The sequence below is a fragment of the Canis lupus genome, chromosome 11 (assembly GCF_048164855.1).
Source record: "Canis lupus baileyi chromosome 11, mCanLup2.hap1, whole genome shotgun sequence".
Classification (NCBI taxonomy): Eukaryota; Metazoa; Chordata; class Mammalia; order Carnivora; family Canidae; genus Canis; species Canis lupus.
In genome coordinates this window covers 53,148,936-53,413,013 of record NC_132848.1, presented here as the reverse complement: position 1 = coordinate 53,413,013, position 264,078 = coordinate 53,148,936, and the positions used below count along the sequence as shown (strand labels likewise).

At 40.8% G+C, this 264,078-nt stretch overlaps 3 protein-coding genes and 1 pseudogene across 9 annotated transcripts; 2 read left to right on the top strand and 2 right to left on the bottom strand.

The window, feature by feature from the left end:
- The first annotated feature begins 90,573 nt into the window (after positions 1-90,573).
- LHCGR (luteinizing hormone/choriogonadotropin receptor) lies at positions 90,574-147,651 on the top strand. Of its 4 annotated transcripts, XM_072768292.1 has the most exons (12): positions 90,575-90,994; positions 94,562-94,687; positions 109,990-110,061; positions 112,430-112,504; positions 115,469-115,543; positions 117,571-117,645; positions 117,734-117,811; positions 127,619-127,687; positions 132,644-132,718; positions 136,887-137,072; positions 140,329-140,409; positions 144,944-147,651. In XM_072768292.1, exons 2-12 carry the CDS (start codon positions 94,635-94,637, stop codon positions 146,094-146,096), a joined length of 1,992 nt encoding a protein of 663 aa, XP_072624393.1. In that variant the 5' UTR covers positions 90,575-90,994; positions 94,562-94,634; the 3' UTR covers positions 146,097-147,651. The 4 variants fall into 4 exon arrangements, with proteins under 4 accessions (XP_072624394.1, XP_072624393.1, XP_072624392.1 ...); XM_072768291.1 differs by having other exon boundaries at positions 90,575-94,687; XM_072768293.1 differs by lacking the exon at positions 112,430-112,504 and having other exon boundaries at positions 90,574-94,687.
- Positions 147,652-154,529: 6,878 nt separating this feature from the next.
- GTF2A1L (general transcription factor IIA subunit 1 like) lies at positions 154,530-196,488 on the bottom strand. 2 transcript variants are annotated; one of them, XM_072768296.1, is made up of 9 exons: positions 196,356-196,488; positions 194,044-194,145; positions 193,624-193,747; positions 185,606-185,661; positions 183,280-183,364; positions 181,431-182,017; positions 163,455-163,712; positions 162,464-162,553; positions 154,530-154,815 (listed from the first exon to the last, which is right to left on the bottom strand). In XM_072768296.1, the coding sequence occupies exons 1-9, from the start codon at positions 196,374-196,376 to the stop codon at positions 154,708-154,710; spliced, it is 1,431 nt and encodes a 476-aa protein (XP_072624397.1). In that variant the 5' UTR covers positions 196,377-196,488; the 3' UTR covers positions 154,530-154,707. The 2 variants fall into 2 exon arrangements, with proteins under 2 accessions (XP_072624397.1, XP_072624396.1); XM_072768295.1 differs by lacking the exon at positions 196,356-196,488 and adding an exon at positions 195,592-195,789.
- A 5,745-nt stretch (positions 196,489-202,233) lies between these two features.
- LOC140642298 (STAM-binding protein pseudogene) lies at positions 202,234-203,749 on the top strand (annotated as a pseudogene).
- Positions 203,750-214,993: 11,244 nt separating this feature from the next.
- STON1 (stonin 1) lies at positions 214,994-263,805 on the bottom strand. 3 transcript variants are annotated; one of them, XM_072768288.1, is made up of 5 exons: positions 263,735-263,802; positions 236,380-236,507; positions 228,311-230,287; positions 220,296-220,498; positions 214,994-218,057 (listed from the first exon to the last, which is right to left on the bottom strand). In XM_072768288.1, the coding sequence occupies exons 3-5, from the start codon at positions 230,238-230,240 to the stop codon at positions 217,983-217,985; spliced, it is 2,208 nt and encodes a 735-aa protein (XP_072624389.1). In that variant the 5' UTR covers positions 230,241-230,287; positions 236,380-236,507; positions 263,735-263,802; the 3' UTR covers positions 214,994-217,982. The 3 variants fall into 3 exon arrangements, with proteins under 3 accessions (XP_072624389.1, XP_072624390.1, XP_072624388.1); XM_072768289.1 differs by lacking the exon at positions 236,380-236,507 and adding an exon at positions 253,229-253,310 and having other exon boundaries at positions 263,735-263,782; XM_072768287.1 differs by lacking the exon at positions 236,380-236,507 and having other exon boundaries at positions 263,735-263,805.
- Between the last annotated feature and the right edge of the window lie 273 nt (positions 263,806-264,078).

Here is a 264,078-nt window from a genome sequence, read left to right as displayed (position 1 = left end):
AATATCTGTATGCTCACACATGTAAATGCATTGAAATATACCTACACACTCCTGATTGGAGAGATGTATGCATGGAGCTGGTCTCTGTTCTAGTAATATTTCATATCAGTTTTAGTTCCTGCTTGAATTCAGTCTTAACACATAACCCACTACAACAACATCTTCTTGGTCAAGCACATGAGGCACAGAAGACTTTTCCAAGAATTTAAAACTTTAAAAACTAATGAGTTCATGCACAAAATGTGTGCTGCTTATGAGATGCATGTCATATCTCAAAAAACAACTTTAAAAAAAAGAAAAAAAGAATGAACTCGGGGCACCTGGGTGGCTTAGTCAGTTAAGCAACTGACTCCAGGTTTCAGCTCAGGTCGCCATCTCCGGGTCATGAGACTGAGCCCTGCATTGGGCTCCATACTTAGCAGAGAGTAGGCTTGGGACACTCTCTCTCTCTCTGCCCCTCCCCTCCACTCGCTCTCACTCTCTAAAACAAATAAATAAATCTTTATATTTTTTTAAGATTTTATTTATTTATTAATGAGAGACACAGAGAGAGAGAGAGAGGCAGAAACATAGGCAGAGGGAGAAGCAGGCTCCTCGCAGGGAGTCTGATGTGGGTCTCAATCCCCAGATCCTGGGATCACGCCCTGAGCCAAAGGCAGATGCTCAAACACTAAGCCACCCAGGCATCCCAATAAATAAATCTTAAAAAAAAAAAATGAGGGATCCCTGGGTGGCGCAGTGGTTTGGCGCCTGCCTTTGGCCCAGGGCGCGATCCTGGAGACCCGGGATCGAATCCCACATCGGGCTCCCGGTGCATGGAGTCTGCTTCTCCCTCTGCCTGTGTCTCTGCCTCTCTCTCTCTCTGTGACTATCATAAATAAATAAATAAATAAAAAAAAAAATGAATGAACTCAAATATGCCTATAACTCTTAGAAATATCAAAATAATACCTTATATTTACCTCAAATTTTAACTTTCTTAGGCCGTTTCATATTCAGTATGCTAACAGTTCTTGAGATTGCTTGTTACCAATGTAAGTGAGCCTTGTTTTTAGAACAGAAAAATAAGACAACTCTCTTGCTATGCTGGTGGCAAATTCTGCATTAGAACCTTTGTTTCCATCAATCCTAATCTAGCAGCATTTTAGTTATTCTGCTGTAGATGGTCCTAACATTAACACAATTCAAAAATGCAGAGAGCAGCAAATAAATTAAATCACCTATTCTTGAGACAGGCATTTCCCAGTGTTGGGACAGATGTCCTGACATCCAGGTCACTGATTTATGTTTAGTATATGCTGAATTGCTCACTTTCTTAGCTGTCCAGGGGGTGTGTGCAGAATCTCCTGTCACCTAGCTGATTCATAGCTTTATGGTTTCTCCCATAAATATCCCCCAGTACTGGACACCTCAGATGACCAATGACAACTTTGGCAGCTCCACAGCAAGTCCCTAAATTCTGCTGTCACCATTGGAACCACCGTTCTCACAAGAGTTGTGATTCTGTAATGTGCTTTAGATACGATTATCAGCAGTATATATAAAGGGGTCATGCATACATTGAGTTCCTCAGATGAAAGATCCTGGTCATCACATAATTTTGAAAAATTAGAAATAAATCATTGTCAAGAAAAACAGAGGAGATTCCAAATTTATTTTTAAAACTTTATAAAAAATAGTATTGATTTTTAACTTAGTTTCTGGAAGCTGGGCATCAATATAAAGAATGTGATACATTTTTCAACCATAGCTTTAAATTAAAAGCCAGACCTAAAATAATAGTATTTGGATCAAGTGTATATTTCCCACAGAAGTCCCCTGCCTGGTTTGATCTGACCTTCTCAAAGGCTTTCAAGGTAAGGTAAGTTCACAGATGAGAAAATCAAGGACTGAGAGATTCAGTGTCTCATCCAGGGTCCCTCAGCTGGCTAGTGACAGACAGGAATGAGATCCCAGATATCAGGACCCATTGAATAAATATGTGGCGTTGGCCTTCTCCAATCACGTAACAGATTCTCCCTAAACCTAATGACAGAGAGATCCTGAAAACAATAATCCTGAATTAAAGCCTGAGGCTAACCTAGGATCAGCACGACCAGCCAGCAGCACCACCATCTCCGGCTGCCACAGCAACAGACCCTTCTAGCAGAACAGCCCAGACCTTCTAGAACCATCCTCAGCAAGTGTCAGCAAGGAGGGCAACCAGATGCTGCCTACCACATACTTGGGAGAGAGCCAGCTGAGCCTCCTTTAAACTTTTCTTCTGCTCCACACACAGAAAAGAAATGGTTAAACTTTGAGGCCCTGTAGAGACATTATCTCAATACCTTGGAAACATTTGCTACTCACATCCTCATTAGGTAAAAGCATCATATCACAAAGGTTTTTAGGGTTGGGGGACAGGGAACATCACATTGCAGGATAGTCCTGTCACAAAGGAACAGTAGCCTTTCCAGTTGTCCACAAGTCAGAGCAGCTGCAGCCACTACCACGTGACAGGACTGGGTTTTCGTTCCTGAATGGCCGGCCTGCTCCTTAGAATGAAGATACACGAACTCTGTGCTGTGTAGCGCAGCACAGATAAGCACAGAGCTGTGAACTATACACCTACATGTATGCATCTGGTGAATTAAAATTACCATTTAACAACAGTTTTGTCTCCTGGCTAATGCCCATGATTTAGTCAGAAAGACAACAAATTCAACCTTAGGACTTTCTTCAGAAGAGATTGCTTTAATACCATTCCAGATAAAGGTAAATAGTACCCAGTTCTGGATTTTATGTAGTAATCAAAGGTGATACTTGTCAAGTAGGGTCCATAGACCCCTGTTTCAGAATTAGCCAAGGTGCCTGTTCAAATTGCAGATAATTGGGTCCCAGCCCAGACCTACTGAATCAGAATTACTGGGGTTGAGTCCAAGAAAACTGAAAATTTAATAGGCACTCAGGGGGTTCTTATGGGTCTAAGGAAGAGCTGGGAAAACACATAAAAGGTCAGGGTCAAGATTCAAGGTCAGCCCTGCCAAGGCCTGTGACCCTGAGAGCCAGACTTGCTGATCCACAGAGAAGCCCTGTCCCCATCAACAAGTAGGGCCCAGGCCCAGTCTGAGTCCTCTGCCCTGGGCCTCTAACGTGGGGATGTCAATTTTTAGCCCCTACATATCTCCATGAGCATCAGGCTGCAAACATTCCATTGGGATGAGAGCCACCAGTCCAGGTTCTCCTTCAACTCAACCTTCCCTTAGTAAGCTGATGGGAGATCATGGAAGAGACATCAGTTGCTGTCGGCACCATGACCATGATCTGGCCAGATCTTACAAAGAAAGACCCTTCCCTATGGGAGAGGAGTGGGAACTCACCCTTATAGGCGAAGTCACTCCTGGCTTTAATTAGTTGAGGACATGATGAACTGGCTCTTAAACTGGAAAACCTGAACCCTCAGGAAAAGAGCAAAGTGGTAAGGTGGCTGTGACCGATCTTAAAGGAAGATATGGGTTGTCATCTCCAAGTGAAGAGAAACAAAGATCTGGGCATGAAGAGCTCACCCCTGAAAGGTTATGCCACATACTCCTCAAGCATACGTTAAGATTATCAGGAAGGATCATTGCAAGACAGGCCCAAAAGCCTTGAGTACAAACTACTTAGGGCAGGATCATAAATCTGAAGTACGTAAACCATTCCTACTTGCTGTCCCCAAATATTTAGTAGTGCTTAAAAATGCCAACTGCTTTGCTGTACTAAGAAAATCGAGAGACAGGATTTTTATTCTCTTGGGAAAGATGCCTTCCTGTAGAATGTCCTCTTAGGTCATGTATAAGTCAAACTTCAAAGTTGAATTATGAGTATATCCATTCCTGAGATAGGTAATTTAAAGGCAGAGGATGGAGGAGAGGAAGATATAGTCCTGAGGCTAGCAGGGTGGTGCCAGCAATCACTGAATTATAAGAACCCAAAAGGAAAGGTGAAACACAACAGGCAGGATTCAAGTTTCCCAAGAAATTTTTTTTCTGCTTTAACAAAGAGAACAAGGAATGAGGCAGCAGGTTGGGGGAGATGTGTATGCCAGGCTAAGTCCACTGGTTTTGTTAAGAGGCGAAACCCCTTATACTCTGATTTAAAAAACAGAGCCAGAAGTACATTGAGAGCTAATAAGGTGTCAGGTATTTTTCTAAACCTTTTCATATATCATCTCTTGTAATATACACAAAAAACTCCGGGAAGTAGGTGTTATTATATTGATTCACAGATAAGAATATTGAGTCTCACAGAGATTTAAGCAAAATAAGCCTAACATCAAACATGTAGTAAATGGCAAAATCAAAATTCAATCCCAGGCCGGTCTGATTCTCAAATGTGCTCACCTTCAACTGTGTTATACGGCTTCTACCAGACACATACTTAACCCAGAAAATGAACCAGTATCACTGCTTCCAGTGGTACTGATGCCACCCCAGGGCCTGTAAATCAGACTGTTTGGACACTGACAGTGGCTGGGCTGCTTAGGCGATGGTCTGAATGCCTTGGACCTCCTGGCCTACAGGGCTGACTTTTGCTGCCTTGGTCAGTTTTCCTGGTTCCACCCTGTGTTTGTTGGCACTTGATACCAATCCACCCACCACCTCCACAGAACATCCCATCATGCTAAGAAGCCAGGAATGGGCAGTTTCTGACACATACGATGGTTCTGCCCATAATAAAGCCTGAAGTTCTTCCATAAATTCAAACCTACATGTATGACCACATTCTCCAACTTTTCTAAAATCAGGACTGACAGGAAATTTGCTATTACAAAGTTTGAACGCTGGGCTGGTAGATTTTGTTTTTAAAAAGGGAACCAAAAAAATAAAAAGGGAACCAATGGTGTGTGGCTGGGTTGTCTCTGGCAGTATGTTTTTCTAGAGAGTCAGGCAAGACCATGTGGAAGCAAAGAAGCAAAGATGTGTTCGACCTATCTGAACTCCTAACAGCATGTTCAAAGTGAAGCACTACTCTACCAGAGGATCTACAATACAATTTACCTTTCCTCCCTTCAAAACTAGTCATTTTGTGCTTTGGCTGGAAAAGGTGCGTTTGACTCTACCACTTTGCCACACATTTGCAGGAACCACCTGGATAGCTGCTAATCCATATGCTAAGCAATCAATGCACTCACTATGTAGGAGACAAGAGATGCATGTCTACACTGAGGCCACAATGTACACTCTCCCCATGTTGAGATCCTTTGTCTTCAGCAAGCCACCAAGATTCTGTGGACTTGATCACAAGGCTCCATAACAACAGAGACCCTCCACATGCTATTTAACACAACTTGTGTTATTTCCCATGTGCCTGTGAGAGTAATTTGCAGTTACAAGCTTGATAGTTAGCCCACATTAGGTGTAGTATCTTTGGAATAGAATAGAGAGGAAAACAAAGGTGTATATATGGTGCTCAAGAGGCGAGCTGTCCTGGATACATCACCTATGAGACCACCTCTCCTAGCTTCCCCTCCAGCTAAAGCTGCCTGACCCCAGCCTCTGCTCTAGAGAGGTGGTGCTGAGGCTGACTTTGCACAAAAGCGACCACCGATTGAATTGGAGACCAAAGAGCAGCACATTCACATTCTTTGTAGTGGCCGTTAGCACAGGCTGACACAAGACTCTGCCCAACCAGGGAGAGCAGTTATTAGCTGATTCACATAGATGAAACATCTGAATTTGACTTGGAAATATATAGAAAACTGGCCATTGTAGTAGCACAGACATATGCTCCAGCAGGTATGTGGGTCCCATTTATAAGCTGACACCAGAATCCATGAATTCTGGATGTGAGCAACTTAGAGCCTCACTGGAACCTTCCGGTTCTTGAACACATCTCAGTCTCCATAAGGCCCAGCAAGGTAACTGCCCTAATTATTAGATTCATATTTTCCTTATTCTCCTCCTATGTATCCCTATATTAAACACCCCTATTCCTAGAGGTAATTAGGACAGGCTCTTTGGAAGAAGCTGTACGCTATGTCTTCCTATTGAGAGATTCACAAAGCTCAATAGTATATTAAAGGCTCTGACAAATTCTTCAAAAAACAAATCAAGACATTTTTACCCTTTACTAACATTTACAAAAAATATTGTTCATAAAAAAAAGAAAAAAAATATTGTTCATAACCCACGCCCCTTCCTTTCTCAAAATAACTATCAGTATCTTGGGAAACTGATAGCAAGTCTTCCTAAAATAATTGGCACTGCTCCAGGTAATGCCAGCCTGTCAGTTGAAGGGAGAGACCTCAGTTCTAAAGAAAGCTTCTAGGGAAAGGTGAGAATGAAAAGGACTCTTCAGACCAGACAGCTCTGAGGGAGCCAAGCACGGCAGAAAAAAGGGAAGCACGTGAGCAGAGGCACAAACGGAGAGATGAGTACCACCGATGGACAGAAGCAGGGAAAGAGAGAGGGTCAACCTCTGGGACAGGTGGAGTGAAAGAGAGTGTAGACAGACCAGCCTTGCCATTGGTGCTACCATTATGTCCCTAATTCATCAAACAACAGTCTTCTAATACATCTATGACAGCCCTTAATTTGTTTGAGTCTGTATTCCCATCCCTGTTATTGTTTTAAATTTGCTGGGGATATTTTTAAACTAATCTTCTAATCTTTTTCCAAGAGCCCTCATCAATAACAACTGAAAGGATGATGAAAATAACTCTCTGTGTAGAACAAACTGAGTCAAAATTACTGTGGGAAGTAAATTACTCTAAGAGAGATAGAATGTCAATGCCATCATTTATCAAAGATCTGGTGCCAAATGCTATCTCAATTCAAAAGTCTGCTGGGGTTGTCGCTTGGTCTTTTGCCAGAGTATCTGGAGAGGGGGGGAAAATATATATATATATATGTGTCAGGCCTGGATTTTGGTCTCCAGTGGCCCACCTGCATTGTAGGAAAGGCATGAAGGAACAAAGAAAGTGAGGTCCTGAGGTCCGGCACAGGCAAGGGAAGTCCCAGCCACTTTGGAGACAGTTTAGCCATTGGAGAAGGCCCAATACTGAGAGATAAGAATCGCAATGCAAATACAGATTCCTCGGCCTCCATCAGAGGATGGAGATTGTACTCAGGCTGAGAATGGCTTCCCTCCAGGACGCTGCAGGTGTTTTTCCCACCACAGCCTCCTGGGCCCCAGATGCAGCAGCTGGTGGGTAGCAGCCAGCAAGACAACATCTGCCTGAGAGGTATAGCAGCAAAACAGCGAAGAGAAAAATACCAGGAGAGACCTTAGAAATCATGTATTTCAGGGATCCCTGGGTGGCGCAGTGGTTTAGCGCCTGCCTTTGGCCCAAGGGCGCGATCCTGGAGACCCAGGATCGAATCCAACGTCGGGCTCCCGGTGCATGGAGCCTGCTTCTCCCTCTGCCTATGTCTCTGCCTCCTCTCTCTCTCTCTCTCTCTCTCTCTCTGTGTGTGTGTGACTATCATAAATAAATAAATAGAAATCATGTATTTCATTCCTCCAAATTTGCAGATAGGAAACTGAGGCCCAAAGAGTATCAGATATTTATTTGCCCAAGGTCACACAAGCTACTTAAGGCCAGGGACAGAGTTTTGCCTAGAGCCAAGATTTCCCACCCATCTTGCTCAAAATCCCAGCTTGATGGCCAGGCTTGCTTCCACTTCCGATTTTGGTCCCAAATTGTCATTTTAAATGAAAGCACTCTCCCTGCCCTAGCAAAGGTCCACTGGACGGTCAGTTTAACATCTCTCAGTGAGACTGAGGATGTCGACCTGGCAGGGCTTGACAGGCTGGTCACAGGGAGCCACCGTGGCAGCAGTGACAGAGGCTGTTAGGGGAGCAGACAGGAACAGGTAACAAGGAATTACAACAGAGGAAGTTCCTGCAGGGGGCAGGGGGCTGAGCTCCTGCTGAGGATCTATATGCTTGTGGTGAAGAGCCCCATACTACAGGGCGGTGATTCTCAGAAGCCCAGTCCTCTGAAAGCCCCCAGCAAAGGAGGGCCAGGCATGCATTCATTCATTCATTCATTCATTCATTCATTCTCTCATTCGCTATTGAGCAGCAGAGACTGTGTTGGGGGCTGATGAATCCAAGGAGGAAGCTGGATAGGGCAGCAGAGGGTAGGGAGGGCGGTGGGGAGATGGAGATGTCATTCCACATACAAAACCAAAAACCAGGGCAGCCCGGGTGGCTCAGCGGTTTAGTGCCACCTTCAGCCCAGGACCTGATCCTGGAGACGTGGGATAGAGTCCCATGTCAGGCTCCATGCAGGGAGCTTCTCCCTCTGCCTGTGTCTCTGCCTCTCTCTGTCTCACATGAATAAATAAAAAAATAAAAAATAAAAAGTTCAAATCAAGATGTAACCTAGAGGTGGGAGTACCAATACCGAGACCACCAGCTCAGCCAGCCTCTATACTTGGAAAACTTTACCAAGCCGGGGAGGATCACGGGGCAACTAATGATCAGCAGATCACAAAAGAGCTTTCTCCTCCCCATCCTTCCCGACTAGCTTTGCACATCCCAGAGCCCCAAGGAGAGCTTGATGGGTTACAGGCAAGACCCAGCAAAGGCATGGGATGTTCCCTTAGTACTCGCCGAGCATCCGGCCTTGGCTAGAGTCAACAGGTCCCTAAAACAAGACTTACTTCCTCCTGGGAAGAAGACAGAAAAGAAACTTGAAGTGCAAACAGATATCTCAGGGCTCAAATCAGGGGAAATGTGATTTAATAATATACGGTGGTCACTGCCCTCTAGGAGAGTAAAGTCCATTGGGCAGGTGGATGTGGCACTTAAAGCCAGCAAGGAAGTAGCCGGCACTGGCCAGCCAGGAAGTAGTGCAGCCAGGGGCCTAAAGGAATTTGGGAAGGAGAGCTCTTGATGCTGCATCAGTTCCTGGCCATCTCAACCCTTCCTAGAGCACTTTCCCATCTCTGTGCACAACTTACATGCACCACTATTCACATTTCTATGATACTTTACAGTTTACCACGTTCTGTATAAGCAACATCTCATCACACCCTCACGGATGCCCTGTACATTGCCTAGGGAGCTCACTCTAATCCATTTTACTGCAAGAAATGGAGGCACAGGAAGGCAAAGGATACGATATGCCTGTGGCTAGTGAGCTACCATTCAAAAGAAGGTTTGCCCTGAATTCTCTTCCTCCTCCTCCCCTGACAGTATTTCCCCAAACAGTCCACAGAGCATTGTCACTCAGAATTATTGGCCCCAACCCCTTGACACATTCTCAGGCAACAAAAATAAGGCTTTAAGATTTCTGATAATTAAGATTTTTAAGATTGCTTAGCATATATTGAGTTCCTACTATATGCCAGGTATTATGCTAGCTATATTTGTCTGCAATTCTGTGAGACCAGGTTTTGCCGTTGTTCTTTGTTTTTAAATCACTGATGTACATGTAAGACAGCTGAGGCTCAGACAACGAAAAGTGGGTTTATGGTCGTGTAGTTCTATCAGAGCAAGAAATTCTAACCCATGTGTACCAATCTTCAACTCTCTGTTTCCTAAAAAATACTATTAGCCAGATGTCCATTTATGGAATATTTCAGTGAACCAAGTTGTTCATGATACTACGATGGGATGCATGGGTTCTGGGGGGCTGCCCCATTTCTGCCCCATGACTACTCATTATCTGAAGCACCACCACCACCCTCACCATTCCCCTTCACAATGGACTCAGTTCATACACAGGAGTATGTGCATATGAGCATGCACACACACACACACACACAGGCATGTGAGGAGGGAATATTTCTCAAATCAAAACCTTCCTGAGTCCTTTAGGGACTCCCCACTACATCAGAATGGAGGAGGGAGTCTCACATGTTTTTCAGGGCTTCATTTTCAAGCATTTAGTGTGTATGTGCCATATGATCGAAGGGAAGGCCTTTGATCAAATCCCAGCTGAAAAGAAAATGGTGGCTTATTTTAAATGAAGTTGAATTATTTTAAAATGATAAGCCTGTCACAGGAGAATCTTGAATATATAATTTTTTTTTTCTGGCCTTCCGATTTACCAAAAAAAATTTTTAACTTTTTTTTTAAAAAAAGGAAATTATAAACTCTGAGACACCTAACTTGCCTACAAAAATGAATTAACTCTAAAGGAATTTTAGAGATCAGGGGAGGAAATATATAGCCATGGGGTCAGAAAGATATGGGTTCTAATCCCACTTCTGCTATTAACCAGGAATGTGACCTTGTGGATGTTGACCTCTGAGCCTATTTCCTTATCTTCACTGTGGGAATGGCAATGCAATGAGATTGTGAAGGGGATTAAAGGACAAAGGATGTAAAATGTAAAATATGTTACACTTTGCAGGTATTTAATGTTGATCTCTCCCCATTGCTGAGCCCTTAAATGCCTATACCTAAGACCTTCTCTCTCAAACTTAGAAAGACGTTGTATATCCCAACCAGTGGTTCTTCATTCTGGTTGGAATCATTGATTTCAATTGGAGTCATTTGGGAAGCCCTGAAAAAGCCAGTTCCCCAGACTGGATTCCCTACTCCAAATGAATTAAACCAGATCTTTAGAGGCAAGCCCAGGCATAAGCATTTTTTTTATAACTCCCAAGATGATTCCAATGAGCAGCTAAGATTAATAATCACAGCCTAGATTCTTATTCCTGCACAGTAAAGACTTTGCCAGAAAGCTACATTATTATCCTAAGTGAGCCTAAAGTTAGCTTTCCTCAAAGATTTTACTTCTAGAGAAGCTCCCCATCACCTATATGATTCCCCATCCCTCTAAGCCCCTAGTACTTAACCCTCTCCCCAAGGCACCCATCATAGTCCCTACCCCACCCCCATCTCAGGAAAAGCCAGGTTGTAGGTCATTCGCATAATAGTGGAAATTAGCAGCTGGGTTATTTCTGCAACCATTGGTCATTTTAGGCCTGAAATCTCACAATGCAATTTATAAAAGGGTTTTTAAAATATCAAGATTAATGAGGCCATCATATCTGGAGGGCTTCCTATTTTGCCTCAGAAATCACACCTAGGAAGTAACCACCTAGAATCCAACCCATTCTCTGTTTCTGGAAGTTTCTATCCTGGGTAGATGAGACAAGGGCTTTGAACTGCCAGTTTCACCCTACAGTAGGGGTTCCCAGGATGGGAAAGCCTGCAACCTTTTTAGCTTAAAGCAGAATGCTAAGGCAGCTAAAACAATGGCTTGATCTTACAGAAATTAATTGCTCATGGCAAAGAGCAACACCTCTGACCACATTCACACACTCCAATAATATGTATCAGTGAATATTCATGTCAAGCATACATTACAGATAAAGAAATGAATACCTGGAGAGATCATTTAAATTATCCAAATGCAAGTAAAGCATAGGTACAAATAAAACTTGAACCAAGGTCAGAGTGATACCAACATCCAATCCTTAATTGAACACTGCCCCACAGTGCCAGCCACTGGCTGACCCAATTAGCCTTCATGCTGACTGATAGGCGGGGTGGGTCCCCATAGAATCCAAGTTGGATAAAGTGACCAGATCACTATAACCATTCCTACTATTAGGAAAACAACTCCCAAAATAATCTTGCTTCTGTTAATAGTCAAGGTCCTAGGAGAAAACAATTCTACCCAGATGTTTAAAATGAAGAGAATTTAATGAAAGGTCTGCCCTCAGATGAATGCGATGGGTGAGAGTACCACTGGGATGTCAGGCTTCCAGGAACAAATAAAAGGAGGAAGCCATTTCTACCCTGAGGCCTGAAGGGGAAAATAGAGTGGTATAATTGTAGCCTGGTGAAGCATAGCCACCAGAGGGGCTGTGGTCACCAGGGACACAACCATGCCCAGGCCTTTGGTACCTAGCACAGTGGGGAGCTGGTAAGAAAGCCCAACTTCTCCCTCTCCCACACTCCCAGCTAGTGCCTCCCTCTGGTCAGACCCAAACCAAGCCAAACAGGAAAAGGGGCTGGATCAATGCAGCCCATAAAGATCAGCCTCCTGGGGTATAGAATACAGCAGAGAAGGAACTGAATGGTCTGGGTGGGGGTGTGGAGAAGTGGAAAACAATCCACATGAAAAGAAAAATGTAGTTTTACTAGGATGATTATGCACACGGTAAAGGAATTCTTCACTTTTCAAAAAGGATTTCTTTAAACATCTTTCCTAATAACAATAACTGTGGCTTAAGGTGTTCACTGCTAGGTGCTTTATAGAGGTGTGGTATGAATCTCAGTTCAGGCTCAAGGGTGCAGGAAATATTATGGTTTTTTATTTTCTAATTAGAAACTAATTTAATTTATTAAATTTTATTTTGAGCTATTATCCCATCAGGATAGCAGGAAACTTCACTCCGTCTTCTTTTGGGTTTTGCCAACCCAGGAAGCCATGGTGGTAGGTGCGAAGGTACTAGGGCCCTCTGGCCTGGGTCACCTGTACACACGGGATCCCTCAAGAACGTCCACTGTTCCAGTTGATGTAGCGTTAGAGAATCATCAGTGGCTCACTCCATCTTCAGAGGCACACTGGGTAGGCCTAGGCCCTCTGCCAAAATGAGGACCCCAACTAGAGCCTTACCCACCTAAAGCCATTATTCTTGAGAGCCTTGCCAGGAAGTGGAACCTGGGTCTCTCCTGCCCAGAGACATACAGAACCTCTCAAGAAATTTGGAAAATCTCCTTTTAGTCAGAGGAAAGCCTCCCTCCCTCTTGCTTTTTTTTTTTTAACCATTTTGTTTCTTCCACAATTCCTCCTCTCTCTTCTACCTTCTCTGGAACATCTGTATTCTCTGATGGGCTTGTTTCAAAACCTGGAGAGTCCTTCCTACTCCTTCCCTTCCCAGCACCCAGCTCCTCTTAGACATTGTACTTTGCTTCAATTAGTTAGTGGTAAGAAGGTAGAGGGAGAGATCTAGGTAGGAAAAGAGCTCAAAATATGATCCAGCTACACATATGTGTTTCCAAACCATAAGACAACATATGCCCGCTTTTTACTAATGAGGCTCAGAGCAATTATTTGCCCAAGGATACACAGCAGGCAAGGATGCTATAAATCCTCATTCACCTACCTCCAAAACCTATCTCTTAACTAGTCCAGAGATGACAAACAGATTTTACTGCAGGGCCCACTCTTCTTGGCTGGTAAGGCAACCTAGAAGCTATGGGATTGGGATGCTATAACTAGTTCATTGGAAAAAGTGCCATTATTGTTTGCCAATGGCCTCTATGAGTACAGAAGTTTGTGTATTTTGTATCCATTTACTAGAAATTAAGCCATTTCTTATACATAAGAAAACAAAATGAAAAAAAAATTGGTCCAATTTGTAAAAATTCACTCTTACAAAAGTAAAGGAGCACATCTATCTAGTATAGTATATCATGGCCCAGGGCCATGAAGAGAGCCCATCAGGAGGACCTCTCAAGAATGAAGAGTCAATATTTCTTCTAATATTTAATTTTATGCTTCTTGTATTCAAATGGTGGAAGAAGGGGATGCCTGGGTGGCTCACTGGTTGGGCGTCTGCCTTCGGCTCAGGGCGTGATCCTGGAGTCCTAAGATCAAGTCCTGCATCGGGCTCCCTGCATGGAGCCTCCTTCTCCCTCTGCCTGTGTCTCTGCCTCTCTCTGTGTGTGTCTCTCATGAATAAATAAAATATATTTTAAAAAAAGGTAGAAGGATAGCCATTATGCCTGCATGATGTAACTTCCACTAGGGACAACCCTAGAAATTAACTTGTAGAACCTGTTCTATTTCTCCCTCCTTGCTTCCCCTCCCTATCTCCAACCAATCAACTACCCCAAAGGAAAGCAAGTCAGCCAAGCATGGATTATTTCATTACGTTTTTTTTTTCCCCCTTTCATTCTCCTTTCCACAATGTCCTTCCTTTGAGTACTGTGGGTTTGTTGTTTTTCCCTGATTTATGTGGAACTGGGGATATTTGTCAGTTTAATTAAGAAAAAATTACACTGCTGTAATGCTTGTCAACTTAATTTTCAAGATTTGTCTTGTTTTACGTTGTAAACTTTGGGGACGATTTGTTCTATCTTTAATCAACACTTCAAAGTTTTGTTTTCTTTCTTTCTCTTTTTGAAAAATTTCTTGTTCATTTGCTTTCAAGCCCAATGTGGCAAAAATTGCTTCACATTTTCCCTTGTTTCAAAACCTGTACCACTGTGTTTATATTCACTTTGCTTTGAAGAAAAAGAAAAATCGTTTGTGTGTTTATTAGAGGAAACAGATTGAGCATAATATCATCAGATTCAAGGAGTACTAAACAAAGAGTCAAATGATCTGGTTCCAGGGCAGTCTCCCCCAGTTTTCTGAACTGTCTTAGATACTCACATGTTTTCTCTTTTTCATAAAGTGAGTGTAACTTCACAGGATAAGTGTGAAGCCCATGATCACTTTGGAATTTATGGATCCTGTGTTAATGTTCTTTGGTTGCAAGCAAAATTACTTGGCTAATGTGAATAAAAAATTGAAAGGAGCCTGGGATCATTTACAAAATTGCAGAAAGAAGTGAACTAGGAAAGACAAACCAAAGAAGTGCTGGAAATCCCAACCACAGAATTTTCAGACCTTCACTCAAGGCATTACCATGCATGAAGTGATTCACTCTGACAGCCTTCCATCCTCCTGTACTTTGGCTCAAACTGAGAAGTTCTAGGAGACAAAATTCAATTGGCCTAATTTATTCCTGGAGCCAGGGTATGAGACACCATTTAAGGCCCAGCCTGGAACAGAGTCAAGGATACAGCAACTGTCACCATAAGAAGGGATAACAAGGAGGTCAAGAAAGCATAATATGCAGCTAAAAACAAACTGCTACCTTGGTCCACTGCTTGGTAGCTGCCCAGGACACAAATAGACACACATGCACACATAGGTCCAGGACTCTAGGATATTCCATCATGACCATATCTCTGTTGTCCATCCTTATATATTAAGTGACAGACAATCCCAAATAACCTAAGAGGAAGAGAGAAAATAAAAGAAAGCTTGTTAATAGATTAAACAGTAGGCAAGAAGATGCAAAGAGACATCTCCCCAACTGGCCTTAAAACTACAGCTGGTGTTTATGGCTCACCATCGCCTCCCCTATCTGCTTCCTGTTCCTCTATCCTTTGACCAGAACCTCTGACAATACCAGCTGAGGTTCCGTTATGGCAAAAGGAATAGATCTTCTAAGGGATCTGAGCCTTCAGTGGTCTTTCCTACAGCAATCACACATTAACCTTGACCACTTAAAATGGCACAATAAGGCTTCCTTACATTAGACCTATTTTATGCAGTAGCCATCTGACTTCTCCTTGATAATCAAAGTGAATCACTCTAGCCAACCCTATCACTCCCTTTTCCTGTTTCCAAATGGTGTGAGGGGCCTAACATGGTCTGGTGGCAGTCTCAACTCCCAATTCAGTGGACCCATTCCTGTCCCCTGATGAAAGAAACTTACATTTAGTTACCAAGACCTGTAAACGGCAGATGCCAGATTCTCAGAAATGGAGACCAAAACTCAAAAGCAAGTTACTAAATAAAATCGTGAGATTTTCCTCGCTCACTGGGTGAACAATAATGAAGGATGAAAATTAGGCAGATAAGAGTAACAAAACCTCAAATATCAATGGCTTAAGCAAGACAGGAGCATATTGTTCTCATGTAATGACCCAGCTAGGTGGCCCACGGTTAGTAGGGCATTCCATAGCTGCTATGATGGATATTGCCATGCTCTTCTATGTCTAATAGGCTCCTGATCATCCAAAAGATTTAGATAATTGCAGGCCTCCTGAAATGGATGCAAAACACTGTGCATATGTTAGTTATATATTTTCCTTAAGAGAAAGCCTATACTTTTTATTTTCAGGGGACCCCATAAACCACCACCCCTCTATGCCACCAAAGATAGTTAAGAATAACTTCCCTAGATATTAAAATTGCCCTTAGTGTTTGTCACATGTGGAATCATACATTCTAGTGTCTTACTCTCAGTCCATAGCCTCCCATCTTTCCATCTGCTTTCCTTAGCTACTTCTCTGATGGCGGAGTCTATCACCTCTTTAAAAATTTGACTTTAATCCTCTTCAAACTTAAATTTCATCATCCATTCCTACAAGAACTCTTCATTGTCAATTCTTCATGTCAATTCTTTCAATCAATGTTTCTTGAGCAACTACTATTTGTTGGGCACACAGAGGCAAACAAGACATATTGTTCCTGCCCTAATACAGAATACATTGTAATGAGAGAAGGAAAAAGAAAAGCAGCAAAAAAATAAATAAATTCAAATTTGTGATTAGTGGCATGAAAGCAAACAAGAGCTAAGCAAGAGAAAATCAGGAGCACCTACTTTAAATAGTGTGGTAGGCAGAATTACGGTTCTGCCAAAATGTCTATGTCTTAATTTCTGGAACCTATGAGCATGTTAAGTTATAGGTCTAAAAGGAATTAAGATTACAGATGGAACTAATATTGCTAATCGTTTGACCTTAAAATGTGGAGATTATCCTACCATAAGTACAACAGTTTTTAAAGGAAGAAGGGGAAATTAGGATAACCAAAGAATGTCAGTGTGAGAAGGACCTGATCCACAATCCACCATTTCTAGTTTTAAAAATGGAAGAAGAGGTTATGAACCAAGGAAATTCAGGTGGCCTATAGAAGTCAGAGAAGGAAAATAAATGCATTCTCCAGAAGAAACTCAGCCCGCCCAAACCCTTGATTTTAGACTTCTGATTTGAGAACTGTAATATAATAAACCTGCATTATTTAAACCTCTAATTTGTGGTGATTGGTTATGGCAACAACAGAAAATTAATATAGATATAACAGATAGAAACAGCCTTTCTAAGGAAATGGCATTTAAAATAGACCCCCAAAGTGAGTAAAGGCCATGAGTTGGAGAAAGGTGTGCCAGACAGAGGGAAGGGCATGTGCAAAAGCCTTGAGGTTGGAGAGAGCTTGGTACATTTGCCAAACCAAAAGTAGAACTATGTAGCTAAAGTTCAGAGACTGAGGGGGAATGTCCATACACTAAGTCTTAGAAAGTCAGGGTAAGATCCTATAGCTGGATCACAAAGCGTAGAGTGATTTTTCTAAAACACAAATCAGATCATGTCACTCCTATGTTTAAAAAAAAAACAAACAAACAAACAAACTTCCAAGAGTTCCCAGAGTCCTTCAGGTTGATCCAAATTTCTCAACACATTTACTACCATCTGGTTTCTATGCCATCATATTTCTTGTGTTCCAGTCATTTTTTCAGTTTTCAATGTTTTCTCTGCTCCCCCCCCCCCCAGCTTGATCACTGTTCTATCTACCTGAAATACTACTTCTCCATCTCATAGTCTTTTTTCTCCCTTAGGTTCCACTTCTGGTGTCATTTCCAGCAGGTCTGAGTCTGCTGGCCCTCCCATGGACCTCCTTAGCACCCAGGCTTTGTTTCCATCCAAGAGCATATCATGGTGCTCGGAACCATTCATGTCACCTTGAATAAGCACCAACCTGATGAATGAATCATCTTTATTCTTTGTTTCCCACTGTTCCTGAGAAGTTTATCATAGGAAGTTTTGCCCCTTCCACAATAAAAACTCCAATGGGATCTCTGATTTTTTTCATTACTCTCAGAAAATAAGATGTAATTTGGTCATTTTAAGTGATAAAATACAACTCCAGTTGATAAAGTGGAATTTATACTCCAACATATTAATCCATGTCTATCTTCATTCATAGTTAAGACTCCTTCCAATTTCTTCACCTGCTAAAAACCTAATCTAAGGCTCCTGCCTTAGTGAAAGGGCATATGGTTGGCTTCATCTCCCTTTCCCTCTCTGTGGTAGGAACATCAAAGAGAGAGAATGGGAATGGATTTGGAATATTCTTATTTGACTACTACAGTCTTTTTTTTTTTTTAAGATTTTATTTATTCATTCATGAGAGACACAGAGAGAGAGAGAGAGAGGCAGAGACATAGGCAGAGGGAGAAGCAGGGAGCCCGATGTGGGACTTGATCACAGGTCTCCAGGATCACACCCTGGGCTGAAGGCAGTGCTAAACCGCTGAGCCACCCGGGCTTCCCAACTACTACAGTCTTATTGATGTTTTGCTTTTACTGAACTAATGTTTAAATTTGATTCTATATGAGTGATTTCAGGGTTCTTTGGAGGTTGCCCAGCTGGGATCCTCTAACTCGTAACACCAATGATAGGGACAGTGTCGTCAGTTCTCCTGCTGCTTCTTCTCCCTCTATCTCAGGCTTTTTGGTTGTCCCCACCACCCAGACATTCTCTCCATCATTGATGTATGTAGTGTACTTCAACCAGTTGAAATAACTCCAGGCAGTTTTTCTCTACTGTATGACCAACATTTGGTCCACATTCCTTTTACTGTGACAAATTTTGGGAGGCAGATCAATCTCAACCCATCCATCCTTGTTCTGCTGCCAGAAAGTCTTGTCCTCTAGATTTCTAGGACAAGAATCAAACCCATGTCCATGGTATCCATGAATTACAGGGAGCATATATGAAGCTCTTCAAGTAGTCTTACTGAAGTCCCTCTCTCTAGACTTAAGGTGACAAGATATGATTAGTTAAGACAATATTAGCTACCTTAACAAATAAATCCCTAAATCTCAGTGGCTTACCACAATACATGTATAACCAGAGTGGGAGGAATAGCTGCTCCATGAAGTCATCAAAGGTCCCAAGATAATGGAGACTCTGCCATCTTCAACACATTGCTTTCAAAGTTGCTCTGGGTATCAAAAAGTTGTTAGCACATAAGGGAAGAAGTTGAGGCTTGTGTAGGGAGGATTTGAAAGAGCCAGCCCTGAAAGTAAGCATACATAATTCTACCCACACTCCCCTGGCCAGAACTCAGTCCATGGTCACACCTAACTGCAAGAGAAACTGGGAAACATAGCCTAGCTTAAGCAAAAGGAAAGGAGGCCAGTTTCTGTCACAAGGGAAAAGTACACCTTGGCTTTTATCTGGAGAAAGGAGTGGTGATTTGGAAGACCCATGGACTCAGAGTCGGGACACCCTACTTTAGTCCCGCTACTGACTACTCCTTAGGACTTTAGGACTTGTCCTCCTTAGGACAAGTCAGTTCACCTCTCCCTGAGCCTTGGTTTTCTCATTTGTAAACTGAGGGGTTGGGATAGAGGATCCCTAGGCCCCATTTCTCTTGTTCTATAGGCCTATGACCCTGCATATGACAGCTACAAATGGAGCAGAGCCATATTTCAAAAGGTACTGTGTCATGGCCAAGGTGAGGAAAGATATTCTGATCACACACTGAGAGCTACTTCCTTTAGTAACATCTTTTTTCAAAACTGAAGGACAGGGATCATCTAGGAAGGAACACATATGGAGACTGAGGTCAGAAAGTCTAAAATATATCTAGAATCCCCACCCTTTCTCACTACCTTCCTCCCTACCACCTTATCCTCTCCTCCCTCACCCGGATTATTGCACCAGCTTCCTATCTGGCCTTCCTATCTGGCCTCTTCAAACATTTCAAGCTGTTGGATTGCTATTGCATTACTCCAAATGATGTTTATTTCAATTCAATTCAAAAAGTAATTAAAGAACACACCATTCTTATTTCTCCCACCATTCAAACTTGGAGTACTCACCTACCCTCCTCATCTCCATCTCTGCAAATCCCACTCTTTTGACTCAGCCGAAACCTTTCCACTCACTCCATGAAATCCTTCCTGGCACATATTATCTTCCCCTACTCTCAATCCTACCCTTATTATTTGTCATCCTCTTATGTGCTCCTATATTAGAGGCTAGTTATTTATGTACATCTTATCTTCTCCACTAAATTGTAAGTTCCCTGAGGGAAGAGATCATAGATTATACTATTTGCATTTGCACCATGCTAGGTGCTTAATTATTTATTGAATGAATGAATGACTAATGACTGTGGAGAATTGTTAAAAATCATTAAAAGGCAGGAGTGAGGCAGCCCAGTTGGAAACAGCAGTGAGCCTGGCATCAGCTTAGCAAGTGTATTGTTTTCTGATTGTTTTTCTCAGAGTCTACTGTGGTTGCACTGAACAATCTATAGGAAGAACTGTAGGTGTGAATCTTCAGCCAAGATAATGATTGCGCCAGGGTCTCATTCAATTCAGTCTTGCTCAGGGGCAATATTAGGAAGTAAGTTAAATGAGAGATCACATTCTGTCAAATCTTGAGAAAATGGCTGGGCGCCTGCCAAATGAGAAATTGCAGCTGGACAGTATTTTTTTTTTTCTTTTCTCTCTTTTAAATGTGAAGCTGTGTGCTCTGAACAAAACAGAGTGGAGAGATGAGAAGTTATTTGAGGAATTCAATCAACGTGGACAATTGTTCTGCTAAAATCAGACAAAATAAGCCTTTTCCTCCTCAGTAGCAGAAAATTATGAGCTAGTTATATGAATCCATGTTCGAGCTTCCATTTCCTTTTGGCCTGTCTGAATCAATGGCCTTAAGCCAGGCTGCAGTCAGTTAGCTTAGCTGGACAGAGCCTAGATTATATATCGTGTTGGCCATGAGCCTGGTGATCCTGGGGGCCCATTAGCCGTACTTCCTTCTTGTGTCCAGATCATGACCCCAACCACAGATGGATAGCATGCCATGGGCAGGAACTGATCCAGGAAAGGTAAAGGATTAACAAAAATCCATCCTCCCTACTAAAGAAGCAGCTCAGATTCAAATGGCACATCCTCCCAGCATCGGCAGTGCTGCCTTAACAGCATTAGGCACAAGGGCTGTCATAAGTATCCATCTGATCACGTGTCCACCATGATCACTCTCATAAAATAACAGCTGTCAGTTATTGAGCTTCCCCTCTGGACCATTCACAGTGCTACGCATTTCATATACCTTGTTTTTCCAGTCTACACATCAATCCTGGGAAGTAAAAAATCAACCCATTTTTCTATTGGGAAAACTGATGCTCTAAGTGGTCTAGCAACTGGTCCAAGATTACATGGCCAGTATGTGGTGGAGCCAAGATTCCAACTGATATCCAACTGCAGACCCATGCATCCTTCTACTTGAGCATGCTGCCCACTCCCTTTGCAACTCCATCCATCCCATTCTTGGGTCAATGGCAATAATGGACACTCTGCAGACTGCAATGCTCTTTCATACACATTATCTCATTTATTCCTCATAGGAGCCTGATGAGGTAAATAAAGCCCATTTCTCTTCACTTTCTTTAGATCCTGAGCCTTATCCTTGTTAGATGACATGGGAACTGAGGCATTAGAGTGAAAATTATTTTCATTTTCACAACACATGTCCCATGTCCCTCTTTGAAAATCTGCTGTGGCTTTCCATGATTGTCAAAGTAAATCAAACCACATTATTGCATTACATAAGGCCTTTCCAGGCTGGTATTCCCTGCCTCACCAGTCTCCTCGCAGCTCCCTCCTGCCTGTCTACTCTTGCACTGCCATCTCCAGCCAAAGCAAATTGTTCTCCTTTCCCTGAAGATGTCACAATGTCGCACATTCTCGTCATTGCCCCTGCTACTCCCTCTGCATGGAAAACCCCTCAAACTTGCAGACTCAGCTCTTCCCCAATGCCCTCAGGCGAGTTGGCTGTTTCCAGTCAGCCTTGCCATCACCTCCAAATGAGACGGTCTACATGTAGTGCACTGAGTGAGTGTCCACCTCTATTCATGAAACTTCCCCACTAGTAGCTGACAGGCAGTGACAGCCAAAGCCCTCACAAAGGACCACACAGTGCTTCATACCTCTGGATATGTGTTACAGCACTGAGCTTAGAATCAGCTAAGGGCCTCTGCGCTCTTCCCCTTTCAATTCCCTCCCTGCCCTTCTTGCTTCTCTCCAACATTCCAGACAGGCTCTTACCTCAGAGCCTTTGTTCTTGCTCTGTCCTTTGTCTAAGAGTATCTCCCTCCCAAGCAATTCACAGGGTTGACTCACTGGTGAGTGAGGCCTTCTCTGAACTCCCTATTAAATTGTAACCCCTACTCTTACCCTAATACCCTTTATTCTTCTTTTCTTTAAAGTGCTTCTGATAGCCCATATATTTCATATATTTTTAAATTTTCTTTCTCATGAATGAATGAGTGACTCTTTATAGCCCTAGCTCTCCCACCTACAACCCAGTCCTCTGCACGGTGTGCCAGGCCATGAAGTTATCTGGTGTTTTCCACTGCCTAGAAAATCCTGAAAGGTTAGCCAAGCCCATTTCATTTCTATGAGCCAAGACAAAGCCAGAAAACCAAAGGCACATCACAATCCAGGGAAAGCTGTGGGTCAGGGCAGGCTAATTATGTCTAGGCAGTCTCTCAAAGCAAGTAGGTCCTGGAACAATCACTATCAGGAACAAAGGTACAGGCCCAAGGGAGCAGAGAGCCAGGAAAAAATGAAAGAAAGCCAGGACAACAAGTCAAAACAGGCCAGAGAGAGGGCAGTGTGAGAAAATTACAGAAATGGTAGGCTTTGATGTGTGCTTGGTGATGAATTGTATGGGCAGAACAGAGTAAGAAAGCCAATGTTTGCTGAATAAATGAATAATCAATGGGAAAGCTAGGGGACAGTCCTAAGCACCTGGTGGTTGGCGCCTTTCTGGATCTTCCACTGGACAACCTTCCTGTGTAGGAGCTGCAACTCCCATCCCAAGAGATACAGGTGCCATGCCAGCGCCAACTTCTGATTACCATGAGCCAAGATAGATTGCTGTAAAGGCTCAAAGCAAACGATTCATCTTTTTTCCTGGGAAATAAGGCCAACATCCCCAGCAGATTCCTTTGACAGAACCATTGCATTTGATAAACAGAGTACGGGCTTTGAGTTAATGGTCTGCTGTTCTGTCCCCAGCATGAGGCCAGGTCCCTTTTGTGGTTCCTCTAAGTAAGTACAAAGCAGAGCCTAAGAAAAACTGCTATTCCACCCGGAGAGAGCAAGCAAGCACACTGGGCAGCGCTAAGAACGTCAGCCAAGCAGGGAAAACTAGACACTGGAAAAAACATTTCAAATTGGCATCATCTACTTTAGAGTTATAATCTCAAGCGTATTTTCACCCTAGAAGTCAGAAAATCGTTCAATGAACACATATAAGTGCAGCAAAATGCAATTTGCCTCCACATGTTCTATTGGAAAGATAGGCAAAGAGGAAAGGGAACCAGGACCAAGAAGTGGCCATTTGTTTCTTTCATTCAAGTGTCATTCCTTTCATTCTACCATGAGTGATTATTTTCTTAGAGTGGAACCAAGAGCGGGCTAGAATCTCAAGGCCTTAAAAATGGTTTATTAAAAAAAAAAAAAAAGATAATTTGTATTAGATGAGTACTATATGAACTCAAAGATTGAAACAATACAAACACTGATATCATATCAACATAGACATCAGTAAGCATAGACATAGACAGATACAGTTATAAATACAGATATAGATACATAGTGTGAAATGAAACATTGTCCCTTATCTACTTCCCTACTTCCAAACACATTCTTCTTTCCACAGGTAAAGAGAGATGACAAGGATTTCTTTCAAGTTATTTATCTGCACATTTACAATCATATGTAAACATATGCACATTTGTTTTTTGCACTGGTGGGATCATTACACATATTTTTCATGCGTTTTGCAACTTAACAAAATGCCTCAGTGATCTGCCCATTTGGATATCTTATCCTTGGAGATATTTTTAAATTTTAATTTTTAATTGCCACACGGTATCCCATAGTGTGGATGCACCATGTTTCATTTAATCTCGATCTTCAGGTAATGTCAATTTTACAGTACTATAAAATAATATGACTCTAAACACCCTGGTATCTACATCTTTGTAGTCATGAATAAGAATTTCTTTAGAACTTCTAGAATTAAAAGTCTGTGTCAACCATGAACACAATTTAAATTGTGAATGATATTGGGGATCCCTGGGTGGCTCAGCGGTTTAGCCGCCTGCCTTTGGCCCAGGGCACAATCCTGGAGTCCCGGCATCAAGTCCCGCATCGGGCTCCCGGCACGGAGCCTGCTTCTCCCTCCTCCTGTGTCTCTGCCTCTCTCTCTCTCTCTATGTCTATCATAAATAAATAAATAAATAAATAAATAAATAAATCTTTTAAAAAATAATAAATTGTGAATGATATTAAGAAATCAACTCCCTCAAAAGTCTTTACCATGGCCTATTCCAACCCAAATTACAAGACTTATTTTCCTCCATCATTGCCCACAATGAATAACACAATCGTTTAAATATTTATCAATTTGATAAATGGACATGATGGTTTGTTTTATTTTTATTCCCATGATTACTAGTGGGGCTGAATATCTTTTCATATGTTTATTGTCCATTTGGCTCTCTTATTTTGTGACTTGTCTGCTTCTATTCTTTGTCCCCTTTTTGGTTAGATTGTCTTTTTTTGAGCAATTTGAAAGAGCAGACATGCTCTCTTTCTTTAATGCTACCTTCTTCCCTATATACGTTAGAACTTTGTTTTCACAGTGACCTTTTTCTTCTTGATTAGGCCTGTTTCATTCATCTGCCCAATATAACTATAAGCTTCTCATGAGTAGATATATATATATATTTTTAAAGATTTTGTTTATTTATCCATGAGAGACACAGAGAGAGGCAGAGGCATAGGCAGAGGGAGAAACAGGCTCCCTGTGGGGAGCCTGATGCAGGACTCGATCCCGGGATCCTGGGATCACAACCTGAGCCGAAGACAGACGCTCAACCACTGAACCACCCAGGTGCCCCTCATGAGTAGATATAATATTGCTGCTATATTATTTCTATTTTTATCATTGCTAATATTGTTTACTGTCCACCTACTATGCATATGTCATATATGGGCCCGTGTCCCCTGGCACAGATTCACACAGAGCTGGCTGAAAGAACAGAGCCCTGAACTCTCAGACAGGAAAGCCTAAACTCAAGTCTCATTTCTGCCCAACAAGCTGGGGATTTGGTCAAATCTCAAAGTCTCTCTAATGTCAGTGTCTTCACGTAATCCTCTCAATCAATTCCTGGAGTTGCATTTGGAGGTATCTCTACAAACACAGGTTTCTATAACCACAGGTCCAGTTGCCTAAAAGAGCAGCCAGCACAAATTTGCCTCCTATTAGTGTCAATCTCAACTGTCTTGAGCCTCAAATTCCACCTTTTGTCACCACAGCTAAATTCAACATAATAACTTGCAGACCATTCTTACAACCCCTAATAAATTTGACAGAAACCTGAGAGCAGTAACTATGTCATATACCTTCATAAAAGGGATTTCTTTTCAAGCTTTTGGTTCAGTGGAGATGAACCCACTTCAACTATTGTTTCATATACGATATATACTATCATTTATAAATCTATAAAATAACACTCCTTTAAATATTAAGGAATTAATAGTCCTCCAAATTTACAAATTGGTTACACAAATAATAAATAAATGCCCGGGGGATCCCTGGGTGGCGCAGCGGTTTGGCGCCTGCCTTTGGCCCAGGGCGCGATCCTGGAGACCCGGGATCGGATCCCACGTCGGGCTCCCGGTGCATGGAGCCTGCTTCTCCCTCTGCCTGTGTCTCTGCCTCTCTCTCTCTCACTGTGTGCCTATCATGAATAAAAAAAAAAAAAAAAAAAAAAAAATTAAAAAAATAAATAAATGCCCGGGGTGCCTAGGTGGCTCTGTCGGCAGAGCATCCAACTCTTGATCTCAGGTCTTGATCTCAGGGTTGTGAATTCAAGCCCCGTGTTGGGTGTGGAGCCTACATACGTACATACATAGTACATAAATGCCTATAATTTAACAAATTAGATTTTCCTAAGCATTCAAACATTGAATATACATTTTTTTGCTCAAACTCTCCTAAACATTGAATTACAATCACAAATCTAAAATGTCATATTCTCATAAATGTTTTAAACATATGAGAAATAGGCAAAACCCTGACAAAATAGCACAGGTGTTATAGAACTTGTTATTAAATTTAAACTACTTTTAGTGCTAATACATTAAATTCTATATCTTCCTAGCCTTGCAGTGAGTAAATGATACAAAATTCACTCTCCTTCCCTCTCAAAAAAAAAAAAAAAAAACCTCATACTAGTCAGCTGAGTTTGCAAGTTCTGCATAATTGGTCTTTTGGGTTTTTTTTTGTGTTGGGGAGAGTTGTGTTTTGTTGTGTTCTCTGTTTCCTGTCTGACATGGAATCTGGTTAAGCTATTTTAGGAATTCGACTTCCTTTTTACTGTCACTAAGACTCTAAGATCACTTTTCAGACAGGTTTTAGTATCTCCCCTTGAAATAATGTATTGTGCTCTTTGAATTTCACTTGGTCAGCATGAACCTTTGTCCTATCATTACACTATGGAGACCTGGCTAGTTAGCATTATTAGAAAAGCTTATATTCCTAATTACTATATTATTATGATTAGTAAGGCCATCCAAGGGTTCTGTTTCCTAGGAGATGACAGATTGAGTCTATGCAATTACCTCTCCTCCTTAGGACATCAGGACAATTGAAAATCTTGCCCCCATACTGTTAACCTCTCTCTCAATTTAGTTACTGTAGGTTCTCATTGTGCCAATTAAATCTTGGACTCTCTTTCTATGTTATTTACATGTGAGAGAGCGGATACTGACCAATTATTCCTGTTTTTTGTAGTTTCTACTGTATTTCCCTGGACTGTTTGAGAATGCATTTTTAAAAACATTTCTAAGATGCTGTAAGAATATATATACCCTTAATAGAAGAAACAAACACACACATTAAGGTCCCCCTGATTTCCTGATGTTCAAATTGTTACAATGTGATTCTATAACCTGGTTCCTTTGTCATTTCAGTGCCATCTGACATATCCGAAAGCATTTTTTTCCAGCAACCATAGAATATTCTCAAGTTTTCCTATATAGAGAAATGTAATCACTTTCCCTCCAGGAAGCTTTGGCTCCTGCTAGGGGCCAATACTTGGGAAGCCAGGAGTGTATATGAGAATCAGTAGTGGCCAAAAGAGCTGCTCCTGCTGCTGGGCCACTTTTGGACATGACAGAGCTAGAAAAGATATTTCTTTGTGAGGTCATAAGTTCAAAATGGTATTTGTAACTTAACACATAATCTTGATATATCCTACTTTTCTTAAAGATGACTTTCTCCCACCTTGATAATCAATGCCTCTCTAAGGCATAGTAAAACATTTATTACACAAATGTTTTGAAACCATATTAAATTGAAAGATACTCTGCATATACATGTGACTTCCCATCACCCCATTATTTCTGATGCAATGCTGATGGCTAGCTTGATCTTCCTCCATTACATGCCTCCCCATCCCTACCTTCATACTAACTATTCCTCACAGTTCACAAACAGAAGAGGATCATCCCACCAAATAACTGATAACTCTGCTGGGATGTAGTAAAAGCATCAGAAGAAGTTCTGATCTTTGAGTGAGGCAAATAAGCTTGAAAGCAGACCAAGCCAGAGGCATGAGAGTCATGGGCAGGAATGGATCCCAGATAATAAGGCAAGAAATTACTGTGTGGACAAGTGGTGAGAACACTCTTCTCTGTGAAGGAAATATTACTCCATACTTACTTTTTTTAATTAGCTAATTTACTGATACTCTAACTCATCCTTACTAAGAGTTTGAAATACCTTACAAAATATAATTTGGTAAAGAAAGAAAGTAGATATAAAGTTCAGAACAAAGAAGAAAACAAGGGTAGAATAGTACTTGAAACTATAAGCAAATTAAATATACCCAAAAAGGAGATGTCACAATGTCATATACAAAGGTTAAATATCCCAAGTTCACTTCTAAGTGTCATAATAGCCAAATCCAAAAGGAGGTCATTATTGATTACAAAAATCACACCAAACAAAAAATTCTTCAAATTCAATTTGTTTAAAAGAAAGGTGGGTTTACCTAGTATTTAGATTTGAAAAAAATTCTCCTCTGGGTCCTCAATAAGGGGCATGATATAATATAGTTGACCACGGCTTCACCAATGCTCCTTCAAGAAGGACAACAGCCAGCTTTCATACAGCTTCTTCTTATACCATCATTGACTCACCCCAAAGTCCGGTTCAGTGAAAGCAATTTACAAGAGATCCAAAAAAATGTTGTCCAAGTACACGGTTCTTTGATGGTCTGGCTTGATTTGGGGATAAATTTTGGCCTGCTAGAGGAATTGCTAATAATTCTCTAAGACTTTTATTTCTTGCAATTGAGCTTTCAATAAGAACTGAATAACAGAGTTCAAGCTATTGTCTCTGGCAGGAACCTGGAACTATAGCTTATGCTATATCCTCTATATCCTCTAACAATCTACCATGGGGAGCATTCTCTTCCTATGTCTTTTTCATTCTCTTATTAAAACTAAAGAGCCTTAGAAGGACTGTATCTGAAAAGAGGGTGCTTCTTCCTTGCTTCTCCCCTGCCAAGGAAGCACCAGCTGGGTAGAAACAAGGTCCTTTCTCAGCATATGCAGAAAGCCCTATTGCACAAAATAAAAGGCTGATAAGACCTCAGTTTTCAGATGGGCCATGTTTCATTGTAGTCAAGAATTCTAGTAATGTTTCAGTCAGGGTGGATACTTGGTTTTGTGCCCTTTGGGCCCTAAACAAGGAGGAACAGCAAGGAAGACAGACTGAGGCTAATGGAAACAGGAAGAGTCTGTCTAGGAAGTAAACAGGTCAATTTAATATTGAAAAGATGATTGAAAGGGGGGAAAGGAATTATTTATTTGTCACTGAACACTGTAGAACAGAAAACCCTAACATAATTCAGCCCAGAATCACATCGACTGTGTTCCCCCTTATCTCTGTAGACTATACACACATTCTGACCTTCTCTAAGAGGAAGCTTAAGCACAGCAGGTGCTGCCCATTGTTAGCAGGGACCTAAAGCCAGGCTGGGACCAGAAATGAAGCTCTGGAAGGCCTACTGGCCACTAGTCTAAGCTGTATACCTTCAACGAGTTTTTATCAATAAAGCTGGCATGTGAACTTCATCTATGACCTCTCAGAACTGGGTGAGAATAGAAGAGTATTATCTCATGTAGGATGAGGATAAGAAAGGTGAAGAATGAACTGCCAGACTGCAAGTTCATTCCTAGCAGGCTCTGACAGACAACAGAAAATGGTTACAGTGGCTGAAGCCCTAGACCAGGAAGAGAGTGGCTTAAATTAGCTAATGAGCTGCTGGCCACCCTGGCACACATTAGGAAGGAGGGACATATGTATATGGCATTTCCTGTCCTTATTACAATCTTGGTAATGAGGGCAAGGTGTCTGGTGTCTTCATTCCCCATTCTTCAAACTGCAATTCAAGGTGAGTGAGCTATAAGCTCTGTAACTGTTAGCAATGTTTTTACTCACCAGAATCTTCTCTGCCTGCTTTTAGCTTCTATTCTCAACTTTGGACAGGAAACTTGAGAGCTCCTCAGAAAACTCCATGCACTGATGGATAGGGTCAAAGAAAGCAAAGTATAAAACTTCCTGGCATTTCCAACTATAAATAGGTCCAAGAGGCCTCATTAGGAGCCTTGCGGCTGGCTTACTTCTGAAGCACAGGCCACATCTCAGTCTCCACTTGACTCTCAAGGAAAATAACCTGATTACATTATCACATTTACCAGTTTGCTGAAAAATAGTCTAAGCCCCTCACCAGCACCAGGAATCTACACCCAACCCCCTGCCCAAGACTTCAATGGAATTGACCTTCCCTAAGAAAAATATTCTTGTATCTTTCCCTTTACTTATAGTGATCAGTGATCAGACACATCAACAAGCAGTTAAGGACTTGAATCCTGCAAAGTTCTCGTCAGAAGGAGCTTGGAGAACTAGATTGGTTTCTGGTTTCAAGCTACTGACATGGATCTGGTATAACTTAAGTAAAAAGAGAATATTCTGGAAGGCTATAGTGCTGCTTACAAGATTGAAGGGAAGACAAGAGAATAAAGCTTAGAACAGACAGGTTTAAGGAGGCTCCAGAAGGTTTTGCTGCCAGTTGAGTGCTGGTCCCACAGCTAGAATGATGAAGTTCAATGGTTCTTCTGCCTGAGGTTCACTCTATTCAGGACTCAAAGTCCTAGAAGATAGAGAAACCAGTAGATCAACCTTAAGTCCTATCCTGACTCTTGCAGTACCTAGACTATTAGAGGAACATCAGAGAACTGAGCCTGGAGTGTCTCCATTGGCTGTCATAACAGGACAGAAAGTCTTAAGTCATACCTACCTATCACAACTGCATACAAAGAAGGGACGAAAATTCTCCAGGGGGAAATCAAACTGCTGTTGGGAAGGGGCAATGCATGCTGGGCAGAAAAACATTAAAAATGTCCATCTCAAAAATGTTAAAGCCAATTCTCTTCTTTTACAGTTAAGGAAGCTACGATCTAGGAGGTTAAATAACTTTTAAAGGTTAAATAATTTCTAAAGAGGAACTTTGAGGAAGAGATAGAACTGAAATTAAGACAAATTCTACCCAAAGTGTGGGTTATGAACCCACAGCACCTCATCACTTGGGAAATGCAGGTTCTCAGGCACCATCCTAGACCTACTGAATCAGAATTTATAACAAGTTTTCAGGGTGACTCACATGCACATTAAAGTTTGAGAAGCATTGCTCTCTTTATAGGTCTTGACCGTATTGTCGGAAGTTAAATCCAGATATTCCTCATCTGACCTTGATTTATGATGGCCTTTCCTCAGTTCACTGAAAAAAAACTGACATATGTGTCTCTTCAACATTTTCTAGCCTCTGGGGCCTATTCCCATGTTCCCATGTGCTATTTAGCATACCCAAGCAGAGGTCAGTTTACATGATCACCAGACGCTTAACAATAGGGTGTGCATCTAAGCCAGATTCCAATGCAATGTTGGAAGGAATTCTTAAACTCAAGACTTCATAAAGGCATTGTGGAGAATGACTAGTCCCAACTGTGAAGTAAGAAACAAAATCCTACAACGATATGAATTGCTCTGTGGCAAATTCGGTACAAGAAACATTACTTTTTAATGGTCCTATATCAAATTAAATCTTGTTCAGCCTCCTGCTGAGTAGAAAATCTAACTGCGGTTCTCTAGAAGATCCTCTGCCCCCTTCTTTCTTTTATTGAATCAGAACCAAGAGGCTTACAGAGTTTTACAAAACTCAAGAAAGGGCTAACTCAATTGGTCATGGCTGCTGCTGACTTTATCATCAGGCTTTCTACTCAGGGTCACCACTCTGGGAGGGTTGCAGGCATGCATGCAATCTGAAGACATTCTCTCTGTGTGTCAGCAAGACAGAGAAATCCTCTTCCCTCTCCTCCCCACTGAGGTCTGTGCTTCATTTTGTATTGGTAGAAGGGCTCTTTTGATAGTAAGATTTTATTGCATACATATAATATAGGCATGGTTTCTGCCAGCAACATGCTCCTGGTTTGCTTGCTGGGGTGAAATATATCAACACTTTATAGTGCTCCATAAAGAGGATGATGTAAGTAAAGAGCACCAGTTTGTCCAGGGGCTCTGTCACCTAGACTAGTTTGAGGGGGCACTGCTCTTCACTGCCTGTAATAAATATATAGTCTCTGCTGCTATTGGGCTTTGTAACTCAAACACTCTTACAGCTGTTAGTCCTATACCAACTCTTAATCTTGAACCTATAGTATGTTGCTCATCCAACATCTTGTCACCTCTGCCCGGCCATTCCATATTACTTCTCTACTGCAGAACTTAATAAGAGTGTTGGTAAAGCCCTTGTGACTCAGATTATTTGGGGAGCTTGGAAAACAAAGGTTTTCTCAATTAATGATTAGTGCTACTAAGACTGTATATATCTATTAAACAGAAGCCAGTTCCAGCCATGCATGCATGTGTGTCTGTGTGTGTGTGTGTGTGTGTGTGTGTGTATTAGGGGGTTGAAAAAGAGGGTATAGATGTTCAATTACAAAGTGTTACTTCAGGTTTAAGCCACTGTCCCCCTAAATTCCTTTCATATTATCTGATGCGTGGACTATCTTTACTAAAAAACTAAGTTTTTCATGCTATAATTAGAAATAAGATTTTAAATAATCCTGGAATAAAGAGACTGCCATTCAGACTAAGATCTAAATAATTCACAGTAAAGTTTCCTGAGTACAGATTCAGATTAGGAGAGGGATATCTGAGGTACATAATGTCAAGGAAGAAGGAGCCTGGAAAGTAGACCAGAGCACACCCAGATGCACTCATCATCTTTACAATTTGTCAAGATCTTGTACTAATCCATCCCAGAATGAGCTTAAAATGAAACATGGCCACTTCTCTTCATTTCTTCTAGATCAGCAATTTCAGAGGCAGGGGCCATTCTGGTAACTACTCAGAAACTTACTACAGATCAAGAGGCCATCCAGAGTCATCGGATTCTAACTGATCCACTGGACCTCAGAAGTTTCTCCAGAACATGTTCCATAGCAACCAGAGTGGAAGAAAAAACTGCCTGTTTGACTCCTGTATGTAACTGAATGTATTCTTTGACCAATCAAAGCAACATATACTGAATTAAGTACAATTCTGAGAAGTATGTGGCAGGACCTTACCTTCAAGGAGTTTTAGTTTATGTGGGTAATTAGAGCATGTGCATAGAAAGAAAACAAACAATATACAATGGTCTTTAGTAAGTACCAAATCAATGGAAGAGACACCAATTTCAATGCCATTCAGGTGAGAAAAGAAGGGATAGAGGGAATCTCATCATTACCCAGAGTGGTTAGTAAGGCCTTATAGAGAATTGGGAATTTCAACTTGACCTTAAGCAATGATTCTTAATCTAAGATTAATGTTCTCTTAAGTAGTATATGAATGGAGCTTCAGGGGCCAATGAACTCTTTGGCTATACACTTTCTAGGATGAAGGATGGCCTTCATCAGATTCTCAAAGAGACTGAAAAAGTTACAAACCATTACCTTGTAAGAAATTGTTTATGTAGGGATCCCTGGGTGGCTCAGCGGTTTAGCGCCTGCCTTTGGCCCAGGTCGTGATTCTGGAGTCCCAGGATCAAGTCCCACATCGGGTTCCCTGCATGGAGCCTGCTTCTTCCTCTGTTTCTCTCTCTCTGTCTCTCTGTGTCTCTCATTGATAAATAAAATCTTTAAAAAAAAAAAAAAAGAAAGAAAGAAAGAAATTGTTTATGTAGTGAAGAAGAAAAGCATCATCCTATATAGGGGAACAGGTAAACAAAGGCATCGTGAGGGAACAACCAAGCCATATTCAAGTAGAATATGAGGAAGGCCAGTCAAGTGGTAGTACTGGTCCCATATCCATCCAAGGCAATGTCAAGAGGTGGAGCTGGGAAAGCAGGTTAGAACAGGGGGTAAAGGGGATCCCTGGGTGGCTCAGCAGTTTAGCGCCTGTCTTCAGCCCAGGCATGGTCCTGGAGTCCCAGGATCAAGTCCCACATCGGGCTCCCTGCATGGAGCCTGCTTATCCCTCTGCCTGTGTCTCTTCCTCTTTCTCCTCTGTGTCTCTCATGAATAAATAAATAAAATCTTAAAAAAAAAAAAAAGAACTGGGGATAAAGGGCCTTGACTATCAGGATTATGCTATGGGTAGTGCTCAGGTGAATGACACAGTGACACTGGGTTTAGGATGATTAATTGACCACCTGGGGCAGGATGAGGTGGAAGTTGGTGAGGCTCAAGCCAGAGGGATGAGAGATGAAGATCAAGAAAATGAGTTGAACTGGTGACTATAGCCATGGAACGGATGAGAAGGATTCTGGAGGCACTGAGAGAAGAACTGATAAACTTTAGTAATTTTGGGATATGAGAGGAGAGAGGAAAGAACCAAGGATGACTCAAAGCCCCAAGCCTGGATACCTGGAAGAATAAAGACTCATTCATTGAAATAAGGAACTGTGGTTAAAAAAAAAAAGAAAGAAAAAAAAAGCTGATTTCCAAGAGAATGTTAAAGACTTTGATTTCCAACAGGTGGAGTTTGAGGTGTTCCCAGTAACAGCAGAGACCCTTTATCAATGGCACCACATATTTACATACCCAAAAGGAAGATTGGAAGTGTCTTCCAGCCCAGTGCCCTCTAACCTAGACAACTGATTTGGTCTGACTTCTTGGGGGGACTCTGCACATTGTTAACCTGAGGCTGTATCATTTCTGTTTTTTATTTGCAATCTTTCCTAAAGCATTTTCTCCAGATGACGTTACTACTGTGTGATTAGGAGACAGGCAAGGACATAAACATTCCAAAAAAGATAAAAGCAGCCCTGCTTTCCCAGTACTCTCACAGCACTCCAACTTCATTAGGCTCATGTTGTTTCATTAGACTCAATGCCATTTAAATTTTTATGTTCATTTCAAGGCTATTTGTTTTGACAAAGGATTTTAAGAAAACGCAGTAGGAACTTTCTAGGTTTTATTTAACTTTATAACCATCTAATTTACTCCCCAATAAAGGGATAACTAAGCATTCCTGTTATGCTGCTAAAAACCTCTTTGCATAATTTTGAAATACAATGCAAGACTCTGCAAGGAGGAAATTCACACCAAGGAAATGCTGACACAAGCTATCCAATGTTTGGTGCAGGGATTTAAGGACTCGAAACATCCTCTCTTCATTAGTACACACACACACACACTCTATAGGACCCAAAGACACTTCCTCTATTTATATATTATTACTTTTCTAAACAAGTGTGTCTCTGACCCTGCCACATACAGGATAGATGAAGCCCAGTAAAAAGTTTCCCACAGCCCAGGGGCAACCACAGACAGGAGATAATAATGACTAATAAGGGGCAGGGTGATTTATAGGGAGAAAAGAAGAATGTATGGATCTTATAGAATCATTCCTCATCTCTCCTCAAGATGACACTCTTTCACTAATTCAGGTAGATCTCACTTGTCCCCTTATAAATCAAGCCACTGCTCACCTCTTCATTTTGTACAGTGTCCCCCCTTGGTAGGCACGACGTCCCTCTTATCTATCTAAATGCATTTAGGCATGTGACTATTTGGAGACGTATCATCAAATTTGGCTACTTATCATATCCTGCCTCCTCCCTGAAACTTTTATTTCAGACCTCTGGAACATTGTCTTCACTCAATTAGTCAACCAACAAACACTTCTGAGCTAATAGCAGGCATGGGTGTCCATTGTACTTATTCCTTGTTTTCCCTCTGATTGTTGAAGTATATCCATTTCATCACTCTAAAACAGATGATTGTTTCACTTCTTTACTATTTCTCACAGCATAAAACCAATTTCTGGCACAGCATCAATTAGTGCCCATATGTTAAAATATGCTTCGTGTGTTCCAAAAAAATAAGACACGAAACCACTTAGAAAAATCCAGAACAAGCTATTGTTTCAACCCAGTTAAAAAACTTAGAACAATGATAATATATTTTTTTAAGATTTCTTTATCTATTTGAGAACAAGAGAGGGTGCAGGAGGGGCAGAGGGAGAGGGAGAGAATCTCAAGCAGACTCTAAGCTGAGTGCTGAGATCATGACCTGAGCTGAAACCAGGAGTCAGACACTTAACCAGCTGTGCCACACAGGCACTTTGAAAATACTTTTTTTAGAGAAAGAGAGAAAAGAAGAAAGGGAGGGAGGGAGGGAGGGAGGGAGGGAGGGAGGGAGGGAGGGAGGAAGGAAGGAAGGAAGGAAGGAAGGAAGGAAGGAAGGAAGGAAGGAAAGAAGGGTGCAAGAGGGACAGAGGGAGGAGAGAGAGAAGGGGAAAAAAATGAGCCCAAAGAGAAAATGAGCCATTGGAAAGTGTTTGTAATATGCTAAAGTGAGGAATGCATCAGATGGCTTTGTAAAGTATGAGAAGGGAGCAAAACTAATTTCCACTTGGACGTCACAAAGAGTTACTAGTCCTGAGGCAGCTGCATGGCTCAGGCTGAGCTTGGATATGGGCAACAACTTGTTCACCTCATCTATGATAACAGCCAATATGTGCTTCCACAAATGGGCTTGGAATTCACATACTCCAAAGTTCATGTCCAGTAAACATCCCTTGAGGTCACCCTCTAAACACAAAGTTTGAACTCCTGGGAAAAAAAGGATAGCATCATAAGCAAGAGAAAAAAGTCATTATCCTTAGAATAAAAAGATATTTTGAAACAAGAGAGCTGCAGGTTGGTGTACCCTCACATTTAGTTTTTTCCCTAATTATGAAGTCAGTGCCACTATGCTCTTTCCCCAGTACAGACAAGGGTCTCTTTCTTTTACTTCATGGCTCCCCAGCAGCTCATATTACCCTATAGGAAGCAATAAATACTTACCCACCTGAACTGCTAGCTTCTCAAACAAACATCTGGCAAGTTTTGTGAGCCTCTTAACTATTGAATTTCCATATCAAGCACATTTTCTATTTAAATCTTTTATTTATAATACTTTTGTGTAAATCCAAACCAACAGAATACACTCTGAGGCAGAGATTTTAGCAAATAATAAAATTTTTAACATTTAGAACTTTCATAGCATGGCTTTTATAACTCAGGGGAGAAAGCAGAGCAATTAAAAATATTGTCTATGGACTCAGAAGCAAGGGGGGAAAAAGCTTTTATTAAAGTAACCACTGAAAAAACATGTCCTCAAACACGTAATTTATCCTTCTCCCGAAACAGGAAGAAAAAGACATGAGCATGCTTTATAAATTAGAGGAATCTCTGTGAAGTGCTTGCAGAGAAGCTTATCTTTGGTTTCAGCCCTAAAAAGCTACAAAAATTTTAATGATTAGTTGCAGACACTGAGAAAAAGGTTAACAACATATACTCATGTGGACTCTAAAATTGTACAGTCCTGGGGTCGAATATCAACTTTGTCAGGTGCTGAAGGAAATAGCTCCACCTAATCATAGCTGAATGATCTGTGTGACAACAGGAAAGTTTCATTGCTTCTCTGAGCTTTATCTGGACAATGAAGATAAAAATACCAACCTTATGGGCACCCTTTGGCCCAGGGTGTGATCCTGGAGACCCGGGGATCGAGTCCCATGTCAGGCTCCCTGCATGGAGCCTGCTTCTCCCTCTGCCTGTGTCTCTGCCCCTCTCTCTCTCTCTCTCTCTCTGTGTGTGTGTCTCTCATGAATAAATAAAATCTTTAAAAAGGGGGGGGGATTATGTAAAACAATTCTGTTAAAAAAAAAAAAGCCAACCTTATAATACTGGCTAGAGGATCAGACAATATCATATATAATCCCTAGAACAGTCTCTGGCTTTCTGGCCAGAAAGGAGAAGCTCAATTAATGTTGGGTGTTCTTCCTTATATCTTCATACCCACCCCTCCTTCCATCTAATAAAGCCCAAACTGCTCAGAAATTAGGGACTTCATTCATACCCATCCCAAAATATCACTTATTAAAAGGCATCCTTGAATGTAGCCCTTCAGATTATAGTTTCTCCACCTATAAAGTGGAAATATTAACTACCCTACCTACCTAGTAAGAGTGCTGTGACATCTTGGAAAAACACACAGGACTGAAAAGAATGTCAGTGAGAAAGGAGAAACCTTTGCGCTGACCTTCAGAAGACTGAATATTGAGCTATGTGACCTTGGATCAAGCCTCTTAGCATCACAGTTCTCATTTTCCTGTGCTTAACATACAGATAGTGATACCTGCATTATTTATGTCAGAAGGTTGTAGTAAACCCTTTTTCTCCACTACCCATCTTGATCCTTACACCTGTGAAGCCAAAAAATGTTTGGCTCATGCTAAGCCAGCTATTATTTAAACCAAGATTCTACACTATCCCAGGAGTCAAAGTCTTGCCTTCCCTGATGCCAGGATTTTGACATTGAAAAGTAGCGTTATTTTAAAGGGTAAGTTCTTTGAAAGCAGACTATGCCTTTTTTCTTAAGAGCTATACTCCTGCCTCAGCAAGGATCTATGCAATCAAATGCCATAGTGCTTTTCAAATTAATTTTAGGTTTGTTTTTTTTTTTTTTTTAAGAGAGAGAGAGTGCACGTACATGTATGAGTGGGGGGAGGAACAGAGGGAGAAAATCTTCAAGCAGACTCCCCCCTAAGCCCATAGCCTGGACACTGGGCTTGATCATACCACCCATGAGATCATGACCTGAGCCAAAACCAAGAGCTGGACACTTAACTGACTGAGCCACTCCAACACCCCTCAAATTAATTTTGAAGCATCCTCATTGTATACAAAACTTTCATTCAGAATTAAGAATGAATATTCATGCAATCAAATACACCGAGGCAGTGTAGTGTATTGGTTAAAGCATGACTTTCAAACCAAGCACCTAAATTCAAGCCATGGTTCTTCTTGCTATCTGTTAAACTTGGAGAAAGAGACTACATCTCTCAAAGTATTAGTTTCTTCATCTATCACATAGGAAAAACCAGACCTACCTTCTAAAGTGGTCTAGAAATTAAATGAGATACCAGATGCATGTAAAGAAGAAGACATTTTATATCTTTATATAAAGATATTTTATATCTTTAGATTCTGTGCAAGGAGGGAGCAGAAGCAGAGAGCGCCACATGGGAGGTAAAAACAAAGTAGAAATTTGGGCAACCAGAGAGCTCTAAGGAAGTCCAAAGTAATTGAGTGAATTTCACATTTGGCCTGTGTTCAACCCTGTTCTCAGAGTTTCTGGTTTAAAGGGTGATCTGAAGGGCCCTGTTAAGAATAGGAAGGAAATATTCCATTGAGGTAGAATATTACTCCAAAACTTGTAGGTCTGCCTCTTTCCTGCTCTTCTCCCCATCTTCCTACTTTCTCACACTCACCACTCCAGGCCCATTTAGCTCCTTATCTAACATACTTATTCTCATTTTAACCAACACACAAACACACACACACACACACACAATCTCACACATAGCCTTGCACGTACGCAAACAGACATAAACAGGCACACATACATAGATACCCTTTATTCCTGACCCTTAGCCCCCAAACAATTCAAGGGTCCCACATCTGAGTTATAAAAATTGATATTAATGCTGGTAAAGTACAACTGATAGGGCTTCTGGTTAAACATGACAGATTATACATGTGCATTTTTCTTCATTTTTCAATCCCATTTAGATTATGGCAATACCTAAATCTGGATGCTGGAGAGGAGAGGCAGTGGTAAGTGATTTAGCAGACCAGAAAAGGTGAAACCTAAACTAAAAGGCAAGTTGGTTGGTACTGCAGACCCCAGAAAAACAGCTGGAGTAACCAGGGACCCCTGAAAACTCTTCCAAGGCAGAAGAGAGGCTTGCACAGCAGAGGATGTGACTGCACTAAATGCAAGAGGCTATGTCCACTACACCTCAGTAAATCTGTTAAATGAAAAAAAACAAAAAAAAAAAAACCCTATCCACAAAAGGGGGATTAAGTGGAAATTGGCATCCTAAATGGTTAAGACACCACACTACCCCCAGTTCCTAGAACTCTGACAGCCAAGTATATACCTCCAGCCAGAAAACATAGAGGATTACTTTGCAGAAACTGACCTGCCCGAGAACAAAGAACTACAGATGGCAACACTTGGGGTTCCTCCGGTGAAATAGCTAAGTTCCCAGGTGCTTACCCATCACTTGGTACAACTCTCCTTTCCTCATACACACCTTCCAATTATCTCTTCTGCACTTTTCTCTTAAATAAAATGGGAAGCCATTGTAGAGAAACCTCCAACATAAAAGTGAGATCAAAACAAACAAAAGAAAAGGAACTTAAAGAAAAGAAACAATGCAGGGAGCAGAAGAAAATTTCAAACATTCAAAAACACTATCTCTAAAACACTGATACAAGTGTTCTTATAGTGCCCAGAAAAAAAACAAGAACAACTGCGGAAAGGTGGAATCAAAGGTAGAGATATTTATATTTATCTTTCATTTCCTCCACATTTGTATGGATGTGTGTTAAGATTATGTGTAATATATTGTTTTTATATAGGATTATTCTTTACCTTGTACTTAAGTGATCATCAGCTTAATAAAAAAATTAAAGCTAAAAAAAATCCAAATAAGGTATCCATGAATAAAGAATGAAATGCCATGGAAAGTAAAGACACAATTTTAAAAATTCAATAGAGTAGAAGACAAAGTTGAGGAAATATTTGTTATTAGAACAAAATGACAAAGAGATGGAAAATAGGAGAGAAAAGAGAAAAGAGTGAACCAATCCAGAAGATCCAACATCAGATATATGTAAATTCCAGAAATCAACCACAGGAAGTTCAGAAGAAAAAAATAATAATCAAAGAAAGACATAATACCTGAGTCTCCAAATTGAAAGAATCTAGTAAATATCCCAACTAATAAACAAAAAAGAGAAATATAAACCATCCTCATGAAATTTCAGAACACCGGGGATTAAGGATGATTCTAAAAGCTTCCAAATAGGAAAACAAAAACCAAACAAATAGGTAAGAAGAATTGTATCTGATTCCTCAAAAGGAGCAGAAGCTAGAAGACAATAAAGCAATGTCTTTATAATTCTGAGGGAAAATAATCTATAGCCAAGAACTCTATACCAGCCAAACTATGAATCAAGTGGGGAGGTCAAATAAAGACATTTCCAGACATGTAGTTTTTTTTAAAATGTGTTCTTTCTTAGAAAAATTCAGGAAGATGCATTGCTGCCAAACAACTGAGAAAACCAGGAAATAAAGAGACATGGGATCTAGGAGCCAGGGCCAAAAGAACCCCAGGATAGTCTATGAGATTGCAAGCTGGCCAGCAAAGAGAGACAGCAACCAGTCCAGATGGGGTGGTTAGATGGAAGGCTCCAGGGGAAATGGCTCCCAGAAGAAAAAGGAATATCTAGTGACTTTGTGTGTTTAAATGGAAAAAAAAAGAGTTTTACAGCTCTAGTGAAATATATGGAAATGAGTTATTGATAGATACATAGGAAATGAAGCAAATGAAAAAGCAAGTCAATTAACTATGCCAAGAAAAATGTTGCAAACAGAGGAAATGAAATTTTAGAACACTACATGACTCAGCTGTGAGTGATACTGACAAAGTCATGATGAGCAAAACTAGTGGGATTAGCTATATTGAGAAACAGAAGATGAGACAGTAGAGAGGTAGGTAAAAAGAGTGATTTAGGAAAGCAAAATCCTCATTTTTTTAATGTTAGATATTTAATTCAATGGCAGAGGAAAAGAATCACAAGTTCAAAGTGGTTTTCTTTAAGAGGCAGAATAAAGGTGAGCAGGCATGAGACATGGGTCTACTGCTTTAGTTTAAGCTAAGTTAATAAAGACACTAAAACTGAACTAAACAGTGGCTTATCACAAAAGGACATTTGTGGTTTACCTAAAAGTAATGTGCACAAATAGGTGGTCCCCGGATTGATTTGGAAGCTCAGGGATATCACCGAGTGCTCATTTCTTTCCAACCTCTACCTCCACCTTCCTCAGTGTGTCATTTATCTTTGTTCACTCGGGGTCACAAGATGACTGCTACAGCTCCAAACATCTAGTTTTCACAGACAAGACATAGAGAACAGAATAGCCAATGACTGAGAGACTTGTCCTTCTTGTAACTCTCTTCTCTCATTACTGTATCCGTTAGGATTAACTTGGTAATGAGAAACAGAGACTCAAAAAAAGAGGGGCTAGACAAAGGCAGAACATTGTTTCATGTAAGAGTCTGGAGGTGGATGGTCCAGGGCTGCTTTGGAGTTTCTGCTCATTATCCCCTTAGAGAACAAGCTCCTTCTCTCTTTTGCTCTACTAGACATAGCCTCCATTTCCAATGTCACCTTATGGTTCCAGATATTACTCCAGTTCCAGTCATCATATCAACATATCATATCAACTTACAGCCAGCAAGAAGGAAATATGAATACAAGGTCATCACAGAAGACTTCTCTTTTAGGGAAATTTCTTGAAAGCTGCCTTTCAAGAGCACTTCTGCTTTAGCCTGTTGGTCAAAATTTAGTCACAAAGCCACAAGTAGCTACAAGAGAGGCTGAAGAATATAATATTTATTCCTGACAGCCACATGCATGGCAAAAAAAAAAAAATTTGGAAGTTCTAAAAAGGGAAGAACAAAATGATGAACACCTGGTTATCTCCACTACAATTAGAAAGGGAAAATCTTTCCCAAAAGATCTGCAGCAAAGTCCTCCTTACATGTCATTGGCTAGAACTGGGTCACATGGCCCCTGCAGATGAGAGAGACCTAGTAAAGGCAAGGTATGGATTTTTATTCTCAGAGGTGGGAAGTGAACAAAGGAGAAAGTTGTTGAGAAAGGCTGTGACTAGTCAATCAACAGAGTCTGCCTTATAAATCTTGTAGTACAATTTGACCTTAAAACATACATATATATCCAATTTTTTAATGTATATAAATAATAAATTTACATTTCTGTGAGAAAATGAATGATAGGAAAATTTGTCAATAACAGCTGCCATAACTCCCTCCATCTTTGTGGTGAAGAAATACAAAGAAAGAAAAAGTTATAAGGTCAAAATACATACACATAAGTAATAGCAAAGCCTACTCAAATGGTCTCATGCTTTGCCAGATTGACTTTGTCATTCATTCAACAAACATTTGATGAACACCTGCTATGTACAAAGGACCATGGACATGATTGAGTCTCAGTCCATGCCTTCAAAAGGTCACAGTTTAGAAAGAGAGAGGGATGGAAACCATTTTTTTTACTATACAACATAATAAACACTATAATGTGAGAATGCACTAGGGAATCCCTCAGCAACCCAAAGCAGGGCTGTTTCTGTCAGCTGGCAGACAAGGGAAGGCTTCCCTAAGGAGGTGGTTTTTGAGATGTAGTTTGAAAGACAGGCAGAAATTTATTTGCCAGGTTATAAAAGAGGCATGGAAAATAATCTAGGCCACAGAAGAGTGAGTACAAAGGCATGGATCATATTACAACTTGGAAAAATAAGCCACATTGTTACCTTGTCTATCACAGATCTAAAAGGCTGGGGACAAGGTTGGCACTCAATAAATATTTGGTGAATTGAATCATGATAAGTAAAAACTCTCTTAATCTACGTGAATATAGCAGTATTCTAGATCGGGGGTTGGCAAACAACCACCCTCAGGCTAAATCCCACCCACTGCCTGTTTTTGTAAATAAAGTTTTATTGAAACATTACCACACCTATCCATTTACACATTGTCTATGGCTGCTTTTGTGCTACAATGGCAGAGTTGAGTTGTTGGCGAAAGAAACTAAATGGTCTGCAAAGCCGAAAACATTTACTCTGTGGCCCTCTACAGACCAAGAATGCTAACCCCTGTTCTAGATTAACTGACATCCTCTATTCTCTAAAACATACAGCACTCTGAGCTCAAATCTAATAAGCAATAAGTAATACCCTCTTTTCCTCCCACCAATTGAGTTCTATATTTTCCAAGAGTAAATTGTCTGTTCCCAAAAGTGGTTTGCCATTTATTGTGTTAATGTATTTAACATGTAACATTAAATGTAATTTATATATTAACATAAATATCTAATTCAACAAAATATTGTATATGCTGATAAAATATGAGTGTGAAAAGGAAGAGCAGTTTCTATAAAAAAAATAAAATGGAATGCTTTGAAAAATCTCAGTCATAGCATGCTAATAAAAACTTACTGAGTTAGATGTGAGACAATTACAAAAGACTAGAGAGAAAATGTGAAATTTTAAGATTCTACTTTGCAAGTGAATACAACTTTCACTCCACTTCTTAAAAAATACTAAAATTAGATATTAGAGATGATGCATTGCAGGGAATGGTTTGTATAAGAAAGACAACACAGAATTTTGATCAGCAATATTCTCAAAGAGGAGTCTTGGCCCTATACCAACAGACTGGTGTTTACCTGAAAGTTCGGGTTAAAATAAAGATAATTACCCTAAGTAAATGAGTAAGTAAGTAAGTGGTAGATAAATAGATGTTAATGTATATTTGCATTTTATTTTTTATAATTCCCTAATTTAATCAGCTTTTTACTGTCAGAGGAGGAAAGAACAAAGTAACTTCAAGGTTTGTTTGGGCAAAGACACAAGATCACAACTTCTAAATTTAATGAGGCCAACCAGGCTCTGCTAAACTCACCATCACCCAACCACTGCTTTCCTGAGCCAGCCTGTGGGCATCTATTTTAAAGCCCAGTACCAGACCCTAGGAAGGTTAGACAGTCAGGACTCAAACCTCATACTCCTGGCTCTGGATCAAGAAGGAAGGATGAGCCCACACTGGCCCTGGTAAGAGCCAAGACTACTTTAAAAGTTAGCCTGAAAATGTCAACTCATTAAATCCCCAAATTGTGACTTGTAAGCTCTGACAAGCCATTCCTGGGAATAAAATGAATGAAATTAGTATCCCTTCCCTTACAAATTACACAAATTCAGAGTTCAGAAAACTTTTACTTATCACTTCACAGAACCCTGGATCTATCTTCATTCTAGAGCTTCAAACAAATCTCTGCTTCATTAGAATTCAAGGAATGATTGTGTTCCTTGTGGTGCATTAACTCTTTATAACAGATAAACAATTACATTTAATTAGTTCCAAACAGCTGGTTAGTTATTTTCTGAAATCCTTGATTAAACATCTTTTTTTTTTTTTTTTAGGGGAACCTATTTGGTTTTATCCTAGCCAATTAGCCCTTTACCCCCAAAGACTATCCCTTTCAGGAAAAAAAAGGGGGGGGCTTCCTTGTTCAGAATGGGTATTTCCAGGCATCCCAGGTCCCATAGGAAGCTCCCTGAAGGAGGGCTGTGCTCTCCACCCATGACAGAGCTAGGCAGGCAGGAGACACCCCCAAAGAGACGCATTGAAGATGAGGAGCAAGACAATGACAGAAAAAGCCCACCTATACCCGCACAGTTTCAGAAGCAGCTCAGTTTTCTCCTCTTCTTCAATATCTTCCCAACACTAAGTTAAGCACATTAACATTTTGCCTTGTCCCACCCTATGTCTACCAACAGTATTGGGTATAAAGAAAATGTGTTGTCAACATTGTCTTAAATGCAATCTGTTTTGTTTTGGTTTGTTTTTTAAGATTCTTATTTATTTATTTATTCATGAGAGAGAGAGAGAGAAAGAGAGAGAGACAAAGCAGAGGGAGAAGCAGGCTCCCTGCAGGGAGCCCAATGTGGGACTCGACCCCAGGACCCTGGGATTACACCCTGGGCCGAAGGAAGATGCTCACCCACTGAACCACCGAGGCATCCTTTGCAGTCTGTTTTCTGTTCTGTCTCCTAGTGCTGCTCCAACTTAATCATGTCATACCCATGCCTTATTCTTCCTCTATCTCTTCCACAGTGTTCAGCAAAACACATTTTCTTTTCCTTTTCACCTACCTAGTGTTTTCATGGTCCCTCAGATGGTACCCAGGGACCAGCAAGCTGAAGCCCAATTTAGGATAATTCCTTAAACTTAGGAGCCATATGAATACAAAGCTTCTCGAATATTTTGCACTAAAGGACCATGAATGAACAATCTCAGAACTGCACCTTTGTGCCATAGCATAATTATATTTGGTTAAGTGTAGACAGAATAAAATTGCAGTCTCAAAATAAGGTGTGGTAGACAGCCTCAAAAATCGCTCCCAGTGATCCCACTTCGTATCCATGTCTCTGCATAATTCCTTCCCCTTGTGTAGGAATTCACCTCTAATTAACAGAACTTAACAAAGCCATGGAATATCACTTCTGAAATTAGATTGAGAGAAGACTATTTCTCTCTGAGGCTTACTTTCTTTCTCTCCCCCCAACTTGTCTTACCTTTTATTTTTCCTTCTTTCTCTCTCTCACTTACTCATTTTCTTTCTTTCCCTTTGCTCTGACGCAATCAGTTGTCACATTAGGAGTAGCAGCCCTCTGGAAGGCTCCACAGGAAAGGAAATGACATCTCCAGCCAAAATCCAGAGAAGACCCGAGGCCTGCTGACAGCCATGTGAATGCACTTACAAGTAGACCCTGTCCCTGTCAAGCCCTGAGATAACTCTAACCCCAGCTGACACCTTGACTGAAGCCTTGAGAAAGACTCTGAGCCAGAAGCACCCAGCCAAGCATCGGGTTTGTTGTTCTAAGATGCTAAAGCTTCGAGTAATTTGTTACACAGCAATAGATACCTAATATACCAATTTTTCAACAAATATCAGAATTTTTCTCTATAAAAGACATTAAATCTAATATAGACCTCCTCCTTCCCCTGCCAGATGATCAGGAAATTATCTTTTTCAGTCCTATAACTCTATACCCACTTCTACTCCTCAAGGTTTTGGCAAAAGCACAGGGTATGCAGGACAGAATATTTGGGGAAGGGCCTCTTGTTCATGGCATGTAGTGGTCACCGCCAATGAGCTCATTGCTCAACTGTCCATGGCCCTTAGAGTTAGAGGGTAAGGAAGCTCTTTTCTGCTTTTCTGCTAAGCCTCGGCTTGGCCACTGGGATATCTGCTGAGGCTGGAGCCAGTACCCAGCACCTAACACCCCAGTTGCACTTCTGCAGTCCTATCAGCTCCCAACCAGACCTCCATCCCTTTCCAGGCTTCTGAAAATCTCCCATCTCTTACCATTTCCACTCTCTTCTCCATAGCCCTCCATCCCCACGTATACACACATATACTGTTAGCATAATTCCAGAGGTTAGGGGGTTTCTTAAAACCTTAGAAAATAAATTATCTTCAAGCTGCTACTGTAACACGGGAATAATACAATGTCCTTCTGCAAATTCAGAAAAATATACAGATAGTTCTCATTCCTTCTGATGTTTCAACTGCCTCAAAAACAAAATATGAATTAATGTTTCAATAAGTAATTCCACTACAATTATTTTCCCCCAAATATTCAAGAACAAATTTATGCCCCAGAAGAACTGTCATGCTTACCCTAGGGCTCTGAATATCTCCTGGCGAACCACAGCACACTCACCACCTACTGTTCCCCCTGTCACAAACTATAAGAAGCTCAATAATGGGGGAACATGAGGCTTCAAAGTAGGAACCTTCTTCTTCTAACTCTCCTCTCACTCTGTTACAGAACAGCCCAAGCAACCAGCCATGAGACAGGCATCAGGAAGGCATAACTGAAATAAGCTGCTACTTCTGTATGTGATTAAAGTAGAACAAGGAGGTCTTTCTTGACCCAAAATATCTTCTCAGTGCTCTGCAACAATGACAGAAGTCCACCTTTAGAGCTTGGCTCATTTGAGTTGAAAGCACTGTTACTCCAAAGTTGAATTACCCATTGAGCTGTTTTCAGCCAGGAGCACCTTCTGACAATTTAGCTTATCAGTTCTTTTATAATAGGCAGCTTATTGAAAAAAGTGTTTGGGTTCACATCTGAGTGGAGAAGAGGAAGAAAGAGATTTTTAACAGCAGCAGTGCAGGCATCTTGAATGTAAAACTCAAGGCAGCCAAGGGAGAAAGATGAATAGAAAAAAGCTTCCTTTTACTGTTAATGTGATATGACTACTGGGGTTATAATAATATGTTCTCTTATGGTTATTCTATAAAGAGCAGCAAGGATGAAGGCCACCCCTGGAACTTCATGGTCTCATGAAGGGTCATTAATGGTGTCCAGTACTAGGGGTACAGGCTAGTCCTCAAAAAAGAAAAAAAAAAGCTGAAAGGGTTAGACATAAGGTCTGGATGCCTGGAAGGGCATCACTGGGTAGTGTGTATAAAGATGGTTTCCTCCCTATCAAGGGACACCAGGGTGCTCGCTTCAGCAGCACATATACTAAAAGGGACACCAGGAGCTGAGAATGAAAGATGCTGGACTGGATCTTTTCTCAAGGGTCCCTCAACATGGAGGAATGAGATAGGAACAGCCTCAGTTCCAAGAGATGTATTACCTAGTTTCACACGACTCTCACTATGGTAGTTACTGACCCTCAGTGTATGGTAGAGATCAAGTCAGTTGGGCCATTGCCTGGAGTGCCCCTCTAGAAGGAGCTAAAACACCACTGGAAATGCAGCAAAGAGGAGATTGTATTTTCTGAAGTTCCTTTCAAGGATAGAGAATGATTGATAAATGGCTTGGGCTAGAAGGATGGGGAGAGATCGTTGAGGGTCAGATCTTCCAAGGATGGTGAAACCAATTAATTATCAAACTTTTGATCCTTTGAATCATTGAAAAACCTGAGTTAGTGGCTAAATTCCTCAGGGATCAAAGAAAGGCTACACTCTACTATCACAAGTCTTTCTCCTTCCCAAACACAACACTTGAAAAAGATATCAGATTAAAGAAGTACTGTGTTACTATTGTGCACACAGAGTTAGCTGTACTCCAGTTCTGCTCATGATAAGATCTGCCTGAATATGTTGTCTTGTCTTGGCTCCACTACTGAGAAGCCAGGGAAGGGACACTTGTAATTTGTTTGAGTCAGAGTGCTGAGAGGAAGCAGCACCCTTGAGGCCAGCCATGTTGGTCTTGTTCAAGAAATCTCTAAAGGAAGATGAATCTAAGAACAGGCCAACCCTCCTGGCTCCTTCCTTTCTCCCTCCCTTAGTAGATTTTCTTCCACCTGAGGCCAACTTCAAAAGATCTGGAGTTTGTGTGCTTGCTATTAATTGGAAGGTGTTATTTGCTTCCAGGGGAGCACTCACCATTCATGAGAGAAGTCACAAGAGGAGAAAAGAGAACTTTGAAGATAGATAAAGATCATTTTGTTCATAGATTTTTAGAGTACCCACCTGGACATGGACTTACTGGCTAGAAAGTGCTGTTATAATAAGCACTCTTAAAAATAATAAAGGAATAATGTCCCATTCTTCTCACCTCACTCATAACAGGTGAAGTCATCTGTGTAGCAACAACAGAATGAGGAGGAAAAATGAGGACTGGCTCAGGGTGGTTTTTTTTTTCCCCTCACCAATTGCTTGCACTCTCATTTTCTGCTTCTTCCATGGCCCTCATCATCAAAAGGCATCATATCTGATATTCCTGGATAGCTCCTTTCCTTTTATCCCCAAATTATCTGCAAATAAAATGCCCAGGACACAATAGCATATTTGGGCTTCCAAAGTATCTTGAGCCCATGTAAACTTTTCATTCTTTGGTGGCCATCACCTGGGTTCACTGACATAAATATCTTTGTTTTCTATTCTTCTTCCTGTTACCCTTTTATTTTATTTTCTGTTTCTTGATAGACTACTATAATGAGTGAAACAAACCACACAGTCTGAGGATATAGTCCTCACAAGACTGTCCTCACTTCAGACTCCAGGCACCAGTTTGGAGGTCCCCAAGGCCACCTTCGCTTCACACCAGTTGACTACAAATTCAAGGGATTGCCACAACCACTCTCAGGTTTGATAATTTGCTAGAATGACTCACAGAACTCATAAAAATGCTGTACATATTATGGTTGCAGTTTTATTACAGCAGAAGAATATAAGTTAGAACCCACTAAAGGAAGAAAAGCAGAGAATGAGATCTGGGAGGAAGTCTGTCATCCTCAGGGCTGGTACTAATGTGTGGCAATTCACATAGAGTATTCCCAACTAGGGAAGTTCACTGAAGCTTCAGTGTCCAGAGTTTTTTATTGAGGTTTCATTATATAGGCATGATTGATTAGATCATTATCCTCTTGGTTGAACTCATTTCTAGCTCCACTCTCCTCCCTGGAGGTCAAACTGAAGTTACCTGCCTCAAATCCCAAACCTTAATACCATGTTTGCTCTTTCTGGTGTAGCCAAAGGTCTCTTCCCTGAATCATCTTGTCAGCAGGAATTATTAGGGGCCCAACATGAATAGCAGACTCTCCTATCATTCTGGAAATTCCAAGGATTTAGAGGTCATCTCCCAGGAGCAGGAACAAAGATCAGATCTCTCTTTGGGTAAATTTAATTCTTTGCTATGTAATAATGCCCCCTGAAAACAGGTCTGGAATGTGTTAAAAAGGTACAAGTCACTGATAGCAGATGGAAAGCTCAATTGCATAACACAGTTTAGGATTCTGATAAATGTCCAACAACCATTGAAAAGGTAGATGGCTCTATTGCCTATGTAGAGTTCTGGGAAGGGAAAATGACCTGCATTGACTGACTGCATATTGGGCTTTTTAAAAAGAAAGTCAAGCCTAATTCTTCAGCACTAACCTCTCAGATTAGCTACGAAGGATGAGGGCAGTGAAAAAAACATGCGTTGTTGCCTTGAAACCAAATGGATGGTCTTAACTAAAACTGATAAATGTCTCCTAAAATATTCAAGGATTTTCTCTTTTTTTCTGGCAAAAAAAAAAGTGAAATATGAAAAATCAAATTATGTGCTCCTTGTGCTGAAGATCAGGAGAGATTCCAAATGTGCACAGCCTGGTCTTGGAAACTGCAGGTGTCTAGTTTTGCCCTGTGCCTGGACCACCCATCACAGCCTCTCCTCCCCAGTCCTTTCCCTGTCTGATCATCCTACAGAAGGATGTGAAAATTTTTGTCATGACAAAATTAGACTATTAAAAATTAGACTATTAAAAGTAGACTATTAAAAACAATGGAGCAGCAGCACCGAGGAGTACCACTTCAGTGATTTCAAGAGCATTTTCTTTCTTATTTGTTGTTAAAGAAAAGTAGTGATCCCCTAGCCCTGCTTTCCTAGGCACATTTTCCTTTGAGTGCTCCAAAATCTCAATTTAAAAAAATTTATATGATGCTCCTAGCACTCTGAAAAGAATAGTTGGGAATCACCTAGGAAAGAAGACCTGGTCTCTGCCCTCAGGGAGTTTCTAATTCAGCTCAACAAATAATACCAACATATATAAATCCCATATCAAAAAGAATAGATAACATAATGAGTAGTACCTTAGGTATTCAAGGTGCAGAAAAATTGATGTTCAACTGTTTCTTGAGAAAGACTTCTCAAAGGATGTGAAATTTAAATTAAGCTTTGAGAGGGATGCCTGGGTGGCTCAGCAGTTGAGCGTCTGCCTTCCACTCAGGACATGGTCCCGGAGTTCCAGGATCAAGTCCTGCATCAGGTTACTGCATGGAGGCTGCTTCTCCTCCCCCTGCCTATGTCTCTGTCTCTCTCTCTGTGTCTCTCATGAATAAATAAGTAAAATCTTAAAAAACAAATTAAGCTTTGAGAAATGATAGGACTCTTAGTACATGGGGTGTGGGGGAGGGGTAGGTATTCTAGAAAGATGAGCTAGTACAAGGGGAGTGTAGACACAGGAAAGAGAAAATCTGGTTATCTGGGAAGGTTTTTGGAGTTATAGGCTGATAGAAAAGTATAAAGGATTGTCCCTGTCTCCAAGGACATTGAAATCCATAGATTTTTTTAATATTCAGATTAGAGATAGAGAAAAAGGATTTTTAACTAGTTGTCTTATTACTAAAACGCACCTGCAAATGTTTATGTGGTAGAAAAACAATGAGCAAATATTTGAATAGGTATTTGAATAGGACTATATCTTGACAGTCTATTATAGAGGAAAATTATTTCTTAGAGAAATTATATTCCTTAATTACGTGTTAGCTCAGAATATACTTCTCTGCCGCAAGTTCCTGCTGTGAAATACAAGTCTGGGTGAAATTCAAACACAAAACCAGGTATTCACAAGGCAAATTGAATTACAGGAAAAACAACTTACAAGGAGAATTTTAATGCAACAAATGTCCTTCAAAGCTGCTGTCACATTGAGTACAGGTCAACAACTCAAACTAACATTATTTTGATGTCACAAGTCAGGGATGGCCAGAGAATACATGGGGTGGCAGAACTGGAATTCAAAGTAAAATAGGGATCCCTGGGTGGCGCAGTGGTTTAGCGCCTGCCTTTGGCCCAGGGCGCGATCCTGGAGACCCGGGATCGAATCCCACGTCAGGCTCCCGGTGCATGGAGCCTGCTTCTCCCTCTGCCTGTGTCTCTGCCTTTCTCTCTCTCTCTCTGTGACTATCATAAATAAATAAAAATTAAAAAAAAAAAAAAAAAAAAAAAAACAAAGTAAAATATAAGATTGTATGATATGATCATAAGATTGCACCACAGCCCCAACATAACCATATACATTTCAACAGAAATAAACCCAACTTTCAAGTGTAAGATGTAGAGGATATGGCTTGATAAATAACAGTAGAAATTAGGAGTCACAAATGTAATGTGGCTACCCCCAAACCCAAAGAAAGCAAAAGCAAACTTAGGCTGTGGTAATAGCCAGTCAGGGTGTACAGCAGGTAGGGGATTGTCTGATCCATTTCACACAGGTAGCATTACCTAGTGTCACCACACACTTTAAATGGGGGTACAGAAATCCAGAAGTGAGTACAAGAACCATCTGTGAGAGCCAACCTGAAAGATATCAGCCTAGGGAAAAGTGAGACATAATTGTTGACTTCAAGTAACTGAAGGGCTGCATCAAATCGAGGCATTAGACTGGTTTCATACTGTGCAGTTCCTAAACTTTCTAAACCAAAAATAAGAACACATTACACGATGAAGAGTCTTTGTGCCACTTCCAAGTGTGAGAGGCATTCTAGAGCATGTGGTTTGAATACTGGAAGTTGAAAATTTCTGAGACCTTATGATGTTGTATAAAGGCAGTACATATTTGAAATTGGAAATTATAATCTAGAAAACCCCCGGCTTATAGCTGCAGAATATAATTACAATTAATGAGTATAAATTCTAGGATGGTCAATTTCAGCTCAGTATGAAGGGAAAAAAATTATTTATTTATTTGCCTTTTGGCGGGGGCGGGGGGGCAGAGGGAGATGGAAAGAGAGAATCTTAAGCAGCCTTCAAGCCCAGTATGGAGCTTGATATGGATCTCAGTCTCACAACCCTGAGATCACAACCTGAGCTGGAATCAAGAGTCAGATGCTTAACCAACTGAGGCACCCATGCACCCCCAAAGGAAAAATTTTTGACAGACTTATCAAAAAATAAAATATTCTACCACAGGAGAGTATTGCAGAGATTTTCGCAATACATTTATGGTGAACCTGTTATGTAATAACCATTGTCCTGCCTTTATATAATTCAAGGTCTAGAGTGGAAGCCAAGCAAGGAAATAGGCAACTATAATATTCAGGGTGAAAAATTTGTATAATAGAGATAAGAAAAATGTAGAGAAGAAGCCTGGGGAATGAAAGGTAGCAGGAGCAACACCTGAGTTTAATCTCAAGGGTTGGCTCCAGAATGGAAAATCAATTAGAATGTGTTCACCCAAAATCAGAACTACAGGTAGAGAGGGCAATGCAGGAAAGATATGGCAATGATCAGAGATAGGGAAGAAGTCATAGGGATAAAAAACAGTGAGTAGATTTAAGAGTCATTAAGGAAGTAGAATAAATAGGACTTTGATTGCTAGATAATGAAGAAGAGTGTCACAGACAGCTGGTTTCCTTGGGAGTTGGTAATACCTTTCCCCAAGACAGAAAACAGACAACAAGCAGTTTTACTGAAAATGAAGTCAGTCCTGAACTGGTTGAATTTGAGAGTAGATATAAAACACAACCACATGCAGATGTCAAGAGGTAGCCGAACATGTGGTCTACACTTCAAATCAAGAAAGGAGCTAGAATACTGCACATTCCTCTCTCTTAGCTAAAAGAGTGACAGATTTATTATCTCTCCAATCAGTCATCCCTATAAATGCAATTTATTGAGATACTCTATCATACAATTTCCATCACTTCCTGATACCATCCATCTGGAAGGAAGTGGAGCAAACTCCACTTCCTTCGACCATCCCTCAAATCACCCAGCTTAAGTTCATATCCTATAATATATTCTTTCTAATGCTCTCTTACAAGGCCATCCAGTGGTTTCCCCAAGGTATGTGTTCACCTTTACTGCAACTTATTCAAGGTGTGCTCCTGCTGTGCTCCTAGTGATCTAGGCTAGACTGTATTGACATTTCCAAAAAGGGACATAAATTATATAGCCTTTCAACAAAACCCTTGTGCCTCTGAGTAAATCTGAGGTCTGGAAATGTACACTGTGTTTCCTCTATTAAATTTTTTCCTTTTATCTCAAAAAAGTGGGAAAATATTATCATTTATAATGGTTAAATTATGTCATAATGCAAAACATGTCAAGTGACTGGCAAAACGAATTTGTGAAATGAATCTTCTTTGCTGGTGACTCATATTGGAGGATTATATCCATTTATCTGACTGATAAATCTCCTTTCTGAATGAAAATTTTAAGTAACACTGTTCGTCTATTATATGCTTAGAAAATGACTTATGATTATTCTGAGAATCTTCATAAGGTGCATGACATTGATAAATAAAGTTAGTGAACAGCAAAAAAAGAAGAAGAAGAAGAAGAAGAAGAAGAAGAAGAAGAAGAAGAAGAAGAAAAGAAAGGAGCTAAAAAGGAAAGTTAAGAATATCTTGTCCTAGTCTGTTTGGGCTACTATCATAAACTGTGTGATTTAAACAATAAATACTTATTTCTCACAGTTCTGGATTTCTAAGATCAAGGTGCCAGCAGATTCTGTGTCTGATGAAAGCCTGCTTATTGGTTTACAGACAGACATATTCTAATTATGTCCTCACATGGCCTTTCCTTGGTATGCATATGTGGACAGAGAGAGTTCTCATCTATCTTCCTCTTTTTATGGGGGCATTAATTCCATCGTGAGGGCCTGCTCCCTGACCTAATCTTTTTTTTTTTTTTCCCTGACCTAATCTAACCCAAATTACCTCCCAAAGATACCCCCTTCCAAATTCCATCACTTTGGGTATTAGGATTTCAACCTATGATTTGGGAAAGATATGAACATTCAGTCCATAGCGTATTTCATAAAACACAAATGAAAAAGACAAATCAATGAAAACTAAGAGATCTAAGAAGTCTAACATCCCAAACTAGGAATTGTGAAGAGTAACAGAGAAAATACTGGGGGAGGGGGGAAATTTTCAAAAAATATAATACAAGAATATATAATATGCATTATAGAAAAAAATTAGTTTCCACATTAAAAGGTGCAAAGGTCCAATATATTGAAGAAAAGGATTCACATCAAGGACATAATTGTGAAACTTTAGAATCCAGGTGATAAAGAAAAGATCCCAGGAAGAAGAGCAAACAACATATGAAGAACTGAGAATAAGAGTGGCATCAGATTTCTCAAGAGCAATCTGTAAGCTAGTTTGAAAACATAACTCAAAATACTCGAAGAAAATCATGCCCAATTTCTAATTCTATACCCAACCAAACTATGAATCAAGAGTAAAGATAGGGGATCCCTGGGTGGCGCAGTGGTTTGGCGCCTGCCTTTGGCCCAGGGCACGATCCTGGAGACCCGGGATCGAATCCCACGTCGGGCTCCCGGTGCATGGAGCCTGCTTCTCCCTCTGCCTGTGTCTCTGCCTCTCTCTGTGTGTGTGACATAAATAAATAAATAAAAAGAAGCTGCTTCAAAAAAAAAAAAAAAGAGTAAAGATAGAGATGTTTCTTTATATTCAAGGGCTTGAAAAATATACCTCTTATGCACTTCTCAAAAAACTTCTAGAGGATAAGTTCCAGAAAAATAGAAAAGTTACTATAAAACAAGAAAGAAGATATGGAGCCAAAGAACTGGGGACCCAGGGCAAGAGAAGTAAATAGAAGCCCTACTATGACAAGAGGGTAAGTCCCATGACAAGAGCTGGGCGGCCATTTTAAAGGGCAACAAATCCAGATTAAAGCAGAGGCATAAAAGGCTCTGAGAGGGAGGTTTCCAGAAAAAAATAAAACTTCTAGATCTTCTGACAGTTTTATGGTGTGGAAAATTGGATTAAGAGTCACTTTTACAGAGCTATTGGAGGATATAAGAAGACTTAGCAAAGGATGGAAGAAAGCTAAGTAAAAATTTTTTTAAAAGATAAAAAGAACTACAGGAAAACCAAAAGTTGAACAAGAAAGGAACAACATTCATAACATAGTTCTTGGCTCAAAAACTGAACAATGTTAACATAGTTATCAAATATGAAAATAATGAATATGGATGGTATCAAATTATGGTAAAATTATATTGGAAACATACAGAGAGATGAAATATGTATGAGTCATGGATGATTATATCAGATATCTACCCCTGTGCAGTAAGCCACCCCAACACTTAGCAAGTAAAAACAACTGCAATTTTATTTGCTTATGAGTCTGTAGATTAACAATTTGGACCTGGCTCAAATGAGCAGTTCTTCACTCATTTAACTGCTGTTATCTGTGGACTCAACTAGCAAAGAATATCCAGGATAGCCTCACACTCACACTTGGGACTGGGTGCTGGCTATCTGCTGCTGATGGGCCTAGGGACCTCAGCTGGGACACCTCCTCTGTGTTTCATGTGATCTGTCACACTCCAGTAGGTTAGATCAGGTTTATTTGCTAAGAACCCCAGGGCAGTGCTCTGAAAGGCTGAAAGCAAAGGCACAAGGCATCTCGAGGTCTAGGTCTAGGTCTATAAATACCGTAACATCACTGCCAACATGACTGTTGGTCAAATAAGTCATATGGCCAGCCCAGATTCAAAGGGTGGGCAAAGAGATTTTACCTCTTAATAGAAGGAGATACAAAGTACAATGCTAAGGGGGTGCGTAGAGAAGGACAAGAGAATTTGTTGTGCACACATTCTTCTACAATGGTATGTAAGAATTAAGTCTTTATCTTCTATAGTGGAAAATCAATATAATGTCTAATGTGGAAAAATCAGCCAATCGGTGTATAATTTAGAACAAATGGCTGATGAGTTTAAAGTGGTTTTCTTCAGAGGAAGAAAGGCAGAACAGGCAACTGCTGTTCTTGTTATAAGTTATATAATACTGTTTGACTTTGAAAACTGTGTCTATGTGATTACTTTAAAAAAGCAAAACAAAAGTAAAAAGTTTGGCGATACCAGCAATTCCACTTTTAGATATACACAAGAAGAATCAAGAGCAGGAATGCAAACAGATACACCAACGGTCACAGCAGCATTATTCATAATAGCCAAAGGTGGAAACAACTCAACTGTCCACCAGCAGATGAATGGATAAATAAAAAATATGAAATATACATACAATGGAATATTATTCAGCCTTTAAAAAGAATGAAATTCTGACATATGCTATAACACATGGATGAAACTTGAAGACATTATGCTAAATGAAATAGCCAGATATAAAAGGACAAATAGTATATGACTCTGCTTATGAGGTACCTAAAAGTAGAATGGTGGTTACCAGGAGGTGGGGTAGGGGTGAAGACAGAGAGTTACTGTTTAATGAGTGTAGAGTTTCCATTTGGGAAGATGAAAAAGTTCCAGAGACAGAGGGTGGTAATTGTTTCACGACCATGGAAGTATATTGAATGCCACTAACAACATGCTTGAAAATGGCTAAAATGGTAAACTTTATGTTATGCATATTTCACCACAATAAATAAATAAATACCATTGAAAAAAAGATTGGCCAGGAAGGGAAAGAAAGAGGGAATGATAGATTAAAGGTAGACATGATGCTTGATTGCTTTCTTTCTTTCTTTTTTCCTGTCCTTTTTTAAAAAAATAGAAAAGAATGAAAAAATGAGATAAATGAAAACAGTGTAGATTTGGGGTTTGATAAAGCTGAAGGAAGGACAACTGGTAGAGAGGTGTGTCCGCTAAAGAAGGAGATATATGAGCTGGGCAATCGATGCTTGCCTGCAGTGATTGTATCAAAGACAGTTTGGGTAAGTTCTTGCTGATGTCACAAACTGGAATGGAGGACTCCCTTCCATCCCCGAGGGCCTTACAAAATCATACATGCCTCAAAAATTCCTACTGAATAAAATGTGTCAACTGACCAGAGCATTCACCAATTGCCTACCATATATGCATTTACCAATCAGTCTGTTTAGTGAACAAGTTAGAGGAAAGAGTATTTTCATATAGACTTTATGGTCACAATATTGGGATATATTTTCACTGCAAATGTGGCTGCATTTTTTTGTTGTTGTTTTTCTAAAGGGTGGAACATAAATACTTCCCTCATCATCTAGGAATGGTTGGAAGAGCAAACTCTCTTGCCATCAGGAACAAAAGACAAGTTTTGAAGGATTTGGGCTCTGGGCTTCCGGGGTCTATTGTGAATGAACAGCAGAATAACTGGTTTGGGGGTCAAGGAGTTAGAGTAAGAAAAGGAGGGAGGATTATCTCTGAGAAAAATTAAAAGAGAAATGATTTTCCCCAAGCTACATAAAGGCCAGTGAATTTTGCTCCCTCCTCATCTAATCAGCCCACTACCTCTGACCCCATCCACAGTGGTACATAACCTCCAAGACAGTGTGACCCTCAACATAGTATGGTGCAATGGAGAGAAAGCCCCCATCCGCATATTCAAGAGAGGAAAACTGAGCTTTCTGGAAATGTGGTCTAGGACAGAGGTGAGGCCTCTGTGATCTAGGTTGAAATACTAGGCCCAAATAAAATAATATCAATAAATGTTGATGTACTTTGTAAAATGTGATGCTGTCGATTTGGGAAAACAAAGGCAACTTAGGCATTACAAAACTTTTTTATTCTACAAAAATAGCAACTCTTTGTGCCAGGTTTGATATGAGATAGTTGGCAAAAAAATTTCTTCAAACTGTGACCCTTCCTCAGAGACATGAACCCATACCATTTCGTAAATAAAGAATAGTTAAGAAAACAGTAGAAAAATACTGCAATTATTCTTATTTTTCAACCTCTCACATTCAGAGCCGCACTCATCGATATTACTAACAGCAAATGTAATTGTGGATAGTATGAAACTGTGTAGCGTGAAGTAACTATTTAGATGCCATTTTTTCTAGCCTTTCTTATGGACACTGACCTACACCTCAAATGACCTTTTATCTCCTGGCCTCCCCTTCCCCAGAAATCTCAGGGGCAGCAGTGGCTCTGACCCAAGTGGGGTCTGACCCCGGATCACTCTGGCAGGACTTGGAAATCCGAGTTTCCATGGCAACCAGCCACCCTAATAGAGCCTGCCTCTTTGGAAAGCATTTTACAGCTCCCTTCTGGAGGAAAAGAAGAGAGAGAGTGGAGAGGAAGGGAGAAGGAGAAGCAGGAGGAGAGAATGAGGGAAAAGAGAGGAGGGATATGGCACCGGGGAGGTCATGAAAACCCATCAAATAGGAACTGACACAACGAACAGCCTAAGAACTATACAAACATCTTTCACAATCAGAAAGACTTCAGGGGACCTTTCTGTTGTGATTATTTTCTTTTTCTTTCTCTATTTCTCTCTCTTTTTCACCCGGAATTTCCCAGCACCCTGGCTTTTCTCAATATGTTTTGTCTCCACGGAAGTTCCTCTTGGAATTTCAATCAACCAGCACTCTCAAGTTTTCGCCCTTTCCTTTTTAACATTTAATATATAAAAATGAGCAGGGGGTCAACCACAACTGGATGAAATCACTAATCATTACAGTGCTCAAATTGCAGCCCCCTGGTGTATGGAAAATTGCTTTTTTACTGTGGCTGAATGTGTGAAGGGTGCATCCAGAGCCTTACTCTGAAAAGGGAGTAGATATTCATCATACCACAATCTCGCCAGCAATTTTAGAAAATTCATGAGACTGGAATGGATCTTCAAAATCCTACAGAAACCATACACATGTACACACACATGCCACACACTACACACTACACACACACACACACACATTTTGTCCTCTAAGCAGTTTCCCCTGTCACTTAACAACGCCCACTCTCCTTCCTTTTTGATTTATTGAAAGTGACGCAGCATTGCTCCAAAGTTCTTCAGTTTTTCATTTCCACTTACAAGTAATTATTTCAAAAACTATAAAAATTGCAATAAAATATTGCTCAATTCTTGAGAATCTGTTACATCCCTTCTGAGGGAAGGTCAGAGAATAGGAGAATGGAAAACCATACTGGCACTCTCTTTAGAAAAATCTATGCTAAACAGCATGAGGCGAGAAACAGGCACCTCACAAGTTGTAACAGTTACTATTCTTTTCACTTGTATCCCTTTAAATTTCCAAAGAAACAATAAGATATTTCTCAGCCTACTTATGTTTGGTTTTAATATAGAAGTCCAAGGACATCTGATTTAATGATAAAAAGCAAACAATTTAGGACCAAAATAACTGGTCATGTTATCCTCTACCCCTCCGCTCCTGTCAAACAAAAGTGCTGAAGGAAATGTTAAAAAAAAAAAAAAAAAAAAGAAAAGAAAAGACAATCCTGTATGCATGGGCCTCTACCCCTAATCTGCACACAGCCGGGGGGAAATCAGTAAATCCCACAGGAAACAGGGTGGTGGGAGACAAAGGAGGAAGGCAAGTCCTTGCAGAGTCTGAGCAGAGCGGAAAACACGAAGGGAAGGAGAGGAGGTTGCATAGGGCTGGTAAAGGCAGAGGTGGGTGGAGAAAGAAAGAGATCAGGGTTTTGTAAAGGGAAGGAAAGGGGAAAGCAAAGAGGAGAAAGAGAAGGAACAAAGGGTGGAAGAGCAAGGAAGCAAATAATAGTACATGGAAACAGAAAGAAATAATCAGAGAAGAAACGATGAATAAAAGAGGGCAGATGCCACCAAATCTCTGACACAACCACACATGCCAGCAAGCCCCTGCTCTCATGGGAAAGGGTGGGCACCGGAGCCTTCCTTTTCTTGGTCCCTTTGACTACTCGAGCCAGGGCCCCTGAGGATGACCTGATGAATGAGTTGTGGCAGGACCTCATTGCATCATGATGATTTAGGATTTTCCTTTCACTTCCTGCCTGTGGTTATGGATCTTTTATCTGCTCTATCTGTGGAGCCTAATGAATTCCTGCTAAGTCTTTATAGCAGTTGTCCCTTCCACTTAAATCTTCCCCCGATCCTATTTACCGGAGTTTACAGTTCAGAGTGTCGTGTGCTAAATTGTTTGTGTTTTTTACAACCATCACTAAATGCTGACTCTGGAAAGTGGTTAAGTTGCTAGAAGGAGGATCGTCCGGTAAGGAGTAAATGGAGACTGATGGATAGGCAGTGCTTCCTCTCTTCTTCCACCTGCACCGTCTGCTGACCTGGATGTGGAGGTTCAGCATGCACTGAGGGGCTTCCCAAGACCTCCATTTCCCTAAGTTTCGAAGGATAGGGAGGTCAGGAAATGGATTGGCAGTCTGGAAGCCTCAATTTGTCCCAGCCTTGCCATGACTAAGCAGGTGAGCTTGAACAAGTCACTCGAGCTTCCTGAGCTGCGGTTTTCTCATCTATAAATTGGGATTAGTCTATCTCCCTCTTCTACACCAGAGGTGGGAAGAAAACCTAGTCTAATTGGGGAATGATTAAAAAGGGTGGGGTGATTGCTGTTGAAGCTGATATTAGATATTGAAGATAAAGAGGAACAGGTAAGCTGGAGCCACATAAGAAAGGCCTTGAGGGCAGCCCGGGTGGCTCAGCTGTTTAGCGTCACCTTCAGCCCAGGGTGTGATCCTGGAGACCTGGGATCGAGTCCCACGTCCGGCTCCCTGCATGGAGCCTGCTTCTCCCTCAGCCTGTGTCTCTGTCTCTGTCTCTCTCTGTCTCTCTCTCTCTCTCCCCCTGTCTCTCATGAATAAATAAATAAAATCTTTTAAAAAAAAAGGCCTTGAATCTGTGCTTCTCACTTTCTCATCTGTAAAGTGGGTAGAACTTATGCCAATTCTTCTCTTCATAAGCAAGTGAGAGGCTCTTTAGCTCTTTGGGTTAAAAAATGCTAAGAAATCCAGGATTATGTCCCTGCAGCAATCATCCATACCCTTCCTGCAAACTCAGCCTTCAAAATGTTATCTCCTGAATTCTCCTAGTTCTGCATATGGTCCTATCTCTGTTATGGCTAAGCTGCCCCAAGGAAATCTGTGACCCCTCCAAGTGCTTCTCATCAGAAGATATTCTGAATCATTTATCATGAAGTTCAGGATCCTTAGAGAATGATGCCAAACGCACTTCTATCAGATAGGTTTGCGACAAAAACATAGGCCTATTAAGACAAAACAGCAATATTGGGGAAGCCTTCAATGTTTGGTGTGCTGTCTTTCCTGAGTCTGTTTCTTTCTGTCCTTGCCTTCAGAGATAATAAATTTCTCAATTCTGGTGACCATTTTTAAGCATTCCACCAATACTGAAATTTTTAGACAGGGAAGAGACCCTGCTAATACTACTAGGATAATTCAAGTATCTTACCAGCTCTGTGTGTTCAGGTTCAAACCCACTAAGTAAAATTGCAGGAACATTGGACACCTAATATTTTGTTGCTTAATTTTTAACGGCTAAAGTTAACACAGTTTCTGGAATACAGGGGCCCATAAAATATATTCATTGATATGGAATGAAAATATGATCGATTGAGCTAATTACCTAGAATAAAATGCAAATACCACAAAGAATAATAACTCCTTAAACATTCTTGTTAAGTCTTTAATGCCTTATTGTGAAAGCAAAATTTTAAAGAGGAAAAAATGGGAAGAAAATAAACAACAATTATGGAGTGTGTACTGTATGTTTAGTGCTATGCTAGGCTTGTTACACATATATTTATGTAGGATTAATATGTTTAATCCTCACAATTACCCAGAAGATCATTGATATAATACCTATTTTACATTTGGAATGAGACAGAGAGTTTACATGATTTGTCTACAAAGTTAGTAGAAAAGCTGAATAAAGAGTCACAAGGAAACACTGAAAAGGATGATGGGCTGGGGCCTTATCTTGTACCACTCACAAAAATAACTCCAAGTAAATTAAAGAGTTAAATATACAACCCGAAACCAAAAAAATAAGAAAAAGCTCCTCGATATGGTTCTCAGCAATGATTTTTTCAGATATGACCCCAAAAGCACAAGCAACAAAAGCAAAAAATAATAAGTGGGGTTACATACACTGAAAGCTTCTGTACAGCAAAAGAAACAAGCAACAAAGTGAAAAGACAAACTACCGAATGGGAGAAAACAATTGTAAATCATATATCTGAGAAGGGGTCAATATTCATAATATATAAGGAATTCCTATGACTCATAGCAAATGATAATAATCTGACTTGAAGATGGACAAGGAACTGAATAGACATTTTTCCAAAAACAATCAAATGGCCAGCGGGTACATGACAAGATGCTCAACATCATTAATCATTAGGAAATGCAAATTTAAATTACAATGAGTTACCACATCACACCTGTTAAAATGGCTATTTTTAAAGATAAGAGAAACAAAAACACTAAGTCAAAAAGATACCTACACTCCCATGTTCATAACAGCATTATTTATAATAACCAAGACATGGAAACAACCTAAGTGTCCATCAATGAACAAAAGGATAAAAAAATTGTGATTTATATATATGCAATGGAATATTAGCGATAAAAAATGAGGAAATCCTACCATTTGCAACAGCATGGATGGACCTTGAAAGCATTATGCTAAGTGAGGTTAAGTCATATGGAGAAGACAAATACTGCATGATCTCACTTAAATATGGAATCTAAGAAAAACTGAATTCATAAAAACAGATTAGATTGGTCGTGGCCAGGGGCCAAGGAAGGGATCCTGGAGTCACCTGAGTACCTTCCAAAGCAAAAAAAAAAAAAAAAAAAAGGCAGCAGAGGGGGAACAATTGAAGGTACGAGAAAGAGAGGGCACTTGGTAGCTCTTTCCAAAAGATCTGCCAGATAATTTAAGGGGAAAGCTACCTTACATCGCTTAAAATAGAATTTAACTTGCAAATATTTCATTTTCTCTAAAACATATATTTCTGGTAAACCAAGGTATATGAGCACTAAACAGTTTGGTATCTTAGCTGATGACAGAAGGGCAGCATGGCCCAAAATTAGGCAATCTTCTTCTGTCAAAAGCCTTACTGTTCTGCTGGGATCCACTATCACTATCTTCTTGCTAATGTGTAAGTTAGTACTGAATGTTTTAGCTCATGTAAAAGTGCAGGCCAATAAATAATGACTGATGGTGAACCTATTCAAATGAGTCTTCACTGAGGCATTTCTATCAAGACTTGTCAGAATTTTTTAAAGCCATGTGACTATCAGAGAAGGAACAAAAGTTGAACGAAACAACAAATACCTAAGCAAGAAAAATGAAAAGTTTTTATTAAAGCCTCAGACTAGAAATTTTCACTCCCTGTTCTTATTTAGAGAAACAAAGACAAAATATACACATGTTCCTGTTCAAATATGGCCAATAATTTAATCGCTTTGATCTTATTGTGGAACCACAGATTACCATCTTAAATATTTGGGGCTCCAACTTTCATTAATTTAAACCCAGTGTTTTCATTTGGACATTTACTTTTAATCAGTCTCTACAAGTGAGGCTGATTACCTTGAGTATTAATAATAAGAATCAACTCGCTAATGACTTCTTTTCCTTCTTAAATTGCAGGATTAAGCACAGCCATTTAATCATATTCATTAGCATTTTTTTTTCCGCTGGAGAAACTAAATCAAATGCAAATGCAAGAGCTCATTTTTCCATGCACGTCCACACAAACTTCCCAATAAATTTTTCTATTCTTTTCTTGGTCTTCCAATTTTATCTCCAGGGTCAAAAGCCACGTACCATGCTCTCCAAAATGCACTGGATGCTACGTCAGACAATCATCAGGGAGAGTAAAGGGCTGGAGCATTTGCACCATCATAATCATCATTAATTATAGCAACAGCTACTGTTGAACACTTGTGAGCTGGCACTGTTTACAAACTCCATGTACATCTCAGATAAAATCTAAGAAGTAGGTACTCAAAATCTTTCCATTTGGCAGATAAGGAAATTGAGACTTAGAGAGGTTAAGTAAGTAGCAAATGGCAAAGCTCTTGTCTCTCTGACAGCAAAGATGATGCTCTTAATCACTGGACTGCCCCCACTCACTCCTAAAACACTCACATATCTGTAAGCCCTTCAGAAAGAAAATGTCCCAGGCTAAGAGGTACCTTAGACTAAATTAAGTCAAGAAAGTGAATGCCATCCTAAATCCATCCATAGTCAGTTGGGCACCAAGTGGGAAGGACCAGCTTCTGGAACCCACAGGGCTCTGACCATCAACAATCTGAGCCTTAGAAGAGGTAGCCTCCACCCACCCAGTTCTTCACCACTGCCACAAACCAACCCAGTCCCAAAAGATAGCATCAGGGAATATTCATGAGTTGAAAAGCCCTAGTGGCTAAGAACAGGGTATTGAGAGAAGTTCAGTATCTCTCTGGATGAGAGATTGCAATCACAATATGTTGAAAGCCTAGCCAGGGTGATCAGTCCAAGATAAATGGTATATAAGCTCTAAAAAGCATTGTTTCTACCTATCCTTACCTCGTCAAATACTCGCCACTTCAGCCTGCCTCTTCTCCTTCTTTCACTCTGGCTCCTACCCAAGACACAGCTCTGTCTGCCCGCCTATGAACCCCACTCATGAGCATCAGGCCATTTATGATTTCCCAGTCCTAATACCTTTGACTGTACCTGATCTAGCCCCACCAGCTCCACTCCTGATCCCCTGGACAAGACAATCATCCATCTTATTGTCCCCTGTATTAGTCACTTTGTACTACTCTCACAAAAATACCATAGACTGGGTGGCTTACACAACAAAGCTTTATTTCTCATAGTTCTAGAAGCTGGGAATTTTAAGATCAAGGCACTGCAGATTCAGTTTCAGGTGAGGTTCATAGATGGTCATCTTCTCCTTGTGTTCACACATGATAAAAAATGGTGAGAGAGGTCTCTGGGGTCTCTTTTATAAGGGCACTAACTCCTTATTCATTCATGAGGGCTCCACCTTCATGATCTAGTCACCTCCCAGAGGCCTTACTTCCTAATACTATTGCATTGGGGGCTAGGATTTCAACATGAATGGGAAGAGGGGATACAAATATTCAGTTCATAACACCTTCAAAGGATACATGGCTGTCAGATCCCAGTTTATCCTGGAAGTGAATCCCATGGCTAAGCTTCACAAAATATTTAAATACAGTCACCTTTAGGCTGATCCTAATTCAAAAGCAAAACTTTAAAAAGCAACAGAAAACAGCAGCCAGGCTTTTCCAAAATTTTCATGGTCTTAGTTAAAAACAAAAGGGATTTACAAAGTTAGTTTAACATCCATATTAATAGAATAAAGTATAAAAGCTACATGATCATCTCAATAGATTAGAAGAAGTATTTGATAAAATCCTTTACGTTTTTCATGATAAAACTTATTACAAAGTAATCAAGATAGTGGTGCTGGCAGAGGTGTAGATGTGCAGACAATGGAATAGAAGTGAGAATCTAGAAATAAACTAACACCTTTATGGTCAAGTGATTTTTTTTTTTTAAGATTTTATTTTGAAGTAATCTCTATACCTAATATGGGACTTGAACTCACAACCCCAAGATCAAGAATCACATGCTCTACCAAGCTAGCCAGCCAGGCACTCCTGGTCAGATGATTTCAGATAAGCATGTCAAGACAATTCATTGAAGAAAGCAGTTTTACAAGAAATAGTGCGAAGATAACTGGATATCCAAGTTGGGCCACTACTTCACACTACCCACAAAAATTAACTCAAAATGGATCACAAACCTAAATGTGAGAGTTAAAATTTCAAAACTCCCAGGACAGAATATAGGAATCAATCATAACCTTAAGTTATGTGACTTCTTAGACATCACATCAAAAATACAAGTAACAGAAGAAAATATAGGTAGATTGGACTTCATCAAAATTAAAAACTGTGTTCATCAAATCATCTGATACCACCAAGAAAGTGAAAAGACAACCCAGAGAATGAGAGATAATATTTGCAAGAAATATATCTGACCAGATACTTGTATCTAGAAGCCTTACAACTCATCAGTAAAAAGACAACTCAATTTTAATATGAGCAAAGAATTTGAATAGATACTTCTCCAAAGAAGACAAATAGTCAATAAGCATATAAAAAGACATTTAACATCTCAATCATTAATGAAGTGCAAATCAAAACCACAATGAGATGACACCTCACAAATATTAGGATGGCTATAATCAAAAAGAGGGGAAAATAACAAGTGGTAGTGAAGATGTGGAGAAATCAAAACTCATATACTATTGGTGGGACTATGAAATAATACACTCATGCTGGAAAATAGTTTGGGAATTCCTCAAAAGGTCAAGCATAGAATTACCACATAACCTAGCAAGTCCACTCCTAGGTATATATCCAAAAGAAATAAAAACTAATGTCCACACAAAAACATATACACAGGGATCCCTGGGTGGCGCAGCGGTTTGGCGCCTGCCTTTGGCCCAGGGCGCGATCCTGGAGACCCGGGATCGAATCCCACGTCGGGCTCCTGGTGCATGGAGCCTCTGCCTGTGTCTCTGCCTCTCTCTCTCTCTCACTGTGTGCTTATCATAAATAAAATAAAATAAAATAAAATAAAAAATAAAATAAAATAAAAAGAAAGAGAATCATTTAAAAAAAAACATATACACAATTGTTCATAATTTATACTAGTTATTCATAATAGTCAAAAAAATGGAAACAACCCAAATGCCCATCAAATGATAAACAAAATGTGGCATATCCATATAACGTAATATGATTTAGCAATAGAAAAAGAACAAAGGGGGGACACCCAAGTGGCATAATCAGGTAAGCATTCAACTCTTGGTTTTGGCTCATCGTGATCTCAGAATCATGAGAAGGAGCCCTGCCCTGGGCTCCACACTCAGCACAGAATCTGCTTAGGAGTCCCTCTCCCTCTGCCCCTCCCACACATGCTCTCTCTCTCTCTCTCTAAAATAAAATAATAATAATAATAACAAATCTTTTTTAAAAAAGAATAAAGTGCTGAGACATGCTATGACACAGAGAAACCTTGAAAACATTATACTAAATGAGAGAATCCAAACACAATAAAACCACATATTGTATGATTCCATTCACATGCGATGTCCAGATACACAAATCCACAGAAACAGAAGGTAAATTAGTGGCTGGATACAGGTTAGGACAGTGGTGGAAGGAAGCAAGAATAAAGAGTGACTGTCAGGGATCCCTGGGTGGCTCAGGGGTTTAGCGCGCCTGCCTTTAGCCCAGGGTGTGGTCCTGGAGTCCCGGGATCGAGTCCCATCAGGCTCCTGTGTGGAGCCTGCTTCTCTCTGCCTATGTCTCTGCCTCTCTGTCTCTGTGTCTTTCATGAATAAATAAATAAAATCTTTAAAAAAATAAAAAAGAGTGACTGTCGACATGTATGGAGTTTCTTCTGATGGTTGTTGATAATGCTTTAAAATTAGATTGTGATGATGGTTGTTTAAAAGTTTTTGATTAAAAAAAAATGCAAAGGTGAGGATGGACACCTAAGAAAAATGATTAATGACATGCTAAAGTTTAGGTTTCTCTACCAGATTGGAGACTAGGATCTAGGTAGAATATGCGAAAAGAATTCCACTAGTTTACATTTAAGCCCTATATAAATTTATATGATCTACACTACATAATCATATGCTTTCCACAATTGGCAGGATAACAAACCAACTTGGGTCCATGAGGAATCTAGGATCTAATCTCATCTCTATCAGTAGTTTGCTGTGGAATTTGTTCACATCAAAACCTATGTGTATCACTTCTTCATTAATAACTAATCTCAGTCCTGTGTGCCTACACAAGTGTTAAATAAATGGATATGGGGAAAAAAGTGGAAATGTTTCATGTGTTCTGAATACTCTAGGATAAACCCATCTAAATGGGACTGCAGAGTTGGTGAAAGAGCCACCAGGATGTACTTGCCCTAAAGACCCAAGTGCGATGGTGTGCCGGAGCAGGCTCATTCCACCCCTCAAGAGCCGTTTTTATTCCTAACCTTCCCCGCTCTACGTTCAATGACATCACATATATCATTGTTTGTTTGAAATCAGTTGTAGTAGAGGTTTTAGAATATCCATCTTCTTAACTTAGTCCAATGCCTCTTGGTTTGTGCCATTTCCTCTCTGAAGACCGTACAGTTAGAGATCTTGTGAACTAATGTATTTTAGGAGTAAGTTGGGTAGACCAGTGATTAAAAGCACCTGTTTTGGAGTCAGAAGGCAGAGACTCTAGTCCTGGCTCTGCCATTTGCTACTTAATCTCTTTTCTGGAGAGCTGATTTACCAACACAGTATTGGCAGCTTCCAGAGAAGCCTCTTATTTTAATGGTATCAAAGCTCGCAACCTGATTTAAAGATCATGGATCAGAGCCTAAGGGAGGGGTCATTTTGAAGACAGTGTCTATCATTCAAACTGTCCCTCGGCAGAGATTAAGTCCTGGAGAAAGAGGTTAATGATAAAAGCAGGTGAAACCTGAAAGAGACACTTCCTAAAGCTCCCTGAGACACATGGAGCAAGAGCCCAGGTATTCCTGGGGTTCCTTCACTGGCATGCAGCTAGCAGGAGTTGGGGGGACTCGTGGAGCACTCAGCACGAGTGGGCCCCATCCAAGCTGCATTTGTACCAGCCCACATTTGTAATAAATAGAAAGAAAAAGACGATCATTTGCAGACTTGTGAAGTGGTTTGAACATAAACATTATTTACTAACATGAACAACTTGTTTTAAGGATCTATTGGCCATTCTTATTCTCTGGAACCCCTGCAACCTCTTCTCCAAAGCCCAAGAGACTCTTAAGCCCTTATGCAAGGTGGTGGACTCTTTTATTTTGTAATGACAGCTTTATTAGGACAGGATTCACATACCATACAATTTGCCCTTTTAAAGTATATAATTTGATGGGGTTTCGTATATTCATGGAGTTATATTACCATCACCACAATCTAATTTTAGAATGTTTTCATCACTCCCTGCAAAAAAAAAAAAAAAAAAAAAAACAACCCTATATGCATTTAGCAATCACTCCCCATTCCTCATCCCTCAGCCCCTAGCAATTACTAACCTACTTTGTGTCCTTATGATTTGCCTACTCTAACCACTTCATATAAATAGAATAATTCAACATAGGGCCTTCTGTGCCTGATTTCTCTCACTTTGCATAGTATTTCTGAGGCTCATCTGTGCCTCAGCATGGTTTGATGCTTTGTTACTTTATATTGCTACATGATATTCCATTATATGGATATACCACATTCTGCATATCCATTCAACAGTTCATAGAAATTTGAGTTATTTCCACTTTTCAGCTAGTATGAATAATGCTGCTATGAACATTCATGTACCAGTTGGTACCCAACTCTTTGGGCATTTGAATCTATCTCCTGGCTATGCTCCTGGCCAGCTGAATAGAGCTATAACAGGTCTCAGGGTCCCCTAGCACTGTCTTCTTCACTCTGTACTTTTTCAAAGAGACAAGTTCACCCTCCTTGCTGGGTCTCTCTGGCCCCAAGCTCTTTCCAACTCTATCTAGGTCTCCACGTATTTTGATATCAAGTTTCACTTTTCTTGGCATTGATCTTCATGGTATTGATTCCATGCTTTTTTAACATTTTTTTAAAGATTTTATTTATTTATTCATGATAGACAGAGAGAGAGAGAGAGAGAGAGAGAGGCAGAGACAGGCAGAGGGAGAAGCAGGCTCCATGCCGGGATCCCAACAAGGGTCCCAATCCCGGGACTCCAGGATCACGCCCCGGACCAAAGGCAGGTGCCAAACTGCTGAGCCACTCAGGGATCCCCGATTCTATGCTTAAAAGCCGTGGCTATGGCCTTGCCACTGAAGGTATGGCATCCTCACCCTGCCCCACCAGCTTCACTCCCTTCTATACTTTGTTTCAGCATCTGCACCAGGATCCCCTGCCTCTTTGCACCACTTACTCCTACCTTCATCCGTTCTCTGCCCATCAGGAGTCTCCTAGCACATCTCTCTGCCATCTTACGTCCAGCTCTTCATTCCTCCAGCAAACATTACTGAATTTCTATTAAGTGACTAGACACAATGCTAGGCATTGGAGACATCAGGAGTTGAACTATAAAAGATACCCGGCCTTGTGGAGTCCCTCTGCAGATTTGAGTCAAGTGGGAAAGAAGGTGGTTGGTTGGAGAGGGTGAATAGACATGTGAATACACAATAAAGAAGCAATGTAGCTAAGCAGAAATGGCCTATTTGTCCAGTTCTCCCAGTGATATATCCAGCCTTTACAGAGTTGTTGTTGTTGTTGTTTTTCCCTCACTCCAGATGAGGTATTTGATTTTTTTTTTCTTTTTTGGTCCAAGGTTTTTATAACTAAAATTTTGAGAACTGTTTTTTTGCACAAAGACGGCAGAGAAAGGGTTAGTAAGCCACATTTGCCCCAAGCAGTGTCTGAGGCTGAAGAGTGGCAGGCACTCTCGGATTGCCCTGGACAGCCACATCTGCACCCTGTCAGGATTATCAAAATTGCCATGACAATGACCCAAGGGTTCTTCCTTGGATAAACCCTGGATAAACATTCAGCTGATTTCAGCCAGACCCAACCACATGCCCTTGAGGTTTACATGTTGTAAAGACATGAAGGCAGGGGGACCTAAAGCAAGGGAGAAACAGCCAGCCGAGGCTACTCAACCTTGGAATAATATTTAGCATTTAAAAATGTTGAGGTAGAACTGCAGGAAGTTCCAGGGTAAACTTCAAGTGTCTCAAGGTCTCAGAATTTTTCCTCACATTTGACCAGGGAAGGTATCCCTGTGAAGAACAAATGAATGCACAGACTTTCACTCCCTAAGCATTCTTACTTAGACAGCCTGGTCTTTGCTAGATTGTGATGTCATTCCATTTAGTCTTTTGAGAATCCTGGCCTCTACTTTCTCAACCCTTCCCTTCCTACCCTGGTCTCTGATTCAAATTGAGGGTCAACTTATCTTATCATCCAGATGGACCCACAAAGGCCCAGGAAATAAGGAGACTAAATATTAATCAGTGAAATATCTTTGTCAGAAGAAGGTTGTACTAGATGACCTCTAAGTCTGTCCCAACACAAAGGCTCTACAATTCTAAGACTCCTCTCAAAGGAACCCAGCTATTTGTAGGCAAAGCGTGGACCAGAATCCAGACCTATTCCCAGAACCCACTGGAGGAGGAACCCCAGTTCATTTGGATTTTTCACCTCAAGATTTCCCTTAAAGACATTTTGCAAATCAAGTTCCACTTTTTTAATGAAAAGCAAATGCCCTGTAAATGGATTCTACTATAAATTCTTAAAAAGGGGACAATGTGGGCAGCCCGGGTAGCTCAGTGGTTTCGCGCCACCTTCAGCCCAGGGCGTGATCCTGGAAACCCGGGATTGAGTCCCAAGTCGGCTCCCTGCATGGAGCCTACTTCTCCCTCTGCTTGTGTCTGTCTGTCTGTCTCTCTCTCTTTCTCTGTGTCTCTCATGAATAAATGAATAAAATCTATTTAAAAAAGGGGACAATGTTTGTTATAAATTGAATAACTGACTGCTCCTTAATATGTTAATGTAGGATATTTTGATTGGTTTTTTTGTTTGTTTGTTTGGTTTTGATTCAAGTTCTATCTATATATCCTTGTGGTCATTTTACAGACAGTAAAGCCAAACTCCAAAATGGAGGAGTTACTCCGAGAATATCCTGGAAGAAACTCTGCACTAACATGACTCTCAAATCCCTTTGTCATCCACCCAACCCCGCAGCCTGGCTCTCTAAGGAACTTCATCTGATCTCTTCACCTTGTCTACATCAGAGCCCAGAGCTCCAAGTTGGCCATAACTTGAGATTTTTTTTTAAGCAAGGCTTTCCAACAACCTTGTGCTATATACTAGCATGTAAGAATAGGCCCACGTCCCTGACACACAAAGCCACTCTGAGTTCCCCTAATCCCCAAGCAATCCCCTGCCTGCTGGGTCTCATTGCTTAAAAGGAACATAAGCTCCTCTGACACTGCCCTGGACAAGTGCTGTATATTTGAGAAGACAGGGGAAAAGGACAAGCAGAAAACATCTTTAAGCGCATTATCAGCCTGCTTGATTTCTACAAACTGCTCCAGTCGGCCTGACCCCCTTCTCTGGAAGGGAGACCTGTGAGACCACAGGCTGGCAAAGCATGGCCTCCCTCCCTGGGAAGTCTTGAGATGCAGCAACAAACTATTCCTTTTCTCAGAACAGGCAACCCTGCAAACTCACCCTTACTGGAACAAAAAGCATTTAATTATTTTTTTTCTCCCACTTTCCTTTAATGTTATAGCCACGGAATTCATACTGCTTATTGACCAGACCACTCATTTGCCAATTAAGCACAATGTAGCAGCTCTTAAAATGTTGTCAGATGCTGAAGATTATCTCTCTTAAGGGTATCTGACTTTCTCCAAGATATTTGAGTCTTCTCTTTCTCATTAGGCTGTATGTTGTTGGAAGACTCAGCCAGAGTTTTTTTTCTCCCCCCACAGGCAGGTGAAACAATTTTATTTCACAGTTGTCTTTAAAACCACAAAGACACTATGTTCTTCATATAAAAACATTAGTACAGATAACGATACTTTCTAGAAAATAATTATACAGACCCTCTCAAAGAAAAATGCACACCATTATATGGTTCAGACAAGTTACTTGGGAAAAACACATCTGGACCGATTCCTAAAACATACCAGAAGACCACGCTGCATCTTTTGGTTCAAAGTATAGATTAGTGTCATCAGTAAGGGCTCCTGCATTCTTACATATTTGATAATACACATATAGACTGGTTTGTGACTTAATGCTCCATTGGTTCATCAGCCTTTTCTGCAGGTTCATCAGCAGGTTGAGCAGGCTGTGCCTTTCTCTGTGGTCTTTCTTCAACACCTTCCAGGAACGGAGATACATCATCATCATAAATCGTAAACTCCAAGTCTTTACCAACAATTCCAATGGAAACATTCTTTGTAGTTAGGTCCTGTTCTGCAGGAAGTGTCTCTCGTAAGGCACGTAGACCAGGTTTAACCAGTTCGTTCAAATTGCACTCCATAAACCCAGACATATGTCTCTCCAGGTAAGTACGAGCTGATTGAGAACGGGCTCCAATGGACATGGCTCTACAGTCAAAATAGTTGGCAGATGGACAGGTTTGGAAAATGTGAGGGCCCATATCATCATAACCAGCAATAAGCAGTCCAACACCATATGGTCTCCGGCTATACCGTTGTGTTGGTATCTGGGTCTTGCTTCCAATTAGAGATACAAGACGAGACACAGGAAGAGGTCTGTCAAATACAAATCTGGAATCCAAACACTCCTGGTGCATAATTACATAACAGTCTAGCATCAGCAGTAAGTCCCGCAATTGAGATACCAATATGGTTATCAACCTGAAGAATTTTCTTCTGATGAGCTGCAAGCTCTGACTGTGCTCTCTTCAATGCAACCAACACTGCATGGGTTTTTTATTTCAGACCAACTGTGGCTGAACCTTGTTTGACAGCTTCCATTGCATATTCAATTTGATGAGTCCTGACCTGAGGGCTCCAAACAGTGATGTCATTGTCTTACTGGATGCGAAACACGGTTCGGGCGCAGGTCCCGCTGCGGCCTCCAGCAGAGGTGGCGGCTTCAGGAGCGTGGCTGACTCAGCCAGAGTCTGCATTACCCACAGTCTTGCTAATGTTTGGGATAGAATTTGCACTCAATACACTCATTCATCTATGGATGAAGGAATTTTTTAAGGGCTTACAGCCATGATGAATCTCAAGTCTACGAACTAAGACATACCAAAAAATCTACATCTCTATTTTTATTAAATCAATTTCCATTTTGACATCTCATCCTCTTAGAATCCCAATTCCTTGCAAGAACTTCAATCTCAGGCATTACTGGGATCTCCTTCTTCCTCAGGGTCTTTCCAGAATCCAGCAGACTTCCATGAGGCTCAGAAAAACAGAGTGAGGGTCTCCACCCTCCTGTCCATCGTGGTCACTGCTGATATCGTCATAGTCCCAACCCACAGTGAACCTGTGAAGTCTGGTGTGTCTCTGCTTCCATGACCAGCATACAGAAAAGGAATTTTTGCCATTGATAGAATGGGGGCCTAAGGTCAGGCTCCCTAGATTCATCATTCGCCCTCCCCTGAAATCTTGCCGCTGCTTTAGGCAAGGAGCTCTCACATTACTGAGCCTAAGTCCTCACTGGGCTTTCTCCCTGCCTCCCTTCAGTTCTGGTGTCTTATTGGAATCCCAGGGAAATCACTCTCCACCTCCCCCTCCCCTTGTTGCTCTTCCAGGCATTCCTCAGGCTCTTCCACGGCCACCAAGGCCAATCAGGGCAGTCTCCTACTCATTCCACAGTTAGGAAGCTAATCTGCTTGCTAAAAGGAAGAAGCACTTGGGGCACCTGGGTAGCTCAGTGCTTAAGTGTCTGCCTTCAGCTCAGGGTGTGATCCCGGAGTCCTGGGATCGAGTCCAAGTCCAGGACTCAGTTCCCCGCAGGGAGCCTGCTTCTCCCTCTGCCTCTGTCTCTGACTCTCTTTGTGTCTCTCATGAATAAATAAATAAAATCTTTAAAAAAAATAAAAGGAGGAAGCACTCCATTCTACTTTGGGTCAATGGAGCATAGAACAGAAAAGACCATATATGGAAAGAAAAGCAAAGAGAGACTTTGTATACCATTGGGTTCTTTGGTTGTAAGCATTAAAACTGACTAAAAAAATATATATAGACAAAATAATAATAATTTGTTGGGACAACAAAACATTGGGTAACGTCCTAGAACTGAAGAAAGATCTGAACGCGCAGTCCTCAAGAAGGACAAGAAAAGAAGAGTTCCAAGAATTTCAGTCAGTATCTCTCAGATGAAAGAAAATGGCTCAGCTCCAGCCGCCACTGGAGATGAAACCCCCAGGCGAGACTCTGATGGGCCCAACCCTAGTCATGGGCTTGCCACCTCTTGGATAAGACACTTGAAGGTCAAGGAGCACTCAGATCAATAGGTTAAAGAGGGGACAGAGAGTTCCCCTAAAAGGAAAGCAGAGTGCTGCTACCAAATGAAGGGAATACTAAATTGACAAGATGAACAGTGACCATCATAGACAGAAGAGAGCCTTTCCAGGTAACAAGGCACCAGGGGCAGGGCATATGTGTATGTGGAGAGAAAAACATCCTCACCCTAGTAATGACATCTGATACTTAAAATGAACTTGGGACAATTGCAGATGCAAAAACCAAGAGCAGGCTGGAGAAAAATAGTACAAATATTAATATAAGAAAATAATCACCCCAGAGCAGACTAGGTGGTAAGAGAAAATATTATCGGCCACACCCTATTGAATCCGGCTATTTGGAAACAGCTGGAAAAGAAAACTATAGACCAGACTAAAAAGAGCACTATTTTCTTAAGAATAAATATTTTATCAGTTATCTTGAAAGGAGTAACTTAAGAGTTATTCAAGAATACCACTCCAAAAACATACGTCATCGCTGTGTAATAATGTCTATATAGGAAAAGGCTGCCTATATAGGAAAAGACATATAATTCTCAATTACATGTGAGTTCAACTATTGTCAACTAATTCTTTATGGTCTTCACAAAATCCCTAGTTAAAGAATCCATCCTGTTATTACTAAACATTGATACCATGACTGGATATCATTCCAGGGAAGATTCTGAACACCAAAGTGGACAAAACCAGGTAAGTATTGGCACTTAGAAATGATGTCTCAAGATTTATTTCTCTGTATATGCACTGTGCGTGCATAAAAACTGAAATGTAGAATTTTGAAAACAAAAATGCTATGTCAGGGCAGTATTTCTCAGGCTAATATCTGACACATCAGCTCTCTCAGATGTTCCTGAGAGAAAGGAAAGAATGAGATTTTAATTAAAAAAACAGAGACTAGAAACTAGAAGTCTCCTATTAGGAGACCACTAAGGTAGCTCATTGACCAGGTACTGAGGACCATGATAAGAAGTGACCATGAAAGCAAAACAGAAACAAAAGCTATAGAAAAGCTGAGTGAGGGGATCCCTGGGTGGCGCAGCGGTTTGGCGCCTGCCTTTGGCCCAGGGCGCGATCCTGGAGACCCGGGATCGAATCCCACATCAGGCTCCCGGTGCATGGAGCCTGCTTCTCCCTCTGCCTATGTCTCTGTGCCCCTCTCTCTCTTTCTCTGTGACTATCATAAATAAATAAAAATTAAAAAAAAAAAAAAAAAGAAAAGAAAAGCTGAGTGAGGTATCCTATCTGGGAAGTAAATCATCAAGTAGTGGCCCAGGACCTAGAGGTCGTATCTCTTTATTCTCAACCATAAACTTTTTTTCCTTTTCAAGAATAAGTCCTTCATGGGATGCCTGGGTGGCTCAGTGGTTTAGTGCCTGCCTTCTGCCCAGGGCATGATCCTGGAGTCCTGGGATCAAGTCCTACATCAGGCTCCCTGCATGGAGCTTGCTTCTCCCTCTGCCTGTGTCTCTGCCTCTGTGTGTGTGTCTCTCTCGTGAATAAATAAATAAATTATTTAACAACAACAACAAAAAGAATAAATCATTCACAATTATCATATGGTTTCACTGATACGTGGAATATAAGAAACAGTGCAGAGGATCAGAGGGGAAAAGAAAGAAAACTGAATGGGAAGTCATCAGAGAGGGAGACAAACCATGAGAGACTCTTAACTCTAGGAAACAAACTGACAGTTGCTGGAGGGGAGGGAGGTGGGGGGATATGTAATTGGGTGGTAGGCATTAAGGAGGGCACATGATGTGATGAGCACTGGGTGTTATACACAACTGATAAATTACTGGACACTATATCTGAAACTAATGATGTACTAATGTTGGCTAATTGAATTTAAATTAAAAAAAAAAGAATAAGTCATTCAGCAATGACATGGATAAATCTCAGAATAATTATGCTGAGTGAAAGAAGCCAGCCAAAAAAAAAAAAAGAGTATATGCCATATGATTGATTCCATTTATATAAAATTCTAGAATATGAAAACCAATCTATAGTGATAGAAAGCAAATTAGTGATTGGCTGGGGATGAGAGGGTGGGATGGATGGGAAAGCAGAGGTCTAAATTACAAAACAATGGGGGAAACTTTTGGTGGTAATGGATATGTTCATTCTCTTGATCGTAGTGATAGTTTCACATGTGGTGATGTCAAACACATCAAATTATTTATATATCAATTAGACCGTGCTAAGCCTCTTTAAAAAAAAAAAAAAGAATATGTGAGCTTTAATCTATAACAAAATTTCTCAACCTCTGCACTACTGACATTTTGGGCCAGGTAATTCTTGGTTAGGGGACTGTCATACATCGCCTGCTGTTTGGCAGCGTCCCTGGCTTCTACCTACTACTATGATAACCAGAAATGACTCCAGACATTGCCAAATGTCCTCTGCTGGGAAGGGAGGAAAAGGGAGAAACACCCCCAGTTGAGAACACATGTCTCCAAGAATTCAGCAAGTTGCAAAGGAGGTAAGGAAAGAGACCATCCCCAGGGAATCCTTTCGGACTGAGCCATCAGTACGGTGAACTGCACAGAGCTGCAAGCTAGCAGGCAGGAGCAGGTGCAGCTGGAGCCTGTGAGGCTCCTGCTGGGAATGCCATGAAATGCCCGAGTCAGTGCTGGACGACAGAGAAGGCTCCGACAATAGCAAAGACTCAAGGGAAAAGTGAGAAGGATGTAAATATTAAACTCGAGCTTGTTTATATTTCCCTGAGTACTTTTATGCATATTATCTCATGGGTCATTACAAGGTGTGTGCAAGGAGGAGGGAGGTGAATATTGCTCTCCTCACATTCTAGACCTAGAAAGACTGTCCAGCAGCCTCTGAGCTCCTAGGTCACTGAGCATAGTGTCAGTACAGGACAATTAGGTAACTAACCCCTCACCTAGTTAGAGCTGCCAGATAAAAATTCTGAAGGACTATGATTAAGGATTCTCAATCTCTAATGGCAATCCAACAAGTAACAGGCTGTAAAATGCAGGTGAGAGGGCAGCCCGGGTAGCTCAGCGGTTTAGCACCACCTTCAGCCCAAGGTGTGATCTTGGAGACCTGGGATCGAGTCCCACGTCAGGCTTCCTGCATGGAGCCTGCTTTTCCCTCTGCCTCTCTCTCTCTCTCTCTCTCTCTCTCTCTGTGTGTGTGTGTGTGTGTGTGTGTGTGTGTGTCTCATGAATAAATAAATAAAATCTTTAAAAAAATGCAGGTGAGGGAGGTAGTTTAGAAAGTTTAGCTTAGGGAAGCATTTCTGGGGTGAGTCTTATCAGACAAAGAATGTATGACTGAAGGATGTTGAAGAACATCCTCTTCTGCTGCTTAAAAATAGGAGGAACTAGCTTCACTGGGATGACTTGAAGCTCCTGACAGAGGCAGGAGGATAAATCAGAGGGCGGTGCCCAGCCCCTCCAGCCCTGTGAATCTTTGCACAATAAGACGAGAGGAGATAATTCAGGAGTGAGGGACCGAAGGCCATTTGATGTGAGATTTTGGATTCATGCCTAATAGCACATTCAGGAAGGGGCTAGATGTCCCTGTGTCCTCCCCCACTTCTTTCCCTTCACAGATATTAAAACCTTTCCTTTGGAAAAACACCATCATTCACACGCAGTGTGAAGGTCACAGTGCCTCTCCTTGAACGGAAGAAAGCATTGCTCCGCCCGAAGAACTGCAGACCTGTGCAGGAGGTAGAGAGAGATTTGGGGAAGAGGCATTCATGAACCACAGAGATGATGCCACATATTCCACCCCTCGAGCAGCCTCCCAAAATCTAGGTTAGTCCTCAGTGCTGGCTGACCACAGCAAGCAGATTCACGGAGACTTCATCACACCAACATTCCAACTGGAACCTCGTTATCAGAATTTAATGACCATCCTTGTGTGTGTTTACGATGTGATCATATTTTGATGATCATGCCTTCGTTTTTGGAGTGCCTTTCTTGTAGAGCTGCTCAAGGAATGTTCTAAATGGGCTTTTTAATTTTTAAATTATATATCAATGTCTTTATGGTGAAATATAAGAAGAATCATCAAGAAAGGAAAACCCCAGCCCTTTTCACCATAAACCTAAACTAGTGTCAAGATACAATGGTCTCTCCTTGCTTTAATATTGTAAGATACAACTTTTCAGAACTGCATTGAATGTACTCATTTTAAGGTTTTATTTTAGTTAACACTACAGAATCTAGGTTTTGGTTTTGGTTTTGGTTTTGGTTGCATTCCCACCTCATTTACATATTTTTAAAAAGCCACATGATATTCAGTTTAACATACCAGATTATTTAAACAAAGTACCACGGTTTGGTCATTCACATTGTTTCTCATTGAGAGAGAAAAGTCCTAATGAGAATATCATAGTTACCTCCCAATATTTTGCCCATTCATTCATTCATGCATGCATGCATGCATTCATTCATTCATAGAGCAAGATGGAAAGATCTTGAGTCCTTGGCAGTGTCTTATTGCCGTCATGCTGGTTCTGGGCTACCTATCACCTAAACTCCTACTTATTTAAGCCACAGTAGTGAAGTTTCTGCTTCTTGCAGCTAAAAGCAATCCTAACTGATGGACCACTGAAACCTCTCTTTATGTACGCACCTCCCTCCTTCCATTGCTCATATCTCTGAGAGAGAGGTATCCCTCTTGCTATTGGAACTAGCCCTCCATGTGCATTCTTGATCCCATCCCCTACACTGCCTCTTCGTAGACCATGGTCATAATGTCCTTTCTTATTTGCGTCCTCTGTCTCTCCTTCCATTCTAGCTCTTTTTTATGTTTACTAAGAACCTGTTAAGGTTTCCCTTCCCTTTACCCAGCTCACCCCTAGAGTAATGCTCTCTTCCTCTTCTTCTTTTTGCCACCTGACTTCTTGACAGACTTGTCTTCACCTACTTGTCTTCAGTCTCTTCCATGCTGGCTGTCACCCCCAAAACTGTGGAATCAACAATAAATTCACTGACTCCCTAGTTAGCAAGTCCCACAGCTTTTTCAAACTCTATCATCTTCCGGCTTTCTGCATATAGCCCTTCAGATCACCTTTTTCGTCTTCTTTAAACTTTCCTTAAAAGTATAAACACATTTTGTAAGTTGTGGAGAGAATCATCTTAAATGATTGAAAAAAATGAACACAGAACTACATCCATCTATTTCCTTTCCTTCCCTAGATGCCACTAAAATAAAGGAAGGATTTTTTTTTTTAAATACACTCTCCACCCTGCCCCCTAAAAAAGGAATCATCCAAAAGATAAAGGGAATGAGAGAAGAAATTGTTTGCAGCAGCCATGAGACTGCTCAGACCTCCATCTATAGGAGTGTAATTGACCAAGGGCCGGGCTACTGGGCTCTGACACCCACCTAAAATCCACAGCAGTAGCTGATGCAAGCAGTGTGACCCAAAAGCCAAGCAGAAAGGAATGCTGATAAGCATTAAGCCAATTCCACTAGCAGATCTAGGAAATCTCAGCACTTGGAGACGCAACTTACTGCAGATGTTGAGGGGTGGAGGTGGGAGGTACCCTGTGGAGCTAAAAACAGCTTTATTCATGGGAAGTCTATATCCAGAGAGATCAGGCCACCAGATCCTCCCCCTGACCTTGTCCACCCTCCACCAGCTAAGCTATACCCAAACTCCTGACCCACAGAAACTGTGCAATAACAAATATGTGCTGCTTTAGGCTGCTTGGTTTGTGGTTTAATTTATTATACAGCAATAGAGAATTAAAAGAGATTGCTATAGAAGTATATTATTTAGAAATGAAGCAAATGCCAGAATTTTAGATGAGGGAGGAATATGAAAAGTATTGTATTTTTCAATATTAGATACAGCTTTACATTTGGATAGTTTTAGCAGTTTCTGATGCAAAAAAAAGACATTTTATGACTGTTGAAGTAGATGTTACTACCTGAGATTGTCTGAAACTGGGAAAGCCAGTCACAGCAGAGTCTGAGGAGAAGGTGAAAGCCAGGAGTGAGACAGACCAGAGGCTGATATTAGATGCAGAGGGTCACAGGTGGCATCCAAAGCTCCATAAAGAGGCAAGGGTTGGAAGATCTGGAAACCAAACCAGCGAGGAGGGGTTTAGGGGGTTTACAGAGCTACCTGGGCCACCTGAGAACCATATCACTGCTCAGAACACCAACTGGTATCCGAGGCTTGCTTTAGATACCACCGGGCACATGGAGCACGACGCTCATTTAGAGACGTGAGACTGGGACAGAAAATGAGTCCGTTTTTCTCTCCTCACAGGAGTATGTTTATGTTATTGGGCTTACAATGTAAATATTATTTTATATTCTCACTTTTTTATTTGACCTATCTAACTTTACTATGTCTCTAAATTAGTCAAATTGTTAAAAATTACAGCGGATTCCATTGATTATGTGAATCAGAATTTCTTTATGTCACTGTAATTTCACTGAACGTTCAGGCTGTCTCATAGAAATACTCCTTCATTCTCACAGCATTTTTATCCCGTTCAATTACCTTTGGAAAATCCTGAGTTCTAGAATCACTGGATTGAGGGGTATGTATGCACATATGCCCGGATCTAGATGGGAAAAACTGTATTGCTTCCCAAAAGGCTTAAATCACTTTAAATGCGTGAGCATATTTGTTTTACAATTATTTCTCTACCATTTGGTGTTTCCTTTAAGTGACTTTTCTCTTGGCTCATTTAGTAGAAGTCAAGTCCTATGTAGGATTTTAACTTTCATATCTTTAACTTCAAGGAAAAATAAACTTTTCCTTTGTGTTGGCCTATCATTCGTCTTGTTGCTGGCATGGATTGTCTATTCCTTCCATTTTGCCTTCTGCCTGGTGTCCTAGAACCTATCTGATGGCTCCTCTGATCCCACCTCCTCCTCCCTGTGGTAGATATGCCAAGTTGTCCTACTTCTCTTCCAACATTCTCTCCCTGGATTTCATCTGGAGCAGTGTTTCTCAGAAGGTAGATTGGGGTCTTTTCTCAAAAAAATAAAAAATCATTTGAGGCACTTTGAAAATTTCCTATGGTGACACCAAATATACAAGAGCAGAATCTCCCAGTGTACCTCCAAAATCAGCTTCTTAAGCAAATTCTCAAAAGTCAATCTAAGAGTTTGACAACCCCTGGAGCACCTGGATGGCACAGTCAGCTAAGTGTCCAAATGTTGGCTTCTGCTCAGGTTGTGATCTCAGAGTTCTGAGTTCAAGTCCCACATCAGGCTCTGAGCTCAGCGTGGAGTCTGCTTAAGAGTCTCTCTCCCTCTCCCCCTGAAATAAAGAAAGAATGAGAGGGATCCCTGGGTGGCTCAGCTGTTGAGTGCCTGCCTTTGGCTTGGGCGTGATCCTGGGGTCCCGGGATCCAGTCCCGCATTGGGCTCCCTGCATGGAGCCTGCTTCTCCCTCTGCCTGTGTCTCTACCTCTCTCTCTCTGTGTCTGTCATGAATAAATGAATAAAATCTAAAAAAAAAAAAAAAGAAAGAAAGAAAGAAAGAAAGAAAGAAAGAAAGAAAGAAAGAAAGAAAGAAAGAATGAGAAAGTTTACAACTACTGATGTAGACATTTTCACCATCACCGTTTCCCTTGCTCAGCACCAGGGCAGTTAAGCTGTCTCCTGGATCCCTCCAGCCAGATGTCCCTCAAACTCCACATGTCGTCTTCCAGAGCTCCCTGCCTTTCGCGGGCACTCCTCGTGCCTGCTGATCCCCTTTTGCTGAAATCCATTCGTCCAGGCTGTCAGCCCCACATGCATGATTCAGTACTGAGAACTACTTCCAAACTAGTCTTTGAAGGAGATTCCCTTTTTGGAAACAGGCCTTGCAGGCCCTAGGGTAATGACTGACCTCTCTGTTTGTCTGCATGCCACTTGATGGCCAGAAAGCCTAATTCAACGTGACAGATATTATCAGCCAGATATTAGCAGCTGCAGGCTGGCAGCCGTGCATCTCTAATGGAGCCCTACCAAGTCTCAGCAAACCCAAGAGCCCGACGCCAGCCCCCTGGGGCAGGATGTATGCAGGAAGGAACGAGAAGAGGGCTGACACCTCCACTCAAAGAAGCCAGGAGGTTTTCTTCACACGCCAGGCCCCAATCTCTGTGTTCTGCATGCATCTGGGGGCAAAGCCTAGGGACTGATCCTGGAATAGCTCTGATGGGAAGAAGCTTCCTGCGGAAACTCCCTCCCCATCAGCCAGAGCATCTACCTCCCAAACTCTACACATTCTGGGTCTTCACACCACCGTGGGCCTTCAGAAATTACTCTGAAAGTGAATAATTCTGATGAAGTTACCGTCAAATCAATGTGCTCCCTCCCTGTGCTGTATTTTCATTTTTTAAATGGAGAGAGCAGGGGCGGCCTGGGTGACTCAGCAGTTGAGCATCTGCCTTCCACTCAAGTCATGATCCCAGGGTCCAGGGATTGAGTCCCACATCAGGCTCCCCACAGGGAGCCTGCTTCTCCCTCTGCCTGTGTCTCTGCCTCGATCTCTCTGTGTCTCTCATGAATAAATAAATAAAATCTTTAAAATAAAATAAAATAAAATAAAATAAAGCAATATGCAACCTACAGAAGTATATTAATAACTTTGGGATTTACAGACCTTGAGCACCGCATGAAAGAATGGAGGGAAAAGACGGTCGGGTGCCTCTCCTCTCACCACCTAATCCGCACATTATATCCATGCAAAGGTTAGCTCTGGCTTCCAGTTCAGTGAAGAGTTCTTTGCCATAAAAGTCAGACACCTGAAAATTTGTGAATAAATCCGCTTTCTCAAGGTGTATTCCCAAATCAGTATTCTCAGAGTATGTCCTGAAGAAACATCTGTCCTCCACATATACTCTGTAGCCCTCTTAAAGATTCAGAATACATGTTAAAAGTCCCAAGAAACTGTCTGGTACAAAACTGTGCTTAATTTTTTAACCCGATTTTTCCCAAATTTCTTCAGCTTTGACACCTTTTCCCTAAATGCTGCCAATTAGCATGGCAGGCAACCAGTATCCTGTGGTATACACTTCAATAAATTCTACATCCATTTTTTTTAAATCAAATCCTGTTTCTTTGTTGATTTATTTCATCATTTCAGAGGGTTTTCTCTCTTCCCTCCTGTTGGCTCTACCTAATATTTTAGCTTGAAATTTGATTTCTACACCAAGGTCACAAGTTTACTAGGAGGCCTTCTCTAAAATGGAAAGAAAATGCTTGGTGAATTATTTAGCAAAGTGCAGCTTCTCTAAAAAGAAGAATAATGTGGCTCTATGCCACTACCTCTTTGTTCACTCATTCGTCATTCATTCATTTGCTCATTCACCCCTCCACCAGTTTATTCCTAGAAGCACAATGATAAATACTCTCGATGCAAAGGAGAAAAACTCACTGTGTTTGTGATGATGGAGGTAAGAATAGAAAAGCCCTATATCTTTCTTATCCGAGAGTAGGTGGAAAAAGTAGAAGGTAAAAGAAAGATCACAGACAGTAGAGATAGTAGAGATCAGAAATTTTGGTGTCAAGTGAGAGAGATTCAACTCCAATGACCTTAATTAAGCAAAAGAGGCAACGTATTGGCTCATCACTGGGGAAGTCCAAGGGAGGTGCTGGCCTGTTTGCCCCCCATCCGTCTCTCAGTTCTGTTTTTCTCTTTGTAGCTTTAGTCACTATCAGGGCAGACAGGCTTTTTTCATGAGATAAGGACAACAACCCCCAATGCATTCACATCCTTCAGCAACATAATGACCAGAAAGGCCAAGCCCCTTCTCTAGCTCTCTCTGTGTGTCAGCCTTAGAGAAAGTCTCTCAGGTCTCAGAAAGTTCTCACTCTCCACTCCCAGACCTACCCTGGGGCCAGGGCCCAGGCACTCATCAGCGCGCAGTTTCTCGTTGGTTCCTCCTAAGGCCACAGAAGCCCCAGAGCAGCACTGGAGGTGGACACAGCTGATCATATCTCTGATCTCACACCATCTACACAGTGAAATGGAGGATAAAATTTCCAAGCAAGCTACTAGAGGGGATGCACAAAACTTCTCACTGTAACTTTTAGGGATAACCTTTTTTGTTTTGTTTTTGTTTTGTTCCAGGTGGCAAGGTGAGAAGCTCATAGGTGTAACTGTATTTTTCTTTTCTTACACATTTTTTTTCCTCTGCCCTACATTCACCTTTTCTTCTGAAGGAAAGGTAAAACTATTGCTTTTAAGGGGAACAAATATCTGTTATGGTACTAACAAGACATATGTTCAAGAATCAGAAAGTTTTGCCTATTCTACTTGAGGTTTTTTTTATTATTTTGCTAATTTCATCCAACTCTAAGGTCTTAGCATGACATCAAAGGCTATGGAGTTCTGATCTAGTCAGGCATAAAGAAAAATAAGATTCCCTTCTAAAAAAAAAGAAAGAAAGAAAGAAAAGAAAAGAAAAATAGGATACATGATCATGTGAAATTGTTCACTCCCCCTCCCAACAAATTAAATTTAAAAATTAAAATAAACTGCTACTTTTTAAAAAATGCCTCAAGATTACAATCAATTGTGCAATTTTACACATATACACACTACTATTTGTATGCATGTGCTTACATATGCCAGGTTTCTTTAACAATGCATCAAAATTCTTAGGCTTTATTCAGAGTCCTTAATACGGATTCTCAAGCTTTGTCTTCCCAAGGCATATTGAATTCTAAAATTTCCCATTTAGTGTTTCACCAGTTATGCTCTGGGTAACCCATGAATCAGAACTACATGGGAGCTTATTAAAATACAGACTCCTAGGGGCACCTGAATGGCTCAGTTGGTTAAGAGTCTGACTCTTGACTTCAGCTCCAGTCATGATCTCATGGGTCATGGGATCAAGTCCATCATCCAGCTCACCACTCAGCAGGGAGTCTATGCAGAGTCTGCTTCTCTCTTTCCCTCTGCCGCCCCTCCACCACTGCAAACCCCCCCCACACACACACACACTCTCTCTCTCTCAAATAAATAAATAAATCTTTAAAAAATAAAATAAAATGCAGACTGCCAGGGGTGCCTGTGTGGCTCAGTCAGTTAAACGACCAACTCTGGATTTCAGCTCAGGTCATGATCTCAGGGTTGTGAGATTGAGCCCCACACTGGGCTCCACGATGCGTGTTGGAGGCTGCTTCAGGTTCTATCTCCCTCTCCCTCTGTCCCTCCCCCCTCTTAAAAAACTCAGACTCCTGGGCCCCACTCCATACGAACTGAATCAGAATCTTTCTGGGGAGGGTGTCTTTGAGGAGTCTTTGTCTTTAAAATTTCCCAAATTATACTTTGCATCCTAAAATACAAGAAGCCCTGCTCTAGAATTTTGGAGAGTTTTATTAGGATTTCTGAGTTGTGGTGTCAGATATTTCTATATCTCTAATGCAGGATAAACTTCTTGTGAATTCCATGAACTTTAGTTTGTCAGTAAAATATAATAGCAATCCCCATGGGTCATGCTCTTTTGAAGTTCTGTAACAAAAGTAACTATAAGCATAGTTATAGTACACAGAATTCTTTCAGATTTAAAAATATCTCCTCTAAATAGGTCACATATTAATGAGTAGGATAGGTAACTTCCATTGTAACAAATGTTTGTGGTTATAACAAACAATTCAATGTAATTTTGTTAAAATAGGTACATTGCAAGAACTGACATGATAATTAAAATCCAACTGAAATTAATCACAGAAAAATGTTATGAAAACTCATTACAAAAAAAAAAAAAAGAAAACTCATTACAGTTTTGAGTTTTCTTCAAAATGAACTCACTCTCTTCATAAACAGGATTTTATTTTTAATCCAAGACAAGCAGTAAGAAGTCAATGTCCACAATCTGACTCCTTCCACCACTAATATAGTAAGAGTCGTCAACAAAGTCTTAGGGATTGTGAACACCAACCCTCCTCTTAGATGAAGAAACCAAAGACCAAGTCACACTGTTGACAGAACAGAAAAAAAAAAAAAAAAATCCAGATGCCCAGGTGGCCTAGTCCTTTTCCTACTGAAGCATAAGCAACCCCCAAGGATACCCAAGCAGGGAATCAAATGGTTCTTCAGGTGCAGGTAGAAGCAACCATTCTTTTTCCATAACAAATATGCTATGAAGTAAAACGAAAAGGCCACATGAAATTTAAGATTTGAAATAAATACCACTCAGCCATCTTGAGTTATTCATTCCTTCTCTCCTACAACTCAAGCAACATGGTGAAAAGATGTGAAAACCCCAGTGCTACTCCAACTTCTCTACCAAAATCTGCCATTTTAAAATAGGAGAGACTATCTGACCCCAAAGTAGTCATGAGTAATTAATTACCTGATACCTGTCCAGATTGATCCACTGTGGTTGAGAATAAATCAAGCAAAGCTATTAAGCTCTTCTCAGATGATTTGCTAAACATATGCTATAGGTCTGCACTTGGGTTTCACTTATTCATTCTGTTATTCAATAGATATAGACTGAGCACCTATGAGGAGCTAGAAGCTGTGACATGTTCAAGCAATATTAAGATCAATAAGCAGGAGAAGGAAAACTAAAGCCAAAATTACAATGTGTTACATTACAGACTATAGAATCAGGTGTCATGGGCACAGACGCAGCTAGGTTGTGTCAGAGAAGGTGTTACAGTGAAAATGACATTGAGCTGAGTCTTCAAGGACAACCAGGAGTTTAACTAATGGGATATGGGAAAGGAAGAGAAGATCGTTCCAGGTAAATGAATAGCATATGCAGCGGTATGAAAGGGTAAGAAAATCTAGTAAGCTTTGTTTTTCATGCCAGCTAGCACAATGAGGGGAAAGCCCATTTTTTAAAAAAATAATAATAATTTTTAAACATCTCCTTGGCCAAAAAACTCACAATGGACTACATACTTGTGACTGAGCCAGTCTGACTCTGAGAGTTGGTTTCAAATAAGAAAGAAATCTGTTCCTTCACTTCTTGTCTGTAGAGTCTTAGACACCTTCCAGACTCTCAAAGTCCACCTCTTCCTGCAAGATTCCAGGATTTCCAGAGTCCAAACAGAGTCATTGTAAGAGGAGGAAGGAAAAATGTTTTGATGATGAAACTGAATAGGGGAAATTATGCATTCCCATAGGTAACCATAAAATTGTCTCCTTCTACATCCTGCGTATGCAGATCATATAGAATTTTTTTTTACATGGGTAAGATAAAGTGGGTGATAGAAGTGAGCTCAGGGATCCCTGGGTGGTGCAGCGGTTTGGCGCCTGCTTTTGGCCCAGGGCGCGATCCTGGAGACCCGGGATCGAATCCCACGTTGGGCTCCCGGTGCATGGAGCCTGCTTCTCCCTCTGCCTGTGTCTCTGCCTCTCTCTCTCTCTCTCACTGCGTGCCTATCATTAAAAAAAAAAAAAAAAAAGTGAGCTCAAATAGGTTTCCACTTCTTAAGAACTATGTGACTTTGGGGAAGTCACAAAACCTCTCTGGACATCATTTTTCTAGTTGCAAACATCCGGCCAGTTTGTTGTGAAGCTTAGACATAACCGGAGGGAGGGCACCTGTCACAGGGCCTAGCCTGTAAGGGGCCTCTCCCTGGGGCAGTTGCTGTAGGTTATCATAGCACTTTCATTCACTCAACAAATCTTTACTAGAGACTCAACATGGAGAAGCCAGGAATAGAAAAATATATCTGAACTGGATTTTGTTCTCCAGGATGGTCACAGTCTATGGTGGAGATATAGAACAGATTCAAATAGCTATACTATAAGGAAAAAAGTGGTGATGAGCAAGAAAAACACAGAGAGGGGTATGCCTGGTTAAAAGAAAAAAAAGGTTTTTTTAATTTATTCATGAGAGACACAGAAAGAGAAAGAGAGGCAGAGACACAGGCAGAGGGAGAAGCAGGCTCCATACAGGGAGCCCAACGTGGGACTCGATCTCGGGTCTCCAGGATCACACCTTGGGCCAAAGGCAGGTGACAAACCGCTGAGCCACCCGGGCTGCCCTAAATAAATAAAATATTTAAAAAAGAACAGAGAGAGAGAGAGAGAGAGAGAGAGAGAGAGAAACTGCTTGGGAAGTTGCGAGGACAGAGATTACTTGTGCAGAGGGAGTTGGTGGGGGAGAAGGAGAAAGGGTTTGGGGCTGGGAACCCGGGAGAGGAAGCGCATCTGGGCGGGACAGAGGATCCCTGGAGGTGACACATCTCCCTCCGCTTCACGCTCGGTGACAGCAGAGCCTGGTGAGAGGTCAGAGCCCCCTGCCCGCGTCCGAGGCGCTCTCAGTGCCCACGTTCTCCTGACCTTGTGCCGAGGGCAGGCCGGCCAGGGGGAGGCCAGAGGGGGGTGACGAAGGGGTCGCCGCCGCCAGGGCGGGGTGGGGGGGACCAAGGGGCGGGGAGCGGGCGCGCGGGGCCGGCCGGGGCCCCCGCGCAGCCGCCAGAGCCCGCGCTCAGCTCGCCAGCCATGGGGCCGCGGGGGCCGGCGCTGCTGCCGGTGCTGCTGCCGGTGCTGCTGCCGGTGCTGCTGCTGCTGCTGCTGCCGCCGCGGGCGCGCCCAGGGCCGCCCTGCCCGGAGCCCTGCCGCTGCCCGCCCGCCGGCGCCCTGCGCTGCCCCGGGCCGCGGGCCGGCCTCGCCCGACTGTGAGTACGCGGCGCCCCGCCCGGACCCGCCCGACCTCCTGCCCGCGCCGTCGGCTCCCGCTCCTCGGCCCCCTTGGCCGGGAAGCTTGCAGAGAAAGGCTGCGCCCGAGCAAACTCCGCCACCTCTTAAAGTGCCGAGAAGGCGAGGCTTGCGGAGGTCTCTGCCTCACCTGCTGGCCTGGCCTCGGGGCCTCCCCTGCTGGCGCACCCTGCAGCCCCCGGCCGCCCCAGGCCCGCGATTTCGCCCTCCCAGCCCACCCCCGGCTGGGGCTCCCGCAAGAAGCCACAGGGGAGGCCTGCTCCCTGCCGCTCTGGAAGGGGCCCCAGGGCCCGGTGTGATGCCTCCCAATCAGCAGCCGTCCCCGCTAGACCAGCCCGAAGCCGTCTTTGGCCCTGGCGCCGGCCAGGCTGGTGCAGGTTACTGTGTCCTCTGGCCCCCTGCGCTCCTCCGGGCGTGGGGTGGCGGGCCCTGTGGTAAGAAGGGGGTGACCTAGTCATCAGCCGGGATTGCTGCCCGGCAGCCTCGCCCAACGCGTGCATTCGCGCCGCTGCTCTCTCTACCCCTTCCCGGATGCACTCGCATTTCAATCTGGTTGTCTGATCAAGGTGTGCCTTGTGTCACGCCTCCCACACACCACCCAGGCCTCCCGTTTACAAAAGTGATTAGAAGAATTGCATACATCAGCAAGCAGGTGGAAGAAGCTGTTTACTGAAGTGATGGGGTAAAGAGAAGAAGAGGGGCCTGTAGTGCTAGCAGATCAGAGTGTCACCTGGTGTCCTTTCTTCGATTTAGAAAAAGGTACCACACGATGGGGGCCCTGGGTGGCTCAGTCGAGCATCTGCCAGGTCATGATCTCAGGGTCCTGGGATGGAGCCCCCATCCTGCTCCCCTGTTGGGGCGGTGTTGTTTCTCCCTCTCGCTCTGCCCTTACCTTCTGCTTGTTTCGGATCTCTTTCTCTCTCTCCCTCAAGTGAATAAATAAAATCTTTAACAAAAGAAAAGAAAAGAAAAAAAGAAAAAGGTACCACACGTTATATGATTCTATTTTTATGTCCAGATTGAAAGGAGATTAGTAGCTGCCAGGTAGGGGTAAAGGCCCAGGGACTGTTATGGCTGTGGCTTCTAGGGGTAACAAAAATTACTTAAAATTAGATTGTGGTGATGACTGCACAACTCCATAGACATACTAGAAACCATTGCACTGTACACTTTTTAAAAAAGATTTTATTTACTCACGAGAGACACACAGAGAGAGAGAAAGGGAGGCAGAGACACAGAGGGAGAAGTAGGCTCCATGTAGGGAGCCTGACGTGGGACTTGATCCCGGGGCCCCAAGATCACGCCCTGGGCTGAAGGCAGTGCTAAACTGCTGAGCCACCCGGGCTGCCCACACTGTACACTTTAAATGGGTGAATATGGTATATGAATTATAGCTCAATAAAGTTATTAAAAGAAAAAAGGAAAGAAGAGTGCTATAAAAATATCCAAAAGGCACTAGCCTGGTGGAACTCTGGGTTATATTCTAACCATTGGCAGCAATAGAATTCCATTCTTGGGGAGGAAAGAGGCAACTCCCCACCATTTCCTTGGGTCCCAGGAGCCTGCCAGGAGCCCACTTCCTAGAGGGAACTCCTCCTCCCTCCTGAGGGGCTAAGCCTCTCCTCTGAAAAAGTTAGTAGCCTTCATTGGGCACCTGAGTGGCTCAGTGGGTTAAGCATCTCACTCTTGATTTCCACCCAAGTCATGATTCAGGGTCAGGAGATCCAGCCCAGCACTAGGCTCTAGGACTGGGTGTATTGCCTGCTAAAGAGTCTCTCTCTCCCTCTCTCTCTGCCCCTATCCCCTCTCCTGTCAGAGTGCTCTCATAAATAAATAAATAAACCAAAAATAAATAAAGTTACTGGCCTTCAGGGAGTGTTTGCAGTTGAGAGATACAGTTTAAAGGTTGAGGGGTTTATATTAATTAGTTTCCATTAATTATCTTGTCAGCTCAATTCCCTGAAGCTGAGGACCATGCTGATGGAATTGGTTTCAATCAATCAACAAATTCATGGAACTTGCCTTTCGAGTCCTAGCCCTTGTCCTTCTGTGACAAACCTCCTATTCTTGCTCTTAGGAATGATTGTGCCACTAACAGCCTTTCTCACACCCAGCACTTTTATACAGGCTTCCGGAAACTGAGACCCAAAGAGATGGAATAACTTGACCAAGGTCTCCTTTTGTTATTGAGTAGCAAAGACCATTAAATGTGTTTTTATATTTGCTTATCTTTGTGAGAAAATTACCCTTTCCTAAATACACACACACATTCCCGGCTCCTTTCAGTTTCAGCTTTTCACCTAGCTCTCTCAACAATTCCTATTGCCACACCACACCATGTTGGCCTCAGAAGAGTACCTCTTCCCTGGAGAAAGCTGAAGTGAAAAGATCAAAACAAAACAGTTCTCCCACTGCCCCATAACACAGTTTAGAGGAGCCTAGAACCCCTCAAAAAAGATTGTACAGGCTGACTAGGTTTGTGGGTAGAGGCGAGAGGCAAGCACAGTATGAGCACCACTAGTATGCTGAAGCTGGCTCATCCCACTCCCAAAGAGGAGCAAGCTGTCCAGGCTCACCCTTTGTCGTCCCTGTCAGTTTCTGGAGAATCCTCAACTTCCTCCCTTCACATACACTATCTTGGTATCCACACTAAGCACATCTTCTAGACATTCAGACACCCTAGGTTAGCAAGCATGCTACCCCACACAAGGCCAGGCTTTCTGGGGATCAGATAATTGAGATGTGACCTCCTCCTTTAGGTGGGAACCCTATGGGCACGATAAGGTGACCTCAACATCCATCCATATGCCAAGGGAAATATATAAGAAGGGATAGGAGGGTAGTTACTTTAAGGAAATTTACTCAGTGTGGTTCTAGACCAGCAGCATTAGCATCACCTGGGAAAAGTTAGCAATGCACACTCGAGCCCCACCCCCAATCTACTGAATCAGAAACTCTGAGGATGCGGTGCAAAGCTGGTGTTTTAACAAGCTCCCCAAGTGGTTCTAATGCATGCTAAAGTTTGAGAACCAAGATCTTATACTTTCCATAAAGAATACAGTCTTGTGGAAAGTAAGAGTATGTTTTCAACTTCCTATGCCATATACTTTTCTTCCTCGTGCACCCCTCCACACACACACATATACAAAATACCTATTTATTGCAAAAGGCAGCTGTGATCAAAATAAAGGCCCAAACTCTGATGCATATTGAAAATATATAGGATTGAGAAAAGGTTTTGTTCGGTTTTGCCTTCAAAGAGGAACAAGATGGGAGGGGCGGGGGGGTGCCTGGATGGCGCAGTGGGTTAAGTGTCTACCTTTGGCTCAGGTCATGATCCTGGGGTCCTGGGATGAGTCCCGCATCACATCCCACTCCCTGCTCAGCAGTGAGTCTGCTTCTCCCTCTCCCTCTGCCCCTCCCCACCCTGCTCATGCTCTCACTCATTCTCTCAAATAAATAAATAAAACCTTAAAAAAAAAAAAAAAAAAAGAGGAATAAGGGAAGGAATCCCTGGAGGACAGCCTGAAGATAGGAGGGATGGCGGAGAAGATATTTGATGGAGAAAGATCTCTGTGCTGATGGGAGAAAAGTGGCAGTCTCAGATCATAGGGGGAGAGTTAGGCTTAGAAAGAGAGGTACTTCTGAGTCCTGGGGGATGGATAAAGGTATAACTTCACATTGAGATGAAATACAGGAAAAGTGAACAGCTTCCTACTGAAATCCTCTTTTCTTGACGATGAATGAATGAAATGGTAAACAGTAATTACAAGATAGGGAAAAAATGTTATGAATAACAAATTATCAGGAGTTTGTAAAAAAGAAAGCTGAAATTAGGAAATAAGGCAGTCCAGAAGAAGAGAGATGTGGTCTTAAACATCATGCACAGGATCTGACTCTGCAGAAAGAGGTGGAGCACTCTCATTTTTGGGGGGTCAGAGGAGGCAAGTATTGCACAACATTTGAGAATTCACCATCAGCCTCTCAGTAGATGCTAGTTTGTATTTTAATCTTCCAGGCCTTGGAAGTCTGTCCTGTAAGACTTCCATCTCAAGTCCACTATTTGATTTAAAAAGGGGGAAAAAAGGAACATGGATTATAATTGTTTGTTATTGACAAGCCCACTGTTTGCAATTTTTGAAAATGGCACTATTCAATCATTCATATCTTTCTACCTCTTCCATGTTTTATTAAAAACTTAGGTATTTAAAATCTAAAATGTGATATAAAAAGTAGCCTCCTGCATGTTCATTCATTTTCATTGGGGAAGGGGGAAGTAAAAGAAGAAAACTGATTTAAAACATTTCCTTCTCCTTTTCTTATTAGTTCCAGACAACTGGAAGAAGAGAGAAAAAAATATTCTCACCTTGCCCATGGATATATAAAGATCTTTGTCTCTATGACAACAGAAAGGTTGATCTTCTTGATATGGAAACAGCTTCTGAAAAATCTGTTAGTAAGAAAATGCTAATAATAATAATGGCAATTTATTTTTTGCATGTCGTGCCTACTGAACAGTTTAAACTTTAAACTTTATTATAAGACACAATCCAGAGACTTTGGAAGGATAAAACGTGCTGTATCTATCAATCCAATGTTACAGGAAGATGTTATTCTCCTGACATCTTTCCTGACTGTCTTTCTTCTTTTCATTGTACCTTCAGTGGAAATCATAGTCCAGAACGGTGTTCAATGCTATAGAGGGATGTACGGGTGGAGGGCATGGTCCCAGTCCTTAGGGGGCCCACAGTCTAGATAGAAACACATGCAAGAGACCACTGTGGGCAGGGAGAGAGGCAACAAGGGTCTAGGAATTCAGAGAACAGAGCAAGTACTATGGACTGGAAACTCCAAGGGAAGGCTTCACAGGTGAAGGGGTATAAGGCTGAACCTTGAAGGACAGAAAGGAAGAAGAGTCCTGGTGGGAGAACCACAGGTTCAAGTAGATTTAGATTCTTTGCTGGGAAGCAGAGAATAAAGTTGGATAGGTTTGAACTTTTTAGGCCTCTCCTAGGCTCTTTGGGGAATTTTTTAAAGGAAAATATAAAATCATTAGAAATATCTGCTTACATTACCCAGAGGATTTGTGCACAAAGAAAAAAAAATCCCAATACATAGTGCTTTACTAATAAATTCTCAGAGTCCTTCTTGGACAACTGATTACAAAAGCATTAAGTAAAAATCATGATTTGGAGTCACTTCCCCATGAAGCTTTCCCCAGTGCCTCCTCCCTCCCAGACATGCATCCTTTGATACCCTGTACTTACCTGTATTTTTGCACATACCCTGCCATAATGTAACCATTTATTCAAAATAAGCCTCTTCTGCTAGAACAGGGTTTCCCAACCTCCGTGCAATCGACATTTGAGGCCAAATGATCATCTGTCATAGAGGGCTATTTTGTACACTACAGGATATTTAGCAGCATCTCCAGCCTCCACCCACTAGATGCCAGTAGCACTCCCTTCCCAAATTATGACAACCAAATATGTCTCTAGACATTTGCCAAATGCTCCATGGGGGGCAAAATCCACACCCACCTTTGGTTTTGAATCATTGTGCTAAAGTAAGAACCACAACCACTTGAAGAGAGATCCTATTCAACGTAGGAATCCCAGAATTTCATGAGTATTGTGATTAAAGGATTTATTGAATTACTATGATTATCAAATGGAATAGATAGCTGAATAGGAACAATGAACTAACGCCAAAAAAAAAAAATGTGTATTAGTTAACATGTACTGCATCTAAATGCCATTTTAAAAATCTCTGTCCTGGGGATCCCTGGGTGGCTCAGCGGTTTAGCACCTGCCTTTGGCCCAGGGCGTGATCCTGGAGTTCCAGGATCGAGTCCTGGGATCAAGTCCTGCATCAGGCTACCTGCATGGAGCCTGCTTCTCCCTCTGCCTGTGTCTCTGCCTCTCTCTCTCTCTCTCTCTCTGTGTGTCTCTCTCTGTCTCTCATTGATGAATAAATAAAAATCTTTTTTAAAAAATCGGATGAGCACTGGGTGTTATGCTATATGTTGGCAAATTGAACTCCAATAAAAAAAAATAAAGAAATAAAAAAATAAAACTCTGTCCTACAGGATGGGGAAGCCAGGAGCTATGGGTAGTGGAGAGAGTTCTTTGTTATGTCAGATCTTGCAGACACCCAGTCTGTCTTTGAACGGGTATAGTATCAGCTTCAAAGAAGCAAGACTGGAAGCTTACCTATAGTATATCCCATCCAAATTGATTTATTTTTTGTTATTTATTTTAATTCACTTATTAGAGAAAAACCAATCCTCAGCCCAGGATCCATTAAAACAAACCAAAACAACCACTGAGGAGCCTGGATTGAGACCAGCGGGTTCCCAGTTATGTTATGTAACTGTTATAGGATATGGAGAAACCTACCAAGTTCTTGCAAGTACAACAGGTTGGCCCTGCCCTCAGCTTTCCTACAGATGGGACTGACAAAACAAAAAACAAAAACCCAGAATTCATAAAGCTCATTTCCTACCTCCCAGCACCACTGCCCCCACACACCCAACAAAAGCAAAGGCCGAAGGTAGAGGTTGATCTTGAACCTCAATTCTGACTCAAGTCTCTCAGCGGCACCTTAAAGGCAATTCTTTTTTTTTTTTTTTAAAGATTTTATTTATTTATTCATGAAAGACTGAGAGATAGAGAGAGCCAGAAACAAAGGCAGAGGGAGAAGCAGGCTCCATGCACCGGGAGCCCGATGTGGGACTCGATCCCGGGTCTCCAGGATCGCGCCCTGGGCCAAAGGCAGGCGCCAAACCGCTGCGCCACCCAGGGATCCCCTTAAAGGCAATTCTTAACCTGGCTGTACCTATAAACAGACTCCGGGGGGAAGCTTTGCAAGGACCAGATTTTATTAATTTAAAGATCATCCTTTTGGGGGCAGTGAATGATGGCCCCTAGCAGGACTCTTAAGCAAGCAACAGAGTTCCCAAAATCTCAGTGGAAGTGTAGAACCAAAAAGGTTCACACACCAATTCCTTTGGCATTGGACCCAGCTCCCCCCACCTCACAGAGCAACAATTCCTTGGGTTTGTTTTCCTGCCTTATTCTTTTTTATTTCCAAAGCAGTAAGTCAGATTAATTCAGGGCTCCAGTTCTGCTCCTTCGCCCCCTCTATCTTCCTCCCAAGCCTCTCAGTTTGGCTTCTCTTCATGTCTTGAAATGAGACGCAAAAGCTTTTCTTCCAAAATGTAATCTGTCAGAGTGGCTGCACCAGACGGTGTCTTGGCTGCGTGTAACTATAATCTTACACATGGAATTTTAAAGTCAGGTGAGTCATGGTGGTGGAGGGAGACCCTGCTGCTCACTTCCAGGCCCAAGGGGGCTGGCTCCATAGAAACATATGAATTCTGTTCTGGCACCATTCCTTGGCATGCAAAAAATCATATTTAATGCAGATTTTAGCAAATTTCTCACCAGCTATTTTTTTAAGAGGAAAATTAAAATAATCCCACCCACCCAGCAGGTGGGCTCCCTGACTTGGTGGGCAGCTTCTAGCAGCTTCTCTTCATGGTCCTCATTTCCTCCTAGCTTCTGCCTCACAGGGAGATGACACCCTCCCCCCCCCACCCCACAACCAGCAAACCATTCACAGCTGCCCTCTGTGTGGTCCTGAACCACAGCTCTTTAATGCCACCTGAGCCAAATTCAGAAAAGTCCAATTTCTAAGCAAAATAACTTTCAGAATGAAGGGGTTTCGGATTTTTTTTCCCCTGCAGCTGTGACATTTGTCCTTGACTCTGACGAAATGAGGTGACTCCTGGGTTCCTAATTCTACCTCAGGAGCAGCAGCAGCAGCATTTCTGAGCCTGCAGGGGTAGGGCTGCTCGGGTATGACAAGGTAGTGTCCAACACAGCCCTCCAATTATCTGAATTGATCAACAGGACAAAAACAGGGCAGACCTGAGTTCTAGCACAAGGTCTCCTTGCCCTAATTTGCACTGTGGGTTCGGGCTAGTGAGAAAACCTCTGTGCTGTCTGTAAAAGGGGCGTGATGGTTCCTGCCCCTGAGCGGGGCTGACTGTGGTGAAGATAAACGAGCCAGCAGAGCCAAAAGTACTGGGAAATAAAGGCTCCACGTAACTACAAAGCATGATGGTAACAATCTGATGATACAGAGAAGAGTACAAACCCACAGCTGGTGTATGTGGTTGAGCAGAAAATACCTATCATCCCAGGGGCAAGCCTGATGGAATAGTTTTGTTCCTGTGAGGTGTTAATTAGAGAAAATGACCCACTAGGTCTTCTCAAACCTGGAAGGTGAATAAGTTAGAATCCCAAAATAGCAGCACTCATTATTGCCCGGAGTCTGATATGCTAGTCTTTTCAGCCCAGGCTGAGCTGCCTTTCAAACATGCCACCTAACACCTGATTCTGGACTGCCTACTGTTGTTCCACTGGATTAGTCCCTGTATCCAGCTAGAGCATCAGAGCCTCTTCTGGGTCCTTTCAATCCTCCATTCCCCATCCCAAACCTCAGGCTGACACATAGAAGACCTTCAGGGCAGTCCTGTTGACCATTTGGGAACTACATACTGAAACGTACAGGACAATGTACAGAACCCGTAGCCACTCCCCCTGTGCTCCAAGAGCGTCTAGTCTTCAGCTATAGGACAGAAAGGTCTAGTTCTCAGATGACTGGAGAGAAATGTAGAAGGTGATAAAAGTCAGCGGAAGGTTATAAACCAAGGCTCTTAGGAGTTCAGGAAAAGGGGCCATCCCTTCTGGTCTGAATAATGAAGAAACCTCAGTGGAGGCGTCACGTGAGCTGTAGTTCTTTGAGCCTCCGTCTCTCTGGGGCAGCCAGTGTGGTTATCCCAAAAGTTCAGTCCTGCTCTGACACCAGCTTAGAAAGGCCACTGGGGAATTACTACTGAGAGCCTTCTGCTCTCTCACTGACCACCAGCAAATACCTTGTATTATGGATCCTCCGTGGAGCAAAGGATTACTTCCCCCAGGAAAGACCAGGGGGGCTCTGATTAAGGCTTTTCTTATTTGTGGGCACCAGAAATCAACTCGGGCAAATTTAATCATAAGAGGTTAACTTGATAGAAGAATAAGGAGGTAGGTAGATGGATGTGGGCAAGATCCAGAGAGAATTTGGCATTTTAGCAGCAAGAGGTCACTCACCATTTCTCTAGATTCCTCCCTTGCAATGAGTCAGCTCCATAGATCCTGTCTATTAGAAGTTGGAAATTCCTCCAAGAGAGAATCTGACTGCCTCAGCCCGCACCCCCTAGGCAAGAGCAGAGGAGCACAGTCAACGAGATACTTCACCCAGACACAACCAGCAATGAGATGCTTCTGAAGAAGCATACAGCCACACAAATTGGTGTCCACCAGAGCCAGGGAGTTAGTGAAAAGTGAAGGCACACATGCTAGTAATTTTAGGCACTTCATCCAGCCTCGGATTAATTAAAAGTACGTGGTATATCAGTTGCAACCAGCTTTTACAGACTTACTTAAGAAAAAAAAAAAAGTTTTTAAGTGCCTGGAACAGGAGCTTGTAATGAAAGAGTTTCCTGAAGCATATCTGCAGTGTCACTGTCCTGACAACATAATATTCTCTGCTTCTAAAAAACACTTTTGAAAAATGATTACAGATGATACAGACATTCCCTGGGGAGAATTCAACATGTAGTTTTATTTACCAGAGTTATTCTTGTCATGTTATATTATTGCTATTCAGTTTAGGGGGTAAAGATTGGGTTCTTTTGCTTTGTGTCTTTAGAAAACTTTAAATGGGTTTTGAGTAAGGGCTTAAATGTGTTTACCATTTTCCTCTGAGGCTTTATATTTTTTAATTTAGTTGTTGCACAAATGACTTGGAAAATCCATTATCCAGGGAATCTTCTTGAAAATTTTGGTTCACAGTTTAATTCATAAGCTCCTCACAGCTTCTTAGGTGCTCTATAGAGTTTGTCTTGGAGGAGAATCACCCAAATAGCGCTTCCCAATGGGAGGGCTCCAACTGACTGAACTTTTTAAAACCAGTGAGTAAATGAGAGCTCTGAAGAGTGGCTCTCTAGGGTTGCAACATTTAATGGAAGGTTGTTCTTTATCATTTTTTAAAAAGGGCTATCAGGTGACACCTGTAAGAGGTAACTGAGCCCAAAAGAAAGGTACCTACCGAGTAGGAGTATTTACCCTCCCCCTCAGTTGTCGCATAATCAGCAGAGAGTTGAGTCAGGAACAAGTCACAGATATTTTATAGATTAAAGCATGACCCACGACAAACAGAAAAGTCCATTCCAAGGTACTGAACTCACCAGCCCCCCACCCCCCATTAATCCCCTACCCTTGACAAGGAAGTTAAAGTTGTCTCTTGAAGTAGCTGGGGTATCTGTGAATCCTCCACAGTAAACAGCTATGAATTATGAGTATTTACTGTGCTCTTATCTTGTGTTAGATGCTGTATTAGTATTATATAAACCTTTCCTATTTAATCTCAGAAATCTCTGTGGTAGTTCATATAATCATTATTTTATTAATGTGCAGTGAAGCTGGGATTTGAACACAGGCATTCTGACTCTCCACTGCCCCATGATGCTGCTTCCAGAGCGAAAGCATGTGCAGTTGGTGATGAAGGCATAGTCTTGAGAGTACATAACACCTAAGAGAGACCTCTAACCAAGAGTAGAAGCTAACCAGCAGAGAAGGGTGAATGTGCCAGCTAGTGGAGACAGTGGGAATGAAGGCAGAAAAGGGTGAAGTGAGTTCAGGAAATACAATAGCCTGATTTGTCCAGGGTGGCACAGTCCAGCAAAAATGTAGTATCAGTCACGTGTGTAATCTTCACTTTCTAATAGCCATATTTAAAAAGCTTTTAAAAAGTGAAACCAAAAAAAAAACCAAAATAAAACAAAAAAAAGAGAAATCAATTTCAGTGAAATATTTCATTTAATCCAAGTGTACAAAATATTATCATTTCAACATGTAACCAGTATAAAACTTTTTCACAAGATACTTTATATTCCTTTTTCGTGCTGAGTCTCGACATCCGGTGTGTTTGATACACTTTACAGTGGATCTTGATTCAGACTGGCGTGTCTCAAGTGCTCAGTGGCCATGTGTGGCTGGCGGCTGCCTGATTGGACAGCACAAATGTAGTGTATGGGTTATATAAGAGGAATAGTGGGTGACAGGACCAGCAAATAAAGTTTGAGCTTTTATTTGGAGGGCCTGAATGCGGGGCTGAGACATGTGTCAGTAGTAGGCAGGCTAAGGGGAGGCACAGAAGATAATTGAGCATAATAGTAACAAGGTGGAAGTTATCTGGAAGATTAATCTAGATCTGTTAGGGGAAACCCAGGGTGGGATGAGGGGAAACCAATTCAAAGACCAGTCAAGGGTGGAGAAAAGAACGCCCAAAAAATTTGGCAGTGGGAAAATAATAAAAGGGGTGGAAGCAAGAGACCATTGTGAAGGTCGAGTCACCAGGGAATGGGTGTTCAATGGTGGAACAGAGGAAACATTCATACAGGGTACCTGGTAAATTCTCAAATAATAGTACAGGGGGAAAAAATGAGTAGTTATTCTTGCTGAGGAGGATAGGGGAAAGAAAGACAACCCACTCTGGTAGGCTTATGGAGGAAGAGGAATTTGAGCAGCATCTTTGAAGTTTAAGACTGAGCACAAGCCCTCCTGAAGCTGTCAGAGCCTAGGTTTTCACCAGAGAACCAGAGGACTGTGTAGCAGAGTGTATCAACAAAACCCCCAAAGGAACAGCACTGATGTGCTTTGATTAGTGAAGGACACAGCACTGGACCAGGAACGAAGTGAACTGTGTTCTAGTCTAGATCTGCCCCTGAATTGCCACATGGTTTCGGGGAAATCATTTCACTTTCCTAGCTGAAGATTCCTTGTCTATAAAGTAAGGGGTTGGACCAAATCACTTGCAAGTAGCCCTTTTCTCTGATCCCTTGAGTCAAATACAGTAAGTATTTAAAAGAGTATCAATTAAAAAAAAAAAGAGTAGTCAATCAAAACAATCTGGATGTATTTTTAAGGAGGTTTCCAAGTTTTCTTTTTTTTTTAAAAAAAAAAAAAAGATGTTATTTATTTATTCATGAGAGACAGAGAGGAAGAGACATAGGTAGTGGGAGAAGCAGGCTCCTCTCAGGGAGCCTGATGCGGGAATCTATCCCCAGACCCAAGATCATGCCCTGAGCCAAAGGCAGACATTCAACTGCTGAGCCACCCAGGCATCCTGCATTCCAAATTTTCTGATGTAAAACTTAACAAATTGCATGTCCATATACATTGACTTCATATTTCAGGTAACATTGACATCTCAGCTCCCTGTAGGTAAATGCTACAAAGACAAGAGGCCAATAAATGAAGACATACCCAGTAATGAAGTTACTAAGTAGACCAACACATTTGAAAACACACTGATTTAAAACCATCTGGAAAGGGGGAAGCCATTTTTATTTCATTCCAAGATGAAAGCAAGTTTATTATAATTACTGAGCAGCTTTGAAAAGAACACAGAAATTCTTCAGTCTCTGTTGAATTTAGATCAAGGTCTTATGCAATAAATACAAAAATATTAACGTTCTTTTAAATAAAGTAATGCTTCCCCCTCCCATTTCAATGAGGTCATTAGGCAAAAAGGCTTTGAGTCTCTCTGATTTCTGTCTTTTTTCCTCCCTCTGATTTTGTAGCATTTTAAAATTCAGAGCGTATAGGTCTAGCAATAAACTAATTGTCTGTGAAAGATGGATGGATGTTTGCAGCTTTCTTAAATCGATAATATAGATGGCTTTTCTAAATAATTAGAGGGAAGTGAATAAAAATATTTCATTTCTGCTGTGCTGGGCAGAAGGACAGGTAAAGGCTCGACAAGATACCTAGGATTTCACCCAGTCTTTGGGGACTCTAGATTGGTACAAAACTTTTTACCTGGCTCTCATCTTCCTCTGGCCCTGCTCAGCCCATGTGCTTCAGAAAGTGGTCCTGCCCTGGAAACCCTTATGCAATCCAAGCTCTTAAAGACCAAGGAGAGGTGGGGAACCTACAGTTGTAACTGACTTCATGCAATACCTGTCTTTAAAAGAAGACAGCGTGTCAAGTGGAACTGTATTTTCCATTCACCTAGGGAGTTTGCTATTTAAAGGAACCTTCCTAAAAAATAAATAAAAATTAAAAAAAAATAAATAAAGGAAACTTCCATGGTATCCTTTTGTAGAACAAAGAACCTTTGATAATGCAAATGTATCTCAATTGTTAGGTTTTTATAAGCAGGGATTTCTAAATCCTGGATTTCACAGGGGGGATACAGCCCTCTTGACTCTGAAATTCTCCAGCTAACATTATTTGAAGGTTCATTAACAAGTGAGCTGGAGAAACTGACCCCTTCTAAAGTCATCTGTATTATTAAACTCTGAAAAAAAAATATGAGGGGTTCAAGCCCACTCGAGTATTCAGGAGACAGTAGGAACAATTATGGAGGACCCGATAATATGGCATCATCCTCTTTAAGGTGATTGAGTGTATGTAAATGCTATTTGCTTATCTGCAAATTATCTCCTGGTAATGAGTTCTAACACACAGTGCACTGGTGTCTTGGCAGTTGGAGTTGGCTGGGAAGGGGAGTAAATCTGGGGTCCAGATGAAAGAGTGGATGGGAAGGAGCTCTAAAGGTGGGATAGCCCTTCTTACTAGTCCCACCTTGAGGCAAAGGGGCCAGGCCTTCACCCTGTCATTGGATGCATGCTGCCCAGGACAGAAGATGTGATCTTGGGTAAGGTGACAATCTTAGGCTGAGGGTAATTCCAGGAGAACAACTATTTAGGAGCTTCAGCAGACCTGTCTCCTGGCCTTTGGAGGAACGAGTGCCTCAGTCCTGAAGGGTGAGCTTGGTAGCCCATCACAGCATCCTCTATGGGAACTAACCCAGTTGTACTGGGTAGCTCCAGCGAAGAGTCTCCATCTGTGCCACTGGCCCAGTTTGAAAGCCAGAACCCACCAGTGAGAGATACTAGGTTGAACCTAACCAGAGAGCAAGTAGGCACTATTTCAGATCAGTTGTGTTTTTTAAGAAGCAGAGACACAGGAATCAGGATCTAGTGACTGAGAAGCCAGTAAAAAAGTCAGTTACAGCTATAGGTTCCCCACCTCTCCTTGGTCTTTAAGAGCTTGGATTGCATAAGGGTTTCCAGGGCAGGACCGCTTTCTGAAGCACATGGGCTGAGCAGGGCCAGAGGGAGATGGGAGCCAGGGAAAAAGCTCCACTCCTAGATGGACTCTGAGGAGACCAGGCAGGCTACAGGATAAGGAATCAAGGCAGAAACAACCACCAACATGGCGTCGGGGGAAGCAAGTATAATTCAAGACACTGCAGGTGTACTTCTGCCTTCCAAATATTGTTAGGTTTAATGTAGACAATGCAGAAAGACACAGGACTCCACCAGAGTCATGACCAATCACAGGATCCCAGAACTAGAGTGAGTGCTTAGTTCCAATCCTAAAGGGGCAAAGGATGGTGCTACATCAACTTTAACACCTACCTAGAAAGGCTGGGGACTTGGGGACGGGATTCACAAATAAATGGAGTTTTCATACTTGATGAAACTAAGGCAGACTGTCATTCTGTCTAAGTATTTGTTTCAATATCTGTGACACAGACACTTGAGCACAATGAGATTTGGCCATAATCCAGGTGTCACCTGTGTTGTACCATGCATTCATTTAAAAACCAAAGTGTCAAATGGTAAAGAAAGAGTGGGAAGGGAAGGGAAGGGGAGGGGAGGGGAGGAGAGGGGAGGGGAGGGGAGGGGAGGGAAGGGAAGGGAAGGGAAGGGAAGGGAAGGGAAGGGAAGGGAAGGGAAGGGAAGGGAAGGGAAGGGAAGGGAAGGGAAGGGAAAGAGCTATGAAACATAATAAAAATAAGTAGCTGAAGTGTCCCCTACCATGGACTTCCTTACTCATCTCACTATTTAGGAGGCAGAGAGAACTCTCCACGCTGCGAGTTCAACCTCAAGTTTGCCCAGTAGCCTGGCTCTTTATCACTCTCTGAGCTGCATAGTTTGGGTCTGTCATGCTTTTTGTCTGAGACAAAATAGGCTCTGCCCCTCTTTTATTGGTCTTTGCTTTATGCATAGCTTTCATTTCCTCTTTTGACCCTGGACAGCGGAGTCGCTGAACCGTCCTTGCCCTTGGTCTTCTGTCCTCAGCTCTCTTTGGCTGCTGCTCTATAGCAAATGATATTGCCTAGGCTTTTCCACAAGTTTCTGAAGTTCACAAAATTCTTGGAATACACAGAGGCCTAACTTCAAGAGAAGAAGAAAAGAAGGAAGGGAAAAGGAAAGCAGGGGAGCACTCTATACATCAAAACAAAACTTTTATTCTTTTTCATCTCTCAGATATAGAGGGCTAAGTTGATCACATTTCTTCATCCAAGCAACATCATCGCTGGTCCATTCAAAGTCACTCTGCTTTTAGTTATTTATTTTATCCCCTTCTCTCACTTCTTTTCAATTTGCCATAGGCAACCATCCTAATAGGTGCTCAGGTGTTTTCTTTTAAAATATCTAATGTTTTGGGACACCTGGGTGGCTCAGTGGTTGGGTGCCTGCCTTCGGCTCAGGTCATGATCCCAGAATCTGGGATGGAGTCCCGCATCGGGCTCCCTGCGAGGAGCCTGCTTCTCCCTCTGCCTGTGTCTCTGACACTCTCTCTCTGTGTCTCTAATGAATAAATAAATCTTTTTTAAAAATCTAATGTTTTGTGCACATGTAATTTTAATTCTGCAAGTAGAATTTTATATTATTAATTTCTTACTTGTTGCTCTGAGCACCATGATTCTAAGATCCACATAGGCTGCTCTGTGTGCCTTTAGACTCTTGCTTCTAGCTGCTTACCTATTAGTTAGATATATACTGTCCACACTATGATTCTCTCACTCAGTAATGGACACTTGGTTTGTATCCAACCCCCTGATGCCACAATGCTGTGAAGAAAATCCTTATAAAGGTTCCCTTAGGTATCAATGTCAGAATTTCTCTGGGATGTACACAGGAGTAGAATTACAGGGTTATTATGGAGACAGTCGTTCATGTTGCTACAAGTTTTGGCCTCATACAAGCACCCATCAGCAGGTCACCCAGGTCACTCAGTTAAGCATCTGCCTTTGGCTCAGGTCATGATCCCAGGGTCCTCGGATAGAGCCCTGCATTGGACTCCCTACTCGTTGGGGAGTCTGCGTCTCCCTTTCTCACTGCCTGCTGCTCCCCCTGCTTGGGGTCTCTCTCTCTTTGCCAAATAAATAAATAAAACCTCAAAAAAAAAAAAAAGCATACACCAGAGCAGGGAGCACCTTCAAAGCTTCAAAGGGAGTATATTCTAATGGTTATTGGCAAATCATGGGCTAAATGAACAATTGTTTAAATACAGGAGACAGACACATGAATGCTTAGAAACTGCTGCCCATTAAAGATGAATCAGGAATGAAGACATGACATCTCTAAAATAAAAAAGTAAGTCAGCGGGTAAAGTAGGTTTGGATTCAGAAAACTACATTCTGCACCCACTTCATGAGAATACATCTAGTGTCAAAAACTCGGTACCCCTGCCTCACCCACCTGTCTCCCCATTCTCCAGCTCACAGGCTCTTCTTGCCCCAGCCACATCCACAAAGCTACCTGCTGTTTGCTAAGTTCCTTTATGGTAGGAACTTTATTTTTATTCTCATTACTGCTGCCTTTTCTGATCTGCAGCATCAACATCAACTGCAAAATTTCATCTTGCACTAGGGCTGTTCTGTAGTCATTGGGGACAGCCAGTGCATGATCTACAGCCTCTCTCACTTCTGTCCAACCTTTGCTCCTCATCCCTCATCCCTACATCAATCAAAAAGCTCAGGCAACCTCCCTGGTCCAACCTGAACCAAACTGCTCTCCTGGGAGCAACACTATGCTCCCTTTTGGAGGAGGAGGCTGCTTGCTGAGAGGCTCCAGCTTCTGGGGTCCATTTGCATGAATAAACAGCTCTGAAGAGTTCATTTTAAGCTTTTATGTAAACACTCTCCAAAATATGTTCTGCACTGCATTATCCCCAGCAATAAAGATTCTGGAATCAGAATTTGGCTGTCAGTTTTATTGATGTTGCATGGGGTACAGTAGAATACAGCTTTCTCTTCTGGAAATTTATTGACTTGGCAGTGCAGAGAGCAATAAAACTGTGTTTTTAATCAGTAAGCCAAGCGGACATGATTCCAGAAGAAATATAGGAAGCAAACATGCCACCGTAAGAATATTTCTCCCCCCACTGTCCCTGTTCTTCTTGGATGCCCTGTTAAATAAGTTCAGGTATTGAACAATGTGCTTGGTGGGACTATCTGCAGAAATAAGATCAGAGGACCAAGTTTGGATAACTTCCCCTAGGTTGTACCATCTCTAAGAGACTGTTGAGTAAAAGCATTTTCCTGAAATGAAATTTCTTTGCATTAGCCCCTAGAGAGGAACGGTTGGTAAGCTGCTTTGCAGGAGAAATTGCCAGAGTATAGCATTTCTCCTTTCAAGAGAAACAAGGTTACAAAGCCTCTGCCTCCACCTTGCTCACTGAGAAAGACTAGGTTACCTGGAGATAGATGGATAGATAGATAGATAGATAGATAGATAGATAGATAGATAGATAGATAGATAATAGATAGATAGAAAAACAGACCTGAAGGAAATGAAATCACTCTAAGAGATATCTGCATCTCCTGTTCATTCTAGTAGCATTCATAACGGCCAAAATATAGAAACAACTAAAGGGTCCTTCAACTGATTAATGGATTTTTAAAATGTAGTAAATACACCCACATACACATGCATGCACATACACGCAGACGAATATTTTTCAGCCATAAAAAAGAAGGAAATCCTGCCATCTGTGACAGCATAGATGAACCTGGAGGGCATCATGCCAAGTGAAATGAGCCAGACAGAGAAAGACAAATACTGTATAGTATCAGTTATATGTGGAATCTAAAATCTAAATAAATAAATAAATAAATGAAACACACCCAATTTCCTAGAAACAGAGGAGAGAATCATGGTTGCCAGGGGCTGAGGGGAGGAGAAAATGAGGAACTATAGATCAAAGGGCACAAATTTTGAGTTATAAGACTATGTTCTTATGATCTAATGAAAGCAGATTTTAAATGTACTCACACACACCCCCGGCCCAAAAAAAGCAATTAACTAGGGAGATGACAGATGTGTTAATTTTCTTAATCTTGGTAATGATGCCATAATGTGTGTGTATATCAAATCCCCACACTGTACACTTTAAATACATACAATTATAATTGTTAGTTATTCCTCAATAAAATCTGGGGTGGGGGAGAAAGAGACTAGGTTAGGAATCAAATACTTTGGTCCAATATAGAACAGTAAAAAGAGTATTTGGGCTCAGTGTGCTTGGTCATGTTGCTTTGTTTAGGCTACGTACGGAATCTCTCTGTGATCTAGTTCTTCTGCTATCAAAGGGAAACACCCACCTCACACCATTGTTGAGTGGATAAAATAAGGTTGTGTGCTCAATTCACATAGCACCTTACACCAGTAGCAAGTCCCTTCCGAGACCATAAGACATCTCTCTGATTCAAATAGACCCCGATGCAGAAGGTGTGCTTTCCAGGCAATTAAGACAGTCTGCTTATAGACACACGAAAAGCAAGGCAGCATCTTCCACCTCTACTTTCATATTCCTGATACTCACTTTCTTCCTGAAGTGTCCTTGTCCATGCTCCTCCTCTCTGCCAGTGCTTGGTCCAAAACCCTGCACCATTGTAGATGCTTCATAAATGTTGGTTGAACATTCATCCCTGCTTTGCAGATGCTTTCTTCTGAGTTAACTTAACCCCAGTTTCCTTTAGCACGTGTACATCATCCCGTTCTGCTTTTGCTATTGCTGAGTAACTGCTCTTTTCTCAAATTTTACATAATGCCTAACTTTTATCTCAATTCAAGAACATTTAGATTGTTCCTCTAAATATAGGTGAGTGCCTGAAGGAAATGTTCTGTAGATGTTCCCCCAAAATGGCATGAGATGCCCATGTGATTGAGCCATAGCAGCCACGTGATCTGGTTGGGCTCATACTGAAATTGGCTGTCTGGGGAAGATGGTATAGATCAAAATAAGAACATGTTCTTAGTGAATCTTCCCTTCTCCCACCAGCCTGGTTTCCAACTGTATTTTCACCAATCACTTCTCCACTTTACCCAAGACAGTTTCTTTTCCATCTTCCCAACCAGGCCTATGGGGCCACCTAGAACTATTTATCAACTATTTACTTGGTACCAAGCTCTGTTCTTTACATTACTTACCCTGATTAGCTAGCATAACAACCTGTAAAGCAGAAATTATTATTCCAATTTTACAGATCTGGAAACAGAAATAGAGGGCTTAAATAACATCCTCAGGATCACCTGGCCAGTGAGAGAGTGGGGATTTGGACCTAGGTGTATCTGATCCCAAAGTTCGGGATCTTACTTACAAAATAACATACTCTTTGACATAGACCAAGAGTGAGTCATGGCACATCACTTTATTGATATAACTTAGAATTCTCCATCTGAATCCAATCGTTGGAACTCTGTAGTCACACATGCATGCGCGCGCACACACACACACATGCACACACATTCACACACACACACACACATTTTATTCATGAACTTAAAAGATGCCCAGTCTTAAATATTAAACTCGTGGCTTTCCTTTCTTCTTTTCTAGATCACTCACCTATCTCCCTATCAAACTAGTCCCATCTCAAGCTTTCAGAGGACTTAATGAGGTCGTAAAAATGTAAGTAAGATACTGCATATCAAAAGACATTCATAATTGGAATAATAAAATTTTTGCAAGAGAAAACATAATTGAAAAGGGATAATTTTTCTAGGAGAGAAAGTTTGTTAAAGAAACCTCAGTATTTTTATCTTCATAATACAAATAATATCTAGAGACTTTTGAAGAAAAGTATGATTTTCAAGAGTCATTAAATTCCAGATAATTAACCTTGCTTCAATGAACTGAATGCATTTTGATAAGTGACAATAAACTTCTCAAGTAGAAAAGAAAATAGATTCCAATCATAAAACTTCTGCTTCTGCTAGAGCACTATTCCCTTGTGTCACATTTTTAGATAACACCTACATAAAAGAAAATGTGTTGGAGGTTTATTGTGTATCAGAAGATAATCTTTATATCTAAAATATAATAAGTGTATGACAAAAACAGAGTTTTTATAGTTGTATTGGTTAAAGGCCTTTATCAAAAGTGTAAAGCAACCTGATAATACAGGGTGATTTCACATTTGTGTCAGATGTAACTTTAATCCATTCTCCCTGGGTCTCAGCCTCTAGGGCATAAGACACCAGACATGAAAGAACTTTCTCAGGAGTCCAGTATTCTAGCATCCTTCTTAAGGTTAGTCCACATGAAAGGACCTCAAAGGTCATTTAGTTCCTAGAGAGCGTCTCTGATCTTAACAATCCACTGGGCTTTCCAAGCCAATTTCCATCTCTAAAGATGCTGCATCATCAATCCTAGCTCCTTGGGGAATCTCTGACTGCTAGATAGGGTATCAGCAAGCAATGAGGATATTAAAAATAATTCCCCAAGAATTACAGAAATGTCAGTTTCTTGAACCTAACCCTATTCTTCTGCTTTCAAATTTAAATGTTGAGTTTTGATAACTTTTAATGCATTAGACCTCCTCATGAGAAAAACAGCCACAGCTAAAGAAACAAACAATTAGATACAAATAAAATGAATCAGTTCAGGAATAATCCATTACTGTATTGTTCATAAAAGACATTACCTGCCTTAGGCTCAGTCTTTCTATGGGCTAAAGCTCTCAAGTCTGAAAGCTTCAGTAAATGTTAACCTTAGAAACATTCAAATGTACAATTTGTGAATATGAGACTTTTTTCTTAGCTGGCAGCAAGTGTTAGCTTATGTTGGGATTTTAGGGTAACATTGACATTATTTGCATGCCTGGGATGATATATGGCAAAGCTGGTTCCTTTACGTTTGTGTCTTAAAAAAAAAAAAATCCATGCAGGGGTGGCCTCGGTGACTCAGTTGGTTGGGCATCAGCTCTTGGTTTCAGCCAAGGTTGGGATCTCAGGGGCATGAGATGGAGCCCCATGTCAGGCTCTTTGCTCAGCGTAGTCTGCTTGGGATTCTCTGCCTCTCCCTCTGCACCTCTCCCTGTTCACTCTCTTTCTTTCTATAAAATAAATAAACATGTAAAATCTTTTTTAAAAACTCCATTCATTCATTCATACTCTATGTACCAGGCAATATGAAGTCACCAAAGATTCAGAAGTGAACAGGACATACTGCTTGCCCTCAATTTGCTAAAAGAGAAAAATAGTTAAAGATATAGACAATTAGGGGCAGCCCAGGTGGCTCAGTGATTTAGTACCACCGCCTTCAGCCCAGGGCGTGATCCTGGAGACCTGGGATGGAGTCCCATGTCAGGCTCCCTGCATGGAGCCTGCTTCTCCCTCTGCCTGTGTCTCTGCCTCTCTCTCCTTGTGTCTCTCATGGATAAATAAATAAAATCTTTATTAAAAAAAAAAGAAAAGAAAAGAAATCAACAGTTATAACCCAGAAAGGGCACTAGGTGCAGAAGTTGACCATCTTGCAATTGCCTCAGAGCCGGATTTTGGGAAAAGGAAAGAGTTATGAAACGACAAATGCAACCCAATTTAAAACCTCACTGGAATGATGGAGTTGAGAATTCAGACATCTGGATCCTGGTCGTGAACCTTCCCATAAACACTTTTGCCTCTCTTCTGAAGAATCTCAATTTCCAAAGCTGCAATACAAGAGAATCTGACTAGATTTTCTCAAAAGACCTGTCCACTTGTAACAATCTGTGACTCCAAGTCATAGATAAACAAGAAAAAAACCTGTCACACAAAGAGGGGTTACTGAAACCTGCATTTCAACTTCACCTGGGTTATAGATGCCCATCAATGCTCCTAAAGGGAGATGGTAGCACTTTATGATGTGAGGACAACATAAGGCATCCCTGTTCTTTTTTAAAAAGACACCCTAGAGCCTCCAGTTGTTGAGTCACACACACAGCTGATTGTGATGCATGCATGGTCATTTCTTTCACGTTTCTTTTTTTTTTCTCTCTCTCTCTCTCTCTCTCCCCTAGTGAAATCTCTCAGAGTGATTCACTGGAAAAGATAGAAGCTAATGCCTTTGACAACCTCCTCAATTTGTCTGAAATGTAAGCATCAGCTAACAGATAGTTTATTGCTGTACACTATTACCCTCGCTGGCTGGAGCCCACTCAGTATTTGTATTCAAGCATCCACTGCTAGGAATCCAAGAGGAAAAGACTATAGCAATTACTAGGTCTGGGCAGGCACTAATTTCTCTCACTGCAGTGCCCTGAAGGTTGCCATGGTGACAACTGCTTCTCCCTGGGAGCTGTATAAACTCTGAAACATCACAACACAAAGTTGGAAATTAAAATTGACATTGTGGAGTCCTGCCAAGTAGCTCTTACCTTATGGAAGGGAGGGTATGAGGTATCTGGGATAGTGAGAAAATTTGAAAAAGAGCTTAAAGATCATGAATTAGTTTATTGGGGACTGTTTGGGCATCTTCATTTATTTAGTAAATGATTCTTGGAAGCCTACCATGTAAAGCCCTGTGTTGGACATGTGTATGCTGTTTGTTATTGTTATTGTGATGTTTTAGAATTGATTCTTAAAAACAGTTTTTCCCAAATTATCATTTTCCTCAAATTTACAAAAAAAAAAAGATGGGTGAACACTGGCTCAATTCAGTTTTCAGATGATGAACCCATGACCCAAAGAGGTTAACTGACTTGTCTGATGTCACACAGCAAGTCAGTGCTGGAATTGGGGCTAGAAACTGAGTCATGTGACTCTCAAACCAGGCTTCTTACTGCTGCCTCATTTGGCTCAACCCTGAGCTTCTAAAAATTTCACCTTTTGAAAGTTAAGGGAAGGGGAAGGAAGTTAGCAACAAACATTTTCCATGCACTAGTGCTTGGCATTCCCCCCACTCCCACTCCAGGTTGTGTTTATCCTCACAGCTTCCCTGAAAAGTGTGTTAATTACTCCTTTTGTTCTGGGGAAGGAATGGAGGCTTAGAAAAGTCAGTAACTTGACCTGTGTGGCACTGTAGAGAATGGCAGGGCTGTGATTCCACCCTGGCCTGTCTTTCTTCAACGCTTGGGCATTCCCCACCACACCACAAGGCCTCCGTATGAATGGTCCAATTAGCAATTATCTAAAGAGAATAACTGATTGATAAGTATGTGAGAGGTACCTGCCACATGTCCAACCAAGGGTCCAGTGCTGCTAGAATACAGAGGAGATAAAATATAAATCCTCCCCAGGAGATGACAGTATAGTCAGGAAGATAAGACTACTTCACCAGCTGATTATGGGAAAATCCAAAATAATGGGTATTCAAATGCAGATTTATAGTCTGGACTTGGCTGTGAAGTAGAATTTTGGGGGTGGGAGGGTGGGAAGGAAAGTGGAAGGGAGAGGAGTAGGGAGAGGAGGTCATCACTATTACAGATGACAGTGCTGTCCCAGACCTAGAAATCTGCCCAAGTGATAATGAAACACAGCTTATACTGGGAACCACCAGAACAGCTTAAGATAAATAAATTGCTCATGGTGCAACAGAAAGAAAAACAAAATGCTCTAAGGGAAAGTTTATGGACTTTTCCAAAGGAAGGCCCTGAGACTAGGATGTTAGCCCCATGAGGCTTTCTTTGTTAATAGCTGTATCCCCAATACTTACAAGTGTAGGTGCTTACTACATGTTTGCTGAGTGAGGGAATGTATGGATGAGTAGTTTCAGGTGAGACCCCAAAAGCTCTTTAAGAGATAAAATTTCCTTCCATCCTACCTATATAATGCCTTATATGGTCCATGATTGCTTCACTAAGTTGTTATAAAAATAATTACAACAAATCACTCACCTCTAAAGAATCAAAAGGACATAAAAGATGGAAATAGGCACAAACATTAGGTAACCATAGTAAGGGGGAAGGAACACCAGACTCAGGGTCAGAAAAATGGAGTTTACTTCCAAGTTGTGCTACTTCTCAACTGTGTGACTAGAGATAAATCATTCAACATCCTGATTTCATCAACTATTATAATTGTTAACTTTGGTTTAAGCTTTACTGTGAACCAGAAACACAGATTGACTTCTCAAAAACTACCCTATGAGGAAACTGAGCTTTAAGTGATGTATCCAAGGTCACACAATTAGTAAAACCAGGATGTAAAACCAAACTGACTCCAGAGCCCCTCTAACTAGCCAATACACTATATTTTCTCTGTAGAACAAGAGTAATTATCATTTCTTCAGGTGGTTGTGGCAGGGGGTAAGAAAGTCAAAGGCATTTACTGGCCTTTTATTGAATCCAAAGTAGACACACAACTGTGGCCATTTCTCAAAGTGTCAGAGTCACTGGAAAAATAAGGATAAGGCCAATCACACCACTGTAAAGTTAGTTATAGCTGTACTTTAATACTTTACAAAGCCCTGCCTCTGACATTATCTCTACCTATTCTATTACTCACTACATACCAACCTATGAGGTAGGAAGAGTGCATATTATTACTATAATTTTATAGAAGGGCACACTAGCCCATGGAAGTTAGGAGGCTGGGCATCATCACATAACGAATTACCTATACAATGGGCATAAATCTCCCCCAAATCCAAGCCCCTGTACTAATCCAAAGAATGAGTGCCCATATGGATAATTGATCAGTGGGCTGCCAGCCCAGTATGAAGAAGACCAGTTTGCCTATAAAGGAGAGTAGCCAATTTGCTCATCTGACTTGAGACTGGAATCTCCCATCACCCCCAGTGTGTAGGCTCCATGGTGGGGCAGGATCTTCTTGGCCAGGAATTCTGGAAGTTGGTGCTACCTCACTAAGTTGGGGTGGAACAGACTCCCAGCTATGTTTACACCTGCCTCAACAAGAGGTTGAGAACAGAGCTTCCTGGCAAGAGCCAGCTGGCTCTCACCTTGCAGTTTTCATCTCCAGGCTCTCAGGAGATCCTCTCAAGCACATCAAAGTCACTTGATTTTTGTTGATGCCATTTTCAGCCAGCATCCTCTGGTGACCATGGTCTGGTGCATTCCAAACAATATACATTTCTTAAACTGCTCCTTCTCTCTTTACAGACTCATCCAGAACACCAAAAACCTGGTGTACATCGAGCCTGGAGCATTTAGAAATCTCCCCCGGTTAAAATACCTGTAAGGATTTCTCCTTTTTGAGTAACTGAGGAGGGACATTGGGTATCTGATGAAAATCAAAATAATTAAAAGATTGGGAAGAATTTTTTAACTATATACTTAGCATTATTTGCACGTCTGTCTTCAGCCTTCTGATTAAAATTTAATCAGCATTTCTTGTCAGCCACCAGGCTGGGTGCTTTCAGAATCCATGTAAGTGGCTCCCAACATTTTCACTCTCCAAAAAACACAAGAGAAGAGTATTATCTCCTTTGCAATGATTTTCAAAACTGATCGTGGGAATGGGGAGGAGAGGCCATGACACTTTAAAAAGGGTAAATCGGAATCTCTTCGGTAAGGTGGTGATGCAGACAGACCACAAATGAAAGGAGGACAGGCAATTCTGATTTGACGTCCATCTCTGGTTAAGAATTACTGATTCCTTCATCTCATTTGTTCATTTCTGAAGTGAGAACTTTTAAGTACTGCCTTGAGGTAGGCACTGTTATAAACTAAATCATTATTTTCTATTTCCCATTAAATCTTATTAAGTCTAGTTAGAATTATACATTGAGTACCACTCTAACCCAGCAGATTCATTGCCTTGCCAGCAAAACCAAAATTCCTGAAACCTGATACAGCCTCTAAACTGATCACTATGGATCTTCTCACATGTCAAGCAGTCACATATTCACACAGAAAAATTTAAATCCTTCTAACACAGATGTCCTCTCTTCTTCCTGACAAGTTAAATTTCATAAAATCTCCAAGGGGTGGAAACCCACAGCCTCTACCTACCACCTAAAAAAAAAAAAAAAAAATTGGAAAAGAGGGGAGGACATCTCTCTGGGTCTGGACATCTCTCTTGTCACCTGTATAGCTTTGCCCTGGGGCCTCCTAGAGGAGCTGCTGCTGGCACAAGCGTAATTCTTTTGCCAGCTCTAAAACTGGACGGTTCCCAGACCAGGTGTTCCACTTTTCCAGGCCTCTGAGGTTGTGCAGGACACATAGGCATCTGCAAAATCAATCACTTTAGAAAAACAGAAGGAAAAAAAAAAGAAAAATACAAGAAAATCCCAGAACCAAATTTGACCTCTATATTCCTTGTTATCTAAGAATCATGGTCTTTATTAAAAAGCATTTTCACCCCCCAAAAAAGTGATATTCCTCCAACTCCAGTACACATTGCTAAGTTACAATGCCATCATCAGTCACAGAGAGGGCAAGGATTCAGTGTGGTTACAGGAAAGAAGGAGCATCAGAAAGAGCCAAAGGAGAACCTGGCTTCCTTCCATTGTCACCAGAGTGCAAGGAAGTTCATATCAGTTTCTGCAGTCCCTCATAGGTGAATTTAAAACTTGGTTAGGGAAAATCCAGATGCCTGGACTCCTCTAAAGGAGTCCCATTCTTGTGTAATAAGATATCCTTCAATTTAACCTATCACTGCTTCTCTCTTCTTTGAAGTTTAAATAAAAGGTGAGAGGAAGAAGAGCCTTGACTAGCTCCAATGACCAAAAGAATGTTCAGTGATTTCAGTAAGTTATAAAGAAGAACTTCCTGAACCACAAGGTAGCGAAAGAGAGAACTATTTTTTTTTAATAAGGGATATGGATTTCTCATAAGAGATTAATATTCCTAAAGTGTTTGAGTTAGAGACTATTTCAAAGTAGAGGGATGTTTTCTAGAACTATCAAGAGCAAATTGCCATAAAAGAATAAGATAGAATACAACAGAAAAAATGCAATTGATGCAATAGGAAAAAGACAGGCTGGAAACATAAATATAAATGAAAAAGACCTGAAAGTTCAGTCCCGGCTCCCAGATCTTTAAACGGGAGTCTTTAGAGCAACTTTTTCCATTGTGTTAGGGGCTTTAAAATTCTGACAATCTTCAACAGTCAAAAGTACTACCAAGAAAGCCAAACTCAATATTTTTAATGTGAAAATAGTCTTTGCAAAGTGCCTTTCTGCTGCTTTTATCTTTATGCCTTAATAACAATCATTTTTACTCACTCTCTGCCCACATCCCCACCCTGCCCCAAATCACAGGAGCATCTGTAACACAGGCATCCGAAAGCTTCCAGATGTTACGAAGATCTTCTCCTCTGAATTTAATTTCATTCTGTAAGTACCAGGCTGATTGCTATGCGTAACAGTTTCCTATTTGCAGCTAAAATTTGGAAAGTAAATATTTCCCATTTTATTCCTCCAGGGAAATTTGTGATAACTTACACATAACCACCATACCAGGAAATGCTTTTCAAGGGATGAATAATGAATCCATAACACTGTGAGTAAACTCCCAGATTCACATACAGGCTCCTGCTATTCTCGCTTCTAGCTTGAGGTGAGCTCTTTCTCATCTTTGGCCACGTTCCTCATTCACCAGTAACGTTCTTTATGACCTAAAATGCTAAGGATGAGAGCAGTTGTGTGGATTGCAGCTGGGCCATGTGTTCACACAACCAACCAAACCACTCAGTTTAAAATTAATCAGACAGGCCCTGAGGATTGACAGTGACCAAATTTCCAACTGATGAAATTGTTCACTGCATCAATGGAATGCTTTGAAGCTGGGAAGACAGAGCCTGGAGGGAAAGAGCACAGAAATTTCAAGTTTTAAATGAGAAGTTTGGAAAAATATTCTCCAAGTAGGTAGGATAGTTGATCGATAGACCCTGCATTTACTAGTTTACTCTCTCTCTCTCTCTCTCTCTCTGATTTTTTACTTTGCTTTCATTCCTTCTATCACTTAAAACTTGAAAATAGTGTCTTTTTATTTGACAATCACTCATCAGGTTATGAGGCTCATAGCTCCTACCCCTTTTATGTTCTTTCCTAAGGTGTGCTATTCAAAGTATGGTCCATGGACCAGCATCTACTGCATCTTCTAAGAGCTGGTTAGACATGCAGACTCTTGTGACTCAGAACTACTGACTTGGAATCTGCAAGTACCGAGTGATTCACATGCACATAAAGTTCGCAGATAACCCAACCTATTCTCTTCACTGTTCATCTGCCTGACTTCTTTCTCTTTGGGGTCCCAGCCATCTGCACATGGGGTACCTGCCTTTGCCCCACCATTCAGACAGAGCATTCTGGGCACCATGTCTCACTTGTATCCAAAGTCCAGTACCCATACTCAATTCTTTTCCCCACATCCATATCCCTCTTTGTCTTTCTGCTTTGGTTACAGCCCTTGACAGGGTTGTAATGAGTCAATAAATGAGCTTGCCCTTAAAGAGAGAGCATGCACTGGATGACCCCAAAATGAGGAGGTTGTTGTGAAGCAAGAGAAGAGACCATCTCAGAGGATTCACTTTTATATTATGGATTCTAAATATTGGTATCAATATAAATTGCAATTGTATAGTACTTTTTACTTTGTGTAGGTGTAACTCCACAATATAATTACATGTTACAAGAGTATTGCAATCAAAAGAATATAGAGCAGCAACCAAAAAAAACCAAAAAACAAAATTTATTTCAAGATAAATTTTTTACCTGCAGCTCTTTTTTTTTTTTTTTAAGATTTTACTTATTTATTCATGAGAGACACAGAAAGAGAGGCAGAGACATGGGCAGAGGGAGAAGCAGGCTCCCTGTGGGGAGACCGTTGCAGGACTCAATCCTAGGACCCAGGATCGCAACCTGAGCCAAAGGCAGCCGCTCAACCACTGAGTCGCCCAGGTGCCCCTACTTGCAGCTCTTAAATACCAGGAAGGAGACAGGATAGCCTAGAAAATCTTCTCTACAGTCTTTCTGCTCTTCTACTTCCCTCACACACTATAGCCCTTCCAGCTCTTTATAAAGTATTCCTAACTCACTGCTGCATGTATCCAGAACTACTCATTTATCACATCTCCTGTCAGAACAAAGATTGCATGGGGTGTGACTGCATACCTTGGGATGGAGGGGGGGGGGTCTTCCTATGTCTCTACTGAGAACACAAAAGACATACAATCCATGTCCCCGAGGAACTCAGAATCTCACTTACAGGGAAAATGGAGAAATTACGGGGCCAAACATGAAATAATGAAAGGATAATACAAACCAGTAGATATTCGCTGTGAGAGTTTGTTATGCAGAAATTAGAAGTCTCGAAGAAGTCCTCTTGGGCTTGAGAAGTCAGAAGAGGCTGCACAGTGGAGCTGAGACTTCAGTTAGACCTTGTAGTATCAGCAACATTTGTATGGATAAATGTGATAATAGCAGCTAATATTTATACAGCACTTAAGTAAACGCTGCACTGTTTTTAAGTACTTTTTTAAAAATTCATTTACATCTCACAGCAACCCTATGAGGTAGGAACTAACAGCCTCATTTTTAAATGAGGAAACCAAGGCACTACAAGGCTAATTTTCCCAGGGTCATGATTTAGAACCCATGTGGCTCCAGAATCAGTCTTAACCATTATGTGGTACCACATACCAAAAAAGGGCGAGCGAATAGTCTAAGCGAAGGAACATCGTGAGCAAAGGCATGGCTATGAGAACAAGGACAAGAGGATATGTCTTACTTATTGGGTAGTACATACCCAGCTTAAGAAACAGGAAATAGGTTTAGATAAATGGCAGGGGTGGAAGGGAAACTGGATTGCTGAGTCTTGAATGCTAGGATAAAGAATTAAAACCTTAGAAGTAACTCTGACAAAAGTAATAAGAAGAAACCACCCAATAGAGTAGCCTTTATTGAAAGATCACAAATATCCTAGACTTCCTTTGATTTTGACCTAAATCTAAAAATAACCAGGACCCAAATGGTACTCCTCCCAGGTAACTGTACAGCCATAGAAATGAAGTGGAAATGGAATGAAGGAAAGGACAGAAGATGCCGAGAACAATCACAAGAATACAAATGTTGGGATGATCCACAGGGTTCTGTGAGATCCAAAGACTGGACCACCCCATCGAACTCAAGGAACTCCAAAGGTTCCTTTCACATGTTACATTTCAGCATGGGCACATGAGAGCTGCACAGTATTTTTATTGTGGAGTCATTAACTTATATTAGTTATGATTTTAAAAAGAACAGTGCCTACCAACAGGGCAAAATTGCCCCACCTCTGAAGTTAATGAGGATTGCAGATCTATCTCTCCTAGCAGGCCCAGGGGGCATTGTGCTTCCATCCCCCCTTCTCACTCTCAGCCCTTCATCTGGAAGCAGAGTGATTAGTCATTTGCTTGGCACTTGTTCTCAACTGAATGGGCCCTTCTGTCAGTGAAGGATCCTGTGGAGCACCCTGCTGGAAAAAGGGTATTACACTTAAAGAGGAAAGCCCTATTTTCTCGGCTATAAAGTTCAACTCCCTAATTAGAAAATAATGAAAGTAGGCCTTCTCTCTTCATTATTAGTATTTGAGATTTTGCTTTTTGTGGAAACTTTCCTGCCCTCCCCCCCCCCCCAATTTTTACCAACTGTGAGCTCATTTAATGAAAACAAAACACTTCACTTGATGCTGGAGAAGCTCAGTGGGGCTAATGCTAAAACTATGCATTATACTCTTATGTCCCTTTATAGCCACTTTGGCTTTTCATTAAATCTCCTCAAGAGGCCACCTTGAAATGTACCCCCTGAGCGAGCAGGATTTGGCTGCACCACCTTTAAAATATTCTAGATGACTGGTCATACAAGTCTCAAAAAAGAGGCAACTTTGATTCATGCCTGAACTCTACAAAGAGAAGGAAAGGTCATGGCAACTAATTCTCAAAGAAAGAATGCCTGGCAAAAAGGATGGCAGGATTCCAGGCTGCACCTCTGATAAGCCACACTAAAGAGATTGCTGAAGGTTGAAACAGAAAGCCTGGGTTCTAGTCCTGGCTCTGTGTTTAATGAATCTTAGTCAAGTTACACCACCCAGGCATGGCCTTGTCTCTGTGTATCCAAAGGGATTATTAATACCTCCTCATGCAAATTCAATTACATCGTGTCAACTACATAACACCGCCATAATTAAAAGCTAATAATATTCAGAAAGCCAGATGTTTTAGACAATCCTGAAAACATCATGTCTCATTGTCTCTTTTTAAATATTTTTTATTTTAAAATTTTCAGTGGACAAGTGGAGTCAATTTCCATTTGTCTTTCCAACATCACCCCTATACATCTTACCTAGATTTATCAACTATTAGGAGCCTGCTACACCCACTCCATCTCTATGTATGTAATTACATACAGTGCATTTCCTTTGGACCAAACCATCCAAAAGAAGTTTATAGATATTATGACAATTCATACCTTAAATACTTCAGCATGTATCTCCCCTAAACAGGGATATTCTACGTAACTACACCATTACACCTGAACAAACAATAAACAAACAAAACCATGAATTTAATGACATTGTCCAACCTACAGTCCACATTCCAATGAAAATGTCTTTTATAGATTTTTTTAAAACTCAGAATCCAATCAAAATTTTATAGATTGCATTTTCACTATTATGTCCCTTGGTCCTCTCAACCTCACCTCCTATCCACCCACTAAGATGTGCTCCCTCACTTTCCTTTGTTCTGAATGACACGAATTCCTTGAAGGAGCCCAGGCCAGTTGTCTGGATTCATCTGACTGTATTGTCAGGATTAGATTCAGGTCAACATTTCTCCAAAAACATTGCAAAAGACATGCTGTATCTCTCCCAGTGCATCAAACCAGAAGGTACATCATCCCACATTCCTTGGCCATTTGGTTAAATGTGACTGCCAGACATCTTCATTGTAAGGGCACATTTTTCCCTTTGTCATTAATAATAAACCATAGTGGGAACTTTGAGTGGGTGCAAATAGCCCATTGGCCAACATTGCTTCATCTAATGGTTTCAGCATCAAGTGATTATTCGGTTATTATGCAGTGAGTTACAAAATGGAAATTTTAAATTTGATCATTCTTCTACATTTGTTATCAGTACACTTCTGTAAAAAAAGAAGAAGAATCCTCTCCTCTCAATCTCTTTTTAAAATATCACTGTGGAAGTAGATTTTTCAAAAATTTTATTCAATATATTATAATCCATTGCTGTCATCATTCTTTTGGATGCTTGTTATCTTTTTGTTATTACATATGTTAAAGTCCTATAAGATGCTATGAACCTGGTTGAGGGAAATGAAGGGAAACAAAACAACTCAGCGCTGCTGAAAGGCAGGAGGTATGCCCACATCAGAGAGAGGGTTCCCTTGCCATTGAGACTGTGAGCCCCACAGAAATGGGGGTATTCTGATGATCATTCAGAACTAGGGTCATGGCAGTGTACAGCGATCGGCTTGGTGACAGTGACTGGTGACAAGTTATCCATACAACCACTGCCAGGGTATCCACTAAAGAAGCGTCTTCATACACTCTACACAGAGGAATTATTCAGGTATAAAAGAAGTCCAGCAAAACACCACAGGGAGGAGAAAGTGATGAATTTAGGATCCTTGTTCTTTAGTAGGTATCTATATAGTCATTTGATAAAAATTTGCTTATAGATATATCACCATGGGCATATTTTCTAAAATAGAAACCCTGAGGCCACTTTTTGAGACCCTGCAGATCTGCAAACACAAATTAAGCTTTCTGCTTTAAAATCATCCAAAAGCTAGGTGGTCACATGATCCAAAAGCAAACTACAGTAGACCATCTAATACTGTTAATATAACCCCAGAAATGCTTTTAGAGCCCCAGGAATATTTGGAGTTTGTTTCAGGGCAGCATTCAGAATTAGAGTATCATCTGTGATTAAGTTCTAAAGCCTGAACCCTATTTTGAATAAAAAGGTGACATTCTCTCTTTTTGAATCACAATTGCTGACATTTGAATAGAGAACATAGACAATGCTTTAAAGTAAGGTGCAGCTATTGTAATACAGGAGGGGGGGGGAAATCACTTCTGTGCTTGTGACAGCATCCTCAAGGCAAAGGGAGCCATTCTCATTTAATTCTGACACCATGATGTTTGGGGAAAAAAGTTATCTGAAGTGACTCTCCAGATGTTTTAAGGGGCATTTTAAAGCATTCTGCAGGCCTGACAGCAGGAGGCCTCCCACTCATATTTATAACTTCTCCAAAGTAAGGAAGCCACTGTTGTAATCAAAACAAAGCAACACCTTCTCTTGTGCACAACTGGTAAGAACAAAGCAGAGGAGCAGCAGCTGAAAAGGAAATAGCCTCATTCTTTGGAAAGTCGGGACAATAAGGACCCAGGCTATTAAAAAACAAAAAACAAAAACACGACATGAAAAATTTCCTAATACAAAAATGTCAATGATACCAACATAGACCAAAGATGTTTGAGGGCCTCTGGAGAGTGAGTCCCTGTGAGGCAGTCTGGGCCACTAAACTGACCTGCTCCATGGAGAAAAGGAAGGCCCCTGCCCCACTGGATGACAGTTCAATTAGACCAACTACTGCATTTCATGGCAGTCCTCTCCAGAGCATGGCAAGGAAGACCCTTACCCTCTATTTTGGTCAGAGAGATGGAACAACCACAATATAATGATAATAATAATAACAACAACAACAATAACACATTAAGCCTTTACTGTGTTCCAGGACTTATTTCTAAGTGCTTAACACATGTTTAGCCTTTTAATCCACCCAACAGCCTTTTGAAGTCAATACTGTGATTATCATCCCTATTTTCAGATTAGGAAATTAAGACACAAAGAGGTTAAATAACGGCTTAAAGGAACTCAGCTAATGAGTAGTCAGCTGGGGTTCAAGCCCAGGCAGTTGAGTTGAAGATTTACAAATTTAACCAGAAAGCTGCACTTAGAGCAATGTCATTGTAAACCCCATGAAAAAAGTAATTACAAAATCCTAATATGTATCAAAACTAGGATCAGGACAGCACATAACAATATGGGGAAGGGGCATCCAGACAACTGCTGGCAGCTTTGCTTTGCTCAAAATAAAGTAGGAGCTACTTTTTCTTAATTCACTCTACATGTAGCTCCATCACTTAGAAGGTAGAGAGAGCAATAAGGGGACCAGACTCTGGACTCAGTTCTCTAGCATATGAAAATGCTGAGAGTTTTATCATCATCCTATGCTGTACCCCAGAGCAAGGAGCCCCAAAGTGACATGCTCAAGGCTCACTGGGAGAACTTGTTATAAAAGTACATATTCCTGAATATCATTACAAGATTTTGATTCCAGATCTCTGCAGTGCACCTGGTCAATAGGTCTGAGTCTGCATTTTTGGCAAGCAGCTCCAGTTGATTCTGAGTCAGTAGATGAATGGGAATGTTTTGACAAACACTGGCAGAGATGCTAAGAAATTCTATTTCAAAGAAGTTCAGAGAAAAGTCTAACATGATTCCTTCATCTGCAAGAAGTTGCTATAAAGGAATTCAAACCCCCAAATGATAAGGGACTGCCAAAGAATAACATTCTGAGTATAAATTTTTAAAAAGAATTCTTTTTTTTGAGCTGCTAAGGAGGCAAGGTTGTATGTAATTACACAAAACAATGGAGATAAACCAAGTACCTATCCCCTCAAATTCTAGAAAACAACTGAAAAATGGCACCAATAATCCATTACAGAACACAGTTAAGAGCTCATAAATGAGGTTGTAAATTCAAAATTCCAGAAGAAAGCACAGAAGAGCAAGAAAAGAAGCCAGAGAAGACTGTTCCTCAGGTGGAAGGGCAAAGCTACTGCCCCACGCAGCCTGTTGACTGAGCTCCTGCTATGTAGCAAGCATGACAAGAGACTCGGGGGTTTTACAAAATGAGTTTGCTCTGAACTCAAATTAATAAGGAGGCTTTATGAATTATTTTGTAATCTCTGTATTTTCTGAATTCCAGTGCAAATGTCATGCTTCAAGAGTCCTACTTAGATTTATTTATATGCTGGTTTATCTCAGGTCTACTATGTATTAGTAGAAAGAGACCCTCCCCACACACATACACACTACACACATCCATATACACCACAAGATGAAATTCCATACTTGTTTTATTTAACAAAGGCCAGAGAAACCTTGCAAACAACAGCCACGTGGAACACAGACAGCTGGGGACTGTGTCTAAACTGTTTCTTTTTTTTTTTAAAGATTTTATTTATTTATTCATGAGAGACACAGAAAAAGATACAGAGACATAGGCAGAGGGAGAAGCAGTCCCCTCGCAGGGAGCCTGATGTGGGATCCGATCCCAGGACCCGGGGATCACTACCTAAGCCAAAAGCAGACACTCAACCGCTGAGTCACCCAGGCATCCCCAAACTGTTTCTTAAGTCAAACCCACTAGGCCATCCCTGACATGACCATGCAACTACCAGCAACCCTAGAAGGGAAGCTAGGGTCTTGCCAGATACTGGAGCTTAATTTTATGCTATTCCACAGCATAGCCCTCTCTCACTGGAGCATTACATCATTGTTCATGAAGAACTCGCACAAATATTTCTAAGAATGTGACTTTCAAACTTACTTGGTTGGCTATGATTTACAGTAAGAAATTCATCTTGCATATACCCATCTGTTCATCCAATGCATTTAACATATATTTATTGTAATTGTCCCAAGTACCCGGCACTATTTTAGATGCAGGAGATCCTGCAAGAAACAGAACAGTGTGAAATCCTTGCTCTCATGAAGCTTACATTCTGCTGGGGAAGATAGATGATAAAGAGTATGGTATAATCACAAGTCAGATGCTGATAAAGTCACAGAGGAAAAGCAAATCCATGAGGGGGTGGGGGGATAGGAATGTGGGAATGCAGGGGGAAGGGAGGGTGTAGTTTAAGTGGGCAGCCAGAGAAGGCCACAAAAAGAACATGACAGGGACGCCTGGGTGGCTCAGTGCTTGGGCATCTGCCTTCGGCTTAGGTTATGATTCCAGGATCTGGGATTGAGTCCCGCATTGGGCTCCCTGTGAGGGGCCTGCTTCACCCTCTGCCTGTGTGTCTGCCTCTCTCTCTCAGCCTGTGTCTTTCATGAATAAATAAATAAATCTTAAAAAAAAAAACAAAAACAAAAACATGACATCAAGCACAGCCCTGCAGGAGGAGGAAGAGGGGTCAAGTGGGTATCTCAAGAATAAAAGTGAAAACACCCAATGAAACTGATAGGCTGGAAGTTAGCTAGCCCCAGACAAAGTGCATTCCAGTCCCATTTCTGCCTGTGGTGGGCTTTAGACAAGTCACTTTCCTTTCTGAGCCTCCTCCGTTCTTTGCAAATGAAGGTGTACCCACTTGATCCTCTCTAAGCTTGTTCCTGGATCCAACATTACCCAACATCTGTCTTGAGAAACCTCTTTCATCTTATTCTAGGCAGACATGTACAGATCTATATACATGTATGTATATTTATATATATATATAACATAGAAAAATGGTGGAACAAAATTCCAAAAATAGTACTACCCTAATTACATGCAACACACTCCAATATTTTCCATTTTGTCCTATTCTGTTCTATTTCATTTTGCTAAATGCTGACTGCACCCAACTAAATTGATTTCACTATCCACAACTGGTTAAAGAACCTTTAACAGGAATTGAAATCTTCTTGGTTATGGAGCCAAATATGACATCAGCAAAAACACATACCCATGCAAGAAAAAGAAAAGCTAACTCAGTACTGGAGTCTCCCTCTGCTCCCTGCATTCAGTCGGCTGGAAAGCCCACACACCCGCACAGGCCTGTAGAAACAGAGGCAAGACTTGAATGCTAGGCAGATAGCTCTGGCCACTAATTCTACTTCTACCCCTACTTTCTTTAACTTTGAGCCAACTACACAACAACATTGAAACTTAGATTTCTCATTGGTATCATGGAAATGACAGTGAGGATTAAGTCATAAAATGTATGTAGAATGACTGATCAAGTATCTGGCACCTAATAATACTTAATAAACAAACAAATTGGTGATGCTGCTGCTGATGGAGGTTAAGCCAAACTAGAGCAGGAAGAAAAAAAATTAAAAACAAAACAAAACAAAACAAAAAAACCCACCAGTTACATCTCACCAGCTCCTTAGAATCCAAAATGTTGGAGAAACAGAGCTAGATATTGTGAATGCCGGTAATTATCTTAGTAATGAGTGTCACAGAAGGAAGAGTGTGTGGTTTCAAAATGTGCTTCTTTCACTGCTAAATTCTCTCTCCTCTCACTTCAGCAAACTATATAGAAATGGGTTTGAAGAAATACAAAGTCATGCCTTCAACGGGACGACGCTGATTTCCCTGTAAGTATGTGCTTATTTCCCCAGCTCATGAATAAAAATGAAATATTACTCCAAGCTACCAGATCACATTCAATCTTCAGCAACTAACTCAGGACAAAAATAAACTTTCAAGTGGCTAGTCCTCAGTGTTTCACTCATGTTACTAGGCAACTGGCTGGCTAGAAACCCCAGAGCACCCTGATTTCAAAGATAGATGCAGCCTGGAGACATTAAAGTTGACAGTTTGCTAAAATATTCAACACCCTACTTTAGTCTCATCTCTCAGCCTCCCTCTCCAGCCCCCTCACTCAGGTTGATGGTGCCTTAGAAGCAGCCTGATTTCAGGGAAGAAATTCTTCCCCCAGCCTCACTTACAGAGAAATCAGGTGACCCTCGTTACCAGGCTAATCAGCCACAACAGGCCCACTTGCAGCCCCATGCCCCTACTGCAGGGGGGTGGTGGAGCACATTTTTCACAGGGTGAGGGGGCCTTGTACTTTCATCATATCCCACCCTAGGCCCCAGCATTAACAGCCTTTAACTCAAGGAGTACATCCCTATCAACTGCTTCCTTCATTGTTCCACACCTCTGTTTCCTTCTGTGGCTCCTTTTCAAAAAGAGTGGCTCATTCACAAAACCTGCTGGGCTGGGGCCATTTGAACCATAACAAGAGTGAGGTGACATTCACCCAGCAGTCAGGTATAATAAAAACTAAGAGCATGTGAAAAGTTCAACTGAAGCCAAAATTAAGGGGAAAAAATGAAAAGGCTTTTATAATAGGTTGTATAAACCACAGTCTATACCAGTGCTTCTCAGACTTTAACACACATGGAATGATGTGGAGACTGTTAAAACACAGATTCCCAGGCCCCACCCCCAGAGACTTTGCTTCAGTGGGTCTAGGGTAGGGCTTGAGAATTTGTAATTATGACAAGCTCCCAGGAGATGCTGATGATGCCAATCTCAAGCTGAGTAGCATAAGTCTATACGATATAATATTTATTTTAATTATACATATTAACCAAAGACTCTATTATATTGATGCCATGCTACAGAGCTTAGAGCTTGGTGGCTAAGAACAGATCTGAGTCACTGACTGGGCTTCAAATTCCAATGCCAACATTCATCATCTTGACCTTAAGCAAGTTACTTAATCTATCCCAGACACAGAGTTCTCATACGTAAAATAGAGCCACTAATAGGCTTGTTTTGAGGATACCCCACCAAAATGAAAGGTCTGTTTTCTATCCTCAGTACTTAACACAGTGCCTAGCACAGAATATGTGCTCATTTATTATTTATTACTTTGCACAGTTAATGAACTACAAATGAACAAATGAATGATAAATAAGATTGTATTTTTGTGATCTTAGCCTGAGTCTGACACATACCAAGTGCTCGAGAAATGGTAGCTTCCTATCATGGAGTAAATTTTCCTTCATTTTCTTGCTGACTTGAATTCAACGAAGAGTTCGCTGTAGCCAATTGAATCTGTTTGTGCCAAATTTAAATCCTATCCTCTCCTGGCACAGTACTTTCAGATGCCTCATTCACTCAACAAGTGTTTGCCAAGCATCAGCTGTGTTTGAAGGAAAATGCTATATTTGGGGTAGAAATGAAGATGAATAAGCCCTGGCATTTGCCCCACAAGAGCTTACGGCCGAGGAAGAAGCATTGCCAAATAGTATATAAACCATACACTAAGTAGTAACTAAAACAGAAGGCAAAATATGCTGCTTCCCCTGAGAGAAGTAAAGTCCTCCAAGATTCAAAGGCAGAAAAGAAGAAAATTCCAGAAAGCCTCACGAGAGATGTAGACTTTGAGCTGGACAGGCAAAGAGAGAAGGAAAATGCATTCCAAGCAGAAGACAACAAAGAGAATGGCCCAGAGGAGGAAGCATGTGACAACAGAACAGCAAACAATACCTTTTAGAAAGTTCTAGGGACAAAGCAGGAAGGGCTTCAGATGCCACAGTAAAGAATTTGGACTCTCTTCTGTAGAAAATGAGAAGCTGTTGAAAGTTCTGGGACGTGAAGTGAGAGGGGTAATGAAGGTTCATCTGTTAGCAGGGAGGACAGGGGTTGGGGTGTGAGGTGCAGGACCAGGGAGGGACAGACAACAGCTATCGGAATAGAGGGGACAACTGAAGACCTTTTGTCTCAGGTCACCTGGATGATAAAGGAAATAAGAAAACTGAATATAAAATGGGGGGACAACAAGAAAGGAGGAAGAAAAGCCAGAGCAAAAGCAAATGGAGAGGGAGGGACACCAGCAGGGTGCATCTTTGGGAGGTCAGGGACAACAGGACTTCAGGAGGGAGAGCCTTGGTCAGCAGTGTTCCAGTTGCCTTGGTGATGCCAAAATGGGTATGAACTTCCTAAAGTCCAACTAGTCAAGATTCTGTGTCTTCCACATCTCACTGTTGCAAGAAAGAGGAAACCAAGAACACAAATCAGTTTGCCAAGAACACAAATCAATTTCATTCACTTATTCATTCAGTAGACATTTATTAAGTATCACCAGTATATTAGGCACCATGTTAGGACCTGGGTCTGCAATAGCAGAGTGGAAAGAATCCTTGCCCTCATGAAGCTTCTGTTCTAACAGAAGACACAGACAAAAGGACAAAGAAGTGAAGTTATTGCAGATAGAGATATACACTGTGAAGGAAATAACCCATTGCTGAGATTTGCAACAGTACAAGGGATTAGGTTAGGGGCCCAGGGATAGCCTCCCATATGGACATGAAATTTAGGCTGAGCCTAGAAGATGACAAAGAGCCCACTGTGGCAGTAAGGAGGGGAAGTACATCACAGAAAGAGGAAGCAAGACAGGCAAAGGTCCTGAAGTGGCAAAGAAAAGAAGTTGTAAGCTCTTGGAACTGAGAGGAGGCCAGTGTGGCTGGAGAGTCAACAAGGGGAAATAAGTATGAGACAAACCTGGAGATGGAGCAGAACAAATCATGCAGAACTCAGAGGCAAAATGGAAAAGAGTCTTTCTAAGAACAAGGAGGCCCACTGCAAGACTGAAGGCAGAGAAGTGGAAGTAGGTTTCAAAACCATCAAGCAAAATTTTCAAACTATCCATTCAACCCATTTCTGGCACCTTCCTCATAAATGGGCCTGTCCAAAGTTGTTCAGAATGATGACACCAAAGCCCTAGAAAGTTCTCAAACTTCCTATTTACCAAGGCAAGATAGGATGGAGAGAAGCAGAACAGAAGGTTGTTGCCTTCAGACACCTCCAGGGTTCTGAGGGGCAATCCCTACCATTCCCAGAGCACCCCACTTAAAAATTTTTGGGTGGAGTTTGAGGGATCTCCTACTGTGCTTCAAGAGGTTATCCTGCCTGTGCTTCTCATACCTGGATGGCTGTGTCACTTGGGAACATGAGAAGGACCCCAGAAAAATGTGGTAGACAAATTTATTTTTAACTGAGTTACATAATGCAGAGTTATCAGTACACAGAAAGATCAGAGTTTTAATAAAACACGTGAAATGCTGTCATGAAATTTGAACAATTAATTTGACCTGGCTGACATGAGGATTATTTGCTCACAGAGCCCCATTTCAATGATTTATGACCATAGCAGGACATAATTAAAACAAACCAAATCAGGAAGAAGAGCCATGGAGGTTTGGAAAGGAAATTTTCTTTTGATTTAGATTTTAAACAGCAATTGACTCTGACAACCTCATCTCTTTGAAAGTGGAAATACACCCAGGGCATGGAAATGTGTGAGACTGACGGGTGCATTCTGATGGAAGGGCTGAGGATTTCCAAGGAAAACATTTAGTAGAAGCTTGTGGAAAACAGCCACCCAGGGAGCAAGATCCAGGGGCTTTTGCAGTTTTTAAATGGCAGGCGTGACGTGGAGACATGCAGAAAGACAATGAAAAGGATGTACAGCTATCAAACGAGCTAAGATGCCTAAGGATCCTGCAGGGGAGGGGAGGGGAGTGGGTATTGGTCTATTTGTTTTGCCGTGTAACACTGTAACAGTGATGCAGAAGAATCATGCTCCCGTGCTTGAAATCATCACACCAACAATGGATGCATGTTCCAGAATGTTCTTTGAGTCACCGTTCTTCTCTTGTAGAAAGTACTTAAAAGAAGAAAGTACTTAAAAGCTGAGCCTAGGGACCTACCTCACTCTCAGCTCCCTCATCCACCCAGAGAGGGAGACACCAGCCTCAGGGCCCAGACAGGAGTAGAGCCAGGCTGAGCTATTCCGGAACAGTTCACTCTGTTTGGAACTCAAGGGAACAGAAGGCCCAGGTAGCTACTGTGTAGCAGTATTTGGTTGTGCCATAGCCTTAACAGCAGTGGCCCTCAACCCTTTTGTTTCCACAACACACATACCTGGCACCAATCATACACTCAGCACAGAACCCCGTGTGGGGCCTGCAGGATGTGTGGCAATTTTCTACATTGGCTGTTCTTCCTCCCCTTTCCTACCCACTGAGAATGCACACCTGAAAGAAAAGAGTACAATTAACATAATGAAAGGGATAACTTTGAACAGACTCTACTTTTTCAAGTAAGGTCTTTGCAAACTTCAGTATATTAGCCAACTCAGACCTCCAAGGTCAAAGCAGCTGAGTGCCAGATACAGAGGAGGCTGCACCTCCACCCTTCAGCCTTGAACACTGGAACAGCATTTTCATCCTTGCCCAGATGTGTGGCGGCAAGTTTTCTTCACTCCAGGACAGGACGGGGTGAGCACTTTAAGCTGTTGGACAAAGCATCCTACCAAGTGAGGGGGGACCTTGTGGGGGGCGGGGTGCCAAACACACACTCCAGCAGTTGTACCATTTGCCCAGCACTGGCATGCCCTTCTCTGCTTTCGCTCTAGTTCCCTTTCCCTCTAACGCTGAGCACCAAGCAGGCAGGCTGCTCCACACATGTGTATGTGCAGCGGTGACTGGCAGTACATAAAGGGCAAACTCCACTAAGAACCCTGTCCTTCCCCACAGGGAGCTCAAGGAAAATGCACACCTAGAGAAGATGCACAATGGAGCCTTCTGGGGGGCCACAGGACCCAGCATCTTGTGAGTACAGAGGTGCTACCTTCCTTTCCCACCCAGGCCTTCTTAGGGTGTCCAGCCACACTGTCCGCAGGCTTGTCCATGGAGAATCATGTGAAAGGACTGTGAAAGGACTGCCATTAACCAATAGCACAAACTTGGAGAGCTTACATGACGGAAAATGTTTCCATTCTAGGAGGGCTGTGAAGACGGGATCTGTTCCAGGCCTCTCTCCTTGCTACTGCTTGTGCCTTCTGGTTGTGAGAGGATAACTCTAGCCTTTACATGGCAATCTCTGTGTGTAACTGCCTATCTCTGAATTTCCCTCTTTTTTTTTTTTTAAAGATTTTATTTCTTTATTTGACAGAGAGAAAGCACACTCGCACAATAAGCAGGGGGAAGGGCAGAGGGAGAGGAGAAGCAGACTCCCCACTAAGCAGGGAGCCCGACATGGGGCTCAATCCCAAAACCCTGGGATCAAGACCTGAGCTGAAGGCAGATGCTTAACCAACTGAGCCACCCAGGTGCCACTCGCTCTTTTTATAAAAACCCCAATCATACTGGATCAGGGTCCATCCAAGTGACCTCATTTTAACATGATTGCCTCTGTGAAGACCTTGTGTCCAAATAAGGTCACATTCTGAGGTACTAGGGGGTTAGGACTTCCACATATGAATTTGGAGGAGCACAATTCAGTCTATAATACCAAGGATGGAGGGCCATGTCACATGCTGGCAGAGGAGGGGTGGTTGCCCACCTGGCATCCACTCACAGACATCCGAAGGCCAGAGATCTGACTTGCCCCTGGCCCTTGTCTGGACAGAGCTGAGCTTCTATGTCAGGCTCCCTGAGGGTACAACTAGCAGAACTGAGGTTTCTCAGCTATTGGGAGTTTAGTGTGGGGACATGGGGGAAATTATAAAGGAACAGGAAATTGAATCACTAGTCTCCTGACAAGGCCTTAGAAAGCCTGAATATCGCACAGGAAACAACTGCAGTTGTAGTCAACTTTGAGGAGAAATGCAACAGAGCTCCAGACACTCTGCAGCTCTAATATGGGGTGACCTCTTTCCTCCACAGAGATGCCAAGTCCATTACTCCCTACTCTAGTATTCTGTTACTCATTGATTCAACAAGCCGTGATTGAACATGTCCCATTTATCAGGCAGCATGCTGGAGAGACTGGTGAGCCAAACAGCTCTGGTTCCTGCCTCTAAAGAGATTATAGTCACCTAGGGGAGACAGCAATAAATAGGCAAAGCAGACAAGCATTTGATTTTCAAGTAAGGAAAGCGCTAAAAGGATAGTGAGCAGTGTAATCTAACTCATTTGTTTGTTTATTCATTCATCCATTTGTTTATCCAGTACCTATTTTATAAGTCCATACTGTATGGAGGCACTAGATTAGGCATCAGAGAAACCGTAGAGAATAAGATAAATATTTCTTATTCCCTCCCTTCATACAATGGGGAAAGACAGACAAGGATCAAATAAGGAAATAAAATATATAGTATGCAGATGGTGTTGGTTGTGAGGCAGAAAAATTCAGTTGGGAGGGCGGTGAGAAGGAATTCTAGGGAGAGGAAGTTACTTTTAAAGAGGATGGTCAAGGGAGATGATCCTGAGAAGTGTCATTTAAGCAAACATCTGAAATAAGTGAGGGAGCAAGTGATGTGGATATCAGCAGGAGGGGCATTCTAGTAGAGGGAAGGGCAGAGCAAAGGCCGAGAGGCAGGAACTTGCCTTGTGTATTAGAAGAACAGAAAAGGGGCCAGTGTAGCAGAGTGAGCAAAGAGGAGAGTTCTAGAACACAAGGACAGAGAAGTGGCAGACAGCTAGGTCAGAGGACCTTGTGGCCATTATAAGGATTTTACCCGTGAGATGAGATGAGATGAGATGAGATGAGATGAGATGAGATGAGATGAGATGAGATGAGATGAGATGAGATGAGATGAGATGAGATGAGGGTTCAGGGTTTGGGTCAGGGGAAGGAATGAACCAATCCAGTAATTCTTTACATTCCAGCTCCTACCAGTATCAGCTCATAATTCTGTCTACTTTCTATCTCCCACCATTATAAATCCCAACTCAACATCTTAGTTCTTGCCAATATCGACTCCTGACTATCTATTTCTTGACTCCATCTGCTGTCAACTCTACTCCACTGCCAGCCCTGCCACTGTCAACTTCTGACTGTATCTAGTTCCCAGCCCCTACTTCTATCAACCCCCACTGTGTCCAGTTCGTAGCCCCTATTACTGTCAACCCCCACTGTGTCCAGTTCGTAGCCCCCATTACTGTCAACCCCTAGTATGTCCATTTCCTAGCCCCCACACTGTCAACTTCTGACTTCTACTCCCCAGCTCCTGCCAGTATCTATTCTGACTCCACTTCTTAATTCCTGCAATCATCAACCCTTGACTCTGTTTACTTCCTAATTCCTACCACTACAACTCCTAATCTTCTCAACTTCTTAACTTCTGTCCCTCTCAGTTCTGACTCTCTCTCTACTCTCCACTCAACCTCATGACCTTTGCTCCCACTACCTCATGACTCAGGCCCATTGCTTTCTCTGCTGTGTCTCAGCTTCTGCCCCCCTATCCCATAGGTCCTTGTCTATATGTCTCATATTCAAAGTACAGCAGACTCACAATCATGCAGGTTGGTTGCAACTCTGCAGTCTAGCACACCCTGTAGGCAGAGCTCTTACAGCAAGCTGGCTAACGACCCAGCCACTGGACAGCCAAAGAGAGTTGCCTCTGGATCAAAGTATATGATGAAGTTAATGTGGTCACAAGACATCCTGCCTGAAGAGCTGCTTGGTCCACTTACTTAGAATAGAGACACTTACACTGTGTTGTCCAGAACAATCGGAGCAGACCTAGTCTAATTTCACAAGCAGCTGTTCTCATTATACCCTTAGGGTGTATGTGGTGGCTAGAGGCATTCCTTCCACCCACAACCCAAAAATATTTTCTCCACTCATGGTCTTCCATGAGACTGAAAATATATTATCAGAGATTTACTCCTTTATAATGAGACCTTGCCTTTTCTAGGATCCTAATTTAAAATATATCCCCTGAGCAACACACACACACATACACACACACACAAAACACCTGCCTGCAAAGAGCTATGTGCTCTATCCCTAACATATCCAAGATAACACTATAAAGCAGGATAAGAACACTGGTTTCCTCAGTCAACAGGGACACAAAAGCAGCAGAAGTCTGAAGTCCCTGAGATAAATTCTCCTGTCTTGACTATTCACCAGTGACCTATACTAGCCCTCACTCCATGTTGTCAAGTCTATCAGTCACCTACTGATCCCTTTCCATGTGCTGGCCACTAAGCATTGGGACAACTTGCTGAAGGTGACTGTGCTTCTGGAAAAGTTTCATGGGACATTAGCAGTGACCACTGAGGAGGTGGGCAGGATTTTAAAATTTCCACTAACTTATCTTCCTCCTCACATTTAACCTGTTTAGACTTTTCTTGGACATTGTCTAGAAAAACCAACGAGTTTGGGACCTTGTTTACAAAACCTATGCTGTCCACACAGTTCTGTTTGCATGGCCAAGTACTTGCTTGCTTTCGACTGATGAATCCAGCTTGCCTTTTAGAGAATGTAAAGTCTGCTTCCCAGGTAGATGACAGCTAAGGCCATATAGCAGCTCTTAATAGTATAACTGGCCTGTGCTTAGTGAAAACCTACCCTGCAGGGCTTGATCAGTCAAAGATGGAGGCATCTGAAGCCCTGAATATCTCCCCCTGGGAGACAGCACAAAAGCTGATGTCACTGCATGTGCCTGCTGTCTCATAAAGCAAAAGTTATTTCATGTCTGCTAAGTGGAAAGAGGGAGAGGGAGGGAAGGAGGGGAAAAAAGAATGGGGGGAAGGGGAGAGAAATGTTAATAAATATATGGCAGATATAAGGAGTTACAATAAAAAAAAGGAGTTACACTCAACCTTGAAAGGAATAATGGGGTGCATATGAGGGAAAAAAGCACAGCATAATTTTTTTTGAATTTAGATCTTAATGAGAGTAACTGAATGGAGAACCTTAGGGGAAAGGCAAGATAGAGAAAAGATTCCTCAGAACCTAGAACAATGCTATTATTGAGAGGAGGTTTCATTCTGTGAATCAAATGTATAAAATAAGCAAAAAGGCTTGCTCCCTTCTATTTTTCAGGGATATTTCTTCCACCAAATTGCAAACCCTGCCTAGCTATGGATTGGGGTCCATTCAGACACTCATTGCCACATCATCCTACGCTCTAAAAAAACTGCCATCGAGGGAAAAATTTACCAGCCTCCTGGATGCCACACTGACTTACCCCAGCCACTGCTGTGCTTTTAGAAACTTGCCAAAAAGAGAGTAAGTAAAAAACAAAAGGTAGAGCCTACCAAGCTGTGGTAAAAACAGATTTCAAAACAGTCAACTTTGGGCAGCTTCCTGCCCCTTCACTCCCTGCTCTAGATCAGCTCCATAGCCATGAGGTTACTCTCAGAGAGACCAGAAGAAAATGAGCCATCCTGTTTCCTTCTGAAAACTGATTCTGAACAGTTGATTCACCCTACAGCCGCAAGACCTTTGTAGCCTATTCTGGGCTAACTGAATTATAACCTTAAATCAGGCCATAATTGCTATTGCAAAATGGAGTACAGAACTGGCCTTTTAAAGATTAGCTCTAATCTTTATCAGAGAGAATCATTTTTAAAGAAGGAGGGAAATAGGCGCAAGAGAGTAAATTTTACCTAATCTTAGTAAAATCTGAATCTTTAGTAAAAAAAAAAAAAAAATGGACACAAAACTCTTCTCACAAAAGAAGCCTTTTTCTTTTTTTAAGCTATTTCTCTCCCAGCAAGAAGGCCATCTTTCATTTTAGAACAGAATCCTAGCTCCCTAAGGATTAGCTTAGTGTCAGAACAAAAAGGGCATGAGCTCCTGGCTGATTTGTGTCCAGTGGGGACATCTTACTGATTTCACTGATACTCTACAATCCAGAACGGCATGACAGAGTGTGCAGGATTTCATTCTTTCCTTAAAGATTGTTTTCTAGACTTTTTTTTCGACTGAGATACATACTAATACCTTTTTTTACATCACAAGCCAGTATACATGTCACATAGGTTAAAAAAAAAACACACACACAGTACTTTTTTACGTGTGTGATAAACACGTATTTTTCTTGTCTATTTTACTCTATTTTATTTCATGTGTTTGTGTTTTTAATACTAGTCCCAATGCACTCTATCGTTTCCACGACCCACTAATGGGTTACAATTCATAGTTGGGAAAACATTTGCCCTACAGGGCTATTATTCAGGCTAAGAAGATATTCTCAATTAATTAGATGACGTGCTAGAAGAGTGACACTAAGATGCTGCTGTCTTTGTTTGGAATCAATCTATTTATAATAAATCAACCAACATGTATTATTGTGCATCTACTTTGTGCCTTGCAGAGGTGCATGAAGCCCTATCTGAAGTTTTGAGGTAACCAAGAAGACAAAGCACTCGGAGAGCCATGCACCATTAACTGAGCTTCAAAGAATACTAATTGAGCACTTAGTTCCAAACTGTGCAAAAATCTGAAGATACAAAGATAACTAAGAGCTCATCCCACCCTCCCAGAGTCACAAACAGCTGTGTGGGGGCAACACACAAGAAACCAATGTTTAAGTACAATTCAGCAGATGTAATAGTAGTGCTAAGAACAGAACAGAATACTCTGGGAGCATAGAGGAAGAGTTTCTAAACAGCAACAGGACTTCTGGAAGGCTTCCTGCAGAAGTGACTTCTGCTGAGCTTTGGAGAAAGGAGTAGGAGTTGGCTAGGCAGGTGTGGGTAAAGCCATGCCAAGAAGACAAAGTAGTTCATGTGAAGGCACAAAGGCAAGAGACCGAGGATGGAAGTCCTTTGGAAAAACTGGAGCAAGGTGACTTATGGGTACACAGAGAAAACAGAGAGAAAAGGGCTGTGATGGGCTCTGAGTGCCTGGGCCAGGTTGTTCAGAGGATGGGAACCACTGAAGAACTCAAAGCGAAACTGCCCAGATTTGCTTTTGTAAAATAACACTCCAGCAGCTCTGAAGGATGGCTTGGAGGTAGCAAAGCTGGTGAGAGACCAATTTGAAGAACAATACAGACACTGGTTTATGGTAAAGCTGATTCTGGACACCTGAACTTTTGTGGCAAAGAGGTCACATCCCTTCTGAAATTACTGGCATGTGAAAACATTAGTTCAGGGGATATTTATTCCAATAGATGAAAGAGACTACCTCTGGGTAAAAAAAGGGGAGGACAGGAGTATGCAATTGTAGGCCAGTATCAAAGTGAGATGGGAATATAGTCACATAGAAGTTGTCTTGATTGGGATTACAAGCTTTAATGGACTCCCTCTGTATCCTTAAAGCTTGAAACTTTGGATGCTAGTGAGGCCAGAGAGCCTGAAGCTGAGCCAGTGGAATGTTTATGCAAACTCTGAGCCACCCTCTGCCCTGCAGCTGCTGGGCCTGGATAACACACACAGCTGCCTAGGCAGATGGCCCCAAAGACCTCCCTGGTATCTATGATTAAAATTTCAAAAAAGAGTAGATGGAACCCAGTGCTATCAACTGAAGGCTAAGAACAACCACATTTCCTGTTAACTATAGATTGGTTCACACATAAGATTGGTTCACTTTAAGTGTCAGATACAGAGCCAGCATCACACACACACACACACACACACACACACACGCATACTTTGATCCAAATTTGAGGATTTATAAGCCTGACCCAAAATAACAAGCTGATTAATTTTTGAAAGCAGGTCCAGTAGGTCAAATAGTTCTGCTGTATTATCCACTTTCCTGCCTTGTATACAAAGTTATCTGTACAAGGAATTGTCTGGTTAATATTGGAGAAGAATAATATATAGAAATCTCTAGTTTCAATTGCCTCATTTCTGTTTCCTCCTGGAGAAAGGTTGAGCTTCTCATCACTTTCTCTCTTTCCCTCTGTATCTTCATCCAGTTTTCCTTGGAACCTCCTTTTGGTTTCATCTTAGGAATAGAAGTACAGGTCTCTTTTAATATCTTGATACTCCCCCCCCCCCTTTCCATTAGGTTAAACTTCTTGGGACGATGGAGGAGTAGGGAGCACCCACGTAGATTTCTGAAAAAAAGGCAGAAAATTCACACCATAATATCAAGTATAGTATCTTCAAATCCTTATAAAACAGATTTCCCAGTTACGATTCAAAGCCATGAATTCTGAATGGTTATTTCTTCATCAAGAGCAATGTGGTAAAGAGAATGGTAAGGAGCAAACCCTGATATACCATAAAAGTAGTTTTTAATAAGCATTGAAAAACCCATGATTCAACATGACCGATTTAGGTTTATTCATCTCTTGAGCCCACACAAAACATTTAGCATTCCGGAGCATTTTATCTAAGCTGGAAGCACTCTAATAACAGTTCTGAAGCCTTTACTCTCTCCCCAGGAAATGTTTCAGGTAGGACAATAGTACAGAACATCACTGGTATAATAGGTAAAGAATTTGGATGAACAAAGCATAAATAGACATGATCATGTTTAAAGACCAAAAGCTCAACTGTTTTTTTTTTAAAAACCTTTTTTCTTTCAGGCAGAATTTTTCATTTTCCATTTTTGAAAACTTTTCCAAACAATGTGAAAGCACAGCAAGGAGACCAGATAATGAAATGCTGTAAGTATTTGCATGCAAAGAAACTCAGGAAGCCATGTCTCGTTCTCTGTGCACCTTATTATCAGTGCCAATGATTTTCTTCTGATAAAAGTCTTCATTGGAGGGATGTTTGCAAAGCACTTTTTAATAGATTAAAAATGGGATTTTTTTCTTTGTAAGCGGCATCCAGTTGATCAGACATCTCTTTTAACTGTTAAAAAAAAAACTCTTCTAAAAATGTATCTTCATGTTCATTCTACAATTAAATTCTTCTCAGAAATTAAAATTTTATTTGTAGGTATTCTGAGGTCATTAAAGGCTTGCTTAAATGATAGTTTAATTTGTAGAAATTTTCACTAGTCAGTGGTCAGCATTCCATAAAGTAACTGATTGCAAACATAGCTTCTAGAAGTAGCCACTTGCCTTAAAAAGACTCAGGCCACCTTGACCACTATGCTCTGGAGCTTAAAATTATTCAACCTCAATGCTATCGCTAACATACACTGGATGGGAGCTCTGTTTCTATTCTACTGACTGATTTTTTTTTAACATTTTTCCTGGCTGCCTTGGCATTTCACATATCTTCAAATGTAAAAGAGTATGCTTCAAAAGATAATCCCAGTGTCCCTGTGCCACATTTACTATGATTTATAAGTTTTATTATTCCCCCCATGTGTCTTTCAGGCTACAAAACCAGATGCCCTTCTAAGACACCTTGTCATTCTCCATTCTCTCTTCATCTTCTTTTCTTTTCTCTTGCTTTTTCCCCCATCAATCTGCAAGTTATATAGAGGTAGCAGGGTGGTATGATGGAAAGACCCTCGGCTTTGGATATGAATTCTTGGCAGTGATGTTCCTGTAACACTGGGAATCCCTGGGCAATACTTACCTTTTTTTGGAGACATTTTTCCTCATCTTTGAGGGGCAGCAGGAATATCATTTGGCTTTCAGACCATGAGAATGAAGGGAGTCTTTAAAGAATGTGACAGCATCTGGGGTACGTTAGAAATAGCATACTCTGTAATCCTTCTTTTCTCTTTCATTTAGGTCCGACACCAAGTATATTCCAGTGTTCCTTTTCCTTATCATTTCTGTTCTTGTCTTGATATTTTGTCTGTCACTCATATTCCTTGTAACTCTTTTGTAACCTATGGCTTTTTTCCTCATCAATAGGAAACACTCCTGGACAGGAGACTTTAGCCCACTCTCAATAATCCTTGTCAGTCCCACCCCAAGCCTTCCCAAATAAGGCTACAATCTTGAGTTTGCTACACTAACACTGCTTTAAAACAAATCCCCCAAGCTCCAGCATCCCCAAAACTATGAGAAATTAGTAATAATCTAGGTAGAAAGAATATACTCCCCCACCCTCCTTCCCATTACCTAGCTATTCCTAAGTCCCTGGAGTTCAGAAATTCTAGAGCCAGGCACTAAGTTTTACCTACTCTCCCCAGGATCTCAGTGTCCTTGCTGTTAGGGCTGGCCCCATTGTTCTCCTACAGTCTCCATCTTTCCTCCTGTCTTTGTTCACTGTGATGGGAGTGGCCTCTCCTTCCTCTGACTCAGTGTTGTAGGCCTATGGGGTCCATTCATACCATTCTGTACTAAAGACTGCTCCCTGCTGGGTTTTGTCAATAAGCATGCTGCTGCCCTTAGGAGCTGTCCCAGGACACAAAGGTAAGTGGCAGGAGGTAGGTATTTGGTCTGAAGACAAATCACCAAGGAGAAAAACTCCTAGACACATGCTCAGTAGGGCAGAGAAAGAAAGAGCAAAGGACCAGAGGAACGAGAGAGGGAACATGTTTGACCTCCTATTGATATAAATGTCTTCAGAAATCATGGCAGAATTTTTAGAAGCTTTGAATTAGTGCTTCTGATGCAATTTAATTAATAGCTGCTACAGTCGTTTTGATAAGGGGAAAGGAGCAAGGGAAATTAAGGTAGCAATAGTTGGAAAGGTTTCACCTGGTTTAGTAAAGGCTATTATTTGTAGGAATCATCCAGGGAACTTGCTTAAAAAACAGATTCCTGGGCTCTGTCCCTAGAGAATTTGACTCTGGGTTTGAGGTAAAGCCAGGAATCTGCATTTTAACAAACACTCTGGTGATTCTGATGGAAATAGTGCAAGGACCACACTGAAAAGCACTGACTGAGAGACAGTGATGTAGAGGAAAGGCCCTTACTCTATGGATATGAACACCTACCTACCGCTGCTGCTACTACACCTTAGGGATCTTAGGCTAATCACTCACCTCCTTTAACCTTGGATTCCTCACCAATAAAATGCGAGGTTCAGTGAGATGGTCTTTAGATGGTCTTTAGGAACCTTTCTAATGCAAATAAATAACCTATTTTCTTTCATCATTCTTTATAACCACCACATCCCTTTAAAGATTAAAAAAAAATAGGTAATTCTCTTAAAAGGCATGAGATGAGGACAAATACACCTATATTTAGTAATAAAGCAGGTGAGGTTCCTGTGCAATATCCTATGCATAGCAGCAATCCTTGACTAGTTCCAAAATGGTTTCTAAGAATTTCTAGCACCATTTTGGAGTTGCAGATCATAGATTTTTTAATTCTTTTTTAAATCTGTGTTATTTCCCTTCAGTAATTGTATTGCTCGAATATTTCATCCACTCCCTGAATTAGGTTCACACTTCCTTGTTCAGAACATGAGAAGCTAAATTTTTAGAGTAGAGAAAAATACTCTTTTTAATGTGTGAAAAACCCTAAGGTAAAATACATATTTGTAATAGCCCTGACAGAAAAATTATGCCCATTTCTCTAGCTCCCAAGATTATATTAGCAGACTATGAGCAAAGAGAAAATTTGTTGAGACTACATGCATCATACTGTACACATTCGTTGTCCCTGTATCCTTTCAATTCCTCTCAGAGCCAGGATCACCCTGGTTTACTCATTCCACAAGCATTTATTGAATGGATAGTCTGTGCCAAAACTGTGTGAGGCACTGGGAGTTCAGAAATAAATAAGACCTAGTCCCCTGCCTTCAAAGCTATTAAAGAATAGCTTCACAGACTATTAAAGAAGACACACATCATCACACAATGGCAGTATAGTTTGATAATTACAACAGTCCTTAAATGCAGCCATGGCAGAGAGATGAGGTGATAAACTCCTTGGAGGTGTAGAATCAAGAAAGGCTTCATAAAGAAGCTTACCTTTAAGGATGAGGAATTTGCCAGAGATGAGGAAAAAGGAAGGGAAGAAGAAACAGCACATACAAAGAGGGATGAAAGAGTAGATTCTGAGAGCCACAAGTCATTTCATCTAACTGAAGGGAAGGCTGCTTGAGGTATCTGCAAAAGATAATTATAAGAATTCCTAACATTCAGTGAGCACTTAATATGTGTCATGCATGATTCTAAACATTCTATAGGTGTTAATGCAGTTAATCCTTAGCACAACCCTAATGTGGGAAGTATGACTTGTATACCTATTTGGCAAATGAAGAGCTTGAGGCAGAGACGGTAACTCTCCCACCCAGGTTTACATAGCCTGTAAAGACCGGGACCCAGTCAGTCTTGCTCCAGAGCCCATGTTCTGAATTGTGCAGCACTACTGCTTCCTGGAAGTGAGACTGGAGGGGGAGGCAGAACCCGGATCATTTAGGACTTGGAGGTCATCACAAGGAGTCTGGATTTTATCCCATAGTCAGTGAGAACCTAGTAAAAATTTGAACACATTTGTACTTAAGAAAGACTATTCCAGGAGGAAGGTACAAGTGGACTAGGACAGGGCTAAAATTGGGGATGGATGCTGGGGGGGTGGGGTGGAACTAATGTAACTATCCTGTAAGAAAGGATGAAAACCTGAACTCCGTTAGTTGCAGTAGGCATGGGAGGAAGCGGGTGGAGAGGTGGGGCTGTTCCATCAGTAGAGATGGAGTCCCTCTCCAATTCACTCTCTGAATTTGATTCATACCCCTTAAAGAGTATCTATTGTCCCTATTTCTCCAAGGGGAACATTTCTCCCTATTGTTCATGTCTATCATCTCCTGCTAGGTTTCTAGTAGTCCATCCTTGCTTTCCACTTCTCACCTGCACTATTTGATTAGCCAGGGACCAATGTGCAAGCCAGTCTACCCGTAGCTAACACCCCTCAGCAGTGTGAGCCTTCCCTACCCATTTGTGTTCTGCTACAGACACGCAGCTTGAGAGCAGTTTGGCGGGCAACTAAATGAGATAAATACCTAAGAAAATGCCAAGAAAGGATTCTTTTAGACATAGCAAGCACATACTGTGTCTCTAAATTTTTTTTTCAAAGGAAAATCATCCCCTGTAAACAGCTTCATTAAGTCTTTGCATCAATATGAGATAAATATAAATTGCTCTTCATTCCCCTAAGGAATTCCTTATCAATTCAGAGTTCTCAGATAATGTAACAAATAAACCTAAGACTAAGGCTGTTGTAGCTTTGTTTCCTGGGATTTAAAAAGAAAAAATACTAAGGATGACTCTTCAATTTTTTGATACATAGAATCATAGAAAATCCCTTGAGTTTACATTGAGACAAAACATTCTTCTTACAGTTATTCTGCCGTCTTTGCTGAGAGTGAACTGAGTGACTGGGATTATGACTATGGTTTCTGCTCACCCAAGATACTCCGATGTGCTCCTGAACCAGATGCTTTTAATCCCTGTGAAGATATTATGGGCTATAACTTCCTTAGGGTACTGATTTGGCTGATTAATATCCTAGCCATCGTGGGAAATGTGACTGTTCTCTTTGTTCTCCTGACTAGTCGTTATAAACTGACAGTGCCCCGTTTTCTCATGTGCAATCTCTCTTTTGCAGACTTTTGCATGGGGCTCTATCTGCTGCTCATTGCCTCAGTTGATTCCCAAACCAAAGGCCAGTATTATAACCATGCCATAGACTGGCAGACAGGGAGTGGGTGTAGTGCAGCTGGCTTTTTCACTGTATTTTCAAGTGAGCTTTCTGTCTACACCCTCACAGTCATCACACTAGAAAGATGGCACACCATCACCTATGCTCTTCAGCTGGACCAAAAGCTGCGTTTAAGACATGCCATTCCAATTATGCTTGGGGGATGGCTCTTTTCCACTCTTATCGCCATGTTGCCCCTTGTGGGTGTCAGCAATTACATGAAAGTCAGCATTTGCCTCCCCATGGATGTAGAAACCACTCTCTCACAAGTATACATATTAACCATCCTGATACTCAATGTGGTGGCCTTCATCATCATTTGTGCTTGCTACATTAAAATTTATTTTGCAGTTCAAAATCCAGAGCTGATGGCTACCAACAAAGATACAAAGATTGCTAAGAAAATGGCGGTCCTTATCTTCACTGATTTCACCTGCATGGCACCAATCTCTTTTTTTGCCATCTCAGCTGCCTTCAAAATGCCCCTCATCACAGTAACCAACTCTAAAGTTTTACTGGTTCTTTTTTATCCTGTCAATTCTTGTGCCAATCCATTTCTGTATGCAATTTTCACAAAGGCATTCCAAAGGGATTTCTTTCTGTTGCTGAGCAAATTTGGCTGCTGTAAACGTCGGGCTGAACTTTATAGAAGGAAGGATTTTGTGGCGTATACCTCCAACTGCAAAAATGGCTTCACTGGATCAAATAAGCCTTCTCAGTCCGCCCTGAAGTTGTCTCCATTGCAGTGTCAATATACGACTGTCCCAGACAAGACTTGCTGTACAGAGTGTTAACTATTTTATCAGTAACCACATTACTGAATTGTGCTTAAAAATGTAAAAAAATGATCTGTACTAGTAATTTTAACATAAGGAGTTGGTTTTAGGAAATTATTTATTCTTAGGCACACACTAGGCAAAAAAGAGCCATCTACCTAACTTAAAGTGTCATCCATGACCATTGCCAGTCTAAAAATTGCCATTGGTACAGGATGACATAAAACACAGAAGCTGAGAGTGTTAAAAACATTTCTAATGGGGAGTCCAGGTGGCTCAGCGGTTTGGCACTGCCTTAAGCCCAGGGCCTAATCCTGGAGACCCAGGATCGAGTCCCATGTCAGGCTCCCTGCATGGAGCCTGCTTCTCCTTCTGCCTATGTCTCTGCCTCTCTCTCTGTGTCTCTCATGAAGAAATAAATAATCTTAAAAAAAAAAATTTCTAGCAATTTTGACAGTAATTTATGTTGAATCTAAAAATTTTTAAATGAGATGGTATTTTACCTATCTTTGGGTTTGCTTTTTTTTTTCACATTTCATCTTTGTAGTGTTTTTATATTGCATTTTATTAAAATATTAGTATATAACAGATTTTAAATTTAAAATAACTTGTCCTTTTCCTCAGATAGTTTGGAAAAACACTCTCCAGGGATGCACTATACACTGTGGTAGCCACTAGCCATAGGCAGCTAAATTAAAATTAAAATTAAAATGTAGTTTCTCTCATAAAACTACAAGAAGAAAATATAGGCTGTAATTTGACATCAGCCTTAGCAACATTTTCCTAGATAGTCTCCTCAGGCAAAGAATGCAAAAGCAAAAATAAATATTGGGACTATATCAAAATAAAAAGCTTTTGCACAGCTAAGGAAACTATCAACAAAACAAAAATGCAACCAACCTGGTGAATAGGAGTATATGCAAATGACATATCTGATAAGGTGTTAATATCCAAATATAAAGAACTCATATAACTCAACACCAAAAAAAAAATCAAATAATCTGATTTTAAAATGGGGAGAAGACCTGAATAGACATTTTTTCAAAGACGACCTACAGAACCAACAGACACATGAAAAGATGTTCAACATTACTAATCATCAGAAAAATGCTAATGAAAACCACAATGGGATACCACTTTACACCTGTGAAAATGGCTAGACTCAAAAAGACAAGAAATAACAAGTGGTGGTGGTAAGGATGTGGAGAAAAGGGAACACTTATGCACAGTTGGTGACAATGTAAATTAGTGCAGCCACTGGGGAAAACAGTATGGAGGTTCCTCAAAAAAAAATCAAAATAGAAATATACAACCCAGTAATTCCACTTCTGGGCATTTATCAAAAACAAAAGAAATACTAATTTGAAAAGATATATGAACCCTATGTTTATTGCAGCATTATTTAACAAGAACCAAGATATGGAAGCATCCCAAGGGTTCACAGACAGATTAAAATGAAGGAGGTTTGGAAAATATAGACATACATACACAGATACACATACACACACAATGCAATACTACTCAGCCATAAAAAAAAAAAAAAAAAAAAGAGTGGTATCTTGCCACTCATGAATGGATGGACCTAGAGGGTGTTAGTGAAATAACTTAAAAAAGAAATGTCTTCATAAGTACAAAGAACAAATTGGTTGTTGACAGAGGGGAGAAAGGTGGGAAGATAGGCAATATAGGTAAAGAGGATTAAAAGGTATAAATTTCCAGTTATAAAATAAATACGTCACAGGGATGAAAAGTGTAGCATAGAGAATATAGTCAATAACATTGTAATAATAACTCTGTATGGTGACAGATGGTAACTACATTCATTGTGGTAAGCATTTTGCAATATATATAACTGTCAAATCACTGTTTTACACTTGAAACTAATATAATGTTATAGGGTCAACTATACTTCAATTAAAAATTTTTAAAAATTTAAAAATAATCTATGTGATACTATAATGGTAGATACAGGCCATTATATATTTATCCTATCCATAGAATATACACAAAGAGCTCTTACATAAACTATGGATTTTGATGAGTCAATATAGGTTCATCCATCATAGCGTATGTGCCACCCTCGTACGGGATATTGATAATGAGGAAGGCTGTGTGTTGTGTGGTGGGGGAGTGGGTATATGGGAAATCTCTCTACATTCCACTCAATCTTACTGTAAAATACTCTGTCAAAGTCTGTTAAAATTAAAAATTTGAAAGCAAAAAATTAGAAATAAAAAAATAAGGCAAGTTGCAGACATCAGTATTCATCAGCCCTAGACACTTCAGTGTGCTTATCACTAACCAAGGCTCAGTATTTTACGTTTTAGGCATTTTATGGTAAAATGGAAAAATGCTAAGCATACCATTTAATGAGGTTTGAGAAATGCCTAAGTCCCTATAACCCCAAACCTCTGTGAAAACAGAACACTAGCACCCTCAGGAAGTTCCCTCATCATCCTTCCTAGTTAATCCCTCACTCCCATTCCACAAAGGTAACAATGGTTCTGATTTTTTCCCCATAGATTAGTTTTGCCTATTCTAGAACTTCGTATAAATGGAATCATACAGTATACACTGTTCTGTAAGCCTGCTGTGATTCAACTCAATGTTTTTGCTATACATCCAAGCTGTCACTTGAATTAGTAGTTCATTCCATTTCATTGCTGAGTTTTAAGACTCTAACATTGTTTCCCATTCTACTGATGATGGATATCTGGGCTATTTCCAGTTTTTAAGCTCTCCTTTCACATTTTATTAAATAAATGTATAGTCATAACTAGACTATGTATTTCATCTGCGTTCAACCTTTATGCCACTATGTAAAGTGATTCAAAATAGCCTATAGAAGATCATAAGCTTTACAAAGTGTCTCTTCTATGTTTTTCATATTTTTTTTAAGATTTCATTTATTTATTTCATGAGAGACAGAGAGAGGCAGAAACATAGGCAGAGGGAGAAGCAAAACAACTAAGTAAGCAAAAAAGCAGAAAGTCAAATAAATATAAAATAAAATACATCCTTGTGGAGAAACTGTTTAAATTATGTCTTCTTAAATATTGTTTGAGCCTAAGTACTTGTATATATCCTCTGAAAATAACTTTTGTTGCCTTTTCCACAAATACTGATTTTTATTCTCTATATGATAATTTAAGTTTCAACATAGAGTTAGTTTACTCTCTCCCTCATGCTCATATCCTATCATTCACTAAGACCTACCAGTTGTTGAATGTCATTGAATATCTTCTACATCAAGTCTGTATTTTGCATTCTTGCTGCCCCACAAGTAAATGGGCCATTCCCATTTACCTCAGAAGTGCTATCGTATCTTCCTCATTTTTATCATATCCAATCTTTGCCATGTCCACATTCTCATACCCACCTCTGATTAATCTTCCTAAAATCCTATTTCGTTCTATTACATATTTGCCAAAATCCTGAGTAGCTCATCAGTACCTATAAAGTTTTAGCTCCTAGACTAATATTCAAAGACTAATATTCCATTCTCAAATTTGTTCACTTGGTCTCCTGCTGTTCTTCTGCATGAAATAAACTGTTCCACTTGCTTTTCCCTAGCATGTCCCACAATATGTCCATCATTGTTACCATCAGAATACATTCTTCTTACCTATCCTCCTTCTGCACCCCCCCTTATGACCCCAGCCACAGGTTTATCTTTGTTACCAAGCTCTCCTAATCCACCTCCTCCCTAATCCAATTTAAGATACTTCCTTTACCTGAAATAAAGTAAGGCATAAATAATAAATATGTGACTACAACAATTTCTCTTTGGATTTCTTTTGGACCTGTCATCCCTATCATTCATCTTTTATTCTACATGCTGAGTGTTATTATCCTTACCCATATACCTCTTATTTCATCTATTTTATAAATTTTTTAGTGATAAACTCATCTCTTTTGCTTGTTCCTCCTACTCTATCTATCCTAGAGTCTTATATATGGTAGATGATTAATAATTTTTTCAGTTGATTCACTTTTATATCTAAAATATAAGACAAATCCTTATGAAGAAGTTATTTCCCCTTGTGAGATGGTCTCATGTGTATTCTTAATCTGTGTAATCCTTTATACATAAATGATAAAAACATCAAATGCTCAGGATATTTTAATTCTACCTTGTGGGTTTGTGTAAGTTTTTTATGGGTTTTTATCATGTTTGGTATTATCACTGGCAGTTTGCAAAATGACAAAGAAGGGTTAATTAGTCCAGAATAACTCCTCTAAACATACAAAATATTTTTAAAAGTTACTTTGTCCTCCATTCCTAACATGTGCTATAAAGGGCCTGGTTTTAATTTCCTCAAAAATGTATTAAGTCCACATGTAAATTAAGAATCTTTATGTCACAAAGATTTCAATAAATGTGTTCCTAATTAGAAATAATCTCTTCTTTGAAATGTGCAATATTCTTTATTAATATTGAATTTCTTCCTAAGAGTTATTACCATAGCCTTCCTATTTATAATTTAGCTTTCTAGTTATAAATCACCAAGTTCCCACATGGCATATTAGAGTATATTTACATGAAAACAACATAATATTAACCTAATAACAGGAGTCAAAAGAAAATCCCCACTAAATTCCCTTGCTTACCACCCCTATTAACTGTTGCTATTCATTCTAAAAATATTCATTTTCCTACACAACTAAAATTACTGAAACTGAGTGCCTCAACCAGAATTGGAACCTCATTGCCCTGTGGAGTCTGAGCTGTACAGATGATTATTTACACATATTATAGCACATGAAATAAAATAAGTAAAGAAGGTATTTCAGGCAAGTTCAGTCAGTTCCTAAGAGACTAAATGTACAAATTCTGCAAGATCATCTTAGACTGTAGAGAGAGGTGGAAAGTATATAAGAAAGCACTGTAGGATGCCAGTGTGAAAAAAAAAATTTGAAATAGGAATTAGGATACATGATACTTTCACAAATTTCATTTAGCACAGCAAATTGTAACCTTTATAATACAGATACTTTCTCTACCTACAAAAGGGTGCAAGATGACATTTGCCAAGGTACCATATTTACAAGAACTCAACCTACCTATGGAATTTTGTTCTAATATACAAGAAATTCTCAGCTTGGACATGATGAAGGGTTTCTGAAAGTAAAAGTAATACTATATCAAAGCCAAGTCTCAAACACCATGTTATAGGGATTACAATTTTTTTCTTTTAAAATGCACTAAGATTTGTCTTGCTTTCTTTAGCATGAATTTAAAATACTTTACCGGGGATCCCTGGGTGGCGTAGCGGTTTGGCGCCTGCCTTTGGCCCAGGGCGTGATCCTGGAGACCCGGGATCGAATCCCACGTCGGGCTCCCGGTGCATGGAGCCTGCTTCTCCCTCTGCCTGTGTCTCTGCCTCTCTCTCTCTCTCTCTCTCTCTCTCTGTGACTATCGTAAATAAATAAATAAAATTTTTTTAAAATAAATAAATAAATAAATAAATAAATAAATAAATAAATAAATAAATAAAAAAAATACTTTACCGAGTCATGACCCATCAGTAGGTAGTGATATCAATTTAGTGGGTCAAGACCATCAATTTTAAGGCAACCGAATAGAATCAAATAGAAAATATAGGAGGCCATCATGTGCTAAATGTAAGCATGATTTTCTGAATCTTCTATTTAACTTGCATTATGTGTGTGTACATGCAAACATATACCAGTTGTTAATTTCTTAGTGTAGATCGTAGCCAAAAACTTTTGAAAAGCACTATTTTTTTCAAAATTTTTAAAAATATTTATTTATTAGAGAGAGAGAGAGTATGAGCAGGGGGTAGGGGCAGAGGGAGAGGCAGACTCTTCGCTGAGCAGGAAGCCTGATGCAATGTGAGGGATGTGGGGGAATGTGGGGTACAATTCTAGTGGAATCATGACCGAAGGCAGATGCTTAACCGACTGAGCCACCCAGGCACCCAAAAACCACTGGTTTTGACAACTTTTCATGAAATAGGTTTTTTTTTCTAGCATTATTCTAATAGTAAAAGAGCACCCAGTCCAAAATAATTTGGAGAATTTCTTAATTCTCTCTGCAGCCACCACCAATACTATCATTTATATTAGCATGCCAAGATTATTGTTGGCTTTGTTTTATATTGAGGTAAGTTTAGTTTAAAATTGCAAAAAAATCAATTTAAAAGGATCAGTCATGAGGCTATGCAGAGAAACAAATGGGACAAGTGTGACTTTTTCCTCTAATGATAAAAAACAAAGAGAACCAACATAATAGTATTTGTGATATGCCATTTAAAAAAAATCACTGAAGCAAAAAATAAAAATAAAAATAAAAAATAAATCATTGAAGCAAAGTGAGATTTTAAAATCCACAGTGGAAAAGAGGAAAGGAATTTTAGAAACAACTGTTATTGTCTCTCTCAAACACTTGAATCAATACATTAAACCCCAATTCCCAAGTGAATGCACCTTGCCAATAAATTCAGCACTTAATTTGCAATAAGATTTGCTTGGGATAAATACAGAATGATTGGACGACGCTGGGAGGAAGAAAGCAAGAATAACACTAGAAAGTATACTCTTTAGTCCTTGATGGGATACATTTCAGGAATAAACACAAGTAAGTGCCCTCTTTTTGCCTTCCATATAGGAAAGATGGACATTTCGTGAAGGACAACATTCATGAAGAGAACCCATAGCTCGCAGAAGTTCTCAAAAACCAGACAAGGATCTGGGACAGCAGTGGTCATAGAGAAAAAATAATTACTCTGAGGATGAAGAGGGAATAGCTGGAGAATCTGGTTAGGAGAATAGCACATTCACTAGTACTAACTGTATCCTCTTGCAACTGACAACTTTAGGCCAAAGACCGTATCCCAGAAATGCTGTTCAATGCCCAGAAGACATTAATCCAGATTTTGAAAAGATCTACCAGGTGCTGAGTCTCTTGGGTAGGACAGGACAGTAATGGAAAAAAATAAATTCCCCAAATGGGGTTGCCTCTGAAAAAGAAGTAATTCAGGGCACCTGGCTAGATGAGTCAGTAGAGCATGTGACTCCTGATCTCAGGATCATCAGTTCAAGCCCCACATCAGGCATGGAACCTACTTTAACAAAACAAAAACAAAAACAAAAACAAAACAAAAAAAAAAACAACAACAAAAAACAAAAAAAAAACAACAAAAAAAAAACAAACAAAAAAACTCTATTAAATAAAAAAGAAAAGAAAAGAAATGAGGAATTCACCCTGTGACCAGCCAAACTGAGGTATCCAATCTTTAGGGAGCTTTCAGAGACCATAATCCACTCATCTCAGCACTGGTTTTTGTATGAGAGTTACCATCCCAGAAAACACCATTCAGGGCTGAAAGTAGGATCTTAAAGACCATGTACACTCTACCTGTTAAGAGAAGCAGACTGATGGGGAAAATGTTCCCTTGATGAATTTGAATCTACTAAGGAAAAGAATAATACAGAACAGCCTTCTGCGGTATTAATTTGCTTTGTTTTTATTGCTGCAGGAAAATGAGGGCTATTTGTATTTTGTACTTTGTTTTTTCTCCCTGTTTTAAGACAGTTATCTAGGTCTTCCTGTGTCAAAATGAGATTGCCTGGCTAAAACAGAAGGTTCCTGAAAAGAACATCTCTTCTTGACCTTTGCTTTAGAAAACCTAAACTTAATGAGGGAATTCTCTGTGAGGGGAAGGAAAGAAAGAGATGGTGTCTTTCAGGGAGGAGTCTGCAAAGGGATCTTCCACTGTTAAGAAAAACAGAAAAAAAAAAAACACAGATAAAGGAAAAACCCACCATGACTAAGAAGACAGAAGGCTGAAGTTTCAAGAAATAGAATGGGAACCTAAACACTTCCTCACAATTCTCAGGGAGAACGTAGAATATGAAGAAGAATGGCCCAGCCACATAAGAGGCCTAGAGAGGGTCATCCTTAGCTCCAGGGATCCTGGGTTCAACACAGATTTCCATGTTCAAGTATAGTATAGTTTCAACAGAAACATCTGCTTCCAACAGACCACTTAGGCCTCCACAATCAGCATACCACTAGTGATGAGTATAGGCTGAAGACTAGAGAAGTCTTCTTGAATAACCTTCTAATTATAAAACTCACTAGGATCTGTTAGTAACATGGTTTGAGGAGAGATGGGGAGGACACCAGCCCCAACCTAATAACTTATACCTACTTTACCATGAAGGGGAATTCGAGTCTGATTTAAATTTTACTTCAAGATTAAAGAAATGTGACATTTTTTCATGCTCCATCACATCTGATTCATTTATGCTCCATAATGGTATACACAATGAGGGCTTTAAAAAAAAGAAACCCCAGGGGATGGAGTAACCGGGTGACAGGGATTATTAGGGAGAGCACATGATGTGATGAACACTGGGTATTATATGTTGGCAAATTGAATTTAAATTAAATTAATAAATAAATAACCCCATTAAAACAACAAATGAAAGAAATATAAAATTGTATATTTGTATCTGCATCAGAATTATAATTTTATTAAATTCCATACAATGAACTAAAAATTTGAGGAGCTCTATATTGGACTATATTTAAAATAAAAATAAATTTCACAGTATGTAATATAGTCCCATTGATGTTTATGGTGTATTGAGCTCTTAAGTTTTACCACTCTGCATCACCAATGGCTTTTGCAAATACATAGTCTCTCCCTCCAAAACACATAACACCGTCTTTCAAATAGAATTTCCATTTGTTCTTGCTTCGATGAATCTGGAGGGAGAAAAATAGTCTAAATTAATTAATTCTGTAAGTTAAAGGATCAGTTACAATTCTTTGCACATCACATGGGATTTTTCTGATCCTAAATGGGAGTTCTTTAAAAATAAGATCTCATCCACCCAACAAATATTCGAGTTCCTGTGTGTGTCAGGTATTGTTTTAGGCACTGTAGATATATCAGTTTAATATATATATAATTTTTATATATTACTTTTAAAAACTGGAAAAATTTTTATATATTATATATTTTATATATTACTTTTTATTTATTTTATTTATTACTTTTATATAAAATATATTTTATATATCACTTTTTAAAAACTGGAAAAATTCCTGACCTTGAATAGTTTACATTTTACATTTTAATAAGTACAAGGGAACAGAAATCTAATAAATACCTAAATTATGAAGAGTATTAAAAGGTGCTAAGTGCTATGAAAACTAGAGCAGGAAAAAGAAAATCACAAATACATAAGTGGGTTATAATTTTAAGTAAGAAAGTCGGGGTGGGCCTGACTTAGCGTTTGAGCAAAGACTTAAAGAAGGTAAAGGATAAAGCCAGGAAGATATTAACCAGATAGAGCATCCCAGACAAAGGGAACAAAAGTACAAAGGCCCCAAAGGAGGGGGATATCTGGATTGTTCAAGAACAGCAAAGAGTTCAGAACGTCTATAAAGGAATAAAGAGAGAGGATGTAGTCAATACTATCCTCAATGAAAAAAAGTGGAATTTCATTTTGAAGGAGAAAGTTACAGTAAAGCACTGAGCAAGGTCAGAAGATACAGGTTATGCTCTATTAGATTCTACTGGCAGGTCTTTCACTTTAATAAATCAGTCTAAATACAGACAATATAAAAACCAGAAAATCCTACTACTTCAAGAGGTAAGAAATCATAAAATCATCATTACCTCTGGGTAAACCACAAATGACTATTTAAAAACCTTCGTAGGGCAGCCCCGGTGGCTCAGCGGTTTAGCGCCGCCTTCAGCCCAGGGTGTGATCCTGAAGTCCCGGGATCGAGTCCCGCATTGGACTCCCTGCGTGGAGCCTGCTTCTCCCTCTGCCTGTGTCTCTGCCTCTCTCTGTGTGTCTCTAATGAATAAATAAACAAATCTTTTAAAAATAAATAAATAAATAAATAAATAAATAAATAAAAAACCTTCGTAATGTATGAACTGAAATCAAGTATAAAAATTAAGCCCAAATATTTATTGTCAATAGTCAAATCAAAGAAGAAAAGCCTGGGACCAATATTCAGATGCATGGTATGAAGCATAAGAAAATACAAATGAAAAGCCCCTATTTGTTTGGGGGGAAAGATGTCCTAAAAATGCAAAATTTCTTCTCTGAGTTTGACTCCCAAATTTATACTTGGACATATCTTAAAAAGTTCCTGAGAACACAACAGTGACACAGAATCCTGAACTCAGCACAGGTGATAAAATCTAACCAGAACTAGGCAGAGAACAACAGTAGCAGCAGCAACTCAATCTAGTAACTTAATTCTAGAAATAGTGCATAAACAGTACTTTTATTCTAGAAATGCAACAATGGTTCAATATTAGGAACTTATTAATATAAAAAACTGTATCACTAGACCTATGGAGATAAATCATATAATAATCTCTAGTGATGTCACCAAAGCATTAAATAAATTAATGAATTTTAGATTTTTTTAACTCAATGAGAATCAAAAATCGCATCACACACACAAGCCCTACCTCAGCCTAAAAACTATCTTAGTGGTTAGTGGAGAACCCTAAAAGTATTCCCACTAAAATCAAGACATAGTCAAGGATTATCCAAGTTTTTATTCTAGAGATCCTAGCCAATACAATTAAGTAAGAGGAAAGTACAATCAGCTCTAGCCAATGCAAGTAAACAAGAAGAAAGTAGTAGAGGTTTAAAGGAAAGGATAAAAAAAGATGTGCAGATGCAATGATTGCATGTCTGAAAACTCTAAGATAATCAATTTTAAAATTACTAAATAATGGGGGGTGCCTGAGTGGTTCAGTCAGTTGAACATCCAACTGGTTTGGGCTCAGGTTGTGATATCATGGGTTGTGGGATCCAACCCCACCTCGGGCTCCAAGCTCAGCATGGAGTCTGCTTGAGATTCCCTCTGCCCCTTCCCACACTCACTCTTGCATGCTCTCTAATAAATCTTTTTAAAAAATTACTAAGTAAGAATTCAGTATTGATACCAAATTAATATGCACAAATTCATACCCTTCAGGTATATAAGCTCTGGTTAGAAGATACAGTGAAAGAGCCCTTTTACTATAGCATTGAAAGAGATAAAATAGCTAGCAATAAATTTTTAAAATACTCCATCTACTGGCACCCTTCAACACTCTCTCCCTTTTGAAATATTTTCCTCACTTGGCCTCATGAAAAAGTACTAACTCTACCAGATATTAAAAACCTTAATAATTAAATCAATGTAGCATAGGCCATTGGACAAACCAATGGGACAAATGAGAAAGTCAAGAAGTAGACCCAAGTATAGAGGGAAATTTAATGAGTGATAAAGGAATCATTCTTGTATCAGTGTGGATAAAATAGACTTTTCAATAAGTGATGTTGGGAAAATTGGATAGCCACCTGGAAAAAAAAAAATGAAAGAAACCAAAGAAATACTAGAAGAAAATATGAGTGAATCCCTTCAAAATCTGAGGTAAGAAAGAGCTTTCTATTCAAGACTCAAAATTAGAAGCCAAAAAAATTAAGGTAGACAAATACAACATCTGCATGAAAGAAAGAAAAAGCACTGAAGGCAAATAACTAAGGAAAAGTATTTCTGCGTATAAGGGCTAATCTCCCCCCAAACAATATAGAGCTATGTGAAATCAGTAACTACACCAGTAACCCAATCTTTTTAAAAAAATAGACAAGTGTTATGAACAAGCAGTTCATGCAAAAATAGAAATAGTCCTTAAACACATGAAAAGTTAAAAATTTCACCAAGACAAATTTTCTACTTTTTATAATGGCAAACATCCAAATATTTTATTATACTCCATTGGCAAGGCTGTAAGAAAAGCAGCACTCTTAAATATTGTAATGGGAGTATATCCTAAAATAGAGTTTAGGAGAGCAATGTAGCAATATCTGACCAAATACATTTGCCCTTTGGCCCAGAAATCTCATTTCTAGGGATTTTTTTTTTTTTTTTAAGATTTTGAGTAATCTCTACATCCAATGTGAAGCTTGAATTTACAATACCCTGAGATCAAGAGTTGGATGCTTCAATGACTGAGCCAGCCAGAAGTCCTGCTGGGGGTTTTTTAAATCGATATAACTACACATGTATGAAACGTCATAGATGTGGTCATTCAATAGCAAATGACTGAAAACTCAAATATTTCTCAGTTGGGGATCAAATATTCATCAGTTGGGGATCAGTGAAATAAACTTTAATAATTCTACAATGGAAAATCATACAACTATAAAAATATTAGGACAAAGATCTCTAAGATATATTGTTAATGTCTTAAAAGATAAGGTGCAGGATACAGTATTGTCTATGCTATCTTTTAGGCTTCTACTTGAATAAAAAGACCCTGTAACTATATTAAGAAATTAATATACTTGGCTACATTTTTTACACTTAAGGAAGAAACAGGAAGCTACTGGAAGGTAACACAAAATGTGAAGGAGTAAGAATCAGACTTTCCTTGCTATGCTTTTATAGTGTTTGATTTTTTGCCAGGCATGTATGCATTGTCTATTTAGAAAGCAAAGCATATATATATAAAGAGAAAGATACTGTTACACACTTAGCAATTACCGTACCAGGATCTAACAGAGCCAGCTATAAATAAGCTAAGGTTCGCTAAACTGTTACATGAAGATGCAACATTTACATTCCACCATAGTGTCCAATTATGGCATAGAACACTCCCACTTATAGAAAAAAGGTTGCATTTCATCATTAATCTTCCCTATAATATCATTATTACTCTAACCTTTACATTAATCTTAGACATTCTCTAAGCCTCTGAAATAACATGATTATATCCTTTAATTCTCACTCTGAATGGTGACCAATGACCTTCATTTAACTCTTTTTCATGGCACATCTTAATATTTTCAAGGTTTTCCCCAACTGTTAACTTACAAATTTTAAAGGTAAATTCCACATGGTCATCAAAGCCAGATAAAATATACATTAAAAAAAACACCAAAAAACAAAAACAGTACTTCTCAAAGTTTAATAAGCAGGCAAATCATTCCACGGTCTTATTAAAATGTCCATTCTAATCCCATACTCTGGGGTAAGACTCAAAGGTCTGTATTTATAACATACTCCCAGGCAAACTAATGCTACTGGCCTTCAAAATGTACTAATAAAGCTCTTAAAAGACCTAAAAGACTTCAGAAAAGGCTGAAAACTCTTTCAATTTACTTGAGTTTGGTTATATTAAGTACTACTTGAAATAAGCCAACCAATGCCCAGATCAAAGTTATTCTTTCATAAAAATCCACTGTTAGCAGTAGTCCCTTTCATTCCACTTTGACCTTATAGATACATTTTCTTTGCCAGCTATATTCTAACTTCATTAACTCCTTTTAACAATGATTCAATGACTCCCCAATGTCTTGGTTTAAAATGCTTAGGACTGGGCAGCCCTGGAGACTCAGCGGTTTAGCACTGCCTTCAGCCCAGGGTGTGATCCTGGGGACCCGGGATCCAGTCCCACATCAGGCTCCCTGCATGGAGCTTGCTTCTCCCTCTGCCTGTGTCTCTGCCTCTCTCTCTCTGTGTCCCTCATGAATAAATAAATAAAATATTTAAAAATATATAAATAAAATAAAAATAAAATAAAATAAAATGCTTAGGACTATTTTTAAAATATCCATCAATTAGAGAGGACTCTCAGACAACTAGATTTGTTAACCCTATACATCCAATATCATTTCTTCTACCTGTCCTGTAAGAAGCAAAGACAATGCATGAGAAAATACTTTGAAAAATACAAAGTAGGGATCCCTGGGTGGCGCAGCGGTTTAGCGCCTGCCTTTGGCCCAGGGCGCGATCCTGGAGTCCCGGGATCGAGTCCCACGTCAGGCTCCCCGTGCATGGAGCCTGTTTCTCCCTCCTCCTGTGCCTCTGCCTCTTTCTCTCTCTCTCTCTATGTCTATCATAAATAAATAAATAAATCTTTAAAAAAAAAAAAAAAAAGAAAAATACAAAGTACTATGTAATTAATGACAAGCTATTTCTCACAATGCAGTACAAAATGTATACTATACCCGTAATGGTCTAGAAAATTCTCTGTGACTCTATTGAATGCACACATAACTTAGTGCCTTAGATTGTTTTCTTCATAGAAGGCAATACACTGTTTATAAGAAACTAAAATAAGTTTCAAACTAAGAATGGTCTCTTTTCTATTACCTATTCCTTCTTATGCTTATGTTTACCAGCATCTAAATTGCCATTTTCTATCTATATAAAATGTTATAGAAGAGAAAACGATCTTATTTTTAGAGAAAAGGATTTATATTTATAGCAATTCAAAACACCATCCTCTGTTTCTCCTGAATATATTGGAATTGTTACTGAAAAAAAGGCAAAGATGTAAATATGCATTAGTCATTGGGGAAATGCAAATCAAAATCACAGTGGGATACCACTTCATACCAAGTAGGATGGCTAGAATCAACAAATCAGATAACAAATGTTAGGGAGAATATGGAGCAATATAAACCCTCATACATTGCTGGTAGGAATGGAAAAGGATAGATCCACTTTGGTAAACAGTCTGGTAGTTCTTCAAACTATTACCATATAACCCAGGAATTATTTTCCCTGGCATATACCAAGAGAAATGAAAATATATGTTCACACAGAAACTTGTACATGAATGTTTAAAGCAGCATTCTTTGTAATACCTAAAAAATGGAAACAACCCAAAAGTCCACCAACAGTTGAATGGACAAACAAATGTGGTATATCTATTCAATGGACTAGTATTCAGCAATAAAAAAGAATGAATAACTATTCGTGCTATGACATGGATGGATCTTAAAACACTGTGTGAAGTTAAAATAGCCAGTCACAAAAAAAAAAAAAAAAAAAAAAACACATATTATATAATTCTTTTCATTTGAAACTCCAGAAAAGGAAAATCTAAAGAAACAGAAAGTAGTTGATGATTTCTTAGGTCTGGGGTAGGGATGGGAGGAAACAGAGATATAGGAGTGAGAACTAAAGAGAATTGAGTTTCTTTTTGAGGTGACTAAATTCTCTAAAACAGGGTATGTTAATAGGCTGCACATATCTATGAATATACAAAACCACTGAATTCTATGCTTTAAACATGAGTTTTATAGTATGTGAATTCTATCTCAAGGCTGCTAAAAACAAAGATGTAAATATGCATGAATTAAAGACAAAAGCTGACCATTCTACTACATAATCACAGATACAGTATTTAAAAAAGAAAAGAAAGCAGTATTCTATTTTAGTTGCTAAAGTTAAATTGCTTCTAACTTAATTTCTAGGTTTAAAAAAGGATGCACTTTTGACAGTGTTTGTTCCTCTGTTTAAATGGGCTCCATGCTACATATGCAGCCGAATGCAAAGCTTGAACTCATGACCCCTGAGATCAAGACCTTAACTGAGATCAAGAGTTGGATGCTTAACCGACTGAGTCACCCAGGTGCCCCTTAACTCTCTTTGTTGATCATTCTCTAATGTCCAACTAATCACTACATCTCGTTGATTCTTCCACCATCATCTCTGACTCTTTCATGTTCCACATTGCCATCCTTATTCTGGGTTCTGGTTACTTCATGTCTGCACTATTCCTGTTCTTACCATTTGCCTCTGCCTAATTAGCAAATACAGCCAATTTAAAATACAGTTTTAAACCCAATTATGATGTTATCAATAATATTCTCAGAATGCTAACATCCATCAAATCATGTTTGAATTTCTCCTACCAGGATTCTGAATTTTCCAATCTGCTGCCAATCTGTCCCCAACCCTGCCTCATTTCCTAATAAATCCAAAAGAAGAACATTTTATTTAAGACAGGGCTGTCTCTTCACTTACCCTTGTACATTCTATATGCATTCATTTCCTGCCTTTTATTAAGCTGTTCTACTAAGAACGTCTACTCTCCACACTTATCTATAGCTTTACAAATCATTTAAGACCTATTTCAAAGTTCCACATCACCCATGAAGGATTTGTGGAGAACTCCAACTACAAATGATTTCTTGTACTTCCTAGCTACTTTTTGGACTTACTATCTGTGCCACATATCTAAGCATTTGATTTACATGCCACTCATCTTAGCATTTGATTTATACGCCATGTATTTTAGCATTCGATTTATCTGTCACATATTTTAGCTTCTGATTTACCTACCATCTTATTGTATGCCATTCTTTTATTACATACAGAAACATCTTGTTTCAATAAGATTGTCACCTCCTTAAAAACTAACATTTTTTATATCACTGAGACCACACAGCACAGTGTTAGACACAAAATATATACAATTAATTAGCTTTTCCAAGATTAACTGTGAACTGTAACTTATCATCATATTTTCCATCATTCTGCACACCTTTCTACCATAAATGCAATTAATAAACTCAAAGTTTAAAGGTAAATACAGTACCTTGTCATACTGGCAGACGATTACATTATCTGTGTCAAACAGGTCTGGCACATCCTGCTCACTAACATCATCTCCAGAATTTAAAGGGTCCTAAAGATGAAAGATAGTCACATTAAGGAATTTCATGATGCTCTGAATTTTTTAAAGACAGAGATACATATAGAAATAAAGGAATTTAGAAAGAGAATAGTATTGTACTTAAAAAGTCAAATATCCTGAGATTGAATTCCAGCTTGGAAATTTAGTAACTGACCGTTGATTTACTAAAATTGCATCTCCGGGTTTTCTCATCTGTTAAATGAGGACAGAAATGGGACCCACAGGGTGGTAGGAATGTTAAATAACATAAAACAGGTAAGACTTAGTGTGGTACTGGTACATCTATAAGGCCACCATTAATGATAGTACTACTCACCACATTCCACAAAGATTTAGTGCATTCATTAGAATCAGAGCAGATACTGTATACATCTAACCTGGCTGCCTTCTGTACCTTCACTCCCATCCTCTAAACCTCCCATTATCTCTAGTTAAGACCAATAAATACAGTAGCTGATTCCCAAATACTTAATATAGTTTGAATTACAGTTTAAGATTAAAAGTTTAGGGGCACTTGGGTGGCTCAGTCAGTTAAGGGTCTGCCTTCAGCTCAGGTCATGATCCTAGGGTCCTGGGATTGAGCCCTGAATAGGGATGGGGAGGGTCCTTGCCCAGCTGCTTCTCCCTCTCCTCCTACCTCATGCTCTTTCTCACTATCTCTGTTACTATCTCTCTCTCTCTCTCAAAAATAAATAAATAAATCTTTAAGTTTCAATATTAGGGTATAAATAAGTCTCATTTTAAAAGACTAAAGACGGAGTTAATATTGTTATTCTTCATGAATAGAGTATTATTAATACAAAGCATATTACAAAGTAATACAAAGTATATTAAAGTACAAATGCTATAAATTTAATTTTAAAAAAAGTTTCAACTCAAAAGTGATCCTCACCTCTTCTACAATGTCTATTTGAGGATCTTCATTATCACTACTGTTGGCAGTTGAATCTTCATTTGATATACTGTCAGCTTCTTCTTCAAGTACCTTTAGGTCTCCTGCATCAATAATCCCTAGAAATTCGTTCTCATCTACATCTCTTGTACTTCCTATTTCATCATTGGAAGATGCATCACCGGTTCCATCTATTTGAATTATTTCATTAATATCATCAGTTACCTGAATGCTTAAATCCATCTGAGAATTAGAATCCTAGAAAGAGAAAGAAAGGCAATAAAGTTTTTCAAGTCAAAAAGGTGTGTAAAGCACTGAATCACACAAAATATAAAACTAAACATTTCACAAGCGATCTTAAAATATATTTTTCTACATTTCTTTCCTTTCCTATATATGTTCCCTAATTTTTCATTTTAGAACACTCTCAGCATTTCTATGAAACATGGGAATAAGTTTTAAATCATAAATAAAGTAAACCCACTTACACTTATACATAGACAACAAATGAGTTCACTAGTTTCCGGTAGTAACTGCTAGCTTTTATATATATACTTTAAATTTATACAGTATTTGTTAGGTTTTAACCATTTCATTTCATTTTAAACAATAATTCAATGAAGTAGAAAGTACCAGTGATATCATGCTCAATGGATAAATAAAAAACATAAAGGGGGATGCCTGGGTGGCTCAGCAGTTGAGCACCTGCCCCTGGCTCAGGGTGTGATTTGCCGTCTCAGGATCAAGTCCAACATCAGGCCTGCTTCTCCCTCTGCCTATGTCTCTGCCTTTCTCTCTGTGTGTCTTTCATGAATAAATAAATAAAATTTAAAAAAAAACATAAAGGGTTGTACTAGCTGAAATAAGCCAAGTACACAAGAACCAAAAAAAGGAATTAAAACTGATAGAAATGAAAAGAGAAACAGACAAATCTTTAATTTAATCTTTTATTTAATTTAATAATCTATATTTATTTTTGGAGAATTTAACATTCCTCTTCCAGTGAACAACAGATAAAGTAGACCGAGATTGAGTAAGGATGTAAAAGACCTGAAAAACACAATCAATTTAACCTAATTGACATTTATAGAATACTCCACCCCAAAATAGCAAAAGCCATACTCTTTTAAAGAGCACACAGAATATTCACCAAGATGGACCATATTCTGGGCTCTAAAACAAATCCTGATAAATTTAACACACACAGAGTATGTTGTCCAAGCACAAAGGAATTAAATCAGCAATCAGTAACAGAAAGGTCTAGAAAATCCTCTAATATTTAAAAATTAACACATTTCTAAACACCCATGGATCAAAGAAGTCATGAGGGAAAACAGAACATAATTTTAATTGAATGCAAACAAAAATATAACATTTCACAACTTGTGAAATCTAGCTAAAGCAGTGCCTAGAAGGAAATTTACAGCATTACACGATTATATTCATGTATGTGTCAGTTCTAGCAATTGAGTCTTCTCAACTTGGCAGAGTCTTCTGGGTTTTCTACAGAGTATCAAATCATCCACAAACAGTAAATGTTTGACTTCTTCCTTGCTGATTTGGATTCTTTTTCATTGCTGAGGTCAAAAAAAACCTTCTAGTACTATGTTAAATAACAGCAGTAAGAGGAGACTTCCCTATCTTATTCCTTACCATAGATTTTTACCCAATGAGGATGATATTAGCTGTGGATCTTTCATATATGCCTTTTATTATATAGAAGCATGTTACCTCTATCCCTACTTTGCTGAGGGTTTTTATCATGAATGGATGTACTTTGTCAAAAGCTTTTCCCACATATATTAAAAGGATCATATGGTTCTTATCCTTCCTTTCATTAATGTAGTGGTCAACTAATTTTCAACAAAGCAGGAAAGAATATCCAATGGAAAAAAGACAGTCTCCTCAACAAATGGTATTGGGAAAACTGCACAGTAATGTGCAAAAGAGTGAAACTGGACCACTTCCTTACACCATACACAGAAATAAATTCAAAATAGATGAAAGACCTAAATGTGAAACAGGAAATCATTAGAATTGTAGAGGAGAATACAGGCAGTAACCTCTCTGACATCATCCATAGCAACTTCTTATTTGATACGTCTCCTGAGGCAAGGGAAACAAAAACAAAAATAAAAATAAATTACTGGGACTTCATCAAAATAAAAAGCTTCTAGATGCCCAGTAAAGGAAACAATCAACAAAATTAAGAGGCAATCTATGGAATACAAGAAGATATTTGCAAGTGACATATCTGATAACAAGTCAGTATCCAAAAATCTTTAAAGGACTTATAAAACTCAACACCCAAAAAACAATCCAGCTTAAAAATGGGCAAAAATGGGCAGCCTGGGTGGCTTAGTGGTTTAGCGCTGCCTTTGGCCCAGGGCATGATCCTGGAGACCCGGGATCGAATTCCACTTTGGGCTCCCTGCATGGAGCCTGCTTCTCCCTCTGTGTCTCTCTCTCTCTCTCTCTCTCTCTCTCTCTGTTTCTCATGAATAAATAAATCTTTTAAAAATAAAAAAAATTTAAAATTTTAAAATAACAATGGGCAAAAATGAATAGACATTTTAACAGAGAAGACATACAGATGGCTAACAGATGCATGAAAAGATACTCAACATTACTCATCATCAAGAAAATGCAAATCAAAACTACAATGAGTAAGGTAAGGTAACTACAATGTTACCTTACACCTGTCAAAATGGCTAAAAAATTAACAATACAGGAAACAACAGGTGTTGTTGAGGATGCAGAGAAAGGGGAACCGTCTAACACTGCTGGTGAGAATGCAAACTGGTGCAGCCACTGGAAAACAGTATGGAGATTCCTTAAAAAGTTAAAAATAGGACTACCCTACCATCCAGAAGATCTCTGGTCAAAAAGAACGAAATAAAAAAAAGAAAGAAAAAGAAAAAGAACGAAATCTTGCCACATGCACAATGGTGTGAATGGAATTAGTATTATACAAAATAAGTCAGAGAAAGACAAATGCCATATGATTTCACTCATATGTGGAATTTAAGAAACAAAACAGATAAACAAGGGGGGAGGAAAAAAGAGAGGCAAACCAGAAAACAGATCTTAATCATAGGGAAAACACTGAGGATTGCTGGAGGGGAGGTGGGCGGGGTATGGATTAAATGGCTGATGGGGAGCACTTGCTGTGATGAACACTGGATGTTGTATGTAAGCAATGAATTATTTAAATTCTACACCTGAAACTAGTATTACATTACATTACATTATGTTAACTGGAATTTAAATTGACTTGAAAAAGAAAAAACAAAAACCAAAAAAATCTTTTATGAAAAGATATCTTAAGACTAATAAAAATGAAAATACAACATACCAACACTTATGCAGCAAAATCTAAGAATGAGATTTATAGCTATAAATGTTCACATTAAAAAGGAATAAAAGAAAAAAAAAGGAATAAAAGATCTTATATGGACAGCCTAAATTTACACAGTAAGGAACTAGAAAAAGAATAAAGCCCAAAGCTAGTATAAGGAAAGAAATAAAAATTAGAGCAGAGATAAACAAAGTAAAGAATAGGAAAAAAATAGAGAAATATCAACAAAACTAAGAGTTGGTTCTCCAAAAACAACAACAAAATTGATAAGCTTTTGGCTACATTGATGAAGAAAAAACGACTCAACTAAGTCAAAATGAAATTTTACTACTGATTCTACATAAATAAAAATAATTATGAGAATCCTATGAAATATATATCAACAAACTGGATAATCTAGATGAAACAAATTTCTAAAAATACACAATTTACCAAGAATGAATCATGAATAGAAAATCTGAATAGATCTACAAGAAGATATAATCAGTCATCAAAAATCTCTCAACAGAGAAATGTCCTGAACCAGATGGCCCCACTGGAGAATTCTACTGAACACTGAAAGAATTAACACCAATACTCAAAAATCCTAAACAAAATACTAACACAAACAGAATTCAAAAGCACATTAAAAAGATCACACATCATGACCAAGTGGGATTTATTCCTGGGATGCAAAGATGATTCAACATATGAAAAACCAGTGTAATACAACATATTAACATAATGAAGGTGGATACACACAATCACCTCAACTGATGCAGAAAAAGCATTTGACAAAATTCAACACCATTTCATGATTTTAAAACAACACTAGGAATAAAAGGAAATTGCCTCAATATAATAAAGGCTATCTATGAGAAGCCCTCAGCTAACAGCATACTCAATGGTGAAAACCTCAAAGCTTTTCCTCTAAGATCAGGAACATGGTAAGGATGCCCACTCTTGTCACTTCTATTCAATAATGTACTCCAAGTCCTAACTAGGGCATTTAGGCTAAATAAATAAATAGCTAGCATCCAAACTGAAAAGGAAAAAGTCATATTACCTATTTGCAGATAGTACTCTCATACATGTACAAAACCTGGAAGATTTCTCACACATAAAAATATTAGAATTAGGGCAGCCCGGGTAGCTCAGCGGTTTAGTGCCGCCTTCAGCCCAGGGCCTGATCCTGGAGACCCAGGATCGAGTCCCGCATCAGGCTCCCTGCATGGAGCCTGCTTCTCCCTCTGCCTGTGTCTCTGCCCACCCCACCCCCTCTGTATGTCTCTCATGAATAAATAAAATCTTTTAAAAAAAATTAGAATTACTGAACAAATTCAGCAAAATTACATAAGACAAAAATTAGCACACAAATATCAGTTGCATTTCTATCCACTAACAATTAACAACCTGAAAAAGAAATGCAGAAAACAACTCCATTTAAAATACCATTAAGTAGAATAAAATACTTAGGAGTAAGCCTAACCACAGAGTCCCAAAGACTTGCTCACTAAAAACTATAAAACTTTCCTGAAAGAAATTAAAGAAGCCAGAAATAAATGGGATGACACTGTTTGTGAATTTAAAAGACTTAATATTGCTAATACCACCCAAAGCCACCTAGACATTCATTGCAATCCCTATCAAAATCCATATAGGGGAGCCCGGGTAGCTCAGCGGTTTAGTGCTGCCTTCAGCCCGGGGCGTGATCCTGGAGACCCGGGATCGAGTTCCATGTCAGGCTCCCTGCATGGAGCCTGCTTCTCCCTCTGCCTCTCTCTCTCTCTCTCTCTCTCTTTTTTTTTCTCTCTCTCTCTGTGTCTCTCATGAATAAATAAATAAAATCTTTTTTAAAAATCCATATAATATCTTTGTAGAAATAGAATATCCATCTTAAAATTCATATGGAATTTCAAGGGACCCTGAATAACCAAAACAATCTTGAAAAAGATGTAAGTTGGAGCTATAACACACCCTGATTTTAAAACTTACTACAAAACTACTAAGTCAAAACAATGTGGTGTTGACATACAGACAGACAACAAACCAATGGAATAGCACAGAGATCCCAGAAACAAATCTTCACATATATGGTCAAATGGTTTTTGACAAGATGACAAATGAGGAAAGGGCAGTCTTTTCAACAAATGGTACTGGGAACACTGGGTATCCACATGCAAAGAATGAAGTTGGATCCTTAACTTACACCATATACAAAAATCAACTCTAAAAATTTAAACCTAAGAACCAAAATTATAAAACTCTTAGAAAAAAATCATAGGGTAAAATCTTCATGACACTGGATTTGGGAATGATTCCTTAAATATGATACCAAAAACAGAGGCAAAAAAGGTGGAGAATAGATAAAATAACCTTTATCAAAATTTTTAAAGTTTTGTATGTCAAAGGACATTGCCAACAGAGTGAAAAGGTAACTCATAACCTGGAAGAAAATGTTCGCAAGCAGTACATATTAGGAGTTAATATCCAAAATACATAATAAACCCTACAACAACAAAAAAACTTGATCTAAAAATGTACAAAGGACTTGAATAAGCATATATCCAAAGAAGATATACAAAATAGCCAATAAGCACATTAACAGATGTTCAGTATCATTAATAATTAGGGAAATACAAATCAAAATCACAATAAGATAGCAGCTCACACCTATTAAGATGGCAATTATCAAAGGAAAAAGCACAGAAAATAAGCGCTAGTGAGGATGTAGAGAAATTAGAACCCCTGTGCATTGGTGGGAATGTAAAATAGTACAGCTGCTATGGAAAATAGTATGGTAATTCCTTAAAAAATTTTAAATAGAATTGCCATATGATCCAGCAATTCCACATTTGGCTATGTATCCCAAATAACTGAAAGCAGAGAGTTGAAATATTTGTACTCCCAAATTTACAGTAACATTAGTCAAAATTGCCAAAGGGTATAAGCAACCCAAGTGCCCATGGACAGATTTATATACTATATATATATACACACACACACACACACACACACATACATGCAGGGTATTACTTAACCTTAAAAAGGAAGTTCTAACACATGCCTCAACATGGATAAACACTGAAGACGTTATTCCAGGTGACAAGGAATATAAAAGGACAAATATCATCTAATTCTATTTTTTATGAGTTATCTGAAATAGTCCAATTCATAGAGATAGAAAATAGAATGGTGGCTGCTAGGTTGGGGTGAGGCATAGACAGGGAGTTATTTCAATATGGGAAAGCAAAAATGTTCTGAAGATGGATGATGGTGATAGTTGCACAGCAATGTGAATGCACTTACTGCCACTGAACTGTGCAGTTAAAAATGGTTAAAAAGGTAAATTTTCACAATAGGAAAAAAACAGAACAAATCAATGGTGATACTGAACTGTCAAGCATGTAATAAAATACAGTGATACAGACTGCTGGTAGCAGGAAAACTGGCACAACCTCTTTTGAAATTATTGTGGCATAAAGAAATTAATATACATAAAGAACTATGGAAATTTTCAGTTTTTTTCTCAATAGCTACCTTTGAAAATATTTTTACAAGTAATTCAAATAAAGCATATAATATAAAGTTGTTCTTTATGTCTTTTAGTACTATTTTTAATTGCACTCAAAATAAAAAAATACTTAGATAAAACATAATACGTGTAATCTGTGTATGTTGAGAACTACAAGACAATGAGAAAAGTCAAAGACTTAAATAGAAAATGTGTCATATCTATGAATTGGAAAACTCATTATTGTGATAAAGTCAATTCTCCCCTTATCTACAGACACAACACAACTCAAATCAAAGTCCTAGCAGTTTTTTTTAATTGATAAACTCATTCTCACTTTTATATGGAAAAGTAAAAGAATAACCAAAACAACTTTGAGAAAGAACAAAGTTGAGAGACATAAACTCTCTGATATCCAGAAACACTATAAAGCTACCATAATTAGGACAGTGTGGTATATCTGAAAAGATAGACATGAATTCATCAGTGAAAGTCCAGAAGTAAACCAACATACATATAGTAACTGATTTTCATGATGATGAAGTGCTTTAGAAACTCAATGAACTTCAGACAACTCAATGGAGATAGGCTAGTCTTTTCCACAAGTTATGCTAAACAAAATGAACATTCACACGCAAAGAACAAAGAACCAAACCTTGTACTATATACAAAAATTAACCCAACATTGATCACAGTCCCAAATGGGAAAACCTATAAAAAAATTTTTTAGATGTATAAGATCTTTACAACCTTTGGTTAGTCAAGATATATAAACAGAAATCAAAAGGAAAAAATAAGTAGATTTCATCAAAACCACAAACATCTCTTCTCCAGAAAACAGTATTAAAGTAGCAAGGATGTGAAGCAGCTACAAATCTTATTTATTGCTAGGAGAAATGCGAAAATTCTACCATACGTTGCTGGTGGAAATATGATCACTTTGGAAACAAATGTGTTGATTTCTTACAAGGTTACATGTATCATATGGCCTACAAATCCCAAATCTGGGTATTTACTCAAAAGAAAAGAAAATATGCATCCACACCAAAAACAACAAAAAAACTGCACATGAATATTTTTAGAAGCTTTATTCACAAATGCCAAAAACTGGAAAGAATCCCCATGTCCAAATGGTGAATAAACAAACTATGATACAATAGAATACTTATATGCAACAATATGGGTGAATCACAAATGCATTATGCTGAAGTTACATGTAGGATTCCAGTTGTTTGATATTCTGGAAAAGGCAAGCCTATGACAAAAGAAAACAGATCAGTGAGTGGCTGAGAGGGACCAGAGGCAGTGAGAGGATATTAACTACAAAGGGGGATGTGGAACTTCTTCGGGGTGACAGAAACGTTCTGTATCTTGGGTTGGTACTGGTTATGTAACTCCAAGTGTTTGTCAAAGTTCCTATTATAAACCTATAAACTGTGTACCTATAAGAGTATGTAAATTCTACCTCAATAAATCTAAGTAAATTATTGATTAGGTTGGTCTTAGGCCTAAACCACATGTTGGAATTGGCTCTTGGTTTTAATAGTGACAAGTACTGAAAACCTCAAACCACAAGACCTTTTGTTGCAAAATTAATCAGAGCTCCCATAGTACTCTGCAAGAAAAGTTTAAGCTTATTAAGGAATACTGAAGATTCCAGGATTCTTCTGATTAAATTCATGTAGCATCACTTTTTACTTAAATCAGGAAGGTCTTATTTACTTTTCAAGAGGAGTAGGATTACAAATACAAATTAAGTATCAGTAACTGCAGATTTTTGTCATTCTCAACTTCTTCAGAAGCACTTCCACCAAGTGCTGGAAAGTTCATTTGCTTATCGGACTCCAACCTCCGAAAGTAGGAATTTGACCAAAATAGCAGTTAGCAATTTTACAGCAACATCCAAAACTGATACTGCAGGATCATTAATAGAAAAACTTAAGTCTTTCTTATGGCCAAACATTCACCACATACATCATCAATGGACTTCTCCCTGTCAAATTGTAAAACAGGAGTTTTCATTCTCTCTCAAAAATAATCAGTCTCCCCAAGGATCAATTAAGAACTTCAAGCACTGTCCTTTGAAAAGCCAGAAAAATTCTACATGAAGAACTTAACATTTTGCCCACATTTTTTGACAAATGTCTTGAAAAAGGCAATAATTCAATACTTCTGCTCTGAGTTTCATGGCAGCCAATGAAACTTCTTTTAGAATTATTGGCTATGTCTTAGCATTAATGTATGCCATGTGCTGAAACAGATAGCAATGCTCTCTTTACTGAAGTAGCAAAACCATTTGTTGCCAACCATCTCAGAAGCACCCTCAGTATAGACAGTACCAAATTTTGCTACAAAAAATATTAATAAAAAAGTTTCACAACATAGCAACTTTTTTGACAGTGCCAATGTACAAATGATGATTAAAATCAAATGCTGGCCACGCTGAGAAGCATTCATATTTTTATCCTATTGAATGTTAAAGTTGCTGCTGATTCTTCTATGAATTCCAGCTGAACGTGAAAAAATGTCAACAACTCTTGTACAGATATCATCTGACAGAGGCACTGCTTCAATTTTCTTTCTCTGCTCAAAAAGAAGGCAGCTTTGGGCGGCCCGGGTGGCTCAGCAGTTTAGCGCCACCTTCAGCCCAAGGTGTGATCCTGGAGTCCTGGGATCAAGTCCTGCGTCGGGCTCCCTACCTGGAGCCTGCTTCTCCCTATGCCTGTGTGTCTGCCTCTCTCTCTCTCTCATGATTAAATAAATATTTAAAAATTAAAAAAAAACAAGGCAGCTTAATAATTTCCAAGATTCTCAGCTTTGCCAAGGTCACTTCAATTGTTTTTTATAATAAATTTATTTTTTATTGGTGTTCAATTTGCCAACATACAGAATAACACCCAGTGCTCATCCCGTCAAGTGCCCCCCTCAGTGCCCATCACCCATTCACCCCCACCCCCCGCCCTCTTCCCCCTTCCACCACCCCTAGTTCGTTTCCCAGAGTTAGGAGTCTTTATGTTCTGTCTCCCTTTCTGATATTTCCCACACATTTCTTCTCCCTTCCCTTATATTCCCTTTCACTATTATTTATATTCCCCAAATGAATGAGAACATACAATGTTTGTCCTCCGATTGACTTACTTCACTCAGCATAATACCCTCCAGTTCCATCCACGTTGAAGCAAATGGTGGGTATTTGTCATTTCTAATGGCTGAGTAATATTCCATTGTATACATAAACCACATCTTCTTTATCCATTCATCTTTCGATGGACACCAAGGCTCCTTCCACAGTTTGGCGATTGTGGACATTGCTGCTATCAATATCGGGGTGCAGGTGTCCCGGCGTTTCACTGCATCTGTATCTTTGGGGTAAATCCCCAGCAGTGCAATTGCTGGGTCGTAGGGCAGGTCTATTTTTAACTCTTTGAGGAACCTCCACACAGTTTTCCAGAGTGGCTGCACCCGTTCACATTCCCACCAACAGTGTAAGAGGGTTCACTTTTCTCCGCATCCTCTCCAACATTTGTTGTTTCCTGCCTTGTTAATTTTCCCCATTCTCACTGATATGAGGTGGTATCTCATTGTGGTTTTGATTTGTATTTCCCTGATGGCAAGTGATGCGGAGCATTTTCTCATGTGCATGTTGGCCATGTCTAGGTCTTCCTCTGTGAGATTTCTCTTCATGTCTTTTGCCCATTTCATGATTGGATTGTTTGTTTCTTTGGTGTTGAGTTTAATAAGTTCTTTATAGATCTTGGAAACTAGCCCTTTATCTGATAACATCATTTGCAAATATCTTCTCCCATTCTGTAGGTTGTCTTTTAGTTTTGTTGACTGTATCCTTTGCTGTGCAAAAGCTTCTTATCTTGATGAAGTCCCAATAGTTCATTTTTGCTTTTGTTTCTTTTGCCTTCGTGGATGTATCTATGAAAAGCCCACAGCAAATATAATTCTCAATGGGGAAGCACTGGGAGCCTTTCCCCTAAGATCAGGAACAAGACAGGGATGTCCACTCTCACCACTGCTATTCAACATAGTACTGGAAGTCCTAGCCTCAGCAATCAGACAACAAAAAGACATTAAAGGCATTCAAATTGGCAAAGAAGAAGTCAAACTCTCCCTCTTCGCCAATGACATGATACTCTACATAGAAAACCCAAAAGCCTCCACCCCAAGATTGCTAGAACTCATACAGCAATTTGGTAGCATGGCAGGATACAAAATCAAGGCCCAGAAATCAGTGGCATTTCTATACACTAACAATGAGACTGAAGAAAGAGAAATTAAAGGAGTCAATACCATTTACAATTGCACCCAAAAGCATAAGATACCTAGGAATAAACCTAACCAAAGAGGTAAAGGATCTATACCCTAAAAACTATAGAACACTTCTGAAAGAAATTGAGGAAGACACAAAGAGATGGAAAAATATTCCATGCTCATGGATTGGCAGAATTAATATTGTGAAAATGTCAATGTTACCCAGGGCAATTTACACGTTTCATGCAATCCCTATCAAAATACCATGGACTTTCTTCAGAGAGAACAAATTATTTTAAGATTTGTGTGGAATCAGAAAAAACTCCAAATAGCCAGGGGAATTTTAAAAAAGAACACCATAGCTGGGGGCATCACAATGCCAGATTTCAGGTTGTACTACAAAGCTGTGGTCATCAAGACAGTGTGGTCCTGGCACAGAAACAGACACATAGATCAATGGAACAGAATAGAGAACCCAGAAGTACCCTGAACTTTATGGTCAACTAACATTCGATAAAGGAGGAAAGACTATCCGTTGGAAGAAAGACAGTCTCTTCAATAAATGGTGCTGGGAAAGTTGGACATCCACATGCAGAAGAATGAAACTAGACCACTCTCTTTCACCATACACAAAGATAAACTCAAAATGGATGAAAGATCTAAATGTGAGACAAGATTCCATCAAAATCCTAGAGGAGAACACAGGCAACACCCTTTTTGAACTCAGCCACAGTAACTTCTTACAAGGTCACTTCAATTGTATATTGCTTCTGTGGCTGGGTAGTACAATAAGTAAATGCGTAGGATGCAAAGATAAAGCTTTGTTTGCCACATCCAGATTCCAATCCTGTCAATTTAAGCTTTCTTCTAATCAAAGAACAGTATTTTTCAGGGTGCCTCAGTCAGTTAAGCATCTGCCTTCAGCTCAGGCCACAAGTCCCAGGATGGAGCCCCCACATTAGTGCCCCTGCTCAGCTGGGAGTCGGCTTCTCTCTCTGCCCCTGACCCCACCCATGCTCTCTTCTCTTGCTCACTCTCTCTCAAATAAAATATTTTAAAAATAAACTCTTAAAAAAAAAAAAAAAAAAGAACGAACAGTATTTTTTCCAATGGCTAGTAAGGACTGACAATTCCACATCTATATGTGGGGATAAATGTAAAATAAAAGAAACTTAAGCTCTGATACACTTTCTTTTCACATTTTCAAATTTAACTATGTGAAAATGAATTGCCTATAATCATAATGGCAAAGTACATCTTTAATTAACAGAAATTCACTCCAGATATTTACCATAACGTAATGAGTGGCAATAATAATAATTATCTGCCCACATACACTAGCATCCTATGTCAATGCATTCCAATGTGGCATGAAATATACCTTATTTTGACAAATACAAAAAAAGCATTTTGTTAAAATTGGCTTTTTTCCTATAAAGAAAAATATCACCTATCTGGTTTAAAAATCTTTGATTTGGAGATATTAATTTAGGAGTAACACATAGTGACTCAAAAAATATTTGTTCAGGGGATGCCTGGGTGGCTCAGCCGTTAAGCAACTGCCTTCGGCCCAGGGCATGATCCTAGAGTTCCAAGATCAAGTCCCACATTGGGCTCCCTGCATGGAGCCTGCTTCTCTCTCTGCCTATGTCTCTGCCTCTCTCTCTCTGTGCGTCTCTCATGAATCAATAAATAAAATCTTTTTTAAAAATTGCTCAGGGATGCCTAGGTGGCTCAGTGGTTCAATGTCTGCCTTCGGCTCAGGGCATGATCCCAGGGTCCTGGGATCAAGTCCCACCATCGGGCTTCCCCACAGGGAGCCTGCTTCTCCCTCTGCCTATGTCTCTGCCTTTCTCTGTCTCTCTCATAAATAAATAAAATCTTTAAAATTTACATATTTGCTCAGTTAACTGAATTCTATATTCAAAAAACTATTCATATGACTTTTTATCTTTTGGTAAAATATCAGAATGGATTTGAAAGAAAAATTAAAGCTCCTGAAGTTATAAATTCTCTTACCCCCTCACTCCATCCATTTTTCATTTATACACTGACTTTGAGCTGTCAGTGGTTCTTAATCTTAACTACCATTATTACAAGCCATAGAAGGTTCTTAAACACTAATGAGTGGAACCTACTCCAGACTAATTAGATCCAAATCCCTTGAGGTAGATCTAAACATTATTTTTTAATACCCTAATGATTTTTAAGATTTTATTTATTTGTGAGAGAGAGAGCGAGCATGTGCATGTGGGGGGAGAGGCAGAGGGAGAGGAAGAAGGAGACTCCCCACTGAGCAGGGAGCACAATGTGGGACCATGGGATCACAAACTGAGCCAAAGGCACACACCCAACCAACTGAGCCACCCAGGTGCCCATAATGCCCCAATGATTCTAATACCTAGCCAGAGTTGAGAACGACTAAGCCAAATAACTAATCATAAACCTTGTTCTTTAAAAGCTTACATTCTAGGGGTGCCTGGCTGGCTCAGCTGGTATAGAATATGGGACTCTTGATCTCTGAGTCTTGAGTTCAAGACCCACGTTGGGCACAGTATATTCAAGTATACATGAATGTGTATATATTCTTAGGTGCTATGTATACAAAGATTAATAAAATGTACCCCTCAATGCAAACAGGACACTTTATCTTTTAACTACATTATGATACACACATATTTAAGGTGCAGTAACACAGAAGACAGACAGCCACAGCCAGTCCAAAAATGAAGAAGGGGGGGTAGGCTGGTAGAGAGGCATTGAAGTAAAATTTCTGGAGGAAGTATTTAGTGGATAAGAAGCCATTAGCCAGGGACACCTGGGTGGCTCAGCAATTGAGCGGCTGCCTTCAACTCAGGGCGTGGTCCTGGGGTCCTGGGTTCGAGTCGCACATCAGGCTCCCTGCATGGAGTCTGCTTCTCCCTCTGCCTGTGTCTCTGTGTCTCTCATGAATAAATAAAATATTTTTTTAAAAAAAGAAGCCATTAGCCAGAGAGAAAGATGGGCAAGAAGATTCAGGCACCAAGCAGAGGGAATAACAAAAACAATAGAGAGGTGGATACACCAAGGTTAACAGAGAATCACTCACAGTTTGGTGTTCCCACCAAAGTAGTAGGCATGAAATGAAGGAAAAATAAATAAGAAAATCTGGCAGAGAAAGAACATGGTCCACATTAAAGAGCTTGAACTTTACCCTGCAGGTAAATAACTGTCAGTGACATGTTGAGCAGGCTGCATTCTGGGTTAAGTCTCCGGTCGCCATGAGAAACCATGAGATAACAGCTAACACACTCTGAACACTACCATGTGCCTGGCAGTGTGCTGCTGAGCACTTCTCTCTGATCATCTCCTGCAATCCTCCCACGCTGACTCCATCGCAGATACCATTACCTTTATTACAAGTGAGGAAAAAATTAACTTGCCCAAGTCACGTAGTTTTTAAGGGATACAGAAGGGATCAATAACTCTGACCCCTAAAGCCTAAGCCTTTCACCTCTAAAATGGATGGACTGGCCAGTGTGGAGTGGAAAAAAAAATCAGACTGATAGGATAGTAGATCAGTTAGGAAACTATTGTATTACCTCAAATGAGAGACAATAAGGACAATAGCAGGAGAGATGAAGAAAAGGGAACAAATTCTCAAAATATTTAGTACTGAAGTTATAAATAAAGTTATCAAATGATATGATTCAGTCTTCAAAAGAAATTAAATTCTGACACATGCTATGACATGCATGAAACTTGAAAATCTTTTGCTAAGTGAAATAAGCCAGTCACAGAAGGATAAATATTTTATGATTCCAGTTAGGAGGTATCAAATTCATAGAGAAAGCACAAGTTACCAGGGGCTGAATGGAGGGGGTAACTTGCCATTGCAAGTTATTATATAATAGGTACAGAGATTTGGTTTGGGACAATGAAAAAGTTCTAGAGATGGATGTAGTGATGGTTACACAACGATGAATGTACTCAATGTCAATAAACTGTACACCTAAAAATGGTTAAAATGGTAACTGTATGTTGTATACATTCTACAGCAATGTAAAATATAATTTTTTAAAAGCAAAAGATATAAGGAGAATAAGGGGGAAAAAAGAACCAAAAATTAATTTTAAGTCCTTAGCATGAGAGACCAGCTGGGCAGTGGCACCATGCAGTGTCTCTGGAGGACCAGTAAATTACTGTGATGTTCAGGTAGCATTGTCTAGAAGGCAAACAGATATGAGAATGAAGCTCAAGGGAGTAATACAGTTAGAAACATAGTCATCGGACAGCCGGGGTGGCTCAGCAGTTTAGTGCCGCCTTTGGCCCAGGGTGTGATCCTGGAGACCCGGGATCAAGCCCCACTTCAGGCTCCCTACATAGAGCCTGCTTCTCCCTCTGCCTACGTCTCTGCCTCTCTCTCTGTGTCTCTCATGAATAAATAAAATCTTAAAAAGAAAAAAAGAAACATAGTCATCAACAAATAGGTGGTAGGTAAAACCATAATAATCCATGAGATTGCCCAAAGGAAAACTTCAAGTAAGAAGACAAACGGTCTGAGGACACAACCTTTGGAAACAGGAAGGAAACAAAGAGGAGCTCAGAAAGAAGGTAAGAAGATGTAGTGAGATAGGTAAAGAATTAAAAGATGAGGCAGTAGAAATGACAATATTTAGAGGCAGGGCTTATGATGATGATGGTGAAGGCAGAAAAGAGATAAAAAGTAGTTAAAGAAGACACTTTACTGAACCATTTCTCTCCTTCTACTCCTACTTTTTGAAGTTCCAATGAAGACCTGAGTTTCTAGTTCTCTGTAGCCTTCTAAGATTATAAAACAAAATTCCCACACTTAAGAATAACCTAACACAGTAACACGTACTTTAAAATAGGAGCACATCAAAAATTGTCAGGAATATATTGTATGCAACAGTAAAAATGTTAAACCTACATAGAAACCTACATAGAAGCATAGAAAAGCTACATAAATCTCTGGTAGTCTACATAGGACAAGTAAACATGTATACTTAATTGTAACTTGCTTTAAGCAATAAGAATTTCTGAGAAGCGATCTTTTAAAATGGAAAACCTATTTATAATTCTTTTCAAAATTTTATCAGCATAAACTTTACCAGATTACTACTATTTTAAAGGTCTCTTCTGTATATTGATAAAAAAAAAAAAAAACAACACCTTATAAAGTAGATACTCTACTTGGATTTGGGTGTTTTAAATACAGCTCTATTTTAAAACCAACAGAAGAATTATATGAAAAGTCACCTGATTTATCACATGCTTACAAAGCATAATAGCATTAATCTAAAGCTTATTTTGATCCCAGAAGCTATTAAAAACTCTATACAAATCATCTCTGATAATTGAGGCTGGTTTCAGGCCCAGTTTACAGACTATAACTGGATTTCAGAAAGTAACATTACATAGCTTGTTTGTAAATGGTGAATCTGGAATTTGAATCTGTTGTGGCTTCCAAACTAAGCTCTCGACCACTATCTCCTAAACAATTCTTGATTAATCTTCCTTAACTAATCTATTTTCCCATTTCAGAACAAAGTACAAGGTAATATCTAATAAGTAACAGCAGAGTAAGTCCTTGATACCAAGTATCTACAAAGTTCATACAGAGTTCAGGAGAAAAATTACCTCCAAAAGTTTTAAGTGATGAAAACACATGCTTATTTTAAATTCAGTTATTTTTTTTACCTTAAAAACAAATGTTTCACAATTATGAGTCTAGTCTACATTTCTTAAATTTTTTATATTATGTGGAAAATAGAGTGAAAAATACTCAAAAAAAACTTTTTTTTTCAAAAAAATTCTTAATCTCTATACTCCATATCAAAACTCAACTTGCTAAAAAAGACTTGCTAAAAGATTTTGAAAAGGCTTCATCAAACATCAGAAATTTTCTCAAACAGGTCCAACAGCTTCTGACATTTCCTTCACTCATTACCCTTCATTTAACCATTAGCTAGACACACAGACCTTTTGTTAGTTGTCATATGTGACTAAACTGTATACATGGAGTTAGCTGTGCGACGTATTTTACATTAGGAAAAAGAACACAAGATTTTATTTTACCAACCGAAATTCGCCATGAAACTGTCTGCCTACACTATGAATTTCTTGGCAATTAATAATTTGAACCTATTTTCTTTTTTTTTTTTTTTTTTTTAAAGATTTTATTTATTTATTCATGACAGTCACACAGAGAGAGAGAGAGGCAGAGACATAGGCAGAGGGAGAAGCAGGCTCCATGCAGGGAGCCCGACGTGGGATTCGATCCCGGGTCTCCAGGATCGCGCCCTGGGCCAAAGGCAGGCGCCAAACCGCTGCGCCACCCAGGGATCCCTGAACCTATTTTCAATATGCAAAGTTAATTGGAAGATATGTTTTAGTGGTTTGAATTCCAAAAGACAGTAACTCATATTTCAGCAAGCAGGGAGAAATTAAGTACTAGGCAAGAAAAGGGAAAATTTCTTATGGGAGCTTAGGAAAATTTGATATTTTCACTTAATTACTAGGATTGATTTCTGAGTCTTTTAAACTTAGATATAAACAAATATTCTCACAATGTAAGGGAGAGGTAAAATGGAATTCTTTAAAACAAACCCATTTTCTCTGAAGACTATTCTAACTCATTAACTGAAATTAAAAGTTAGAAATGCTGGGCATTTATAAGAACTTATAGTTATATTAAAAATAATAATAAATAATCTTCTAAAGGAAAAAACAAAATATTTATACTTCTGAGTATCTTACAGCTTAAAAAAAAAGAAAAAAAAGAAAAAAAAAAAAAAAACCTCAGGATGTCAAATCACCAGTCACTGTCTGTCCCCTAATACCATCAACTTGAACAGAGAGCTACCTTCTCTGAGACAGGTAGGTTGCTGGGCTCCTCTGTATTTCTTTGTTGCTTTATAGAATCACATCCAAACATCCTATTTTTAAGAACATGAAGCTGAGTATCAGACATGTGCCGGTGCTGGGCCCCCTGTTGGCTGGTGGAGAAGGGCCTACCATTCAGATTTTGAGTCATGCTGCCTGAAACACTGAGCACGGGCTCCACTTGGGAATCTGTCTGAGAGACCTGTGGAGGAAACACAACACCTGGAAGACTGATATACTGCGAGCTTTCCGGCTGACTCAACAAGGCTTCAGACATGATTTCACGCTCATTTGCAGGAGGTGCAAGTATATCACTGGTGGCATTTTCTAAATGTTTCCTATCCACTGTCCCAGAATGAAGAATTGTGGGTTGCTGGAGCACAGTTTCTATTCTCTGTGATTTTTCAGTTGTGGCGTGGAGAGAACATGGGTTCAATTGTGGAACACTGGTCTGGATTATTGGAGGCTGCCCCAGCTGCTGAAATACTTGCTGAATTGGATGTAGAATACTTGCTCTTCCAGAAGTCTGTGTCACCATAATTGGTACATTGACTTTATAAAGGTGACCTCAATAAAGAGAAAATAAAACCGTAAGTAAGATAGAAACCTAATTTCCTTTAAAAGAAAGAAGAAAAGAAAGAAAAGAAAAGAAAAAAAGAAAAGAAACGAAACCAACCTTCAGGCACAACAGGCTGTCCACAAATACATCCATATGTTAATAATGATATCTCTATGAGTTCTTATTTTATTCTTCATGTTTTCTGTGTTCTCTATAATAAATATGTATTACTCTATTTTTAACAATCAAAGCAGTCTCACTTGAACTCTAGCCATTTCTCACTATTGCTTATATGGCAATTTTGAGATATATACAGGCCACCAATATTTACTCCATGGACCTATCCCATTGTTTGATAAATTACTATGTTACCAACCCAAATTGGGATTTTAACAAACATAATAATGGAAAATGTATTTCAGATATTTAAGATCTAAGATACTGGGATGCCTGGGTGGCTCAGGGGCTGAGTGTCTACCTTTGGCTCAAGGAATGATCCTAGGGTCCTGGGACAGAGTCTTATATCGGGCTCCCAGTGGGGAGCCTGTCTCTCCCTCTACCAATGTCTCTGCCTCTCTGTGTCTTTCATGAATAAATAAATAAAATCTTTAGAAAGAAAATCTAAGATACCATGTAACTACTATAAGATAATGCTATCCAAAAAGAGTTTAGTAATTTCAAAAGTTATCAAATCTCCCCCTTTTCTCCTTTAAAATAACACTAAAATAAAGGAGGAAAAAAATTATTTTTTAAAGCACTGAGTTAGGTGCTTTATACTTTGCAAAAACCTAAAAAATAGTTATGATCTCTTTCAAATAGTACTCTGAAAAGCAGAATTGGTTCATCTCCAAACTTTTTGGATATTCTTTCTATTATGCAATCTCTATTAAGAAAGGAGAAAAAGGTTGATCAACATAGTCTTTAGTTTTTCTTGTTCAGAACTAGCAGGGACACAGATATGTTATTTTGTGTTTGTCAAAATTTAGATCACTGATTTGAATTAACATACATAGAGCAACTTATACAATTTGGGAAAGAGAAATGGGAGTAAGTTACAGGACAGACCTAGTATGTTATCTTCTATGGTAGGTTGCCTCCACAACAATAATAACCACCATACATTATTGTTTTTAAAATAAGTTCTATTAAAAGTTCCTGTAACTTCAATAACTTCTGATATAAAAGTTTATTAAAAATCATGAGAATTAACACCCAGCAGTCAGTACCAATGTTAAAAAAAAAAAAAATTATTTGGGGCCTATACTCTTACCAGATGCAGTCTGCAGTGTCACACCTGCTGGCACATGAATAGGATATCCAGAAAGAGTGAAGCTTGCACTAGAGCTTGAGGTACCCTAGATATGAGAAATTTAATCAGAAAGTTAGAAAAGGGCTTTCCTTATTTTTTCCTCCTCTCATGAGAAAAAAAAAAATCTGATTCAGACCACAGGAAAATGGTTGGACAATATTTAACACTGGGGCTAAGTTCTTTGAGTAACACAGCTTTTCCATATTTAATTTAGATCATCATCTCATTAAAGATAAAAAGAATTCTGTTCTACAGCTGTTAGCAATGAAACCAGTAAAGTCTTAGTAAAGGGTATGAGCACTGACTCATATAACTTGCCCACTACATAGCTTTGTCTGAGTCCACGATTCTCAAAAATGTCAGATACAAGAACAGCTGCTTATAGAGGTCCGCTAGTCTGGAGGCTGATCACTAATGGTACTTTGAATTAGATAATACAATAGTGTGCAATTTTTATTTCAGAATAATTAAACCTCAGAGTTTTCCATTTTTTTAAAATGCTAAATCAAAAGACAAAAAAGCTTCTGCCTACCAGACCTGCAAAAATTCATAAAATTGATTAGCAATACCTAGTGTTGGTAAGAACACGATAAAAATCAGTTTTCTCAAACCACAACCACATACATATAAGTATGTATGTTACCATACTTTTGGAGGGCAATTTTGCAGTATATAACATAATTGAAAACATGCATTGGGCAGCCTCAGTGGCTCAGCAGTTTAGCACCGTCTTCGGCCCAGGGCGTGATCCTAGAGACCTGGGATCGAGTCCTGCATCGGGCTCCCTGCATGGAGCCTGTGTCTCCCTCTGCCTGTGTCTCTGCCTCTCTATGTCTCTCATGAATAAATAAATGAAATCTTTAAAAAAAAACAGAGAGAGAAAAGAAAACATGCATAATCTTAGACCCAGAAATTCAACTTCTAGAAATTTATCCTCATTACCTGAGTATCATACAAATACAGAAAAATATATCTACAAGTATAATCAAAGGAGTGTTATATCAGAAGAAAAATTAAAAATAATTTAAATGTCCATTAATAAAAGATCAGTTAATGAAACTGTGATACAGCCACTAAGGTTAATCAATATTTAACTGGCAGTGAAAAGGATTTATCTATATTACTAAGTTAAAAAAGTATTATAGAACCAGTACAGAGAATGAGCCTACTTTTACCCAAAAAATTAATGTAACTTTCATGAAAGAATGCTAGATAGATACACATCGAACAGTTATAACAGTTATCTTTGGGGTACAATACTACAGGGCTCCTTCACTTTTTACTTTATAAATTTGTCTTTACTAATTAGAAGTATATTATTTCCTTAATCAGGAGAAAAAGCAGTTCCACGAATTTCAAAGGCAGAGATCTTTTTCAGTGGTCTCCTATCAAAAGCAGCAAAATCTCCTATCAGATTCTTTCCAAAAATCCTGGTAAAGGGTGTGGTTTTGTTTTTAATGAAACGGGAATTAATAGCCTACCAAACCTTTTGCCCCAGAAAGTGGTCTTAAAGAAGATGAAAAACAGTGGACCATATGCCATTAAAGAAAAGTAAAAGAGGGGCAGCCCCGGTGGTGCAGTGGTTTAGCGCCGCCTGCAGCCCGGGGTGTCATCCTGGAGATCCAGGATCGAGTCCCACGTCAGGCTTCCTGCATGGAGCCTACTTCTCCCTCTGCCTGTGTCTCTGCCTCTCTCTGAATGAATAAATAAATAAATCTTTAAAAAAAAAAAAAAAAAAAAAGAAAGAAAAGTAAAAGAGAAAAAGTGCTATTTTAACCTGCCTAAAAACTACTCAATTTTCTATATACAAGTTATAATTTTATTTTCTGCCCCAAATCTTCTGGGAGAAACATATACTCTAAATCTCTACAAAGATTTTAAAAATGAGCAAACTTAAATAAAAAGAAGAACTATTATGTGTCTCAAGGTGGGGGGAAAAAATCAGAAAATATCAACATCATCCATTTAGGATCTATCTGATATACAACATACCATGTGTTAAAACTCCATAGTATTTAACTTCAGAAACTTCCTAGCCTTGTGTAACTACTGGCAGATGCTAACAACTGTTCTGGAAGCAGGAAGCTGGTAAAGAAAAGGTCAATTCCAAAACTCGTGAATTTTTGCAACACGTATGTTATAGACGTTATTCCTGTCTCCCCAGCCCTTTCTACATCTTTTCTCACTCAACTGGGGGATTATGAATTACATCTAAGCTTGGCCTTCTGCTACCAATCACTGAAAGGGAGGCATCTATTTTAAAATACATCCTAAATAGGCTACATACCAGTTCTGCTGTAGTAAAACTGGGAAGAGGTCTACCAGCAGGAATAACTAATGATGCTGTACAGAAAACATAGAAATAGAAAATAATACAGAAAATAAACATTATACATTCATTACAATTTACCAGTTTAACAAAACTGCTAAGAATAGCTTATTTTTTAAAAAAAGCATTTTTCATTACATGTCTGACCATGGTGAATTGTAAACTTCCTAATCGCAAGCAAGCTAAGTGAATTTAATTTTATTTTTTCCCAAAAACTTTAGAGACTTTACAACTAACCTATTTTAAGTACCAAAATAAAGTATTTCATTGTAAGTAAGTACACCAGAGAGGTTTTTATTATTAAGTCAATGTTGCACTAAATCTTCACTGCAACTTTTCATAGAAGAAAAAAAGCAGTATTTACTCAAGTAGCACATTTCCAAAAGACTCTATTATTGAGCAAAAATATGTAACCCAAGATAAACCGTTCTAAATTTTAGAGGTCTGAAAGAATTTCCAATTTATTCATTGCATGAAAAATTATTCATAATACTTTAGCCAACTAAGCCTCCACAGCTACATAATTTTAGGAATAAATGAGTAAGAACATCTCTCCACAAGTCTTTGTATGAAACAACTATGACTACTAAGAAATATATAAGAGAACAACATCTTAAGATCACCCCAACTTCCATTAAAGTTGCAATCTCACATAATTTTTATTATCTACCAATTTTCTATACTACCTATGCTACAGATAAAATGTTGACCTAATAATGATTGTAAAGTGAGAATAAGGAACAAATAGTAACTCTAGTAGAAAGACCTCAGTTGATCAACGTAACTTAAACTTTACCTCATGGGTCATTTTAAATAGCTGAATTTGACTGTTACAGTATCATTTTGCCTTTTCTTCTATAAAAATGAGAATGTCTTAGCATGTTTATGCAGCACATATGTATTAAATGTAATGGTTATTATGGTCTTTTTTCACATACCACATTAAAGTAAATTGTCCCAAAGATCTGCTACTGACAATAGAATGGCTCCATCATAAACAACAAGTCACTCAGAAGAACAAATATATATTTTTTTAACTAACCATTCTTCCCACATTAAAACAACAGAAGCAAAGCTAGATTGATGATTAATGAAGCAGAAAATTATTTTTATCCTCTGTTCATCTATGGCTTTGCTTATTAACAGGCATTCTTTTAGAAAGGCTAAATTAGAAAGAATTGGTGTGGCAGGAACACAATGGTATTAGTCTTAATTAGCTGAAGTGAGCGAGGCTTAAGCTGGTAGAGCTGAAGCCATAGCCTGAGAGGAAACAAAAATCTGTTAACACACTGTCTGAAGCAATTAAATGAATTTCTTGAGGAAAAATAGCAACAATCCCCCTCTTTTAAATACCTTGCAATAAATCCTAAAGGATAATTCTCTAATCTTATATAAATCAAACAGAGCTATAAGAAAGTTTAAGAGTTTCTTTATAGTCATCACAATAAAAGCACTGAAGAGTTTTATAGTGAAGTTTCATGTAGCTCCTAGTTAATTGATACTAACTGCACCATTTACATACTTTCACAAATTACATATGCCATTATATGTGCCTGAAACATGCTTTTTAAAATATTAAGATGGTTTCAATAACCAATTAAGTTTTAACTCAATGTGTGTCTTTAAACTGAAAGTGTTAGAATTTTTGTCCTCATGTATATATTCAAGAAATATTAAATTTTACAAATAGGCTTTACAATATAGAAAGAAATCACTCTCACAAATGTAATTTAATAAATATAAATTAAGAAAATGGTAATATTACATAATAACATTTACAAATCTATTTTTTTCCTATACCCCCAAGAAGTATTTGATACATCAAGATAATTAATAACTTCACAATTCTTGGTCCTGCTTTAAACCATTCCAAATCTTAATACCTAAGTCACATGACTCAAGAGGTGCAAAGACTGGTCAATATTCTTCTTTTTGACTACTCACGAGCATATGCATATCTCTAACAACCAAACTGAATATTCTACCTCAAGTCACATCAAGAACCAACAGCACTGGGCAGCCCGGGTGGCTCAGTGGTTTAGCGCCACCTTCAGCCCAGGGCCTGATCCTGGAGTCCCGGGATCGAGTTCCACATCGGGCTCCCTGCATGGAGCCTGCTTCTCCCTCTGCCTGTGTCTCTGCCTCTCTCTCTCTCTCTCTCTCTCTCTCTCTCTCTGTGTGCCTCTCATGAATAAATAAATTAAATCTTTAAAAAAAAAAAAAAAAAAAGAACAGCATTGCTGAAATTTTCACCAAGTAATTCAAGAACAATTGGACATATAGTTTGTACCTGAAGGAGTTTGAACACACAAAGATGAAAGCTATCACAAACCTCTCAAAATTCCTATTCTTTCCTTTCTTCCTCCCACAATGATTGATAATAGTTTTGTCAAAAAAAAAAAAAAAAACAAAAAACGTATGACATGAAAACCAAATAGCACAAACTGATTTTAACTGCTAGAATAGGACAATCATAGACAAAGTAACTCCATGTTCCAGTTTACCTCAGGATAGTCCTAGTTTACACCTATTATCCCAAGGTTATTATTAATGGAATCCCATTTCTCTCTCAAAAGTAGATTACAGGCAAAAGACCCAGAACAGCCAATATGATATTCAAGGAGGAAAACAAAGTTGGAGGACTGCCACTACCCCACTCCAAGACTTACTAGAAAGCTCCAGTAACCAATATAGTGTTAGCTGGTGAAAGAACAGACAAATGTATCAATGGAACAGAAGAGAAAGCCAAGAAACTGACCCACATAATATAGTCAACTGATCTTTAACAAAGAAGCCAACACAATACAATGGCACAAAGATAATCTCTTCAGCAAATAGCGCTTTAACAACTGGCTATGCAATGCCAAAAAAAAAAAAAAAGTGAAACTAGACATAGACTTTACATCCTTCACCAAAAAAAGGACTGAAAATAGATCAGACCTAAATGTAAAATGCAAAACTACAGAATTCCTAGAAGATAGAAAATCTAGATGACCATGAGCATACAATGGCTTTTTAAATATGACACCAAAGGCACAATCCATAAAAGAAATAACTGATAAGCTGGGCTTTATTAAAATTTAAAACTTCTGAAAAAGACATAGGATAATAAGAAAAGCCACAGGTTGGAAAAAAAAATGTTTGCAAAAGACATATCTGATAATGGGCTGTTATCCAAAATACATAAAGAACTCTTAAAACTCAATCATAACAGCCCAAAGACCTAAAAAGACACTTCATCAAAGAAGATAGATGGCAAATAAGTATAGATGCTGCTTCATATCATAAGTCATCAAGGAAATGCAAATTAAAACAATGGGATACCATTACATCCCTATTAGAATAGACAAAATCCAGAACACTGAGAACACGAAATGTTGGCAAGAATGTGGAACAACAGGAACTCTTGCTCATTGCTGATGGGAATGTAAAATGGTATAATCACTTTGAAAGACAATTTGGTGGTTCCTTACAAAACTAAGCACACAATGCAGCAGTCACTCTCCTTAGTATTTACCCAAAGGAGTTGAAAACGTATATCCATACATATACTTCAACAGAGTCGCTTTATTCCTAATTGCCAAAACTTGGCATCATCCAAGATGTGTTTCTGTGGGTGAACAATTAAATAAACTGGGGCACATCCAGACAATGGAATATTATGAACTAAGAAATGAGCTATCACCCCACGAAAAGATAGGAAGGAATTCTAACATCATGTTACTAGGTGAAATAAACCACTTTTAAAAGGCTATATACTACATGATTCCAACTACATGACATTCTTGAAAAGGCAAAACTATGGAGACAATAAAAGTATCAATGGTTGCCCTGAGTTGGTGTGGAAGGAAAGGATGAATAGGAGGAACACAGAACACTCCTAAGACAATGAAAATACTCTATATGAAACTATAATGATAGATACATAACATTATAAATTTGCATAAACACTTAAAATAACACCAAGAGTGATAATGTAAACACTATGGACTTTGGGTGTTTATGATGTGTCAATGTAGGTTCATTAATCACAACAAACGTACCCCTCTGATGGGGGATGTTGGTAACTGAAGAGACTATGCATAAATGGAGGCAAGAGGTATAGGAAAAATCTGTCCTTTCTCTTAAATTTGTTGTGAATCTGAAGTTCAAAAACAATTATTTTTTTTAAAGTGGATTATAAAATGTACATAATCACCCTAAGAATGGAACAGCAGTTCTCAAATTGTACTGTGCAAACCCAGAAGGGTCCACGAGACCTTGTAGTATCTACAAGGTCAAACTATTTTTATAATACCAAGACAATAATTTTTTTTTTCATTTTTCACTAAATTTTTTGGTTCTTTTTTTGACATTTGCGCCCATAGCACAAAGCATTGCTAACCTGGATGGCTCAGTCAGTTAAGTGTCCAACTTTTTTTTTTTTTAAGATTTTATTTATTTATTTAATTTTAGAGTACATGCATGCACAAGCAGGGGGGAGGGGCAGTCAGAGGCTCAACCAACCGAGCTACCCAGGCATCCCAAGCACCTGTCTCTTGATCTCAGCTCAGGTTCTGATCTCTGGGTAATGAGTTCAAGCCTTACATTGGGCTCCATGTTAGGTGTGGAACTCACATAAAAGAAAAATTTTTTTTAAAAAGTGAAGCCATTTTAGCATGAATTAAGGCAGTAGTACCAAACCTGACTAGTAGCCACTGTATTTGTTTCTCCACTGCCACTTACAATAAAAAAGAAAAAACAACAGCAACAATAAAACTGTCTCACTAAAGTTGTTCCTGGATGTAACCATAAAGAATTATTTTTATGAAATTTCAACCTTCAAGAATACTTTAATATTCTGTGGGATGAAATGGGCAGAACACAAAGCATTTCTGTAGCATACAGATTTACCAGGAAGTACACGGAAAGCACTGATGTTCTTTTTTAAGTTGAGAGCTGATCTAGCCTTTTCTAAGCAACACTATTTTTACTTGAAAGAGTAAGTGACACAAACTATGGTTATTCAGACATGGATATTTGGCAGTCATTCTGTCTTAAGATTTTATTTGTGAGAGAGTACTCACAAGTGTGGGGAGGAGGGCAGAGGGAAAGGGAGAAGCAGCTGCAGACTCCCCACTGAGCAGGGGGGCAGAGGAAAAGGGAAAAGCAGCAGCAGCACACTCCCCACAACTGAGGGCTCAACCCTAGGAACCTGAGATTGTGACCTGAGCCAAAGGCAGATGCTTCATCCACTGAGCCACCCAGGCACCCTGCCTGCAGTCATTTTTTTGAAAATGAACCAAGTGTCCCCATCACTTTGAGGAAAACAAACTGACAGTATTTGTTTGGCAATGATAAAATTCAAGCTTTCAGCTAAAAATCTTAGTTTCTAAATTTTATGTCCACCACATGAGCTTGATAGCTTTCCAATACCATTCTATGAAATGTGTGGTGGTATTAATAGGATTTTTTAATCTTGTATAATGAATAATATGTCAAATGTGTAACTCAGTGAAACAATATTTTTCCAGTAACATGTTACAAACTTACACACAGATTAAGTAGTCAAAATGCAAGACACAACAGTGAACTTTAACATTACACAAAGTCCACTGATATAGTTTCAGATTCCACCTTGTAGCTAAGGTCTCAGAAACTACCACTTGTTGAGTTTTAGTGTAGTATCAAGTTATCTGAAATTGCTATTAAAATACTCTTTTCCAATTAAACATCTGTGGGAGGCTAGATTTTCTTTATATACTTTTGCCAAAACCATGTTACAGCAGATTGAATTTAAAAAGATATGAGAATCCAGCTGCCTTGTATTAAGCCAGACATTAAGAGATTTGCAGAAAAGTAAAGTAAATGCCACTCAAGTATTTTTTTGTTCTAGAAAAGTTATTTTTAACAAATTTGTTACTATGTTAACATATAATCAATTTTTTAAATTTATAAACCAACATTTTTTAAATTTCTCAGCTTGAATTTCTAACATTGTAAACAGATACTTGCAAAGCACATAAAAGAAAGCTCTTCTAGGTCCTCAATTTTTAAGAGTGTAAAGGGGTCCTGAGACCGAAAAAAAGTTGACAACTGAAGATACAGGAAATTGTTAAGCAAATGGATAATACAGTCAAAGAATATATGATAGGGCGAAAAGCTTTAAAGATGGAACAAAGGCAAATGACTTACTCCATTGTAGATTTAATTTGAACTTGTTATCAAGAGATAAAAAGGTTGTAGAAGTAAGTTAGTTTAGGTTATTTTAATCAGGCTTTTAAAAGCCTACAATGAGAAGCTATAATTAAGAAGTACTTCAATTTTATGAGGCTATTTACTTCAAGAATCTTATTGTAGGGAATCTAGAAATGAAAAGGGATAAAAACAAGACCTGTATTGCATTTTTAAAGGATACATATACTTCCTCCTAAACCTTTTCATTATAAACGATGTAGAAGAGAATAAAAATTGTCTTGTTTAAATGTAATTATTTCTATTATTCTAACTTCCAAGAAAGAGAATAAGAATACGGTGTGGAAAAAAAAAAAGAAAAGAAAGAAAAGAAAAGAAAAGAAAAGAAAAGAAAAGAAAAGAAAAGAAAAGAAAAGAAAAGAAAAGAAAAGAAAAGAAAAGAAAGAAAGAAAACGGTGTAGAGTGAAAGCCAGCTAGACATTAGTTGCAAGACTATTTTGTGATTTAAATCACTGGTAATATTACCATCTTGCGGCAAAATCAAGTATTGCAATTTTGAATGACAAAGAACCTGAGAAGAAGCTTTTGATAAAAAACAGTCTAGTCTTTTATTCATCTATGTTGGCTACCCTCCAAATCATTCCTAGGTTTAAAAAAAAAAAATCTTTAAAAGTTCTTCAATAAAGAAAAAAAGAATGTTATTCAAAATGAGAAATAAACAAGACGACCTAATAAAATACTTAACAGTTAAAAATGAATGCAAAGCCAAAATCCTAGAAACTAATGTAAAATGTCAACGTGTCAACTTAGTAATTAAAATTTCTATGGCTAATTCTAATAAAGCAAAGTTACACTTTATAAGCATTGCATTAGATGAAAGTTATGTCTGATAATTCAATATTCGTTGTTAACTTATTTTATAAGTTTAACTGCTGCCACACTTAAATTCTCTTATTTTGTAATAAATAAGAAGCTACTCTTCTTACTATTTTCTCTTCAAAGGAAAAGGACATGCACCAAGGTGAATTTTCCCAAGTGTACAACGAACAACCTAGTTATTACTGACAATCTAATCCAAAATCTACCCTCACTTCTGGCAGACATTAATCTAATTCAGCTAAACCAAATAAAACCTACGTGTGTGTGTGTGTGTGTGTGTGTGTGTGTGTGTGTATACACACACACACACATAAGAAGAGCATAAAAATTTTTAAGAATCAGAAAAGAAGGGATCCCTGGGTGGCACAGCGGTTTGGCGCCTGCCTTTGGCCCAGGGCGCGATCCTGGAGACACAGGATTGAATCCCACATCGGGCTCCCGGTGCATGGAGCCTGCTTCTCCCTCTACCTATGTCGCTGGCTCTCTCTCTCTCTCTCTGTGACTATCATAAATAAGTAAAAATTTAAAAAAAAAAGATAAAAAGAATCAGAAAAGAAGAAATAATGGCTAGAAAGATATCACAGTATCATTTATCTTTTCTTAGCTTTTTCCCTGGACTCAACCCAAATTCTCTGAAATAATCAGCGGGTACTCCCAAGAGCCCACAAGCTATGTAACTTGTTCCTCTAAAATAACACTTAGTCACCTCTAAGGACTTCAGTATTTTAAAAAGCTAGCTTGAATTAATTTATTTTGTTGCCAATAATTACAGGATGATGGTTTACTTGGTGTTCATTTAATAGTAATGGTTTTAAGGTCCAAGCCCTCTCACCTTAAGAACATTACCCTAATACAAAAACCACCACCAAATGAGAATTTGTTCTGAAGATCCAAATAGTACTAATTTACTAGCTGTATCCAACCTGTTGATGACTGCAATGTTTGGTGCAAGCTGTTTGGCAACTGAAGGGTGAACACAGGTGAATGGACGCTATTTCTGAAGAAGTCTTCTGTTGCTTTAGACTGCAAAACCTTTGTTTCCCAGAGCTGTGGAGAAAAAAATACTCACTGTAAAAAAAAAAAAAAAAAAAAAAAGAATAGGATACTTATGTCTTTTTTTAACTTTTTAAAAATGTCTGCTGATGGCACAACTAATGGGTAAGCACTAAACTATAATTAAGAAGCTAAAACTATAATTTATCAGGTTTTTTTTTTGTTTGTTTTTGTTTCTTCTTTAAACGTTTGAATAAATTCCCCAGGGAAGCCATCTGGCCCGGGACTTTTGAATTTATCAGTTTTTAAAGAAGAAAAAACAAAAAGGGCAACTTGTCATGGCTACAAACCTGCTTCAAGTCTTTTAAAACTTGTTCTTCTATACCTTCTTCAGCAAATAGATCCCGCACTCCTTCAATTACATCTTCAATTACAGATCTGTAGAGTTTAGGCTACAAAAAAAGCAATTGTTAACATTTTAAACTCTCAAGTTCAATGCATTCAGCCTTAAAAGACATGCAGTGCACACTTTCATATGGTTTAAAGAAAAATCACCATGAGGATTTTTACTAAGTGCATTCTACTCCCAGTATAGTCTTAACTGTCCATAAATTGTATGTTAGCTTCTGACCTACAGTCTCAGGCTATCTATAAGGCTGACTTACTACAATCAAATAAATGTGAGATAATTCATCAAGATGTTAGGTTACAATTATGTAACTTGATTTTTCTGCCAGAATTTAACCTTCTCCCTCCTTTTAAAAATGGAAATTCATTTAAGGCAGGTGGAAATGAACTTTGTCTTCGATTTATTTTTTTCCTCAAAGAGGCCAAAGGAGTTTTTTTGGTGTTTTGTTTTTGGGTTTTTTTGGGTTTTTTTTTTTTTTTTTTTTTTTTTTTTAGAGTTGACTATACTACTTCCACATATGCAAATAAATTGCAAGCCAATTAAGACTGGGAAAGTACTTACAATAGAGTAACCAAAGCCTATCCCACTGTCAAAATACACGTAGTCCAAAAAAAAAAAAATCCTGAACCACTGTCAAACAAAAGGGCATCTTGCACCAAAACGGATTCCGGGTAGAAACTAGCCAGGCCACTAGGACCAGTAAATACTCTGAATACTCCTGCTCACAACAAGAGTAGTCAGGTTTAAAACTAATCCCTCTAAGCTTATGAATAGGCCAATCAGTCACAGGTTATTCACAGGCATTTCCATTAAGTGCCCTCGATTAGTTTGAGAACTGTTTACCCTAATCAAGGCATACGGAATTGATACTTCAGTGTTCCTCCCAGTTTGAACCCATTTACAACGAGAGGAAATTACTACTAAGGCTAAAAACTTCCTTAAGATCCACACCCAAGGGGAGTCCCCGGGTGGCTCAGCGGTTTAGCACCACCTTCAGCCCAGGCCGTGATCCTGGAGACCCGGGATCGAGCCCCACGTCGGGCTCCGCTCCGTGCATGGAGCCTGCTTCTCCCTCTGTCTCTCTCTGTGTCTGTCCATCGTGAATAAATAAGTAAAATCTTTAAAAAGGGGGAAAAAGCTCCACCCTCAAGAGTATAAGAACAGATGTCAAAAAAATAACCCATCACAACACACCTTTTCAAAAAAAAGCAAAACAGGTACTGAACATACTTTCTCTTCTGGAACTAAAGTCAAAGGCTTTATGTTCTCTGCCTTTACTGTTAACCAAAACTACGTGCAGTCCAGGAGATCCATCTTAATCTCTTCTCTATTTAAAAGAAAACACACACACACCCTGCTCAGAGCTCACCATCACATAAAACGGTGGTGAACACACGGTAAGCTTATGGTCAAGCCCGAGTATTTTACAGATCTTAAAACACATTAACGTTAAAAAAAAAAAAAAAAAAAAAAAACGACGGATACACACGGAAATAGTAACACGTCTCTGAAAACTGGACCCTTTTATGCTGCCGTCTACGTGCACACGGAGCCCGTAACCTGACAGCTCCGGTCCAACCTCGCTGCCTTTCACCAAATGTGAAGTTCGCTCAGGTGAGCTGAAAACAAATGCGGATCCTGGTTGTTTCTCTTGAATTCGGCTTCTGAACATTGATAGGGCATTTCCCAGGTGCCACTCGGCCCGTCAGTCCTCAGCGGGAGGTAGCGGGGCCCCTTAGGGGTAAGGAGGTAAGTACGAGGTTTGCCTTTCATTCCCATCGCTCACCTAAGGCGTCAGGATGGGGAAACAGGGGGGAAAAATATGCGTGGGGTAACACGAAATACCAGATTACTGGTTATTTCAACCCAACTCAACAATGGCCATATACCAACATTAGGGATTACAAATTAGGCTACAAGTGAACTCGGGGATTTCCTGAACGCACAGGAAGGCGGGGAGTGGGCGTGGGCCCAGCTCTAACCCCGCAGGCGCCTGCGCGGGGAGGCCGGGGGGCCGCGGCGGCTCCGTGCCCCCAGGGCGCCCAGGCCCCACTTCCGGCGGAGCTACTGGTCCCCTTCCGCTTCCTCCACGGCGGATGGCGACAGCGGGGCCGCTCGGGGAGAGGGCTCCCTGAACGTCCGTGAGGGGCCCCGAGGGGTACAGCGGCGTACAGCGCGGGGCTGCCGTGCCCCCGGGCCCGGCTCTCCCTCTACACAGAGCCCAGGCCTAGAGTCCAGCTTGGCCCTCCTTACCACAGGGTTGACGAAGGCCATGATGGCCGCTCTGCCGCCTGCCCCCTCGCGCCTGCGCAGCACGCGGGGCCGCCCCGAGGCGCCCTCGCCGCCCTCGCCGTCCGCTTTGAAGACCGCCGTGCACGTTGCCTGCGTGCTTACGCAGGACGCTGGGGGCGGGGCCGGGGAGGAGGGAGGGGCTAGTGGGCGGGTAGGTCTGCGGGAGCGCAGAAGCCCGCCGGGGGCACCTGTGGTTCGGGGCTGGGCGTCCGCTGAGCTCAGGCGGGGATCCCGGGGCGCTGGAATCCAGTACCCTGCGGGGAGCCTGCTTCTCCCTCCGCCTGTGGCTCTCGGAAATAAATAAATAGTTTGTTGTTGTTGTTGTTTAAAAAAAAAGCTGGCTACACTGCAGTCAAGTGCGATCTAAACGGTTTTGGGCCGGTCCACTGACCCCTGAAAAATCCTTTGTTTCTCAGTCTGTAAAATAAAGACTAACAGGGGAGACGCGATGCAGTGGTGGCCCCCTGTTCACCTGCGGCTCGGAAGGGGGTCGGGCCAGGGAAGTGGGGAGACCAGGGGCCTCCGCCCTCTCCTTGCACCGATGTTCACCCCTCGGCCTGCGCCCCACGCACAGCCGGACTCCGGTACAGATTCAAGAGCCCAACTCTTCTAAGATTGATTCTCAAAGTGTAGGACGGCAACATCCGCATCATCTGGGAACCCGTTAGGAATGCAAACTATTGGGCCCCACCCCAGACCTACCCTACCCTCCTACGATGGGGCCCAGGGTTCTGGAATTTTAACATGCCCTTCCAGATGATTCTGAGGGTCACCGTCCCAAGACAAAGATTCTCAGCTTTGGCTGCACCGTGAAGTCACCTGGAGAGTGTAATCAACATTTGGCACCTGAGTCTCACTCCAGAGACTCTGATTCTATTAGGCAGCTTAGGTGGAGAACGGCTGTTAAGTAAAGTCAGCACCCCAATACTGCCCAGGCTCCTTTTCCCCTCCAGGGAGAAAATCACCATCTCTCGACCTACAATAATTCCCTTCCTCCCCCCGGAAAGCGTGAGCATCTAGGAGCACACCTTGACTAGGGCTGAGGGTAAATCTAAGCATAGATAATGTGGAGTCTTAAGAAAAAGTTATCTATTGCCACAACTCTATCTTATCTATAGCCTTTCTATTCTGCAGGTAGGTCCTGACTTAACCAGATGGCTAGGTTATTTAATGATTTAAAAAGCATATTAGATTTTAAATTGGCTGTTTATTTATTTGTATGTATAAATTCAGTACAGCTATTTATGCCCTACCACTCTGTATTTGCTTTGCCTGGGTCAGGTAACTTAGAATTTGTGAGTTTCAAGCACCTGATTTATATGAAGCTTTTTAGAAGACTTTCTGAAATTAAAAACTATCTGAAATCTCCTTTACAAAAAGTCAAGAATTTTATATAGTAATTTTTAATGATTGTATCTCTACCTGGCAATTGACTACCAGAAATATTCAAAGTGACTTATCTGTCACCCAAAATAGAAAAGCTAAAAGCAGTCATTGATTCCTACTGATATTATAAATCCAATTAAATACTCAAGCTGAGAAATAAGAAAGCTGAAAGGTCTCTTGTTTTCCAACTTTTCATAGTCAAGTTTTAAGACCTTATTTTTACATGCATATGATTGGTAGGTAGTCACCGAACAGCATATTGTTTTATATTACTTCCTCCTATATTTTACCCTTCTCAAGGCTATACTGTAGATCATACATTTTTGAAATTAAATTTGCCCTTTAGTCCCCATAAAAACTATGACTAAGAGTTGAATTATTAATACTTAGTATACTTAGTAGACTCAGATCACAGAAAGGTTATGTAACTTTGGAGAAGAAATGTCAGCAATTTTCCATTTGCCCCTGTGGTCCATCTGGATGGTCACTAGTAGACTCCAATGTAATTTTTTCCCAATAATAAAAAATTTCCCAATAATAAACAATCAATAAACCATGAACCTTACCTCCCGGCATTCACAATTTCGTGTTGTCTCCTCCCACGTTGTGCCATGGTTTGTCTGGGTGGCCAATAAAATAAAAAAGAAGTGATGTTGTGTCATTTCTGAGATGAGGTTAAAAATGACTGTGGCTTCCATCCCTGAGATTCCTTCAGATCACTCTCTTTGGAAGAAAATAGATGTCATGTTGTGAGGACACACAGGTAGCCTGTGGAGGGGCCTGTGTGACAAGGAACTGAGACTGGCCCATAGCTAGCAAAGATCAGAAGCCTGTAGACAAATCACATGAGTAAACTTGGAAATTGATCTTTCCCCATTTGAGTGGTCAGATTATGCAGCCCTGACTGACAGTTCAGCTGCATCCCTTTAAGAGACTTTGAACTACAATCATCTTCTAGGCATCTCATGATTTTCAACCCTGAGAAATTGTGTAAGATAATAAATACATGCCATTTTAAGCAGTTAAATTTGGGGATAATTTGTTACACAGCATGAGATAACTAACACAAGGCCCATTGTCTGATTGGATTGTGACTAGTGAAGGTTTAGTTTTCCCTCACTGTAATCTCAGCATTTAAAGTTTTTTGAAAACCCTCATCAATCACAAGAGCATTTGGAAAGTATGTAAAAGAATCTTTATAGACTGATATTTGATGGCATTGACCCCAGGTTATCATCAAACAAGCAAACTCTTATAGTTATGTGATGGTCGTGATTCTTTTGTCAATTTTCAAACCCATCAGGAAGTGTGTTGCATACACAAAACACTTTTGATGCCCAAATTGAAATTTTAAGATCCCAAAGCTTCAGTGAGGCAATTTTCAGTGACTATTTTTTATGTTAGTAAATAGAAAATAAAAAAGATATGCTGAGCTTTAGTCCTTCTTTGAACACTCAGTTCTTTGAAATTACACCTGAGGCAAAACACAAAGCTCTTCCCTAGCTGCCCATCACAATTCAGAGCATCAGATTTTCATTTTCCTCTGCTTTGTTTACAGACTATAATATATATGTCATTTATAACTAACACCAGTTTTGCAACATTTAACAAATCTAATAATTGGATTAATTTCTTTGTATTCTGTATATTCTCATTATTTTTGCCTGGAGGTCTCAGTGATACTATTACAAGGCTAACAAAACAATTTCACTTTGCTTATTGTGAGAAAAGCCCAGATCTATGAAGTCCTTTCTCTGAATGAGAATTTTTTTTTTTTTTTAAAAAAAGGTGTTTTAGAGACAGACCATTATCTTTTACATATTAAATTTTACAGTCAAATACAGGACATTTCAATAACTGTATAGACTCTAAATAATATATTTAATCAGTAAGGAAAAATACAAGTTAGTCTATGAACAGATGGCTTAAGGCAGCAAATATTCATAATTAGTTTCTGAACATTTTGCAACCAGTGCACTAAGCTCAGCAGTATTGCATTTCTCTGCCTGTTTCACCCTTCACATCTTCCAGGAAATGAAAATCCAGATAATCTCTGCCTCACCTTGTAACTTTGAAATGGTTACAATGTTGATAGTTCTGATTTATTTACATTCTGTACTTTTGTAACATTTTCTATTTTGTAATCCAAAATCAATTTACATTATTTGAACATCAGATATTGCTTCACCATGATGAATTCCCCCTCCCCACCCCAACAGGATTTCAGTTAAAATGACTGTGCCACAGGATCCCTGGGTGGCGCAGCGGTTTGGCGCCTGCCTTTGGCCCAAGGCGTGATCCTGGAGACCCGGGATCGAATCCCACGTCGGGCTACTGGTGCATGGAGCCTGCTTCTCCCTCTGCCTGTGTCTCTGCCTCTCTCTCTCTCTGTGTGTGTGACTATCATAAATTTAAAAAAAAAAAAAATTTATAAAAAAAAATGACTGTGCCACAATGCTATGGCCAACTGGTGATTGTATCACACAGTGGAACACTCTTAATGATCACATTACTGCCTCTTTCAAAATGTTTTAATATTAAAGAGATGTATACACTGTGTATGTATGAAAATTAGTGATTGTAATTAACTCACTGAAAGTGTGGAGGATGACTTCAAAGACAATTTTCCCCATGGCTACTTTCTCAACATTCTCATCAGGGTCTGATAAGGATTCAGTAATTTCCTAGCTAACAAATGATTCCATTTTAATTCTTTAAATCACAATGTGTATAATCATACATGAACATGAAATATTAGCAAGGATAATGTCCATTGGCTCCAGTTAATTTTCCAACCTAAATCTCTACTTAGAGAAGATAGAAGTAAAGACCAATAAAACTAAACTTAAAGCTATGATTTGGAGAGAACAAACTAGCTTTGTTTCCAGAATAACTATACTTTTCTTCTTACCTAATTTGTCTCATTTTATAAGAGGTAAATGGCAGCATCTTGAATATTCTAGATTGTTTTCTTAGGTGCTTCAAATATCAGGAGAGGCAGGGAAAACATGGAGTAGACACACTTCTTCCTATTCTTTCATCTAAATATAGCCAAAAAAAATCTAAATATTATATATAAAGCAAACATAAGAAGACCCTGAAGGGTGGAGAGAATTGCTCAGTTAGGGACCCAAAGAATGGCACAGCAGTGAAAGTGAACTCCCTGGTTTTCTTTTTGCCTCATGTATCCCAAACTGGGTGCTGGTGAAGTTTGCAACCCAGAAACACCACCTGTCACAGACAAAAATGAATGAAAGCCTTCTCTTTCTAGCCAAAGGACCAGGAAAGGGGTACCAAGACAGAAAATTCTTAAACAACAACTACTCTACTGCAGCCAAACACATTGAAAAGATAGGCTCCAACCCCCACCTGTCAGAAAAGGCATATTTGGGAGTTTAGGCTTCCAGTCTTGCCTACATGTCATGAAGTACAGCCATGCCCACGATGTCACTGGAGACCACATGGGACACTTGGACTTGCACTCCACTCAGCTTTATGGAGACATCCCTTCCACTCAGCAGGGTTGTGTCAGAGAAGGCCAAAACTTTGATTCCTGCTGGCAATAGTGAGACCTGCCCTTGCAGTACCAGCAGAGGCAGTGTGAGAGGGAGCAACAAGGCACCACTCCCTGTCTCAGCCTGGGTGACATCAGTGGAAGCCTAGTGGGGAGCCTGAACTTCTCCCCACCCAAGAGTAATGAGAGCTCCTCCCTCCCTGGGTTGTCAACAGAGGCTGAGTGAAGAATATGCCTTCCCCCTCCACTCAGCAATAGCAACATGCCACTCTCAACCTCCCCCACTGACTCAGTGTCACAGGAGACCTGGCAAAACAGGTTTAAGTAAGATCCAGTCTCATAATAACCAAAATGTCCTGCAAGCAATTGAAAATCATCTGTCATACCAAGAACCAGAAAAGTCTCAACTTGAGTGAGAGGGGACCCCCGAGTTAAGTGTCTGCCTTAGGCTCAGGTCATGATCCCAGGGTCCTGAGATTGAGCCCCATGGTAGGGTTCCCTCGTCAGTGGGGAGTCTGCCTCTCCCTCTCCCTCTCCCTCTCCCCCTCCCCGGACTTGTACACATGTGCGCAGTCTCTCTCTCTCTCTCTCTCTCTCTTTCTCATTCTCGCTTTCAAACAAACAAACAAAAACTTAAAAAAAAAAAAAAAAGACAGTAGACACTAACATAGAGATGAGTACGGTGTTGGAATTCTCTGACAAGGATTTTAAAGCAGTCTTCCTAACACCGCTTTGATGAACAATTAAGCAAGCAATTTAATAGCACTTTAATGAAATGAAATTCAAATTCACAAGTGAAAACCTAGAATAAGTCTCCACAAAGAATTAGATGACATAAAGAAGAACCAAACGGAAATTTTATGACCAAATAATAGAATAACTAGTGACGTTTCCAGAAGCTCGGAGTGTCGTCCATGGGGACAGAACTTCATGGTCCTGATGTCTGACCATGGAGATGTGAGCCTTCCGCCCGAAGACCGGGTGAGAGCCCGTCCCAGATGGGTAGCACAGTGGAGATAAATGAAGACATTCCACCCCGATGGTACTTCCACTCTGGAGTTGAGATTACCCGAATGGCATCCATTTACTGTGAGGAAGGCCACATTGAACATGCCTTCATCCTCTATAACAAGTATATCACGCTCTTTATTGAGAAGCTCCCAAAGCATCGAGATTGCAAATCGGCTATCATTCTTGAGAAGAAAGACACAGTAAGGAAGTTAAGGGAAATTGCATTTCCCAAAGCAGCAGAGCTGAAGGAAGAGCTATTAAAACGATATACCAAAGAACATAATGAAGAAAAGAAGAGGGAAGCGGACGAACTCGCCCGGAATGTGGCCATCCAGCAGCAGCTGGAGAGGGAACGGCAGAGGGTGGCAGCAGAAGCAGCAGCAGCTGGAACAGGAGCAGTTCCATGCCTTTGAGGAGATGATCCAGAACCAGGAACTGGAAAAGGAGCGGCCGAAAATCGTGCAGCAGTTTGGGAAGGTGGACCCTGGCCTAGGCGGGCCTCTGGTGCCGGACTTGGAAGCCCTCCCCGGACATATTCCCCCCAGCACCTGTCGCATCTGCACAGCCTGCAGACTGTAATACCGCTGTAAGGCCTGCCAAGCCACCTGTGGTAGCCAGGTCCTTGAAACCTGGAGCATTGAGCAACTCAGAAAGTACTCCTGCCATCGATGGACTGCGCCATGTGGTGGTACCTGAGAGGCTCTGTCCACAGTTTCTCCAGCTAGCCAGTGCCAACACAGCCCGAGGAGTAGAGACATGTGGAATTCTCTGTGGAAAACTGATGAGGAATGAATTGACCATTACCCATGTTCTCATCCCCAAGCAAAGTGCCAGGTCTGATTATTGCCACACTGAGAATGAAGAAGAGCTTCCTCTACAGGATCAGCAGGGTCTCATCACACTGGACTGGATCCATACTCATCCCACACAGACTGCCTTCCTTTCCAGTGTTGACCTACACACTCAGTGCTCCTACCAGATGATGTGGCCGGAATCAATAGCCATTGTTTGCCCCCCCCGCCCCGCCCCCCACAAGTTCCAGGAAACTGGATTCTTTAAATTAACTGACCATGGACTGAAGAGATTTCTTCCTGTCGCCAGAAAGCATTTCATCCACACAGCGAGGACCCACCTCTCTTCTGTAGCTGCAGCCACATGACTGTTGTGGACAGAGCAGTGACCATCAGAGACCTTTGATGAAAATTTGACTCAAACACCTCCCAAGAACTATAAAACCATACCAATGTACTGTAGCCTCTTAATTTAAACTTTCCAGAAAACTCTGTTAGCCTTTTAGACAGAATTGAAAGTGGGTATCATCTGGGGGAGAACTAATTTTTCTGTTTCTGGTTTAAAAGGAAATAGTTGGCTCTACTTTTTAGGCAAGTGTGGAAAATGGCATGATCATACTAAGCAACTCTTCAGTCTATCTGCAATGAAAAAATTAAGTTGAAAGAATGGTATAATGAACACTTATCTATGACCTTTGTTCTCGATTCACCAGTTGTGTTAATATTTTTCCCCTCTAAACTATCCTTCTAATTTCTCCACCAATCTGCTTATTGTTTACCTTTGGAATTATTAAGGACATCTATGTAGAAATTGGGAAGCCGTTTAGGAAATCTTTGGGTTTTCCTGTGGTTTATGCCAATATTAATGAAGCTTATTACAAGGGTGAGGGATAGCTCACTATGTCTGATGAGATGGTAAGGCTTGAAAACCCTGAAGAATGATTTTTTATCAGGAAGTATTGTTATTTAACAAATATTACAGGATAGTTTTTCCTCTACAATAAAGTGACAATTAACATATAAAAAAATAGAATAACTAAAATTTAAAAATTCTACAGATGGGCTTATAATGGGTTGAATTGTATCTTTCAAAAAGGTATGTTGAAGTCCAAACCCAAGTACCTCAGAATGTGACCTTATTTGGAAATAGAGTCATTGAAGATGGAATTAGTTAAGATCCTTTTAGAAGATATCCTTTTAAGGGAAGGACAAAGACACACAGAAAGAAGGTGGCTGTGTGACAACAGAAGCAGAGATTGGAGCACCAAAAATTGCCAACAAACACCAGAAGCTAGAAAAAGCAAGGAAGAAATTCTCCCTTGCGGGTTTCAGAGGGAGTATGGCTGTGTCAACATCCTAATTTCAAACTTCTGGCCAAACTTCAAATCAAGACAATACATTTCTGTTATTTTAAGTTTCTCAGTTCATAGTAGTCTGTTATGGCAGCCCTAGGAAACTAATACAAGGCTCAGCAACAGAATGGAGAGGACAAAGGAAAGAATCAGTGAACTTGAAAATAGAACAATAGCCCAATTTGAACAACAAAGAGAAAAATAGACAATTCAAATATAAGTGTCTTTCTTGTCAGGAATCATAAAGGCCAGAAGGAAGTGGGCTGAAAGAACTGTCAACTCACTATCCCAATGCAACGAAAATATCTTTCAGGGAAAAAAGGGAAAATCAAAATATTCTCAGATGAAAAAACAAAAACAAAGAAACTAAGATTATTTATCACCAACAAAACTACCCTAAAATAATGGCTAAAGGAAATTCTTAAAATAGAAAAGAAATGATAAAAGGAAGAATATAAGAAAGAAAAAGAAAGAAAGATGAAAAGTAAAAAATAGACTTTCCTTCTCTTGGCTTTTTTTTTTTTTTTTTTTTTAGGATTTTATTTATTCATGACAGACACACACAGAGAGAGGCAGAGACACAGGCAGAGGGAGAAGCAGGCCCCATGCAGGGAGCCCGACATGGGACTGGATCCCTGGTCCCCAGGGTCACACTCCGGGCTGAAGGCGGTGCTAAACCACTGGACCACCCGGGGCTGCCCTCTCTTGGCTGTTTGAGTGTGTTTGACAGTTGGAGCAAAAATTGCAACATTGCCTCATATAGTTCTCAAATTCTATTATCAACAGAAGAAGATAGAAGAAGATAAGGTTTCTTCAATTCGCTGGAACTGGAAAAAATGTTGACTGGTAAGTTATATATGTACCACTAACAAAAGCTACACAAAGAAATACATTCAAAAATACTATAGATAAATCAAACTGGAATTCTACAAAAAATGCACAAGTAACCAACAGGAAGGCAGGAAAAAGAAAAGAGAAATAAAGAACCAAGGGAACAAACAGAAAAAGACAGGCACAAACCACCATTGGCAAGAACTTGAGGAAAGTGTAAGTGGTGCAGCTACTTTGGAAAACAGTTTGGCAGTTTCTTGAAAAGTTATATATGAATTTACCATATGACCCAGGAATTCCACTCATACCCTAGAGAAATGAAAACAAGTACACACAAACACTGATACATGAATGTTCATAGCAGCACTGTTGATAATAGCAAAAAAGTGGGGAAAGACCCAAATGTCCATCAAATGAGAAACAGATAAATAAAATTTGACAATGAAAAGGAATGAAGCCCTGATACATCCATCACCCGGGGTGAACAGAGATACAAATTACAGATGAGCCTCAAAAATATGATACACTAAGTTAAGCCAGAAACAAAAAAAACTTGTATTGCTTAAATCTATTTATATGAAATGTCCAGAAAAGGCAAAAATATAGAGAAATTAGATTAGAGGTTTCCTGGGGCTGGGATGAAAAATAAGAAGTGATTGAAGGGGTGCCTGGGTGTCAAAGTGTCTGACTTTGGCTCAGGTGGTGATCTCACTGTCCTGGGATGGAGTCCTGAGATGGGCTCCATGCTCAGCAGGGAGTCTGCTTATCCCTCTTCCTCCACCCCAGACTCATGCGCACGCTCTCTCTCTCTCTCAAATAAATAAATAAAATCTTTTAAAAAAGAAGAAAAAGAGAAAGAAGAAGACGACGACGACGATGACGACATGACTGAAAATGAGCTCAAGGAAGTTTTGGGGGAGATGGAAATGTTATAAAATTGATTGTAGGTAATGGTTATATAATCCTGTAAATGCACTAAACATCTTTGGATTGTACACTTAAAACCGGCAAATTTTATGAGATAAGTCATCAAGAAAGATTTTAAAAGGTATCAAGGTATCAGGGGAGGCTCTCTTCTCTAGAGTGGACTAATTTTTTTTTTAATTATGGTAAAATACACATACTATGAAATTTGCCATCTTCACCATTTTTTTTTCATGGTTCTGAATTTTATTTTTATTTTTTTATTTTTTTTATTTTTTTTTTATTTTTTATTTTTTTATTGGTATTCAATTTACTAACATACAGAATAACACCCAGTGCCCGTCACCCATTCACTCCCACCCCCCGCCCTCCTCCCCTTCTACCACCCCTAGTTCGTTTCCCAGAGTTAGCAGTCTTTACGTTCTGTCTCCCTTTCTGATATTTCCCACACATTTCTTCCCCCTTCCCTTCTTTTCCCTTTCACTATTATTTATATTCCCCAAATGAATGAGAACATATAATGTTTGTCCTTCTCCGACTGACTTACTTCACTCAGCATAATACCCTCCAGTTCCATCCACGTCATCTTCACCATTTTTTAAAAGATTTTATCTATTTCGGAGAGAGAGAAAAAGACAGAGTGGGGAGGAGGGTCAGAGGGAAAGAATCTCAAGCAGACTTCCTGCTGAGGCTGGACTCCTTACGTGGAGCTGGATCCCACAACCCATGAGATCATGACCTGAGCTGAAACCAAGAGTCAGACACTTAACCAACTGAGCCACCCAGGCACTCCCCATCTTAAGCATTTTTAAATACACAGTTCAGTGGCTTTAAGTCCATCCACATTGTTGTATAACCATCACTATCATCCATCCTTTTAAGTCTTTTCATACTGGGAAACCGAAACTCTGTATCCACTAAACGGTAGCTCTTCATTTTGACTTAGACTTGCAGATCCCTAAAATAACAGGAAATTAAGCTCCCAGTATTGTTTCAAATGCAGGAAAAAACCTCTGAAGCTACCAAATGGTTCCAAAATGTTAAACAAAAGACAGATACTCTCATTTCACAACCAAAAATACCACTTTATTAGATGTTGGGTATTAAATGAGAAAACATGACCCCTGGCACATAGTAGGCACTAAAAGTCTAAAGGTGCTTCCTCTTAATTTTTAGCAGCTTCCAAAAATAATATCAAATCAAATTTTAAAACGAACACTTAATCTTTTTAACCCTTTGAAGACATATGTGTTTATTATGAAAAATTATAAGTGTGATAGATTTTAAGTTTCTTGAGGACTGAAGCTGTGTATTATTGTCCTTATGTGCCCCTGAGTTCCTAGCATAGTACTTCTAGTACAGAAAACATTCATTAAATATTATTGATTTGAATTTATCATTAAACTGTTATAAAATAGAATTTCTAGCCTATTTATAGGGGAAAAATATAGAGACCAAAATGAAATTATCCACAGAAGTAGTGAATATCTTCATTCATTCATTCATTCATTCATTCATCCATTCAGTATTTTTTATTCAACATATAGGTCATTAACTCTGGCTAAGGGATCAACACCATAGCATTGACATTGATGCGACCATCACCTACAATCACCCCGACTTTGGGCTTCTTCCCAGAGAATGAGAAATGACTGTAGGCAGAGTCACCCCAATCAAAATCTCAGATGGAGAGAGAGGAAAGAAAAATATGCAAGCAATTACAAGGTAATGAGATTAGTACTAAAAATTACTTATGAGGAGCAACTAATTTGAATGGGGAGAATCAAGGCTTCCTGGGGTAGGACCCCCCCCACCTTAGAGGAGAAAAGGAAAAGTGTCCCCAGGACAGGGTGCTGTACAACCTGAAACTTGGACCCTGAGGGAGGGTTTGAGGAAATGACAGCAGGTTGGTTTGGAGAACAGCCACACTGGAAGCAGACGAGCAGCTACAGGTCTGTGGGTAAGGAGGAATTAGCAGCTCTGTTTGACATTCAGAGGCAGTGTCCACGGGAAGAATGAGATCAAAGTGACTGATGTGTACCCCTTCCTGGTGCCCAATGGCAGAAAGCAAAGAGGAAGAGCAGGGGAAGACCCCACGAGACTTCAGCAAGCTTATAGCACGTGGCGGAGATCCACTGACAGGGAAAGGGCAGTAAGGAGAGGGTGGCAAACATCATCTCGTTCACGATTGTACCCAAGGCCACTTCTGGCCCTGGTGTGAGTTTAATATAGAATTTGTCCTTTTCCACAATGAGTACTTAGCAAAGCCTCTGAAAAGTGTTTCAGAAGGTCTCAAAATTATCCACTGGAGAGGCAGGCTCTTGGCATTTAACAATGCCACTGTTCAAAGATGCTCTTTCCTTGTCCTTTTCATGGCACTTGAGGACCTTTGGGTGGAATTCTCCTTGAACAGTGTGAAAATATCAAAATAAAGCCCCACAGAAAAGGCCACGCATGGCTGCTGGCGCCATCTCCCACCTCCACGCAGCCACTCGCAGACCCTCAGCATCTCCCTCAGAGACAAGGAGCAGGAAAAGGGTAAATTCTTCAATGTCCACAACTGGGTTTCCCCAATCAGAACATCTGTTCTGTCAGCAGGGTTAATAATCTTCAATTCCAAAACCATAAGAGTTTTCCCATTTGGGTCAGTAGAGTTGATAAACAAGGCTCCTACCAGTCAACTGAAATAGTCAACCCAACTAGTCAAGAAAATTAAAGTCAATCCTAAAGGGCACTTAAAAGGAGTCACAGACACCCACCCTCTGTGGGTGGGTGAAAAGCTTCTGAATGCAATTCCATTTCTTCACAAGACACTAGAATACAATAGGCCTGCTTGCATCTGTACCGGTAAAGTTGGCCTTCCTTCCTATTGCAATGGGTGAACTGTTCCTGCCCTTAACCAAATCGCTGGCACCTCAGAGCCCCGTCCCCTCTGTCTACTCAGAGCTATGACCCTGGCAATTTCTCTCTCTCTCTCTTTCTCTCTCTCTCTCTCTCTGTGTCTTCAGCATCATACGCTTTCCTTTTGCTACTGGATCACTGCCACCATGCAAACATCCACCACCCAGGGGTATACCAGAGATGGGAGAGGGGGCAGTCAGTCCTGGGTGCAGGCAATGGCATGGGCGTTGTCTGTAGAAAATTTACAAACAAGGATGAAAACAACTAAAAGTCAGTCTGCTTTCTCTTCTCACCACATGCCGGCAATTCTAAGCAACGTCTGAGATAACAACTCTTCATTGGCATAGTGTTCTAAACAATTCCTCTAATTACTGTTGAGTTTTAATAATACACATGTAAACTTCAAATCAGCACACATTAGCTTCTTAGCATTTAATGAACATTGTAGTCATGAACATAGAAGTTAATTTGAAAAAACCCCAGTTACACAGTTGGACCCAGGACACATGTGGACTCAGCTCTCCATATTCATTTTGGAAACTCATAATGGCCCAGAGTGGTTCAAATTCATATCAGGTATGGTTCCTGTCTCCATTCCCTTTGGTACTACATATTCCTTGGAGCAGCCTATCCCTGGGTGTAAGCCATTGATTCATAAATCAACAATGATCGTAAAGATGAAGAGATAAAACTTGAGTCACTTCATTTTTGTCATTCTGTGTGACCATTTGGAGCTGCTTTTGTGTGCTTAAATTTAAAAGAGTAAACCAGTGATACACCCCACTCGCTCAGTCAGAAGAGCATGTGACTCTTTAAAAAATTTTTTTAAAAGATTTTATTTATTCATGAGAGACACAGAGAGAGGCAGAGACCTAGGCAGAAGGAGAAGTAGGCTCCATGCAGGGAGCCTGATGTGGGGCTTGATCCCAGGACCCCGGGATCACGACCTGAGCCCAAGGCAGACACCCAACCACTGAGCCACCCAGGCATCCAGAGCATGTGACTCTTAATCTCAGGGTTGTGAGTTTGAGCCCCATGTGGGGTGCAGAGATTACTTAAAAACAAATAAATAAACTTAGAAAATAAGTAAAAATAAAAGAGTGAAACAGAATGTGAATGGCAAGATGTAATATTTTTGCTTGGGACCTTTTGTTTGGTTACTTCACACATGAAATATTTATTGTATTTGAGTAATAAGACCTTTAAAATTGAAGTTTATTCTTCTATTTTAATCATTAATTATTTTTAAATTGAAAAAGGAATTAAGCAAATAAAACATTAAATTAGCAGTTGCCTAGACTATACCTACAGCAGATATTTCCGTGTTATAAAAATTCATGTATTAGTTACTGGACAACTATTTACATAGAATGTTATTACACCAGACTGTAACACAAAACCAAAGTATCAACTGTTAGGTAAATATAAAACTACTGAATAAATAGTTGTGTTGTTTCATCCTGCAGGAACTTGGAGGAATTTGGTGGGTGTTCACAAGACTGTGAAACCAGCAACTTGTTTATAATTGTTCTAAATTTCATAACAAAATCTGAAGTGAGATCTCCATACCAACATGAAATAACACTGGCTGGGTGGAGCCTAACCAAGAAAAATTTTAAAGCAAAACAAAAGGTGATTAAAGCAATGGCTCAATTTGTTTTGAAATCTGTAATGCCTTCAACACTACACATACAGTCCGTGGAGACTCTGAAGAACGCAAGCGGGCACATCCAAAGCACCTGATTCAGAGGACATGGCCCTGAGAGTTGACAAGGAATTATTTTGGAAAAGTACCGGCAATGGGGAAGAGAAGGGAAATTTTAGCAAAAGTCAACATCCATCAGGTTTAAGAAAACATTGACAAAAAAGATGGGAGGCTAGAGACACTAGTAAAAAGCAAGACCAGATCTTTGGCCTTAAGAGGGGAGGGGGTGGTGGTTAAAAAGATCTCAGCTTCATCAGCTACGGTCCCATTGTTCCTATTTACAGCAAAGCTCCTCAAAAAAAGCCATCTACTCACCGTCTCCACTCTGACTTGAGTTGCCTGTCAACGTACCGATGATTTCCATGTTACTAAATTCAATGGCCAATTCTTGGTCCTCAGCAGCATTTGGGGCAGCTGATGACACTTAGTCTAGCTAGCGCCTCTTCCCCCACCTCCTTTATTGGATCATCCCCATTTTCCTGACCTCTAAATGTTAGAGTCTAAAAGCCAAGTGTTCAGACTGCTTCTACTCTTTCTGCCCACTCCTTGGTGGTCTCATCCAGTCTCTCAGCTTTAAGCATTAGCGTCTCTAAACGTCCCATTTCTGGCCCGACTCTCTTTCCTAATATATCCACTTGGATGTCTGATAGGCATCGCAAAGTCAACACACTCAAAACTGTTTATTTTCTGATCTTTCTCCCCAAACTTACTCTGTTAACATTCTTCCTCTTCTGCATAAAAGACAGCTCCCTTTTCCAGTTGCTCAGGCCAAAAGTCCGGAAGTCAGTTTTGTTTCCTTCTCCCCACCTCCCGCCCCCTTCCCACACAGGGAGGCCAATCCAATCCGTCAGCACACACTACTGGCCCTGTATTTCAGACGTGTCCAACCATATTTCACCCCCCATCACCACTCCCAGTCACCATCACCGCTCACCTGGGGTACGGCAATAGCCTCCCAACCATGCGCTGCTTCTGTCACTACCCCCATCTACGCCCCTAGAATCATCTTAACGTGGAACTCGGTTCCTGTCGTTCGTCTGCAGAAACCTTCTAGTGGCTCCAGTCTCACTCAGAATAAAACCCAAGTCCTTCCCAAAGACTACAGAGCCCTGCATGATCTGCTTCCCTCACCCACCCACAACCTCTCTGATCTCCCCCCATCCATCCTCCTGTCCATCTGCTCCCGCCACCTAGCAGCCATCTGCCCTCCTTGGTGTCTCCCTGACAGGCTAAGCACACTCAGATTTCAGCGCCTCTGCCCTAGCAGTTTCCTCTGCTGGACACACCCTCCTCTGGGAGATCTGGGTGACTTGCTTCCTCACTTCTTTCTGATCTCTGTTAGAAATGTCATCTCATCAGAGAGGACTTCCTTGGCCAACCTATCCAAAATAGGTTTCAATTTTCTGCCACTCTGTTGCTTCCCCCTCACCTCCCTGCACTGCAATGATTGCAACACAGTATCTGTTTATGGTCCAATTTCCCCCACTATTAAATATCCTCTACAAGAACAGGAATTTACTGTTTTGTGATTGCTTATCCCCAGTGCCTAGAAAAATGCAAGCACATATATTAACCACACAAGAAACATTAGAGTCAACAAGACAATGAATTGGAACAATGGTCACATAGCATTCTAAGGTGATTCAAAGTGACCTCTTGAGGCAGCCAATGTCAAACAAGCCTCCTGTCCTTCAGAGTGTGGAAGGCACCTTTGGGAACACCAGAGGCATTTAGCCACATCCATACACTTACCCATGCTGTAAGGTTTTTGGAAATATATTGTTTTAACAGGCTTTATAAGAGAAGGACAACCATCCACCCAGAAAGATTTCTGAAAGGCAGAGCCCATCTTGAAAAGACAATGCTCATTGCTGGTTTCTGAGGACTGCACAGGGTGAAGGCCTGTCCCTGAGTCAAGGCGGTAGGGAATATTCTCCTGAAAGCATGTATTTGCTTACCTAAGAACCTAAGTACAATCCTGGGCTAGAGCTTTTCACAGATCACATGCAAGTTGATATACCGCAACTGAAAACTCAGAAGTCAAACAGGATGGATTCATTGTAATATTTTATAAATATTTTAAATAAGCAGATTTAGAGTTTATTAACTCTCATTAAACAAAAATTGTTTGAAATCTGTTGAGAAAAAAAAATGAATCTGTTGAGAGGGAAGGCACCATTTTTCTATCTCCTTAGTACTTAAAATGTTTAGAGATAAGCATGGCATTTAAATCTCCGGGATGTGTAAAATTGTATTCAACAGCATTTTTAGACAGGGCATTAAGAATACTTAAAGTGTTTGTCTACTGCATTAATTTTAATTATACTCCACTGGACTCACAACGCTTTGAAATGCTCTACAAAATGCCCCCAAGATCTTTTATTAATCATAATACAAGCACACCAAACTCAAATGCGGTTTCTAACTCTGTGTAGCAGCAGCTTGCCTGCGAGCGCCCTCTTCTGTCACAAAAGTATTCCACAAATTTCATTACGTGGGATTCACAGCAATTCTGGGTGGTACAACATGGGTTTTTAAGGGAAATGTCAACACACACAGTCATAGTTAAATATGCTGTCCTCCACCTGAGGTTTGTCAGGCTGTTCTGGAGCAGAAAGGAGGGGATGAGGGGAAAGTTGGAACCCCAGATGTTAATGGTGATTTGCATTTCATCCCCAGGAAATCTCTGAGAAATGAACTTTAATCTTTTAAAAAATGGAGCAACTAACTAGTCTTATCTGTTTTCCTTTTCTTTATAGGCAGAACATGGTTTTAAAGGAGGAACAGTACCTGCAGCTTTTATGTAAGGTATTCTTTGTAACTCAACTATTTGCTTTCTGATTAGCAATCCTCTCTTGCTTTAAAAATTAATATACAAATTCATACTTAGATGGCATTTTTAAGCAGGAACGTATTCATACAATTACAAGCAGAAAAATCTTTTGTTTCAATATGAACTGGGAAAATAAGCAGGGAATGAGGTGGAGCCCCATGAAATTGCCATCAAGAATGGCTAAATACTGGCCACTTAATATGGTTCCATCAAATACACCCAGCCCTGTGCCTTAGAAGCCTGGGTTAGAGCACTAAGAGGGTCTGAGAGAGACACAGCACAATCTAGTGGAATCAGGGTGTGTCTACACACAAAGCGGGCAGGGTAGTCTAAGTGGAGCTGAGACAAAACAGGAAAGGATTGATGGGAATTTGAGGAATTTTGTTACAAATATAATCAGTTTATGCTATTTGATTCTTTTGTTGTTTCTGCAGAACTAGAGCCAAACTCGGTCTTTTTCTAGTACGGCTAAAGCACTGCTTAATGATCTGACCACTATGAAGCTTATTTCCAGATGCAGTTTTGAGATTTAACTTCTATAGCTAGATAAAAATTGAATTTCAACACACAGCAGCTTTCTTACAAAAAGGACAGGTAGAGAGGTTGTTAAGTTGGTTTTAGCTGATACATCTTCCTATCTTTTATGGCCTCTCCCCAATACACACTTATCTGAAATATATTCTATACGATTGCATAAAAATCATTTCCTAGACTGAAAAAGTTGCATTAAGTGAACATCATTTCTATAATACTATTTGTCAAAGTTTGAAAATTCCTTAGAATTCTCCTGTGGACAAAGTGTGCATGGTTGTCAGGAAAAATTGGGCAAGACTTTCAACAGCAGGTGCCCTATTAGCTCATTCATTCAGGTTACCAACACCTTTCGTTTTATTTCCCAACTCTGTAAACTCTAGAAAACTGATATAAATGTGCACGATCTTTGTCCAAACAAATGCAAACAAATTGTGTGGGGGTATTTGTAAATTGTGTCTATTTGTAAATTGTTTTCAGAATCTTTATTGCCTATAAATGTCTCTGTTCTTTCAATCGTCCTTGAAACCAGCTGTAACATCTTACCAGTTCCCTCCTTAGCTAATGAGTTAACTAAAACCTTGGGCACATACTTATATCATTTCTTTATGAGAGTAATGACTACCTTTAACGTCACAAATTGTAGATTTTTCCAAGATGTGCCAAGATGCCATGTTTACTGGACTCCTTCCCAATGAAGCAGTATACATTGGCCTGACAGAGTCAATTGTTTAAGATCCTTGAAATCAATATCTTACCTTCAAAAGAAAAAAAATAGTCCCAGACCTTGCAAAAAAAGATACGTCCATTGCACAGTAAGAACCTTTTGAAATACATCTTTAATTTTAAAAAAATCAATATGCAATCTACAAAATACTTTGTTACATGACTATTAAAGCTCAATCTGTTTTCTATTTTTATTGATATGACATAAAAATCATATTTTGAGTAAGATACAATACTTAGTTATTATTAAGGAAGGCCTCCTAACTAAATTTATAAGAAAAAGGGCTGTATCACAACTACAGTTTCTGAATGAAGGAAACCAAAACCGTAAAACTGTCTAATATATAAATCAGGTAAAAAAATTCCAATCTTTATTTATGTGCTGGAAAGCATTTTTATACATTTCTAACGGGTCAACTATTTTTATTCCCATAGAATAAGGAAATGTACTTAAATTCAGACCTGTACAATTTATCAGGTAACCATCAAACCATGAATTTGTGTACACAGTTAATACAATGCTTTGACTAGTAAGGCAACTAGAGATCAGAACAATGAGAGCAGAATTAGTCTCACACTGGTCAACTCCTTTGAACTCCACCATTGTGTCCACCAGGCAACTGACCCTGAAACGGTCAAACCCATAAAGGGTTGATCTAAATTACTTAAATCGTTAGAAAGGAGTAGTTCCTCCTTCACTCACATCCTTCCTCCCTTCCCAACCTTAAAAGCAGAGGTTTTTGTGGTTGTTTCGAAGATTATCATTTGCTTTCTGGCAAAGGAAATTTCACTTCTTAATTTGGAAGTCTAAGTGAAGCCTACCTGATTTTTCACTTAGAGCACCACGGTCACATTTGACCTTCTGCCATTTCCGAGGTCAGAAGAATTGTATTAAAAAGCCTCTCCTCCCTTCACAGAATGTTAATTTAATGCTAAGTAATGAATATTTAAGGATCCTAATAGATGTGCAAATTAACAATTATGCTGTAGCACCCCGCTGTTAATGCTATCAACCTTTGCATTGCTGCAGAAACTCAGTTTGGGCTTCAGTCAGCCTTTTGTTACTATATTTTCAACACTGAATCTTGAGATGCTCCTGAAGGCTGGATGGCTGGTGGTAAATGACCCCAGCAGTGAGGTACCCACCAAAACTGGACAACCTGTGAAACATGAGAGGTGATTAATTGAACCCTTTGCTGAAATTATTTGGAGGTGTAAATATTCATTAAGTTCACCTGAATCAGACTCTGAGCTCTTAATGGGCAGGATGCCATAAAACAGATTTAAAAGGAATGGCACAAGTTAACCCAGCTGACTTCCTTAGAACCATGGAGCAGCATCAGGTCTAGCCTGCCTCCATATTTGATCTCAGCATAACTGAAGTCACTCCAGAATGTACCACACCAGATGATGGGGAAAGATAGTGGAATTTTTTTTTTCAGTCTCTCTCTCTCTCTCACACACACACACACACACACACACTTGCCCTCCTAAGCATCAACAGTGAATCTCAAACGTGACATTATGAGCAATGCATCAAGTGAAGTTAAAAAGAACAATACCAATTCATTTTGTTACCTTTTGCATCCTTTGTCTTTAAAGTAAAAATAATGAAGAGCGATAAAATATGCTGATTGATACAGACCATCATAAATGTTGGTTTTAGTCTGTTTTTGAACAGATTAAAATGAGTGTAATACAATATTAAATAAAACATGGTATCAAGTCTGTGGGCTGACAAATAAATGTTGTTTGGAAGAACATTATTATATCATCAGCTTTGACTCAAAACAAATTTGGTAAATTGAGAAATATGCCTCCTAATCATATTTAAGATTCAATACAAATTGAAGGTGTATTATTACCCCAGGAGGACTTTGTTTCTCCAGGCTAAAAAATACGTAGACTATGGAATTCATAAATTTTAAGTCTGACCTTTCACTGTAAATACTGAAAGAAAATTATAAACAGAATTATAACTACTAAAGCCATTGACTTTTTATTAGAAACCAAGCATTTACCTGACTTTGAAGAATAGAAACATCACCTCTTACAAATACAGGTAAAATAATCTAGTGTCTTTCGTTTTCTTTATCTTTTAAAGAAAAAATACCCTAAAGTAAGCAGAATTAGCATAAATAGCATGATAGGAGAACGAGCATAAAATAATCATAATAGGATTTAGACTTCTACTCAAGAGAGGCTTGTGTTAATTACAAATAATACTTTATCAAAAATACATTCTTAGAGTCTGAACTTTTGGGAGACGATATTCATGAACTTTAAAAATTCATCTCTAATATACATAAATATTTTAACTAGTGTCCAACACCATTCCATTCTGAAAGGAACCTCTCCAACCAAAAGGCGATTTGTCTTAGTGACTTGTACTAAAATATGTATATCAACAGAAATAGCTTCTTTGCAACACACACCAGAATACAAATACATTTTGAAAATGATAACACCATGGGGGAAAGACAGGTACCAAATACAGTCATTGATTACTCACCAATGTAGTAAGAGGACAGGAAGATAAATTACTCAAAATCACAGATACTTCCACATCTCCCTTTTAGCCTGTAATTTCAGCATCATCCCACACCTAGCCACATTCCAGAGATGAGCATTGAGTATTTCGGTTTATGTCTCCTTTGACTGCCTCACCCCCCGAAGAGGTGCTAACAGAGCACGAAGAGATGGGGACTGGAAGATGATAAATATGGCACCCAGGTGATCCAGAGTGCAAAACATTCAGCCACTGCGTAATTAATAATCCAAAACCCTTTAACCAAGCTGGCTGTCTGGTAACACATTGAGCAACAGCGACTGAGTCTTAATGGGAAGCAAAAACATCATACAAATGATAGACACATTTTATGTGAAACCTCTGGAGCACAACCATATCAAAAGCATAAAATATTGATTGTTCGGTTTCAGGTCTTCACTTCTCTACACATGACCACTGGACCTGTCCTAAGCCCTCTATTCAGAAGTCATTTCCACGACACAGAAGCAGATCTTTGTGTGGTTGCTGTGAATTACATATTTGAAAAGTGGGTCGTCATTTACTCTTGATGCTCCTACTGAGTTATACAGTCACCAGCTTTATCTGGGTCTTCTCCATCGATTTTAATCCTCTTCTTTTCTATTTCGACCTGTATGCAAAAGCAAAACATGGCAGCATTAACCAACACGGCACTATCACCGCTCAGTCGCTCAGTCCTACTTCACACAGGACGCAAGGACTACAGCCACCTCACCTTTTGGACACAGACACAGCGCCTCCACCCTTTCATGCTGGCTCCTAGTGAGAGTGAGGCAGCCTGCTCTCCTTTTGGGCAACAGAGCCCCCTAAATCCTTCTCTCTAGCATCAAATCTGGAAGAGGACTGAAACTCCTTTTCCATCCAGTCAGACATAGGGTTAATAAAATGTACATAGAATACACATATTGATAAGACACTCAGAGTCCTGGCCAGACATGTGATCAGTTACACCTCCAAGTATCAACTATATAGCTTTTGGCCCACTTGAGATTTACAACCCACCCCAAGTCATCTAATTAAAATGAACTAGGTTACAAGCTAGTAAACCAGCTGGACGGAACCATCTCCCCACCCCTCGTCCTTTTCATTTCATCTCAGATGTTACCTCCTCACAGAGGCCTTCCTGGACCACCTGAGACCAGGAAGCCCTCCATCATTCTCTGTCCTGTGCCCCTAGTTTATTACTCTCTTCTTAGACTCTGTCACTCTTTGACACTATTTATTTGTTTATGAATGATTTTTCTCTTCTCCCATTAGAAGGTATGCTTCACAAGGATGGGAACCTATCTCTTGTTCACTTTTGTGTCTCCAGCATTTAGGGCGGTACCTGGCACTTTAAAATTGCTCGATGAGTAGTTGTGAGATGGAACGTACCTTTTTGAACCTGACTGTCACCAAGTGTAGAGAAATTAGTAAATGCTATTAAAGTGGCAGAGACTTGGTTATTTCTCTAAAAACACCAGCAACCTGAAACAACCCATGCATAAGAAAATAGGCATAAATGAATTCTCCACTGTGCTTGGCCCACATTGCAGTCACACATAATACTTATATACCAAGTGTGACAGGTCAAGTTCTCCAAGAAGTGGTCTCTGAGATGGAGACCAATGAGCAGAAAGCGTACTGGGGAGTACTGTCTGGGTCGACGCCTGTGGGGGAAAGAAGGTAACAGAGGAAGGCAGAAAGGAAGAAGTTGGATGGCAGTGCAGTCACCATAAAGGCTTCAGCTGATCTCCAGGGAGAACTGGAGCTGGGAGGACTGCAGAGTCAATCCACGCTGAGGCAAGAGGGTCCTGATACACCTGCATCCACCAGGAAGGGGGTGTGATCTGGGGCAAGGCAGCTTACTTCAGCAGGGCAATTCCTAGCTACTGAGAGAGTTAAGTCCTTTAGTCCCAAAGGGGCTGCTGCATACCACAACACTCACCCATCATTAATTTTATCATCAGGACAAAAAAAAAAAAATCACTGGACCCAAACACATAGGTTTATAAACAGATGGTCCAGAATAAAGAAAAAATCCTCACTTATACTATTACTAAATTACTATAATATTACTATATTATAAGACTACCAGTTGATGTTAATGATGTCTTATATAATCACACCACTTCACGATGCTGTAGGAAATATGTGGCAGAGCTTATCTCTATATTCGCTAACTTTGAAGATGAGAAGGAAAAGCAAGTTTGGAAACAGGTGCAAGTGTATGTCACTCTTTAACTCATCTGGCATGAAAATACAGAAGACCTGATAGTGAGCATTTAAAATTGTTAAAATAAGAGTAACCCAGCATTTCCCAAAGACTGCTCCACAGAATACTATTTCAGAAGGTACTGATAGGTGTGCTACATGCACGTGCCCCTAGAAACAAGATTGTATAATAAATGAGTTGGGGGAAATTGAGTTAAGTCTAACAAGTTTCTTTATTGCAGAATTTCTCAGAGCCTTTATTTAGATTAGCATAGTGTACAGCATTCCTCAACTTATTTTTTCCTTGGATCATTATATTTTTTCCAGGGAACACATCTTGGGGAAATGCTATTCTAACACACTTTATTTTAAAGATGCTTCTGAAATGTGAATTTGTTTTTTAATGCCCTGTGTTTCTTTGAGAGTAGAATCAAGTGACACTGTGTGCTCAGGCTCCTGATGTTTTCTAGGAGTGAGAGAAACTTGGTTCACTGGTGACCATCAAGTTTCCATGACTGGGCTCTTTTCTAGATCAAATAAACACCCTTACATACACACATACACGGTCATTTAAGAGGGCAAAACATATATCTAAAGCCAAATCAGGTCTTAGCTCCAGAAGCCTCAAGTTGAACCAAGGGGCTTTGGGACATACCTGAATGTTGTAGCAAGCTCGCTGATGAACGTGTTTCTGTGGCTGGACATCACTCTCTACCCCCAGAGACCTGACCTCTGTCTTCGAGGCACAGGTGTCCAGCATTCCGAACTGAACAGTTGCAAATGGATACCAATCAGAGGGAATTTCTTGGTCTGATCCAAGTTCTAGTTTGTAAGACAGGCAGTGGGGATGATCAGGACCTTGAAGAAAAAAAATCAAATGGTCAAAGTATTTCAACGGCCATTGAACACTCCTCTTAAACATAAGCAGCACTCATCCCTCTCTTTAATAGACAACTCCATTAGCACTGTGGCAGTTTAAGTTCTGTTTAAACAACATACCATCAAAATTCACAATTTTGTACCAAGTAGGGGAAATCTGTGTTTAAGTACCAGCTTTAAAACAAGTTCATTACTATATATATATTAACTCCTGAAGTGTTTTTAATGAACAGTATGTTGTTTCTTTAATTAAATATGACTAATATTTGTATGAAGTATCCTTATTTGGCTATAATGTACAATTGGATGTGTTTTAACAAACCCTTTCCCTTAAGTAGACTGAATAAGCTCTCACAATAATTGTAACCTCATTAATTTTCTTACCACTCTGTTTCTTGATAGATAATGCAAAGGTAAACTTCAGCCCAAATTGGGTCATATTATTAAAAATTCTAATTTTTTAAAGTTAAACTTATTAAAAATTTTATTACATTTTAGAAACTCCTCTAGGCCAAGAATTCTTTCTTCAGTAGAACAGATTATTTGTTACTGCTGTAATTCTTGCTCATCCCCTAAAAGCTTTGCCTGGAACAGATGTACAGTGTAGAGATGGGCATATTGCTTTCAATGTTTTAATCTAATATTTGTTTCCACTTAATTCAATTTGCCATGTATTGAGCATCTACTCTATGCTAGGCCAGGCTCTGTGCCAGACCCAAGAATATTGGATATACACAAAGATTTTAAATGGGGTCTTGTAACGTGTATGTGCGTGCACGTGTTACAATGGAGTAAAAAATGTTTCCAATGCAATCACTATAGTAAGACTACAAAGTTCCAGGATCCTGTTGTGTTGTCCACAGCATCTACATATCCAACTCAGCTATCTTTATTTAAATAAAAGTATGAGATGACAGTTACTCGAAAAGCCAGATTAAATTACTTTACCACTGACATACCTTGAGAAAGAACATTTCCATCAGCATATAGCTTTAGGCACACAAAAACAAGAGTTTAAAGGATTTCACTTAATTCTTAAAAGATAAATTGCCTTTCACTCCTTACAACCTGTTCCTTGTAGACAGACTAATAGAATTCTAAGGCTGTAAAAGGGCTTGAAAAGTCATCAATCAATTAACCAACAGAAGCTCATTAGCCATCTCCACCACTTACACATAGGGCAGGACAACAGTGGCCTCTGAGGTGCTCTAAAGCTACCCAAATCACTGCAGGCAAGTGATAACTTTATTCACACACACACCCCTAGAGGGGATTCCACAATCCATTACCCTTTCTAGTTTTCTGTCTGCAGCAAAGAGGCAGTAAATTTATTTAAACTTAATTCAGGCACTCTTAAATCCATGACACGGTGGCTGAGAACACAAACACAAGACCCAGATTGCCCAGAGCCCAAACCCAACTCTGCTGCTTAATAGCTGTGTGATCGTAAACAAGTTCCTTGATCTCTCTGAGTCTCAGTTTCCTCATCTGAATATGAGAATGATGTGGGTGATGCTAACATGAACCTTCTAGGATCGTTGTGAGGACCCACAAACCAGTCGGTACACAGAGAGCTCTAGAGCCGTGGCATACGAGAGTGGCACAGAAGTGCTGGCTGTATAGGACTACTTTGCAAAGTGCTACTTGATGATCAATTCACTATTATGATTTAATGACTGTAATTTTGATAATTAAGAGATGAATTCTGCACTTTTGGAGCTGAAAATGATATCGGAGACAGTGTAATTTGATATTCACATTTTAAAGGAAAAAATTCTTTTGGAAACAAGACTCAAGTTGAAGACATAGTAGTATTCCAAAAATGTTAGAAACAAACCTTTTTCTATCCGCTTTTCTAAAAAAAAAAAAAAAACAAAACAGAAAAGTGGTAAAAGATAAAGGACAGCATTTTTCACTTCAAGTTTTCCTACATATTTTTCCTGGCTTTTAAAAACTCTAAATACTCTACAATGTTTAATCACATACTCTCCCCTTTAGACTTTGATCTCTGTGCAAAGAGGTACGGTCAGGCACATTTAAGGCTCCAGGGACATTTGTCAACACGTTACTTATCTCAGTAGTTTCCAGCAGGGGGCACTCTTGGGCTTTGGTAAGGGCTACCCTTTCCCAACTGTTTAGGACTGGAAAGAGGAGTCACAAACTCTACTTCAGTGGAGTTGATATTTGGTCCTTCTTGAACCAACATATTTCACACCTCAAAGTGAATTGTTGAGAGCTGGAGGGAATAAATGTTAGGAGATGACACAAGTGGAAAGAGAGCCACCAATGTGCTGATGACAGCAATGGAAAATGCAAGCTTTATCTAAAAATTGGTAACATGGGAAGGTGGAGATAGATACATTTATTAATTGGCCCTCCACCACTCCACTACTCCCACCCCCCTTTCTAATTCTAGGCTGTGTCTGCACCTCCTGTGGCTAACCAGTGTTCTCATCTGTCCTTCTCCACTCTCCTCTACCCTACCCCTCAAAGCCTGTGGTCAGGAAAGTTTCCTGTTTCTCTGTGGTCATTCACACTTTAGTGCAAATAAGCTATCTGAGATACCTGCCCAAGGCCAACCTTTGCTGTTAAATGAAAGACTTCCCCACTTTGTTAAAGGAATATTAAGTTTTGGCATGCTGGCAAATGAGACATGGAATGGGCCAGTATCCCTTCCTACCTCCTTTGAAATCACATGGTAGTGAAAAAGAAAAGTCAATACCGATCTCAAAAATCCACAGGAAAGGAGTGCCTGGGTTGCTTAGTCAGTTGAGCATCTGACTCAATCTCACCTCAGGTCTTGATCTCAGATCATGAGTTTAAAAAAATAAAAAAAAAAAAAAAACAGAGGAGGAAAGGTCTTTTTTTTCTTTTCTTTTTTTTTTTTTTTTTTAAAGATTTTACCTATTATTCATGAGAGAGAGAGAGAGAGGCAGAGACACAGGCAGAGGGAGAAGCAGGCCCCATGCAGGGAGCCCGACGTGAGACTCCATCCCGGGTCTCCAGGATCATGCCCCGGGCTGAAGGCAGGCGCCAAACCGCTGAGCCACCCAGGGATCCTGTTTTTGTTTTTGTTTTTGTTTTTTTTTAATGATGGGCACAGTAGACTAGCTTCATATAGTCTCTTTAAGTTTCAATTTTAAAATATTCTAATGATACTGGTTCTTCAGAAACTTGCTTGAAAAGGGTAATGTTTGTTTTACCTTTTTTTTTTTTTTTAAGATTTTATTTATTTGAGAGAGATAGTGTGTATGCAAGCAGGGGGAGACGCAGAGGGAGAGAGACAGAGAGAGAATCTCCAGCACATTCCCTGCTGAGCACAGAGCCTGAAGCAGGCTGATCTCACAACCCTTAGATCATGACCTGAGCCGAAACCAAAAGTTGGACACCTAACTAACTGGGCCACCCAGGCTCCCTGATAAAGGGTAATGTTTTAAAGACTTAAAAAAAAAATCTGTTCTCTTAATACCTAAGCGATTTAACAATTGTATAGAAAAATAAAGATGCATCCCAAGAAACTGGTCCTCCATGTGTGGTCCATGAGCCAGCAGCACTGGCATCATGTGAGCTGCGTGGGAAGCTGTTGGGGGGCCTCACCTACTGAATCAGTCTACATTTTAAAAGGTGATTCAAGTGCACACACAAGTTTAAGAAACATTACCTGAGAATACAGATTTGCTCTCTGCCCTGACCTTACTCTTTCTATGCTTCTCCACCAGAGGCAAATTGCCAGGCACCCACTCACTTTGCATTATGCTCCCCACCCACAATGGTGAAGCCAAGGACAGGCCAGGGGATCCCAGGTGTCCAAGCCCAGCCTCTCCCTGCCCTCTAGACTTCACCTGACCCAGCCCTCTGCCTTTTGTCTTGGCCGCTTTTGGGCCACCAATCTGATCTGAACAAAGCCTCTTTGATCCCAAAGAATTTGTTCCGTGAATTTTCACCGTATAATTGGCTGGAATGCTCGTAAAACACGGTTCTGTGCAGGCCTGGTGCTATGACCATCTTCCAAGAGAATTCCTGAAGGCCAGCCTCTCTGGAAATATCCACTCTTGTAATTGTTCCTAGTGAGCTCAGCTGCTAGTAAATATGGATGGGAGGCAATAACAGCTCCAGGAGACCTGAGTACACGGGGAAGGGAGGAATGATCGGTGCCTACAGAATCATAACAAGTTTCACAGCAGAGCTACTAGGCTGATAGTTCTCAACCCCCAGGTGTAGGAGAGCCTTTTAGAAGCACCAATGCGTGGGCCTCACCCCCACAGAGTCTGGTCGGGATGGAGCCTAAATATGGATATGTTTTTAACCTCTAATAATTCTAAGGACTCCAACATGCTGCCGGGGCTGGAAAACAGATTTTAAAAGTAGCAAGGGATGCCTGAGTGTCTCAGCAGTTAAGTGTCTGCCTTTGGCTCAGGTGGTGATCCCAGTGTCCTGGGATCGAGTCCCACATCGGGCTCCCCACAGGGAATCTGCTTCTCTCCGTCTACCTGTGTCTCTGTCTACCTGTGTCTCTGCCTCTCTCTGGGTCTCTCATGAATAAATAAATATTTTTTAAAAATTTTTAAATAAAAGTAGTGAAAGGATCCCGAGCTATCTCAGTTAATGGCACTACGTCCCACTTGTTCACCAAAGCCAGAGCCTCCAACCTCCTTGCACCCCTCCCTTCCTCCCAGGCCCACAGGTAATCCGTCCTTAAGGGCATCTCCTCTGAGTTCCCTCACCCATCCTTCACTCCTTCTTACTGCCCCTGGCCTTGCTTCTCAGGACTCCCCTTCTACTAGCCTCCCCATGTCTATACTTGTGAACCCCTTCTCTGCAACGTATGCCTAACTTCCTACAACAACGTATGATGCTGTAATAGTCCAGCCTGAAAACACCATGGATGCCCTGTTGACAGACAGACTCCACACCCCAAGTCATGGCTCACAACATCCTTCATGCGCTGGTTTATTCTCCTACTGCTCCCTGAGTCCCAGATCTTAATTAAGACCTCCCACCTACATGCCTGTTTCTGCTCTTCTTCCCTGGTAGGATCCGACTGATTGTTCCACACCAGGTTTATCCATCACCCCTTCAGCAAAGACTTCCTGAGGGCCCCCTGCAGCGTATCACCCTTTCTCTGGAATCCCTACTATGTATGTTTGTTCATGCCTAGAGTGCAGCACAATTCCACACGGTATTTGCATACTTGCTTCTAGATCTGCCTCCGCTGCTAGGCTGCTGCGTTTCTGGGGAGCAAGGAGCATGTTTGCCTCTGTTTCCCAAGCACCAAGTGCAGAGCCCGCACCTAAGGGAAATTTACTGGTGCTTGTGAAATGAAATGAGTGAGCCCTCTTCTCAATATGTTCTTGGTGATCGAATCAATTAATTATATACCGTTAGCTCTGGGAAAATCCAGTGTTATAAACAGGATCATTTTCACAGAACATTTCCATGTTGTTCCCCTTCCAAAATCAAAAAAGAATGATTTGCATGGATTCTCAGTTTGAAAAATAAGCATAGTTGCTCTGACTAGATCTAACCAGTGTCTCCTCTGAGGCACAGCAACTGGAATGGGCTCTTTGCAGGCCTGTCTCCCTGTGCCTTTGACCCCACCTGGACAAACCAGCAGGATGAACCCCTCGTGCTCCTCTCTGAGGCATATGCAGCAGTCAGGTTATCACCCGGACAGCAGGGGACATCTATAAATTGAGGAGATTATAGTAGGTATCCCAGCCTGCCTTCCTCTCTTTCTCTTTGTGTTTAGCAAAATAAAAGGCAATAATTTGATTTCTACAACCCCCTCACGTAAAAGTAGCACAGATAACCTTGAAACTAGCATTTGGAACCTTGTACTCACAACCTCAAAACTTGTTCCCTAGGATGAAGATAACCTGAGAATAGTTTTTAACTTGCTTCTCCAACAAAGTTATAAAAGAAGGCAGGAAACAGTACCTCTGTGGATTGTATCACGTTACATATTCCCATCACGCTGGAGTTGACCAGGAGGCACTATTAGAAGCCATCTGTGTGACCATGCTACCCCATCGCCACCTTGTCCTGCCTTGAGCTTGAGCTGTTCTTCATTTTCCTTGGAACTAGAATCCTAACTAACATAAATCATGAGAACGTTGCAGTGCAGAATTTGGCATCAACCGAGAGGTGGGGGCAGAGTCAAGGAGGACTACTGTGCAGTGGCTTCCCGTCTGCACGAGGCCCTGGGACTCCTCAGCCACCCAGCTGTCTCTCTCGCCTGCTTGAACCTATCCTTTGCCCAAACTATAGTCCAAAGAGATGTTAAGTTAGCAAATTCCAAGTTGGACAGGATGGTTCTGCGCCCAATGGCATGATCCATTCTACCCCTCAAGTCCAATACAGTCTAAGGTTTGCCCTTCCTTCCCAGAACGTTCCAAAGCCTACAGAGCAGTGCTCCTCAACCCTGACACAATTAGGTTCATCTGGGGAGCTCTCAAAACATACGGGTGCTCAGGCCCCTCCCCCAGACATTCTGATTCAATTGCATGGAAGAGAGCCTGAACATTAAAATTATCTATCAGCTCTCAGGCTATCCTAACATACAGCCAAGTTTGAGAAACACTGTTATAAGCCCACCCCAGATAAAAGTGCTTCCTCCAGAGTCCACAGCCTGAAGGGTCTCAATTTGAAATTAAATTTCCCTGAAGGACTAAATCAGCTGCAAACTATTTAGAAGCAGGACTCAGATCTTATTCATCTTTAACCCCAGCACCTGATGTGGTACTTGCTCAATAAAGGTTTGATTGAATGAGTGACTGCATCAACGCAGATCCCCCAAATCTGCCTCCATATCCCAGTGCTCTGCTAGAAATAACTGAACTAAAACAGGGAGCAGCCTTAATTTCAAAGTTTGCTTTTTTGCTCTATTATATACACCCACAACGAAGCTACTATTCTAAAATAAACATGGTGCAAGGACTGTCTTTTCAAAGTTTTGAACTTCTAGATTCATCATTTGCTTTGTAAACATTTAAAACATTAACTGATTTTTTTAATGCTTGGATTGTGTCTACTTAATTCTGAAACAACTAGTCAAGATGGCCAAATTAATTCAGCTAAAGAAATCATTCTGGGGGGCACCTGGGTGGCTCAGTCAGTTAAACAACTGCCTTCCACTCAGGTCATGATCCCAGGGTCCTGGGATCGAGTTCTGCATTGGGCTCCACGCTCAGCCAGGAGTCTGCTTCTCCCTCTACCCTTTACCCCAGCTCGTGCTCTTTCTCATGCTTGCTCTCTCTCAATTTAATTGATTGATTGATTTAAAGAATTTTACAAAAGAAATCAATTTAGGTAAAAATGAAAGGCAGTCTTATTTCAGAGAGCAGGGAACAAAACCTAAAGAGAACACGGTAGTGGCTGAGAATACAAAAAAGTGCAGGTATATTCATGGATGAGAGATCTTTAAAGGTTAATTAGGGAATCTAAGCTCTGTGAGCAATATTTTTAATATTTGAGGTTGGTGGTTGATGTCAAAAAGTTCAACTAGAAATCTTCCCTCAGTGCCACCATCCACAACAAAATCTTAGCGGAGGGTATTTTTTAAATGATATTTAAAAAAATTTTTTTTTTTAAGTTAAACTTATCTGGTAGAAATAGGCACAGAGAACAAATTCAGCTGTTTGACTAAATGTTTTGCCTCCCACCAGGCAATGTGAGTGTGGCCCCTGGGGATTGAAGTTATCATGTGTCTCAGCCGGGTTTCAACCCAAGGAGGGGGATGAAAACATTGAAGCTATTTCCCAAGAAAATCAACTTGGCATGTTGACTATTTACTTGAATTTTTATCGGGAAGCCGGTCAATCTTCCATACCACGGCCCGGTAGGCACTCTCATATTTTGCGGAGCCCACAGTGACCTGTATAACAGGTTCAGATTCAGGTTCGTGTAAACTCCCCAGACACGCCCGGCGGTTCATTTTGGCTTTCAGGGACTTCTGCCTCTGGAGGTTCATGGTCCAGAGGGCCTTGATCCACTGTGATGGGACAGGAAAGTGTATCATTATGTTGTCACAGGACCTCAAGGAACTGGCACAGGATGGTCTCTGAGTCAATGGGGTCATGTTGACAAAGGCCTGAAGCTCCACGTACGCCCCCTGGACAACCACGACAGACTTGAGGGTAAAGGGAAGATCCTCCCCACCATACAAAGTCTTAAAACGCATCAGCTCAAACCGGCAGGCATCCAGCGGGACAAACTTAATGATTCTTGATTGCTCGAATTCTTGTGCTTTCACACACTTATGAAAATGATGGTCAAGAATATCAATCCCCTTCTTTTCTGGGTCTTTTTCAAAATAGCGTTCATTTCGCTTCTGCAGCTCAAGGTCATTCAAGGTTAAAAAGCATTCCGTGTTTCCATTCACAAAGCAGAGGCAACAGATTTGAGTTATGACAGCACTTTCAACCAATTTTCCTTCTTCTTTTGTGATTTTACCCCAAAAATTGTCCACAATTTCCAGGGAAATTTCTTGTTCCTCATAGATCTTTTTTGGTTTCGAAACAGCTGGCAGCTTCGTCAGCTCCTCCTCCACAGTAGTCAGGAAGTCGAGGAAATCGTGGTACTCTGTGGACCCTAACTTCAGCATCTGGTCGATGTCTGGTTCATGAACAACTTCTGTCTTAGAGTGGTATTTCCTTTTTTCTGTGTAAGACACATGTTCAATCTTCACAGTATGGATTTTTCCTGCCACACTAAAGTTCTCAACTTTGGGTTCAGAAAGCCTGCAGTGCAAATCAAGCTGTAACTCCTTAAATGGTTTTTCTAAGCCCTTCTCATAATACATTTGCAAAATTCCACCAGGTAAGACTTTTAGAAAAATTGGTCCCCACTGACGGGAAGACATCATGTTCTTCTTCTCAGGAATCCTCAACATGAAAGACCATCCAGGTTTGGGCTGACTCCTGAAGAGTGTGTGGGGGACAAAGGAAGAGGCAGTGTCTTCAGCATACTGACACTGCATAGACAAGTTTCCACAGGAGTCTTGGTTCTCAGCTGATTGGAGATGTTCAAGTTTCTCACAGATGTAGTTGAGTGAACACTGATTTAAGCTTTTTTGATCGACAGGCATGTCTTTGTCTCTTGATGCGTACATCTTTCTGCTTCCTGGAGGGTCAAAGGCAAACTGGGAAACACTGCCTTCGTCTTTCCAAAATGGACTTGAAAAAGCACAGTCCTCCCGAAAATACTGAAACTGGGGAGTATCACTTTGAAACCCTAGGCTTTCGGCCTGGGGAGGGCTAACTTCATCTGGAAGACCCACTTTGGGAGCAGGATGTGTACATGCGTGCTCACTGGGTAAGGAAGTGTGGGATAAACAAGTTGATTTAGTAGGCAATAAGGAAGAGCCTCCTCCTGATGTTGTTAGTGGACTGTTTGAGGATGATTCTGGGATAGGATAAAGCATATGAGTCCCTGCTTTGGGGATGCCAGGAAAACCTGGGAAGTCCTTGGTAGGTGTAGAAAGAGGAGAGTTACTTGGAGGTCCTGGACTAAAGTAAAAGTCTATGATGGGAGAGGAGAGAGGCGTACTGTTGGCAGAGGAAGATCCACTGGGAAATTCCTTAGCACCAGAAAGGTTCAGCTTAAGTCCATTGGGCCTACAAATGCCTTGATTCTCCAGAGGTAAATTCTTTGACTTTTGAGAAGACTGAAAAGCAGGGTCATCATCAAATGTGACCCAGTTGCCTGGGTTTGTGGAACACATCTTTGGAATCAAATTGTGGTCTTGTCTATGAATCAGATATGCAGTGTCTGTGAAAGGAGAAAGAGACAATACGAATATTAAATGAGGAGGGGGAGGAAAATCAAGTTACTTTAGTTCTGAGAAATATACTTAGATCTAAAAAACAACCAGGGGGTACCCTGGTTGGAGTTGGTAGAGCTTGTGACTCCTGATCTTGGGGTCGTGAGTCCAAGCCCCATGTAAGGCATAGAGTTCACTTAAAAAGAAAACAAAGGTAAAATAAAATATTGTCACAAATAAAAGTTCAAAAATAAAAAAATAAAAATAAAAGCAACCAGATTTACAGATTAACTGAGTTCAAAGAAATGCTTAAGAATTCTAACACTTCTGATGATTAAATGGATTAACAACAACAAAAAACCAAGATCTAAAGATATGCTGTGAACTAGAGACTCATTTGAGATTTAAGGACACACAGGATGAAAGTGAAAGGATGTAAAAAGATATTCTCTGCAAACAGAAATGAGAGCAGGCAAGGATGGCCATACTATATCAGACAAAATAGACTTTATATCAAAAACTGTCACAAGAGACAAAGAGGCACATGATATAATGATGGGTCAGCTCACCAGGAAGATATAACAATTACAAATATATATAAAGCCAACACCAGAGCACCCAAATATATGAAACAAACATTAAAAAACTGAAGGGAGTAATAGGCAGCAACGCAATAATATAAGAGTTTCAAAACTCACTTTCAATAATGGATAGAATATCCAGATACAAGATCAATGAGGAAACAGAGTAATTGAACAACACGATAGACCAAATGGACATTCCACACAACACCTGCAGAATATATACATTCTTCACAAGCATACACAGAATATCCTCCAGGAGAGATCACATGTTACGTCACAAAACAAGTCTTAACAAATTTATCAAGACTGAACTCATACCATGTATCTTTTCTGACCACAACAGAATGAAACTGGAAATCAACAGGAGAAAGAAAACCGGAAAGTTCACAAATGTAGAAGTTGAATAACACACTCTTGAATTTGGCCAACAGGCCAAAGAAGACATCAAAAGGGAAATGAGAAAATATTCTGAGGTAAGCAAAGTGACAACACAACATACCAAACCTTATGGATGTAGGAAAAGCAGCAGAGTAGAATTTATAGTGGTGAACGCCTACGTTAAAAAAGAAGAAAGATCTCAAATAAACAACCTAATTTTACAGCTCAAGGAGCTAGAAAAAGAAAAACAAACTAACCCCAAAGTTAGGAGAAGGAAAGAAAGACTAAACATTAGGGCATAAATAAATGAAATAGAGAATATAAAATGGGGGGAAAAAGGGAAACTGAGAGTTGGTTTGTTTCAAAAAAAATCAACAAAACTGACAAACTTTTAGCTAGACTGAGGAAAAAAGAGAAAATACTCAAAACCAGAAATAAAAGATGCATTTTATTATAAAATAATACACTTATGTCACAGAAATAAAACAATAATTATAAGGGACCAGAATGAACAATTCTATGGCAGCAAATTGGATAACCTAGAAGAAATGGACCAACTCCTAGAAACATATAATCTACCAGAACTGAATCATAAAGAAATAGGAAATCTGAACAGACCTATCTATAATTAGTAAGGAGATTGAACTGGTAGTCAAAACCTCCCAAAAAATAAAAGCTCAGGCCCAGATGGCTTCACTGAAGAATTCTACCAAACATTTGAAGAAAAATTAACACCAATCCTTCTCAAATTCTTCCAAAAACTTGAAGAGGAGGGAACATTTCCAAACTAATTTTATGAGTCCAGAATTATTCTGATACCAAAGCCAAAGACACTACAAACAAAGAAAAATACTATATCTCTGATGAATACAAATGCAAAAATCCTCAATAAAATACTAATAAATCAACTTCAACAGCAGATTAAAAGGATCATACGCCATTATCAAGCAGCATCTATCCCTGGGATGCAAGGACAGTTCACCAGATGATGAACAAAGCATAAATATCTCATGATCATTTCAATAGACACAGAAAAAGCACCTGATAAAACTCAACACCTTTTCATGATAAGAAACCAGCCAACAAACTAGGAAGAAGGCAATTATCTCAAAGTAATGATAAAGGCCATCTATGAAAAGCCCATAATTAACATCATACTCAAGGGTGAAAAACTAAAAGCCCCTCTAAGATCAGGATCAAGGCAAGGATCTTCACTCTCACCACTTCTATTCAACATAGTTCCAGAAGTCCTAACAAGAGCGACTGACAAGAAAAAGAAATAAAAGTCATCCCTAAATCAGAAAGGAAGAAATTACATTTTTGTCTATTTATAGATGATATGATCTATCTATAGAAAACCCTACACACAGACACACACATCATTAGAAGTAATATAAAAACTCAGCAAAGTCACAGGATAAAAATCAACAAACAAAAATCAATTGCATTTCTATACACAATTAACCTTCCAAAAAGGACATTAAGAAAACAACCGCATGTACAACAGCATCAAAAAGGATAAAATATTTAGAAATAAACTTAACAAAAGGAACAAAAGACTTTTATACTGAAAACTACAAAGTAATATAGCTAGAAGAAATGAAAAAAGACACAAATAAAAAGATGTCCTGCATTCATAGATTGGAAGACATAATATTGTTAAAATGTCCATATTACCCAAAGCAATCTACAGATTCAGTGCAATCCTTACCAAAGTCCTAATGACATTTTTTGAAGAAAAAGAAAAAACAACCAAAAAATTCATATGGAATCTCAAAGGTCTTTGAATAGCCAAAATAACCTTGAGAAAGACAAATAAAGGTGGAGACCTCACACTTTCTGGCTTTAAAACATATTACAAAGTACCAAAACAGTATGGTACCGGCATTAAGGCAGACATATAGACGAAAGGAACAGAATATTAAGCCCAGAAATAAACCCACACACATGGATAAATGATCCTCAAAAAGGATGCCAAGATTATACAATGGGAAAAGGATAATGTCTTCACAAGCTGTGCTGGGAAAAATGGATATCCATAGGGGAAAAAAAAAATAAAAGAACCTTATACCATACACAAAAATCAACTATAAATGGATTAAAGACTTAAACATAAAGACCTGAAACTATAAAACTCTCACAAGAAAATATAGGGGAAAAGCTTGATGACATTGGTCTTGGCAATCAATGATTTCTTGGACAGGATACCAAAAGCACAAGCAACAAAAGCAAAAATAGACAAATTGGGACTTCATCGGATTCCAATTCACATGGAAAAGAAAACAATACAGTGTTGAGGCAACCTATAGGGTGGGAGAAAATATTTGCAAACCATCCATCTGATAAGGGTTTAATATTCAAAATACATAAGGAACTCCTGCTAAATAGCAGAAAAGCAAACAAATAAACCAATTTAAAAATGGACAACAGACTTGAATAGATGTTTCTCCAAAGAAGACATACAAATGGACAACAGGTGGATGAAATGATGTTCAACATCACTAATCACCAGGGAAGTACAAATCAAAACCACAATATCACCTTATACCTTTAAGACAAAAAAAAAAAAAAAAAAGTAAAAAAAAAAAAAAAACACAAAAAGGATGTGGAGAAATTAGAACTCTTGTGCACTGTTGGTAGGAATATAAAATGAAGGACAGTATCAAGGGAGCCCAGGCGGCTCAGCGGTTTAGCGCCTCCTTCAGCCCAGGGCGTGATCCTGGAGACCCAGGATCGAATCCCACATCAGGCTCCCTGCATGGAGCCTGCTTCCCCCTCTGCCTGTGTCTCTGCCCCTCTCTCTCTCCCTCTCTGTCGATCATGAATAAATAAATAAAATCTTTTTTTAAAAAATCTTAAAAAAAAAAAGAAAGTATCAAGTTTCCTCAAAAAAATTTTTAAATAGAACTACCACGTATATGATCTAGCAATCCTACTTCAGGAATTTTATCCAAAAAAAAAAAAAAAAAATTGAAAACAGGATCTCAAAGAGATTATCTATACTCTTATCTTCCTTTCAGCGTTATTCACAATAGCCAAATGTGGAAACGACCCAAACGTCCATCCTCTGATGAATGGGTGAAAAAAATGTGGTATAGGTACATACCAGCCTTTAAAAAGGGAGGAAATTCTGGCACAGGCTACAACATGGATGCACCTTAAGAGCATTATGGTAAGTGAAATAAGCACAAAACACAAATATTATATGATTCTACTTACATGAGGTATCTACAGTAGTCAAATGCATAAAAGCAGAAAGGAGCATGTGGGGCTGGGGGGGAAGGGGTGTGGCTGTTCCGCAGGTATAGACTTTTAGTCAGACAAGATGAAAGAGTTCTAGAAATCTGTTGTAAAACAGTGCAACATGTGCTGTACACTTAAAAATTTGTTGAGGGTAAAAAAGATTGTTAAAAATTTGTTATTTTTTATCACAATTTTTAAAAACTGCAAAAATAAAGTAAAAAAACTGCAAGACTCTAATCAATTCAGAAACTCTTTATTTGAATGACTGTGCAGTCAGACCTTGTTAGTGTTGTAGGAAATAGAGAAGATAAAAACCCAATTCATAATGAGTTTATACTTATAACTCATTGATTGCTCCTAAAATATATGAGGTTTATTGTTTAGAAGCATTTTTCAAATTCATGACTTAACTTATCAAAACAACCCTGGGAAGTATATATCATCATTTCTATTTCATAACCGAGATTGCTTAGGTTTAGAGTCACTGCCTACAAGCTGCCCAACTGGTAAGAGACAGAACTAGGATTTTTTTTTATAACAGCTTTATTAAGATACAATTCACACACATAAAATTTATCTTTTAAAAAAAAATAACAATTCGGTGGTGTTTAGTACAGAGTTGTGCAGCCAGCACATTCCCAGAATGTTCTTATCATCCCAAAAATAAACCTTGTACCTATTAGCAGTCACTCTTCATTCCCCCCACGACCACCCCCAAGTCCCTGACAGCTACTCATCTACTTTTTTTCTTTTTTTTAATTTTCTGGGTCTGGACATTTAAAGTTCATCCACAATATAGCATATATCAGTACTCCATTTCATTTGGTGGCTGAAGAATATTTCATTGTGAAGCAGCCCACATTTCGTTTATCCATTCATCAGTCAAGGGACATCTGGTTTATTTCTATTTTTTTGGCTACTATGAATACTAAGTTTTTATATAAGTTTTTTTGTGATCATTTTTCTCAAGTATATACCTAAGTTGGGAAAGAACCAGAATTTGAGCCTGATCTAATACAACATGAATTACTGAGATTAATCTAATGACATCAGAGGCAATGAGCTGTAAGGGCCAGAGCACTGACCTGGGGGCTGGGCACCCAGAATGCTGGGCGCTGCTCTGTCACTCACTAGCTGTGTGCAAAGCCCCTCCAGACATTCAGCCATCAGAGCAGAATCATCTCTGAGGTCATTTCCCACTCTAAAATAATTCTGTCGTGGCTGACATCCAATTGAATTTTTTTTCAAAAGCAGATATTATGTTACCACTGGGATTTTTTTTTTAAGACTTTATTTATTTATTTGACAGACAGAAAGAATGAGCAGGGGGAGGGGCAGAGGGAGAGGAAGCAGCAGGGTCCCCGTTGAGCAGGGAGCCCTATGCTGGGCTTGATCCTAGGACCCTGGGATCATGACCTGAGCCAAGGGCAGACGCTTAACCAACTGAGCCACCCAGGCACCCCTGCCACTGGGATTTTTGACAAAACTTCCAAGTCGACAGAGAGTAAAACTGCATGAGTGAAACTCCATGATATGAAAAGTCAAAACCTGCTGGAATAAAGCCCATGAGAAAGGCGAATTTGTCTCCCTCCAGCCGGCCTTCACGTTTCCCCTGGTGGATAATGAGGGCTCAACCAATGCAATCATTCACTCTTGGAAAAGAGCCAAACTATAGAGAGCAAGCAAGCCCGGGGCTCTACTGGGGACAGGGCACGCTCAGTGCTGTCATTTGCTAAATCCGCACATTCCTGAGGACACAAAAACACACAGTGGAGCAGCAGGCCAGGCCAGCTGGCTCTCTCTGGAGGGCATTTTACTGTCACTGCCCTTGGGCTGGAGTTGCCACCAAGCACTTTCCCTTGGAAGCAGGCAGACCATGTTTCAATGGGACGTACCAGGAGGCTCAGAGGCAGGGAATCGGCAGCACTGTTTCTTGACCCATCCTATCCTATGGTCTTCGGAAGGACTCCAGCCAAAATAACTCTTCACATGGACTGAGACATCATGTAAATATTTACGTTAGCTGGGTTTATTAAACAAGAAAGAAAAAGAGAAGAAATAAAGCCCGCTTTAGGGGAATACTATTCTGATCTCTACAAAACATTTTGCCTCATCTCTTTTCCACCGGTAGCTTTGCAAAATTTTGAACAGTGATACTGGTTTCTTCAGAGTTTTTGCTTCTTAAAAAAGGAAAGTAATTTTCATAAACCAGACAAAGAAATCAATTTTATGACTTTTTAAGTGACCCTTGAACTTCAGGAAACACACCTCGCAAAAATATCTCTTACCTTAAATAAGCAGAACTCTTCCACAGGAGGCACTCAGCAACTGTGAGTTTAATACAACTAAACAGAATTCTGTATGGTGCCCAAGAGAAGCCCAAACCTTTGTCCCTGTTTAAAAGGCAGGACTCAGATGCTCCTAGAATAAGGGGCTAAGACTCTGGCTCGCCGTGGTCAAGGGCAGGTGTGTTTCCCACTCTTCTCTTCTGGCTCCTCTTCTGCCTCCCTCTTGCTGCCCTTCTTATCAACCCTTTTCACACACATTTCATTTCTCTCTGACCTATTTTGCCCCTTCCTTTCATACGACCTCAAAGTCTCTCCCCTACCCCACCCCCATCAGTTTTCCCAAAATCAACAACTAGAATCGATTCCATCTAAGGCTTTCCCTTCCCTCCCCTCCTTCCTAACTCACCCCTTTCTTCAGCTGGGAAAGAAGGCCACATCCTTTCCAGAACTTCCATCTATCCAAGGCCCCCTCGGGGTCTCAGGGAGGGATGCAAAAGCCCAGGGCTGAGACGTCAAGAATGTGCCTGCCTCTGTCATCTCCAACTTCACCCCACCTCCTTCAAGACATTGGAACCAAGAGTATTCAAGCAGCAGCACCTATTAACCTCAGGATTTCTTCTGCACTGCAAATGGGGCAGGATCTCAATATGTGTCTGTGCCTCCCCGAGGGGCCCTAAGTCCTACCATTTCCAGAGCCTCGTCACAGGCAACATCTCATTTACATTGATGACAATCCAGAGTAGACCACGGCATCCAGGCATCTTCTCTGAGGTCCAGGATCCGTCTAGCGCAGAGCTGGGAATCCAGGATCCCTGGCACAACATCCCCAGCTGCCTTCCTCTGGAGGAAAGTGCCTCTGGTTGGATTCCATGGCTTTTTCCTCTGCTGTGGGTTGCATCCCACCCCCATAGGCTCTAATGCTTGGGTCTGTTTTCAGCCTATCTGGATTATCCTGCTAACTGCTGGAAGACAATGCCAGATAAAATTCAGAGACAGGGCAAGACACCAAGGCTGAATGAGGCACAGGTAGAAAAGAAAAATGTACTAGGGTGGAAGCTGCTAGAAATCAATCTCTGAGGTTTGAAGATTTCTAAGGGAGTGGTTGCCTCTCCTTAAACTATTAGACATCCTGTTGAGCTGCTCACTTTTGAAGTAGCATCAGAGACGCTGAACTCAAGCACAAATTAAAAGTAAGTGCACGTGCCTCCTCACCCTGGGAATAACAAGGATACACGTAGACAGTGGTCTTCAACCTTATACCTCAATACATGTGACAGATGGCATTCAGGGCCTGGCACATTCTCTTGGATGTACCCAGAGTTTAACAGCCCCAAAAATATTGAGGGAAGCCCTAAAATAATTATACCCACCTCTCTAAATGTTGGATCAGGAAAGGTAGGCCACGGGCCATAGCAAACACGAGAAAGTCTGCCCTTACACACAATCCCTGGACCCCACCTTTTTCTTTCACTGAAGAAATCATCCTGGAATTTTTCTAAGAATATCATGGAATATATGCATTCATTCTAAATTGTTTTAAAAAGTAAACCTTTCAAAAAATAGCAACACTTTAAATATTATTAGAACTATTGCAAATTACTTGCAACAAGCCTTATGAAAAAGCAGCACGAGTATGGGATAATTATCTCACCAAAAAGAATTGGGGATAAAAATTATCAAGTTGTTGCAGGAAAAGCTCAAATATTTTTTGAAAGTCAGAGTATAAAACTTTTCCAGAAAGATTCTGTCTCACTCGTTAGGGTACTTTCCACATTACCCTCAAATGTCTGACATCCCCACGCAGTTCAGTGCATTTTGGACTAAATACTTTTAAATAGTCTTTTTCAGTTTCCCATAAAGGAAATCTTTATACTGCCCTCCTCAGTTCAAAGAATCACCCCATTTCAGAGTTAGGCAGGAATTGGAGGTATTCTGCTCAATTAACCACACCAACAAACATTATGCCATGTGTTCTTCGTAAGCTAAGGGCCGTGTGTGCATTTAATCCTCACAACCCCATTAGGTAATAATATTTTGGAGAAGAGGAAAATGAGGCTCTGAGAGGTGACACTACTTGCCTAACATCACCCAGCCAGAAAGAGGCAGGTGTGATCCCATATCATCCACCACCCCAGAAGTCCCAAGAGATCTGATTACTTGCTGGTGTTGGGGTCCTAATTTTCATTTCTGAACACTTCCCATCTCTCTACTTTTCACTGAAGGAGAGTTCCTGGACGCAGGAGCTCTCTAAGCCTGAAAGATGCTATTCCTACCTGAAAAGAGCCTACTTCTCCACAGAGCCCACCACACCTCCCTGCTGCCTGGATACCAGGCTGTGGGAAAGACAAACTCTGAGACAGTTTTCTCTGTGATTGCTCAAGAACAACAGCTCAGTAAAAATTTGGGTCAATTCTGAGACCGGCTTTCATAACTCAGCCTGTCCTCACTTCTGTCCCTTTTCGACTGCATCCCCACCCTTAGCGATGAACAATTTTTCAGACTTGCTGCCCAACAAATTCCCTCAGATGCCACCCCCTCTTCCAGTACTAGGGCCATCTTGGTAGACTGTTGAATTCTCCAAACTTCATGCAACTCCCCGACTTGTCCTTCCATGCCACCCCCACCCCCATTCTACTCTCGAGGGTCTCCTCCTGCTGTTCTTTGCAGATTTCCTTTGCTTTTCTTCAGACACCAGTCAAATAAAGTGTAAAAACGAAGCTCTACCTTTTCCTGCAGATTATCAAAATCAAATTAGATGCACTTGGTTGGCGAATCAGCATTCCTGTTCCATCTGCAGCTGAAGACCGTCCCCACCTGGGGAGAACACCACCCTTTCGGATGGTCCCTAGGACCTGGCTTCTTTGTAGCTGCCAGATGCTGGGGGAGGACGGACGGTGAAGGGGTGTCCAGCTCAGGGAAGCATCACAGGCACCTAGCAGTAACCTCCTGCTATTTGCTCCGCCCGACTGTCACTGTCAGGCTGGCCCCGACTCGAGTCTCATGAACACATCTGGACCCTCAGCAACACCCAAGCCTTATGCAAAGGGCTGGATTTAGTCCTTTTATGTCTGTGCCTTTTTTGCTCCACAACAATGCTGCATAATCTAGAGAAAGAATGTCTTCATGCCAGTATCTGTGTAGTTCATTGGCTGTCCCCCAAAGAAGGAATTCTCAGACTCTCCCAGGACTGGACTCCCCAACTGCAACACTGGGGCCAGACGGGGGCTCTATGTGCAAAGCCTCCCTGTGGTTCTTGTTTGCTTGGGGGTCTACAATCTAATTCCCCTCCTTTGCTATTCCAGGATGTACGTCCCAGAAACAAAGCCAAAGTCAGGGACAGCCCTGTGTGCAGAAGACATCCATTCAAGGTTTGCTATGCGAGGGTTTAAAATATCCTTCCTATAGAACTTCTCCCTTTAAAGGGGCAACCAAGCTTTTGAAACAGAAAGGAACCCTAAGACAACACAAAACTCTATGTGAAGTGAAAACCCTTACAGCTTGCACCCTCACCTTAGGTCACAGATGTGCCCGCTGCGTGGAGTGCCGGCACTATTACCACAGATGTTCCGCAGCCAGTCCTATTTAATCACAAACATGTGTGGTATTTAGTTCAGCTATGTGACAGGAAATGCCATTTGTAAAATACTAAACCACAGCACAACCTATCCATGCCTTCCAATATTATCTGTGTCGGTTCCAGCTCAGCTCCCCAACCCTGCGCCACCCCCATGGATTTAACCTCCACTTCTCCAGGATGAATTTGGGTCCTGGCTATTTTTTTGACCTTTTTGTAAATCATCTGCTCGTTTCCTAAATTTAGAGCGTTAGTATAAACAGATACCAACCCAAACTGACTTGTCCCAGGAGATGGTCTTTATACAAACAAAGAAAAGATCCGGGGCTGGGTGGGCCATTCCAATTTCAGAACGTCACTCTTCTCACCATGGCACTGCTAGCAAGTAGGCACACCATGTTCATGTCCGTGTCACAGATAGGACAGAAATCTGCTGAGCAGAGGTCTCTGAGCCTGTTTCTTCATCTGCAAAATGGTGATACTTGCCTCATTGATAAATGTTCTTAAGGATTTTATTTACTTATTCATGAGAGACACACAGAGAGAGGCAGAGACACAGTCAGAGGGAGAAGCGGGCTTCCTGTGGGGAGTCCGACGCAGGACTTGATCCCAGGACCCCGAGATCATGACCTGAGCCAAAGGCAGACGCTCAACCACTGAGCCCCCCAGATGCCCCAGCTCATAGATAAATTGCCACATAATGGGTACTCGGTGTATATACTCTCTTTCCCTCCTTTGTATTCCCTTGTCTCCCAATCCTGGCTTTCCTTTCTCTCGTCAGGAAGAAAGATAATTGCTCAGACTCTGCAGTTTGCTTTAGCATCACGTCAACTTGCTACAAATCTGTTTCTAAAACTGGGTGTCCGTTCTGTCTGCCACATGACCGTGCCTCTATCTACCCTGCTCTCCAGACGTGATCTGTTCCTATCTTGGTCCCTCGAACCTAAATCCCTGCTCAGGGGTTGGTTCTCCTTGAAGATGGCACCTCCCAAAGTGGAGAGAAGTTAACAGGCATGTTGAAAAAGATCCATGGTCAAAGGTGTTTGACAAGTTCGGATTAAACAAGGATTTAACCAGGTCTCCTCACAGCATTACCTTCCAGAGCCTATAGGATGCTAACGTTCTCATGGGCTCCAGGAGGGGGTAACATGCACCTCTCCTCAAAGATCCACATGGATGGTTTGCCTCAGAACATTCTGGAACATGCTCTTCCACAATAAAATGCCTGGAACTAGAAAACACACAGTCCACCTATATAATTCTGAATACCTTGGCCTTTTCATTCAGTTGCCACTGTCAGTGCTCTGGCTGTGAGGATTAGCTCTGGACCCACCGCAGCTTCCCTGGCTTAGCAGAGTCTCAGCTTTGTTCTCAGGATGAGCAGCAGCCACAGGTTCTTCCCCGGGGACACCAGTGGTCCTTACAGGAGGACAGACTCGCTTTGCTTACCCAGACAGACAGAAGACCAAAGGTCTTCCAGATAGACCATGACTGGAGTGAACTCTTACCTTTGAGCTCGGCAAGCATGTGAAAGTTTTGTTCCCCAGGTCATCCTCTGGCTTCGAGGGCAGCATCTGGCAGCTCCCTTCACTGACTGTCAGCAATAAGCCTCCCTTCCCCAGGACCAGGGCTCTCCTGGCCAAGGCAGGGGGCCCTTGGACCCTCCCATGGGAACCAGGCTCTGCAATGTTGTGAGATGCCCAGAGCACAGTCAGCCTGGGGCTATGGAAACGCAGCCTGTCTCTCCCCAACCCCACAAAGCCCCAACACCTATTCATCTTCCCTTCACAGGGCTCCTAGACACTCCTCAGTCCTCCCACTACAGAAGGTCAGAGAGGGAACCGTGTGGGGCCATGGGGCTGGGGTCAGCACTCATCTGCCACTTTGGTGAGTGCTGCTGAACTCCAGGGCTATTCTCTTAGGGAAGAGTGAGCACCCAGCACACTCCATAGCCAAGTCTTGTCCATGGTGTGAAGGAAGGAAACTACCTCAATCAGGGTCCCCCTGGTATGGACACAGGGCTGGGACTTACGGTCTCAACCAGCCACCTGCCTGCTCTAAACATCTGCTCTCTGCCCTAAGGACCTGCCGGTGGCAAGATGGGGACCTCCTGAGTGAGAGTTAAGAGGAGAGAGCCCGTCTAACTTAAGAGGAGTCCTTCATGGGCTCCTACCCTTTAGTCACAGCAAAGGCTCAACCCACAAAGGCAGAGGAGCACAGAAGTCTAGCATACAGGCTCTGGTGCCCGGGTCACCTGGCCTCTCATCTCGCTTCCTCTGCTTGTTATCCCTGAGGCATGTTACTTAGCATCCTCAGTGTCCTCATCTATAAAGTGAAAATGAATAACACCTACTTAATGAATGCTAAATTAGTAAGTAAAATGCTACTTCACAGGCCCTCAAAAAATGGTAGCCCAGTGCTCACAACGGAGGGGTTCTTGAGTCAACGCTGATCGTTGCCAGCAGCCCCAGGCCAAGAGCAGGCTGTGCCAGGCCTGCAGGGGACACCAGTGAGGACCCCGGGATCCCTGTCCAGCCCCGAATGCTCTCCCATTCTCTGGCAAGAAAAGAGTAGGGAGCAAGGCCAGCGTGGACTGAACTCAGCTGTGAAATAAAAAGCACTACTGATGCAAGTGGGCATGGCACCTGGAGATGTCCAAAGCAATGGGGGAAAAGACTGCTCAAAAATGACGCAGTCCTTCTCTACATGGGGCTGGCCTCTGTAAGGTGAAAACCTGGGGCCACACTCATCACCCACACCCAAGGCTCCACATGACTCTTCCCGGTGGTTCTCCATTTAGAAAAGTAGAGCTACAGGAGAAACATGAAGAAGTCAGGTCTGAGGTACACCCCAGTGGAAATATCTAGCAAGGGGCTAGAAACACAAGACAGTATTTGGAGAGAAAATCAGAAGCAAAGGGAATCTCGATGTTGGAGCCTACAAGGCAGAGGCTGGGCACAGCCATCCTCATCTTGGCCACCTCCGTCCCCACCTCCTGGCTTTCTGCAGCTCCCAGGTGGACGGGTTCCTGGCAGCCCTACTAATCACCCCCCTCTTTGAACCCTATCTACATTCTGGTCTCAGGAGCACTAAAGGGCCCCAGGGCTTCCCACTCTCCAAAAAATCCAGCCTGCCCCCGGCCAGGGGAAGAAGGCAGACCTGCGAGCCTTAGTGCGGGGGAGGGCCAGCAAACAAGGCCTGCTTTCAGGGCTGCCTTCTGGTATTTATATTCCCGTGGGCTCTCCAGTGGGAAGAGCAAGGAGCTCAAGAGTAGGAAATGAGAAAGGGCAATTCTCTCCTCAGGGGCCCCCAGGGCTGGGCGGGGGTGCAGGGCACTGTGGTTACTGGATAGTGGCTCTCAGATTTGGATTCTGAATTCTCAAAGGAAACCATGAAAAAGATGTGGGATAGAGTATGCAGTAGGGGGCCTGGGTCAGATCACACATCATAAACATGCAAATCTCCTCCTTCCCATCTTCTCTGCAGGCCCAGGCGCCCCCCTCCCCGCCTAAGGATAACCAGAAAAGCCCTGGAAGTTTAAAGATCTCTCTCTGGACTTAAATATTTGGGGGCTGGGGGGGAGCCAATATCAACCACTCTGCTATGAAAATTGGTCAAGCAATTTATCTTAATTACCATGTAATTACTTTTAGTGTTTTCAGAAGAAGTTGTAGGTAAATGGCCCAGAAAGGATATTTAAGGCTTTTTAGAATGGGAGTCCCTCCCACACATTAATCATGCTGCCTTCAGACTGGAATGATCTGACAAGGTAAGGACCATCAGCTGCTGGGAGGACCCAGGACCTTGATCCTTAGATTCTGGGCTCTGGGGTCCTTCTGCCTCGTGTTCTGGTAAAAATTCACGTACCCCACCCCACCTCCGTGCATTCACTCAGCAAACAGTTGCAGGGTTTCCTAAGTGCTGGGCCCTGGGTGAAACATCAGGCAGGCAACAGAAACCAGTAAGACCTGATCTGTGTGGTGGGGAAAGAAGGGTTAGAAAGAAGGGTTAGAAAGAAGGGGAAAGAAAGGTTAGAGAGATTGCATGTGAATCATGGCCCAGCCACTGACCAGTTGTGCGACAAGGGGCAGGTTATGTTAATTCCCGAGCTTCAGTTTCCTCTGGTGTGAAAAAGAGGATAATGAGGGACGCCTGGGTGGCTCAGTGGTTGAGCCTCTGGCTTCCACTCAGGTCGTGATCCTGGGGTCCTGGGATTGAGTCCTGCATTGGGCTCCCTGAGGGGAGCCTGCTTCTCCTTCTGCCTGTGTCTCTGCCTCCCTCTGTGTATCTCTCATGAATAAATAAATAAAATCTTTTTTTTTTTTAAAGGATAATGATACCTAACTTTTAGTGTTTGCTCTGGGCCGACCTGAGCCCTCCCCCAAATTCTGCCTAATGCACAGTACTGCAGAATGTGACTGCAGTTAGACGTAGGGCCTCTAGAGAGTGGATTCTGTGAAAATGAGGCCGTTAGGGTAGGCCCTGAGCCAGTCTGACCGCTGCAAGACAGGACACTGAGACACCAGACAGGCAGACACACAGAGAAAGGCCACATAAGGATACAGCCAAGGAGAGAGGCCTCAGAAGAAACCAAACTTGCCAACACCTTGATCTTGGATTTCCAGCCTCCAGAACTCTGAGAAACACATTTCTGTTGCTAAGCCCCAGAAACCATGTTTTCTTGTCATGGCAGCCAGAACACACTGAGACAGGCTTCTAGTGACACTAAGTCAAGTCACACCTGTAAGATGGCAGGTGCATAAATAGAGGGCATAAAGGGCGAATAGACAGGCTAGAACCACTGACTTACAGAGAACCTTGTCACTAGATTCCTGCTCCTAAGGTGCTTATAAACTGGTAGGAAAGACAAAATGTGCTCACCCTCCTGAGCTTAAAAGCACACTGGGACTTTGGGAGGGGACAGCCCTTGCTCAGGGGCAGGGAGGCTCCCTGGGGAGGGGACATCTGCTGGGGCAGAGACATGAGGCAGCAGATGATATGGCAGTGACCATACCCTCTGCCCAGGTTCCTATGCATTTGGCTCACGTGCCAATTGACACCAGCATAAGATAGAGTCCTCCCCACTCAATGGACAAGAAACCCAGTTATGCACAGGCTGATTGTTACTATGGCAGGTCTCCCCTCTGGCTGTCCAAACTGGGCCACAAGCCAGAGATGACATCAGCCCGTGATCCGGGCTGTGTGAGAGCCTCAGATCAAATGCATTTTGGTTTATCCGTGACCCATCCTGGGCTGTTGCTGACCACCAAGCTCACCTGGAAATGTCCAAATCACTGTGAATACACAGGCAGGAACCACTGACTTACAGAGAACCAAAGCACGTTTGCTTAAGCCTAGCCACTCCCGGGAATTCTCCCGGAATTACTTATGTGTACATGTGTACACATAAGTAACAACCCAAGCAATTCTAAGACTTTAAGAATCACTTATGAAAGTCCTGTTTATAAACCAAGTACAGAAGATCAACATTTACTTGGGCTCTTAGTCTCAAATGCAGACATCACATGCAAAAATAATATTTGTGTCTCTCTCTGTCTGCAGGGAGCGTGTACAAAATATTTGTGAACTTTATTGCATTTCAGAGGCCACTAAAAGCTTTAACAAAGAATTTTGCACTTACAGCAAAGTCTGATTAGAAACATGTAAGTAGGTGTGAATGAATAGATTTGTCCACTGATATTCTCAGTGACAGACATTAGATTTAAACTTAACAGATCATGGAGTCCCTGGCTGGCTCAGTCAGAGTCATGAGTTCAAGCCCTATGTTGGGTGTAGAGATTACTTAAATAAAAAATTAAAAAAAAAAAAAAAAAAAACAACCTCATTATCTCTACATATCAGCCTGGGTGCTTGAGCCAATAGTAGACTGGCCTCCTTTGTCTCAACTCTTGAGTCTCCATTGAAATGAGTAGCTCCCAGTGTCCTCACAGAGCACCCAGGTGCCTCTGCATATCACTGCCCAGTGAGGCCTACAAGATGCTGAAAGGTCAGCCCAGCATAAGGGGCTCACCCAGCTCTAAGATATGGGCAGGCCTCCACTGGACACCCCCAGGGCCTCTCTTGCCAACCCATCTCTCCACCAGACCCTGACTACTGCTCCCAGCAAGAAATGTCCCTCTGGGTGAGTTCCCTACAGCTGTTTGCCCAGCCCGGAAGACAGGAGGTCAGTGCTCGGGAAGTGCTGTTCCAGTTCTGCTTTATTCTGGCTCTGTAAGTTAAAACAAGTCATTGCTAGCAAGTCGTTTCCCAAAGTCCTAATAGTTTATGAAGATCCGAAATCTAACAATCTATGAAGATGAACTGTCCTTAAAAAAAGAGGTGTGGAAAAAAAAAAAAAAAAAGAGGTGTGCAGAGAAGTATGTGCCTCCCTGAAGACCCCTTCCTATCCAAAGTCTTCAGGATTCCTGCAACCATGCTTCAGGATAGAAATTCTCTAAAGATGGCCACAACAATATCTCCCATCTAATGCTCTTCTGAAATGCAATAGAGCGGGGAAGCTCTATTTCCCCTTCCCTTGAATCTTGGTGGGCCTGTCATTGCTCAGACTACCACAGGGTGGTTGAAGTAACACTGACAATTCTGGCCACAGGCCTGAAGTGACACAGAAGCTGCCTTTGCTGTTTTGTGGCACCCTGAGCCACCACATAAGAAGCCCAGGCCATGCAGGGGAACCATACTGAGATGCCATCATGAACATCTGGACACTTGAGCTTTCACTGATTCCAGCCTCAGTTGCCATCTGACTACAATTGCATGAGAAACCCCAAGCAAGAAGGATGCAAGTGGTGGGCAAGCCAACAGCACACACCCAGAGCATGTGCTGAGTGGGGGGGAGGGCACGGGGGGACGAGCCCTGCCGGTCCAGCTGCAGGAAGCCCCCCAAATCTGTTTACTACCTGCCTCTGCGACCTCAGGAGAGGAGCCTACAAGGAATTTGAAACCATGACGGAAAGTTGGATTGTCCCACCCAGTCCTCCCCTCGCTCACCTTCAGTCCAGACAGCCTTGGTGCCATCACCCCAGCTCACCTCTCCAGGGAAGGGGGCACCACAGGCAGGGAAGATGTGGTACGGTTCCCTGTGACATCTCTGGCTGTGACTGAGAGCCGGGAGCCTCAACCACCCGACGACAACGAGGGGTCAGAGGCCTGGTTTTTGTTGCTGGGAGCCCAGATCCAACTTCCTGTGTGGCCTGGGCTAGGGTGTGCTGTGCCCAGACTGTGGCCTCTTTGGGGGAATTTTTTTTTTTCTTTAATGGAAAAGACCAGCCAGATCCATTCAGAACATGTTAAATGAAAGTTTTCCAAAATGCTTAAAAAAAAAAAAAGAAAGAAAAAAAGAAGAAAGAAACCCCAAGCAAGAACCATCCAGCTGAGCCCAGTCAACCCAAAGAACCAGGAGAGATGATATTAAGTTGTGATTTTAACCCTCTACGTTTTTTGTGTGGTACAATATACATTAAAATAAAAGCTACCCTTTTAACCACTCTAAAGAGCACAGTTCTGGGGTATTCAGTACGATCACGTTGTTGGGCAACCATCACTACCATCCATCTCCAGAACTTTTAATGTTCCCAAACCAAAACTCTGTACCCATTACACCCTAACTCTGCACGCCTGTCCCGACCCCTAGCAGCTACCACTCTACTTTCTGTCTCTGAATCTGATGACTCTAAGGCCCTTGTATAAGGGGAAGCATGCATTATTTGTCCTTTTGTGACTGGTTTATGTCACTTAGCATAATGTGTTCAAGGTGCATCCATGTTGAAATATATGCCAGAATTGCCTTTCTTTTTAAGGCTAAAGAATGCTCCATTGTAAATGTATACCACAGTCTGTTTATCCACTCTCTCATCAATGGATGAGTTTTGGAGTGGTTGTTCTACAGCAATAAATATGTGGAGCAGTGGGCAATGCAGCCCTGGCACAGCAGAGCAAGGCTCCTAAGGCAGACGTCGAGAGATGGGAAGACTGGCAGAAACACAGAGCACCAGGGCACTCACCCCCAGAGTAGGTGACTGGCCAGGAATCCAGGCTGGAGTTCCCAGGAGCACCCATCACAGCAGGCTGGGTGTCTGCTGGGGTTTCTGTTCTAGGCTGGCACAACCCCCGGAGAGGGACTGGCAGGATCCTATTCATGCCTGGGTGCCCTGCCCTGGCACAGGCTGAGAGGCGCAATAAACATTTGGTGAGTGAGTGAAAAATGTCCCTGAAACTGAAGCCAGGTTCTGGGCCATGCCAGAGTTTCTTACAGGCTCCCTGTAGGGCAAGAACGGTCCCAAAGAAAGTGCAGAACAGCTGCTTCTGGCTGAAAGGGAAGGGAGAGGTAGCAGCAACAGGAAAAAAATCCACAGCCAGGCCCAGGCTTCCTGCGAAGTGCAGGATCTCCACTGAAGCGCCACACTGACCCAGGCCCCTGGCAGGACCTTGGGAAGGGTATCGGGCTGAGCCAAAAGGACAAGGTATCTCAGGGATCAGCCCTGCTGGGCTCGTCGCACTCAGTTCCCAGGGCTCAGGGCAGTAGAGCCTCGTGTGCCCATTACAGGAGCAGGAGGGGCTGGAGGGGCTCAGGCCTTGGCCCTAGCACAGGCTGTGGGCACTGGGAGGATGAGCTGAGTCACAGATTTGAGCCCTGGAAGCTTTAGGACAGCCACCTTCCTTCACTACAGGAGCCAGGCTGGTTGCACCATGACCCCTGTCCTCTCACCCATAACCACTTTGCCAAGGAAACCCACCATTCTCTTGATGCTGGACTGCTCCGCTGGGCCACGAAACTAGGGCACCCGACACAGGTCAGGACGCAGCAGAGCACAGATGTGAATCCGACTCTAAGAGGATTTGTTTCTGGTTGACTTAAAGAGCGAATAACAACCATCCAAATGCCCGTTTGGGATTTATACAAAAAGGGCTCTCATTATGTTTCAACTCTGCATTTAGGTTTACCAGCCTTTAAAAATAAAGCAAAAACCGAAGTATTAATTACAAAGGTGTTTTTCTCTATTTCTCTTCAAAGCATATACCTTGAAGGTTAGAAACTGCTTAGCATGTGGAAAGTAGTTATAAGCACCAATAAAAGAGTTCAAGAAACATGAATTTTGAACTTGGCTTAGCTTCTAAGTAATTGTGGGGCTTTAAGTAAACTAATTACCCTCTTTGGGTCACAGTTTCATAATGATAAATGAAGGCAAATACTTTGTACTTCCACGGTTTGGTTATGCACATTAACGAGAATAGATACAGATATATAGAGATAGACAAATATACACTCATGTATAGGAAGTCCTCATAAGAAAAACTAAACTAGGGACGCCTGGGTGGCTCAGTGGTTTAGCACCGCCTTCAGCCCACAGCGTGATCCTGGAGACCCGGGATCGAGTCCCACGTCAGGCTCCCTGCATGGAGCCTGTTTCTTCCTCTGCCTGTGTCTCTGCCTCTCTCTCTCTCTCTGTCTCTCATGAATAAATAAAATTTTTAAAAAATTTAAAAAAGAAAAACTAAACTATAAATATGTTAGAGATTTTCTTATGTTCAGTAGGTACTTACTGGTACCCGCTGGATAAATGGCCAATAACCCCAAGATTGTAACAAGACTCACATTTGGTGAGAGCACTTCCTCTCCACACCGCAGAATCCCCACTGGCGTATGTACCAGATCTTAGAAGGCCATCTCCGCAGGAACCGGAGCCCACCTCACCCACATCTCAACAACCAACTCTCCACGCTTGCATGCTTCCTTCCCATCTGGCCTATATTCCAGCCTGCTGGAGCTAGCCAGATTTCCAGGGTCAGAGTCTGCCCCACTGCCCCTACCCTAGCCACCTGGCCCAGCTCCCATCTCCAATCATGGCATGAGGCTGTTCCTTGGGCCAACCTCCAAACCCAGAACCCTAGGGCTGCACTCTAGGTCTCCACTGCCTTTCACAACAGAGGGAAACAACTCATTTCCTTTCCCTAGTTTTCATGGAGCACAGCCACACGGAAAATTTGTGGACCAGGAGCCAGTGTCTGCCCAGGGCCTCCTCCACCCACCTCAGGCCTAGACACCACCCAAGACCCTCCCCTGCAAAATGAGGCTCACATGAGCTCCTCCATCTCAAAGGGCTTTGGGGAGCATCATATAAGGAAGGTGAAGGACTCAGGGGCAGCCCGGGTGGCTCAGCAGTTTAGCACCACCTTCAGCCCAGGGCCTGATCCTGGACCGCCGGGATGGCGTCCTCATCAGGCTCCCTGCATAGAGCCTGCTTCTCCCTCTGCCTGTGTCCCTGCCTCTCTCTCTCTGTCTCTCATGAACAAATAAATAAAATCTATAAATAAATAAATAAATAAATAAATAAATAAATAAATAAATAAATTGAAGGACTCAGAAGTTTCTTCAAAAAATATGAAGCACTCTGTAAATTCTTTTGCTCTTTTTTTTTTTTTTTTTTTTTTTATTCTTTTGCTCTTTACTTTGTATACTTCAGTGTGATCTCCGACTGAGTCTCTAGAGGACTGGGACTGTTCCCCGAGTAAACTCTTTTGGTACAATGAGCACACACAGAGCAAAGCTTGATGCTCTCTGCAACTCTAGTGCCATGAGCAAATGCAGCATGAGCTCCAGGCCACGGGCTGGGCCGGAAGTCAGGAAACCAGGTTCCGGCCTCTTTGGCCCTGCCAGTAAAATTAAGCGCATTACTTAACCTCACTGGGCATTTTTCTTCAGATGCACAATGGAACTGACAGGCCACCCGCATTCCTATTCACCAGGATGCCAAGAAGGCAAAGAATTTGCAAAGAAAAACACTGCACAAATTGAAATGCTGTATTCAGCGGGCATGGAGGGTTGAGAGAGAAGAGATGGGAAAGAAACATGGAACAAATAATAGAGCAAGAAGACATTTGGGGTGAAATGTGAGGCACTTGAGGAGGCCCAGACGGAATGCCATGGAAGTTCCTAGTACAGAAGAGATGCCCCAAACCTAAGAGTCAGTGTCTGGATTAGAAGACCCACCACAGAGACATGTGAAATTCAACTCAGCAGAGAAAAGTGGATAGAAAGAAACAAAGTCCATCTATCAGCTGGGGCAGCATGAGAGCTACCAGAAGCCACGGCTCACTGCTGCTTGCTTTCACAGTTCAGCTCAGAGTAAGGAGAGATATGAGGTATTAATAGGCCACTTCCTACAAAAATTGTATAATGTCCTCAGAAAGGCACCAGCCAGGCCACATCCTGGCACATGATGTCCAATCCACAGTGCTCCACTTTAAGGGGGACATTCAAAGACTGAGTAAAGAATTCCCAAAGCCCGGTCACCAGGACAGTAGGGTGTGCTGAGACCACATCACAGAAGGATGGGCAATGAAATCTGAGAGTATATCCCCAAACAAGACTTGGGGAGGACATAAGGAGCAAAGGCTCTCTGAGAATCAGAAAAATACTTGGAACATCATCTGGTCCAACCTTCACAAGTGAGGAATCTCTAGCACAACATCTCTGCTGAGGAATTATCCAGCTGCTGCATGAACTCTTTCAGTTATGGAGACTGTATCACTTTATAAGCCAGTTCATCTCATTTGGACAGGATTAAACTCTTCTCCCTCCTATTAACCCCAAATTAACTTCCTCCTGGCTTCCAACTATGCTCTGCAGGGACACAGGCTACGTCTAAACACTTATTCACCTACCTGCTCTTTGGACAACTGGAGACAGCTCATGTCGATGACCTGCACTGGGTCTCCCCACAGACTTGCCCAGGAAGGGGATGCATCTTCAGCACACCCCTGAAAGCATGCTCTCAAACCCTCTTCATTGCTTCATGCCTGGTGACCTCTAGCCAGCTTTGACCTCAGACTGCTGTGGGATGCTGACTACTGCCCCTGCCTTGCTCAGAGCATCTCATCCTGGCCATAACCCCTACCTGTGTTTGCTTTCCAACTAGGTCTTGGCCTCCTCCTACCCCTTTGGGCAAACTCTGGTCCCAGATGGTCCTGGTTCTGCTCTGCCCACTGCTAAGGGCTTGTCATAAACAATATTCCACAATGAGACCAAAAAATAAGATTCCTGAATTCATGCCACTTCACAGAAAGCAGCTGGTCGTTTGACTTTCAGCCTTTTAAAAAAGATTGAATCTAGAATGTTCGGTAGGCATTAAATATATTTTCTAACACCTCATTTGACAGATGGGGAAACAGAGGTTCAAAGGGCAAAAGGATTCACTCAGGTAACACAGCCAGGAAGAGGAACTCTAATCTTTGATTGTTTAGTCCCACATTCTTTCTACTGCAGTCAAGAGGAAGTGAAGTTATCTTGTGGCTCTCAGTACATTTTGGGGGAAATTTTTTGTAGTTTGTGGATATGTGCATTCATTCTTTCTTTGACTCAACAGACATTCACTAAGCACCTACTATGTGCTTTGTAAATATTCTCAGTGAGATTTGAAGTAAGCTTCCCATTGGGATTGGGTGTGTAGGGATTTAATTCATTCTTTCATGCATATATACATTCACTCAACAATGATGGCTGAGCATCCTTAACACAGTCCTTTACCCCAGCGCACTCTCTGTCTAGCACAGACAATTCCCAAATGTTGTGTTAATGCAGGGTACTGTGGGGACCCAGAGCCAGATGCTTAGTTAAGATCGGGGAGAGCGATGGTAGTAAGCACACGTAATGGGTGCGTATGTCCACACAGTGGACGGATGAAGCCACCAGTCCTGATAGTTGGAAAAGGCCTCAGAAAGAGCAGGCTTCTAAGTTGAATCCTGAAGTTGATATGAATTGATTAGGTGGAGCAGACTGGAGAGGTGAGTGTGTGCGCACAGACAGGGGAGCAGAGGAGAAACTGATTCTGCAAGAAGATGGGCCCAGCTGGTGCCAGGACTTACCTTAGTGCTGCTGTCAAAGAGGCGGATAGAGAAGTCAGGTGCAGAAATCCTTCTGTATCATGCCAAGGAGTTTCGTTTTATCCTAAAGGCCATAGGATGTGATGAATGAATTTAGAGAAAGGAAACAGGATTAGATCAGAATTTTAGAAAAGCTTTGACACTGAAGGATGGACTGGAAGGTGGTGATACTGGAGGCAGGGAACCAGATAGGAGGCGAGAGTCGGAATGCAAGAAAGAAACCAGGGTTGAACCTCATAGCTCCTGCCTGCACACACTTGGTTGTTGTTGCTATTTTAAGATTTTACTTATTTATTCATGAGAGACAGAGAGAGGAGCAGAGACACAGGCAGAGAGAGAAACAGGCTCCATGCAGGGAGCCCGATGTGGGACTCGATCCCAGGACCCTAGGATCACACCCTGGGCCGAAGGCAGGTGTTAAACCACTGAGCCACCCAGGAGTCCCCACACACTGGTTTTAAATTCTGAAATACAAAAGGCGAGAAGAGATGTGCTCATGTACATCTCTCATGGCCCGGGGGCAAGTTCCCAGAGCTTTGCAGAACTACATCATCATCGTCATCTCCACTGTGACCTGGTGGCAACAGGAACGTGATGTCAGCTGTTGCGGCATGACCAGTCGCGATGTGCAGGGGCTTCAAACAGAGCAGCTGCTCAGTAAGTGGTGGCTGCATGCATGACCGACATATACATCAAAGGGGTGTGAGTGGAGAAATGCTAAACACGGTAAGATCAGGGGCTCAGAAGTACAGAGAAGTCAAGTCCAAGCAAGTCAACAAGTCAAAAACAAGACGAACAGAAAAGTTCTAAGAGGTAAGTTGTTTAAAAAACACAACAATAAAAAACTGTTTTCCCAAGAATGGAAGGCAAAGAGCTCACAAACTAGGACACCCATAAAGGAGCCAGCACCTGTCTCAGGTGGTGCGATTCCAATGTCTCCTGTCTCTGGAGGCAGAGAGCCAGAGCCGTCGGGCCTGCCCATGCAGTGCTCTCCTGGGAATCCGGGAAGGCGCCCCCTCCGGGGGACGGGCAGGAGGCAGGCCACAAGGGCTGGTGTTGACAGCGCGGTGCCCGCCAGCGGCTGGCTAACGCCCATTGCGCCTGTGGATGGGCACGTGTGAGCAGTTCAGTAGAACATCTGGAGGAGAGGGGACTGTGTGGGTGGGAAGCAGGCAGATCCTGACAAGCACAGGGCTGCTGAAAGCTGGGTAACCCGCATCACGTGTGCCAGGATGCCATTCCCACCGGGAGTTCATAGTCAAAGAATGATAAGAAGGATGAGATCGAAAGCCTGAAATAACCAGTTCTTCCTTTATGGGGGAAAAAAGCTCACCCAGGCAAGTCTGAACCTCCCTGGAACTGGAAGATTCTGACATTATCACCCAGTTCCCAGGAATGCCTGATCACTTTTTTTACCCTTCAGGTAATTTTCTGAAAATCAGGGGCACCTGGTAAGTAGCCACTATGGTACTTACACTGACCCCAACCAGGCACCTTCCACTGAAGCCATGACTGGCAGCCTCCACAGGGATTTTCACAAAATTTATGAGGTTCTGCTTCAAGCTACAAACAAGCAACAGGCCTGGAGCTGCACTAGGGGAGGTTCTCAGTTGTAGAGACGTGAGAGTCGGGGATCCCCGGGTGGCTCAGTGCCTACCTTGGGCCCAAGGCATGATCCTGGAGTCCTGGGATCGAGTCCCACGTTGGGCTCCCAGCAGGGAGCCTGCTTCTCCCTCTGCCTGTGTCTCTGCCTCTCTCTCTCTGTGTCTCTCATGAATAAATAAATAAAATCTTTAAAATAAAATAAAGACGTGAGAGTCAAACATTAAGGTGTTTTTTTTTTTTTTTTTTTTTTTTTTAATGATAGTCACAGAGAGAGAGAGAGAGAGAGAGAGAGAGAGAGAGAGGCAGAGACACAGAGGCAGAGGGAGAAGCAGGCTCCATGCACCGGGAGCCCGACGTGGGATTCAATCCTGGATCTCCAGGATCGCGCCCTGGGCCAAAGGCAGGCGCCAAACCGCTGCGCCACCCAGGGATCCCCATTATGGTGGTATTAATGCTAAACTGAGGCCAACAAAAGTAAGGTTTGTAGCATCCAGATTGGCCCTGAGTACTAGTTACCGTGAGCTAGCGAAGAACACTTCCCAAGGGATGAACAGAGGCCGGTGTGACAGTCTTGCCTGAATTTCTGGGCCATGGGTGTTTTTTTTTTCTTTTTCTTTTTTTGCCATGGGTGTTTTAAATTAGATTCTCAATGTTGCTTCCATCAAACTCTTGGCTTAGCTCTGCAATGGAAAAGTTACATTTGTGCTCCAGACATTTATATGGAGGCACATCCCCCATAACTCCAATTATGTTTTGTTTTCATGATGCTCTTTTCATGTACGTAAGAACAGTCATAGCTATCATCATTCTTTCTGATAAGATGTTTGCAAAAAAACTTCTGGGCCAAGTACAGACTCCACTGGGCCCAGAGAAATGATGTTGTAAAATAGGCAGATTTTGGTCTCGTGAAACTGTCAAGGGATACCTTCGGTTCTTCTGCTCTTCTGCTCCACTATGGCTGCCTCTTCTTCGTCAATTCCCCATCGCCAATGACCCTATCCCTCCAGGGAAAACCTAGTTCTCAGAAGTTTGTTATTCACTTCTTTTATACTCGTGGGGTCTTTGCATTTAAAATGTTATCTTCAATAAGGAAATGAAGAGTTTTTATCTTCAGAAGGACAGGAACACCAATAAAGTAAAGAGAGATACTGTGGTTAAGAGGGGCAAGGTTCTTAAGTAACAACATGGTTATTCAACAGTAAGATCTATCAACAGGCTTGGGAGGGCACCTAAGAGCTGTTGCTACAGAAGCAAAATCAAAATGGTGATTCAAAGTATTAAAGACATTCATCCATGAGAAATCTGCATTGATTACCAAGAAAACAGAAGTTATTAGGAGGTATACCCATGGTCTCTCCCAAGATGTCTTTCTGATTAGTCTGAAGAACAATCTTGATTTGAAACAGAGCAAGGGAGGGGACGTGACAGGAGACCACCACCTGTGAGCTTCAATATATGTCAACCTCTTGGTCCCCATTATTTCCTGTTTTCTCGTTGAATCTTCAGAACTTTTTTTTTTTTTTGAGATTTTATTTATTTATTCAGGAGAGACATAGAGAGAGAGTTAGAGACATAGAGAAAAGAGGGAAAGGCAGGCTCCCTGCAGGGAGCCCAATGGGGAACTCAATCCCTGGACACCGGGATCACAACCTGAGCCAAAGGCAGACACTCAACCACTAAGTGACTCAGGTGCCCCTTCAGAATAACTTTTTTTTTTTAAAGATTTTTTATTTATTAGAGACACAGAGAGAGAAGGAGGGAAAGAGAGAGAAAAACAGGCAGAGGGAGAGGCAGGCCCCATGCAGGGAGCCCGACACGGGACTCCATCCAGGGTCTCCAGGATCACACCCTGAGCGGAAGGCGGCACTAAACCGCTGAGCCACCAGGGCTGCCCCAGAATAACTTTTTAAGGCAAGTCCTGTTATCACTGTTTTGTAGAGAAGGAAACTTAGCCTCAGATATGTTAAGGAACTTGCCTGAGGCTACTGCTGTTGGTCTGAAAGTTTATGTCCCCCACAAAATTCATATGTTGAAATCCTGGCCACCAAGGTGATGGTATCTGAAGATGGAGCCTTTGAGAGGTAACTGGGTCATGAAGGTGGAATTTTCTTGAATGGATTCAGTGCCTTAAAAATAAAGGCTCCCTCACCCCTCCTACCATGTGAGGACATAGTAAGAAGATAGCTGTCTGCACCCCATGGTTCACCAGAACCATGCTGGCCCCTTCACCTTGGACTGCTAATCTTCAGAATCGTGGGAAATTGACTTTTGTTGTTTATAAGTCACCTTGCCTATAGAACTTGGTTAAAGCAGCCCAAACACACTAAGATAGCCATGCAGCTAGTTAGTGGCAAAGCTTAAACTCAAACCCAGATCTGCCTGACTCCAAAGTCTATTTCTTCTCCATTATCACATAGGGCTGATGTGGGGACCAGATAAGTCCAAAAATGTTTGCTGATTTGTTTCCTTAAATGAATAGGCTTTGTTGGGAGGGTATGGGGAAGATATGCTTATATAGATATTTCCTTAATATTTCCTTTTAATAGGCTCTGCTGATATCAAACAACATTCCCGGAGATGCTGCCAGCCACACATAAAGAATCAACCCTTCAGTAGAAATCTGTCTGCACTGTGAGAGACACAAGTAAATCCACATGTCCAGGAGAGGAAGAATATCATCTCGATAACCAAAAAGAACAGGAACCTCTCCACAAAGCCTTTTCTTTCACATGAATGTGAGTTAGGATGCTGGTTGGTCAGCTATCAATGTTACTACTATTGAACATTGTACTAGAAGGTCTACCCAATGCAATAAGACAAGAAAAAGATCATAAGGAGTCATAAGAAATTGAAAGGAAAAGACAAATTTGTATTGTTTTGTGGTTGTCTACCTTGAAAACTCAAATATATCTATATCTAAGAGTCTTCTTAGAACTAATAAAAGAAGTCAGCTGGGATGCTAGATACAAGATCAAAATCCCAAAATAAGAAATGTTTCCATGGGCAAGCAAATGGCCAACTTGAAAATAAGAAAAAGATATCATAAAAAAAGAAAAGGAAAAAGATATCCTCTAAAATATCAACAAAACCCATAGAAAAAGTCGTGTAAGCCATTTATAGGGAAAAATTACCAGTCACCATCCACCTGAATAAAAGGAGATGGGAAGACCTAATATTGTAAAGGTATCAGTTCCTTGGGATATAATGTGAATGCAATTTCAATTAAAAAAAAAAATCCCAACATGATTTTGTCTTTACGTGCAACTAGACAAACTAACATTTTTATGAACTAGGAAAATCCAAGGAAGCCAAGAAATTATGAAAAAAATATAAAAGCAATTGTAAGAGCTAGCAATTAACGGGTGCTTCCTTGTATGGCAGGCACTTTTCTAACATTTTGTATACATTATCTTTTCACAATTATCCTTGAAGTGGATATCATTATCTATTTTTTAGACAAGGAGACTGAGAGAAATCAGGTAACTTGCCCAAGGTTACTTGGTACCCTTAGGAATAGCAACAGATGCAAGACAATGGAGTAATATCTTCCAAGTACTCAGGGGAAATCATTGTAAGTCTAAAAAATTCTACACTCAAACTCTCCTTTGTAAGAGCAAAATAAAGACATTTTCAGGAATATCAATACTTTCAAGTTTACCAAAGCCCTTTTATGAAAGAACTAAATTCACATGAGAAAAATGAACTCGGAAGAAATGGGGCATCAAAGTAGCAGTCTCCAAAATGCATTGAATAAATAAAACAAAACAGTGTACAGGGAAACCTGTTTTAATTGCACTTTGCAGATAACTGCATTCTTTACAAATTGAAGGCCTGCAGCAATCCTGCATAAAACAAGTCTATCGGCACCATTTTTGCAACATTTGCTTATATGTCCTTGTGTCACATTTTGGTAATTCTCACAATATTTCAAACTTTTTCATTATTATTTTTTTAAAGATTTATTCATTTATTTGAGAGAGTGAGGGGAGGGGCAGAGGGAGAGAATTTTCAAGCAGACTCCCTGCTGAGCAGAGAGACAGATTTGGGGCTCAATCCCACAACTCATGAGATCATGACCTGACCGGAAACTAAGAGTTGGATGTTAAACTGACTGAGTCACCCAGGCACCCCTCAAAATTTTTCATGATTATTATATTTGTTATGGTGATCTGTGATTAGTGATTACTACTCACTGAAAGCTCAAATGATAGCATTTTTTAGCAATAAAGTATTTTCTTTTTTTTTTTTTTTAATTTTTATTTATTTATGATAGTCACAGAGAGAGAGGCAGAGACACAGGCAGAGGGAGAAGCAGGCTCCATGCACCCGGAGCCCGATGTGGGATTCGATCCCGGGTCTCCAGGATTGTGCCCTGGGCCAAAGGCAGGCGCCAAACTGCTGCGCCACCCAGGGATCGCAAGTATTTTCTTAATTTAAGGTATGTACATTTTTTTTAGACATAATCGTATTGCATACTTAATATAATGTAAACACAACTTTTTTATGCACTGGAAAGCCAAAAAATTCATCTGGATCCCTTTATTGTAATATTCACTTTTTTAAAAAATATTTTATTTATTTATTTTGAGAGAGAGGAGATTGACCATGGGGATTAGGGCAGAGAGAGAAGAGAATCTTAAGGAGATTCCACACTGAGCGCAGAGCCCAGTGTGGGGCTGGATCCTAGAATCCCGAGATCAGAAACTGAGCCAAAGCCACATGTCAGACCCTTAACCAACTGAGCCAACCAGGCGCCCCTCCAATACTCCCTTTACTGCAAGTGGTCCAGAACCAAATCTACAATATCTCTGAGGGGTGCTATAAAGTAGTTAAGAAAAGTGGGACTGAAGGAAAAATATAGGCAGAAAATACAAGGTATCTAATAACACCTTATATACATGCTAAAGCATGTATATAAGCCACTAAGTTGGCTTTGTGCTTCCTGTGGGCCAAATAAGAAACAGGAAATGTCAATGAAAGTACTCACAGCATCCACAAAACAAAACAGCCAAATTGCTCACAAGAACCATTCCTGACCCTGAGACCTTAAAGACCTTTCCCACATAATTAAGTGGATACAAACAAGATCTAAGACATTGGTCCAAGTAAAATAATTTGAGAAAGAAGTCCCTGACTCTTACAATTGTTTTTTTCAACAACATGATTTAGAAGCATCAGCCTTCCAGAATCTCTTCCTTGAAGAATATAAGAGATAAAGTCTCCTACTTAAGGTGTATTATTTGAATGTGTTTAAAAAAAAAAAAAAAAAAAAGCCCAGGCTTCTGGGGATCTTTAGGTGTTTTCCAGGAGGAGAATGGATAAGGTGACCTCTGGCTGCCCGTGAGGGTACCTGGTGGTTTAGGATGTGGGCCTTTTTTCCCAGACTGCCCCAGAATCCCTCACACTAAATATTGCCACCTCCACTAAATCAATTCATTTTGCCAATGCATGGGATCACTCACATAGCCAGGCTTCCAAAAAATAATTTATGATTGTGTTTTCAAAGTAATAAGCATCAAGAGGGAATAAGCTGTTCTCTCCCTTTCCTGTTCCATGGTAAATCTCTGACCTACCCACCCTGAGATTCCATGTAATACAGAGGTCGATGGGAGCCTGGAAGATTTCCCTGGGTCTTCTTATGCCTCACACTTCCCAGACAATGCCAAGAGCAATGAAAGCCCATACTGGCAGGGCTCTGAAGACATAAATTGCTTTAACTACTTTAAAAATCCTGCCTTCTACCAGGACTGCCCTAGGATCCCATGGAGTTCCTGAACTCTAGGCTGCCTGGGAAGCTTCTGATGAATTCAGGAGACCTTTTGTGGGTACAGCGGGCTCCCAAGGGAAGATGAGCTACCTCTGGCTAAGTCTAGAGCAATTTCCAAGGACTTCCGAAGAGAAGTGACAATGAGAGACAGAAGAGATGGAAGACAGACATTTTATAATTAACTAAAATATCAGTTCTTAGTAAAAGTACAAAATACTTTGCCTTCCCTTTTCTATATATTTTTTCCTTATAATTAAAATAATATGAAGAATATATTGCTGGACGATGGTACACAGTAGTGATTGAGATGTACAGACTTTGGGCACTGACCTGAATCCAAGATCTGATTCTAGCACATCGTGGCTATGCAATGCTGACAAGTTACCCCTCTGATTTTAGTCACATGAGAATAATAGTTTCATGAGAATAATAACAGTACTTACCTCACAGAGTTTTGAAATGAAACACCATATGCAAGTGCTTTGTACTCAATAAATGTCTGCTATTACCACTGAAAAAAAATTTTTTTGACAAATACTGCCAAGCACAAAAAAAACTCAAAAACACCTATAATCCCACCATCCACTTAGATGTATATAATCCCAATATTTTCTGGATATATTTTCAAAGAGTGAGAGTACAGTGCTTTCTATTCCATAACTTGCTTTTAAAACTTCACAACACACCCTAAGGATGTTCTGTGTAATTCTGTATTCTTATACGGTATGATTTTGAAAGGCCACATCGTTTGGGTTATTTTACTTCTTAACAATCCCTGCCCTCCTTCTGCTCTGCAGACCCCACACTTCATGTACTTCCAACCCATCCGACCCTCCAGCTGATAACTGGCTGCTTTCTATTGGCTAATTGGGGATGCAGTTTCTTCTTGCCATCCAGACTAACTGCTTCTTAGCCTCCACTGGACTGGCCTTCACTATGTCCCCATCATGCAGGACAGCCTGTCCGGCTGCACAGCCAACACTTGTGACAGATGACGAACCACCCAGTTCAGGATTGCATGAAGTGGCACGAAAGCTTAATAAGGCAGAAAGGCAATTTCTCTCCCAACAGCATAAGGCTGACTTCTAAAGCAGTAAACACACTATTAAAAATTCTCAGGAAGAGGAAGAAACAAAAGATTTTTATCTGAGTGCATTGTTTTTCTAACTAACAGGGACAAACAAGTTCAAGACTTACAGGCTTTCTACTTGAATGGGAGTTAACAACACTTCTTATCAGTGACATTTTGAGACCACAGTAAAACCTTACTGATTCAAACTAATGGGGAACTGTCAAGCTGAATTAGTGGAGAAAATGAATTACATCCTTTTTAAAGTAAATTCCTGTATTTCCAATGAATTCTTTTTTTTTTTTTTTTTTTTAAGAAATCTATTTCCAGAGCACATGGGTGACTCCCTTGGTTAAGCTGCTGACTGCAGTTCAGGTCAGGATCTTGGGTCCTGGGATGGATCACCCCCCCCCCCCAAGTCAAGTCCGGCTACTCAGTGAGGAGTCTGTTTGTCCCTCTCAGTGGGGAGTCTCTTTGTTCCTCTCTTCCTTCCGCACCTTCCAGGCCCGTGCTTGCATTCTCTCTCTCTTTCAAATAAATAAATAAAAATCTTAAAACAAACAAACAAACAAAAAAACAACTCTATTTCCAAATGGTTCAATCCCTTGACCTGTTTTGACAGGTCAGCACCTGCTCAGCACCTGACCTTAATACATTTGTTACAACCATATGTAGTGTTCACACAGAAAAGGGGAATGCCTCCAGTTCTTGAAAAGAGCTTTCTCCCTGAAAACAATAAAAGTTCAACACCCCCTGTGGTTCTGCTCACACAGCTCACTCCTCAGGAAAGATTGTTCTTCCTCCAAGTCATGTGGACACAAACCCCAGCCGGGCTCCCTCCCACCTCCCTCCAGTTCTGAGTGGGCAGAGGCTGGCCTTACCAACCCAGATCGGTCCCTAAAACCAAACCCAACCAAACCCCTCCAGATGCCAGGCTTGATGGGTCCAGACCCATCCGAGAATTAACGAGCTCCTCCCTCCTCAGCACCCAGAGGACGAAGCCTGCCACGGAAACACTGATTCAACCCGAAAGAGACCAGACATAAAACCGCACAAATGAACTAAACATTCGCCACCCAGTCGGAGGCAAGCTAGAGCAGCAGCCTCCAAGCGAGGCTGTTTTCCCCTCTGTGGTCCTGCTCATTTCAGCTCTTGCGCAGCCTGGGGGGGGGGGGGGGGGCTGGGGAGCCCGCGGGGGCGCCCGGAGGGCGGGTCACACCTGGGGCTGGGGGAGGCCCCGCGGCGGGGCGGGGGCAGCCTGACCGGGAGCCCTCGGACCCCCACCTCCCGACGACAGCTGAGCGGGGAACGAAGCACTTCTGCAGAGATCAGGTTCTGCTCCGGATTTTTCGCAAGCATCTTTTTTACCTCCTTTCTTTTCTATTGTTTTTTCCCGGCTTTTAATTTTTTTCGGAATTAAAAAGACTAATTACATGAAGTCACATTATTCAGGAAGGAGAGTTGGAAAAGCAAAAAAAGGGGGGGGGGAGGGGAGGCAAACCTGTCCAACCAACCGAATAGTAAAATCCTAAGGAGGGAACGTACGTTCGTCTCCCCCGGGACCCCCAGGACGCGCGTGAGCCCGTGAGCCCGGGGCACCCAGCAGCACACCCGGGGACGGAGCGAGGCCCCTGCGGCCCCGCGACCCGGGTCCCGGCCGCCGGCGCTGGAGGGGGCCCCACAGCCCCGAGGGAGGGGCCTCTGGGGTCGGGGAGTGCTACGAGCCCCGGCCCCCGCCTCGGAAGGGCGCTGGGTTCTTTTCTCTGCTGTTGGAGTTTTGCGCGTCTTTAGGGCCGGCCCGGGTCCCGGCGCCCCCAGGGACCGAGTGCAGGGCGAAGGCCGGTGGGGCCCGCCCGGGGCACCCCGGGGCGGCGGGGGCGGGGGACGGCGGTGGGGACCCGCGCGGGGCGCCGGCGAGCCCGGAGATGCCCGCGAGCCGGGGGCGCCCGAGTTCCCCGCCGCAAACTTTCCCAGCCGAGGGGGTGGCCCGCCCCGGACAGGGGGATCCCCAAGCCTCCCCGACCGTCCCCTGGGGCCAGCCACTCACCGGCAGCGCTGCTGGGGCTCCGACTCCGGCCGCCGCCATCCACACCGGAGGAGGAGCAGGGGGAGGGGAGGGGAGGGGAGGGGGGAGGGGAGGGCCCGGAGCCGCCGCAGCCGCGGGGCGGGGAGGGGGCGGCCACTCCGCGGAGACTCCGGGCCCCGCCCCGCCCCGCCCCCCGCCGGCCCCCCTTCTCTCCTCACTCCCTCTTTCCCCGCCCGGGATCCCCCCAAAGTCCTTCTGGTGTCCGATTCTCCATTCTCTTCCCTCCGGGGCATCTTCCTTCCCCTGAGTCTCTGGCCTCCAAGGGGGCAAGAGCATGCTCCCTCCAACAGAAGTTGGAGACGGAG

Bases quoted from the DNA above. Each gene is read 5' to 3' on its own strand.
- LHCGR (XM_072768292.1), top strand. From the start codon at position 94,635: ATGACAACAGAAAGGTTGATCTTCTTGATATGGAAACAGCTTCTGAAA. The intron at 112,505-115,468 runs GTAAGCATCAGC...CTCTCTTTACAG, and splicing joins CTCCTCAATTTGTCTGAAAT to ACTCATCCAGAACACCAAAA. The intron at 140,410-144,943 runs GTAAGTATTTGC...TTCTTCTTACAG, and splicing joins AGACCAGATAATGAAATGCT to TTATTCTGCCGTCTTTGCTG.
- GTF2A1L (XM_072768295.1), bottom strand. From the start codon at position 195,774: ATGTTCAGAAGCCGAATTCAAGAGAAACAACCAGGATCCGCATTTGTT. The intron at 194,146-195,591 runs GTGTGTATCCGT...CTTTTTTTGTAG, and splicing joins AGAGACGTGTTACTATTTCC to CCTAAACTCTACAGATCTGT. The intron at 182,018-183,279 runs GTAAGAGTATAG...CTCTTTATTGAG, and splicing joins GACACTGCAGACTGCATCTG to GTCACCTTTATAAAGTCAAT.
- STON1 (XM_072768287.1), bottom strand. From the start codon at position 230,240: ATGTGTTCCACAAACCCAGGCAACTGGGTCACATTTGATGATGACCCT. The intron at 220,499-228,310 runs GTAAATAGTCAA...TTTTTCTTCAAG, and splicing joins GCTTCCCGATAAAAATTCAA to GTCCTGATCATCCCCACTGC. The intron at 218,058-220,295 runs GTATGTCCCAAA...TTTTGCATACAG, and splicing joins GAGCTTGCTACAACATTCAG to GTCGAAATAGAAAAGAAGAG.